At 34.0% G+C, this 288,358-nt stretch overlaps 1 protein-coding gene, 1 long non-coding RNA gene and 1 pseudogene across 8 annotated transcripts; 1 reads left to right on the top strand and 2 right to left on the bottom strand.

The window, feature by feature from the left end:
* Positions 1-1,458: 1,458 nt before the first annotated feature.
* COL11A1 (collagen type XI alpha 1 chain) lies at positions 1,459-197,018 on the bottom strand. Of its 7 annotated transcripts, XM_070486935.1 has the most exons (68): positions 196,589-197,018; positions 175,334-175,501; positions 170,139-170,352; positions 166,854-167,016; positions 134,814-134,942; positions 129,254-129,370; positions 128,838-128,990; positions 128,586-128,678; positions 126,365-126,619; positions 125,669-125,731; positions 124,151-124,192; positions 123,106-123,168; positions 122,376-122,450; positions 121,012-121,095; positions 118,896-118,952; positions 116,067-116,120; positions 113,506-113,559; positions 113,334-113,387; positions 113,110-113,163; positions 111,852-111,905; positions 111,687-111,731; positions 110,409-110,462; positions 109,921-109,965; positions 109,405-109,458; positions 108,895-108,939; positions 104,813-104,866; positions 103,641-103,685; positions 102,578-102,631; positions 102,452-102,496; positions 97,877-97,930; positions 96,109-96,216; positions 93,370-93,423; positions 88,864-88,917; positions 88,697-88,741; positions 88,503-88,556; positions 88,340-88,384; positions 84,870-84,923; positions 78,789-78,842; positions 74,244-74,297; positions 71,443-71,550; positions 70,953-71,042; positions 70,645-70,698; positions 57,084-57,191; positions 51,227-51,334; positions 50,264-50,317; positions 49,139-49,192; positions 48,526-48,633; positions 44,009-44,062; positions 42,364-42,417; positions 41,037-41,090; positions 36,302-36,355; positions 35,507-35,614; positions 35,155-35,208; positions 34,462-34,515; positions 33,367-33,420; positions 23,067-23,120; positions 22,823-22,930; positions 22,282-22,335; positions 14,691-14,744; positions 13,690-13,797; positions 13,137-13,190; positions 12,997-13,032; positions 12,849-12,902; positions 11,074-11,323; positions 7,619-7,731; positions 6,127-6,195; positions 4,026-4,259; positions 1,459-2,190 (listed from the first exon to the last, which is right to left on the bottom strand). In XM_070486935.1, the coding sequence occupies exons 1-68, from the start codon at positions 196,692-196,694 to the stop codon at positions 2,044-2,046; spliced, it is 5,574 nt and encodes a 1,857-aa protein (XP_070343036.1). In that variant the 5' UTR covers positions 196,695-197,018; the 3' UTR covers positions 1,459-2,043. The 7 variants fall into 7 exon arrangements, with proteins under 7 accessions (XP_070343036.1, XP_070343037.1, XP_014720746.3 ...); XM_070486936.1 differs by lacking the exon at positions 129,254-129,370 and having other exon boundaries at positions 196,589-197,017; XM_014865260.3 differs by lacking the exon at positions 128,838-128,990 and having other exon boundaries at positions 196,589-197,017.
* Positions 188,942-195,990, bottom strand: LOC106846457 (superoxide dismutase [Mn], mitochondrial-like; annotated as a pseudogene).
* Positions 197,019-197,179: 161 nt separating the features above from the next.
* LOC106846500 (uncharacterized) lies at positions 197,180-211,111 on the top strand. Its single transcript, XR_011494873.1, has 5 exons — positions 197,180-197,632; positions 197,742-197,832; positions 199,401-199,565; positions 203,374-203,561; positions 203,774-211,111. It is a non-coding gene; the product is annotated as an uncharacterized lncRNA (long non-coding RNA).
* Positions 211,112-288,358: the final 77,247 nt, after the last annotated feature.

Genomic DNA, 288,358 nt, shown 5'->3' on the forward strand with positions numbered 1-288,358 from the left:
TTTATTTAAATGGAAAAATAATGCAGATTTCCCAATGCTGGCCAATGTACAAAATATTATCCCTTATAGCTATCCATACATTCATTAAAGTAAATTGTCTGATGCATAGAATCTCTCTTGATTAATGATATTAATTTATGTATGATTTAGAGACTATACTGCAAATGAAAAAATCTGGAAATATTTCTGACATTGAGATTCTGAACCTATGTCTGGGACTTTGTAAAATATTTAATTATAAAAAGATATCTCTTTGAAATTTTAAATATAACCTATCTTTATTTTGTAGATAGACTATTGCCATGTGGTGTTTTTATTTTAGACACATGCAGAATTTAAACAACTTATCTCTGAAGGATAACACTCTTATTCAAAATGGTGAAACTATTCTAATCTGGATGGTCAAGAAACAGAATTGAAAGCCTTTTCTGCAACAGAGAGTAATTTGGAATCTACTTAAGAAAGAGAGTGACCAATCCAGGTAGACAAGACTTGAGTTTATTTATACGATTCATATTTCCCTTCTTGAAAGGACATTTACAAACTTGATTTCAAAAATAAAGGAACTTCTGAATGACAAATGTTCACGTTTTAATTTCAATATTACAGGTATACTCTTTTGTGATAAATTATCAGTTGAAAATGTTCCAGTGGAATCTGGTATCAATTAATTTAACACTTCATATAAGGAATAATAAAACATTTATTTTCAAGTCTTACATATATTACTTAAAATAGATACAAAGTTCAGTTTGTAATTTTTAAATTTTACTGCTATTTCAAGCTACCTGAAAGAAAATACCTTAATGGAAAAAAATGTTTTGATTGTTTTCAATAAGCATGAGTTTTAAAACAAGCACTGTTAGTAACAGTCCACCCACATATTCTTTAGCAATTACGTAGGTCAAATAATGTATGATATTATCCTGAAGAAAAGAAATAATATTTGTTGGGCAGGCGCAGGTTAAATAATATTTGAGACTATTATAATATGCAAGTTAGAATCAAATTCAAGAAGTTGATTGATTAAAAAATCTAACAATGCACAAATTCATAAATAATTGTTTAGTTTCATCTGTTAATATTAACCTGCATGATTGAAGCACACTGAAAACGATGAGATGCGATAAGGTAGTTAGAAAAATTGGACATGATTGTTTGCTTGATGGAGGCATCACTGTGTTAAAATTCTCATACACATTTTCCTGTCCAAAAATATAAACTTGCTTATTTTCCATATATACAGGTATCCTGTGAAATCCTGGACTCTGAAAAGAAAAAGGTTGAGGTATAGCATTGAATAAAGCATCAAATGCATGATATTTCCGGCTGAAATTCAGCAAAGTTACTGTCAGCAGAGAAGAGCTGATCGGAGTGTGCTTCCAAACGTCTTCCGGGTTTTTGCCCTCTGAGAAATTTCTTGGCGACATCAAATAATTGAACTCTTCAACATCAATATATACAAAGGCATTTTATTATTAATCAAAGAAAGGGAATTAGAGTCATCAGAAATTACAACTTTATTTTTTCATCATACATATATTTATTGCCATCATAGTTCTGCAATTGTCATAAAGTTAGAGTCAGATGGAATTCAGAGGCACGTGCAAGTTTTGGAAATGGACACATAGATAACAGTATAGAACTGTACACAAAATAATTACAATTTATTAAACACACTGTTTTAGCACATCCTTAATGGATGGGAATGAGCACCATATCTTTTATGAATATATATTTTTCTCTCTTTTCTTTTTCTATAGCACCAAAGAAATCCAAATAGGGAAAGAAGAGATGAAAATGGGGAATAAAAAATAAGGCCTGTTTCCATCTCAGCCACACTATCTTATATTTTTATGATTTTCAAACCTTTTGTCATGTGATTCTGCCCCCACAAGGGCATCAGTATTTCCTAATTGGTACACATATACTTAGCAAGTTGTTTTCTATATTATCCTTATTCAAAACTTGCATGTGGCATAAAATGGATTGGTGGCACCAAGGTATAATTTCTGTTGATTTCTTATGTTCTTTGTCCTAATCTTAGCCAAGAAAACAAACAGGACCAACTTCAAATCCAAACTTCTGATTCTGATCACCAAAGTCATTGATCATTACATCAACAATAGGTACTTGATCAATTTTCGGTGTGTTGATTTCAATCACAGTCTTTTCATAGCCTTTTCTGGACTGTAAAGTTAAGCAGAAATAAAAAGTTATACAATCATTTCATATTTTTAACATACACGCTATTTTTTTCTTAAGCCTCTGAATGGAGGTAAGAAGCTAAGAAAGAAGAGAGCAAAAAAGAAAAATTTGCTGTTATCTATGTAATAATGTTTTTTTTAAAGATTGGCACCTCAGCTAACAACTGTTGCCAATCTCCTTTTTTTTTTTTTCTGCTTTTTCTCCCCAAACCCCCCAAGTACACAGTTGTATATTTCAGTTGTGGGTCCTTCTCCTTGTGGCATGTGGGATGCCGCCTCAGCGTGGCCTGAGTGGTGCCATGTGCACACCCAGGATCCGAAGTGGCGAAACCCCTGGCTGCCGAAGCGGAACATGCAAACTTAACCACTCAGCCACGGGGTGGCCCCTCTATGTAATAATTAACTCTGCTTGCTATCACTGATGACATGTTAGTTTTAAATTTTGAACAATTTTTAAAAAATTGAACAATGTTAACAATTACATTTAATATTTAGCTGTAATTACTCAACTATAATACTCTGATATATTGCAGACTTGCAGAGAATCTTATTGAGTTGATAAAAACAGTTTACTATGAAAATTGATGTTGAGAGCCAGCCCTGATGGCCTAGCAGTTAAAATTGGGCACGTTCCACTTTGGCAGCCCGGGTTCAATTCCCGGGTGCGAACTCGCACCACGCATCTGTTAGTAGCCATGCTGTGGTGGCAGATCGCATAGAAGAACTAGAAGAATTTAAAACTATACACAGCTATGTACTGGGGTTTTGAGGGAGAACAAGGAAGAAAAAGGAGGAAGATTGGCAACAGATGTTAGCTTAGGGCTAATCTTCCCCTGAAAAAACCCAAAAAACTCTCTATGTTCAGGCAGGTTACAAGCTACCTCGGGGGAAAAAAAAAGAAGGAAAGGAAATTGATGTTGATATTGGGTCATACCCTACGTAAAAACCATACTTACCATTATAATTATAATTAAGATATATGTAGTCAAATTTTCTTAAGAAAACTTTGAATATAGTATAGGAATTATAATGTAGGAGGAGTCAAAACATTTTTGCTGCTTATATTAGTTTTGTAAATAATCATCAATATATTACTATTGGGAAATCCTTCCAAAACACTTGTTCCTTTAATTTGTTCCATTTTCTCTTCTTTCATCTACTTGTCCTCTATCACTTTGTTGAAGGCATGGGCCTATTTATTTGTAATTGTGATTCTCTTCAGTCATCAACACTTGGCTAAAACAATCAGCTTTTTAGGGTGCTCTATGGGCTCATTTTCTTATGTGGAATTCCCATATGTGTGAAAAAGATCGTTCCAGAAGAGAAAAATAACAAAAACAATCATAATGTCCTAAACTGGTGTTACATAGTACCAATGAACAAGCCCCTCGTAACCCAAACACAGGAATCAGAATAATCCATGGCATAAACAGTATAATAATGATTCCTTTAGCTCTCACTTTAGAATCTCAGATTAAGGAGGCAAATGAAACAAAGTTTCTGATTTTTTCTTCACTTCAAGAATAATTAGCTGTAATACTAATCAAATGTCAGGAGTAAGTCCATAAAAATAACACATGATCCAGATTACCTTCTGTTATAGCTTTAAAAATGTCTACATGTATGTTTCAGAGTTTCTGTTTGTGTGTGTGAACATTAGCAGTTTCTAATATATATTTTAATATGTCAATGTTAAGCATCAAATCTTAATAACCCCTGACACGCATTTCATGAGAGAAATCTGAGTCAGGCCAAGCTGAGATGCTTCCGTGCTGCCTCTCCCCTCTGTGAGAGAAGGCAAGCGGAGATCTTACTCACCGCACAGCCATCGTACAGCGCTTTGATGTAAGGGTTATTGTCATAGGACATCTCCTCATCATTTGATCCCAGGAATCGAAGTGCTTTGTCGTAGCTTCCTGATGACACATCATACCAGGCTACTGACTGGTGACAGTTGTAGGTGAAATTTTGCCGAGCAGAGGCAGTCAGCAGTTTCAGGAATGTCATTTGCACCATGTTAATGGAATTGCCTTCAACATCTAAATATGAAAGCTGGGAATGAAAGATTAAAAAGATATGTAAAGACTCTTTTCCTCTTTTATGTTATATAAAAATAAAATTATTATGCAGAGGGAACTGTAATCCAGAAGCATGCAGATTACTCAACAGACCCATTTTAACTTAATGAAAGAAAGTATGCATGGAGAGTCAGAAGACCTAGGGACAGGATTTTATGAAATCAAGATTGTACTTCCACCTGGGTTACTGTAAGCAGTACTTATCTTTGAAAAACATCACTTTATTTCCATGTTTCAGTTCCCTAATCAGTAAAGGTTGCAAAAAGAAAATGCTTTTGTTTCCAATCTTTCATGATATTTTCTATCTTTTTAAATATTAGAGTGGTAGAATAGTGAAACAATGAAAACTCAAGAATCTCAGTGCAATGCAAAGGTTAACTATTTTTATGTTGTTGAATTTTGCCTATTCCTTTAAAAAATTTCATAGTATGTCTACCTAACCCAAATCTTTAAACATTATTCCTGCATTTTTCATTTTGAGGTCATAGTCTTCTACGGTCTTTTTGGTCTGATTTTCAGTACAAACCTGCCTGTTTGTCCATTCTTAAGTAATGTGCTTATTCACCACTGTTTCACCAGCACCCAGCATAAAGCCTGAGACAATGCAAGTGATTATTTGTTGAGTCAGTAAATATTTACTCTGTATTTCAAGCAAAAAAATAGTCTTAATTGCAAATTACTAAAAACTGTCTCTTTTATCAAATTCGTAAACTGTTTTATTGGATATAATTGAAATATCTGGGGTCAGCTGAAAGAAATAAACCTAGATTTAAAAAAAATAATTAAGGAATTCACCAGATTATAGATTAAGTCAGTGTAAAGGCAGTTATCTATGACTTTCTTCCTTATTGTTGATTTTACTTAATCCTTACTGATTAACAGTTCAGATGATGAGGATCCTCGTAAGGTTGGAGAACAAAACTATTAGGAAAATGTATTCTAAGAAAAACAAAACAAATAAAACCCTACACACAGTTCTGTGTATGTAATTTTTGACACATACATAGATAAAAATGTAACATGGATGTTTAATATACAACTTAAAGACTGAACTAGAGAATTACATCCAGTGAAAAACTTTACGAAAAGTTGTTGTGGGTTTGCATAGGATAATGACTGCAAAAATGGTCAGCAATGAAAAATAATGACTTTTTAAAAGAACATTAAATTGAAAAATTATCTGGATAAGTGAGAAACTTTAATTTGAATACATTCTAATTAATATTTTAAACATATATACTTTAAAACAGTTTTTAAATACAAATTTAGTTTTGGCACCCAATCTTAAAATATCTCTAGAAAATTATGAACAGTGAACTGGTAATTGTATGGAAATATCTAAGTAAACTTGTGCTATAATAAAAATAAAGGGTCAGGCCAGTCAGTTCATTTTATCACCAAATGTAACAATCAGAAAAAACATTTCATATTCCAAATGTTTTTGTTGAAATGGAAAACAAAGAATAAATTAGGTTTCAAGCAAAAAGAAAATGAAATATTTGGAGTCAGAGACACTAAATAGATAATATATGCTCTGTACCTGATATTTCTAACATAATCCATTTTTATGATGTCTATCTCAAGTATTTAATAAAATGCATATTTTATTTGATCATATTATTTTAGTAAATTGGGCATATTTCCATTTATTTCGATACAAAAATTTTAGACTTCTCTAAAATACCGTAGTGGACTAAGAGACATAGATGAGCAAACCAGAGAACACACGGAATCCTGCTTAGTATAATTTAGACTTTCACAGTCAAGGTCTACAGATATATAATTTGAGCTTCATTTGTAAAGTTCAGGATAAAGCATTTCATGTTTAGGTAATAACATACCAGTTTTCCTCTCTTAAATTCACTAAACCAGCTTCCTGGTTTCTCCTTTGGCCATGATGAAATTCTCACCTGTTGCAAAGGAACAGGAAAATTAGAATGTAGGGAAAAATTATGAGCAATATTGTTTATGTATATATCAGTAATCTTCAATAAGACTAAGATGCTAAAGAGCTTTTAAAATGGTCTACCACGGATTACACAGAATGAGATAAAGAACAAAATTTGACATAGATCCTGTGAGTTCTCATTTAGTGAAGATCGAGTCATTTTCTTCCTGTTTTCTTTAACTGCTCAAAAAGAAGAAGGTGGGAAAATAACCCAGCAAGGGCATACTAAGGGCTGTAGTGGACACTGGTGGAACACTTAGGTAACCCTTTGCAAAGGAAACCCTTGAAATGCCTTGGCATCAGCCATCCAGGCAGGTTCCATCAGTATTCCACAGTCAAGGGAGGCATCCTGACAGTATCCAGCCAGCCACTAAGGGCGAGATGCTATAGAAAAGTCACTGGCAAAAAGCAAGCCTAATCATTTCTTGCTAGGAAGGATGTTTAGAATCTGTTATAGATCTGCATTTGTTGTTTTGCTTTGAAAAATCAGCAAAATATAAGGGTATGTAAAGCCTCACTATAGGGAATTTGAGTAATCAGTGTAAGAAGAGGCATTTTCCATTTTCCCACATTTCTTTGGGGGCTAGAGGAGCTTTATTTTGCTTCGCCACATGTCGAGGGGCTGGGAAACAGAAGTTGCTTTGTCTTCTGCCCTCACTGCCCATCCTTTGCTTACAAACTTAACTTCTCTCCTCAAGAGAGTAGCCACACATGAAGCTGCCTTAAAGAGTTTCTGTGCCTCTGTATGCCCAGACCATTTACTAAGAGGATGTAATTTATTAAAAGAACACAAATAAAAGTGAAATTTCCCACATAGAAAACGTTTGGAGAATATAATTATGCTAGTAAAAGATTTTTCCTTTTATTAATAATTTGCCTTTAGCTTTAAAGATAGAACTCAAATATATTGATACTGCTAGGTGAAACATCAAGAAATGTGTTTGAAGAGATTAAACATTTAAAAAATACACAAGTCCAGAGAATACTGTTATCTTATGTAAAAGATGAATTCTTCATAAAATTGTATATTTTGAGCATAATATACAGCTGTGAATTTTACCACGTGGCAATGGGAATGAAGAATATTATACATGCACTAAAAACTGAGAATCAGCTGTGCTGTGTCATGGAAAGCGATAGAATTTTAGAGAGCAAGCAGGTGCATAAAGAATACATCTGGGTAAAAAATAAAGGAGAGAAGTATTTGTTAACTCTCTGCATCACTTTGGTGCCTTATTCATGTTTATGCAAATGAAACGCTCTAATTACCCTGTAAGAAAAGCAGATAAATGAAAATATGACAGTATAATTTTCCTGTTTAGTTCAATGTTGCAAAAACATGGCAGAAACTGTCAACAGTCACCACAAAACAGATTGGTACTTACTCCCTCAGATTTTCTGTCTGGATAAATGCAAGTCTCGCCACCAGACGTGAAATTACAGTAAACTTTGAAGGAATCTCCTGAGCAACCTTGGTTAGGATCAATCCAATATTCACCTAGAAGGAGGAAAAGAAATATATCATATAAAAATATATTTATATCAAAAATCAGGGGCCGGCTCAGGGCTGAGTCGTTAAGTTCATGCGCTCCACTTCAGGCGGCCCACGGTTTTACTGGTTTGGATCCTGGGCACGGACATGGCACGGCTTGTCAGGCCACGCTGAGGCAGCATCCCACATGCCACACATAGAACGACCCACAACTAAAATATACAACTATGTACTGGGGGGATTTGGGGAGAAAAAGCAGGAAAAAAAATCAAATGTATTATATATCAAATTTTATTAGAGAAATAAGGAAAAGTGAATATTCACGGACCTTTTCCTAGATGAATTCCTTTTATGCTTTTGGTCATACGGGGGTATATGTTTGAATAGTTAAACAGTGATCCCTTGTCTTGTCTGCCTCAAAGCTCTGCAAATGCCCCCATGCACTCTGCTTGGAACACCCTCTTTAATTCTTATCATGCCTATTACTTTTAGGTTTCAGCTTAAATAGCACCTCCTCAAATATTAGCATTTTATTTATCTGTGTAATAAATTGCATGTACATTGGAATCACATATACTCAACCCTAAATCCCATATGTATTATTTACTACTTAAGTAATCTGAGTATAGTGATTAATATATTTTTCTTGGTTTATACATCTGTAATAATGGAGGTGATAGTTATCTACCTAGCCTCAAGGATCATACTTTTGTACTACTTTATAGGAAAAACTTCTTTTGTAGTAAATGCACTCTCCCTTTGAATGGGATCCTAAGAAGGTCTATTTTATATATTTAAATGCAGTTTGCTATTAGTGCCATTATCTAAATGGTGCAAAACAAATCTTATCATGTGAATGACCATGATCATTAATTTCCTGTTCGGTGAGTAAAGATGGTTAGTACTGGGAGTAACATAAGATATTCTTTAGATAAATAACAACATGGTTTTGTTAATGAGCATTATTGGGAGTCAGAATTGATATACATGTATGATTACTTTGCTTCCCTCCCACCATTTTTCATGCTGTCACTTCCTTTCAAATATGATTTTGAACTATGTCAATCCGCTGGTTATGAACTTTTAACATTTTAAAATTTTGAGAATCCAGTGCCAATCTGCTTTAACTTTTGCTACCAGTGTGTATAAACAGGGAAAGTACTCTAATAGACACTAAGCTTCTACTATATGTCAGTAACTCGAAATGTGTTATTTAACAAAAACATTTACACTTTTTTGGATTACACCATTAACAAATTCACATCTGGAACAAATTCAAATTCTCAGAAAAAAATATACAAGAAAACAAAAATCATCCAAGGTTTTACCAACCAGAATAATCACTCTTAATTTTTGCTATTTCTTATGGTTTTTAGGAATGTATAAATTTTGAATTACATGGTAAGCATTATTTTTATTTTGTTTGATTCAGTTAACACTGTCATTATATATTCTTTTAAATAACATATTAATAGCTTAATTACTAAGATACCTTTGTTCAATAAATTCAGTATACTGTGGATACCATATTCAATTTGTCTCTGATTTATTCATCTCCTATTTCTACATCACATCCCTAAATCAGGCCACCATAATCTCTTGCTTAGATTAGTCTGACATCTTCTTAACCAAGCCTCCTTTGATTCTATCTTGCTTCCTTCCAAATCACTTCAAGTCTTTTTCCACTTTGCTCACTATTTTTCAGCCATAAAGGCTTACTTTCAGTCCTTTGAAGACAATAAGCTCTTATTGTATTAAAGTTTTGCAAATATCCCATCTCCTCTGCCTGGAATACTGTTTTGATTCTTCATATGACTGGCTAACTCTTTAAGCTTCAGCTTTATCTTCATCTCTTCGGCTTAAATGTCACCTCCTCAAATGTTAACATCCTATTTACCCAAAATGGAATTATCGTAATTATCTAAATAACCAGTTTTCTTCATAATATCTGTCATAATATGCTATTATTAATACTTATGATTTTCCTGTCTCCATTATTAGATAATAGTAGCTTGAGGGCATCATCTCTTCTGTTTATCTGTGAATCTCTGCATGAAGAATAGTGCGTGGCACTGCTAAATAAATAAATGAGTAAACGTAATTAATTAACACATTAAAGAATTAATAAAGCTAGTTATTATATGGAAGCCACAGGGAATTATAGTCCACAATGAGCTTTCCATTCCCAAAATTTACAAAATTTTTCTTGACTGCTCAGGTTCTAATGAATCATATGTTGTTTTATAACTCAGTACATGCTGTCATCTCTTACGTTTGATTTTCAATTATGCATGATTACCTTAGTCACCTAAATCAGAAGTCTGCGTCATTCTCCTTATAAATCACTGAATTGATATCGAACTAAACATATCTTTTTTGAATAAACACATTATAAATTTGAAGACCTTGGATATCAGTTTGTATAGGATCCTTAATAACTACCTGTGTTTCAGTTTTAACAGGCTGTGCTGGATTAAGATAGGATTTTACGACATTCTTTCCTCATGGTGGTGGTTGTTTTGGAATTGCATTAAACTTTTCTATCTGTACCGAGCTATTTAGATCTCCATCATAACATTCACTATATGATTGATAATGCAAAATAATATTGTCCTGAGAGTAAAAAAGAGTGGCAAAGCATTTCCACATAAAGTGGGAGATTCAAAATCAGATAAAGATCTGTCCCCTGTTAGTTTAGTAATTGTATGAGTTTGGTCAACTAACTTAGGATACTTGAAACTATTTCCTTCTCAGAAGGGTATGTAAAGGTTTTGTTAAATAGTAGGTATAATAAATTATCCAGATTATTAGTACAAATAAATTTTCACAGGTGTTCTGGTTATTTGTGGATCAATGAAATACATTTTTGCCTCAAGCCATCCTAATTCTTAAATATTCTGTTTACCGAATCATTGCCGAACTGATACATCAAATATGATTCAGTTATGCTACTTAATCATGTTAATTTTACTCAAATTAATGTAAAGTAAGTTAAGATATAGGATATAAATAATTATCTATTAATATGCACATTTGTGTGCACACATAAAACTCATTCTATGATAGTTGTTACAAGGCAAAATGCATTTGTGTTATCTACAATCATCCAAAAGTGATCTTGTCATAATTTAATGAAATCTTGTTTAAAAGACAAGGATTTTCCAAAGCAGTCCTTGAATTACACAGGGTCAATGACTTTTTCCGTCTACAAGACTGGAATTAATAATCATTTGCTTTAGTTTTATTTAGAGACAATATTAAACATTTAACTAGAATTAATGAGCTGACAATGCACCTCAGTAACTTAGAGGCTCAGTACATTTGCTCTGTCATGTATTATTAACATACCATCTGGGAAATCAGGATGGCTTAGTTGCAGGTCTTTGCAAGTTCGGGCTGGGTTGGTCTGAGTACCCACTGGAAACTTCATATGCTCGATGTCTTGTTTCAGGGAATTGAGGGAACCAAATATTTCCTCCATTCCATCAGAGTAATCAAGAATATTATCACCTGTGTCTGCTTGCATGCTTTCAGTATGTCTTCTTGTTTTTTTGGGTGACAAGATTGGTAAAGGCTGAATGACTTCACCAGGGGGACCCTGTAAAAGAGATCATGTGTATGTAATCGTTTACTAAGGTAAAACATACTGCAGATATTAGTTATTATTGGTTATGTCATTGTTATAAAAACAACTATAGTTGATTTAGCTTTTCAATGTCTTCCCTATTTTCAATGTTTTCTCTAATTGCTACTATATATACGTGTATATATATATTTCCTTGTATATACACTTTGTAAGTTCTTTTAAAAAGAATCTATTGGAGATATTGAGGTAGGCAGACAATTAGATAATTTCTGAACCTTTTTCTATACAAGTAATATAGCACAGATTTGTGTAGACATATGTTTTATACGTTTTTATTATTTATTAATTAGTTCTAATTTACATGGTCTATCTCTACTATTAGATTTTAGTCTCTGAAGATTAAAACACCATTTTAAAGTTCTTGTGCTATCTAATGAGTTGTCTATTGTGTTGATTATAATTTATATAATGAAATATTAAACTTTTAAAAATATGCATTAGTTTGTTTCAAATATTTATAACTTAAATCTTTATAAATTAACAAACTTAAAAGAAATGCAACCAGACTTGAATTTACATATGTATAAGAGTAGCTCTACATCAAATAGTTAATCCATATTCTTATGGGTTGAATTGTGTCCCACAAAAATTCATTTATAGGAATCCTAAGCACCAGTACCTCAGAATAAGATTGAAAGTTGGGTCACTGTAGACATAACTAGTTAAGTAAAAATGAGGGCATTAGGGTAGGTCCTATTCCAGTATGACTGGTAACCTTACAAAAAGGGAAAGTTTGAGCGCAGAGACATGCATAGACAGAAGAGGATGTGAAGAGACACAAGGAGGAAACCGCCGTCTACAAGCCCAGGAGAGAGGTCTGAGCAGATCTCTCCCACACAGCCCTCAGAAGGACCAACAACACTTTGCTCTAGGACTTGTGGTCTCTAGAACTGTTAGACAATGCATTCCTGTCGTTTAAGCCACCTGGTTTGTGGTACTTTATTATGGCAGACTTGGCAAACTAATACACATATAGTTTAGAAACAAGCTCAACAAAGGAGACTAAATTTTCTTTTACATGGATCTATCATTTAGTGGTTGTGTGAAGCCTGGAAAATGTCAGTATTACTAAATGGTAACTATTATTGCTTTTATTATTATAATTATATGCAGTAGGAAAAAAATGCCAAGCATCTGAACTTTTGTCTTTATTCCTAGTGTCAGGTATAAATGTATCTTTGTGGCATACAACCAGTTGCTTTCATGAAAATGTGACATAAAAATATATGATTTTCTTGAAAAACTAATAAAAACAAGATTATTAGAATATGTAGTTAAGGTATCTCTATATTCAAAGAGTGAAACCAACTAAAAGACAAGTCTTGGCATGTAGACCTGATTACTTAATTAATGTAATTGCTATTTCGTAGAAAATCAGCACTTTGACAGAATGTGCTTTTTCATCTTTCTTATAAATTCAGGAAATTATTTGCAGTCTCAGAATGTTAATGGCCAGAACATCATTCTTGTTACTTACTGGAGGCCCAGGAGGCCCTGGAAGACCACTGTCACCTTTCTGGCCAGCAGGTCCCTGTTAGAAAGAAAAAAGAAGAAGATAAATAGAGAACAAGGCATTTGAGTAGGCTTCACTGAAAAATTAAAATGCCAATGAGAAAAGTACTTACTGTAGACCCTTTGGTACCCTTTGGACCTTGAGGACCCTAGAAAATGCAAAGGCAAAGGTACAAATAAAAATCTGGAGAATTTGTGTCTCTTTGGTGTATTTATAAGTTTACTTTGTAAAATTCTTTTTTCTTGTACTTACCGGTAAGCCTGGAGGACCAGGTGGTCCTATGGGACCAGCAGGACCTGGAATTCCCTATAGAGAGAATCATGCAAATTAAAAAGTTTTTCCCAGTTATGCCATTTTCACATTTTGCATAACAACACACATTGCAAAATTTAGAAATGCAAAAATACACAAGCATAGCCCCAAATTTTTCATTGTGAATCTAAGAAATAACTTTTGCAAGATAATCTCTATTGGGTTTTTTTAAAAAAATTTTGCTGTAATGTCTATACATATTTTTATATTCCTGCAGACTTCAGAATAATGAGTTGTATGTGTGGGGGACTCAATAAATGTTTGTGTAATTAACTACTGAGCTGTAATTTTTATGATTTGTAACATAAGTCATATTCTTAATTTATTTACTCTAAGGTTAAATAAATTTCTTTTTGAAAACATCATTGGCTGAAGGAAATTAGAATAAAGATACTCTAAATCACTTCCTTGGTCTTGTTTAAAGGAATGTGTGCAAGTATGTGTGTGTTTACGATTGGAAAGAAGCAGGAAAATAATTTATATCTTTACTCACTCCATCTCCCTTTGCTCCCGGAGATCCCTGAGTTCCAGGGAGTCCTCTGTCACCCTTTTCACCTTGTTCTCCTGGAGGACCAATCAGGCCAATTAAACCAGGATGTCCCTTTGTAAGGCAGAGAACAGAAATTTTAACAATATATAAATTTCAACCATATATTAAATTATAGTCATGAAATAGTTGCACATTGAATTTATGAGACATAAAAAATGTAGATAACGTTAACCCTTTCTAAATGGAATACAGGATTAAGAACCTCTTTCCCCTCACCCAATAGGATCATTTACTGCTTACATTAAGAGAGACCTGTACTAAGGGTTGGGAGTATTATAGAACAAAATGCTTTCTAAAAATATCATCTTCAGTGTTTCATTTACTTCAAGGGAATTCCGTCAACTAAAAGACCAATCTAGACCACTTGTAATAGTGGTGAAATAAACAACTGAAAATTCATTATTTTAACAAGCATCTTATTTTATACAAAATTATTTCTATTCTTCAGAGAGATTCTGCAGTCTGTAAGAGACATTTGGAGACAAAAATAATCCAAAATATATGAATGCCACTCTAAAAAGGCTTGTTTTTTAAAAATTGTTGGTGTAACTCAGCATACCTTCTGGGAGATCAAGTTAGTATTTGAAAGATATTCTAGTTTAAATTTTTTATTTTCATGTTTAAAAACATAAAAATGGGCATTTTGCTACCCCATCTGTTTATTTTCTGATTAGTTATTTTAGTATAACCATATGCTTTCTCCATATGGTTCCTACAAGGGGACATTGAGAAAATATAACACTGAATTCTGGTACATTTTCCACTATTACTTTGTATATTTTATTTTCTCTGAATTCATCTAGCAAGCTAAGGATTGACAGCTTTTTCCCTGGTTAGAATGACACAGATATTTGAAATTTCCTTTTGAGTCATTTTAATCTGCAAAATTAATGCCTCTGTTATTAAGATATCAAAATTGTAATAACACATTCTTTTATTCTCACCTTCTCACCCTTAGAGCCGGGGTCACCTTTGAGACCAGGTAAGCCAGGAGGTCCCTAAATAATGAGAAATAATAAATATACATAGAATAGGTTTGAATTAGAGAATCATGCTACTAGCCATAGGGCAAGTTTGGTTTTGATAATATGATAGAGTTCAAAAATAATTAATAATGAATGGTATTTATTTTTCAGGATTCTAAATAATTTTGTATGTTTAAAACTCCATAGCTTAATATTTACCCATAATGCTAAAACATAATATTGATAATTTGATTAAATAAATATGAAGTTAGAAATAGGACATGATTTAATTCAATTGAGAAGAAAGGATAAATTTTTAATTAAACTAATTTTAGAAGGTGTTCCCAAATTATACATCCATTCAGTGAAATATTTCAGTGCCAGATTTAAAGCTTACAATATTTCCAGTAAAATTTTTTAAAAAACTTTAATAAACTTTTGGCAATTAATCTACCTTTGATAACCACGTTTCCTAAGTAAACTCCCGAGATAGCGTTTTTAGCTGTAATTTCTGAATTGAATCTCTCATCTAAATGATTTATAAACTCAATAATAAGGGAATTTACTTTTTTCATATAATCTTATCTCTATTTTAATAACAACCCTTTTTATGGACCAAGGATAAGGCATTTATCTGTCTATGCTAAATTATATTCTTATGAAAATCACAGTGTGACTTTAGCAACTGTTAGTCCTGACCCCCACCCATGGAAATATTCGTATTGATGACTTTTTAACAAACTTCTTTTACATAAGAGTCAGCGTACTTCAAATCGAAGGCAACACAAAATATAAGATCCTTGTTCTGCAATTACAACAAGTGAAACTATGCAGGCAACAGATTCTGTCATAAGAAGTTGTAACTGACACTAAAAGATGGTTTGTAAGTATGTGATTGATGGAATCAGAGAGCAGATAATGCTGCAAAATGTAGCTCCCTACTGCCTGCAACAAGTAAGGCAGCAAACAAAGGCAAAATATTCATACGGTTTCTCTACGAGTTTGAATTACTTAGATGGTTTGAATTATCATTTCAATAATGATTTTAACGCGGTATTTAGAAAGCAAACTGCTTTAACTTTTACCAGGCTATAGCATGAGTCTTCACTATTGTATCTTCTAAAGGTTACCGTGAGTAAATTTTTTCCTCTCTAGCTAGACTCTCTGAGTCTTCAGTGTGAAAGAGCACATTAAGTCTCAATCCATCATCTTTGTGAATTTAAAGTATGAAGAACCATGGATTTGATCCAAGCAGCATGATGTAATGTGAAAAGTACGGGGTTCAAAATAGCATAGACTTGGGATAGAAGCCAGCTTCTCTTATTAGCAATTTAAATTAGCTAACCAAAGAGAACTTCAGCTTTCGCATCTGTAAACCACAGATTATAATTCCTACTTCACGGGGCTACTGTGAAATTGAGGAGATGGGGTTCTTTCCATTCCTGAGTTTCTCAAGTCTACTCTTCAAACTGAAATCCTAAAGATCAGGGGAAAGTAAGAATAGTGTTAGCACAAATTTGTACTAATAGTATTTGGGGTTATTATTAAATATATTTATATTTGTTTTAATTCATGAACGAATTTGAAATTCTGTAAGTATTCATATCAAAGTGGACAATTTCCATACATCATTCTATTAAGAATAGATCAGACAGATAGATTTTCATAGAAAGTATTGCAATTTTAAATGTGAATGCACCTAATAATATTCTTTTAATGAGGAGAAAATTATTAATCTTCAGAGGTAAATTTATGTTAATTCCGTTTAGATTCTCTTTTGTATAAAAATAAACAATCATGCCATCTTGTTAAATCTTTGCAAACAAAAAGGAGACTACAAAGAAATTACCAAATTCACTTTCAAGCATATTCTAAGGCTGGGTTAGAACACTGGACTTTCATTTAGTTTAATACTCTCTCATAGGGGATCTCAAAGTGTGGTCCTCAGACCAGCAGCATAAGCATCATCTGTGAACTTATTAGAAAAGCAAAATCTTAGGTCTTTTCCAGATCAACTGAATCTGAAAGAAATTCTGGAGTTGGAGACCAGCAATCTGTTTCATAGGTTTGATATTCTTTAAGGTTTGAGAAACACAGCTTTGTGGCATTAGGTCCTAAATCCAGTTAAATCAATATGTAAATCAGAACAGCGTAAAGGATCTCACTGATGTTAAAATAAAAACATTACCTATCCAGTACTACTAATTTAGTAAATTTTAAAATTAAGGGCGGGGCCAGCCCGGTGGTGCAGAGGTTAAGTGCGCACGTTCTGCTTCGGTGGCCTGGGGTTCGTCAGCCTGGATCTCAGCTGCGGACATGGAACCACTTGGCAAGCCATGCTGTGGCAGGCGTCCCACATATAAAGTAGAGGAAGATGGGCACGGATGTTAGCTCAGGGCTAGTCGTCCTCAGCAAAAAGAGGAGGATTGGCAGCAGTTGTTAGCTCAGGGCTAATCTTCCTCAAAAAATAAATAAATAAATAAAAAATAAAAGTAAGGGAATATATTTTACATCTACTTTTTTCTGATCTTATCAGAAATGCCTGGCAAATTATCATCTAGGAAAATAATATTGCCCAATAGCATATTTTTAAAGGAATAATATAAATGAATAATGGAAACAATCAAATATTTTCTCAAGGTCATGTCACCATCAGGACAGATGCTAAGGACTATATGTTAGAACAAGGTGACGTAAAAAAGCTTGAAAAAATAGTCTAATACAAATGTAATTGTATGAAGGAACCAAATATTTCTATCAGTAGCAGAAACCATTTAAGAATATTGGTTAAAATTGATATGTGTCAGGTAAAAGTAAATATATTCTTTAGATTGAAAATATGAAACTTTAAAGATTAGGCCAGATTGTTTTCTTTCTTCACTTCTCATTTCACATTCAAACTCTTTCAGGCATGTGATACACTTTACAGAAATGCTGCTGTGAGTGAGTGAGAGACCTGATAGGATGCTGCTCGCCGGGCATCAACATTCCAATCATACTTCATTCAGAGTCTCAAGTCTACCACTCATTAGTTGGACGATCTTGGCTCTACTACTTATTATCTGTGAGCTTTATTTATAAAAGTATTCTAATAATAACTGTGGCATTGTATTGTGAGAATGAAAGAAAAACCAGGCCAACAATAGTGCTGTGCATCAGTGAAGTATAATATAAATGTTAATCATTATCATTCTTTTTTGATATGCCACAGATGGTTATCGATCAGCTTTCTTGTCATACTATAATAGCACTGGCTAAAATGACAAAAAAAGAAGAAATACTAGGAATTTCAATTGCTCAGGCTTAATGAGAAATGTTCTAGACATTATTTATGTTTATAATGCATTGTAAATTGTTTCTATAAATATTATTCATGAAGGAGTTAGAGGAAATGAGTATTAATTCCTCTAAGCTAATAATCTCTTATGAAATTATAACTATATCTAAGGAGGAATTTGCCAAGCAAAATCAGCTTCTTATCATTTTCATCAGTTGGAAACAGCAATTGGTAAAGTTATGATATTGATAGCAGTTACAAATAACCCTCTGAACATGGAACATATCAAAAATATCAACTCTGCATATAAAAGTTATTCCAAGTATACATATTTTCTATTTCCTCTTTAGAATATTGTAAATTGAAAAACCCTAGGGAAATACATAATTCATAAGTAATAAAGTGAACAGGAAAACAGGAATGGTACACTCTCAAGTGTCTAGAATACACAAACATTCTCCCCTGCAGTAGCATGCTTTACAGAAGATTTGCTTTGTTATGCATTTCAAAACTCTAGTGCATTGATGTTTAAAGAAACTGCGGATCCTCCACTTTATTTACAATGTAATATTGTGAAATAACATTGAATTTGGTGAAAAGAAAATGCGTTGTTTAAATCTGCTTAGTCATTATGGAATGTTACACATCTCAACCTTGTTTACAGATAGTTTAAATGTCGCATTAAAAAAAAATCAAACTAACTCATCCTACCATTTATTCAGGCATTTATGATATTCAAAATAATGGTATCAGATATTTTATTTATAGATACGTGAAAAGAAGGAATTTATGATAATGCTAAGGTAAACTTGACCAAAGATAGATATTGAACGATTTTTCAGCTACACTGGAACAAGTAGGTTATTAAAATGAACGAATATGAAACAAAATAAAAGCCTAAAAGTAAAACAGATGGTCGTCCTGCCTTTAAAAAATAAAATAAAAATTAGCTTAAAATTATTACATCATGCTAAGTTTGACTATGCAGCACAGGAGAGAATGTAACTGCCATTAATGTTCTCTTTAAAATACTCAATTTTATTCTCATTTAAATTTTGTTAACTAGTTACTCAAAAAATCAGCATCTCAACTTAAGAAAAATTCAAATAAAATTCTTTATATAATCTCATCATTGTCCTTAGCTTTCTTTTAGCTCTCAAATGTATTATTTAGCTATCCTTAGTTCCATATGGAGATTCTGAATCTATCTATCTATATATATATAAAATTCATGCATATATAGAAGTTTAAACTAATTTTTACTATGAGAATTATCTAATTTTTAAAATATAAAGTACAAAATTATACCATATCTAACATTTTATGAGTTGATTACATAGAGTGAGCAGAGACCAACAAATACCACTTTAAGAGTATTAAAAGATCTGTTTGTTTCACTCTATCACAAAGAATTTCCACTCCAAAGGTTAATATAAAACTATTAAACTGTTACCTATATAGGTAATTGACGCTCTGTTAGCTAGAGTTCAACTGTCTAACTAGGTTGCTGCCAATCTGGAATGATGAAAGCAGAGTAAATTGTATTATTGAAAAGCAAAATCGTATTTAAAAGTTGAGGAAAAAGGGGATGTCATAGCAGTTTTGTCTGACCAGTGGAATGCTACAGCAGGAAGTTACAGACAGCTTCTGGAAAGGGAAAAGAGGCCCGATAGATAGTTGCAGAACTCTGGTGATAAACATGCTTCTGAAGTCTATGTAGACTTCGACATGGGTGTGAATATATTTATAATTATTACCAGGAAAAACACATTATGGAGAAATACTCAGATGAATTTCACATAGATTGATTTCAGAGACCAAGGCAAACTTGCATGAGTTTTGAAACTTCTATTTTCATCTCTCACATTTTATCTATACTTAAGCCTCTCTTTTTCTTCTTTGATAATCATACTTATGAGGCAAGGGTCCCCAGGGGAGATGAGAAAATGACATTTTAACAGCCCTGCTCTGAGTATATCTAGCATCTCTACTTGATTCTGCTACAGTACATATCACCTTATAGTCTGCTGTAAAAAGCTTAATTGTATTTGTTGGTCTCTTGCATTTGATTTAACAGTCAATGACTTACAAACAAGTTTATTGATAATACATATGCATGAATGAGGTCAAATTTAGTTACTTTTCGCTAAGAATATGAAATTGTTTATTTTTCAAAACATTTATCATTATTTCATTCATTTAATAATTTTTTATTTGGTATTACTAGTGCCAAATAATGGTCTAAGTGTTTTTACAAATAACTCATTTAATTAACATAAGAATTTCATCAAGTAGAAGATATTAATATCCCTATTTAATTCATTTAAACATCATTACATCTTGTGAGATAGATGCTATTAATGTTCTCATTTTAAAGATGAGAAACCTAAAGCTTAAAAAAAAATTGAATAACTTTCTTAAAGTCATACAGCAAGTATGTGGTACTGCTTGTTTTTGAAACCAGGGAGCTTGGCTCAAGAGTTGATGATCTTAACCAATAACCATGATATGCTACTTCTCACTCTGGTCAAAAATTGCCTACTAAAATAAATCTTTCTCAGTTGAGTTGAAAAGCTCATTAAATTGCCATAAAAGGCATCCTGAAGATGATTTCTCTACCGTCCTCACCTCGTGAGGACCAAGGAGCAGTTTCGTTAAAAGTAGATATCACAGTCAGACGATTTGATCCTAGGAAAAAACTACAATATTTTCACATTCTAAGTACTCTCTGATAAAACAAGCAGCCGGAGAAAAAAATGGCACCCGTGCTGCTCAATTCTGATGCTTTTCATCTCACTCTGCGTCTAAAAGGGTTTGAGTTATTCAGCCCCTCGCTTTGTAAACTCACATTTACCTAAGAGTCAGAAAGGTAAACTTTTGCAAGCTGGAATCAGGTGGTACGTCTGATGGTTTTATTTTTAATATTAGCTGAAGGAAATCTCCAGCATGATATTTTTTATTTCATCTGGAGAAAGGTCAGAACACTTATTGGAAAATCTGAAATAACAAGAAAAAAATCTCTGGCAAATTTTAGGGTGACATTAAGTCGAAGTATTTTTTTTTTTCCAGGCTCTGACTCTGTGTGGTTAGGAGTTTACTATATCTAAAGAGAATATTTCCTAAATAGTGGTGCAGACGTGGAGCTGATCCTGCTTCAGCCAGGCCCCCGTTCCTATACAGATGGGGTCATGAGCAGATTTGATAATCTCCTGCTTGAAGTCCCTCAAAATTTGGTAATTTTCATCCAGTTACTAAAACAAGTGATCTTTTCAGCGAAAGTTAGAACAATAATCTCCGTAACACTTAGGAAATATTTGGTACATTAGAGAAAATGTTTGTGGTATTTTTACTAAAATGAATGGCCCAAATTCCTCCTGAATATTCAAGATGGTGAACCCCAGTTTTGCAGTCTTTCTGAGTATGTCTATATCTCTGAGGTAGTAAATATGTTCATGATAAGAGGCATTTTTGTCAAATTTAAATTGCTATATGGAGGAAAGTGACTCTTTAAACCAATCTGCAACCCACTTGCACAGTGCTGTGTGTACTGTTTGCTATTTTGATTAATCTCTTTATACATAACTATTTTTGGACAATGAAGTTCAAATATTTCTACCATAAAATAGAATTTGTCACCTATTAAGCAATGATTTTAAAGGTAAGACTTGGATTCTCATTTTCTGCCCAAATTTTGTAGTGAGGCTAGCATTGGCTCCTATAATAAACATCTATGAACAGTATGCTGGTCGACTAAATGCTTTGTTTATTTCTCACGAATGTTGTTTGCACATAGAGTTTACGATAGTAACCAAGCTTGAGTGTTTTAATAATTATACCTTCCCTCGCTACTAACGGGGGTTAATATTTTATCTTTCAGCCTGTATGACTCAGGAAGAGAACAATTTATTTGGTGGAGGAATCACTGTCTGCCTGTGCCAACGTGATTCTTTTAAATGAAGTGCCAGGAAACTAAGCGTAATTGCGTGCATTTGGGGGAACTGTCCACACATTTGGAAAAGAACTGGCTGGGCCATTAGAGGCATTTTATTCAGAGTGGAAATATTTTTTTCATCCAGAGCACATAAGAAAGGAAAGATCTTCTGATCAAGAAGCGTACTTTCCAAATAATCAATTAGGATTATTTTCCTCTTTGTAGGTCTGAGTAATAAACTTCCTTGAATATTGTACAAAATGGAAATCAATTTATAAGACAAAATCTGAGAAATTCTAGCTTATAAACAATTTCGTTTCAGGAATTCTCTCTTTCTAAGCAACAGAAAAGATGCTACTCACCATGGGACCAGGCGGCCCGTCTTGGCCCGCGGCTCCAGGGAGACCTTGCTCTCCCTATGGAAAATAGACAGGATTGATTTTTTTTTTAAATTGAGAAAAACATACATATTTCTTTTTTTATTTTAATTTTCAAAATACAAAAGGAAAGCAAGCAAGCATCACCTATGAATTCCATCTACAAATACTGTAAGCAATTTTGAGGCTTTTTACTTTGTGTTTATATGCCTACATGCACACACATACACACCCATGGATTTATGGATGGATGAATGTAGCAAAATTTTACATCTTTGCGATCTTAGGGTTTGGTTTTCTATTCTGCCTATATAAGTTAGATTTTCACCAAGAACTTATTAAACAAATGACATTCTTAAATATTTTAAGATTATCTAACTTTAATTATTACATAATATTTACTGAATTCCCATAAAACACTCAAACCATAATTTCTGGAATAGTGCTGACAGAAACATTTCCACTCATCATTTTTTTAGAAATGAAACATCATTTTAAGACGGCATCTTTTAGCACAGATGCTCACCACAGGGCCAGGGATGCCTCGAAGACCCTCTGGACCAGGCTTTCCAGCAGGTCCCTGAGGGCCAACTGGGCCCGTTTTTCCGGCGGGACCTTCTGCACCTGCTTCTCCCTGTTAGAAAATAAAATATGTGAACACGTTAATAACGAGGAAAGGCATCTTATGATTTTATTAAAAGGACTGAAAAAGATGTTGTTTAATCTATGTATGAGCTTTTCAATCATAAGACCTCTAAGATATATTTTACCTTAGCACCTTTTTCTCCTTGTCTTCCCTCTGCCCCTGCAGCTCCAGGAGGACCCTAGAAATATAAAACTGCATTTAGAATATGTATCACACATAAAAGTAATGCAACTGAGGACTTATTTACAAACATTCCAGTTTAATTTGTAATAGAGTCTACAAATTGTGGCTTTCTATAGCTATTTAGTTCAAAATACAATGAGAAAAATCAAAACCCTTTTTATGTACAAACTTTCAGTTAGGATATTCAAAAGAAATAAAGCACAGATTGAGTAAAATAAAGATAATCAAATCAAATCAATGTAAAGAAACAGTAAAGATAAAGTTTTTAAAAGAATGCTGATGGTTTAGTCAGAGTATTAATAGTCAGATATTATTTTTTATGTTGTATAATAAGGAATTAACCCAATGTATCAGATTTCACTTCCATCGTTCTGTGTTTTAAGACCGACTCTTTCCTTAATCTTAGAACATCCACATGTTATACATTCTTACAGGACCATTTTCAAACTAGAATAGCACAACATTTAAAATCTTGATAGTCAACAGATATCGTATTTTCATTTTCTGGAACTACGTAATTCACATAAATAAATGGCATGGAAAATAGTATAACTTTTAAAACCTAGTATTAGAACAAAGTAGAAAAAAATCTTCACACTCCATATGTCATCCAAAAGCTTAAAAGAATATTCTGATGTTTCCATGACTATTGTACAGCTGCATGGATTGCCATGGAGAAATGCTAATTATTATATATACGTAAAGCTATTCATAATATTGCTCTTTGTATATGCGTGTGTGTGTATATATATATATATATAGTCTTTTATCTTTGCAAGGCATCTGTTTACCTAATTCTCTCTATTTTTTAATTAGCTGTGTGACTTTTAACAAATTATTAGTATTTCTGAACTTCACTTCTTTCATCCATAAATTATCAATAAGAATTCTCTTGCTATAGAACTGTTGTTAAATGACATAACATATGTTAAAGTATTTTGTGAACTTTCCAGTGTAGCAGTATCAAATACAGGCACGGAATCTGGTGCTTACGACCATAAAGCCTGGACTCAGATTGCCTGGCTTCAAATCCTTGTTTTGCCACTAACTAGCTTTGCGATATTTGACAAGTTTCACACTCTGTCAGTGCTTCAGTTGACTTCTCTGCAAAATGTGGATAATAACAGTAGCTATCTCCCAGAGTGGTCAGAGAATTCAATGAGTTGATACATGTAAATGGTGTATAACAGTACCGAGGACATAAAAAACACTGTGCAAATATTAGCTATTGTTATTATCGTTAACTAAAATTATTGGATATTACTATTACACATTAAGGTATTTTACCTATACTTTCACCATGTTGGCAATGTAAGAGTCAGGTTAAACAAAATAGACTCTCAAAATACATCCGTAGATACCATGTGAACAAATTACTTTTCCCATACATGCTATTTACAATACCTGAAAAATATAAATGCCATGTTTGAAACTACTTGTTTTAACTGGAAAATTTAAAGTTGGCTAAAAGTATATTTTATGATATGATCCTGTAATATATAATCAGATGTTAATATTCAGATTTCCTTCTTACATTTACATAGTCATCTGTGAAGTATAAAATTTGACATTTGTTAACCTTGTAACAAAATGATGTAGAAAAGAATCAATTTTGTTATATAACATATAATTTCAAGGTATCAAAAAAAGCATCAATTTTTCAAGCTACAAATACGATATAATAATCCTCATTATATCTAAATTTTGTTCCTTTTAATTATACTGGGTCCTTGATATTTTCATTTAAGGCATTTCATAGAAGACTTTCAAATCAGCACAAACAGGCCCTTGGCTTGATAGCCCACTACAATAAGTGCTTTTTGCCTACAGAGCTACACAATATATATTCATAATCAATTCCTTCTAAGACATATAAATTTTATAATTTTATTATAAACTATTTTATTTTCACTCATGAATGAATTTTTATTATTACTTAAAAAGCATTAAGATTCAATCTAATGCTGAAATTTTCTGCACAAGTTCGGACCTAAGTACAAAAAGTTTAAAAAAGAAACCTAATGGTCTCTAAGAAGTCGCATTTCATTTTTCCCTATACTTTTGTTTTCCATTTGTTTACTTTAATTTTTGCAATGAATTGTATCCAAAATCATCAACTGAGATTGAGGCTGGAGGTTGGGGAGAGTCGTTGAGGTGGTGTTAATCGGTGAGAAGAAAGTGAGGCAGGAGGATGACTTTCTTCCTTTCAGATGCCATATTAATATTCTAATGGTGGATACAGGTTAGTCTTTCACACGGTCTTTTAAATTCACATTTAAAATGTGTATCAAACACTTCATCAAACTCAGAGTTCAGTCAACTCATTTTCTCTCTGAGAGACTCAGTGAATACATCATTGGTAATTATTTCCTCAATATCATCACTGTAACTTCATATATTATTATGGATTCTTTGAGCCTCAACCCAAAAATAAGTGTATAAATTCTATTTGCAGTCTCTTGAGGTGGCAGCAATGTGTTAACAATAATATATGCATTTAAACTTAAGTACATCTTTTTAATTTCATACTATTTATTCAAGAGAATTTCTGTATTGAAGCATAGAGCTTCCAATATTTCCTAGTGATAAAATGTTGAGTCATAAATTATTTCAGTGCTATGTTTAAAATATCAATCTATGCAACCTAAAACAACCATAATGACTAGGATTTCGGGAATAGAAATTATAAAATTCAACTGAATAATGGGCTTTTCCTTATTCTATGAAAGTTTTTCCTTAAACCAGTGACACAAAAGTATGGAGTCTTATCTCAAAAGACTGCATCTACACAGCTGAAATTTATAGTACAGAAGATTTAAAAATATCTGGTTTAAAAAAAAAGCATGCCATCAAATGTATAACAACATAAGAACAATATTGCTTTTACTGCATGGGAGAAAAGAAAATCCAAGTTTGAAAAGCCTAGAGAATTTAAACACAAGTAAATGACAACACAGCCACAAAATGGTAATTCAAACACAGGGTTTCTCCATCCCAAAAGGATTCATCTGTTTTTGAATGCCTGATGTCTGTCATGGTGGAAATCCATATTAAATGGCTTTGCTCTGTTCTTTATCTCATTTTTCCCATTTTCATGTATTCTTTTAACTTTTTTCCAGATAGAACAGATTTTTGTTTTTTAAGAAAAACTAGGATGTAAAACTAGGATTCTAGAAGAATAGGAACCTTCCTTTAAATAAAAGTAATAATGCCTATGAACAAATTCTTATCTCAGTCATTTATTTCTCATATGGCTGCATAAAGAGAGGGGCAAGGACTTAATCTAGTGAACTATTTGCTGTACTTTCATGAAGAAATAAGTGCTGTGATGGAAAAATGCTTTATAAAACTTGGCACAATAAAACAGGCCCCAGTTAATCCTCCACCAATAGTCACTGTCACATGGGATTTTTCCTTGCCATGAGAAATATACTTCATATAAAATATTCAATATAATCCTCTCTCCACTATTCATATTTTACAATATTATTCTATAAGTTGTCCATTCTTTCATTCATGTTGCAAATAATTAGGCCTTTCTTATGTGCCAGAAATGTGCTGTGCATGGAGAATACAAAAAATTAAATAAATAAAAGCGAAACCCTAGGGAGTTCACAAAGTTCAGTTAGGAGGACAGACATCAAAATTAACAAATACAGTACGTAAAAATATACAAAGATGAAGTGCACAAAATACATACATCAATCACGTTTGGTAGTAGAGAAGGCTTGCCTAAGAACCTAATCTCTGACCTGAATCTTACAGAGTGGGTAGACGTGGGAGGGATGTTTCCTGCCAACACTTTACCTTCTGACCATTTACATGCACGCATGAAGGCATAGGGATGGAAAGTATGTATGTATACATATACGGTATATACGGATGTATATATCTGTATATACGATAAGTTAAAGCTTCCTCCATATTTGTATCAATTAATAATAGCAGTTATCGCCTTAATTTTTTACAATGAACTTTCCTTTGGCAACATGAACTGGATTCCTTAAAATTCCATTTAATATGTGCATTTTTCAGGTGATAATGTTTAAATTATTTTAGTTAGCTCTAGAAATTTTTTCAATAAAAGGGCATGGAACTAGCTGTTGGTTTCAAAGAGCTATAATGATAACTTGAGAATTAAAATTCCATGGCTTATTAACACAAACTGTACGACATTCCAGTGCCTTGGGGAAATATACATTTTTATTCTCAAATATTACAAATGCATGGGGGGCTGGCCCCGTGGCCGAGTGGTTAAGTTCGCGCGCTCCACTGCAGGCGGCCCAGTGTTTCGTTGGTTCGAATCCTGGGCGCGGACATGACACTGCTCATCAAGCCACGCTGAGGCAGCGTCCCACATGCCACAACTAGAAGAACCCACAACGAAGAATACACAACTATGTACTGGGGGGCTTTGGGGAGAAAAAGGAAAAAATAAAATCTTAAAAAAAAAAAATATTACAAATGCATGATAGAATGTACATGTACTAGAAATGACAACTTAATTTTCCTACTTGTTCAATATCTGCTAGAATGTTGTTTCTCACTATCACTGCCACTTGCAACATTCTGATCAATATTCTATTAGGAAGGTATATTATCATTTATTTCTAAGATTCACTCATGGAAAAAAGTAATAATACTTTTGAACACATGTCCAGTCATGGCAATTTCTGTTACGAGATGTTATAGCAAAATTGTTATTGGTCTGCTTTTCTGTTGCCTCCAATGTGGAGAAACTAAGAATAGGACAAATGTTAATTTCCAAAAAATGCATAGAAATCTTACTTAAGATTACACGTTCTAGATGAAGTGAGAAAGAGATGCTAAGGCAATTCTATATTCAATCAAATCATAAGTGTGTTGAGCGAATATTATAATTATTGCATAGGAACATGTTCTTTTGGTTTCCTCAAAGGTGATATTAAATTGAGTACTGCATCAGAGACATGGCTGCCTGCTTGCTGGATGCAAAGGCTGGTGGAGACAGAATTCTCCCCATCAATTTTAATTCACAAAATTCACTCTGAACCATACGCCTCCAGGCTCAGGTGCCTTGTGTTCACCCGGTATATACACAGTGACCTCATACGTGTTCAGTACATTCAAGTTCCCAAGGACTTCCTTCTCAATTAACTCAGTTTAATCCCTGTTGTTTGGCAAATCCATTTTCTCAAAAAATATATGCAGTCATCAAGAATTCAGATGCTCCTTTTTGGGCAATAGTTCTCGCAGGAAATTCCTTTACAATATATGTTACATGATTTTACATGAATTTGCACCAAGGAATAAATAGTACAAATATGTATCAATTTCAACAGAATCACAGTATACCGTACTTTGAAAATGTCATTCATTAATATTTTATAGACTGTTGTATGTTTCAGCCAGTTAGTTCAGTAGTGATCACTGTATGACTCTATTGGCAAAGCAAAATTTAGCAACAAACAAATCTAAGTTTACTTAGAACTTACTATAAATCTATTGCTAATAAACTTTCCTTTCAATTTATACAACTTGGAAATTAGAAGAAAATATCTTAATCTTTCTTTTGTCTGATATTTTATTTATGATGTTTATTTCATTTATAAATCATGCCATTATTTGAAACCTGTATTTAATGCCTTAGTAATAGTATCTACTGTTTGCACAACTGATACGTCCAGAAATTAGACTTGGTGCTTTGAATATACACTTTATTAATCTAATTTAGCCCTCATTCCAGCATTGAAAATTAGTTATTATGTCCACTTTACATGTTAGTAAACTGAGACTCAAAGAAATTAACTTACCTCAAGTTATATTTCTAGGTGGCAAAGCAAGCATTTGAAACTACGTCAGTTTGCATAGGCTAAGAAAGACCTATGTAAATAATTTGTATTTCTATTTTTTCAGCTAAGCCACCTATTTTCTTAGGTTAGGGTAGAGCTCTTGACTAAATGAACTAGTTTGTTTGATTGTAATTTAAAAGGGCGCAAGCAATAATTGCTAATGTTAAATCATAACAAATTACAGTTTTAATAATAAGACTGTTGAAACTAGAATAATCTTTCATTACCATTAAAAATAGTTTTTATTCTGGTGAATAAAATAGATTATTGTGTAAAATAGATAAAGCCAATTAAGCCTGCCAGTTTATCCAAACCTAATATAGGATACAATTTAACACATTGTGTTAATGGCTTTCAGGTTAGATTTAATGATGGCACTTTTTAAAAGAGGAAGACCCGCATAATATTCTTTAGTCGGCCTGACCCTAAGGTTGATTTTTCTGCTATATCAAAATGGATGTAAATAGCTTTGAAAGGAATGCATAGTCATCACTGTTCTCCTGTCATTAATAATTCATGGATACAAGGTCTGCTAATTTGTTTACCAAGTGACTGGAGTGGATTAAAAATAGCTCATCATATTTATATAAATTGTTCCTTAAAATGAGAGGACAGAACATCCCTCAAATTTTTGATGAGATTTATTTTTAAATAATCCATCAAAAATCAAAAAGGAGAACTCCACTAAAGAACTTTCTAATAATATCAAAGAAAACTGTGACAAAAAGGAAGACTCAGTTAAGTATTTTAATATTCTAGTCTCCCAACTTATAAACGTATTACTTTCTATATGTCACTTGCAACTATTGCATCCCTGTTTCTCCCAGAGAAATAACTACCATCCTAAATTTTGGTGAATGGTTGCCTTAATTTTCTTCATCATTCTTATGACTTATGCTTGAATGCTAAATAACATGTTCATGGGTTTTTTTGCACATTATATAAATGAAATCATATAATACATCTTCTCCAGCTCAACATTATATATATTTTCTTCTTAACAGAGATTTATTTGTTGATTCATGCATCTGCAACACATTCATTTTCATTGCCACATAGTATTTTAGTTTATGAGTATATCTTAATGCATTTGTCATTTCTATATTGTTATTAGGAGCAAGAGTGATCTGAACATTCTCACATGTCTCTTGGTAAAGATGTGTAAGACATCATTTAGGGTATGTACCTAGGAATGAAATTATAAGATGGTAGCAAAGTTCATGTTAAATTCTACAGGTAACCTAGAATAATCCTCCTAAAGTAATTGTACCAAGTAACTCACAATAGCTGTGTATGATAATCCCCATGATTTTTTTTTAAAAAAACATCTTTTCTAACATTTGGTTTGTCAGACTTCAATTTTTGCTAATTGATGAATGTAAGGTGGTATCTTAATGCCATTTTTAACACACATTTCTCTGACTTCTAGACACATCTTTTCATGTGTTTGTGGAGCATTTCTGTCAAATGTCTTTTCATGCCCTTTGCTGCTTGTTTCTGTTGGTTGGTTGAGTTTTTCTTCTTAATTTGTAGGATGTACTTAGACACTCTGGAAAACTTTTCTCTGCAAAGTTGCTATATGTTGGAAGTATTTTCTCCTAATTGGATCTTTTCTTTTCAATGCCTTTCTGTATTTTTAGATAAACTTTTAATTGTAATATATTTGATACATCAATCTTTTCCATTCTAGTCACATTTATTAGACCGGAATTTATGACTAGAATTCATAAATTTATTCTCCATTAATTTTTGCGAAAATATTCCAAAGTTTTCTTTTCACACTTAAGGTTGTCACTCAACTGCCATTTTGTGTGTGTGTGAATGGAGAGAAGTAAGGTTCAATTTTATTTTTTTCCAGGTAAATATTCAATTGCCCTCAGTACGATTTACTCAATAGTTTGTCCTTTATCCATTGATCTGCAGTGTCTAATTTGTCACAAATGATGTTTCTATATATTCTTGGGTCTCTCTCTTCACTGAGACCATTGACCTATATATCTACATGTAAGTTCAATTATAACTTTGCTAGCACATTATCATAATTCCTTATTTTTATTCATCTCATTGATGCATTTAAACATATTTTTATTTTTTCAATATAGTTTACTCCTTTTAATCAAGAGTGTATCAGGTTTTCTAGTGAGAAATATTGACAGGAAAGAGAGTAATATGATTTTTCTATTCTCTAATTTTATCTGGTAAATCTGAAGAAGAAATTTGCCAGTTACTTGCAATTTACCAACATCATGTAATATTAAATTTTGGATTGAAAGAAATTGGTTATTCTTCATGTTCTTAAAGCAACAAGTAATTAAAATTTATTGAGCATATACTATGTTCCTGTCAATATACCATTAATATATTTTTACATATTTTATATTATTATTATAATTATTTCTAATCTATGAAAAATACAACCTTATTCTCATCATAAAGAGAAAGTAATTAAGAACCAGGGATTAACTACTGTTCTTATGTTATATCTCATTTAAGCAGTAAATGGAGAGGTCCAACTCAGGTGTGAACCAGTAAGAATGTTAACACATGGGCTTTCCACTACACAACACTGTCTCAGTGTTGTGGAATAGAGTATAATCTAGGTCTCTGTATATGTGCTGACTTTTCTGTGACATTTTGTCAATTCTAGAATTGAATGGAGGTCTTTCCAGAGGTTTGTATTGAGTTACATATTATTCAAACTTTGGGGTCACAATAACTCCAAAAGGGGCATGTGATATACTGGTTCACACCTAAGTGTCCTTTTTTTTCCACATTTCCATTAATATTCTGTAGTAAATTGTTTCTGTTTATTTACTTTTTTTAAATTTAAAAATCATTCAGTTGTTTTCAAAATCAGTAATTCACATGATTCCTCACTGTATAGCTGAAAAACCTAATTTGTTCCATAACTCTGTCATCATATTAAGAGAATTCACCCCAAATATCAAATGGTACTTAGTTGAATTTATCAAAGATTGTAAATAAACAATTTGTTTGACATATTTTAAAATGAAACTAAATTGGATAGCACTTGCTGAGAGTTTGCCTTGAATAATAGAATGAGCCGAGAAGCTGCCAATATATATAATAAAATATTCAAAATTAATTTTGATATAGTCTTTCTCTTTCTAGTAGCTACTATACTTTGAAGGAAGGTTTAATTCTCTCTGTACCAAAGCATTATAATTTACACCTATAAGATGATAGTTATTAAATGTTTATGAGAACAAAATTTATTTCATAACTAAAAGCTAACACCCTATTATGTGAACATATATTATTATTTTTGTATTATATGGGTTAACTTATGTTCTGCCAAAGCCTAGGTAGTAGTAGGCCTCTCAGGGAAATATGGAGGATAAGTAACTTGCCCGAGGTTGTACAAGTAACAAACGGTAGAGCTGCGTTAAAGACCAGGTAGTATGACTTCATTGCCTTGTTAACCACTACTTTAAATAACATCATTAGAGGCTAGGAGAAAGAAAAAAAAAGATTTCATGTCTTCTCAGGAAAGATTTCAACCCACTCTCAAAGACATCTGTATAATTATTCTTCTGCGAGTTCTGAAATAATAGAATAGATACTCATTCATCAGGAAAGTTTAAAGGCATTCAGACTATAAGTAAAAATAGGCAACAAATCTCAAAGATCATGTTACACTTTGGATTACTAAAGGGGAAATGAGCCTAAGAAATATATTTGCAAGTTTACCACATATTTTGTTCATGGATAGGTTGGAAAACAGATTACAGGAGGAGCAGGACAACGTTGTATATTGCCGTAAGTGCCGCAAGAGGCAGGTCAACAGAGATTGTTTTTATCATGAAAATAGTACAGGAGTAAGGAAAAGACAGTAAATTGCCTAGGCTCCACAGCAGCCAATATTTTGAACAAAATCTATTTATTTATATTTTTCTGTAGCCCTTTGTTAAAATCCTGCTATTGATTCCAAATCAGGCAAGTTTAACAATGTAAACCAAGCTAACATTATATACTGATTCCTGAGATCATTCTGTTCATACTGTATTCAGGCTTTTACAACATTTTAAACTGGCACTGGATTTTCGGCATCACATCACCCTGTAGTGCCCCATGAGTTGATGTTCAGGGTACCATGAGAGTCTTTTATAACAGCCTACAACATTCATATAGAGGGGAGAACTCGGCACAGAGAAGTGAGAAAGTCCATAAGTAGGAGTTGTTTTTTTCTCATTTTCATTGCGACAGAGAAATGGTGAAAGTATGCCTTATTCTAATATGTATTTCGACAAATTTAAGAAATTATTCTCTATGACTTACATTTTCCAGCATCCTTATAATGTTCTGCCAGCAGCTTACATATATTAAATAAATGTATACACACAGTGGGTAATGAATGGATGTTTCAAATAAAGAATTTACAAAACTTACTCTTTTTCCAGGAGGACCTGGTGGGCCAGCCTCACCAGATGGACCAGGAGGACCCTATAAAATGTGAAAAATACCTTTTAAGAAATTGGGTAATATTTTATGGTCCACAGTGCTTTTCAAAGTCTGAACTGAAATCAACTATCTTTCTTCACTTCCCCACATCTATCTTTCCTGGAAAAGCTCAGCCCTATTTCAGATACCTAAACTTCCTTTAGATATCTATAGTTAGAGCTCGTACATTCATACGGAAAATTTCTTCACAGCTGAAAGAAAGTGAATCAAATTCCTTCTATGTAAAACTGCGTACTTTCAAAAGGTACTCATTTATATCTGGCAAGCATCCAATAGACACTCTAATTAATAGAATCATATGGTTAATAATTCTACTCATATCACACACACTTGTGAAACAATAAAACTATTACTTCTAAATTTCTTCCTGTACAACACTAGCATTTTTATGCCAAGGAGTATGCAACATGCTGGGATATGACCAGCGTGTCTTATTCACACAGAAGAAGCCTATATCTCTGACTGCAGACACCCAGTGGGGATGGCACTAGAGAGAAAGTGTGTTTGGGATGCATTTGTCTTTGGCTCCTACTTTAGTTAGTGCCCTCCTTCACCTCCTCCCTAAATAACCACACGTGGAAAGCCCCCTCCTGTGCCTTTTCAAAATTTAAAAAAAATAGTCCAATACAATGCTGAGTTCACTTAGGTTATTAATTGAAGTAATTCACGTCAATGATCGGCTGATAACTTGGCATTCTTCATTTCAGTCTTATTTGTGTTTTGAAAATAACTTTTTATTTAACCTAAATGGATAGATAAGTGAATTTGATATAATATGACAAAATCATTAGTATGATATGACTACATTTTTCATTATAAAGGCTTTGCTTATATTTCTTAAATGACATCAAGTAAGAAATACTCTATGTAAGTTTGACCGTGAACTAGAATTCAAACGTAATTGATATGTGTCTCGAAATAAATGTGTACACACATAGCAATGCTTTTGAAAAGCCGACTGTTGTTTCCTTAAAATGTCTTGAGACTATGTGAAGATGAAATGAAAACAGTAAGCTTGCTTACCGGTTGACCGGGATCTCCATCTTCACCCTTGTCACCACCAACACCATCTTGACCCTATAGTGGGCAGTAGAAAATGAACCCGGATATTTTTCACTACTTATTCACTTTTATCAAAATAAAAAAGTATAGTATACTATTTCAGTCCTTGAGATAAATTATTACCACATGGACAAACAGAAGTATTAATATGTTTTTTCAATTTTTTTTTAAGGATTGTGGTGTTTCTCTCTCTTTCCATAAAGATTTGTGAAACTGCCACCATATCAAATTTAAAATATAGGATGCTCTTAATATAAGGAAAGGAAGAGGATGTAATTAGTATGCAAGGCCACTGCATCCTTTCACCATGAACAGACATGGCAAAAATTGGGATAGAATTTACATTATAGAAGAGATTGAGATAACAACAATGATCCTGTAATTCTGAAATAATAGCAATGTTGCTACTCACATAATTAGTTTGTACAATCCAACAAAGTCTGGAAAACTGATGCAGATGAAGCGAATAATCATGGAACTTACGTCTAACAGTTTCCAACTATATGAATTTTATTGTTGTTGTGATTGCATTTTCTTTTTCTTTCTATTTTTGGGAGTCCACTTAGGTAATTAAGAATTTTCTTTAATTATCACACTAGAGACACTGGGAACATACCCACCAAAATAATTCCTTTATTTTTCCATAATACTTACTGCAGGACCAGGTTCCCCAGGGGGACCAGGATCTCCAGGAAAACCAACAGGACCCTAGAATGATGTGTTTTTAAAGGAAAGGAAACAAATGAAAAATATTTTTTATAAAGTCATGATATTCTGAAGTTTAAGAGGTAACAGTCATGGTAAAACTAGGTGAGAATATTTCTTTTCTCCTCCAAAAAATTTTTAAAAAGTGAAATTAATTGAGAATGCATATGAATGTATGAAATGATGAAAAATCAGCTTCACCAGCTATGGGCCAGAGTCTCATGATTTCTCATCTTTCTGTGAAAAGCTCCAAAGTGGCTTTGACTTAGATGCCACTTTACAGAACACCAAGCTTACTTACCGGGTTACCCTTAGGGCCATCGTCACCTGGTGGTCCCTTAGCACCAGGAGGTCCAGCAGCACCGGGTGGACCAGCTTCTCCTTTCTCTCCTCTTTCTCCTTTGGGACCCTACACAACATAAAAAAAGAATGATTATCTTACAAGCTTTAAGTCAGAGTTTCTTAACCTGGGCAAACTGGGGTCAGCCAATTCTTTGCTGTGGGAGGCTGTCGCTGCCTATGCATTGCGAGATGTTTAAAACTATCCCTGGTCTCTATTAATTAGATGCCAGCAGCTACCATTCCTCCAAGTGTGACAACTTAAAACATTCCAGACATTGTTAAATATTTCCTGGGGGTCAAATTTACTCCAGGTTTAAATCAATCTAAGTTAGAATAATACAATCCTAATACAATTAAAATTCACAAATATTTATTTGATGTAGCAGAGCTTGTTTCTTTAGTGGTCAGTCCACCAAAAAAATGTACATGATAAATAGCTTATAGTTTTAATGCTCTAATGTATGTAAATGTATTTTTTTCCAATTTCTATGTGAATCAAAATATGCAGATGATATGCAAAATTATTAAACAAAAAGGCTCTGTATTTTCCATTATTCCTAATGAGCTGGAAAGGGAAAGCAAGTAACTGAACCACAGCTAGGAGTTAAGTGCATGTTTAAAATGCTCTGAAATTAAATAAATAAATAAATAAATAAAAATTGTCACACACACACAAAAAATTAAAAAAAATAAAATGCTCTGAAAGAAATTCCTGGACCATAATACCATCTATGGACAATAAGACAGCACTTACGCCTGTGCCTGCTTCCCCAGGAGGCCCTGGGTTCCCTGCTTCTCCAGGCTCACCCTGTTAAGAAGAGATCAAATAAGCATCAGAACACAGAAGTAATGCTGACATTTGTAAAACTGCCTTCAGTGATGACCATGACATTTTAGATCAGCGCTGAAATCACCATACTGTTTAAAAGGCGGGGGAAAACTTTAATGGGGGGGGGGGACTTCCTTTTATTGACCTCAACACTTTTATTCTCAGGTGAGGAAACAGAACTGGATAGTTTGGATGCTACAACTGTCATCAGTTAATCAATAGCCAGAGCATTAACTCAGTTCCCATCAAACCACCAAGGAAAACAGACGTCTGCATGTTTCCTAACAAATTGTGTATCATCAATATTCATATTATAATTAAGTTTATTGATTAAATAATTCAAAACAATTAATTTGATTTGAATCAAACTAATCAAATCTCATTCAAATCAGACTAATCAAAACTAATTCAAATCAGATTAGTTTTTTTACTAAAACATGAATTCACTTTACCTTTACTATAACAAATAAGCAAACAATTTCGTAGTATTAATGATAATCCTACAAAATATATTTAGTAGACGTCTAAAGAACATAGAAAACGTTACATAAAGGTACTTAGATGTTAATTAAAACTTCTCCTTTTGAGGATGTACATATTATACATTTGGTAGCCTTTATGGTCTTCTTGTATAGATATGGATGGCTATTTTTTATCTCAGCAGACTAATCAATAAACCTCCTAGACTAGTAGGTTTTAGTTATGAAAGTCTGTTACCAGCTCTTCACACTCAGAAATGCATACAAACATAATATTTTATCCAGGTAATCATGCAAGGGAAGTACTATAGGACATTCGAGTACCATGTTTCTAAAGAAAATCAGTGGTACTAGAAATTCTGAAGTGGAAAATGTTCGAAATTTTTTAAAAAATGTGACGCCTGAATTTCTTTTAATTTTTAACTCTGTTATTTCCAATATTCCTGGCACAAACTCATCGCTCATCAATTGGTTTATAATGTGTTACACTAAATACGAACATAATTCCAGGGGAGAGACTATTTTGTTTACATAATTTCTTACTCTTTGAGAACATGCACATATTTTAACTTCTTGAATTATCTGTATAATGATGGAAGATATCAAGTACTTTCTAGGAACTTATTAGTAGTATTATTCTGTATAAATTAGTTTCTCTCTAGCAAATATTTCCATTTATCTTAGATAAACTTTACAACTAAAATAGTGCATTTACATTATTTACAATGCAATGAATCATTCAGCTATCTCTGTATTATGGAATGACAAATGACATTTTTATGAACCATTATTCATATCTTTCAAATAAACTATAAGCAGTTTGCCATTCAAATCAACTGTAAAATGTCCATATTAAATGCTTTATATATGGAATATATACAGTATACTCTCTGATGGCATTTATGTGTGGAATTCAAAACAGCCAAACTCATACAAGCAGAGTAGAATGGTAGTCGCCAGGGGCTGGAGAATGTGGGACATGGGGGAATGTTGGTCAAAGGGTACAAAATATCAAACACACAAGACAAATAAGTTCTGGAGATCTAATGTGCAGTAATGTGACTATAGTTAAAAATACTGTCTTGTATGCTTGAAATTCGCTAAGAGGGTAGATCTGAAGTGTTTTTACCACACACATAAAATAAAGTATGTGAGATAATGAATGTGTTAAATAGCTTGAGTGTGGGAATTATTTCACAAGGTATACATATATCAAAACATAAAGTTGCACACCTTAAATATATACAATTTTCATTTGTCAATTATACCTCAATAAAGGTATAATTGGGGAAGAAATCAAATACAGGAAACCTATTCACCATGTACAAAATGGTTTCTAATGCACCACATGGGTTACATGGTGAGATCACAGAAGTTAGAACTAGAGGAGAAATAATTACTTTTTTTTAGTCACTCTTTGCATATTTTGTTGCTCCCCTTTAACCTTTTTCCACTACAAAGTTAAACTTAAGTTGATTCTGAAAAGACTATTTCCATTTTTTTTAATGAGGGAAATGATAACAGATGGGTTTAAATAACTGTCAACATTTAAAGATGAGGTTTTACTACAAAGTCTCTTCTACTTGAGAACAATGTATTAATATTCATTTGTTCAAAATACATATGAAAATTATCGTTTTGTATATTAGGGCCCAGTGGGCGGAAGATAAATAGTAATTAATTAAGATGAAATTAATATTATCTAAAAATATCTCATTTCAAGTCTTTTGAAAGGGGATGGGACAAAATTACAAGTAAAAAAATAAAATATTGCAACAAAACTACATTATATGGATTAAATCCATATTTTTAGTCTCAACAAGGCTACAGCACATTAATTCTAAAGAATAATAAATGATATACAATAATATAAATTCTATGAAGAACGCTGGCATGTGAAGGAAGTGCTAGATTAAAAATTTATTACTTATCATGTAACCATTTTACTGCATTCTATAACACACTTGTTCAGGTTCAAGCTCCCTTCAGAAGGAACAGCAAATCAGTCTATATGACTGAAGTAATAAAATATGCATTAAATCTTAAGGTAATGTCCTGATATATTTCTTTGTTTTGAGGAAATCAGTGAAGTGCAAAAAGTTCATCTCTGGAAAACAGGTTAAACATTTTTAAGCATGACTAAAGGATATCAGCCTTTCTTTTCTTTTTGTTTTTCATTGAATTAATGACTGGGAATAAATTTTCCAAAGTAGAAATGAGGAAGCATTCAGCCAGAATCAAAGCTGATGTTAGAAATCTGTAATCTACAGCAAATTATATTGCCCCAGATTCTGAAGGAAAAAAAATTAGAATTTTCTTTTTATCCTGCTATCCATCACACACAAAATATTTTGATAGAGAAAAGTGAAAACTCTATTTTTTAGTGCAACAAATTTAGAATCAGGTACATTTTAATTCTAAGAAGCTGAATCATCATCCTGATTGACTGACTCATTCTCTTAAGACTTAAGGTTGGCAAGGTATTACCAGATAGGCTTTAAACAAACGGAAACAGTATGGCAAGGGAGTTCCCCAAAACTCCAAACAGTTGGCATCCATGTTTATCTTCAAGAGTACCACAGAAGAGAAAAGCATAAAAGAAGCAATCGAAATACTTAAATCTGTTCCCATTGCACCCAAACGCTTTAGGAAACAAGTAAGATCAGCTGAAAAGGCAATTAAACGGTCTTAGAATTTGCTATGTCGGCAAAACTAAAACTAGAGACTAGTCTAGATAGTTTATCTGGACTTTAGACTAGATAGTTCTCACGACTATCTAGTCAGCATTAGAACCAAAAGGAGATGATGCAAAGAAGACAGGAAATGTATAAGGCTATTTTCATCTGTCTAATACAGTGATACCATCCGGAGACCAGTTGTCTCTTCTGCTATTCTTCCTATGACAACTGGACTCAAGGAAAAATGTTCTTTCAATTCCATCCCCAACTCACCTGCACCTTTTCAACACAAAACTTTAAATTTAAGACTATACACAAAAAGACACTTAATCAGAAACCTAGACTGTTTATGCAATAAAAATTAGATAACTTTAAAATGTTTCTAATTTAGTAATTAAAAAATATTTAGTCATATAGGATTCATTATAACCAAAACACTAGAATGCGGGTGTTGAGTAGAAATAAACATCAAAATACTATATTCTAATCCTATTATGTTTATTTTTCTGAAGGTAGATCCTTTAATTAGAATAAATGAATTTAAGTACAAGACAGGATGTTCAAAAATTTCTGAGATCAAAGAACAGAATCATTGTTACAATTAGGATAAGTCTACACTCCTGAAGTCATTTAATTAATAACTAGCAAATTCAGGAAATTTCCACATTTTTATCACTGTATAATATTTTATGGTACAAAATTTAATTTTCATCCCTCAAAACTGATAAATAATTTATTTTTTAAATAAAGCATATATCAATGTCAATTTTCTTGAAAATTGTATTAACAAATGAGCAAGAATGCATAAAGAAGAAATGAGAGAGCCATTCTGACATTTTCAAAAAATGGAAAAGCAGATAGTTTAAATGAAATCACGATCATGAGAAAAGGAAGTTACTCAGAGCCCAGATGTTATGGCACTTGCCAACTGTTTCGAAAAGTGACAAATACAGGTCATAGTAGTAGTAATTAAAATGTAACTCCCAGTATGACAAAATGAATGATTAATTCTCTTGTAATTTGAAGGATTCCTTTTTCCCTTTTAAGCCAGTTACATCAACCAATTTCTTTTGTTTTCAGTAACCAGTTACCAGAAACACTTAGTCTAATGAGGCATACAAGGGTAGGGTAGATCCTGACTTCATCTCTTTCTAATAACAAAACCTTGATAAAATTACTGAAATTCTCCAAGCTTCAGCTTTCTCAGCTTAAAAATGTGGGCAATAATAATAATACCATCATGACAGAGTGGCTGTTTTGATTAAAGGAAACAATTCATTTTTGTACACTGCTTGGTACAATACCTGGCAATCAAAAACATGATATCTCAAAATTGTTTTACCTTTGATTATTTAACTTCTAGAACAAATGAGCTGTGATTCACATAACTATGTGCAAAATATTTAGAAAGATAGTAATATTATATGCACTTAAAATATTAGCCAGTATCATCAGAGTTCTCAATTCCTTCTGTTTGAAACTGTATTTCACTACATTCCTTACCTTTTCTCCAACACCACCAACTGAACCAATGGATCCTGGGGGTCCTTGTGGTCCCTACAGTGTAGAAAAAAATACAGTTGTCCTATTCTTGTAATGAAATAATAAATTCATAAATATATATCTAGCTGTTCTCAAAGAAAGATAAATATATGCAAGAATATTTCAAATCATTTGAAGGACGGGACAAAATGATGCCCTTTATCGAGTTGACAAATTTACTGGACAGTAAATAATTTAATTATATTTCACTGATGTTCAAATTCACCAGAATTTTTAATATAAAGCAGGAGACTTTCCAGCTCTAGTCAAGCCAGTTGATACTCAGAATATAATTTCAATCTCTCTGACCATTGAATATGCTGGTTTTCGAGGACAATTTTTAGGTATTTATGGCGGATCAAAATACGACTCTGGTTAGGAACTGCATAATCCATGCAAAAAACATTATAAACCACCGTTTAGCCTTTAAATTACTTAAGGGGAATTAAAACCTAAAAGCTCTTTTAGTTGATCTGCTCCTAGTCTCTTTTACCCTGTCTGGCCTGCCAGAATTAAAAGGGGCGTAGCAGAAGAGCAAGAAAGACAAGAATAAATGACTTTTTCATTGTGAAGAGGTGAAGTCAGAGGGAGAGACAACATCAAAGCCTATAAATTTGCTAATGGTAACAGTAAGAAAAATATGGCACTATATTTCAAAATTCTATAATATTGGAACGCAGTCAATTTTTAAGCTTCAAGGAGATAGTCTTTATGTAATTAAGAAGAAACATTTTACAAGGTAAGAAGTACACATATCATCATGCACATATTACTCTTACATATTTTATAGAGTGAAATAGAAAAAGGAAGCTTTTCGATAAAAGCCACTGATGACAAATGCATGCTTAAAGGATATTTGAAGTACAGACATAGGCTAGTACAATCAAAGCCAATTACAAACCATCTCCTCACTCCATTGTCAGAGACAAAGGTTAAATTTAAAACAATTCAGGAATATTGAACAGTTATTATATGCAAGGCGTAGTGTTAGAATGTTGAACAGAATGATGTGGTTCATTATAATACAAATACTATTCCTCACTCACTAATAAAATACATTGAATGCGAACTTAGTAACTATTTCATATTTGTGGTGACTAGTTCTCTATAAAGCCTGTTTCTTTTCCTGCAAAATAAAATGGAGTAAATAATCCTTGAGCTCTTGTCCACTCCTAACATTAAACAATAATGTAATTATCTCCATTGTATCTTAGACCTCATCTGCCATTAAATACTACCAACACCTATAGACCTTCAAAATAATTAATTCATATTTCACAATTCTTACATCAGCTCCATTGGGGCCTTGAGGGCCTCTTGGGCCTGGAGGACCAGGTGGACCCTGTAAGAGATGAATATTAAGGTTTATGAAAGCCAAATTCAAATGCATTTCTAATATTTTCATTTTGTGATTAAGTAAAAGAAGTTTCAGCCTGTAAAGTCATAGTCACTGAAGCATATCAGGGTTAAGTCATTCTTGATGGATACAACATCACGTTAGCAAATGATTCCTTACATATAGCTTTGGGGAAATTAGGACTATAGGAAAAAAAATTTGATCAAAAATTAGAAAAGACTATTGCTACTATCTGGTACAATTAATTCATAATACAACTAGAAATATTTTATGCTAGAATATGCTAGAATGCTAGAGTACAAAGGCAATATAAAGTTGGAACAAGACATGATGCTTGAGTGCATTTAGAATTCATTAATTCTATGAAAGTACTTTTGGTTTTTAGTTGTATATTTTTGATTTTTTGCGTCTGCTCTCATGCTCTACATGCTAGAATTGAAGTAAGATTAACCAGTTGAATTCCTAACAGAAAGGTTCTCTCTCCCAGTTGTGCATTAAAATTACCCTCGGCACTTTTTACAAATACTGATGGCCAGAACCCCTTACTTCAAGGTTGTGATTAAATCAGTCTGTAGTGAATACCAGGATATTCATATTTTTTTAAAGGTCACAGTTTATTCTAATGTCATGGTTGAACAGGTTCTCTACTATTAGCTATTACCATAGGTCAGGGAGAATGTATTAACGATTCAAGAAACCACAGCAATCACATCTAGAAAGGAGTCTATATATCTGACGCTACTTGGAGTATTAATCAGCTATTTGAATCAGCAATGTTTATTATGCATTCCCTGTTTTTAAGTTTATTTTAATAATAAGAATTATTTCTTATCTGAAGAAAGTAAAATGCAAGTGTAAAAATATCAAAATATGTATTCTGAAGGAAGCGAAAATTGAAGGCAATGTTTTGAGAGGAAGGAGCAATTAGGCAATGTACTTGTTACATTTCATTATAGGTTTCAATTACTTTGATTAATTGCTTCCTTATTCAGGGTAGGGCTTAATAAACAAATATACGTATTTCAAATTTTCAGTTGAGCTAACAGACTTAGAGCAGAAAGCCAGAATCAATAAGTGAAAATAATTATGTCTTAGCATTCTAATCAAGACAGAATTCCTTATTAAATTAAGAATTTGTTTCAAAGTACAGTTAATTTTTAATACTGTGTTAACATTTGCTAGTTATCCAACTCTTGGATGACTATTATCTATTCTTTATCTACTTCCCATCAAAGCCCAGAGCTAAAGTTTAAGAAAAAACTAAAGTGTAGCACTTGATTCTATCCACCTCAATAATATATACACATATAAATGAAAAATATATAATAATATATAAACCAATGAATGCCATGTATGTATAACATTACTTCCAAGTGACAATGAGAAAAGATATATTCAAGATGAGGAGAGAGACTGTGATGGTCGCAGATGAAGGTTGGGTGGGAAAAAGGGGTGGAATCAATCTGAACAGACATAACCTTTAGGCCTACTTTGTTCATATTAATAAACCTTAAGAAGGATATTTGTAATGTGGAAATCCATAATATCCATCAAATACTAAAAAATAAAAACTTACCATGGGACCAACATCTCCATTTTCACCTTTTTCACCAGGTGGGCCTGGCAGACCCTACAAAAATATAATAGAAAGACAATAAAAGTCACTTGCACATTTAAAAAGAAACTCTTGGCCAATTTCTAATATAAAACCAAAAATTAAATATAAAGTTAAATAAGAAATGGAAATTAAGATTCAGAAACTGTAATTTGTCAAAATACTTATGATGTAAGTATTGACTACATATGATTAAACCTTGTATCTACATTTACAAATGAAATGTATACTTTGCATAATATTCTAACTGTTTGATTTTAGCTACAAGAACTAAATACAAAATTTTTTCTAGGAATTTAAGAAAACTTAATAATTTTCTCCATCTTTTATGAGTAGTATATAGGACTGCCACTGTAAAGATTTTCTGAGAAACTTTGGCCCAAATTATTTTAGAATACCCTATCCAGGTGAGGTTTTTATACTTAGCTACCAGTTTGACAAAACTCTTTCGAAAATAAATATTCCAATACATTTCCAGGGTTATAAATATCTTCTGAATTTTTGACCTATAGTAATTTGACTTATGAATTCTAATAATAATTCCTATTAATCTTCTGAATCTTAAAAATTCTCAAGGCCATGAAACTTGATATGTTATACTTCCTTTATTCTCTCAAATCCATTTCCTTTATATCCAATTGCTTTGGGAGAGGTTCTGTGTTACAGAATAAGCTCACAGGGTAGGCTGCATTCGCATTTCACCTGGCTACATCTTTATGGGAAAATTGCTTTACTTTCTCTTGCTCTTCTTAACTAGCTCTCCCATGCAGAACTGTTTATATTTCCTCTTCTATATCACAATAGTACTTTGTACGTACTTGAATTGTATACTTAAAAACACAATTACGCCACTTGTTGACGTGCTTAATATATCATGACCTACTTTGGAGCAGTGGTCTTTTGGGTGCCAATTTTTTATCTCTAGCAACTAGCAGAGGGTCAGACAAAAACTAGCATTTCGATAAAATGTTGAATTAATGATGAATGAATGAATTCTAAGAAAATAGATCAACAGGAAAAGCTACATGCAAAAATATGTTTTTTGTAACACTTGCTATGATAGTTAAAATTCTCAATTATTCCAAACGTTTAATCATAGAAAAAGCATAGCTAAACAAATTTGGTTATATAAACTAACGGAATATTATAGGACTACTAATATGATACTAATTCTCTAAATATGAATAGCATATATGATAAAATACAAATATAAATGAATACGTATAACATAAATTTAACCATAAAATATGTATTTAAAATAGGTATGATTATTGGACAGAAATAGTAAAAGTGGTAATAGTTTTTAATATGGTAGGATTATAGATTCTTTTAATTTGTAATGTTTTTGGTGTTATCATTATTTATATACTACATCTTACATACTCTATACATATTTTATTTTTAATGTTTGTACAATATTACTTCAGATGTAATTTACTTAAGAAATAAAAGATACACAATACAAAAGCTCCAAATTTCCGCTGATATTTTAGCAAAATTATTGACTTGGCATTACACTGCAGTGGCTGCAAATTATTTGACCATGACCCACAGTAATAAATATATTTTACTTATTACCCCTTAAACGTGCACATGCAAAATAGCTAAAACATGAGTTTCAAAAAGTAATACTTATACTTAATGTGTAGATGATGATCTTTGATATTTTTATTTTATTTTAACTTATCATGTTTTATTTCACTTTTTTAATGCTGGTAATAACCCACTAAATTGTTTTTATGACCTACTAATTTCACATTACTCTCAGTTTGGAGAGAGGTTGCTTTACTGAGGACGTTTGTAAACTTTTTTTTAATGTGGCATAAACTCACTTTTATGAGGAAATCTTAATTACTGATTTATGATGATCAACGTATACCAGAATTTCATTTTTTTCCCTCAAACGTCAGTTAGATATCTAGGAAAACAGCCTGCTATATGGTCTTCCCAAACAGGTACCGCCATCTGATAATAGCTTCTAGAATTACTAGAGAAGTTCCTGGGAGGAAGTAGCCAGGTAGTGTTTCAGATTTTAGTCTGCTTAAAAATTGCCTGGGTGAGATTGCTGAAATTTTAGATTCCAAGATCCACAGCCTCAGAGATTCTAATTCATTGACAGAGCACACGAAGTTAAATTCTTAAACATGCAAGTAGATTTTAACATAGATGAAATAAATATTTCATTTTAAGTCCATTTTCTTGCAAGTTAAACATAATTAATTTCTTATAAACACCATATACATTAACAACCACATTCCTTATCTTTCATCCAGGTTTCCATCTCCTTTTAGCATAGAGTGCATCTGACTTGGGATCCCCAAACTGAACGACATATAAATATTAGTTCATAGTTCTCTTTTATTTCTATCACACGCCTAGCTTTGCCTTGCCATCTTTTCTTTATGCATGCAATTATTCCTCATACTAGTTCTATAGGAACCTCCCAATAGAAAAATGACATATTCATTTCTTTTTGATGAAGTTTGATTATAGTTTGAGTTGATTAAGACAGAATGTTCTTAATATTAAAATTAATAGAGACATAATGAGTCAACTTCTCTTGTTGCAGGGAACCAAACGAGCTAAATGGCACTCCAGAGTTAATCAGTTTTCATATGTCCTAACTTTCTCCTAGGGAGTAATTTATGCCTGGGGAGATTCTGTTTTAAGGTCTGTCAATTTAAAATCATTTGCCACTTAAGTGATGGAATGAAAAAATAATTTAGGCCAAGGACTCTCATTTCATACCTCTCCTTCATACGCAGACAAATAGTAAACGTCAAATTGCAAAATGAAGTCACTTAACCAGAATACTAGATTATTATTATTTATGTCTATTATAATTGCTAATATCTATTCTGCTATGAAGATTCAATTAAAGGATGTAGATGCAATTGTGAACATGTTAATTACATTAGCATCTTTTTAGAATCCCAATGTAAAGAGGTAGCTGTGGGGAAATATAATCAAGTTTTAGTGAGCTGATTTCTTGAGTCTCCCTCATCAAAGAGCACATTTCCTATGCTGTGGAAATGAAGATAATTTTTTATTTAATATTTTATAAATATAAGCTACAAGGCATCATCTTCAATCATGAGAACTAAATTCCTAAATTACCACTGTATAGAATTCAGAGTAATCAGTTAAATGAAAAAGCAGAAAATGAATGATATTGTATCCATTGGCAATCTAATTTTTAATGCCTTGTTGCTGTTTTCAATATGTGTGCTTCTCATACATATTGATATGGAGTACTCATGACTGTTTATTTATTATTGTCTAATGAGTATAAAAGAGTTAAACACAAATATGAAGTGAAGTTTATGCATTTTCCAAGTTTAAAAAGAATTATTTTGGCATTAAAATAACAGCAAAAAATTATAATATGTTCACTGGTAGACATCCATTGAGTGTTATAACAATAATAGTTACGATAATATAACTAATTATATTGTTTGCAGTGTAATTTGTATAATTATGTACATAATAAGCTATTTAATATTAAAAAACCAATATTCTGTGAGTTACTTATGATATAAAGATAAAAGTTAAATTTATGTAAATTCAATTTCTATTTACGTTTTACAACGTCACAAATTTTTAAGTAGTGAACGAGATGATTTAATTTAACCATTTCTAAACTTGTTAATGTGGCATGACTACTATCCATATGGTACCAATATGTAAAACAAAATTTTATAATCTTTTAGAGGATCAGTAGGTAGTTATAGAATAAGCAAGTGAAGCAGAAACCCAGATGTTTCCAGAGTTTGTAGGAAGTGGTGAACATCACATAGAAAGGTGGAAAAACAACTCAGAATAGGAGATGTGTACTATGCAACATTTGGCCCAAGAGACCAGTTCATAAGACATATTGGAGTGAAAATCTCTTAGCCTACAATATTTTACAATTTAATATTTCTTCTCTTGAATATGCTTCATAAAATACAAATTATAATTTTAAATAACAAGCTATTTTAAATGATCAGTTCACCATCAATTTGTTATTTTACCTATGATTATTCAACATTTGTTGTTGGTAGTTGCAAATTGCTGTTTGCTATTTCTCCAAATGCCTTTAATTTGTGTTAGCTCTCTGAAGTAATAATTTTCCTGCTGTGAGACTCGTGAAAGAAACCTTCTAACATTTTACTTTTAACTACCAGACTTAAATAAGGTTGTAGTTCATTTTCTAAACAAAATGAGAATGAAGAAAGGAGATGCAATATCTAAGGTGGGGCTAAATAAACTTCAGAAAAAGGAACCTGGGCTGAAAGAGCTTCAGAAAATTAATAATAATTGATAAAAAGAAGTTGAAATTCAGAAATACATTCAAGTAAAACAATCATTATAGTTAAATATTGTACCCAAGTTCCTACATAGAAAAAGAGAAAGTTGCCCTTTTTTACATCCACCAGAAAACTTGATGTGAGAAGTCAGCGGAAATGACAGAGTACGCAATGCAGAGAGCATCTTACCTGAAGACCTATGGGACCAGGCGGTCCTGGGAAACCTCTTGCACCCTCATCACCTTTCTGTCCAAACATCCCCTGTTGACCTCGGGGACCTGGCTCACCATCACCTCCCTAGAGAAGAGCAATGAAAATGACCACAAAATGGAAAAATCATGATTCTGATACTAGTCATCATAAAAATACAGCCATTTCTAACTTAATCAAAGCTGGTCTATTTGAAAGTAACCAAGTAAAGTGTAGATTAAATTTCCATTATCTGCTGCAAATATTCCATTGTTTGCCTTGCTTACATTCTTTGTTTCTGGAGTATGACTGATTTTGATTTTCTCATGTATACTAAATAAAGTCAAAGCTGCCTAATAAGCAGAAAAATGATGTTCAGAATTTACTATAAATTAAGTACTTCTCAACTGGTTATTATCTATTTTCAAATAAAGTCATGTTTTTTGTTTATAAAGATCAGCTTGGTTAGCTATATTAGATAATTCAAATTGGACTCAATGTTAAGCATGCAAACAACCATCACCACATGAAATCCACAGGTTACGGGGCAGTTCACAAATTTAATCAGGGCACTGTCAGGATTTACATTTGCTGAACAAAGAGGAATACTTACAGCAATTCCAGGGGCACCAACTGGACCTTGAAGACCTGGGGGACCAGGAGGACCCTGCAGTGAGATAAAAATCAGCAATTTTGAAACTGAAGCCAGAAGAGCCTCAGTTATGTAGTGCAGAACATTTGGTTGATCAAAGTCTATTAAGCATCTCTACACTTCTACGGAAAAAAAAGAAGCCTTTTGCATTTAGTGCAGCCAACCATTATTTAGTTTACTCCTTGAGACTCAAGACTTGCATATTTGCGGTCAATTTCAAATTGGCAGTTATCAAAAGCACTCTCATCTGTAATGTTGCGGATATTTAAAAATGGATTTTTATGCTAATATAAATCATCTTGAAGTTTCACATTGAAAAATTTTCAATTTTTTTTCTTTCAGATTCTTTTAATGAGATATGTATGAGACGGAAATAGCACATGAAAAATTCACCTATATGCCATCTTCTAAATGAATACTAGAATGCAGGGGATCCTATACAGACAGAATGTGGTGCTATAAGAAAATTTAGAGTTTTTTTCATATGTAAACACATGCAAACTCAGTGTTATATATTAAGTATAACAGAACTCTTTATTTTGAGCAATAGATTTCAACAGGTTTATGAGCCTTACATGCATAAATATTTTTTCTTAGCTGTCTACTGATCAGACACTATAAAAGATCCAAGCACTAAAGAAAAAAGAGTCATTGGATTGTATTGTTCTTTATCATAACTGCCAACTGTTGGGAAGAGAGCTTAAAGCAGAGGTTCTGAAAGTGAGATCCTTTCAGGTTTCCACTAGATCAAAATTCTTTTAAAAACACCATTGAGACATAACTTGTCTTTAAACCATGTGGAAATTTGAACTAATGATGCAAAATCGACGGAGAGTGAAATTGCCAGTGCCTTAGTCTCATTCTGAGGCTTCTAGGGTTGGAATTATTGTGTATCTTAACACATAACTTTGAAAAAGGTTTTATTAGAATTGACTGAATCCCAAACTGAATAGTTACCACAGAAGCAATACAATACTGATATTATAATCTTTGGATAGGTAAGTAGTACTATGGAAAAATATCCACGGCTAACAGCAAAAGGAATTCAATTTATAATGCCCCCTCAACAAAAAGGAGGAAACTCACATTTTCTCCTTTGTCACCTTTGCTGCCTTTTTGTCCCGGTTCACCAATTTCACCCTGTATTTGAAAGATATGAGTTAAAGTTTATCTCTGATGTGTCATACTCGCCATTGCATTGTCATCACTGTCATCTCACTAAAGTTTACTTTAATGTAATTAGGTGCTAGCGTTTAACGTCACTGTTCAAACTGTAAAAGCCTGGGTTCCCTCTGCTTCTCACTTTCTAGTATTGACTAAAACATAGACAAACAAAAGTCAACTGGACTTTGAGAAATATTACAATCGGATTTTTCATTCAAAAATCAGTTTTGTCTGAAATATTACCTGATAACAGAAGTACATTGATTTATACAAAAATATGATTACATATTAATCAAAAAGTAGTTTATTTTTTTCCTCTAGTTTTCCAAATGCTAGAATGTTGCACATTGTCAGAGTATCAGTTCACAAATTTTGTTATAGTATTTCAGAATAATATGAGAGAATATATTAAATTCAAACACTTAACACAGCTGTACATTCAGAATCAAGAGCTTAGAATCCTTACTCACATGTTAGTAAAGGATAGCGAAGGATTATCAAATATGCATGAGCTATTCTTAACTCTTACTCTGTAATATCCAAGACATGAGGGCTAAATCTATACAAGTAATTAATTAAATTAACTTCACATTTATTTCAGAAACATGAATATTTAAAAATAAGCAATTTTGGCATCTGCTATTTTTTCTCACTACCATTGTTCTTATATTCCCTTTTCTTGTTTACATCCCACATACTGTTTCATGGACTAGATACTAATTCTCAACCTCTAGAACAAGGTTTTTGAGTACAGGGAAGATGTATGAAACTTTGAAAAAGATATCTTTAGACTGGACATCTAATCTTAAATATGACTAAATCTAGTATTCTTGAGGAAAAATCAATTCTTCACAGGATGTACAAACATGAATAAAGAACACCAACCTTGTCTCCATCTTCTCCAGGGGAGCCGGCAGGCCCTGCAGGCCCTGGGAGACCCACAGGGCCTTGTACTCCATCTCTCCCCGCGGGGCCTTGGGGACCTTTTTCTCCCTGTATTGAAAATCCAGCAGATCGTCACTTTACTTTAAGAAACTCATAAATGAGCTATTTGTTACAATTTTTTGTTTTCCTGAGGAAGATTTGCCCTGAGCTAACATCTGTGCCAATCGTCCTCTGTTTTTTATGTGGGTCACCACCACAGCATGGCTGACGAGTGAGTGGTCTAGGTCCGCACCCGGGGAAAATGACCCCAGGCTGCCAAAGCAGAGCATGCTGAACTTAACCATTAGGCAACCAAGCGGCCTGCATTTGTAACAATTTTTAAGTGCAGTTACAGTCGTACTCTGGCTTCCACATTTGACAAGGAAATTTCTTAATGCTCTCAAGAAAAAAATATTTTAAAGTACTAAGTGATGACACAAAAGATCTCTACTTTCTTTCGTGACTAAGAATACTGTCCTCCTTAACAATTTAATCTCAGGCTAGGGCCTACAAAAACAATTAAGACTCAACTTAGAATTTTTCTTTCAAACACAGATTTTCTAATCAAATATTATATATATTGGTAAATCAGATGCTTTATGGTTGCGAAAACTCCCTGGGCCCTTACTCTTCCTCAGTGGTGCTACTAAAACAGCTGGGCAGCGGTGATCAGGCCTAAAAAAATCATAAAATGCATTTCCTCATAGGCCTAACTTTACAATATGCTTTATGTGTAATCTTTTTCTGTTTTTAACAAATGTTTCATGGATTTTCCTAGGTTTTGATATTTTAATTCATTGCTGCTTTTACCAATTCAAAATGACAAGGCCATTAGCTTTTTCTGTTTATGTTCTGACGATGGCATTATTTTCCTGTTTTAAAATTTACCTATATTGTGTAATTAAAAAAAATAGTGCCTTGATAATGAAGACTCTATTTTCCACTAAAAAAAAATCCTTTCAGAGTTTAAAGTAAATTATTTCCTAAAAGTCAAGATTTCATCAGTTTTGCACAAGATCTATTCCTGATTGCACTCAGTGGTTCGATCTTTTCTCCTGTTATACAAGCTGGAATCCACAAGTCATTAGCTCCTACCTCTGCATTATTCTGCTCCCCACCCTCGCTTCCCTCACCACTTCCTACCCCTATACAATGTGCAAGTTTTATCTCTTGAATATATTTACTTCACTGTATCTCCACCACTAACACCTTACCCCAAAATACTAATAGCCTTCCTCTGAACTATTGAAATAACATCTTCCTTTCTTACATTTACTCTTACTTCCTCAGTATTCCCCATGCTGTAACCAGAGGGGCAATCAGATCATCTTACCAGCCTTCTTCAGTCAATTTACTTGTTCGCCATTCCTAAGACAAGAACTGAGTTGATAACGTGCTCTACCATTATCTGGCTCCTACTACCTACCCAGCAGCATCGAGCCTCCCCTGGTCTTTCCTCCCGCATTCCAACCCCCCGAGACCTTCTTTCAGTAAAGACTGACTCCATTCCCCTTCTGTCACTTGGCCTGAGCACATGTTGTTCCTTTGGCCTGGAGTGCTCCAGGGAGGACCCTTCAACTAGGTAATTCCTCCAGATCTTTTATATTCCACCGTCGGTGTCCTATCCAAGGAAAGGCCCTACTTCCAGCTCAGGTCCTTCTGTCATAAGCTGATGTACAGCAGTGCAGTTCCTTCATCTCACTAACCAGAGTTTGTAATTATACATGTACTCAGTGATTCTTCACTTATTAATTAATTGTCCCATCAGACAATAAACTGTGTGAGGGCAGAAACATACTTCTGATGTCACCTTGGAGACTTTTTATTTCCTTCATCAAATATTACAATATCTCAAGTCTATCTTTAATCATAAAATGCGCTGTGCTATTCACAGTGTACTTCACTATTTTAAACGCATCAGCTAATTTAGATATTTCTCCTTAATTTGGATTTCCTTGCAAGCCTGAACTCCAAAAATCAATTCTTTTATACAAGAGTATCCATAAGTAAGACAGAATAATTCTTATCTGCTTTCATTATAGTGCAGATCATCTCCAGCCGGGAATCACCTGCTATTTATTTCTCCTGATCCTGGTCTGGGTGGAGTCAGAAAAAAATCTTTCAACTGATCTACATCACTCTACATTTAGATTCTTCAATTACAACTCTGCAAGAGGACAAATTCTTCCTCTGTTATGTATCTCTTGCCTACAACCTACAAGACCAGCAGAAACATCATCCATCTCTCTCTCTGTCAGCAGTCTATTTCATCACTTCTACTCCTTCATTAATATGAACAGCTGAATCATACCTTAAAAAACTGATAGAATTAGCTGTTCATCCCCATGTCCTACGTTTGCCTTGGTGTGATCTTCTATTTAGCCTATACCCATATCCTCAACTTTTATTACAATTCACAGAATCCACCCCTCTTTATTAAAAGCCAATTTATGCATTTATTTTCTGGTTATTAATTCATTCTTTTTAATGACAGCTCTGGGTCACACACTGATGATGACAATGATGATAAATTATACACTGAACAATTATTATCGTGATTCTCGAAAGTGATTCCCAGTGACAATTTCATCTAATCTTCACAAAATGTTGTGGTTATCTTCTTTTCAGAGATGAGGAAGCAGAGATTTTGAGATGTTGAGTAACTTAGCCAAAATCATGAACTAAACAAAAGGTAGAAATGAGCTCCCAATTCAGTTTTGATTAGCTCAAAGCTGGCAGCCTTGGTCTCCTCTGACACCCTTAACTTCCTCACTTTTCACTTGATTCTTTTCTTATTATTTGTTAAGTAGATAAATATCTGTGCATTATAGTAACAATAATACGAGGCAATGCATTCAATCCTACTAGTACTTCCACCCACTGCCCCCCTCTTCTTTTAGTCGCATGGCTTACTCTTAGTGTTCTCCATGCACCCCTTCCAGTCCTTTATCCTCCACCTTCTTTTTGAACCCCCTGTTGTAATTACTCTAAAGTCAAGAATGCCCAGCTGGCCAAATCTAGCTCTCTGTTTGTTTTTTCTCAGCTTTAAGTATTCCTGATCTTTTACAACATTCAACAAGTAGACTCTTTTCCCTCTTGGCCTATATGATGGTGCACCCCTAGAGATATTTTCTATCACTCATGGACTCTTTCACTCTCTCTCTCCTTAGTGGATCCTTTAAAAACTCCTACCATCATGATTCTCCCTAAAGGCAAGTCCAAATCTCAATTCTCCTCCCTGAATATTGCTTCACGTGGGAATTCAATAATATGGTCCCTAACATCCCTCTTATTCTAAATAAGTCCCAGATTTACAATCCTGACACTAATCATTCTCTCTGCAATTATATACACACATACTTGAAACTGTAAATAAGTTTTTTCTTGTATCTCCAGCTACTATTGCCTAATCCATTTATGCTTAATATACTGCCTGCATTGTGTTTTGGAACTAGCACTTTTTCTTCTATTTCTACAGTTGTCTCCCAAATAGATACATTATCAACATAGCTTCCTATCTGTAATCTTTGACTCCAGTACCTCCCTAATACAGTTAATGGTTTTCTTCAAGAATCATTCTCCCATCAAAATATTTCTATCAATGCAGTTAGAAGAGGTTTTAGCTTTCTTCTCTTTGCATGACTTCCAGAACCTCCCCAATAGAGTTTTTAATCTGATTGATTAATTTGGAGTTACAGATTAGGCCAGAGTGATTGCCATAAGTAAGTCATGTGGATATTCATAGCTCTTGGTTCCCATTTTCTCCCTTCCAAGGAAGTGGGTTAGTGGTAAGCGGACCAAGTACTTGCCGTCCACAGAGCCCCATCTTGTCTTTCTCTTTCTTTATGCAAGACTTAACCTACTGATAATTATGCAACATTTTTATAACACAAGTTGCTCAAAGGAGTTAAGGTCCACAATTTATATTTGGTTTAGAAGAAGTAAAAGGCTGCACTTAACATCTTAGCCAATGTTTCCATCAGTTTTCACTAAACCTCTGCATGGAAGTCTATGGGTACTTTCACCCAAACTTTTATAACCATTTTATGACACTATCCCTAAAGAGACACTTTCTTCAAAAATACTACCTAATACAGTGTCCAGCACTAGCTGCTCCAATAACATTGTCGAACAAAAGACCAGTAGAATGAACATCTTGGAATTTTTATTAGTGGTGGGAATAACTGAGAGAGAACAGATGGGCAGAGCATTCCCTTTTCCCTTCATAGTCATAACATCATCAATCGCTAATAAAACTCAGGCCCAAATCTTAGCTCTTACAAGGGCTTCTGTCAATAATTTCTCCTCTGTCTCACCAAATTAATTTCTTATTATAACTTTCAGTACTTTTACATATGCTTGTCTTTGTTTCAATATTTTACTTTTTCTTCATAAAGTAATGGCATTTAACCACTTTAAAACCTAGCATTCAATAGTGTACCTTTACAGAATTCTTGACTTCTCTAAATAGTATACTCTCCATTTGTACAAAAAATAATGTCTACCCTTTTTCTCTGTATGTCTTCTTCATTGTGCTGTGCCAAGATATGGGTGTCCTGGATTTTTGAATGAATTTGTATTAAAGGGCCTGAATCTACATCTTTTCTAACCCCTCCCAGTACACAGTATTCTACAAAAGTTTTATGAACAAATATTTAGTTTTTGAGGTTGGCTGGAAATTAATAGGACTTGTAAGAGGGAGGCAAAGAATAATTTTTTCATAGTTGACTATAAATATCTCAGAAAATAATGTCTAAATTTTCAACAAATTTACTAATCTGGAGATATATTGCTTTAAAAAAATTCTCATCAATTAAAAGTGCTTTTTCTGTCACCCAAAAATTGTATCCACAAGGTGCCATAGCCTTATTCTAATATTCTTAATGCTTTTGAAAGATAATAGATTACAGAAAACAATCATTTTAATTTTGAAACACTTGAATATTATCACAAACAGTAATGAAAGAAAATGCATACAATGAGAGCAATTTACTAAATCTGAATCAACTTGCTAAAACTGAAGTCCTAGTGATAAAAAACTATTTTGAAAATTACTTAAAGGCTTAAACTAGATTACATATGTTAAGACATATGCATACAAAAGTATTAAATTCATATTTTTGTGTATTATGGTCAGCAATTTTTATCTACATTTATTGAATGAGTTTGTGTTTTAATCTTGGAGGATGAGAGAATGCTTTTTTTTCTTAGAAAGTTAATATGATTAAATCAAAAGCAGGAACAAAAATAGGGAAAAAATCTTGACAAAGGAACATAAACCAAATGAATGGAATAGTCCATAATCATTTTAATATAAAATTTTAAAATCCAATAAATGTAAGACAAAATAATTGGTCAGATCTTTCTCATCTCATTCACTGTAGATCAACACTCAGATTACATGAGAAAGGCAGCCACTTTCTATGGGTCTCATTTACAGACTATGGGAATAGTGGAAATGAAGTTGTGTTACAAGAGGAGTGGAAAGTGCACACTTTTTGACTATAAAGCAGCAAGGTATAGTTTTAATCAAAACTCCAATTTTATTTTTTTAAAGGAGCAAAATCAGAAGCCTTTTCCATTAATAATATCCAACTCCCTCAAAGGTATTAGGGTTTCATAAAGTATGGAAAAATGTCATCTTATTTAATTGAATTTGAAATTTTCTCTATTATAAATATAAAAAGAGGAGTGTTTTTATGCCAGGCACATATGCAAAGAGAATGCAGTAGAGTACGAAGAGCTAATATCCTTGAATAAAAATTAATAGCTTGTGCAGGGTGGCAGTATAATATATTTTCTCTATTAAATTACTTACAGGAGCACCTTTCTCTCCAGCTGGACCGGGAGGACCCTGGGGTCCTGGACGCCCCGGCAAACCAATTGGGCCAGCTGTACCTGCTGATCCACGTTCTCCCGGTGAGCCCTAATACATGGGAAAGAAAGTATTTGTTATTAATGATGAAAAAAGTGATACTGGCTTCAGAATCACTATCTTAATAGTGGAATCTTATAGCATAGTAAATAATGTAAAAGTTACTTTTAGACAATTTTAAGATTTCAAACAGGAACAATTAGTACTGTTTCAAAGATTAATTTCTAGCCCCCAATATTAAATATAGATATTTAAGTTAGGACATATTGATAAGGTGAAAAAATATTTCAAAACTATTTCTATTTCATATTTTATAGAGGCTATCTTTTTTTCACTTGTGCTCACAATGCTTTGTAAAACATAAACACAATAAATCACTTCCTAATCAATTTTCTGCCTGTATTATTATGGACTGGCAGAATACACTTTCTAGACGAGTATTTCTCAAAGTGATTTTTGGGCTTCACCTCAAACTTGCTGAATGGCATTTTCAGAGTCCTAAAAATGAGTTCAGGAATTGTCATTGCATTAGGTTACAAACATAATTTTTTACATAATAAATTTTGATAATCACTATCTCAGAGTTTGGACTTTTTCCCAGAAAATAAGTCCTTAAATTTATCTTACAGTCCTGTAGGGACCATTGGGTTTTATTACGCACACTGACAAGATAATTCACATTTGATTAGGTACATCCAATTGAGTTTCAAAGAAGATGCCATATATTTTCAAGTAATTTTCTTTAAAATATACATAATATGTGAAATTAAAAAAAAACCAGTATGGATACTGCCTTCATAATAATTACCTCTAGCAATAATTTAAGAAAACACTATCTAAAGCAAGAATAAAAGAAAAGCAAACATATATTTACTAAGTCACGTAGAGTTCTCACGTGACTTAGTAACTTATTTACTACCTCCATTTTTATTTAAGAAAAGAAAACAAGAATGCTGTCTTTGGATTAGATTCCTAGATGGTTGGTGAAGTTATAATTTATCACTTTCTTCATGATTGAACTAAATGTGGAATATTAGGAAATATGATTATTAGTAGTTTTCTTTAATAATTAAGATGTTTAGATAATAAGATCATTTCAAAACTTATAAAAGAAATGACTTTTAAAAGGTGGAAGATACAATACTTTAACACATTTTCTAATATTATATTGCCATATAATTGAAAATCATTTTATTACACAAATATGAATTACTGACTTTGTTCTAATTTATATTTTTGTTAGCTAGAGAACTAATTATGTATCAACACAGGAACAATAATAACAATGAAACAATTTGTATTTACATAGTGCTTTACAATTTATGAGTCAGTTTCACATTGTTTGTCATTTTATTCTCACAAAATTCCATGGAATGGATAGTACAGTTGTAACATATCAGTTTTAAAAATGAGGAACCTGTGGCTCAAATAGGTTAGCCATCCTTCCTATAATCACATAACTAGTCAAGGGAAACCCTGACCTTGGACTCTTCCCTGTGCTTTCTTCACAAAGCTGTCCATTGCTTCTCCCTGATGAAAACATCAGTGACTCCCAGAGGCTATTTAATTGAAGTTTCTTTAAACTTATTACTTACTCAATTTTACTGAAACAGTCATTAATTAGAAAGGCTTATAAGAATATTTACTACCTAATTTCCTGACGTTATTTTTCTGGCTAAATTCATAAGGTACATGGAATAATTTTTGTTTAGCCAGTTATTGGAATATTAAAGCAATTAAAATAAATAGAGAGGATACAGACATGAGGTTACGGGAATAATTGAAGAGTAACACCAGAAAAAGTGATTTGTCTCTCATTTTTTCACTTTAGGATTAGTTGAACCACTGTTACAGTTTTTTTATTCATAGGGTATCAAACTTAGGAGATAGAAATAATTTACAGAAACTTTACCAAAAATATGGTTAAATAAATCATAAAATTTGAACTTGACATAAACAAAAAGTGGCAATTTTGACTATATATGTAAAAACAAACCCAGGAATTGTTCCTCATATTGCATAACAATAACGAAGAATTATGTGAAAATTAAATTTTTACCAATTACTTATTTCAAATACTAAAGAAGAAGAAATGATTACAAAGGAAAATTGCAGTTAGTATTTTTTAGATAATAAACGTCTACTCTGCCAAAATGTTCTTTTTAATTTGACAATATTAAAATATATTCTGTAAAAGGGTCACCCACAAGTGGTATAGCTGTTAACCAGGTGGCCGACTTCAAATGAATGAGTCCAGAGGCCAGTGCGGAAGAGAAAAATAAAAGGAGAGCCCTCTAAGTGTTGTACATTCAAGAAGTCCAACCCTAACAAGAAAGGAAAGCTCTGTCTCTATTTCTTAGAGAGGGAGGTCAGAAGCAAAGACTGGAGGAGGAGGAGAAGGGAGAGGGAGGGCGAGAGAGAGCTGGGGAGAAGGAGAGAGAGACAGAGAGCAAGAGAGAGAGAGAAAGAAAGAGAGAGAAAGAAGGACGAGGAAGAGAAGAACAAGGGCCTGAAATTGAGAGGAATGCAAAGGTGTTCCCCGGATTACACAAAAGAGAGAAAGAAAAAGTTCAGTAATGAAAGCAATATTTTTTTGGTAATAGAAAAATATCAATAGAAGACAATGTATAATATGCTCAGGGTGATTCTGTTTTATTCAGGTTAATACTAACATTCCTAAAAATAAATTTCTACTTTTCTGTAAAACTGATTTATTGAGAATCAATGTGCCCACAAGTGTGACTGTATTACATTTTTGTTTTAAATTTTTACCCATAAAACCTCAGAATAGGATTACTACCCATTGGTGTTATCAAATCTAAACTAAGCATTCAATTTAAGTGCTGAGATATTTTATTTGTAATTGGCTATACAAAAGGAGATGCAATTTTGATTTGTCAGGCCATGAAATCCTTCCCTCTAACCCTGCTTTAAATTTAAACCCCAACTGTTTGAAGATATCACATTAGACTGTGTTGAAGTTGACAGCTACGAGACCGGAATGATAAAAGGAGAGATTTTCTAGAAAGCAGAAGTGTATCTTAAGAGAATTTTATTGTTTCAATTAATGAGGCTACTAAACAATTATTATGTTAAATACTTTGTGTATGTAATATAATTTAATTTCTGTACAATTTTCTTCTTTTTCAGGTAAAAGTCATAAAGCTCAGGGTCTAGCTGATGTGCCTTGATTCACACAAAGTTTTTTCCTACAATGCTGAGTACTTCATGAATAGTGAACAAAAGTTCCCTGATTGCTTGTAACACTATAATTCAAACATTGTGCTAAATTTTAATAAGTAGAAGAAATTTAGCCGTATAAGGCCACTTCTGCCAGAATAAGCTCATATTGGTTAAACACTCTCTCAAATGATAAAACTTTAAAGAACTGATGGTAATGCTCATCTCCTTTGTCCAGATAGTCAGTCTCTGTTATTCATATAGTTCATTTGAACTTTCATATACAATTCATTAGAATCTTTGCCCTTTGTCACTCTTGCTTAAAAGTTTATTTTTAATTTTCAACAACAACAAAGAATTGTTTTCAGTTTTGAGAATTATTCAACACACATGACACTCACTATGGGACTTTTTCATTAGGTTCTACCTCTGATTTTAAAAGTTAAGTATTTCTTTCTTATATGCAGAACTCTAAACAGTTTGAGTTAATGCATCTTTTTGAGAATATATTTATCCTTTATCTTCCCAGAAAAAGTCATATATACATACTCAGAAGTTTGTTTTTTTACTTTATATTTTAGTATTGTGATGTTAAAATTATTTTCTCCTAAAATATATCTCTCATTGTCCCTCTAACACAATATACCCACTTCTACCTCTGAATGTTTGGTTACACTTACATTCTATCTTGGAAAGTCTTTGGTCTTTTCCAGTACTGTTAAAATTCCAGCCATTCTTTAGGCCTGGGATAACAACCACCTTTTCCAAAAGTTGTATTATTCTGAGAATTTAAAGCATGAGACAGCCTTCTTAACATTCCTTACACAGTCTACCATAGTACTGGAGGTTTTCTACCATTATTTTCTGAAAGAATTAATTTAGCATTTGGAGTACTGAATTTTCTCCTGTAAATACCTCCATGATTTCTTCACTAACATTTCAAAAGCATAAAATACTTACTGTCTGCATTAAAGAGTTATAAATAGTAGTAATCAGTATAAAAAGATAAAATTAGAGATATGTATTGGTCTTTTTGTGAACATGATAGAAATGTTAAAAAATTTAGGATCTAAATGTAATCAGGTGTAATCCATAGAAATTTTCCAAATTTTCAGGACAAAGAACAGTAATCAAATGTACACTTTCCCTAGAAGACATAGTATAAAAATTAAGAGAAATATATATTTCCTTAACTAGGTATATTATGACTGACAAGTTACATGAAAATAACTCATGGTGTGTACTTAAGAAAAGAATGCTTGTTAATACTGAAGTCTGTTTAATACTGAAAACTAATCGAATACTTTCATGCATATCAAGTAGAGAAAGAATGCTGATTTGAAACAATAATGATGTGCATAGTCTGTAGATATTAAATATTATTTTTTATTACAAAGCTTAACTATTTTAATTATTCCCTTGGAGCATTCATAAGATTAAATTTCAGATTGCCACCTTGCTTGTGGAAAGTGCCTTAAAATTAACAATAAAAACATACTACTTTCGTTTAGTTAAAATATTGCTCATGATCATGTCATAGCTCGTTAACTTAGAAACAGTGGGTGAAAACAAGAAGAGACTATATTGATGTATATTTGTGCCCTAAAGTACAACTGCAATTTCCTTTTCCATTAATTACTTCAGACATTCTATGTCTAGATATTTTTAATAACAGCATGCACTGTAATGATTTTATTTGATACACCTATAAATGAAAAGTGAAAATCTCTGAAGATACATACTGATTAAACAAATGATATTACAAACTTCCAAATCTTATTTAAATATTCTCAGGTCAACTTTTAAAAGAATAAGCCTTATAAATCCTGTAGCCCCAACTGAATCACTGGAGAAGTCCCATTTCTTTCAAAAATGAAAATTTAAACCCAATATATTAAATAGAGAACATATTTACATATTCAACAAAAAAATAGTGAGAATCCACTCTCTTGACACTGACTGGGAATACAAAATGTACTGTGGTAGGTTTCAGCCCCTGAGAAACTTACATTGCAAATAAATTTTTTTCCATAAAAGGTGGACATCGATAGTGATAGAAATCATTGCATTGCTTTATAACTGGCTGTAGTAAAGAACAGAGGGATTTACAACTGTCAGAAAAATAAAAACTTACATCTGAAACAAATATGTTTGGGTTTAAACATAGGTTAAATGGATAATTATCAGCTCCACAAATGCAGGATTTTTGCTTGTTTTTTTACTGGTCTCCAGCACCTCGAGCAGTTACCGGCACACAACAGACCCTAAGTAAATGTGCCAATTTCATGTGTGACATTTTCCTTTCCAGCACTGGAATCAATACCTTTCCCATCTTAAGCAAACTGATTACCCTCACTTGGTTAATATGGCTCACTTTTTTTTGCCAATAAAATGGAGACAGAAATAGTTTGTCATTGGTTTTTCCATGTTTAATGTGGTGATAATATCTAAAGCTCTTTGAACAGTGCCTTAAAGTAGGAATGCAACAGATGTTAGAGAACTGTCCATAAAGAGCTAAATGTTTCAAAAGTAGATATGCGATTCAAATCATCATAGAAGAAAATTTTACAGAAAAGAATACTGAGGTCCAGAAGGTTATATGGAATAACAAGGTAATACTGTTAAAAGAAAGGTGGAGTTTTTCTACATAACAGTATCTTTAATCCTAATTTCAACTCTCTACAGCAATGATGGATATTTTACACATCAAAAGTTCTTAACTGGAACAAACTCACAGAAAAAGGGGCTAAAACCTATAGAAATATCATTTTCCCAATTTGTGATTTAAATAGCAATGAAAATGTAGTAAATTAAAAGTTTTCCAAAGGCAATGATACGTGTTGAATTACATGAATTATAATGACCATAATATCATAAAGTATTCTGTTATTTTAACACTAAACATTAACCACTACAGGTCGCTTGTTTTCAACTGCAAGGTGGACATTTACTAAGGGAAGAATTTACGTTTCTCTATTTAGTTACCTTTCTTTAACTTTACGTTAGCTTTACCCTCTTCTGCAGCTCCTTCACCTAAACCTCACAATGGTAATGAAACAAGAAGCAATAGCATCCCTTTATGTTCTTGGAGCACTGAAAACAGTGGTTATTTCTCCGACTCTTCACACAAAGGAGAACACCCAGATAAATATTTTCTTAGTTATTTTCACTGAGTGTTTCATATTCTGAAGAGCAGTTGTAAAGTAAATGAAAGTGGTAAACGGAAATTATCTCATCAGCATTCAGTTAAAAGGCAGCTCCCTAGAGAGAATAGAAGCTTAAACACAAAAAGTTCTTATGAACAAGATCTATACAAGTAGAAGGCAAAAACGTCTACTCCTTTCTTTTTAAGGCCAAGTTGAAGTTCACGGCAAAACTAGTATGAGGTAATTTCTACTCTCCAGATTACATATATTTTAGGTCAGATAAGTTAAAAATTCAGATAAAATATCAAGCATTACCAGAATTTAAAGCATAAATTCGGAATGATTAAGTTGAAGTCCTGCAATATCTCAATCTTTGGTGAGTGAGCCCCACCACCATCTCCATACTTTGCTCAGCCCTGGTTGGATGTCATAACAGTCCACTGAGATCTACTGGGGTTCCAATAGAGAAAACGTGCTTTATCTTAAAAAGTATAGTATAGGACCCAATTAGTCACTTGGTGTATAAGGAAAAGTCAGTGAAGAGAAGGTTCTCTGGAATAGGATGTAGGAAAAAAATTAGAAGAAATAAGAATTATGATAGGAAGGGTATGTAAACTCCTAAGGAAAAGATGACAACAGAAAGAAATAATAGCATAGAAAGAGGAAAAGAGGGTCAGAAGCATCACGAGACAGTTACGAAACAGAAGTCAAAAGAAAGGTGTAAAGACTGATGGACAGCACAGTGGTGAAATCGTGGACATTTACTTTGTAGCAGCTTTGTATCTGGCTCCCTCTCATATACTTTCTTTATATATTAACCATAATGTGGTTGTAAAGATAGAGGGCTTTTACTAAACACGCTATTATATTTTTTTTTAATCTCCTCATTTCCAGAGAAATAACTGTTGGCAATGAGGGGATTCCATCTCAGAAAAAATACATGGAAAGATTATGTAGGGAATACATTTTCCTTGATTTTGTTTCATGAAAATATAGACGGTAGGTGCAATCTGAGAATGTGCTGGCATGACATATTTGTATATACTCTGTTTACAGAAATATACAACATTTACTTGGTTTATATTCAACATGTGAGAAAAGTGGTGCACTGCCTTTCTCTTGCTGTTCCGTCCCTTGTTGTTTTCTGCCTTGTGTGTGGGCGTGAAGGCAGCCACTTAGTGAGTAAACCCCTTGATCAGAAAACATGCCTGTGATTTGACTGGCATCTATTACCAGCTCTTGGATACAACATCGTGCATACAGCGAACACTTGGTTTCTGCCAGACTTTAAAAACCCAAAGTCATAGCACCCTGCTGGGATAATTTTGTCTGTCTTAAGTGGGAGCAATAAAAAAATGTTTCTCAACATACATTTACTCCTAGTAGCAAAACCTTTAAAGCACTATAAAATTGAAATACCAGTTCTTTGCTAAGAGGATTAAAATAGTGCTGAGTGCTTTAAGACTAAACTTAGCATACAGAAAACTTGCTTTTCATAGATAAAACAGATTTTTATTTATAGCTTCAACTTCAACATAATGCCTTTAGGCAAAAATCATTGTCCTCACCTCGTCTTCTTTGTTCTATCTTTTAACATAACACATTATTTACTATGTTATTTTATCTATCTCATATCTGTCTTCCTCAGTAAACCATAAGCTTTTTGCAGGAAATGTCCATTTAATGACTCTATATAACTTCAGTTTAATAGATTGTCTGATATATTCAGATATTTATTTACTTACAATTTTTTTTTACAAAAGAAGGCTTATAGCAGCTTACAGAGAAGGTATAAAATATAAGAGAATATAAATAAGAAACAGTTAAGCAAGAAAAATGATAAGGAGGTAACTTTTTATTGGCATAAAATAGAACCAAGAATATTAGTAATCAAAAAATGCACACTATAAACTAAGGTTTTTCCCAACTGCAGGTCATGTTCCATTGGTGGGTTATGAAATCAATTTAATGGGTTTTGTCCAGCATTTTAAAATTTTAACTAGAATAAAATATAGATAATATTAAGGTACACCATATGTACTTTTTTTATAGTGAGTTGTAGTCAAAAAGTTACAAAAACAGTCATAAAGCAAAGAGTTATCTCCTCCACTGTCTCAATTTTGACTCCATGATTTCTGTAAGCCAAAGCAAAATGAGAAATCTAATTTTCATAATTTGTAACAGTTAAAAGAAAAAAATAAATCAGCTAACTTCTCAAGAAATTATAAGTATTTCCCAAGCTATGATTAGCAAGCGACGACTTCTGAGAATATTCATAATGAGGGCCCTGTCTAAAGTGATCTCCCATATCCTCAAATAGATCCCTTTGGTTGATGCAATTCTACACATCATTCCCTCTAAACACAGGCCATTGGCATCACAGCCACACCTAGCACAGGTCAGTAAATCTGCTGCTATAGGATGTCATAGCAACATGATACAAATAGCCTGGTCTATGTTTCTGATTGCATGGATTATGGACAAAGAGAATGGATGCCAAATACATTTATAAATGAGTAAATGGATACAAGGACAGATGGATGACTACTAAATATTATATTTTGCTTTGTATGGGTCAGAAAAAACAAGAATATAGTGTAAAAGGTGCATAATTGTGTCATGTACAAACTTGACAAATCTCACTGTGAGCAAGAGTTGTTAACTGATAAAGCCTTGCTTAGAGTTTTCAGTTTCAGTTCATTGATAACTTGTGCAATGAGGGGATTTATTATTTCTCTCGTAATCCAGAAATATACAGTACAACTCTGCTTAAGAATTGTATTCTAGGATAAAGAAGCTAAGGATTCAACAGCATATTGAAAAACATCTTAAGGATTCCACCTGTTGACTTGTTTAAGTAATTTAATCTTTGATTTATTCAAATTAAGCAACAGTTATAAAGAGTACATATAGGAATATTACAGCCCAGTGAGCTGTAATATTAGCTCCTCTAACTCTCCTCCTTCTAACAAAATTGTTCACAGTTGAGAAAGGTCAAGAGGACTTGGCAAAATGGAAACAAAATAGAGAGAGAGAGAGAAAGAAAGGGACAGGGAACTTAAGCAGATGTTTACAGAGTAAGAGATATACTCATCTGGAAATGAGTCTATATAATGTGCTATCATGGATTTTTGTCTTCAAAAGACTATGAACTTGGGCAAGTTGTTTACCTTCTCTAAGCCTCAGATCTCTTGCCTTTAAAAATGGAACGATAGTATCTACCAGGCCAGGCTGCAAGAATCAAATAGAATAATGATTATAAAGTTCCTAGAATTAAGAGTTGAAAGAGTAAACTGTTTAAACATTTCATTTCCTTTTTCTATTTTTCTATTTTCTATTTTCTTTACCCTTCACATTCTTTAGTCACATTCTTTTTCTCCAAGAACTCATTACTTTATTTTCTCCTTAATACAAATAACTGCAAAATCTCCATCTCTCTCTGTTTCTGTGAATTTCAGTCCTGCAACTTACTATTATTTGGTCAATATCCCAAAAGTAAAGTTAATAATATGATGTAAACTCAGACCAATCTATTATAGAATCAAGGAGTTCTACAGCATATTCTTACGCCTTTATCTGTATGACTTAAAATTTCATAATCTCTCACCAACTGACTAGTTATTTCCCTCCATTTTGATGTCATCTTTTTTGATAAACATGACATAACAGAACCTGTTATCTTTTTTGCCAAAGAATACACCACTCCTGATTTTGTGCTTTTAATATCAATTGCAAGGTAACCCCACAGCAAGTCTTGAACCTCAAAAAATAAGAATTAATAGTAACAAACTTTCTGGATAAGTAATGGTTTACATTCAGAAAGTTAACAGTTTTTTGTTTTAATCTTAGTCATCTGGAATAAAAGTTTTTCAAAATCAGATTTCACATGCACATAATTGCTTTAAATGGAGTAAATGACAGCTTGTTTAGCACTTGTTGGAGGAGTCATCATCATGAACCTCTTTATTTTATAGCAATTACAGCAATAGTGTAAGGAACTAATAAATATGGATATCTTTCCTGTTAGTGGTTTGTCTTCTGTCGACTTTAAGGAAGAATTTTAATTGGTTGATGCCTACAGTATTGGATACGTGAATTTCTTATAAGAATAGGTGTTACCTCCAAATGAATAAACTCACAGGGAGCATCTGTGGAGCATTTCTGTTGGCAAAGTATAAAGGCCTTTTAAAACCTTTTGTGACTGCTAAGAGATTTTGGGTTTTCGTGTGAGAATGTTTTGTGTTTGTTGTTGTTCTTGACCAGGTGAAATTGCTCCAGGCATGGAAGGCATCACTAAACTGTCATTCCCACAGGGACACAAGCTTGAGGTCATCATTCAGGTTTCATCTTTCCTCACTGTCCATTTCCAATCTAAATCTAAATCCTACAATCCTGCCTTCCTAGTGTTACCTCTGCACTGTCCTTTCACTTCCCACTGCCCTAGTCATTGGCTCACTCATATTATGACATTGATCACTGGATTTGTATGCTCATAGAGTCTCTCCACCTGTTATATATTACACATGAGTGATGATTTTTTTCCCTAAAACTTTAATTTTTTTACTCCACTTGCTCCCCAAGTTTCAAATCTTCAAATTATTTCAACTCGGCATTTTAGAGCTTCAATGATCATATGCTGTATTATATTTCTGCTTTAGCCTCACAATATGTAAACACATAGCAAAGTGCCGGGATCCTAGCAAGAATTCATCAAATTTTAGTCCTTTTCCGAAGGTGCTCCACTTCGGTAAGACCAGACATTCCCTAAACACCTTATCATTTTCCTAATACCATTTTCTTAATCTTAAATGATTTTGTAATCCTCTGCACTCTGTGAAGCCAAGTTCAAGCGCCACCTCCCATGTGACCCTTCCGCTGATTTCTCTCCTCTCCCTCCCATCCTTGCATAGTTACCATTTATTGTTTGTATGTCATCAGGCATTTAATCATTGACTGTCTTATAGTGCTGTTTAGTCTTTGGTGTGTTTATTTTCAAAACTATTTACCTTATTTTAAGTCTGTTAAAGGGATATCTTCCATGGAGCTTAACTATATACAGGGAAGTAAATAGTAATAACCAAATAAATGGTTGTTGAAGCCGGTTAAATAAATAACATATTAGATTTTTATATCATATTTAATATGTTATTCTACATGTAACTGGATTATTGTTTATTAACATCCTGTTAAAGTGTATCTCTTGGGTATATTATTTCCCCTATAAATACATTGATTTCAACTGTTCTAAACATTTGGAATAGAATTGTTTCCTTGATCTCAAAAAATAACTTTAAACAATTTAATCTTTCCGATCATAATTCAGGTTTTACAGACATACTAATCATTGATCTTAAGTAAATATATATATACACATACATATATTCCTAAAATAAAAGCACTTTAGAACCTGAATATCTAGTTAAATGGATTGCATTGTACTAAAAATTTTCAAGGTTCTACGCTTAAACAGGAAATTTTTGTCTTATTCAGCTGTTGTTCCTACTATTGCTATCACACTAACTTATGAGGATATTTAAAAATGTTCCACATAAATTTATGAATTTTATGAATATGGAAAGTCAAATATAGTTACCAAAATATTTTATTTTTCTTTTAAAAAAAATCTTTACCAGATGCCTATACATACCTTAATCATTGTAATATGACATTTGCACGATCTACAGATTAAATAGAATGCTAATCAGTCTGCCAAAGGTTATATTGCTGTGTTCTCAGTGTTAACTATGATATATACACTTTACTCCAATATCAGGCTTTATGATGATTCATATAAGTAGATACAGAATGATTACTGTGTATCAGGCACTGTGCTGTGAAGGCAACCAAAATAATACAGGGAACTCACAGTCTAATGAGACAATCAATTATATTCCAATGTAATTTCTAAAATACAAATTATAACACAGAGTGCTGAGGGTGAAGAAATTTCAATAATAAATGAAATGGAGGCAAACTCTCCAAAGACAACTTTATACAGATTTAACACTAAGCTTGATCTCTATGGATGAGTAGGATCTTTGTCAAGTAGTGAAAGACAAATTGGGGTTTCTTGGAAGAAGGGGAAAATGAAAAAGTATTTTCTCTGCAAAGTATAAAAGATCACAGTAGTTTGAGAAGCAAGAAGTTCGATGCACTAGATTGTGTAGAATTAGAGGGCAGACAATAAGGAAAATAAAGTAGGCTATGGCGATTGGGATCAAATTGTGAAGGTGACTTGTTGGTCATGATGAGGAGTTTTTGGTTCTGAAAGTAGCATGGGACCATGAGATATATATAAGCAAAGGAACGGCAGTTAAGGATATGTAACTATAATTCTAGAATCAGAGGGCAAAACTGACTAAAGAGGGTAAGAAAATGGAGCCAAGGAGATGAGTTAAGACACTTAAGCAAGGAGAGACAAGAAAGATTCTGAACAAAGGTAGTGGTAGTGGAAATGAAGAAAAAGGGTCAAATTAAAGAAACATTTTGAAGATAGAACTAATATGACTTCAACACGTTGTATGAGGAAGTTGAGAGGGATTTAAGGCAACTTTCAGCTTTTCAGATTGCCTAAATAAACTGAGAATGAGAAGAGGCCACTAAAATTGTTAGTTTGGCTGTTTCTGGTAACCTTTCAGAGTACAGATATGAACAATGGTGACTTTATGAAAAAATGAAGGCTGTATTTGATTGCTTTCTTAGGGATTGAAATATATCTCAAAAAAAGGAAAGGTAAAGTAAAAGTATGATATTTACTCATTTACCAATTATTTCATAAGGTTACATTGACTAAATAAAGCAATCTGGATAATACTTAAAATGAATATATGCCTTTCATACTCATGAGATTTTTTAAAAAGCATTGACAAAATTCAATTCTCACCAAGTACTCAGAATCAGAAAAATTATGATTTATTTCCTAGGGTATTGTAAGAGGCAAGGCAGATCCTTTTACCTCCCAACAGCAGCAGTGGAATAAATATTTCCAGTCATCTAAACTCTTCTGTTTCTGCACTCATTAGTGCATGCAATTAGTAGAAACCAGGCACTGACTGATTTGATTGACATGTGTTTATTTTCTTGCCCACACACTGTGGGATCACAGCATGAGCGTAATGAAAGAAGAGCTGTAATTTGCAACCATGTATAGCGTGGATATTTATTATAATCATACTTACAACTGGACCTGGTGGGCCCTGGGGACCTTCCCCTCCTTTCAGTCCAGGTGCACCCTAGGAAAAGTGAAAAAACAAAGAAAATGAATCAATCTGAATTAATATAAATAGGAGGAGATGTATGATTGATAAAATGAGGATGCTAGGAAGTATTTTTAGACACAAATACATATTGTTATATATCTTATGATAATCAATGCATATTCTTACATATTTTCCCTTAGTTACTCATGAATATTTAGTTAGGACCTGAAAAAAATACTTCTAATAAGCAATTTCATTCAAATGCTTTCTCTATATGTTGATTATACCTGAGCTCCAGGAAGACCTCTTTCACCTGGGAAACCACGTAGTCCTGCCGGTCCATCTTTCCCTGAGATACCTTGAGGACCTGGGTCACCCTAAAGAGTATAATACACATCCATTATGCCGAGTAATTTCTATACATGCTTCCTCAAACAAAATTGTGATTAACTCTAACCTACTATAAGTAAAGTCTGAATGTCATTTAATGATGAGAATATTGTGCAGAATGCCTTATGTGTTAAAATGAACTAACCATTACCTATATTTATGAGTGATATAAATAGATTGTTTTATGGTCAAGGGGGAGAAGTGGTCTTAGGTTATTGTTCAGTCGTGCCTTGAAGTACAGTAAACTGAATATTTTACTGACATATCTTTCTGACATTCATTTAAATACCATGCCAACATTTAGAGAATCTACGGACAAGCGATGGAAGCTACAGTGAAAAGTAAACGGATGTTTTCAGTCAAGAAAATTCCTTGAGCATGTTGTACCTTTGCACCTTCTTTTCCTGCAGCACCAGGAAGACCTTGCTCACCAGGAGGTCCAGGAGGGCCAGGATGTCCACGCTCACCTATTGGGCCAGTCTCACCAGTTGGTCCCTAAATTGGATAAGGAAACCTTCATTAGATTGCTTTTTTATGTTTGGCAAAGATAATCCAAATAAATAAACCCAAACTCAAAATAAATATTACTCTCTTTCACAAAAGTTTATCATTCTCATATATTTTCATGATGTCCTACAAAACACTTCATATAAAGCACTGAAAGCAGCACATCTGAGAAGAGTCTAAAAAGATTATGTGTAATCTTGGTTAGAATCTGAGTGTATGAGACAAATAGATAGATAGATTCAAAGAGATGTTTTCTTTGTTTAATACCAGAATTGCTTCAGGATGAGGCCACTCCATGTATTGTTAAAGACTGTGGTTTTTCACTACAGTTTTGTCCCATTCCCTCTTTTTAAATAAGGTGTCGAATGAGTTTAGGAGTAAAAGAGGCTTTGGTACCACATTGGTAGCTGCTCAATGAATCGCCGCTTGATGATAAGCCCAGGTCCCCGAGAACTCAACAACCAAAGTGGTTCTCCTTGGAATTTCCATGGTTGGAGACCTCCCTATTGTTAATCTGCATTCATTTGACAGAGTCTAGAGAATGCAGCAGGCAGATCCTAAAGGCCATGAGTTTGAGCTGGCAGTTCCTCTCAGCCGAAGGCGGTAACAAATAGCTCACTGCCTTAAATTGCTGCAAATGCCAAAGTGAAAAATGTTAGGTCATTTATGCGTCCCCTGCGTGCTGCCGTTTTCTGGTGCTAGAGTTTAATGAGCTTTCAAGTGTAAATAGAGAATGGTGACCAGTTGCTCTCTATCTCCACTTAGAATAAAGCAAAATGAAGGATTTAAGTTAAAGATATATAAAGGAAAAGTTTCCAGATGGTAGGGTTGTTAAGCAGGGGAATGCGTTACTGAAGTTGTTTCTGAAATATCATTCTTTGTTATTTTTCTAAAAATGCAACAGATTCTAACCTTTTGGTCTTGAGTAAAGAACACATCTGCCCCAAATTTGAGTGTACATTCCTAGGTTTAAATTCCTTTAATTATGTATTGCTGAAAGTCCCCAACTTACCATTAATGTGCAAACATGTCTTCTCAAAGGAATTTTTCCTTAAATATCTGACCAGAATTTCAATAGTAAGGAATGCAAAATTGATCCTAATTTAACGGCTATCACCATTGAGACAAAAATGAGCAGTGATTCACACAGTTGTACAAAAAAAGGAGTGAATATCAAGTATTGCAATCAATATTGCTCCTATTAAATCACCTTCTTTGTCCTAACATGAAAATATGGTTACATTTGAAATAGGCAATTGGATTTTCTTTCTTAAAAGGACCAATATAAGAAAAATAATTCAATGACAATGCATGCTCAATAAAACACCTGCTGCTTTTATGCATTAGAGTAGGGAGAAAAAAAGAACACAGGTCCTGAAATATTCAGTTAAGTCCCCAATATTGGAATCTAATTCCATTTCTGTTCATGGATATGTAACATAAAAGGAATCATTCTTGCAGTTAAATTTTTTCACAGAATATTGTTGTCAAGTTGTTTGAAATAGAAAAATAACAATATTTTTGGAGGAAGCTAATTACAGAGGGGCTATTTTTTTCTTAATTAAAATTGATAGTTAAAAGGAGGGCTTCAGCATAAAAAAGGTATGCAAAAAGCATCATGCACACTGTGTTTTCTTTATAACGGAACGAACAGTTAGCATTTTCTGTGGCTCAGGATTAATCTTCTAAATAAAATGATCAACTAATCCAAGAATTCTTCATTTCTGCTTCAATCACACATATTCCTAGAAAGAAGATGCAGTTTCTTGATTCTTTGTGTGTGTGTATTTGGACGTTGGTGTTTGTTTGTGTGTTTGAATTACAAAGTGTTAAGAACTAATAGGCTGAGAGAAGTCTATTTAAACCAATTAATTAAAACACTTATTCAACTGCTCTTGCTCTTTTGCTATAATTTGTTATTAGCAGGGGTAGAATTCCAGCTGTGTAAACTAAATGCGTCCTGTCCATTCAACATGCTTTGCCAGAATCCAAATATTATTTTCTATTCCCATGAATTATTCTCTACAGCTATTTAATATCATAATCAGGATACTGCTTCAATTTTTGAGACTCTTTCTGCTACCTATCTTGAAAAAGCTACTTGTTTTTGCCATTATTTCAGGATACTCAAAGATTAAAAATCGACTATTTTATCACTGATGGAAATCGTTGTTATGAAGACAAAAATCTTAAGAAATATATAATATACTACAAGTACTAAAATTTTAGAAGAAAATTGTTCTCAAAGCTTTACATTATATTTCTAACATATTATACTTCTAAATCTAATTTAAACTAAGAAAACAAGTCATTTTTAATTTGAAATTCTTGGAAAAGATGATGGCCAATCTATTTAACAAAGCATTTTGGTGTTGTAAGCAGATGGTGCTATGGTCAGGCTATTGCGTTAACTGCATTGTGAATTTTCTTACTTATTTTCATCATTTATTTTATTCTTCCCTTTTATTCATTCAGGCAATTGAAAAAGCACTTTAGTTAAGTAATACTTTGCTGAAGTTTACTCGATGTAGGCAAGTTGTGTATATTTAAATACTATCTGAAATATAAAAATATATCATTTTCAATCATAATAAAATGGGAAGGTTTTGCACAACTTAGGAAAGGTGAAAATATAAACAGAAAATTTAATCTTGTTAGAGAAATAAAGTAATGAAATTTACCTGTGGTCCAACAACACCTCCTGGTCCAGGAGGGCCAGTCTTCCCTTGGAATCCCTAAGGGAAGAAAGCATAATCCATAAAAGCTGGGCAGGACACAAAACACAAATTAAAATTCTCTGAGACAATTGAATAACTCACATTTAAAGAAATTCATCTTTTGGCTAAAAATACTTATTTTTAAGTGCTTTTAAATTATTATATTCCAGTTATCCTTAATATTCAAAATTTATCGTCTTCACTATTTCACTCTGTAGTCCAATGATTACTTCCAATAAGTAAAAGAGAAAAGAAAATAAAAGGATGAAGCTGGAACAAAAATGTGTTCTTAACTCTGTTACACCAGGTCAAACAACATAAAGAATTTAAACCTAGCAATGTTTATGGATGAAATAAATGATGATTTAGACACTCTTTGAAACAGGACATTGTTTCTATATAAGGAGATAAATCTACAGTCTGTGATCATAATGCATTTCTATTTCCTGCATTCCAACAATCTCATAAAATAAAATGATATACAAGAATAAATTTATTTAAAAATACTTTGCATGATTAGTAATCATTTCAGCATTTTATCAGTGTTCTTTCTTAAAACCAAAAAGAATATACTTACAAACGTACCTTGCACATAATGCAGTCATTAAAATAAAATCCGCTAGACGTGAGCAGCGTGTGCTCACTAAGCAAAGCCTGTGGGCATATTCTGGTATCTCTATTTCTCTAGATTCGTGGGTTATTCATTCTGCATGACTGTATTATGATTGGCAAATTACTTTCTCATGTAAATTAACTTACTTTTAACAGTTGGAGAAATAGATTCAAAATACCGGGAGGAAAACCTTCCAAAGAACTGAATTAAAGCATATAGTATCTTTAAAAGTTTTATTCGCTATAACATCAGACTGAAAATAATGTTAGAAAGCAAACAGCAGAAACTGGTAGCACCATGTTTGTATTACAACCGTCCAGATAATTATGATTAAATTATTTATAATAAAATTTCATAAGTAAGAAAAGGAAAAGAATCTGTATTTATAGTTATTTAATTGATGTTACAGGGAAAGAAAACAGATTTCTCTTATTTTTTAAGTCCTTTAATTCTTAAGACCATCAGGATTCCACTTGAGCTATCACCCCTAAGAGCAAACGTATCAATGAAATAGAATTTATTTAGCATTTTATAAACAAAATAGTAGCTTGATTGCTTAATTTTAACTTTTCGGCAGCTTACTGGTTTGGAAATTTACACACACACTCATATATACATACATATATAAGCACATATATACATTTGTGTGTATAATATATGTGTGTATGTGTGTGTGTGTATACATATATTTTTTTCTTTTCCACTGAGACCTAACAGCTTGCTGTTTCTCTTACCTATTTGTTCAAAAGATTTAGTTTCATACTGTACCTACTCCTTATATTATCTCAATAATCTCCATGGCCACAATTGTTATCTATATGCTGGTGAATTCCTCTACAGCAAACTATTTCTCAAACTCTAATCTGTGCTGAGTCCTAAAATTCTCTCAGCAGGTGACCACCGGACATTTCCAATCATATCTTATGCTCTCTCCCAACTTAACCATCCTGATGTGGAGCTCACTAAATGAATCCTTTCCTTTGCTTTTCCTCCTGTGTTCTCTCCCTTTATTAGCAGAGTGCCTTCAGATCCCAGGCTTTCCTTCAGCTCACACTCTGTCATTTAATCCTACTGTGTCATCTTAGAGACTCTCTCAAATACAGCTTCTTCTCTCTTGTCTTGTAGACCCGTTTTATTCCAACAGTAATCACCACTTTCCCTGACCAGTTTCTCAAGTCAGGCTCACTCACCTGTCCACTTCAGCCAGAGTCACCATCTCACAAAAACAAATCTAATCAACTCATTGCTGAGCATACATAATGAGCATCCATTACTGAGTCTGTCACTCCAGTTACCTCTTTGCTTTGAAAAGAAGTCCTAAATTCTAGTCATGTTGATTTTCTCACCTTTCCCTGAATAGCCATACACCATATACTTGCACAGCTTATTCACTCTGTCTGGATTACCCTTCTCCCAATTTCTAATCACTAAGTTTGATGTGAAGATGTAAATCCAATTCTGAACTTAAAAAAAATTAAAGTCTTATAAACTTTTTTTTTTAGTGACTGTGAGAGCAAGAAGAGCACACAAAAAATGACTGCAAATTAACTAATGATGAAAATTAAATGATTAAAAATCAATGCTTAATTGAGGAAATTCTGTGAAAAATTCGCAACCCAGTCTTGCACTCATACTTTCCAAGAGGAAAGAGAAAAGCTTGAGTGCTACCACATCTGAGTGGGGGATAGATTTGGGAGGAGCTGGAAGACAGCATTGTCTGTATGTCTGTTCATTCAAAACACTCGTAGTGTTTGCAAGTATCTAATAAATCTCACCCTAGGAATCTTACAAATAAACCACGTACAAGAAAACTTTTATAGTTCAGAATGGAGGATGCTGGTTTAACATTGTCATATAATATGACTACGCCTGACATTTAAATTTAGCATAACAAGTTAAATCATGTTTTTCAAAGTTCTTGCAAACAGAAATAAATCTGACACATGGGTAATTAGAAAAACCTCCTGTAAAACCCAATAAAAATGTAACTTCTATTCTGATCATCTCTAACGGAGTGAGTTAATTTTAGGAGCAATGCAGGATTTGGCACTTGCTGAGACAAATTTGGCTTATTTCGGTATAATAAAAACTATTTCTAATTATTTTTTGTAAAGGCCTAGTGGCCTTACAAAGCTTTGAATTGTAAGACATCAGAATGAACCTGCAATTCAAGGATTTCTGACTGGGGACAAATCTCAAATATAACAGAAGGATTTCTTGTTTAGTATAAGCTAACACATATATAGCAAAATATAGCTGCTCTAGATTCTGACTCTTGTCTAAGCCAATCTTTTGAATCCCAGTCAGCACAGAACAAGGTGAAAAGGAAGGTTCCTGGCTATGGGGTAATTCACCATTGCTCATAAAAGTGGATTTGAAATCAGGAATACAATTTTCCAGGAATAATTCTAGCCTTTGTCGATGAAAAAGTACGAGATGAGAACATCCATCCTAGAATCATTAGTTGGTATGCTGTTTTTCTTCTTTGTTTAAATTCTAATGTTATATATAATACTGGTTACTTTGGATAGACACAGTAGCTCTTGATTAAATAGAAGAAAAAAGGGATTTTTATATTGGTAGTTCATTAGGTATCTCTCCTCAAAAAACAGTTTGGAAATATTCTAGAGTTATCCCCAGGAACTTACAAGACGACTTAGTTAAAAATGATTGACTGCAAGGTTTGAACAAGAATGCATTTGCAAATGCAGATTCTTCTTTAGAGAGTTTATTTTATGCTCCTCATGCAGATGTCATTCCCAGGTGGAAATCCAAACAATTTTACTCTTTGGTCTCAATGAATCATTCTTGATTGTGTTTTTTAAATCCAAGACTTTGAAGTTTACAATCCGACTAAAACTAAGAAATTGTTACACTAAGAATTGTCACTTGATGAGCAAAACAGGAATTGGGTGGCTGCTGATGGATCGTTTCCCCTACACAGAAAATCATCATGTTTTCAGATTTGTTAGCATCTACTTTGATGCAACTCCAAACATGTCTTTGTGCTGGCAGAATGCCCTAAAATGATTTTGAGCTCATAGTCAAAAGTAGTCGGTGTTGTAGTTTCCTTAAGAAATCTGGATGAAATTAATCAATGGTGAGAACCAAGAACTGATTCTGAGGGAACATGCTAATCCATGATGATTTTTGATTAGACTAACAATCCACTGAAATAGCCTGACATATGGTTTTGTAACATGGCAGAATAAATAAACAAACCCACCAGGATCCCTAAACCGGAGTTGAACTGCCAGATTCCCCTCTACCCAAATCATTGTTATACACATAAGTTTGCTCAGACAATTTATTTAATGTTATATTCCTCATAATCTTAAAATAAAATTGTTACATTTTTCCATTTACATTTCCTTACTTGAGGTGAGAGGATGCGTTTGACCTAGTTCCAGATCAATTACGCCTTATGTTTCCAACATCACAAAATATTTTCTCTCTTAGTTCTGAATAGATAGTGTATTATCTCCATGGTTTACTGTCATGTGCTTCCTTTAGAGAGTGGAAAAGTGATAGGGTTGGGTGGAATATATCTGTAAACAAAGACTTCAATGAAAGGGTTAAGGTTGATAACCTTGTGGGGGCTTCCAAAAGATAACGGGATCTTCTCCACCAGCTCATGTCTCAAGTGCTGCCTTGACAATAAAGACAATCGAATGAAGTAATGTCCCATGTCCTCAAGTATATTCATGTAGGTGTTTAGATACAAACAAGGATCTATTTATGCATCTTTTTGAGATATTTTAATAAAAGTTTCAATGGAATTAATTCCTCCATTGTCCCTAACTTGGTAATTGAGCTGTCAATAATAAAGCAGCTTTCTGTGAAATAATGAGGTGCTAAAGATGGAACATTTCAATCAGAATGATGGGGTCACTTACAGTCTCTCCACGTTGCCCAGGGTGTCCAGGCAGGCCATCCTTGCCAGGTGGTCCCTAAAATGACAAATATTAAACACCATACATTATAAATATTTCTTAAATTGTTTCATAGCCTAAATGTAATACATTAGACAATTTTCTTATATTTTCATTAGATATCATATCTTGATGTTCTGTTGATTTTATACCTGATATTATGCGTATCTATCTCTTTAGTACAATTCTTCCATAACTGAGACGAAGAGAAAATTATGTAACTCTATTCTGAACGTTTTACTTTTAAAGTAGCTCATTAGTATCTATCTTTTTAAAAAGCATATTCAAAATGTTAGCTCTTCAGTATTTGAGAAATGAATATTTTCTTCTCTTTTTGGTGATCTTTTCCTAATTCAATTTCCTGTGCATCAAGACTTGGATAACAGAGAAAGATAGTGTCCTCTAGTGGTGGTCTGAGCTTCTAACGGACAAGAATGAAAAGAAACAAACTCATAGACAATGGCACTTTACCTCTCAATTGCTTCAGGTAAAGGAAACAAAGAGCTATGCTCAATTGTAAAAGTCACCAGGATCAAGCCAGTAGATTTTCTTAAACATCCTCTTGGAAGCATAACATTTATTAAGCACTGGAGAGCAAATTTCCTATGCTATCACTGTCTGTAAAGGATGCTGTCTTTATCATGACTGAAGAAATAAATGAAGCAATTAACTAAGTACTTAACTCTGTGAGGTTCCTAAGTCTTAGATAGTTCGTAGAAATAGATTGCTTCTTTAGGCTGCATTATGGATTATTCATCCTACTCAGAAACCACTAAGTATCAAGTTCAAGTTTCAAAACATGTTTAATAGGTATAGGCAGAAATATTCTCACTCTTCTGGATAAATGAAGAGAAATGATCATTCTAACAACATTTTTAATGACAACAGATATACTTCTCACAATATATTATTTATTTAAACAAATATATTTATTTATTTAAACAAATACATTATTTACATAAACCTATTTTCAAATATCAATTCTTTTTATACTGAGTGAGAAGAAGGCTTTATTTCAAAATAAGATCATTTTCACACATAACTTTCCTCCACTGGAGTAAGACTTTTTCTAGCTTGGCTACAACACTTCAGGAGAAAGGCTTTGTGACAGTGCCCAGGACCAGCTCTGCTCCCTGATCTCATCTTTGCTGACACACTGGTTGCCATGAGAATTAGCAGCTCTAGTGGAAGATTGCTATTATGATATTTCATAAGGTCATTGCTTGCTCAATGATTTGCTCATGTTTTCCAGGACCACCTCAGTGATTCTAGTACCATCCTCCCCAAAAGACCAAACCTACAATGCTTTTAACCAAGCCCCCAGAACGTTATTGGACATCATTTAGCCATTTTTTCTTTCAAATCATGTACTACATATCTATGTAGTGGGCACTAAGTGTATAGTGATATAAGATATAACTCTGCCCTCAGTCTAGAGGTGAAACATAAAAATAAGCAGTTAATTGCTGGTAGACTTCATCTAGGTTCAGTATTTCAAAACAGTAAATAAAACTGAATTCTGTGCTTTACCACTATTTTGATGCATATGGGAAGAAACGTGCTGTCAATTAGGGGCAGTAGCAAGTTTTAACTAAAACATAGAGGGTGACAGCTAAAGGATAATAATGGATAATAATTATGAGTTTTCTTTTTCTCACCATACTAAAATGCTTCTCAAAAGATCTGTTCTGCCACCAGCATAAGCTATTTACATCTTTTCTAACAAATCTGTAAATATGAAAGTTAAATATCTCGGAGCCGGCCCCGCGGCCGAGTGGTTAAGTCTGTGAGCTCTGCTTCGGTGGCCCAAGGTTTCGCTAGTTTGGATCCTGGGGGCAAACATGGCACCACTCGTCAGGCCATGCTGAGGCGGTGTCCCACATAGCACAACCAGAGGCACTCACAACTAGAATATACAACTATGTACCGGGGGGCTTTGGGGAGAAGAAGAAAAAAAAAAGATTGGCAACAGATGTTAGCACAGGTGCCAATCTTTTAAAAAAAAAAGTTAAATATCTCAATATATTTGTTGGTGTGAGAAGAATGGATTACACTTTTATTGCAAAATATTATATAACCCTTTAAAAACAGTAATCTCAGATCTAAATGACATCACCCTGGGATGAACGCAACGTAGTTTTCAATGGTTTTCCTAGATATCCTGAGGGAAGAGTGTTAATAGACTACACAAAGAATTCATGTCATCATCATTTTGCTTGACTTAAGTATGTATTCCTAATATTAGTAATTAATACTAATTAATTAAATAATTGTAATGGTTTCTCACTACTATCCAATAAAATAAGGTGGATTAATTAACAAATAATTTCATGGCATTAATTTAAAAATAATAATTATTTTTAATCAAAATAGGCTGCCTCTTTGATGTTGTTGGTGAAGGGCAGTGGCAACATATTCATCTAAGTGAGGATATGTATATACAGCAAGGCAATCTGTGAAAAGACACTTATAAAGAAATGTTAAGGATGTTTTCCCACTTCCCATTGGCACTGAGTTTTAACTTTTCTTCTATAAATAGAATGTAACAGTCATTTTCTAAATCTTAATCACCTCAAACTAAAATTTTTCTTAAATGGGGTAACAATATGCTGACATTGGCATGAGATTAACAGACTCTAAACATGAACATTCCAGGAACTCAACCCCAAAATCCATATGCGCATGTGTGTCTGTCTGAAAAAAAATATATCTATATATATATTTCCTGATTACAATGAAGATGAACCAATTAATTTGCAGGAAGAGGACCTTGGTTTTACCCCTCCATCTGAATGTCTTTCTTCTATATCAAAGAGATGAGGGCATTTCTTTCCTAAACGTTATAAAACTGCATACCGGGGAAATGAAAGGAACTTTTATTTCATGCTCTAATGTTTCACTTGTCGAGAAACAGAGTATAAAAATCATTTTGTTTAGCAGTGAAGGCAATGTTCCTTAACAATGTCGTGTCTCTCCAACTAGACTGCATGCTTCTCAGGTGTAGGTATTTATAATCTCTCTAATACTTATTAGAGACAAAATGCATGCATGATCAATGGTTCAAAACTTACTGGAAGATATGTGAGACAACAAACTAAAAAAGTCTCAGGAAAAAATGGGGCAAATAGCTTTCTTTGACAATAAAATTATATTAGATGAGGGAGACAATTCTTAATAATGTGTACAGCTGTAAATGGTATGATAATGTTGAGGTTATATATATCATTGGTTTTTATGTTGCTGAACAATGATCTATGGGCATGGCTTCAAAATATTTATGAAAAACGTTACATCTGGAATCATTTTTGGAACTGTGTTTTCACTTCTCTGTATGTGAAACTTTGCATTATTTAATATTACATTTGGAACAAAACTGAAATAGAGGGTAAATAATATTATATGCGGGTAGTATCAATATTATCTTATATTTAATACTAGCTTTTTGTATTAATCCTTTTATAATACTATAATACAGATAACAATCTTTTCTTGACATATTTTCAGTAATAGAGCAAAACTGTTAATGTTAGAATAATATTTTAAACAGTGTCTAAAAATTATTGCAAAAAGAGATTGCTTCAATATTTAAAATTTAAATCAATATTTCAAAATAAATAATTCATTTTTTAAAGATGTGAGCTAAAGTTTGAAAGTAATCAGTGAAATAAAGTTATTCAAACTCAATTAAAAATTGGAGAATACATTTACTTATAAATTTAAAAATATAATGTAATCAGATGTAAAATTTATTTGAAATTTTAACTTCTTAACTTAGAATTTTCTAAACTGTTCCTTTATGCAAGCCTATTGTTGGACTATAGTTGTTTAACTATAATTATTTGAAAATAGAAATTTTGGATATGTAATTTTTTAAATATTGGCATATATAAAAAGCCTCACATAACTTCCTTAAACAAGGTGCATTTTGTTGTGGTTTTGTCAAAAGATTCAATTCAAAATCAGTTTAAAATATTCAACCTAAAAATGTATATGAATGTGCCTCTAAATGAAACTATCCAGGATTTGAGTAAAACTGCTAGTAATGACTTACTGGGAATTAGTTACTTATATTAATACAATGAACAAACATTTGGTTCTCAAATCATTGACTGAAAATTTTAATTATTCTTAGTTTCCTGAAGAGTAGATCATACTCAAACTATGTGGCTTTACTTTTGGCTAAAATGTTTTTGAACTTTGCTACTCAAAGTATAGCCCAGGGACCAGCAGTATTGGCATCACCTGGACATTTGTCAGTAATGTCAAGTCTCAATACCAACCCAGGCCTACTGAATCAAAATCTACATTATTAACAAGACATCAACATGATTTGTATGCACATTAAAGTGTGGATAGCATTATCTAGACTGGACTAGAACAGTGGATCACAAACTTTAGCGTGCATCAGAACTACCTGGAGAGTTTGTTAAAACACAGACTGGGCCCCTCTCGTAGAGTTCTGATTAGGTGAGTGCAGTGGGGACAACACTTTGCATCTCTAACAAATCCCAAGCGCTGCTGATGCTCTGGTCCAGGGCGCACTTTGACAACAACTTCCTTAGATAATTGGGTGCTGAAAGTTTGTGTACCCCCCGACCCCTGGCAAAATTTGTATACTGAAGTCCTAACTCTTCTTTTTTGTTTTTTTTAATAATTTGTCCTCAGTGCATCACATCATGGGATTCATGATGTTGAAGTGTCTTTTTTTTCTTTTTTTTTTAAGATTGGCACCTGGGCTAACAACTGTTGCCAGTCTTCTTTTTTTTTTTTTCCCTAAGGATTGGCACCTGGGCTAACAACTGCTGGCAATCCTTTTTTTTTTTTTTTTTTTCTAACTGCTTTATCTCCTCAAACCCCCCCGTACACAGTTGTATATCTTAGTTGCAGGTCCTTCTAGTTGTGGGATGTGGGACGCCACCTCAACGTGGCCTAACAAGCGGTGCCAGGTCCGCGACCAGGATCCAAACCCTGGGCCGCCGCAGCGGAGCACGCAAACTTAACCACTTGGCCACGGAGCCGGCCCCTGAAATCCTAACTCTTAAAGGTGATAAATATTATCAGCAGGTGGGGGTCTTTGGGAGGTGCTTAACTCATGAAGGTGGAACCCTCCACGGAATGGGATTAGTGACTTACAAAAAAGGCTCCAGAGAGCCTCGTAGCCCATTCTGCCACGTGAGGATAGATTGAAAAGTCTGTGACCTGAAAGCGGGCCCTCACCTGACTCTGCTGGCATCCTTATCTAGGACTTCTAGCTTCCAGAACTGTGAGTAATAAATTACTGTTGTTTATAAGCTACCCAGTCTGTGGTTTTTGTTATAGCAGCCAGAATTGACAAGACAGTGGGTAAGTAGATTCTAGTTCTCATAAATAAACTGAAAAGGTTGCCAAAAAAAGAAAAGAAAAGAACTGAGCATTGAGCATGCCCTATATTCCCATGAATATGTAAGTATAAACATAAAGATTTGCAATTAACTTGGTGAACGTATTTGATGAAGATATTCAAAAGAGTGTTGTTCTAAATAAATTTTATAAAAGGGATATGATTCAGGAAGAATTATCATTACATTTTTTAACAAGAATGCCTTATAGAGAAAAAAATGGTAAATACAAATAAATTTTAACGTGATATAAGTAATACCAGAATGTTGGAGGGTGCTTAGGAAGTGATATTTTGATGTAGGATACACTGGATGATGACAGATAAGCAGGAAATTCTGATACACCAAATATTGACGATTCAGTAACAATTTTTAGTGCGATCAATAGTATTCATTGTAGTAGAGGAGTAATTGACAGAATATTTACATTGTTCTAGTCTGATATACTTTGAAACAATATTTAACAAGACATATTTAAATTATATTCAGAAACACTCAATAAACTTCATCCATTACAAATATCTATATTCTTCATTATTAGTTGCAATCTTGCTTCTATAGGAATTTTTATCAATATTTATATCTAAAAATTATTTAAAATATAAGCTATGGCTGTCAAAAATTGGACAACATTGTAAAATGAAGAAAGATAAACTAGGACACTTACAGGAGGGCCTTTTGGTCCAGGGAATCCAACTGGACCCTGAGGTCCTTGAGGGCCCTAAAAATAGAAAGCAGTGGGGAAATTTAAGAATATACCTTAAAAGACAGATCTTTATACTTTGCAGTTTATTTCTAGAGATAAACACTATACAGTATATAGCTTCTTCACCATAATGACAGAACTATGCCAATACAATAAGATAAACTGTGCTGATCTAAAAGCAAAACGGATGATTTTTCACACTATTCCTTACTCAAAACCACACATCATATCAATGATCTTAACTCAAGAACACTGTCAATACTTAGAATTTGTATTAAAAGTGAATACAACATAAAGGTATCAAGAAGTTCCACAGGTTCTTTACTCTTAATATTGCCTGGAAACATCCATAGAAGGAGGATATTTCAATGTCATAGTCCCCAAAAAGACAAATTATTTTAAAAATTGATTCCATGTATGTTCTGGCTCTAGTCCTACAAAACTAAAAGGAAAAACAAGTGACTATCTCAAAAAGACCACAGAGGATGCCTTTAACTAATCTCTATATTTAAAATATATTTATTTTTGAAGACGTCAGTATCTCATTTTACTCATGTATAAACTTCTTTTGTAGATAAGATGAAAAGAACTTTACTGTATAATGATTCTCATTAACATTCAATTGAAATATACATTTATAATATCATTCTTGACTTGATGCTTAATTAACTATATTATTCAACATTCATATTTACATAGCTTTAAAATGCATAAAATAGACCCTATTACAGTGACTATATTGATGGCAGCAAAAGGCTTGGTAAAAAAATCCTTTATATGCCTGGAACATAACAATTATATTTCTAAAAGGAACATATATAAAATGGAAGATAATATAAATAAAAATTTTTTAAGTAATACAGCTGGGGGGAATCTATTTATATTTAAACAAAAAATAAAGTTTACTAATGTTAGTCTTTAATAGAATTTATACTTTTCAACTTATCAATTTAGTCTTCCATAGGGAAATTTCATTGCCATTCTTAAGCCAATGCTAGTTCAGAAATCAGCAAAAATTATTGCTATTACTAACATCTCATTGTAAAATCAAAAAGAAACTTCAAAGTTAGATATGTCATTAAGAAAACAGGTATCGCATGCAATTATGAAAACAATGAGCAAAACTTTTGGAACTTATACATTTTGGTTCTCAAAGTATGAAACTGTCATTCTTAAATATCTATCATAGTAACAAGAAAATTACAAACAAAAATTTGTTTTAAATATAAAATTTTAAAAATAGCATTTCTTTAGGTTATGTAGCAAGCTCTATTTTCCTAATTTCTTAAAATGTAATTTCTTTGCTTCTACTTTTTTTGCTGCTTTTCAAATAAAATTTGATTTCTTTAAGAAGGAAAAATTTTCAAAAATTATTTGTCCAGAGAAAATAAAGAAAAAGTGGGTCTGTCTTTATAAAATTCCACAAAAAAGTGTTGACATGTTCTCTTTGTACTAATCAAAATAGTTTCCAAGTGACCTAGAAAACAAATAAAGACTCAGTATAAAGATAGTGTTGGGACCAAATTAGGGTTGCCAGATAAAATACTGTCTAGTGAAATTTGAATTTTAGGTAAATAAGGAATAATTTTAAAATGTCCCAAATACTGCAGGGACATATTTATGCCACAAATTATTCACTGTTGCTGTAAAATTCAAATTTAATTGGGTGTTTTAGTTCTTCTGTTTGTTTTTATTTTGTACTGTTTTTGCTAAATCAGGTAATCTGAGACCCAACAAAAAGCTGTATTAACAAAGTCTTTAATAATAGGCATCCATGATCTGCAAATCATGAGTATGAGGAATCATATTTAACTTGTAGAAGATCCTAATGGGTATTTGTTTGAAATGTGCAAAATTGGTACTTTCGTTTCTTATCCAATGGTACTACAAAATTCTCTCCCTGAACTTCCCAAGTCTTATACTTTGAAGAAAATATTTTTGTGATGCCACCTCTACCATTCTTCAACCGTCTGCCCAAGACATAACTAAATAGTTTGAGATACTTAAAATTCTTTGCAGGAAATGAGGATCGACTAGGGAGAAAATGTTTCATCAACTACGCGGAACACATTTACTGTGTTCTGTATATTTAAAACGCGTGTAAGTGTTTATTGAAAATGGTTTCCACTTACTTAAATTTATTTTTCAAATTAACTTTTACTTTGAATCTTAAAATATACTTTTTTTAGTCTCTAAGTGTTTTTACAGTTACAAGTAATGATGCTGTTGGGTCCCACTGTTTGTTTCAGAATAAAATTGCAAAGATATATGGTTGATCAGGAAATTTTGGAATGCGTAAGGAAAATATATAAGGAGAGAATAGTTTGCACTTTAAAGACAAAACTGCCTGTTGTGTTATAGTTTTGTTAAATGGTTCTACTGTATTTAATGATTCTGTCAATTTAATTAATTTAACTGTATATTCTTCTTAAGATGACTTTGACCATAAAATATTTCAAATGTATTATTTATGAACTCAAAATGTACGGGATGGAATTAATTTGAGAAAAGTTCATTAAGAGTGAGAAATATTTAGTAGAAAGTTTAATTCAATTAAATCTGAAACAAAGCTTTGAAATAACTTTGTTTATTCTTATCTACTGACATTTCTGTCACAAATAGAAACTATTCCAAAAAAAAATTACTTTTTCTCAATTTTAAGTTGTAGGTCATAGGGCGCTTCTGTCTTTCTCTTTGTGAAACATCTATTCTAAATTTCAAATAATAATATACAAAAATATATTAATACGACTGCATAATACTGAAAATTATTATAGAAGATAAAATTTGAATCTAATTTCTTTGACAGTAATACAGATTTAATGTTTAAAATCCTTGCGAGAGGATAGCTTTCCAAAAACCTGGCAACAGCAATGCTATATTTTGCCAAAAGAAAAAAAAACAGCAAATAAAGGGCATGCTTACTCATGTGTATTTAGCTTTATTTTATATCAATTGAAAATCAATTCACTAAATAGTTTTTTATTTACTGGAACAGATGTTTTATCTTGATTTGAACGTATATCGATTGTGATTTAACGGTTCCTGGTCGCTTGCATTTACCAGCATAACGCTGCCGCCAGCTCCACGAACAAAATGAGGGTCAGTATGAAAAACAAGAGTGGAGGAGAGGGCATAGGTGTTATATGGATATTTAAAAGAAAAAAGTCATTTTGGCCTGATTTTAAGAGTGACTTCATAGGCCAATTACACACATTATTGCTCTCACTTCTATAACAAAATTAGCAGCACGTAAATGATTAAGCTTTTTTTTTAGAGGAATAAAGGAAAGAATAGGAATTTTAAACTCTGAAGAGATTTTGTGGATGACTATGTACATGTATTTGCAGATACATGTACCTTTCCCCAGAAATTTAAACATTTGCAAAATATAATATTTATTTCATATTATATGACTGTATCATACTTACTCTTTCACCAGGAGGGCCAGGAGGGCCATCACCGCCTGAAGTGCCCTAGCAACAACATAAAAAAAACAAAAAAGAAAAATCAGTTCTGATTCCTTCTCATAGCATCCATCCACTGGAAGAGGAACTTACAGCGAAGCCTGAATGAAACAGGTGGCACTAATACCTTTGGACCAGGTTTCCCAGTGGGACCTCTTGCACCTCTTGAACCTCGAGGACCCTGCATATGAAAGCAAAAGACAAAACTGATCTAGGGCCAAGCAAACCCAAAGACACAGCACTGATTTTTATTGCTGAGAAAAATTATCCTGAAAAATTAAATCCAAAATGAAAATCATTATTTTAAACCAAGGCACCCACCGTTGGACCACGCTGACCCCGAGGGCCTGGTTTGCCAGCTACGCCCTGCCAAAGACAGTTCAAACAGTTTCACTATGCAGCATTTCACTGTAAATTGTGAGTCTAGTGCTGAGAAACAGGTACTTATGCAGAACATTTATATCACACAATATACTTATATATCATACCCGTGCACCTTTCTCTCCATTGGCACCTGGAAACCCAGGAAATCCAGTGGAACCCTACAAAAATTAAAATAATAAACAATGAGCATGGTAATTAACATTTTTAGCCACAAGCTGTAAGTGATTATAACACAGTGACTCAAAAGTATCATTTTAAAATACCATACAACCTCCATTCATACATTTGAAAATGAACTTACAGTGACATGTGAAATCCTGGAAGCATTGAAAGCATGAATTGATAAAACATATTTTAGTTTCTAACTTTAAGTAAAATAATTAATCAAATATCATTTCTCATATTAGAAAATAGCAATTAAAGAGCATTGTATATAAAAGAATTTTTTTGACTTATAATTCTACATACTTGATTCAACTCTGAAGAAAAATCATAATTTTCACAGGCATGAAAAATCAAATATTAAAATAGGAATTGTATAAAATGTTTTTCCTGAATGAACATTACTGTATTTGTATACCTATCACTTTTCAGATGAATATTTTTATATCTTTAGAGCTCGATAAATCACAAAGACTAAAAATCTTCCTCTGTCTTTTCTGTTTGATGTTTGAATGTGGTTAGATCCAGCTGAGAGTCTAATTCAGACAGTCTGGCATTAAAATCCTGTTTTTGAAATTCCAAAGACAAATTCAAGGCTTCTGCTTGTCATTCATTCAGGAAAGTAATTTGGGGACGTTACTTGTCCTCTTTGAGCGTATTTTTTTCTTCTGCAAAATGAAGCAATCACATCGTATAGGTACTTGGAGATTTGTGAGAGGTTGGAATAAAGGAAGGCAAGGCATAAAAGTGATGATAGATAACAACAAATAATGAGTGTTTAAATACGTAATAAGCAGAGTAAAAGCATTATGTAATTTTGTCCACAAATGGCCACATTTTACAGATGGAATACAATATAGTCTTCAATAACCAAATCCCCCTATTTCACCTTGGGCATATCTCCAGATTTTCATCTGCTCAGAGATGCCTTTGAACATGACTTTGATTGGTTTGCTTCATCACTATATATCATGAAATCCTTGCTTTTCGATCTGCTAACTGTGAGACCCTGGGAGGGGAAGGAGGACTTCCAAATACTCACTTTTCCCATTTAGACCATTGTATGGATTAAATGCAGTGAAGTGTAAAGTGTCTAGCAATGAGTAGTAGACATTCAAATTTTACACACTTCTCCATGATTTAAGGGAGATATAACAAAGCCTTCATTGACTCACCTACATCCTTGGTTTTTTATCCAGTCATTTGAAATGAAATACACCTAAAGTAATCTATCTCGAAGTGATCAATGGCTCCTCTGTAACAGAATGTTCGGGAGTGATTGCCAAAAATATGGACTGACAAGTTGCACTGCAGACCTACGAAACAGACTTTCTGGCATAAGGGTCCAGTAATCTGCATTTTTAAAAATTTCTTCAGGTGATACATACAGGATGGATGCTATGAATTTATATTTCCTGTACAGGAAAATTGTATGTGAAAATTTACGGCAGATGATGGGCAAAATAATAACCAAGAATATGAACTGCTGAGCTTCTTTTTAAGACCTGTTTCCAAATATATTCTAATTCATGCCTATAGGGATAACTATATGATCAACATACAGAGGATTGTTAGGACAATAACGGGAAAAAGAAAACTCTGCAAATTACATTTTTTGAAGGGCTTTCAAAGCCTTTTCTCTTTCTCTACAGAGAATCAGAGAGTTATATCTGGTAGAATACTCTGTGACTACTCTAAGAATTTGACAACTGAGTATAATCCAATGTGGAAATAATTTATTTCCATCAAATTTTATTTGGAAACAAATGTTCATTTCTGTCCTGGGTAAAATAGCTAACTAACCACATTTATAGAGATTCCATTCAAACAAACAGCTCTTATGCATCAATTTTATTTTTAATAAGTTAATTTTCTTACATTGTTTCTGCTCTAAGAAATTTATGGAAAGAGACAAAAATGTCCAATCTACCAACTAAACAGTTTGTAATATATGGACACATTCTTCTTTTCTCGTATAAAGAATTATCACCAAAATATACAATTTCCATGAAAAGGCATTATCTGCTTTTTCAATGGAAAAAAGAAAACAACAAACAAAAAGTCAAAACTCAAATGGTAATGGTGCAATTGGTTCAGTCAATAAGTGTAAAACTTTCCAAATTATTTTAAATGCTGTTTAAATATGAAAGAATCCTACCTTAACATAGATTTTACTTTTTGAAATAGCTATCATTTTTATAGTACATATGGCAGTGCATCTTTTAAATACTCATTATAGTTTATATTGCTGGTAAGACATTGGATAAATTATAATGTCTAATTATACTTCTTAAACTGCTTGAAAGCGATAATCAGCTGAATTTCATTTTTAGTACAATGAAGACAAATTTATTCAAAATTCATTGGCTTCCACATAGGAAAAAATGTGAAGCTATCTTTGATCTTTGATACGCCCATCCGTTTTTGTTTTAGAAATGAGAAACCTAAAAGGTTTTTGATCACAGAAAAAAGTTGTTATCAAGAAAAGTAACATAAAAAAGTAAGACCGAAATTTCAGGCATCTAGGTTAAAGAGTAAAGAAAAATGTTTGATTCTTCTAGGAAGAAACATTTCTCTCTAGTCATTTTGCTGCATTTTGTTAATAAAAAGAACTCAAAGAATATTGAACATAAAATTGACTTAGGAAAGACAGAAAAAGATGAAAATGTCAAATAAACTCATAAAAGAAACTGTGCTCATTCAAGTAATATGACAGCTTTCTGTTTTTAATTCAAAACACCACCACAACTGCAATTCAACTTATTAATTAGATGAAGAATTCGTGAGTTAATCTAAGGATAGCTTAAGGTTGTGAGTTATGCAGCGAATGTCTTTTTTTACTCATAATACACGTGAACATGCTTGACATTTGAAATGAAGGTAACTAGGAGACATGGCAGTGTACTACAGACAATATTTGAAAGATAAAAATTACTAATCAGTGTTCTAAATGTAGTCAGAAACATTTAAATAATGCTTGTATTATTTTTAAATCATAGATGACATGAATCTTATTTTAGAAGCACTCAAAGAATTATGTTTACTTCCTACTGCACAAGGAAATAAGGATTTTTTAGAAACTCAATGATAAATTATAAGACAAAACCTCATGCCAAGCCTAAAATCGCATCATCACATAAGGATGAGTGAACACAAGCATATGCGGTTCACATTTGTCAGGGGAAACGACATTTTTCTTTCCCGTTGATCATCTGTGAAATTTAATATATGTTTGGGATTAGTATATAACCAGGATTTATCCCCATCTACTGTACCTCTCAAGCTTGAATGGGTTAAACAGGGATAGATCGATGATAGATAGATAGATAGATAGATAGATATTTTCATGAGTACATAATTAAAAGAATGGTATAACCACTTTAATATTAATAGTCAAGCTGCTTGTTTTTATCATCATTAATTCATTTAACTACTTTAATGTAACTAGTCAATGCATCAAGTGCAGCCTTAACAAAGATTTATGATTAACTTGAGGAAAATTAGTACAACAGGTGAACATGTATTTTCATACTTAAAACATGTATATTTCAAATGGTCAAAAATACAAATTGAGTGGTGTAATGGGTTGAATGGTGGCCCCCCAAAAGACATATAAAACATCCAAATCTCTGGAACCCACGAAAGTTACCTGATTTGGAAAAAGAGGTCTTCGTAGATGTAATTAAGTTAAGGATCTTGAAATGAGATCATCCTGGATTATCCAGGTTATCCCTAAATCCAGTGACAAGAGACAGAAGAAAAGACACAGACACACAGAAAAAAAGGCCATGTGAAGAAGCAGGCAGAGACTGCAGTTACGCAAACACAGGCCAAGGAACGCCTGGGTCTACCAGAAGTTGGAAGAGGCCAGGACGGATTCTCCTCTAGAGCTTTGGGAGTGAGTGTGACACTGCTGACACCTTGATTTTAGATTTCTAGCCTCTAGAACTGTAAGAAAGTAAATTTCTATTGTTTTAAGCCACCAAGTTCATGGAGATTGGTAACAGTAGCCCTAGAAAACAAATACTGTGGAAATGAGGGAAAATAAAGAGGGTGAAAGATGTATTCTAAATTATTATTATTTTTAAAACATCAAGTTGTAATTCAAACCCTTGAGGTACTAGAAATGAAATCAAAGGCTATTATCCATCACCTGTCATCCACTTTCAACTTGTAGATAAACTGGTATGCTGCCCTGGAATGGTCCTTGTTCCAACTACAAGGAAGCAGCTGACTACACCTTAGTTTCATGATCCCGTCTCCTAAACACCCTGATCCATAATTACCTAGGCTGTCTGAGCTCCCTGCACTCCAGGAGTCTATACACCCCAAGACTTTCTCTTGTGAAATTATATTTTAAGGATTCATCATCTCTATGTTACAAACCGAAAGGTAAAGTGTTTCTGCAAAATGTTGACAAACTATAAAAATCAAGCTGCTTGTTTTACCTTTGGACCTTGTCTTCCTGGATATCCTGGTAATCCTGGAACACCAAGTTTCCCCTAAAGTTAAAAAGAATAGTAACAAAAAATTCTAAGTTGAATTAAGTTTAAATGATGATTTTAGTCACTGTTCCAGAAGTTAGAATCACATATCTGCACACTCAAAAGGAAGATTAGCAAGTTTTTATCATACTGTACTTTCATAATACTACTTCATTTAAATAGAGGGAAAAATGTTGCTTTGGACATAGCTCTAATGCTGTAAAATTCATTAACTTAAGCTTTATTGTCTAAATGACAGTACCTTCTCTGGGGACAGAGAACCCTGAGCTAAAGAGATTTCTTAAGCATAACCAAAGAAAGTACCTAAGCCTTTTTTTTTAACGTTAAATACTATTTAAAGTTAGTTGATATAGCTGAATCTTTTTTGATAAAATTACTTCATTTCTCACTGTAAACATAAAGCAAGCAATCCTGAGTTATTTAACTTTTTCTCACTAAGTAAAATTTAAATAACTATATTAAGATTGACCTAATTTTTGAGCAAAGTTTCTTCTTTTATTCAAATATCTGGATAAATCTGGCTAATAAGCACACCAAATGTTGAGAGCTATAGCCAAATAATGATGATTTTTGTGGAGTGTTACCTCCTGAAGGTGGGTACTTGAATGTGTACCTATTTTGTTCCAGTGTGATGAGATTACTTCTCAGTCTGAAAGTACTGAAACAAATGGTAAATTATAGGGAAGTCCAAAGATGCGTAACAAATGTTAAGAGTTTTAAAACACAAAATCAGCCTCTGTGAACAAAGCATTAATTAAAAAATCTAGGTAGATAGAAAATTAAATTTAATTAATTAATAAATAACATGTGGAATTTTACTGTGACACCTTTTCCTTAAGATCTTATGTAAACACACTTCATATATAAAATATTAGTTATCAAAGTCTTAAACATTAGCAAGTACATATTATCATTATTTCCCATGTACATTTAAACAAAAGAAGAATAAAACAAAAACAAGTTCAAATGACTATATACAATGTTAAAAGAGGAGTAGTCTTTCATGAATAAAAACAAATATTTTACTGGATGAAGCAAGAAAGAAATTAGGAATATAGTTGATGACCTTGTTATTATAGATTGAATTAAAGAGATGTCTGATTCAAGATCAAGACTGCATAGGTAAGGAGTCTTCAGATGGAAAATATGCAAACAAGCCCTAAGAAGTAGACTTACGATGATGTCCCCTTGGATACACTATCATAGCTTGTTTTATGCCTCTGATTTCAAGGTTAATGAAATTCTCTGATTATGATCACAGAGCTTTTGTGTTCTATGTTAGTTACTACATTAGAATATATACTCTTATTTATTTTAGAGTCATTTTAAAATAAATCCACACAGAAAATTTGTTTGTATTTTCAGTATGGCGATAGATAACTTCAATAAAAGGGAAAATACTAACGAATTGTTAAAGTTGAAGAATTGTGGGGTAGTTTTAAGTCCTGATGCCTCAGAATAGTTCGTGGGACCATTTACATAGTATAGAGTGGAGGTGAGAAGAGAGGAAATTTCCAAAATAGCCTTAACCTTTGCCAAATGAGCACTTTAAGTGGAAGGGTTGTAGGGCCGTGTAAGTCCTTGTTTTCTCCCCTCTTTTCATTGTGTTGCCTAAACGTGATGACATTTTTCATCAGTTCACAAATGGCACTGGGAGTGCGAAACAGTAGAACCGCTCCATCACATGATTCATAATGACATGAGGAAATGTTTTTTTATTTGTCCGGTCATAATCCCTGTGTAATCCGTGTATAATATATTTCCCCTCCGGGACAGCATGGTAAGGGGGGCTTACAATTTTCTTAAATAGTATGGAATTTCCATATTTTATAGAATAACAGCATGCTCAATATAGAAAATTTGGAGAATAGATATACATATAAAAAGAAAGGAAATCATCTGAATTATATCAACAAGAGATAATTATTATTTATATTTTCCTTGAGTGTTCATATGGGATAATACTTGTCATACACATTTCTAGTTTCTTCTTAATTTAACCTCATAGCACATTATAAGATATTTACCATATCACTAAATACTCTATGAAGGCATAATTTTAATATTACCTAATATTACACCTAAATGTAAATGTAATGGTTGCAAATATTTTTACATACTACATATAGCCCAGTGGCTCTTAAACCAATGAATATTAGAGCTATTTGGGGATGTTTTAAAACATAGTGATGCCTAGGTTGACTCCAGATTAAAATTAAAATCTCTTGAAGTTGGGCCTGAACATCAATATTTATAAAAACACTCGCCCTGTGAAAATACACGTTTATGTGGAAAAAACAGAAATGCACATTTTGGTTTAAGGGGCAAAGATGATTCTACTTGTTCCAAAATAGTAAGTAGACATCTTTCATTGATTCTTTCACCCTTCATTAATCACATCCAAATTCTCAATGTGGAAGAGCTTTAAGAGCTCTTTAGGAGTGTGAGCTCTTGAGGAGTGTCTGATCCTACATGGTGAAAAAGAGCAGAGGGGACTAGAAAATAAGAAAGAGTGAAAAAGGATAAACGTATCCATCTCAGGATACTTCTAAGTAGTATATGGTTATGCTTGAAATTTAATAGAATCCTCCAGATTTCCGATATGGATGATTAAAAATATTTTAAAGTGACCATGAAGCAACATCTGCAAGAAGTTGTGTGAATTTAAAGTTGTTCACTGACCTTCTCTCCTGCTTGACCAGAAGGACCAGGGTCTCCAGTTGGACCTGCTCGACCTTTGGGGCCTTCGGGGCCGTCTTCTCCTCTGGGACCTACTTGACCAACTTCTCCCTGAAGCACAGAGTAACAACATTCTTGTGACTTTAAATCTATTGGAGATTGAACGGCAGAGATTATAGTCTATCAAAAAGTCATATTCTTCAACTCTTGGTTTGTTTACTCATGTTTTATTTGTGACAAAGAGGCTTGAAAGTGTTTGACTTCATCAATCTTTCCATTAATAAATAAACAACTGAATATAGTCTGACATTTGAAAACCCACAGAAACCAAATGCTATCATGTATCATATTAAATTAATTTTAATGCATCTGTGTTGCAGAGAGAAAGAGGAAAAAAAATAAAAATCAAGATTTGATAGTGTAGGATGGCAGAATATGCCACTCTGAAATATGCCACTGAATATGCTGAATATGCTGAAGGCCATTGAGAAGAAGCAGATGCAAGAAAAGTTCTCTGAGCTTCCCTACTTGCCTAAAAGTAAGGAGATAAACTTGCAAAGGTGTCCTTCTTCCTCTTTCTACCAGAAACAACAAAAGTTAATCACTAGAGACAACTAGATCCTTATCAGTCCAGAGTCAGAACCAGGCAGCAGAGGAATCTAGACAACAAACTTTACTAACTAGCCTTTATCTACCATTGGGTTCCCATATATTTGCCTTCCCACAATTTGCAGCCCTAGAAACTCAAAGTCCTTGTCCTTTTTCTCGTTACTTCTGCAAAAATGTATTGTTCCTTTCCTAAAACACTATTTAAGACCAAGTTCTAACCATCCCTTTGAGTTACTCATCACTGAGTGCTCCCATGCATAAACGTGATGCACAAGCTAGCAAACTTCTGTTTGCTTTTCTCTTGTTAGTCTGTCTTTTGCCAGTCTAACTTTATGGGGCCCCAGCCTGAAGACCTAGCAGAGTAGTAGGAAAAAGAATTTTTCCTCTCTGACAATAGCAAGTTTGGAACACCAGAACAACCTCTCGATTTTAGACTTGGTTTGCATCTGTATTAGGTACTGGAATATGTAAGTTATTGTCCCCATCCGGGACACAGACTATATGCATTTTAGGGAAACAAAATGTTCTCTAGTATGCTCCTTTGTTAGATTTATTAGGTACTATTATGTTAGTTATAAAATAAATCTTCCCAATAAAATATTTAATTTAGTTCAAGTGATTCACATTTTTGTTTTTTCTAGATACTCATTACCAGAAAAAAAAGTGTATTATTTTTACAGTCAAAATTCAAGACTATTATATAATAAAAATTCATGAAAGCAGCAGAGAAATAGTTTCCAGGCAGCACAGATCACTATATATGGACAAAATTTAGAACAAACCTGTCAAATTACTTCTTTTAAGCAATTTGGTCATTATTTTTGAAAATTTCTGTATACAACAGCACCCAATTTATTTACCTATTTATACACACACACACACACACACACACAGAGTTCAGGTACATGTCACACACACACACACAGAGTTCAGGTACATGTTAGGGGACATTTGGGAATTTAAAATAACATCAAAAAGACATTTGATACTATATTATCTCCACAAGAATGAAAATGTCTAATCTTCATATAAAAACCAAAATGAGCAAAGTCTCAAGTAGTACAAACATTTGTATTTATCTTGTGCTTGCTATATTTAAATATAAGCATGCACACACATACACATAACTGTATATACTAGTGCAAATTTTCTTTTCACTTACTCTATCACCTTTAAGACCCATGTCACCTTTGAATCCTGGAAAACCGTCTTCACCCTAAAAAAATATAAGTAATAAAACAGATGTTTAATCAGTTTTGGGTGAATCTAAAATATCGCTATATAAAATATGAATACTGATAATTAGGGAAAATTGTTCTGAGAAATGTGAATCCTAGTTGTGAAATCTCCTCTGCCTATTCTAACCTCTTATCCCTAGTATCCTCCTCTTTTTCTATAATTATTGCCTATAAGTTACTCTAGGAAAGTTTTTACAAATGTGTCCACTAAATTTTCTCTATCTTTTGGGAGAAATAACCATTCTCTTATAACAACACATATTCTATGCTGTTTGAACAAAAAAAAAGTTAATGTTTAAATAATTATCATTTTAACTTTGGATTACAAGAATTTTGGACTACCAAATAAAATGTCTTTACCCTTAACTTACTAACTTATACCAAATAATTTTCTATTATGCATTTTGTAGTATGTGCTTTAGATGAACACTTTCTAGTTCAACTTGTTCTCTATATTACAATCTCTTTTCAAGTGAAAAACAAGGAAATTAATATTAACTTTTATATGTAAATAGATATTGCTCATTGTTGTACCATATGCACAGACCAGTGTTGCTGAAAACTGGGCATATTTTAGCAAAGAGAGGAGAAATTTTGACCATGGAAGTATTTCCTATCATTATTACTGAAATCTAAACTTCTAAGAAGTAAGTTTCATAAACTACCTTGCTACCTCTTAATTTCACACAAAAAATTAAATACCTAAGGAATAATCATTCATATAGTCAATAGCATTAATTAAACAATTATTCTGTTCAGAGTATTGTGGAGTATTTTGACGTTTTTGTTTTATCAATAAAAACTCAAGGTAGAACATTTGTGTTAGTTTTGGTACAGACAGAGTAGAATAGGTGTTCAGAGAACAAAGATGATGTGATGATGATGATGATGATGGTGACGGTGATGGTGATGATGGTGGTGGTGGTGGTGGTCGCGGTGGTGATAGTAGTGATGGTAGTGTTGCTGGTGCTGGTGGCGATGGTGGTGAGGCAAGAAGTGAAGTGAAGAAGGTTTGATGGGGGGAGTCAGTATCTTAATTAGTAGTTAGAGATGGATATGACTTACAGAGTTTGAGGAAAAGACAATTCAGGTCGAATATGAGAACAGAACTAGAAAGACTGGCACACACACTTCCACATCCTGTTGCCAAAAAGACCTCTATAACACACAAAAGTGATCACATCTATTTTTACTTTAAAATGCCTGAATGGTTCCAAACAGCTACTGATGAATATAATTATTCACCCTCCCTCCTTCTTTCCATGAGCTAGCCGTTGTTCACCTCTGTAGTCATATCTTTGGTCTTGAATCTCTCCTCTACCCTCATCCAATTCCCTGGGACTGAGTTCTAGAAAAACTGTTATCGTTCTTTCCATTGTCATTCTTGCGTTGGTTACAACACTCACAGACACACCTGCAAATCTTTTACCTTCTCTATTCACCTGGTGATACTTTACTCTTCTTTCAAGACTCAGTTCATGAGTCTGCTATGAAGTTTTCCATGACCTCAGTCTTTTCCCCCCTAAAATTAATCTCTCCATCCTGCATGCCCCTAGTAAACACTTATTATTGCAATAACATGCCATCCTGCACTTAGTAGAACATAGGTCTCTTTCTTTCTACTAAATGGCATAAAACAAGAATCAGGCTTAATTAACCTCTCGGTTTCTAGTGCCTAGTATATTTTTGACTCTCAATAACCATGATATTCAATAAACATTTACTAAATGAGCATTTGGAAATTATCCACACCTTAGTGTGAGTTTTGCAAGGTATGTTAAGGTCCTGAAAATATCATGTAATTATGAATATATACGACCTAAACCTGAAAGAGATCCAATCTGGTATCTTGCCTAAACCAAAGAATTCTGACGGGTCTAGAAGTTTCCTTTAAGACAAAAGCTTGATGTTTTCAACATTTTGGCCATAACGTAGCCTTGTGGAAGTAGGATTCTCTCTGTACGGAACGCAACTGGGCAAAAGCAGAGGCTTACAAGCTGAAAATGACCACTTAACTTCCCTTGGACTATTGTCTTCATTACCTTCTCCCTAGAGAGAAAGGTAATTACACAGTTGCCAAGTTTAGTTTAAAGAATACTTCACTCTATGCTTAAAAATCAGTAACAGTTTTTAGGATCTTTTCTAGGCAGAGTTTTTTTTTTTTTAAGAGAGAACGTAGTGGACTAGATGCTATTTCTGTCACAGCTTTGTTTTCAATACATTCATAATAAAAGCAATAAATTAGATGACTCAAATTATTAGGTATATCCTTATTATAAGTGACAATTTTTTAAACAAGTAATACTGTAAAGTTACTAAGCTTTCCAGTCCTAAAATTATCAGGTCTGAATTAATCTTTAAAAAAACAATAAAAAGGGAAACAATTTTAGAAGACATGCAAAAGAGGAATTGACCTATGCTACTTCATTTATTGGGCTATGTTACTTGAGGTTTAAGGAACAATCTTAAGGAAACTTAACTTAAACTTAAGGAAAAATCTGAGTTTAAACAATGGAGAATTTTTAATCTAGTTAGGGTTAGGGAAGTAACTTGCTATTTCACCTTTAGTAAACAATTAATGTTATATGTAAAAAGAACAAAGTTTCAATTTCTTTATCTCTTATGAGATGTGGTTGATTATAATACAAACTCAAAAAAGCAGAATATATAACGTATATTAAAATTCATTAGGATTTAATGACTCTTTCTAAAGTTGAAAATAGGGAGAATTCTTATCATTTGAAAAAAGTTTGCATTAACATTTACATTTATCTAAATCTAGATAAGTAATATACTACTAGTATAGTATATGGGATGAAATAAAAGGTACAGCTGAAAAAAACCTTTGAGATTTTTAGGACTGTGTCTTCATTTTACAGATTTAAAATAAGGCTCAAGGAAAGTAAAGAAACTAAGTTTACATGTCTAGTTAGTAGGAGAACTAGAATCAGAACTCAGAGCTTTTAACTCCCAATTCAAAATGTCAGTTCTTTCCTTTTATATCTGCTTGTTGCTTCTGAGACCATACATCACTCAAAACAACCAGTAATCTCGAATTGTTTCCTCATATAAGCAATATGAATTTATTTTTTTCCAGGGTAGGTTTCCCCTCACATATATCTCATCACATATAATTTTATTTACCTCTGTCTTTTTGTCTCTATCCCTCTTTCCAGGAAATTTACAATTTCCCCACCCCAATTAAAGACCCTTCTTTTAAACATCTCCTTCCCTAAAAATCCTTGATGGGGGCACTGATTCCAGAGAAAAAATGAGAATTGATATTTAAATGTCTTAACAAGAGAAATTCAAAAATGAGACAATATTTATATTTTTGCGTAGGCAACCTGCAAATAATTACAAGTTCAACACTGTCCGATTCATCACGGTGCTCAGTTGTCAACTCAGTAAGACAACTATACCCTGAAGTTCATCTGTGATGATCAGTATCAGGATGAATTGGGATTCTCATCAAAGCAGCTAAGTTAATTTAAAAGGCATGACATTTTTAATACACTAGAACTGACAATATAGTTGCATACCTTGACAATGCTTCAGTATGTTACTTTTTAATTTTTTCAGAAAAATCAATTACGATGGATGTAAAAAGTCCATCCATCCTCGTTACCCATTCCTTACAGATATCAAATCTACTCAAGGTGCTTTTGATAACATTATAACGATGGGAATAAACAGTTATCCTTGAAATAAACAGTTATATTCCATATTTTCTCAGCAAATCTACCAACATTTTATACCAAATCCTAGTTTTTTAAATGTAATATTGTAGTGAGAATTAATCCAGTACTGATTCTGAGTAATGTCATTCCATTTCAACTTAATCAATGAAGGACTTGGGTGCTCTACTCTTACATTGAACATTTATATAAAAAAAAAAAAAACCCCTCAATTTCACGTTCTTTATCCAAAGATAAAATATAAATGCTGTATAAAACATTACACATTCTTTCATCCACCTCTGCCTGGTTTTAATCTTTATTTACTCCTCATTCACACTTTTGCTCTGCATGTGGTATCACTTCCTTTTCCCCGAATTGAGTTAAGGTACTTCTAACTTTCATGTTTTGTACTGCATTTCAGTTTATGAATTTTGGAGATTTTAGTAAAAGAAGAAAAAGGGAATAAACATTCTTCTGTTATGCATATAACAGGATATTGTACAACCACTGTAGCAAACCCTTTCATAAGACCAACTCTATGATTTACAAAAGTTAAATACATGTGAGAAAATAAAGGATGCAAGATTAATTTTGTCTATAACTTACCTTTGCTTCTGTTCTATAATTTAGACCTCACCTCAGAATATAAAAAATTTTTCAAAAAAGTTTCCAAGATACAGAGTACAAAATTAGACTCACATTGTCTGGTATGTAAGTAATCACTCAATATCTTTGGGAAGTGAAATATCTGTTGAATAAACTTTAATTTCTTACATAATTGATACATAGTTAAAATCATCTAGATAAATTATGTTTTACCTTTTCACCTTTAGAGCCCTTGAGACCTCTAACACCATCTGCTCCCTATGGAATAAATGAAAAGAATTAAACGACCATAATATTTTAAATTGAATTAAACAATGTGGGAAAAAAAATAACACTTACCTTTACTCCTCGGGGACCAGGGTAGCCAATAGGACCCTGTGGACCAGGAGGACCCTGAAAAAGACCCACTGCAATTTAGACATACAGTACCTTAAAAGTATTACTCATTCACACACTATAATTTTACCAAATAATCTACAAGGATATGGTATTTTTCTACTATTGGTAGAGGTTTCTTGGGTAATTTATCATTTGTTTCTAATGTCAGATATGATGAAAAAGTCATGTGACTAGCACTACCCTACTGCAAGCTTTGTACATGATATATTCATGTTGAAAGTAAGATAAATATTACAAGTATGTAACAAATGTAAATAATTATTACATACATATACAATTCTATATTTCCCACAGCTGGCTTCATTTTACTAGCCTAGCTAAAAGGAACAATATGTCAAATAGACAATTTCTGTAGTAATGCTGACTATTTTAATAAGAATCCAAGACTAACAACTCTAACAAAAATGACCCTACGCCTGCATTGTAATCCAAAATAGTATTAACACTGAATAAGCTTTTATTCTGATATTTTATTTAGATAGTTTGATAATCATTGCTCTTACAATTCAATCTCCTCTTATTTAAAGGTTACCTGAAAGCAATAAGTGAAGATAAAATCTGAGTAACATAAACAGTTTAATGATATTCAGTAATTCTTCTAATTTCATTATTATCATTTACGGTCATTTATTCCACATATACTCCATATGCAGAATGTGGATTTATTTCTGACCATGAGAATATTTTTTAAAATACAGAGAATGCAGTCTAATTTATAAAATTCCTAATACAAAATTAAAAGTTATCAATCTAAGACACACTTATCCTAAACAAAAAATAACTGTAGGGACACAATTTATATTTAAATGTTAGCAAAAATTCTTCAGAAAATAAAGACATATTTACAGGTTGAGATAAAGTATTTTCTGATAATTATTTTCTAATATTCATATCTCTGAGTGATCAATGGAAAAAAATATATGTCATAGAAATGATCAAAGTAAAGCATTTTTCTCCTAGAGATAAGGCGACAGGACATTTAAATGGATACTTTGTAACATACCAGAGCACCCTTTTCTCCAGACTGGCCTTCTTTTCCAGGATGACCCTATATTTAGCAAAAATATATATTGGTGAGATGCAATATTAATGGTGGTTTACAATACTATGAAATTGTTCCCTTTTTTCAGTCTATTGAGGTTTCACTCCTTATATTTCAGAGCATATTGAACATTTTGCATACTATACACAGCTTTAAACAACATTGGAAACTGTTGCATTTGGAAGAAAATATAATAAGCTTATATTGGATGGGTGTAAGTTTCATCAACTACATAATGTATTTGAGAGATCTTGGGAAAAGCACATAAAATAATATATACTACTATCCATCAACAATTCAACCTGTTTCAATTAAAGTCTTACAAAAACGTATTTCAATCCGACTTCTATTTTGCACATTGATCAAATAATCGTACATGCCTCTTCAAAGGGGAACTAAGGCAAGTGGATGGGACATCTGAAAATATAACAAGATCAGAAATACTAATAGGGTTAATAATAAATTTACTGAGTCAGTAAATAAAAATGTACAGCTCCATCACAATTATAGCTCAGTAAAAACAAGTACAGGTAGGATAAAAAGATTTTGTATCCCAGCTCTGAGTAAGTAATTTCAAGAGAAAAAAAAGCATAAGTAACAAATTTTAAAAGGAACAAGTGTAGAGATTACATTATTTACTGCTATGTCATAGGATATAATAAACACTGTTATATTTCAGGAGGAAATCCCTGAAGGCTTGAGGAATTTTCATGGAAGATCTGAGGAAATTTATGAATGAATGGTGAGGAATTTCACCTGGACTCTCAAGAAACTTGTATTTTGTAAAGGAAGAGAGGACGGAAAAGGGCTTCCCATGAAAAAGAAGGAACACAGGGAAAGGTACAGCAATGGAAAAGTTTAGAGCATGCTGAGAGAAAAGTGAGTGGTAGGAAAATATGAGCTTCTGGCCTAGAGTGACAGAATGAGTTTATCCAAAGACCACCGCAAGCTCATTAAAGATTTTGCATTATGGAAGTGACATGATGAAATGGTATTTTAGAGAGATGAATGTTTAATTACTGGCTACATCTGTTTTTATTGCTGAATTAATAAAACCACGTATAAAACACATGTAAAATCTATTTTTGAAGATAATATATAGAAATGCTAACGACCAGGTAACTATTACTTACAGGAGGGCCATCAGCACCAGGAAGTCCCCCAAGCCCTGGTTTTCCTTGTGGTCCCTAATCAAATAGAGAAAGAGTACATTTTAGTTTAAAAAATGAAAATAATGAAAAGTCTGACAATGAACATAGGCATATACTACCAAAAAAATTCTTAATTTGGGTCACTGGCTTTTATCTAAAGCAACAAACATTTAAACATATTATGTAAAAGAAATGGTATATAGGGATAAAGGAAAACCAAATTTAACATATGCCAAAAATATGCTAGTTTTTGGCTACCTTAATAGTCCTAAATGTGTCTTTTTTAACTAATAAATTAGTTTTTGCATACCACAATAACCTAGAGCTTAGAGAATAAAAAGGAAAACAATATAGGTCAGAAATACATTCATTTATATCATTGAAGAAGCAAATATTGGGTATTTCCATCAATAATATTAAATGCCAATTCAAATAATTACATAGTAACATTGATGAAACATCAGTTAACTACTAAAAATTTTAAGAAATAAAAGTTATAGTGTGACAATTATTCATAGCACACGAAAAAAATAAATTCAATACTTTGATGTAAAAAGGACATCACCTAATATGCAATTAACAAATAGTTTGCAAAATACTATTTATTCAACAGATTACTCTAATCTCTGTTTACCCCAGAGGGTTTCAAATCTCATTTGCGTTGACCATCGCTAAGGCTGGAACACAGTAAGAATGTCTACTGCAAAAGTAGACCCTTTCTTGGGAGAAAAATAGGCATTCTACTAAGAGTAATTAAGTTTATCAAGTCCCAGAGCCCAAGCCATTCTTGCTTACTGGTCAAGTTATTAGCCAGGATTTAGAAGCAATCGAAAGGGCAAGATTACAGCAAGAATCCTAGACTGTGGACACAGTTTAGGGGTTTTCTATGCTCAGAGAGTATTTAGGAAAAGCATTGTAATCATGGAGACTGACAGTACAGAGTTTTACAAGAAAGCCTCACTTAAATCACTATGGAACAACGACAAAAAATAAAGATAACATTTAATTTAAACAATTTAGATTTATAACTGAGGTTAACTGCATTTAATTTAAAGAATTTAAAAGTTTCAATCCCCTTCACCACTCTGCAAGTCACATTCAGTCAAGTAATCTGACATATGTATACAAAACAGTTTGTAATTATGATAAAACACTAAGTTTTTAATGGCGATATTATGCCAGTCACTTAAATTTTCTTTTGTTATCAAGGCAATGGTCTTAAAAACAAAATGTAGAGTAATAATGCAGAACTATTCCATTAACTATTATTATCAGTAGATCTGATATTTCTATGACAATGACTTTGTGGGCAGTACTACATGGATTTTTTGTTCTTGCTATATATTTAAGAATAGATTAGAAATATCACAACTCTTTTACTATAAGGTGATTTTTTAAGTCAAGTTAAAATCAACCCATCTCTTTTAGAATGGAAGCTCTGTAAACTTTTATCTGCTTGCTTAACTGCCTGCTATTTCCCTGGAGAGGTGAGAATAAAGTACAATGAATGAATGTCATCTTCTTAGACTTTAATAAAATAGTTAAAATTTATTGTGTTTCTATGCCCTATGTTAAGCAATACATATATATACACACACATATATTTATATGAATAGAATCCATTTTAACATTTTAAGTCTCAAACAATTCCATGTAATATTATTATCTAAGAGTTTGGGTAAGTTAACCAATGTTAATATGTGACAGAGTTACAATATGAATGAACCCAACCATATCCATGTCTTCAAAGTCCTTGCCTTTAACTAATATTTATTTTGTGTCTTTCTATTTCATACTTAGCTCATAAAGTTATACAATACTATTTGTTTTCTGTAAAGCAATTAATATATGAGTAATGTAAATTATGAAATCATAAATTAAATCACAGGACGTATTCAGTATCTTTGTTATCAAAATGTCAGAAAAACAAGTATAGCTGTCATCCATTTTAGTTAACTTAAACTTTACAAAATATTTTATCACAAATATATTAACTAATATTTAACTATATAATATATAACCGATATAATAACAAGACAAAAATGTAAAAGTTGTTGGTAACTAAAAATATAAGGCATTATTTAAATTATATTTAGTTGTTAGATTATACCATAATCCAATTGAAAACACTATTCACCAAGTTTTGGGAGACAAGGCTCTTGAACCAGAATAAACAGATCACAGTATATCATAAAGAAAATAAAAGAATATAGATACATATATACCACAGGTGCAATATAAATAAAACATGTTTCCTTCATGTTCTTGAATTTCTTTCTCCTTTTGATGGAAAGAGACTATCCTTGAACCAACAAGTTGGATATGGGAAGAGTAGAGAAAGAAGCATCTCTCTTCTTACCACAAGAAGTGCAGTGAACCAGATCCTATATTTTACCTTTGCTTTAACAAATGGAATTCAAATATACTAATTTTCCTTAACAGCAAATTCCTCTTAGGAATCTAGTGCATAGATAATTAAATCATGGTAGAAAATTTAATAGGCACATGTCTCAAGTGCAATTTATTACAAACATAGTATGGTTATGATGAGCTACTCTAAAATGTAAGAGTGGCACAAATTAAAATCTCTGATCTAAAATAAGGATTTAAAACCCCTTTGGGACCTAATATCTTAAATTCATAAGCCATTTTCCAGTAGCACTCTAATTTTGTAAGCATATAGAAATATGCATAGAAAAAAGTACTTTAAAAACCACTTAAATTTGATATGTTAACTCTTAGACCTTAATAATAAGATAAATAACTTAACTAGAACATTACCAAAGGATTTGAATATATGTTTTACTAAAGAAGATATGGAAATGGACAATAAGCACATGAAAAGATGTCCAACATCACTAATGATTAGGGAAATGCAAGTTAATATCAGAATGGGATACCATTTCACACCAAGAAGAACGACCATAATCAAAACGAGAAACAATAACCAGCATTAGCGAGGATCTGAAGAAACTACAATCTTACAGTGCTGATAGGAATGGAATATGTTACAACCACTTTGGAAAACAGTTGGGAAACTTCTTAAAAAGTTAAACATAGATTTGCCATGTAACCCAGCAATTCCACTTATAAATATCTACCAAAAAGAAATGAAAACATGTCTACACAAACACTTGTATGCAAATATTCCAGGCAGCACTATTCATAATTGCCAAAAAAGTGTAAATAACTCATATGTCCCTCAACTGCTGAACATATAAACAAAATGTGGTATGTTCAGTCGATGGAATACTATTTAGCAATAAAAAGGAGCAAAGTACTGATACATACTACAACATAGATAAACCTTAAAAACGTTATGCCAAATGAAAGAAGCCAGACATGAATGTCACATATTATATTCATTTCATATGATTAAATTCATATATTAAGTTCAGTCATATATTTCATTCATATGAAATGCTCAGAAAAGGGAAATCTATAGAGACAGAGAGCAGATTAGTAGTTGTCTTGAGCTGTGGGAAGATGGGGGAGTGCAAATATTGCTCTGTAAGTACAGGGGCAGGAAATATTACTCAGAGAATCTGGCAGATGAGATCAGGGAAAAAGATACCTCTTTAATTAAAGATTTATTCCTGTTTTGAGCTAGACATTGAGTTATTAGCAAGAACATCATTTGCCATTTACACATGAGAAATGGTGGTAATGATAACTCACAATTTTCCCTTAATCAGATCATCCTAGAAACCCTTTGTCACAAGCAAACCTAATTACATTTTCTAAATAATGAGAAATAAAAGGAGAAGCAAAATAAAGAGAAAACTCACTTATACCAGTATGTTTCTGAAATTAATATAGCTGAGAATGTCACATATGGAAGCTATCCAAATGGAAACTCGGTGAAAATTTTATCATTTACAGTTCAGAGATGTATTAATGACTTCTCCTCACAGTGTACTCTCATAGTTTAACTCCAGATTAATTCCTCATGCACTGAGCCATCTAGACATCTTAGCAAAAACAGGAGGCGGGCCTTACACCTGCCTAAGGTTGAAAACCCAAACTTGTTCATCAGACATTGCTAGAACAACAGAGTAACTTACTTTTTCACCAGGAGGACCAATTGGACCTTGTGGACCAGGAAGACCCTATTTTAAAAGAATTAATTTCATCCATCAGGAATCACATCACAAGAATACATTTTTAAAATAGTAAATTATTAGGCCTCTATTTCACATGAAATGAGTTACAAGAATCTCTCTATATAAATCCTTCACATTCCCCATAAAATTTTGGAACCCTATGAGTTTTACACAAGCTACCCTTTTGGCAATGGGACTGTAATGTGATCCTATTCAGAACCCTCCTGAAGGTGTGGCTATTAGTCCTGACATTTCCTGAACAGTGAATGACTCATTTTTTCTTGGAAGAGAGGGGCCTCTGCAAATTTGCTCAAATTAAAAAGAAAAAAAGGGGAGAGGAAAGAAGTATCTACCTGAATTTACACTGGAAACATATTTAGCCCTACATAGAAAATTTTGAGGCTGTTAATTTTCCAGTAAAAAGATACCATCTTACCCCATCTCAAAGGAGCTGTGTTGGCTTAGACTTACCTGAGGTCCTGGATTCCCTTGCTGCCCTGGAGGTCCAGGCTCCCCTTGGGGACCCTGCCACAGGAAAATATAAAGAACCTTTAGTAGAGCTATTTTGCACAATAGGCTTTTTCTTCTCAATTGAAAAACAGTCCCCAAATTCCCTATAGAGAATCTAGAAAATCCAGCAAAATATTAATAGTAGCAGACGCTAATATACTTAGCAAAATGTTGTAAGAAATCTTTATTTTAGATTTAGCAACAAAAGTGGTTTGTTAGGGGCCAGGCTGGTGGCACAGTGGTGGAAGTGCAGTGTGCACTACTTCAGCAGCCTGGGTTCATGGGTTCAGAACCCCGCGCATGGACCTATACCACTCATCAAGCCATGCTGTGGTAGCAACCCACATGCAAAACAGAGGCAGATGGGCACAGTCGTTAGCTCAGGGCCATGCTTCCTCATCAAAAAAAAAAAAAAGAACTGGTTTGTTACTACCCAACTTGCAGAAATGAGTTATTTTATGGATATTTTCTACATACCATGTTCCCTTTTGGTCCCGGGGGGCCATCTACACCGGCAATACCCTTCAGTGAAGAAAAAAATATGTATGGATGTTTACAAGTTCAGATGCTACAACAGAAAATCAAAAAGACTACTCTAAGAGCATGATAACTACTAGCCTAGACTGACTAAAAATCATTTTAGGATTTAATGGAAATGATGAAAAAGGCAAGGTCTATACTCTCCTATCCATGTTCACATTAAAGATAACCTAGCAGCATTTTCCACTGTGTGCTGGGAATTTGATATGAAACAATAATACAGATAAACTAAAAGGAAGAGAAAAGAAAGAAGGGGATGGAAAGCGGAAGGATCAGTTAAACTGATAAGCACCATGATTAGGTCTTAGAATAACAAGGCAGTAAACACTTGGCTGTTTACTAAAAGCTTCCACAGCTTTCCAGCTTTGAAGAGTCTGGCAACAAATCTTCCCTGGAAAATCCTGAATGTTCCCAGCAATACGTACAGGCTGCCCTGTAGGTCCTGGAGTTCCCCTTGGTCCCAGCAAGCCTCGTGGACCCTAAGAGGAAAAAAATGCACATGCTCAAAAGAAATGCTTTCAAAACACGCCTCCTTCCTTTAAAGAAATTGTAATGTAATGTTCAGAATAAAAATGTTTGCACATCTTCCCTTAATACACCAAAAGTGATGCTTAAAATTCTATTTTTCTATAACCCAAATATCTAGAGTTTATACTGATTGAAAAGCCAAAATGGATAAGCCAGTCTTTAGTACAGAAATTGTTTTTCTTTGATTCTATAAATTTACATATGAATCTCTTGGGAAATTTTAAAAATAGGAAATATTTTAATACTTTAAGTAAGTCACTTTTGTGTCATTTTCTGATTTGAATGGCAACACTGAATCTTATTAAATCTTATTACGCAATCAGGTAGACTACACAAATGGAAAAGTCATGCCTCTCATTTATTTTATGTTTAGGTAAATTCCATCTTGAGAGAATATTCTACTGAGGGAAAGAAACAAATAGCTGGATAACTATATATGCAGATTATAGAAACCATTTTCTTTAATGATTTTTAAAAATTCTTATTTAAACTTAATTGCTTTCTTCTCTTCTTCATCTTCCCCCTCCTCCATCTGTTCCTCCTCCTTTTCCTTCTTTTGAAAAGTCAATACGATAATTTCCTGTCTCTCATATTCACTTGAGTTATTATGCCTTTGAGTTGACAGCTTCCACATTGTGGCAAAATAAGACTGAAATTAGGAGGCTTGCTTCTGGCCTAGTTCTTTGATGCACTAACTTTGGGTAAACATTCCTAATTCAGTTTCCTCATTTTGTAAAATTCAGTGGGAAAAAAATGATATAATCTAGCACATTTTTACCCTTACAAACTATATTTACTAATAAGCTCCTCATTTTTTTGTTTCTTCTGGTAATAAAATCCATTTATCCTAAATACATAAATAGATTCTGGAGCTATTGATGATGTTAAAAAATGAAACAAAACAAAGAAATGGCAACAAAAACTGGTAAGGTTTTTTGCCTGAGAAGATGTTATACTCAACATTTTTTCCTCTCAATTGTCTAAGACTTTCTCTATAACAAAAGAAGAGCTCTATGTAGCCTTTCTAAAATTGTTTTCACATAACAATTGCTGGTTAGCTTAGGTAAGATTTCAATAGTCATCTGAGTTTATTATTGACTTTATTTGTGTAACACCAATTACAATTCCTCCAATACAGGATATTATTTTTTTAAAAAAGAAAGAAAGTTGCTTACAGCTTCACCTGGAAGACCCCTTGGTCCAATTTCTCCATCTTCTCCCTGTTGTTGACAAAATGAATGGGAAGGTAAAGCAATTAGACCACATATCATTTCAACATAATTTTGTTCTCCTACGTTTTAATTTCAAATATTTCTTAAAAGAAATGAAGTTTAATATACCCTCATTCCATCTTCACCAGGAGGACCAGGAGGACCTTGGGGACCTCGTTCACCCTATTAAATACATACAAATATAATTAAAATATGAAATAAATTAGAATGTTCAGAAGTCTGTCTTACATCCACCCTACTGAATATAACAACATTTGGCATGAAAAACTAAGGCTTTATTTATCCTCTACAGAACACTTCAGAGATAAATCATAATTTTACATTAACTGGCTTTACATATGGTGTGCTAGGAAAAACGTTTCCTGAATTTTAAAAACAAGAAAGTTTAAATAAAATATGTAAAATAATTTTTAGATATTTAGTTATTGCAAGCTAGCCCATTTAGAAAATTATTTTGCTGAAGATGGTTTTAACCATGGATACATTTTTTAATTTAATTTAATTTAATTTTAATTTTTCTGCTTCTAAAATAATTCATATTACATTGGCACAACTCTAGAAGACTAAAGGAATTTTGGATTTTTTAAGAAACAAAATTATATGTTTCTTTTAACATGTGGTAGGCATACACTAAATATCTTACGAGACACCCATAGGGTTCTCTTTTTTTAAATTTTATATTCTCCAATTTACCTAAAGTTTGTCCTACTTTCACTCTTCACTTCTGAGAAGAAAAACGTGAAGATAAAATGAAGAAAAAGAAAATGCTGATCTTTTACTGAGAGAGTGCCTCTTTGCTTAATGTCCCACTATTAATATCTACTGGATCGCCATAACAAATTGTAAGCTCTTGCGTTGGATTGCAAACTCATATTATCGCAAAGAACAAGCTTATGGCGTCTCTATCTACCAGAACCATCTAATTTAGCATAATAAATTACAGTGGCCAGTATATATATTATACTGCCTATAGATGTCTTCTTTTGGGTTTATTTCCACATACAAAATCTAAGAGGAAAATTTTGGCAATTATCAAAAAATTACAGGCAAAATTAAATCTCCACATTTGTTCTTCAATAAATATGTTATTTTCCATATACTTGTACATAAATTCTACGTCAACTTATGTTTGCATAAAGTGAGTATTTTAATGTATGAAAAATATTAAAGAATTTATATTGATATCACATGTGTAATTCTACTTACCTGTTTTCAAGTATCTAGTAGATGTAATAATTTACTAAATGGATTCACAAATATTTAAATTATTTTTTCTTCTGATTTCCTAAAGTGTATCAATTCTAAAATATTTCATGATATTCCTGTATTATCCCTGTATAAAAAGTAATAGAATGGTATATCTTACCCTGTGACCTTTGTCACCTGGAAGACCTGGAAGTCCATCAAATCCTCGATCCCCCTGCAAAATCATCATCATCATTATCATCATCATCACATTCCCAGCCTAATTCTGTACTGTAATTTGAATGTGAAATATTCTTTCATATCAAGAAACTATTTTAAAATATAAAATTTTCAGGGGTGAACTGACATACAAGATATGAAAATACAAACACATGAGCTGCTGACCTTCGCCCCAGGTTCTCCTGGCATTCCTCTTCCTCCATCAGCACCTGGACGACCCTGATAATGCCAAGAACATCACTAAGCCAAAGGGAATCCTACTAGCACAGACTAAAAAAAAACAAGGTAATGGTTGATTTCAGATGCCCTCAAAATACACTGTGAAAACCAATCATACCCTTTTTCCAGGTTTTCCTGTTGGACCAGGCGGACCTTGGACACCACGAGGGCCCTATATCAAAATAACATAATTAATCCACTTTATAGAATTCATGATCAATAAACTCAATCACATTGAGAGAGGATGTTTTCAAAATTTATATCCTCCTAGCTTTACCTTCGTCATTTTAATAAAAGAAAAGTATTTCTTATGTAAAAATTCAGATAAAGTGGTAGACAAGAGAATCAATTTTTCTAAATGGCTTCTTGCAAAAAAAGTCATATTATTTTATTAAGTTTTTATAGACATGCGATTACAGTTAAACAAAAGAAATGCAAAGTGATATTCTAAACTTAAAGAAAATCCTCAATTACTCCTTTTATTCTCAAAACCTTGGGGTTTTACATTTTTTTGACTGAAAACACTCAACCGTCTGTTTCATTCCTCTACTCTTTGCAATCCCTTTTCCTTCACCTTTCTCTTCATGCTATGTAGAGCCTCTCCTACATATTGATTCTTTTATAGCATTTATCACACTGAATTATAATTGCCATTTTTCATAGTTAAATCTCCCATTAAATTGTTAACTGTTGCGGTTTTGGACGAAATCTGTCTTTTCGTCTATTATACTCCTATAACTTAGCACAGTGGCTGGTACATATTTCTTTCAATCATCTAGAAAATGTTGGAGGATGACTTGACAATCCCTCATAAAAATTATTGACTGGCACCATGCCATGTCGGATTAAAGGTTAAGGATTTTCCATGTTTTTCCTTGAAGCAGTACTATATAATGTTATGTCTATATATAATGTCTTATGTGGGGATTGATACACAACTTTCAAAAATAAAATTATAAAACTAATAATAGATCAAATGTAGTTCCAGTATAAACATTATATACACCTGTAAATTTAATTAACTAAACCTTTTTTAAGTTAATTTATACAGCACGCATAGAATGAATGTGGTAGAAAATGTAATACACATTTGAAATTACAAATAAATTTTATAATCACTGTAAAATGACTGTAGAAACATGAAATTGAGGTTGTCTAATAATTAGAGATTAAAAGAATATAGCTTTTTAAAGAAATTATTGTAGTGGGAGGACCCTGTACCCTAGCTGGAAGGCAAGGGGCAATAATAACAGGACAAAACTTAGGTTTTAGTGAAAATCATTCTTCATTTGATATTGCATCTCTTTGGACTTAAGGAGTGAAGGAAAACTGCAAAATCCATGAAAACGACTGCAGCATGTTTTCAGATTGATCTCTTTTGTAAAGAGCTAAGTTTGATCAAAAAGTTCATAAACTTTACAAAAGATTAAACTCCTAGATTTTCATGTAGTGCCATTTCAATATTTTTATGCCATTCTCAGTTAAGCCGTAAATGCTTGCCATCCCTTTACGGCAATATTAACCAAGCATGAAAAAGAAGGCTGCCACACTCTAAATCATCCAAATACTTTTCTCAATTTTCTTTGGATTTGTTTCTCATTTCAAAATAAACGTGGCACAAGGGAATACTACTCAGCAACAAAAGGAAATGACTACTGATGCGCTTGTCAACAGTGATGAATCTCAAAGTCATTACGCTGAGTGAAAGAAGTCAGTCTCAAAAAGTTACATAATGCGTGAGTGATTTCATTTATTTGGTATTCCTGAAAAGACGAAACTGCAGTGATGAAGAACAGGTCAGTGGTTGTCAGGCATTAGGGATCAGGGGAGGATGTGACCGTAAAGTGGTGGCACCAGGAAATGGTTTGGGGTTACAGAACCCTTCTCTATTCTGACGATTGTGGCAGCGGTTACAAAGAAAATATAGAGGTGTTGAAATTCAATTTTACCTTGCCATAATTTTAAAATAAAATTAATTTAAAAAGAAGAAAAAAAATTAGTGGGTAGCCGCTTGAGAGCTCCTGCAGCCCAATCTGAATTGGTATTTATTGAACACAGCAAGAAGCATTTTCATTTAAAAATGAATGCATTTAAAAAATACAGCACATTTTGTCTTCCTGTTTTCTAGTTTATTATATTTCATAATGTGCTTCTATTGAATGTCTCCATCTACTTATTATCATTAAAGAAAAATAATATTTTTAGTTTCACACCATGTAAATATAGTCTAAAAGCTTTTTATAATCTTCCACTCAGATGTTCTCAGCTTTTCTTAATTTCTGCAGCTCTACAAAGGGTTTGAAGTTAGCTATTTTTAAGCATCTTAGATATCCTTTCTGAGAGAATATTCTAGATTTACTCTCCACAGAAACCATAGTGGGTTTGAGGCAGGGCCACTATAAGCACAGGTGTAATAGTTCTGCTCTGTACAATCTCAAGCCAATTTAATATTCTGAAGGCCTATTACGATCAAACCTTTTCTCATCCTAACTTATTATCTTCTTTTAATATTGTTTAAATTAATCAAGTTACTGGCCACTAAGGATTTTTCAGTTAAAAGAAGTGATGTGAGCTTAAAGATAATGTAAGTAATTTTTTTACTCAGAAAACAGATGGCAGACGCTTCAATTATCCTACTAGACAAAATAAAGTCAAAATTAAAATAGATGATTGTTTTACCTGAGGACCTGGATCACCACTCTCACCTTTGGCTCCAGATGAACCAGGCCCGCCCTGCAGAGAAAAAGTGAGGGTATAATCATTTAATTTAGTAATTCCCTAACCACTTTCATCTTACCATTTTCACTTGAAATAGCTAAACATTATTCAAAATATATTTCCTCAACTGAGTATGATTTTATTAATTAATGCAATAAAATTTTCAAGTCCTTTGATTGAAACACATCTCTCCTCAGACTTTATTTGTATTCGTGTGAACTACATTTAAGAGTCTGTATTTTATGCATAGTGACACAGAAGCCAGTTTCATGAAATCACACTGACTTTTCCTTTAATGTGTGTAGCATCAGAGCCCTGCCGATGAGACAGAAGGCATGATTTATCATTACGCTGTGGTGCAGTACTAGAGCAACACGTTTTCACTGAATCAGGCATACACTGAATGCACTTTTGCAGCAAGGACTTGGCAAAAGGTTATTGCTTTTATACTCAGAAATTTCTCAGACACTGAATCTTATAGCATTAAAATGTCAAGAACAGATGCTATTACTATCATTATAATTGTCCTGAAATAATATCAAAGCATTTTTTCCCAGATTGGTCTGGTTTTTCCCACGAGAATAAGTCCTTGTGATAAACGCCTCCTGGGAACATTTACATAATTCAAAAAGTGCAACAAAAACATGGCACGTTGACTAGGAAAAGTATAAAATTACTTTATAAAAGTGTTGTGAGTTTTAAAAATAAATACTAGGCCATTCATCCCCTTAAAAAGCTTTAGAATATTAAAACTAAACATGGTGACAACACTTCATACTGAAGAAGTATACTTTGTATGTTTAAGAAGTTTCTGATTTATTTACATTAATACATATTCAACTAAATAGTTCATTGAATCAAAGTACAAAAAGATTGAAATTATGCTAAGTCTGAAAATGTTAGATATCTATAGCCTCCTGGTAGCTCCAAAGTAAAATAACTATTAATGTGATGCCCAAGGTATATGACAAGTCAAGTAATATGAATATTCTAATATTGAAAATTATAAGAATGATGACTTTCGAGTTTCTAATTAAGAATTCTTGCAACTAAATTTCTTCATGAGAAAAACTGGGGTTCTACATTAAATCAGATTATTAGTCACCGAACTGAATGCTATTATAGGACAGTCAATTTATTTTTAATTAATTTACTGCATTATATCCTCTATATATAACCACTACTCAACAAATTATAATTACTTTGCCCAAACACTTATTCTAAAACTCATCATGAAATAATTGACAGTAACAGGTTAGGAAAGAAAGCACAGCATTTTCTACATTTCCTGCATATTTTATAACATAGACTTTTATTTATGTGTAAAGGCAATTGGAAAAGCAATTGAATAAAGGAATTTTTCATTGGAAGAACGTACACATTTAAGTCTTAAAATATTGATGTACACTTTGTTTTCTTAATATTTTAATGTATAAAATACTTTTAGACTCTAGAACTAACAGAAATTTGAAAGTCTGTAATAATTCGATGCTTTGGAATAAAGGATAATAGAAGAGACAATGATAAAGAGAAACAATATGATTCTTTTCTCTCAATACCTACCTTCAGTATTTAAGGAAGCTAAAACTTTCCATAACAAAAACTTAAGTAGTAAATTAATTAATCTTGGATATGACACTGAGAATGTGTACACAGTTGTCAATGTTTTCTCTTTGCGAACACACTGTGAATCACAGGCTTTTAATGATTGCGTGGTGAAAACAGGAGCTGCTAGTGTAACATGCTTTCACTGATTCCGCTCATCAAGGCCCTTACCCTCTACAGTTCCACTAGGCTTGTGTTTGTCGGGAAGATAAGTAGGAAAATTCCTTTGGAAAATACAGTTTTAGAGATCCAAATTTGAATAACATAGTTTGCTATGAGTGTCTACTAAGTAAATCAAAGATAAGATTTTAAAGTTTAAAGTAACAATTTCTATAAATGCCATTATTTCAATAAAGCATATTGAAAATATAAAAAATATCATATGAAAGCACAGCATAAGCATTCTTTATATTGAAAAAGCAAACATTTAAAATACAAATTACTTATTCTATTAATTATAAAATCAATGAGAACCCAGGTTTGAATCCTTGTGGTCTTTTTTCTTAAGAAAAAAGTATGATTTGAAAAGCATCTCTATATTTTTTGTGAATTGGTACTACTTAACATTTGGTAAGTTTCAAAATATTTGAAGATATTTTTTAAAGATATTGGAATATATCAGTTTATTAGGAAGCTTGTAAGGAAAAATAAAACCATTATTTTCCAAGTCCTTAAAAGACAAAATAATTTTTCTACCATCTGAAGCACTTTGTGGAATCCTGAAGGCAACATGAAGTTTAAGCCAAGTATCCTGCTTGCTCCTAAGACTGTGAAATAATTTTCATTGGCTTCAAATATTTTTTCTTTTTTAGTAAAATTTTGTTTAACATAAAATTAAATCTCAAGAATTTAATGAAAAATTGAATTTTAGCAACTCTAAACATTATAACATTATAAACAAATAAATTATATTTATAGTTTGAGAAATCAATAGCCAAATACATGACTCAATTACATTTTTCATTGTATTTACTGGATTTGAAAACTCTTCATTGAAATCTTTTCATCAAAATTTACTGAGGACTGAATTGAAATAGATTTTTTTAATGGAAACAAAATCAACCATAAGCAGGTATGTGTAGCCTATTTTGACCAACCAGAGACATAAACAATGCCTGGCTAAAGTAGCACAGGGAACCACTAATATGAAAATTTAAACACACAGTCTCTTATTGGGTAACCTACCACAGGACCTGGTCTTCCAGTTAGGCCCATTGGGCCAGGTGGACCTCTCAGAGCAATCTAGAAAATAAAATATATCAAGCTCAGGAATGTTCTTCTGGACAAGCATATGAAACCACAATATTCATTTGCATAAGCTATTAAGGAAGTAATAGATGATCAACACAATTATAATAGCTACATGCTAGAAAGAGTGCCCGATTGCTGAAGAACTGTAAGTTTCTGGAATGATAAATTACCTAAATAAGGATGAGACATTTTTTAAACTGTTGTAACTCCTATACAATCTTGCACCGTATATTATTATGATTTATTCAATGATAAAAGTTAAAATGGATTTTAGAATAAGAAATCTAGTATCTGATAATTTTCTACTCTGAAGTGTACTTCAGAATAATATATAGACTTATCTTAAATATGCAGACGCAATTCTCATTGAAAGTACTTTTAGAGGTGAATAATTTGAGGTGCTTTAAATAAAAATATTCTAACAATATTTTAGGTAAAACTTTGACAAGTAAAGCAGGCTAGCAAAATGGATCAGAAAGTGTTATGATATAACAGTTCTTTTAACAAATCACAAATCAAGGCTATATAGAAAAGTACATTTATTATATATAATCATACGCATGATAGACTGATTACATGCACTATTGTTACTATGAATATTAGAAATGTGAAATTAGCATACTTAAAAAGCTGGAACAAGTAGAGTACAAAGGATAAATATCTGATAGATGTTAAATTAGTGTGGTGTGCCATTTTTGAATATTAGTGATTCCAAAAGACGAAAACTTAGATTATCAAAACAAGATGACAAAAATAATACTGTAATAGAAATAATACGTAAAATCATATTAGAAAAGTGCATGAGATGAAAACAATAGGATCTCCAAAGTTTCACTACTGACTCACCATGAGATTTTTGACAATACACTTCTTAATCCTTGAGATTAAATATCTGAAAAATTGGAATTATAATGCTTGCTACCTATTTCCAAGTAGGTCAAGTGGACTAGTAAATGAGGAATTTGCTAAAAATAATATACTTTATAAGATGAATTGAGGGAATCAATAGTAAATTGTTTTAAGTATTTTTAAAGTTGGATTATGCTAATTTCTAATAATCAAATATTTAAATGTTTCATTATCTTTATATATGATTAACCAAATAATGGTATCTTTTCAAACTAATAGTCTTAGGAAATATATAAAGTATATTGTATTGACGGTGAATTACAAACTTCATTCATGTTTTCAGAAATTTTATACACTCATAAATTCATGATGATAAATAAAAAGTTATTGTAGAAATGATTTATATTGCTTAGAAAGTGGTAGCCATATCTATACCAACCATAAGCCCTCAATTTCCTTTTTTCTTACAAAAACCCCCAAAAATCTGTACTATGAATAAAAATATTATATCACTCCCAACTCTTTCCTGGTCCATTTTTTAAATTTCTTTATGCATAGTTTAATTGCAAGGAAGCAAATTTAAAAAATAAATATATATTTTATAAGTATACAAATAGTGGAAGCTTTCAGTTGACAAAGGATTATAAACTGAATGGATTTTGTAAAAATATTATAGATTATAATGCTTAGAGTTTAGAATACATATCTTAAGATTTCTTTCCTATACAAGAATGTCTTAATTTTATGGATTACTTCGGATATCTTAAATAATCTAGATGATTAGGAGGAATAATTTTATTTCAACTTTATTCTCTTACTTGAATTCATTAATCATTGACTTATGCCTCAGCAGGGAAAACTGGATGTGAAAGATAGAGAGTGCCAGGTATACATCCCTCAACACTTTTTGAAAAAAAAAAACGAAAATCTGTTTGATATCGTACGTGTGTTTGCTAGAATTATATATGGCAATATTGCAAGGGTCAGTTATTTAACTGTAATATTCAATTAAATAAAATATTCCTACTGGAAAAATAATCAGCGGTTTTTCCATCTAAATTCAATATACTACTCAGAAGTATTTTGTTTGTAATAGTACCATCTTCCATACCCGTAATACACACACACACACACACACACACACACACACACACTTTGACATGGAATCAGGTTATGGGAATATGTGTTTATCCTTTCGTACCCGAGCCTGCTGAAGAATGGCCTGAGCCTGAGCTTCCTGAGCAGAGATGGTTGGTCCTTTGGAACCATCGCCACCATAACGAAACTAAGAAGAGATAACATAAAGAAATTCAAAATTAGGCTTTGACAAATAGGTGCCTTAATTACTAGATAAAATCACTTAAAATGGTGGGATTTTAAAAAGTCTAAGGTAACTCTGCCATAATCATGACACCTCGATTTATTTTTAATTCTCCTTCTGCCCATTATGGAAGTTCTCTAGACTACATTTTACCATTTGTAGAAGAGACTAGAGACTCCATTCCAATTTTAAACTCTATAATCTCTGAAAACTCTGGAATAAGCCATTGTGCATTTTTATATCTGCACAAATGCTACCCATTCTATTCATTTGTAAAAATTCCAAATTGTACTGAGTTCAGTGTTGGTTATAAATCAATTGCTATTTTGTTGAGCAAACCTTTTGGAATCTCTATGAATACAGAGGAAATGCTCCTGGAGGTACATTTGTTTTGTTTACCCTTCTTAAATAATTAAACTAGAGGGCTGGCCTCATGGCCAAGTGGTTAAGTTCACTCACTCAGCTGCAGGCGGCCCAGTGTTTCATTGGTTCGAACCCTGGGCATGGACATGGCACTGCTCATCAAGCCACGCTGAGGCAGTGTCCCACATGCCGCAACTAGAAGGACACACAACGAAGAATATACAACTATGTACTGGGGGGCTTTGAGGAGAAAAAGGGGAAAAAAATAATAAAATCTTAAAAAAAAAAAAAAACCTAGAAAACTGACCTTTCCTAAAATCCCTCCATGAAATTCTAAAGCTGCATTTTACTTTTAATTCAAAATGGAGCACGAGTCAATTTATCACTCTCTAATTATTACTTGAAACTTTGTTTATTATACTAAAATGGAAAAAAAAATCAGCTTTTTCCCAGAGAACTAGGGCAACCAGCTTTAAAAAGGAATTGTATGGTAAAGCAAATAATTTTGGAGCAATGAATAATAACACTACAGATATATCTTCTTTAAAAAGTACCAATTATAGTTTATATGGTGGTAAATAGTATATTAATGTTATGTTTAATAACACATGAAATGCATGTTAGTCACTGACTCAGGATAAAGCACATGATTGGAAATATTAAGAAAATCTCTAAACTTTGTTGCTAAAAGTGTAATCAAAGAATGAGACCTTAGTTCTAATTCAGAGATTGATATTTATCAGAATTTTGTGTAGTAAAATTTCCCATAATTTCCGAGATACTTGATTTTAAGCATCTCCACCTCATGTAATAGTTTTTTCTTGATTTCTCTGTAATATGGTTCAACATAAAGTCATCTTTAGAACAGTAAAAAAAAATACCGGTAACATTAGCATGGTACCAGGAGGACCAGGTAAACCATCAGCCCCTGGTAAGCCAGGACGTCCTGGGGGACCCTAGGAAAGTAAATGAAATCGTAAAAATAAGTAAGTAAATAAAATAATCAGATTTATTAGAAATAGAATAACTTTTAATAACAAATCTTCATTATCTAATTTGCATTTGTTCTCTTCTTGGTTAATCTCCCTTTAATAATTACTCCTAGAAAGGATTATGATTCATGGCAATAGTTTTACATGATTTTAATAATGCATAAAGTTAATGGTTACTCAAGGATAGAGAAAAAAAGAGAAAGATATTTTACAAGAACAGTTTGGACAGATTTAACACAAATTGTCTATTTCACCATGTGACCCAAGACTTGATCTTCAAATTAAAATGCAGGCTTATTAAATCATTCTATCAGTATCCAACTCAATACCCACAGGAGTCCCTGGAAAAATATGTCTGGAATTCAAATTGAAGAGCTGAATTAATGTAATGAGTTCATATCACCAGGGGAATTGATCGAAAATAAAGTGGATTTTTACTGATTATAACATAGATAAATGTACATTCTTTACCCTCACTTTTAAAATTATAGTTAGAAAAGTCAACCAAAATGTTGCACAACATTGAATTCATAGACTTCCCCCTGGTGAGAAGAATAACATATTAAACTTCTTCCAACCTATGTTACATTATTTTGCTATGAGGTGTCCCTTCACTTACCCTCTCACCAGGGTCACCAGGGGGTCCAGTGGGGCCTTGTAGACCTGGAGGACCCATAAGACCCTGCAGAGAAACAAACCATGATCTGAGTCAGATTCCTAATCTCATTAGTATTCAGGCAAATTCATCCTACTAAAATCAAAGAAGATCTCATTTATGTTTATTTCATAAATATAAACTTGTCTCCCAAACAATTGCCCTATTTATCTTCCTATGAAAAGACAATATATAGGGACCCCTTTGTAGCTAGTTCAACAATTCCTCTCTGAAGCTGCTCTCAGGATGGAAGCAGACATTCCAAAAAACAGGAAAGGAGTGCATGCCAACGTAAAGTCCCTGAGGTAGAAGTTGGTTCCCAGGTCAGTGCAGAAACGGTATACTCAAGCAATTAGACCTCAAAAATGTGATAGCAAAGTTGAAATGTAGAAACCATTTAGCTTGGAGGCATTTTTACATTTTCTTTTATGGGTAAAAATATTTAATGGCATCAGTATCACATACTTATATCAGATGACAAGAATTTAATTAATTCCACAAAAGACAGAAGATTTCTAACAAAATCAGATCAGTACAACAACCTGAAAATAAAGACACACTGAGTGACATCAGCCTCACTAGGAAATGACAATGGAAGCTGACAGGTAATCACTCCATTCAGAAGCACAGATAAGGTAGCTAAAATCTACTTAGAATTCTCAATTTCATTCACTGAGATATATCCATACCTCTTTAATAAAAATGAGAAGGGCTCCTTCTTTCATAACTTTTAGGTAGAATGTTGAAAATGTGGTTAGACGAGGTGGAGATATTCAAGCAACAAAAATATTTAAAGCAAAATTTAATTCCACTGCTCTCAAAAGAATGGCACTTGGATAGCCAAATCAGAAAGCAATTCAAGGCCACTAGATCCTTTAAACAAATGATTACCTCTATAATTCAATACTTAAGTTAGTCTAAAATAAATAAATTCAATAATGTAATAGAAATCTTATATCTCATTATAATAAAAAATCAAGGCGAAAATAATCTTAAGACATTTACATACCGCAGGTCCTGCTGGCCCTGGTGGTCCTTCAATAAGCATTCCCTATATTAAAAAAAGATAGACAATCATTAATATGGAAACTAGTAATCCCTAACCTCTTATTTAAGTGGCTTTAAGAAAGCAGCACATCATTGCATTTTCAAAAGTGAATTCTCTATTCCTACCATATAAAACCAATTACAAACATTTTTGCATGGGTAAGAGAGGAAATTCAAAATGATAGAAGACATAGTCTTTGTCCTCAGAGAATCTGTGAACCAATTAGAAAGGAAATAAATGTTCAGATAAGTAATATTGCAAGAAGAATATGCTAAGTGCTCCCAAGAAGGGCAAAACAAAGACATTTGACCAGATTTTCCCTAACACCCAGAATAAAACCTGGCACAAAGCAGGAACATCATAAAAATTTGCTGTGTGAATGAAAGAATAGAAGTAAGTGGCATCTAAGCACTTTAATTCATGGAAAGGGAAGAAAAGTGAAGGCAAAAGAATTGGTGATAAATATGGGATAAGGTCTTAAATAGACAAGAGAGTAGAGTACTATTTTAGCATAAGAAATCAGTTGTAAAATGTTTATGATTCCACTGCAGCTTTGCACTGCTGAAAATTGTTTTGTCATTTAAAAAGTGGGTGTAAATTTTCATAACTAAGGCAAATTCATTCTGAAAAAATATTTTTAAAGTCTTTGATGAATATATGGCACACAGATTTTAGCATAATGGAGTAGTCAACAATGTCCTTATACACTTATCTTTTTAATCTTTATCTTGCTCCACATTTTTTTTTAAAAACTTTTATGTCTTTTCAATTTCTGAAATGATCTTCATGATCTTGAGGCAAACAGTTATACACATAACCTTTAGTTCTACTACAATGGTTTTCCCAAGTTGCTGATTAGGAAGAACAATAGTAAAATTGCTTCCAGCAAGAATTTGCTGATTACCAATATCTTGAGTAGTAATAATGTAAACGTAAATTTTAAAAATCACTTTTGGAGCCACTTGGAGCTTTTATTTGATGGGAGAAAAGAAAGTGAATTTAAAAAATATATATTTTCATATTATTACATGATGTTATTTAGATACAAAACAAATAGTGTCTATGTCAAAAAATGCATTTCTAACAATGTCAAGTATTAGAAATTGGAAGAAAAATTGCTGGACTGGAAACTAGAAGAGAAAAAGTCTGGTTATATCTCAATTACCAAACATTTGAACCTCAGGAAAGTTACTTAGACCTTCAAGTTCCTTAGCTACAAAAGGAGAGAAGCAAACTAGACAAATTTCCGCTACTTTCAAATTCCAAAATTCCATCTCTCTCTATTTTTTGGTTTAATGAAACTCCACTTGCCAGAGATGGTCTTACTAACTCATTACTTGTGGCAAATTATGAAGGGGAAGACAATAAAATTTTCAATGGTAATACATGAGCATACATAATAATTGGAGGTGATGATGGCTCATAATATAAATTAAATAATTGTACCAGCCTTTACAATGTGTTCACACCAGTACTTACAGGTTCAACTACTGCTGGTTCTCCTTTCTGTCCTTTTTCTCCATATGCACCATGGCCATTTATCTGTTGAGTGAAAAATCCAAACAGCCTGTCTTTAAGTAAATAAGGCAATTTAAATATTTGTTTAATGGAAATTTAATCACCTAAGTGCATTTAAAACAACCTACGAAAATGTGTTTTTTAAAACAGAAACTAAGTATTAAAGGTTTAAGTATTGAAAATACAAAAAGGAAAGCATAATGAACACTAATACTGAATCTTGCATGAGATTGAACAATTGCTTCCTAAAGACATTATGGAAAGATAAAGACATCTCTAGACTTCAATTATTATTCCAAGGCATTAAGCAAAAAGTGTCAGCAAATTAAATTTGACAAAATAGTCTAAAAATCAGAAATTACACTTACTACTCAGAATCATAATGACTATATTTTACTCTCATCAATGACAAGAAAATTTGGATAGAATTCTATTCAAGATTATACTTTCAAATGAAGACTCCAATAGTGTGCCCAGAAATCTAACTGCTGAAGATTCCCGTGAGGAAGAGTCTATCAAGGTTTCCTAGTAGTGATAAAACTCATAATTTATATAAAAACACAACCTGTATTTTAAGCCTGAAAAGACACCAAGATGAACACGAAAATACTTCAAAAAATAAGACATACAGTGACACAAAGCGTAATACTGACTTACGCTTGTTTCTGTGATATCAGTTTCTGCTGGAACACCTGGACCAAATTCTTCATTAGTGGGGCCTGTTGGTTTATCTTCATATTCTTTATATTCATAAAAATCATATTCGCCTAAATCTCCATCTACCGGAAGATCAGAGTCCCTGCCGTCTATTCCTTTATTTTCATATAGTGTATCCTCGGCATTTTTCCTCTGGGAGTCATAATCCTCTCCAGTTAGATATTCTTCAGTAAATACTTCTTCAACTGGATTTGGCTATTAATTTAAGTTGCAAGGAATTGGAGAACACGAAGTTTACTATTAGTAAAGCAAGGTAAGCATTTGCAATTACAGTTCGATGGCACGTGACGGGAAGCGATTGGAGGGCTACTCAAGCAAGTCTGAAGGCCTGGGAAGACAGCCTTTCAGTATCATTGAAAGAAATATTTTTGTACACTGGCATGCACAAAGAAATATTGCTTTCAAAGCACTTTTCCCAATAAACTGCAAATATTCACATAGAGTCAACATGTGTATTTGCTTGTTCCATTGAAAAAGTTTGTTAGTCAATTTGATATTTACTTTAGAGTTTAAGCTCTGACTAATAAAATATGCATATAGTTAAAGCATTGCATAATTTTCAAATCTCATAGAATATCATTATGAAATACAATTGCTACCAGAAAAGCCACATAAGTTTGACTCTCATGTCCAAAATAAAATATTAATAACAATATTAATCAAGATTTATAATTGCAATGTTTACACAGGGATGTATTACTTCACCACAGAGTTCTTCAAAGCAAATAAAATTTAAATTATAATCCTCAAAATTTAAAATAATGAAATAGAATATATCACCACTAAATCTCATAAAGAGGAAAGAATAAATATGCACTTAAAAGTAAAAATTATATCAATAATATTTCCTCAGGGATATAGACAAACAAACCTAGGACAATTTTCTATTTTTCATAAGCATTCCTCCTTACCAGTATAAATCTGATCATATTTATTAGGCAATTTTTGAGCCATACTATGATTTTGATGAAGTTCAAATTAAATAATTTATCTTGCTACGCTGCTTATTTCATTTCTACGCAGCTTGCTTTCTATGACATAGTGAATCTAGACGAACGAGCAATATTGAATAAATAAGCAGTATTCCACAAAATCATGTGAATGAGAAATGTGGTTAAATGATTAATTTAAAATTAACTAAAATAAAATATCCAATGATCATAATATTTTTGGATTCTTAGACAAAGGGGATACACTATTTAGGGGGGAATGTGTATTATCCTGGATCAGAATATTACTATGTTCATAACTCTGAACCAAAAAACTGGATCAATTTAGGTAGATAAATACATATCTTGAATCAAGATATCCATTTTTGGAAAATGAATAATTTGGACTTAGGTGAAACAAAATCTGTTATCACCCTAAAATGTTATTATTCTAAATTGTGTGTTTGGATGTAATGCACCATTGAATTTATTTGCGTCGCTGGGACACATTATATATATTTTCTAATAACTAAATTACTCAGGTATTCTTCATACTAGATATGCCAGGTATTTAACAAAGTTAACCTGAAATATACACCCATTTTTTCATGATAAGAAAGTATGCCTAATATAAAATTCAGGAAGATTGTTTGATTTGTAGCTACATGTACTTACACACTTTCATAGAAAAGAATGAAAAGGTTAAGCTATATTATTTTAACCATAATTAACATCACACTCCTAACAAGTTTGAAAATGTAAATAGCTATTAGAATCCACTAAGACTATTTCATCAGAAAGCTTGCTGTCATAAAAATTCATAATTATAGGTCAGATGAAATAAATTCTAATTGTATCATTTGACGATACAATTTTCACTTTAGAGGATTTTGCTGCTCACAGGAGGATCATGTTGTGAATGCCCTTTGTCACAACATGTTGAGAAGTTTGCTTAGTTCCAAGAGCAATCAAGAAAATGATAGCAGCCAATTCAGTTTGATCAATTTAGCATTTGCATGAAGCAGAGTCATGCAAAACCTGAATTGACATTGATTTCAAATCAACTGTTTTTAGTAGTAGTGAACCAATGCTATCGCTTCTCTTATCTCAGTAAAAGAACGAAAACATCAAACTTTCCAGAGGCAATAGATTCTTCCAGAGTGAGGTATATCAAGATATAGTCCACATTTTAAAGTATTGGACTGTGATTTAATACTGTCTATGAGTATTACCTCATTTGGTCCAGATACACGCCTGGGAGCTTCTGTCTGGTAGCTTTCTACAGTTGCATAGTTGTATTCTTGGAAATCATCAACAATATTTGCCTAATGATAAATTCAAAAGAAAAGCAATGAGTAAAAATGTAAGGTAATACCAATCTATTAGCCAAATGAGTATTTATCTAGTTGGGTTAGGACAATGACTCATCATCAGAGATCTTCCAGCTTATCTAGGAGAGATCTTGATTGCTTTTTCTTTGCTACCTTCACCCCTAGTTTGGTTTTTGCTGCTGCTTGATAACTTTTCTTCTTCTTGGATGCAAATTTTTCAGATTTAGGGGGTGTAAACTTTTTGGACTTTTCCTTTGAGTTAATGGCCACTGTCCTCATCTTCTTTTTGAAATTGGATTTCTTTTTCTGTAAAATGTGGTGAAAGATGGAATGGAAAACATAAATAAAGGGAAAGGGAAAAAAAGAGCCTGGGTGAAGGGAAGGATAAGGAAAGCAAAATGAGCATCATTCCTTCAGGACAGCTACTGTCAAATAAAAATCTCAGTTATGGGTTTGTAGAAATCAGGTGAATGAAAAGTTTATGATAAGTTTGAGGAGCAGTGGACACAAGGAACCACAGGATGACAAACATCAGGACACCATACACAAAGGGGCTTCTTTGTTTTTACCTCAGTTTGTGCTATTGTCTCCTCAGTTACAGTGGGTCTCTCTGTTACACTTTCAGCCTCCTTATATTCTGCTTCCCCATACTCATAGTCATATTCGATTATATCCTCAGGTGCATACTACATTGCAAAGGAAAAAATACCAGGCGATTTTGTTAATTGCAAGAAATACTATTAACAAAGTGGGAATCATCTTCTTAACTTTTACTTAGAGTAAAGGTTAAGAGACAAGGAAATACTGTTACTTAAATGTTATTTTGTATTACAAGAAGTATTACACTGTCTTATACAGAGTATAACATAGGCAGGACAAAGCAGGTTTTCTAAGAGCAGAATAGTGGTTAAGGTGGTGAGGAAACTAAAAGTTTTGAATACTAATTCAAACTTTTAATTATTGAATATTAATTTGAGCATAGCAATTATGTACTTAGACATAGTTGTTAAATATTCATGTAATTTTGACATAAAAATTGCTACACAAGGCCCCTCCATAAGAATTTCACAGTAATTTCAATGGGTACTTTTTTTCATTAAATTACACATTTAAAAATAAAAATATGGAAAACAGTCTTCCCAAGTATGAAAGAACTTTCATATCTATTGTGAGATGGAGAAGAGAATGGAAATACAAGGAACATGAAATGAGTCTATATTCTATTTGGAAAACTGGAATCAATGGAAAAATAAAATCTAAAATTTACTTAGAAATCTAATTTGCTATAGACTTACTTAAGATTAAAATAAGCACAGAATACTTGTACAGCATTAAAAATTCAAAATTAGACCTGTTTATAATTAATACATATTTCAATTTTTAAAAATACTGCTTTTTTCTCTATCAAAAAAGAGCATAGCACTTAGATATCCTAAACTATTTAAACTGAACTCAAATTGGAAAGTACTATTTTATACTAGATTTTTCTGTATTAAAAGAACTTAGTTGGAGAGAGGTATGTTTCTTAATAGAGAGATGCGCAAGACAATCATACATATTGGATGATGAGGAAAATAATGTGTTCAGCTTCAAAACCAAACATTTTCATCAAAATTTTAATTTTAAACAAGAATATAGATGTTGTGAAACATGGTTTGATCAAAATAACTGTAAATACACTAAAGTCATATGTAGCATAAAATATTAAGCAGAAAACAACAAATTAAAACTCTAATATAAATACATACAGCATTTATATATATAAATGCTAAAGGCAGTCTATTTGGAATTTCCTAAGTATTATATTTCGTAAAATTCCAATTACACGCCAACTGGACATCTCTTGATATTTCAAAGTTGCCAGAAAATCCCTTTTAATCTGCCAGAAAAATAACTGTTGACTACGTGTCTTTTAGAGAATTGTGATTACTGTGCTTTCTAAAAAGCTCTATTGGCTATATCAATGCAAACGAGCACAAATTTCACAAAGACATATAATGAGACATGCCCAATGCTGATCCCTTGGCAATGCTGCACATCTGGCCCTTAATGAAATCCCCTCACTGGAGTCAACTTTTCTAGATGGTTCAGCTGAAGGTCATATTGAAATATAAATGCAGACATGCCTTTAGTGTTCTTTCTGTCAAAAATTCCAATTTGATAAAATTAATGAAACAGATTTATAGTTTTATCTATCCAGTAATAGCTTCATTATCAACGAATATACATTTGAAGTCCTTCAACAAAGCTTTATTCTAATTAGAATTTGTGTAGAATTTGGTAAAATAGAAAGACTCATGTATGGAACATTTTTGTCTCTTCATGTCTCTGCAAGCAAGATATAATGCCAACTATTTCTAGGAAAGTTAATGTAAGCATTATTAATAACATCATTAAGTAAATAAAATAATTACTGAATTTAGATACATATTAAAAAGACATTAATGGAGACTGAATATTGTCTAATGAATAATTTTTATATAGTTATGGTCATCCATGTTGGAATAAGAAATATTGGATTTATGTAATTAGTAGCTGCCAGCTTGAGGTAAAACATAAAAAAAAAAAGATTTGCTAGTCTATTTTACGTTTTAGGGTTTTAAAACTAAGCTGACATTTCAGAATCACGTGCATCTATAACAAATTATAAAAAACATAAGACAATAAAGACATAAAGAGCTGATTTTAAAAATGAACAATTTAAATGCATCTTAAATGAAGATATATATCTCAAAGAAGCTAATTAACTTTATTACTCTTATATCACGTTTTTTTCTTGTAACCTTCTTTTCCTCTCTCCTAACCTCCATGATTCTTTCCTCTATTTAAAGTCTTTCTAAATGGAGACCAGCCAGACTAGCTGCGGTTGTGGAATAATGGAGGAAACAACAGGCTTCCCTTCTTAGGCACTAAAGCACATCTTTCTTAGAGCCATTCTGGAGTCAGGGACCAGAGTCACTGCTTCTGTTCCCCTTCTTTATCTAAACAACATCCTCCTTTTGGTGGTATTGAGTATACTTCAGGCTTTGCTGATCTACATGATGCTTCACAAGCTATTTTGGGGGATGATTCTCCCTTCTTACTATAGAGTTTTTAGGTGTCTTAAAGGCAGGTAAATAAGAGAGAACTACTTGTAATCAATCAGTGAATATATGCACAAAGATGTGCACGTGAAATGATCTCAACTTTGATCTGTGAGTAGCCTAGCTATGTGAGGCTATATATTTATAGTACGGTGTGTGAGGAGAAAGAATCTTCTATAATTATATATTATATAATTCTAGTCTTCTTCTAGAATTGTCGTAAAATCTGTTCTTATCTCTTAGAAAAATAGTGGCATCAGTAAATATTTGTGCATCTATGAGAACTAGACTATATGATAGATATTAAGTGCAAAGAAGATTAAGGTAACAAATTTGAGGAAGTCAATTGTCTTTTATGTTTCTTTATAAAATATTGGCTTTCTTTTGCTTCATTTTCCTTTTTCATCCTTTACAAAAAGAATGTCAGTTGCCTACCATATATAAGGCATTATAGTCTGCATAATACATTAAGAAAGAACTATATATACATTTAACATCTAACTTCTTTGAAAATAGGAAAATAATCTAATTTGAGAAAAGCCATCATAATTTCAATATTAGTCACTCTTTTATATGTGTTATCGTGTAGGCTCAAGTAGAATTAAAGTCTGATGATATTATCACTATATTTAAATCTACATCATGCATTTCGCTCTATGATGATAATGCAATGGTATGCCAAACACATAAAAAATTGAATCTTAAAAATGAATTAGAATATAATATTCAGAGGATATGAACTAGACAAAATTACAAGCTGGAGAGAGCACATGAGTTAATTTACAAGACAAACTGACATATTTATTATCCATATTAGAATAATAAATATGCAATGTCACAAATTTATTAATGGAAAATTAAGCAATATAAAGTACAACATCTATGGTTGATGCTCTATATTGCATTTTATGTTCTTTATTCACTGGCAAAGAACATTGCATTCCTATTTTCTATAGGTAGAACACCCGCAGATGAATGACTCAAGTGCGTATTTGTAATATAATGACATACTAATGACTATAGTTCCAAATTAATTTAAGAGCTATTTACTAATTTGCTTAACCAGTTTTTTTCATACTAGTATAGAATGATTGCCTTATTATTGAAGGATAATGTAATTTAGAGTTAGGGAAAAAATGAGAGCTGATTCTTCAAAAAAACTTTTCATTGTCACACATTCAATATACAAACTAAGAGATGCTCTCTCTTACTGCATCACCCAACCAGATTTTCGTGCAGTTTTTATCATAGTAGTATGTTGTTTTCACCAAATGCCTCAAGCAAAAACAAGTTTGGCTTCTCAACAGAATATTAAATATATGTATCAACAACTAACGTAGAAAAGGGCAAGTTCACTTTTAAATAAACAAGAAAAAATAGATAAAAAATATTATTTTGCTTTCAAATAACTCAGCTTACCTGACATAATAGCATTAAAACAAGGGAATAAAACACCTCAAGATGATATTTTAAGAATGCATACCTTCATTCTTCCAAAAATCAGAGGCATATCTGTTGCTAAAAAGAAGAAGACTCATCTTTCTTAAAATAGGACCAAAATAAATCTCATCAATCTTGAACATGTATACGAAATGTTATAAATTTCAATATGAATCATCCATTCTCTCTATGATATTAAAGTGCTAAACCCAGTGGGCATTTTACCTCTCTCTTTGAATTCACAGAAAATTGTTTTAATAAATCATGAGAGAATAAAAAGAATGAAGCACTTGAGAAGTGTGAACAAGGTAATACAAATATCCAAGTAATTTCTCTTTTCTCTCTCATATTTGCTTTCCTGTCAGCTTCTTAGGACTTTATCCTGTTTTAAAAAAAACATTAATAGTAAGTCATGGAAAAGATCAGTGCAACAGAATTCACTATCATACCCTAAAAAGAAAAGTAATGTCAAAAAATGTATTTCAAGCATTTAAACGGTAAAATGCAAAGTGAATTCACGTGAAGAAATAACAATAAATTAAAATTAAAAAATAAGATCCTAACTTGTTCTAAATAGTAAAACTCGAAACGTGGCACCTAGTAGTATATTTAGAAGGCAAGAAGAATGTTATTTGAGTGATTTTCAAACATAAGGACAGTCTTGATGTTTTCAAACTACTACCCCACCTTCTAAAATTTAATGCTCTTCATCTTGAGAAAAAAATCTAAAAATATAGTTTTGCTGCAAATGAAAGACTAAATTCCTTCCAGTTTGCTTGCCTTTTAATTCCCAGAAAATCCACATCAAAGGATTTTACCTAAAAATCTGGATAAAGGGTACACTGTGCTATATTATTTGTTCTTTGGGGTATTCAGATCTGATAAATTGCCATGGCTATGCTAACTTAGACACATGTATTTTTGTTCTGAGAGAGAATCGAGTATAATTTCACTTTGGTGATTTTTCTTGCAAAAGTAGCCTGGAAGAATGGTTTCACACGTGAATTTCAAATAAAGTAACAAAATATTGATTAAAATATATGAATTGTTTTAGTTACTGCAGTCTGTTCATACTGATTTTCATTTCATTGCTCTGTATATCAAATTTTGTGCAAGAGAAAGAAAAAATATATATATCAAGGTAGAATGGCCCTAAAAGATTCCCTCTAAATATTCAACACAGCCTGACAACTTCAGGATAACTCCAATGTCATTTTCTCATCTGCATGAATTGTCAAAGGCCTGGGGAAATGGCAAGTACACCAGAAGATATGTTATCCTTATCTTGAGGCTGTGTTAATTATTTAAATGCTAAGGGTAGAAATATAGCTTCTAGAAATTATCGTTTTCTCACCTCTCCAAATATGAAATATGCTCATATACACAGTATACAAATGAGGTATCTCTATTTTTAAGAAATTTAAGTGACAAAATATTTAAAAAGAGAAAAAATATATCAAAACACTTCTTCAAGTCACTTCTTCCTAGAAACAGTAAAACACAAAGTATAATTTAATTAAAACAATAAAGATATAAGCCCCAAAACTGCAAGATTATATCTATACTATTGAAACGAGAAAACCTGCCCTGATCTCACGATTCTCACCTCATCGATCTGAGGTTCCTGAGCCTGAGCGGCCTTGGGCGCTGACGAGTCACAGTCTGGGCTGTAATGCTCACAGTAGTCGTACGCTGCTTTGGGGTCACCTATGATCAACAACTGCTGGATGTCCCCCTGCCAAGAAACATACATGGATGTAGTCAGCAGATTCGAACACACATATACCTAGGGCAAGATTCATCCAAGACAACGTGTAGTTTATTTTTAAATATCTGAAAAAGAAAAATCACTTACTTTTTAATGTTAAAAAAAAAGTCTTATCGATTGAGAGAGAAAATCACACCTGTTTTAAAATCAGCTCTTAATTTTAAGCTGTTATTCTGCTTAGTGGTTTAGAGAATCTATACTATTTGCAGGCATCCATTTGCTAAAACTTGATTTTACTACATTCCCAGTTTATTCTATATGGAATAAAAGAAATGAAATGTAAGTAATAAGCTGATAAAAAAAGTAAATAAAATTTAAAAACTGTAAATATATCAAGACAATAACGTATTTCTAATATTAAGTAACTAAAGGGTTCAGTTGAATTAAACCGAATTATTATTGTTAGGCAAATTTATATGAGAATTTTTAAATGAAATATAGATCCAACTATTGTGTTCTGTTAGAGGAATCGAATCAATATCAAAATAAATTTCTACTTACAAAGATGAATGAGAAATGCAGAGGCCAGAAAAATCCAAATTATAAATAAAAAAGCATGACTTTGGTATATTTTTATTAAGAAAAAATGGAGCATCTAAGCATACATTAAAACTCACATATCTAAAAATCTATATAATCTTAATAAAAATAGAAATAATTAATAATAAGGTTATCTAAAGAGTTAATTTCAGGAGGTTCTGGAAACTGTAAACAAGAGAAGAATCAAAATATTCTGCTCTTGAAGCAGTTTGAGTATTTCCAAATGGGTCTAATTCAAGAAGAAACTAGTGTGATATAAATCTATGGTCACGATCATATTGATTCAGAATTATACTCAGGGCCAGAAGAACATTTGAAAATCCATTTGACTTGATGAATCAAGTCACTGTAAGTTTGAGCACATGAGTCTGATTCACAGAATTCCTGATTCCATTTTGAATAATTTCAGCCATTCCAGCTCCCTCTGCATCTTATGAATAGGAATTATTTAGGGCCTGATGAAAATGTAGACATTAAATTTAAAAAGTCTCTAACATGGAGTGCTAGGAAAGAATTCATAGTACCTTTATACTACAACACTCATTTATTCATCAACAAGTGTTGATTGAGAAAGTATTATCCACAAGGCATTGAACATAGTACCAATGGAGGTGGAAATATAAATTTAATGTAATCCCTGACCTTTGGAGAATGCAATCTAGTGGTTATGATTTAAAACTGTAATAAAATGGAGGATAAAATTCATAACTTGAAAAAGATATAAGCAAAGTATTAAGAAAAGTGCCAAGAAAGGGGTATAAATTATTTAATTCCAGCAAGCAATCATTTATTAAATACTGTGGTTGCTACCTGTGGCATAGTAATTATTTTTATTTGCATTGTTCTTTCACCTGTCTAAAAAGCACTTTATATTCTCACCCTTAAAATTACCACTTATTCACGTGGCTCATAAATCCACATTTCCATTATTACATTTCTCCTTTAAAAAAAATAACAGCTTTATTGAGATATAATTTACATAAAGAATTTATTCTTTCAAAGTGTACAATTCAACATTTTTCAGTTCACTCACAGAGCTGTCCAACAATCACCACTATCTAATTTCAGAAAATTTCATCACCTCAAAAAGAAACATAATAACCATTGACAGCTAATCCCTATCTCTCCCTTGCCCTGGCCCCTGGTAACCACTGGACATTTCAATATAATTGGAATCATACAACATGAGGCCTCTTGTGACTGGCTTCTTTATGTTTATCATGTTTTCAAAATTCACCCATGTTGTAACATGTTATCAATACTTCCTTCCTCTTTTGAAATAATAATCCATTGTATGGACAGAGGACATTTTGTTTATCTATTCATCAGTTACTGGAAATTTGAGTTGTCTCCACTTAGCTATTGTTTTCCTACTTGCTTTTTAGAAGTCTTATGCCTTTTTTGTTACAGTATTTCTCTACTTTTGTCTTCTTTTGTGTTAAACAGATATTTACTAGTGAACAATTCTAATTCTTTTATTTCTTTTACTGTATTTTTAGAGGGTTTTTCAGTGATTACTCTGGGGATTACAATTAACATCTTATTTATAACAACATTTTTCAGATTAATATCAACATAATATCAGTATCATACATGCCGCTGTTTTCTGTCCTCCCTGGTATCTGACGAGACATCAGCTGTTAATGAGAGTCTCTTTTATGTCGTGAGTCACTTTGCTCTTGCTGCTTTGAAGATTCTTTCTTTGTCTTTTGATTATTTGGTTATAATATGTTGGGTGTGAATTTCTACAATTTTATCCAATTTATAGTTTGTTGAGATTATTGGATGTGCAGATTAACATGTTTTATCAAATTTAGGAAGTTTGTGGTAATTATTTTTTTGAATATGTTTTCTATCCACTCTTTCCAGAACTCCCATTATGTCTATATTGTTATACTGTATGGTGGCCCATAGGTCTCAAGTTAATTCTTTCGTTTCTTCATACTGAATAATCTCAATTGATTTTCAACTCCAGAGTGTCTATTTTTTTATATATAAATTCTATCTTTATTTATATTCTTTATTTGATGACATCATTCTTTCTTTGTTTTTTTGCAGGGAAAGATTTGCCCTCAGGTAATATCTGTTGCCAATCTTCTTTTTTTTTTCCTCCTCCCCAAAGCCCCAGTGCATGGTTGCATAACCCAGTTGTAAGTCATTCTAGTCCTTCTATGTGAGCTGCCACCACAGCATGGCAACTGACAGACAAGTGGTGTGGTTCCATGACTAGGAACAGAAGCCAGGCCACCAAAGTGGTGAGCACTGAACTTTAACCACTAGGCCATCGGGGCTGGCTCTGATGACATCATTCTTATACTTTCATTGAGTTAAGTCATAGTTTCCTTTAGGTTTTTTTAACATATTCATAATTGCTGATTTAAAGTCTTTGGTAAGTCCAATGTCTATACTTCTTCAAGAACAGTTCACACAACTTTTTTTTTTTCCTTTGTATGGGATATAATTTCCTGATTCTTTGCTTGTCTCATAATTTTTTGTTGAAAGTTGAACATTTTAAATTTTGACTCTGGGAATCAGATTCTCTCCTCAGGGCCCTGTTATTGTTTTTGTTTGTAGTTGTTGTTGTTGCTGCTGCTTGTTTGTTTAGTGACCTACGTGAAGTAATTCTGTAAGTGAGTATTCTTTGTCATCTGTGGCTACTGACGTCTCTGCTCAGTTAGGTTAATGGTCAGCAAATGACTGAACAGAGATTTCCTTAAATATCTGGCACCAATAAGTATCCCTCAGTTTGCCAAGAGGCTTTGTGTGTATATTCATGTGTAAGCACACTATCAATATTCCAACAATTTAAAACTCTGCTTTAGCCCTCATTTCTTGCTGTATAGAGCCTCAAGGTCAGTGGTATGTGAGATATTAGGGTCTCTACAGGTCTTTCATGGACATGTACACAGGCCTTCTACATTCCCAAGAGTATACTGAAGGTTTTCAGCACTAAAGATATTTCATTTCCCCAATTTTTTTTAGTGTTTTTGTCTGTCCCTTGTCTGTTCAATATGCTAACATTTAAATGAACATTGCCAACTACCCGCTAAAGATTTTCATCTAGAATGTATCATTATCAACAGAAAAATGACCAAAATTAAGGTGTCAAGAACCAATAAAGTCTCACTGGCATGAACTATTATAATATTTAGTCATCCTTGAGATAGATTTTGTTGAATTCATAAGCTTCTCCACTATCAGATTTTGCTTTATTTCTTCCAGTTATTTAGTCATTTCATTTGATCATTCATTTGTACAGGTAACACTCAAATAAGGGAACACCAACTTTATTTTCCAGTAAAACATGAAATAAAGTAGAATCAGCAAATACCCATCCACAAACTATATGGTTTATAATAGTCACCATTATTAGTGTTTCCAACCTCAAAATTACTTATTTTCCTATGTCATGAGACAATACAATTTAACCAATCAAATTAGATTGTTTCTGAGATTTTTCAAGATTCTTCTTTTTAAATGGATAGGAGAGTTTCTAATATTTCTCTTATGTCTACTGATTTTAAACATGCTCACAGGAAATGAATATATGTTCTTAAAGTTTATTGACAGCATTTCTCAATCACTGACAAATTTAGAACACTGAGTAGTCACAACTGAATTATTTTGAATGAATAACAACAAATAACAAAGAGAAATCTGAATACACAATTCTTCATTCTGCCATTAAAAAAAATTATGAGGACCTGGCCCCATGGCCTAGTGGTTAAGATCGGTGCACTCCACTTCGGCAGTCTGAGTTTGGTTCTGGGGCGGGTACCTACACAACTCATCAGTGGCCATGCTGTGGCAGTAACCCACATACAAAATACAGGCAGACTGGCAACAGATGTTAGCTCAGAACAAATCTTCCTCAGTAAAACAAAAAAAAAAAGGAAGCATCATTGAGTACATCTTGAATACTGGCATCACTGAGAGTTTCAATTAGAAATTCTGATTCTTGAATTTTCTCCCGACTTTGCCATTAACCACTTAGAATTATGCAAGTCACTTACTCAAATTCATCATTTGTAAAATAATTGCATTTACAGATCATATCTAAGGTCCTCTCCAGAGCTAAAAATTCCATACCTAACTTGGAGGGAATATACTGAACCAAATGAAACTGTTGCAGAAACACAAAGAGTTTCCTTTCTTATATGCATATGGTATTTTTAAGTATTTTTTTGAGAAGAATATTGGTTTCCTAAGTGCTTACTATTCTAGTTAAGGCACTTGACTTCATTAAATGGAATTCTGCCAACCTTTCCACTATAAATTCTTATTACAGGTGTTTAACATCCAGCCATAAAATATACTACTGGAAAGAAACTGAAAAATTCAGTTAAAACTCTACAATACTATTTTCCCCTGAAGGCATTTTACGGTGTTTTATGTTAATCATATGACATGTTGTGAGCCAGTCCGTAGATAAACAAAAGCATCCTGACAGATTGAATGAACTAAATATTTAGATTCAGTAGTCATAAAAATTTCCACAGCTGGAAAAGAGAGAAGTTACCAAGTAAAACTGGCATCTGTAGCATACGGTATGAAAAAGACATCCTCCTCTTCTAGCAATCTACAAAACCAAGACTGGGGTTGATGCAATTACCTTGCTATCTACAGCTATGTCAGCTAGGTCCATACCTTAGTATTTGCCTATAGACAGGATGAGACTAGAGGAGGGAAGCAAAGCAAATGTAAGAAAACTGAGTAGAAGCTATCTACAAAGATGAGGTGCTTCTGAATGGCACATGCATTGCAAAAGGATGCTGCCGCATTTTTATCAAGACCAATTATACAAATAATAGCATATCCTCCTTTCAAAACTACAATAATGCACAAATTCTAACAATTTTTGTTTGTTTTGTTTTATATTTTTGTTTGTGTATACATATATACAGTAACTCTCTATAAGGTCTAGCTATTTCTATTTTCTGTACTATGAATATATTTACATCATGCTCTATGAAATACACATTTCATAGTTAATACAAATTTAGCTTTTAGTTTATACACAGTTAATACACATTTAGCTTTTATTCCATGTGTAAGAAATTACGTTTATTGGAAAAATGTGGTACAAGAAATTGGTGTTTTAAGGTCACATGTCAAAGTGTCAACATGGTCTGAACTTTCAGATTCAACTCCTTATCCTATGTGCAGCCAACCAGTGCTTGGTTGAAGTCAGTTCCCAGCCTGAGCATTTACTGAATTTAAAGCATGGCAGCTGACTCCTGATAACAAGCAATGGAAAACCAGGCTCTGATCAGCCGTCGTGTTCAGTTCTATGTGATAGAACACTGTGACCTGTGAATGGATTTTGTATTTGGGATATAATAAGATCACAAGAACGGCAGAGGAAATTCAGATACAACCAAAACAGCTAATGCAGAGGTTGGATCAATGTTGAACTATAACTGTTCAAATAAACAGTTTATTTATAAACAGTCTCTCTTGAATGTCAATCTGGCAACCAATAACTGTACAATCCCATAAGACTTTTAATTCTACTCTGAATCTTGGAAGTGTTAAATGTTTAATATTAAAACTTGGATGCTACTTATATTCTAAGAGGATAATTAACTTTTGGTAATATCTGGAAAAGAAGACTCCAAGTATCTGCTGACTATGTATTTCACTGAATTTCAGAAGTTTGTAGCATTAGAAATTTCCTCTCCTCTAATACTGGAGTAAATCACACAACTGCAATTAGATTCTGTGAAAAATAAGCAGCCTCTAAATTTCCCACAGCACATTCTTGCTCCATTAACTTCCAACATGTGGGTATCTCAAGAGGAATGAATGCTTTTATGAAATGCTTCCCGGAAAAATCTTGATATGTTCTGAGCAAACAGGAGTTAGTTTGATGAAGTTGGAGAGGGAAAGAGCATTAAACAGAAAAAGCATCTTAAACAAAACTTTGGAGGCATGAAACTGTACGACAAAGTCAGAGAAATACACAGAGTGCTGCACAGTTGGAGAGAAGGCCCTGTATGGTGATAATGAATAGTGAGGGTTGACAGTAGAAAGAGATAAAGAGGAGACAAATTTAAGAAAAGCCTTTTGCGTGAACTCAAGTCTAAAAGTTATGGAGTGTCACTCAAGGACTTTGAACAATGGAGTAAATTGATCAATGGTGTATGTTAACAAAATCACTATGACAACATAGTGGAGAATGATTTGGAAGCTGCCAGTATGGAAGCATCAGAATCAGTTAGGAATCCATCGCAGTTAAGTGTTGAGAAACTAAAGTAAGTCAGCAGTAGCAGGAATGGAGTAAAGGATACATACAGTTGAGATATTAGGAAAAAAATATCTGCAAGATTTGGAGACCGGATGCTGATGATGGAGTGGGATGGGAACGACAAGGAGAGATACAGGAAAGTGCATCAGAGAGGAGCACAAGGTGATCAGTTTCTGAAATGAGCAATGAATGATAGGACGGCAAAACCATTTACTCAGTTAAGAAACATAATAAAAGGAAAAGCTGGGGATCAACCTCTTAAGTCTATGAAGTGGAATAATAATTAATGATTGTTTCCAGAATAAGCTCAGTTTTTCTTTTAAGAAAATTGCTCTCATTTACTTTTGAATTTTGTCTCCCCTCCACCTGCAGACTATCATCCTGTATCACTGAAGCCAAACCAAGTTATAAGAATGAGCAGAAAATTTCCCTTTAATGGGAAAGCCCATTGTTCCTTCTGTAGCAATTTATATCCATTTTTTCACTGATAATCAAGGATGAAATGAACTTGCCTAGATGTAATGTCATGAGCTGAATTGTGTCCACCCCAAATTCATACGTTTTTAAGTCCTAACCACAGAATGTGACTGCCTTTGGAGACAGGACCTATAAAGAGAGGATTAAGATTAAATGAAGTCATTACAGTGGGTCGGCATCCAGTATAACTGGTCTCTTTACAAGAAGAGGAGATTAGCACACAGGCAAAACAGAAGGAAGACTATGTGAGGACACTGGGAGAACGTGGCCATCTGCAAGCCAAGGTGAGAGGCCTCTGAAGAAATGAACCCTGCTGACATCTGGATCGCAGACTCCTAACATTCAGAACTGTGAAAAAATTAATTTCTGTTGTTTAAGACACTCAATCTATACTACTTTGTTGTGGCAGCCCTAGAAAACTAATACAGACTGAGTTAACACGTTTGTTTTTATTTGTACTTCACAAGTCTTGTCTTCATAACAGAATCAAAAACAGCACCTCAAAAAAAGTAGTTTTGGGACCAGCCTGGTGGCGTAGCAGTTGAGTTCACAAGCTCTGCGTCTGCGGCCTGGGGTTCGCCGGTTCAGATCGTGGGCGTGGATCTATGCACCACTTGGCAAGCCATGCTGTGGCAGGCATCCCACATATAAAGGAGAGGAAGATGGGCATGGATGTTAGCTCAGGGCCAGTCTTCCTCAGCAAAAAGAAGAAGATTGGGGCAGATGTTAGCTCAGGGCTAATCTTCAAAAAAAAAAGAAAACAAAGTAGTTTTGTTTATTTACAACTGAGGTAATATCTGACTGTGTCCAGGGACTTGTAATAAACAGACACTGTAGACATATTGGCTGATTTAATTTGATAAGTAGGTTATAATACACCTAACAGTATCACTATGTGTAAATATCCCTCAGTCCATTGGAGGTAATACAAAGTAAGAATGATAAGAAAGCATTTGACTTCAAGTATAAATAAAGAATTTGAAGGGAACAAGTCTTTAGGTAAACTTACCAGAGGTTTAAAAAACTTTATCAAATTAAATTATGCTAGAGTTCATACTGATGTTAAATATCCACTTATATGACTATTTTAAAATGTTTTTTCATTATGCTAGTAAAAAAGTTAAAACAATTCCTAGTTGTATAATTAACTCTATACTAAGGAAACTATATTCTAATTTGACTTCATGTCAAAAATGAAACAGCAAAAAAGAACAGAAAAATGTATTCTCATATCAGAATTACATATATTTATATCAGAATGATTTTTTCTGTATTTTGCATTTCATTTTATTTGTTAATACTAATGTAAATCAAGACTAAAACAACACACTTAGTTCTTTTGTGATTTAAGAAAACACATGTAAAAATTTAAATAACAAATCTGAAAAAATACTGAGGGGCGGCCTCGTGGCCGAGTGGTTAAGTCGGCACACTCTGCTCCAGTGGCCTGGGCTTCACGGTTCAGATCCTGGGCGTGGACCTAGCACCACTCACCAAGTCATGCTGGGGTGACGTCCCACATAGAAGAACCAGAAGAACCTACAACTAGGATATACAACTATGTACCGGGGGGCTTTGGGGAGAAATAAAAGGAGGGGGGAAGACTTGCAACAGATATTAGTGCAGGGCCGATCTTCCTAAAAAAGCAGTTTATAGAAAGAAAAATACTGAGATAATTCTCATATTACAAAAGGATTCTTCTTTTCAAAATTTCGTTAAATAATGAACATTTAAAATATGTGTCACAATTTAATTCCTCCAAAATAAATTCATCTGATACTTTTTACAAACATCTGCTGTCCAAAATAATAGAATAACATTCTTTTCATAACATTTAAAAATCTAAAAAGAGAATTTCAGAACAGAACGGAAATCATAGTGAGACACATTTAAAAAATTAACTTGAGAAAAAAATTATTTGTATGAAAGAAAACAGGAGGTGTCACTTCGTATTTTTTATATGTATTTTAACACAGATTTAAAGGACAAGTTCTTATAAGGAAAGTCAGCATAAAGGTCAAACCTGGCCTCTACATGTACATATGACTTTCACTGCCTGTCACACAAGCTTAACCGTGGAATTTGACATTTACTTTATATTTCATAGCTTTCCACTTGGCAGTAAATTTTGAACTTATTTTTAAGGTAATTATCATCTTTTGAATATGAAAAGAAATGATAGATTACTTTCATCATTTCACGATGAGTTTAGTACTTGAGCAACACTTTTACTCCTCGAAGCCAAGCAAATAAACCAGATATTTGGGGATCAATTTCTTGCACATCAATTTATCACGACCTTTTTTTACTGCCTATTTTTAACTCTAGAGAAAATGTCTCTCAGTCGATGAAAAGGAATTATTGTTAGTAGAATTTCTATACATTTATTATTCTAGTTCTACAAACAATAATACTGCCCCCAAAATAACAGATCTGTTAAAAATATTTCCTTAGGTTTAACTTGTTGCACTCCTCTACTATATGAAAATGAACGATGTATTTCCTGTAGTGAACTGAACTTTTATTAAATCAAAATTGGTCCTTTTATGAAATATATGAGCCTAAGAGGATTTGAAAAATAGATACATATAATATAAAGTAATTGATACAGCTTTTACTCTTTTTTAATTTTGAAAAAATGTTTTTCAGTGTCAACACGAAAACTTCTTTGCTCACTAGAGTATAGTCAACCTGCACATACGTCTATTGAACAGTAAAAGATGAGGGTGAGGGGGCATGCCCTCAAAGTTGAGAGCCAGAATTCCCTATTGAAATGGGAGTATTTGCAAAGAACTAAATTTCTGCTGAATGCAAAGGCAAACTTACCATACAACATTCTTAATTTCAGGTACTGTATGCCTTATAATTTTAGGAAAAACTACATTTTTCCCCAAACTATTTGCTTTTTTATATATTAGCACAGGTACTAATTTTTGTTAATAGGCACAGAAACATTATCAGTGAGATGATAATTGTATTTCTCCTATAACTTTTTTTTTTTTGAGGAAGATTAGCCCTGAGCTAACATCTGCTGCCAAATCCTCCTCTTTTTGCTGAGGAAGATTGGTCCTGAGCTAACATCCGTGCCAATCTTCCATCTTCCTCTACTTTATATGTGGGACACCTGCCACAGCATGGCTTGCCAAGTGGTGCCATGTCTGCAGCTGGGATCTGAACCGGCAAACCCCGGGCCACCAAAGTGGAACGTGCAAACTCAACCACTGAGCCACCAGGCTGGCCCCTCTCCTATAACTTTTAAATGTAACTTACATAGGAGTTTAACAGCCAAATTCCTTTCACAATCTTTTTCCCTGGCTATTTACCAATCATTCATCTGTCCAGTCAGTCAACAAATATTTATTAACGCAAAGTAACATGCCAACACTGTAGACAGGAGGAGGAGGAATAAAGAGGAAAATCAGACCCAGATCCCACCCTCAGACAGCTTATAACCTGATAAGGGAGATTAACTATACACAAAAGCATAATATATAAGAAACATATTTCTTGAGTACCTACTATATTTCAAATATGAAGAAGAAAGAAACTGAGGCATGGGGGTGGGGGATGAGACAACTTTCCTCTGGAAAATCAGAGGGATGGTCCAGGAGGGCCTGGCAAAGTGAGATAATTAATGAGCAAGTGTCTCGTTTTTCTTTTAAATATAGAGGTACTTGGTATCTTGGTTGGCTCCTCAAATCCTAATTATTCACACTTCTCTCTCGTACTCTTACTCTGTACTCAAAGAACCTGACCCCTGGAGCCCTCACGCTTAGACTGTCTTGCAGGCTGGTGTCCAGTGCAGACAATGGAAGCTACTGCCAAGAGTTTGGATGATGCAGAGGAGGTTGGGGTAGTTTCCCCCTACACGTTCCTGCTTGTCACAGCAATCTGACACTCTCACCACTACTGCCATTCTCAGGAAGTACTCTGCAGGGCTCCAGCTTTCAATGAGCTCTCTACCTCTAGTTCTGCCCCTTGCTCGTTCAGCTCTTGGAAAGATAATGTGCACTGCCAGGTTCCTCAGCCTCCTGGTTCACACCTCCAAATCACCTGAATAGAACTCTGTTTCCTGCTGGAACCCAGAGTGAACACACAGGGACTGTGAGAAGTTAGAGGAAGACCAGGCACTTGAAGGCCCTGAAATAGCAATTGACCTCTTCCTTTTATGTATATACTAACTTTAAGGATTCAAATAATCAGTGTATGTCACTTGCCAGGAAAGTATGCTGTCTGTGCTGGAAGACAGAGGCACAGTAAAGAGTCTGGGCTCCTCTACTTAATCAGCTAATCTACATTGCTCAATTAAATTCACTTGAATATGAACTTCACAAGAGCAAGGACTTGTCTGTTTTGTTCTCTAAGGTTTCCATAGTTCCTGGAATAGGCCTGCACATAGTGGGTACACAATAAACCTTTGTTCAATAAATGGATCTCTGGGCACATAATTTATTCACCATTACAAGACTCAATTTCAACATTTGTAAATTAAGAATACTATTATTTGCCTTGCATTTCCCAGAGATGCTTTAAAAATTAATATGTACTTAACCAGTTTTTAAGGTGTATCTTGTACACAAATATAAGGTATAATTATTACAGTATTAGAGGCCAATTAAAGGAGAACACACCTTGAATGGCAAACTTCTAGACAACTTGTCTACTAACACTGTAAAATTTAAGAAATGCTGCTGGAGAATCTATTTGTAATTGTTCCAAAAATAAATCCCCAAAACGTTGAGTTTCTTCGGCCTTGGGGTCATTATTCTATAAGTAAAGCCCATCAGGAAAAAAAGAGAAAGAAAAACGCATTTAGCTAAGCAGTTTTCAGTATGTGCCACTGTAAAAGCAATAGCTTAACAAAATTATACAAGGTTTCCATAAGATACCCCCTAGACACTAAAATTCTGTGCATATTTGATATTAGAGCTTTGTGGAAAAATATGGAGGGTTTTGGTAAAGATTTTTGATTGTATATCCAGAAAGAAGAGTGACATTAAATTTCAAACACAGCACAAACTTCTCAAGAAGTAACTACCATTATCAGAAAAGAAAAGAAAACCTATGCTTCCTGTCTTCTCAGACTTCTGACTTTGCCAAGGCATTAACTCTCATCTCAGTTTTTTTCAAACATTCCATACAATTCATGATTCTTTCTCAACTATTTTATGTGGAAAAGAAAAGCTGCCAAAATGCTTAGAATTTTAGTTTAATTGAAGAATGCATGAGAGATTGCATCTGAACCATAATTCAAAGGAAAGAATGAGGGAAACCACATAATTACAGACAGAACTGTTACCCACACCGTCCTTATATTTCACAGTGTTTCAAAATCAGCTTAAGAAATCAGTTTTAAGAAAATGAGTAGTGTTCCTACGTTACTTGAATGTACTACTAATTCAACAGCTATTTACCAAGTATTACAGAGACTGCCTAAAGCTGTATACAAACCACTACCACAAAAAGTGCACACTTTTCTTATACTTTCTAACAAACATTCTTACTGGAATATAACTACCAATGGGGCTCTGTTTCATAAAAATAATAAAATGGTTAGAAAAAACGTGATAGACCTTGCCTCCTGCTTCCTTGTTTGCTGTAGAAGCTCTATACCCCTTGAATTAGTAAGTGCTAGAAAGTATATTTATTTTACTCATTAAAAAATGCTAAGTTCAGGCACTACTCTAGATGTTGTTGATATAGCACAAAGCCTCTGCCCTCATAGAGCTTACATTCCAGAGGCGGGAAGAGAAAATGAGCAAAATGTAGCATGTAAGACAGAGAGAGCAGTGTAAAGAATATAAACAGGATAAGGGAGATGTGTCAGAAGTAGGACACTATATTACAAAGTGTGATCATGAAAGGTTTCACTGATAAAGGGACATTGAGACAGAGACACCTAAGGAACTGAGGAAGTCAGAAATGCGAATATTTAGGGGAGAGCCTTCCAGGCAGAAGGATGCCCATGGCCCAAGGCTGGAGCATGCTTGATATGATCAAGGACGGGATGCCTTGTGGTCTACAGGGAGCAAGGAGGAGAAAAGCCACTGCTGAGGTCAGAGAAAAGAGGCAGAGGGTGTGGTTGGGTCACACAGGAGCCTACAGAATATTGAAAGAACTTTAACTTGTATTCTAGATGACAGGAAAAGCCACTGGAAGATTATAAACAAAGAGGAAACATTCTTCATACACCATTCATTCTTTCAGCGGGGTGCTATTTGACAGGAATAGGCTTGCTCTTCTAGTCTTGCTGCTTAGAGGACAGACTAACCAATGGGCAGGACAGAAGCAAGGAGATCAATTAAAAGGTTCTTGCAATTATCCAAGGAACAGATAACATTAATAGTTATAATAAGAGGTAACACTTGGCACTTACTGTATACCTGACACTCTTCTAAAAACTTTATCTAGTCATATTGTAAACAGAAATGAACTAGGTCATGCTTTAAAAATATCTAGCTCCTAAAACAAATCACTTAAAAATAATTTAAATAATCTATCACGTTCTTATTATACTCCTTTGAGCTAATAATAATTTCACATTATTATTTGAAATATACCATAACGTATGTTTACTATAAAACTCAGGAAGTATAGAAAGACAATGAAATAAGATTTTGTCCAGGATAATCTATGGCCTTTTAGCCAATTTAAATTTTTTTTTAAAAGCACATAGTTCATAAATCATAAAGGGAATTAAAGACTTTTAAACTTAGCTAAAATTCCAAAAAGATCACATTTGTAAGAAGGAAACATCAACTCTCTACTACCTATGTAAAGCCCAAAGTATTAAAAATTCCTCCCTCCCTTAACCCCACATACCCAATCAGTCCCCAAGACCTGTCAACTCTACCCCACGTCAGCAGCCTGAAGCAAGACCCTTCTCTCCATTTCTCTGGCATGGTCTTGTCTCTACACTAAGCACCTTTTATTTGAACTAACGTTTCAACATATCAAGATTTTTGTTTTTCTTTTCCATCAGGTTTTCTGGATTCTAGACTAACTCCTTCACTGCCACAAAAAGACGTTTTTAAAAACAAATCTGAATATTTAATCCCTTTACTTAAAGAAACTTCTCATGACCTATGGTTGAAAGCTCAACCCCCTGAGCATGGTGTAAGAGGCCGTCCACAGACAGGCCCTGACACATGCAGCCGGGACACCTCCCAAATGTCCCCAAACCACATCACATGTCTCAGACCTGCTCCACTCACTCTGACTTTCGGGTTTTACACAGGCGCCCTCATCTGTAAACGTTCTTTTATTTTTCATCATTTTGGATTGAATTAGTATTCCTTCTCTTGAACATTTCTATATCTTTGTTATGGACACAACCATATCTTATTACAACTATTTACTTATGTCTTTGTATTAATTATTTAAGCACATGTTTGGCATATAAAATTTATTCTGCTTCAACAGGGAAGAGTCAACTACTTAATGAACACCTAACTTTCAAATGACATATGTTATCCTACAGCTGTCCTTGCTCCTTCTCCTCCAGGACACTTCTAACAAAGTCTTCACGGCTTCCATGTACAGCACTCACTCACGCATTTACTAATTTTGATTGGCTGTAAACACTGTGACAAACTTTGTGCTTGCTGTTGCTGCTGGAATATCTAAATTAATAGGCTATAAATCCTGCTCTCAGGGAATTTATAGTCTACTGAGAAAGCTATATATTAATAGATAATTATAAAGCAACATGGTAATAGAGATATGACAACAAGAATGCAATGCAAGATGGCTTATTTTTTGAGAAGTTAATAAAATGCCACAGAGAAATAATAAACCTTAAAAGGGAAAAAAATAAAGATGACAAATATCACTTTTCACTGGAGTAATCAGAGGTAAAATTTATAAATGTGATAAAACAAAATGTGTGACGTTTTATTATCCACTGTTGGCAGTGGATAATCCAGTGATGCACTAATCAAAAAATAGAGAACTAAATCAAAAAGGCAATGCTCCTTTTAGAGGACAAGCAATATCCTGTATAAGTGGTATTTTGGATCTTCTATAGAGCTCTGAAATCTGAATCTACCTCAAATGCTACACTGAGATCCTTGAAACAGTTCCAACCATAAATCCTACTAAATAGGAATTTATATTAAACTATCAATAAGTCCTGAAATATAGACTATTATCTGCATATCACACTACAATGGTGCAAATATGAGCATAGTCTGAATGGCAACAAGATACCACGTGACTGTCGTATAATAAAGTACAGTGATGCCTGGAAAGGAGAACTGAGGAAGCGTCCTACATTATCACTGAAGCTTTGTCGTAAACAACATGGCACATTTGTGTTCTCCTTTACCAGACTTGTCATACCAAATTGGTGCACAGCAATAAGGAATGTAATTACATGTTGAACAGCCAAAAACAGATGCTTCTTTCAGACTTGCCTAAGGATAACTCTCAAAAAAGGATTAAACCAATGTTGTAGCCTGACCTACTTATACATGTGGTCAGTAAAAAAACTTCAACATTTCCCCAAAACAGAAAAATCAAAAGGAAAAAATCCTATCTGCCATCCAACTTTGTAAATAATTGATTATTAAGAGTAAGTTTAAATAAAATCTGACAACTTCTAAATTTGTTACAGTAAGAAAAAATTATGTTTTATAAAACTCTGCTACAAGATACTGTAGACACATTGTTAGGTAGCTACATTAGACTATTTCTGCATGAAAGCCATAAGATCCTCTTTAGGAATAACTGCACATATATATCATTGTTCTATATACTAAAGAAATTCAACATGTCCATGAATCCAGTGAGTCTTTGAAGCAATGTTGTTGCTGAACTCTCATACTACATGGGTGTGTGGTATGTCTTGGGATTTTAACTCTAATTTACACTAAACCTGTGTTTGTACAACCAGTTGTACTTGGACCATGTTTGAACATCAACTTTATAAAATTTGTACCTCATGTTCGGTATCCACATTTGTTACTTCTCTTAAAATTGCATATTATTGCCTGAAATTTAGAAAATAAATTATTTTGATGTCTTACTACATTACCTAAAATGGGAATCACAAAACTGATTCCAGACAAGACTTTCAATATTAAAAAAGAGCCACAATTACATTCCCAAATGCACGTTAACCAAAGATTTATAGGACAAGCACAAGACCCAACCACCATAGTAAACTCAAAACCTTCTTGCTTTCCCGTTTTTCTGACTCTATGCTACTTTGACAGAGTAAGCAATAAAATCCCACTCCAGAATGACTTTATAATTTTTCTTTCAGTTCTGGAAGCATTCATTAAAATAATCTATAAACTGGAGTCTATTACAAAGCCAAATGTGGCCACTGTGTTAGCTGTATCTGCTGTTTTCACTTAATTTCAGAAATAATCAACAGAAGAAAGTTTATTTTTCAAACAAATATTTATAAAACATCCAGGAACATGAGACACAGATATAAATTCTTTGTAAATGTTAACTCATTTGATCCTCCAATGACTCTATGAGGTAAGTACCACAGTCATCCCATTTTACGGATGAGGAAAAAGACAGAGGGGTTGGGCATCTTACCCATCATCTCCACGCTGGTTAAAAGTTCCCGAAACCAAAAGCAAATCAGCACTGTCAGACTCCTGAGTCAACACTGCTAACTACCATCCGTGTGGCTCAAAAGGCAAAAACTTAATCACCATCATAATCTTTTTCATTCAACCATTTCTGCACTTATTAGACACTGAATGATATTTTTGTCTTCATCTCTTATTTCCCAAGTAAAACAATGGAAATGACTTCATCACTTGTGTCCAATTATTTCCACTTTTCTGTTCCTAAAGTTCGTATTTCATGAGACACCTTCTAAATACTTATAAAGTAAAAATAAGATATAAAGAAAAAAATTAGTGATTATAGCTTTCTGTTTAGAATCTAGATTGAAAGCATAGAATGATAATTTTTAAACACAGTGACAGCTTGCTTTTTTCTTTTATCATTACAGAAGATCCACAGAGAAGCCAGGGCAAGAAGGTTTTAGAGATAAATTCTGTGATAATAGACTTTTACCAATTTTAGAGATTTGAAGATAAGACTACAGCCACATACCATGTATAAGTCTCCAGAGCAGTATAAAATTTTCATAAGGAATTAACACTTTTAAATGTTTATATCTTGGGAGTTTCAGTACTCCTATGACAGTGTAAACCCATTACAGCCCAATGCTCAGGGTGACGACAACTAAACACTCTGAACAAACACAAAAACAATCCCTGAAAACTCTGAAAAGAAGGGAGGCTATAAAATATGGTCAAAATTTGGAGAAGTAAACCCACATGTGGTAAGCTACCTCTACCTTTTGTTTTGTCTCTCAAGGTTTTGCCCCTAGGGTGGAAGCCAGTAGCTGAGCACTGCAACAGTGCTGTGGCTAAAACTCTGACAAAAACCCGGTGTTTCTGGAAAGAGGAGCCAGGAAAAGAAAATGCAGGTTAGAAGGTATGGAGGGAATCTGAGTTGAAGACATTAAAAAAGAAAACCACCTAATTTTGTGTATAAGCCACAAAAATCTCCAACTGTCTCCAGAATTAAGCATTTGTACTGGACTCAAACCAATTTAGAAAAACTTAGAGAACTGAACTGAAATTAAAACTATAATACAAGTCTCAGAATAGCTCCTGAACTTACCTTATGTGGGACAAGAACAAAAAACTCCAAGAGTTAGAAACTCCAGGGATAACCAGTTCTAAGGGGCCCATCACCCTTCTGAGTTTTACCACCAGGAACTCCACCAGGTCCTCACAGTGAATACTGGAGAAAATCCCCTCATGCTTCCAGAAGGGGAAAAGAAACCATTTTGAAGTACACCAGGGCATTCTGTTCTTCTTAAGACCTGCCCTCAGGAGAAACTATTTACTCAGATCCTCACCTGCTGGGGTTTTATTAGAGCTTAACCTAACCAGAGAAATGCAAATACCCAACTCCAGCTCCCTGTCACTTTCCATGCAGGAAAAGGGAAATACACATCTCCAGCTGCCTCCAGCCATCCTGTCCCACCTACAGAGGGAAAAAAAACTGAAAAGCACTGTAAACTTCACAGTCCAGAGGCACAGGCTCACCAAAAGACTGAGACCTAATCATAGGACTATAGACTGCTTCCCTCCCCCTGTACCTTACCACTACATTACTAAAGGAATATTTACCAAATTTCTTTTACCCAGTACATAATGTCTATCTTTCAAGAAAAAGTTATAAGGCATACTGAAAGTCTAAAAGCATAGTTTGAACAGACAGAACAAGCACCAGAATGAGAATCAGATATAGCAAGATGCTGGAAGAATCAGACTAAGATTTTTTTTTTAACTATTACTAATATGCTGAGAATTTTAATGGAAAAAATAGACAGTATGCAAGCACAGATGAATAATGTAAGCAAAGAGATGGAATTTCTAAGTAAAAATAAAAAAGAAATGCTAAAGATTAAAAACACTGCAACAGATATGAATAATGCCTTTTATGGGCATATTAGTAGTTTGGACATGACTAAAGAAAGAATCTCTGAGCTAAGAATATGATAATAGAAACTTCCAAACCCGAAAGTCAAAGAGAAAAGTGATTGAAACAAGCAGAACAGAATATCCAAGAACTGTGGGACAACTACAAAAGATGTAACATACATATAATGGGAATACCAGAAGGAAGAGCAATATTTGAAGCAATAATGACAGACAATTTGCTCAAATTAATGTCAGACACCAAAGCAAAGATCCACGAAGCTCAGAGAATAGCAAGCAGCATAAATGCCAAAAAATCACACATAGGCATATCATATTGAAACTCTGGAAAATCAATGATAAAAAAAATCTTGAAAAAATCCAGAGGAAAAAATACCTTGTCTATATAGATGTGATGTGAACATAACAATTACATCTGACTTCTCTTGAGAAACAACACAAGCAAAGAAAGAGTGGAGAGAAATATTTAAAGAGTTGAGAGAAAAAACCCTGCCAATCTAGAATTCTGTACACTGCAAAATTATCCTTCAAAAGTGAAGGAAATAAAGACTTTCTCAAACAGACACTGAGGAAATTTTTTGGCGGTAGACTGTCTTGCAAGTAATTTAAAAAGAACTTCTTTAGAGAGAAGAAAAATGGTATAGAATATAGATAATATCAGAATCTTGAATATGGGTAATGAAAGGAGTAGCACGAGAGAATGAATAAGTGAAGGTAAAACAAAAATTTTTATTTTTCTTATTCTTAATTGATCTGATAACCGTTTGATCAAAATAATAATAGCAACAAGGTATTCAAATATATATATATACTTATTTATAAATGAAATGAATGAAAACAATGATACAAAAGACAGGAAGGAAAAATTAAGATTATTTTGTTATTATAAGGTACTTGCACTACCTATGAAATAGTACAGTGTTATTTGAAAGTGGACTTGGAGTAGTTGTAAATGTATATTGCAAACACTAAAGAAACCACTAAAATATCTAAAAAAAAGTATATAATTGATATGCTAAGAGTGAAAACAGAATCACATAAAATGCTTAATTTAAACCAAAAAAAGCAGAAAAGTTGCAGAAGACAAAATATAAACAAAAACCAAGGGCAATAAATAAAAATCAATAACAAATATGATAGATATAAATTGAACTATATCAATGATCACTTTAAATATCAGTGGTCTAAATATACCCATTAAACAACAGAGATGGTCAGAGTGGATCAAAAAATAAGTCCCAATTATATGTTGTCTACAAGAAACTTACTTTAAATATAAAGACACATATTGATTAAAAGTAAAGGAGTGGAGAAAGATACACCATAATATCACTAATCAAAAGAAAGTAGGAGTAGCTATACTAATTTCAGACAGAGTAGACCTCAGAGCAGGGAAAGTTAACAGTGATGAAGAAAGGTATTACATAATGATAAGTCAGTTTTCCAGGAAGAAATAATTTGTAATGTGTATGTGTCTCACAACACATCATCAAATTTTATGAGGCAAATGGTTAATCCAATATTATAGTTGGAGACTTTAACACCCTTCTACCAAAATGGAGAGATCCAGCTGCAAAAAATTAGTAAGGACATACTTGAACTCAACAGAAGCATCAATCAACTGGACATAATTGACATCTATACTCTACTTCATCCAACAACAGCAGATTAGACATTCTTCTGAAGCTCACATGGAATATTCACTAAGACAGACCACATTCTGGGCTATAAAACACAATTTAACAAATTTAAAAGAATAAAATCATAAAATACCTGCTCTTAAAACACAGTAGAATTAAACTAGAAATCAGTAACAAAAAGATATCTAGAAAGTTCCAAAATACTTGAAGAATAAACAACATACTTCTAAATAACACATAAGTCAAAGGTGATATGTCAAAGGAAATCTAAAAATATTCTTGAACTAAACAAAAACAAAAACATGACATCAAAATATGTGGGATGCAGCAAAAGTAGTTCTCATAGAGAAATTTATAGCACTGAATGCATATATTAGAAGAGAGAAGTCTAAAATTAATCATCTAAGCTTCCAACTTAAGAAACTAGAAAAAAAAGAGTAAATTATATCCAGAGTAAGCAGAGGAAAATAAATAATAAAGATTAGAGCAGAAATCAGTGAAATTGAAAAACAGAAAAAACAAAAGTACAGAAAATCAAGATTAAAAGCTCATCCTTTGAAAACATCAACAAAATCAATAAGCCTTTAGCCATGCTAACTAAGAAAAAAGAGAGAAGATACACATTACTAATATCATAAATGAAGGAGAGTACATTACTACAGATCCTGTAGCTATTAAAAGGATAATAAAAAAATGTCATGCACAACTCTGTGCTCACAAATTTAATAAACTACATGAAATGAACCAATTGCCTTAAAGACACACTCTGCGAAAACTCACAGAACAAGAAATAGATAATTTGAATAGGTCTATATGTATTAAAGAAATTGAATCAATAATTAATAACTTCCCAAAACAGAAAGCACCAGGCCCAGAATGGTTCACTGGTGAATTCTACCAATCATTTATGGAAGAAATTATACCAATATTCTACATTCTCTTTCAGAAGACAGAAGCACAGGGACTATTTTCTAACTCATTCTATGAGACCATTATTTCCTAATATCAAAACCAGACAAAGACATTACAAAAAAAGAAAACTACAGAACAATATCCTTCATTAACATGGATGCAAAAATCCTCAGCAAAATGTTAGTAAATTCAATCCAACAACATATAAAAAGAATTATACATCGTGACCATTGGAATTTATCTCATGTATTTAAGGCTAGCTCAATATTTGAAAATAAATAAACAGCCCAAAAAGAAAAATCACCTGATCATAACAATAGAAGCAGAAAGAGGATTTGACAAAATCTGTTTAAGATAAAAACTCTCAGCAAATTGGAAATAGAGAGAAACATCTTCAACTTGGTAAAGAAGATCTTTACAAAAACCTAAAGCTAACATCATACTTACTGGTGAGACTTGAAGCTTTCCCACTAAGATCAGGAAGAAGGCAAGGATGTCTCTCTCATCACTGTTTTCAGCATTGTACTGGAAGTCCTAGCTAATGTAATAAGACATGAAAAAGTGATAAAAGATACAAATACGGATGGAAGAAATAAAACTATCTTTGTTCACAGATGACATGATTGTCTATGCAGAAAATGCAAAAGAATAGATGAAAAAAAAAAAACCTAGAAAACTCCTAGAACTGATCAGTGATTAAAGCAAGGTCGCAGGATACAAAGTTAACATTTAAAAGCTAATTGCTTTCCTAGACACCAGCAACAAACAAGAGAATTTGAAATTAAAAAGCTATACTATTTTCATTATTACTTAAAAAAATAAAATACTTCGGTTAAATCTAACAAAATATGCAGAAGACTTATATGTGGAAAACTACAAAACTTTGATGAAAGATATCAAAGAAGAACTAAATAATTGAGAGATAGTCCATGTTCATGGATAGGAAGACTCCATATTGTCAAGATGTGAGTTTTTCCAACGTGATCTATAGAGTCAATGCTCCCAGGCAAAATCCCAGGAAATTATTTTGTAGATATCAACAAACTGATTCTGAAATTTATATGTAGAGGCAAAAGACCCAAAATAGCCAACACAATATTGAAAGAAAAGAACAAAGTTGGAGGACTGACATTACCTTACTTCAATACTTACTATAAAATACAGTATTAGACAACTTGATATTGTTGAAAGAAAAGACACATAGATCAATGGAACAGTAGAGAGAGCTCAGAAGTAGACCCACATAAGTATAGTCAACTGATCTTTGACAAAGGAGCAAAGGCAATACAATGGAGCACAGATAGTCTGTTCAACAAATGGTGCTGGACATCCACATGCAAAAAAGTGAATTTAAATGAAAACCTTATGCTCTTCACAAAAATTAACTCAAAATGGACCATTGTTCTAAATGTGAAATGTAAAACTATAAAACTCTTAGAAGATAACACAGGAGAAAACCTAGATGACCTTGAGTATGATGATTGTTTAGATAAAACATTAAAGGTATGCATGAAAGAAATAATTGTTAAGCTGGACTTCATTAAAGTTAAAAACTTGCTCTGTGAAAGTCAATGTCAAGAGAATGAGAAGATAAGTCAGATTGGGAGAAAGTATTTGCAAAAGACACAACTGACAAAGGACTGTTATCCAAAATACACAAAGAACATTGAAAACTCAACAATAAGAAAATGAACAATCTTCTTACAAAAATGGGCAAAATACCTCACCAGACACCTCACCAAAGAAGATATACAAATGGCAAGTAAGCATATGAGAAGATGTTCAACATGTCATCAGGGAAATGCAAACTAAAACAGCAGTGAAATACAAGTACACACATAATAGAATGGCCAACATTCAAATGGTGCCAAAAATGTGGAGCAACAGGAACCTTCATTCATAGCTTGTGGGAATGCAAAATGGCACAGCCCCTCTGGAAGATAGTTTGGCAGTTTGTTACAAAACTAAACATACTCTCACCTTATGATCTGGCAATTACACTCCTTGCTTTTTACCAAAAGAGTTAAAAATTTATGTCTGCACAAAAACCTGCACACAGATGTTTAAAGCAGCTTTATTCATAGTTACCAAAACTTGGAAGCAACCAAGAAGTCATTCAGTAGATGAATAGATAAATAAATTACGTTACATCCAGACAACGGATTATTATTTGGCACTAAAAACAATAAGCTATCAAGCCATGAAGGACATGGAGGAAACATAAATACATATTACTAAGTGAAAGAAGTCTACCTGAAAACTATATGATTCCAAATATATGACATCCCGGAAAAGATAAAACTACAGAAACAGTAAAAAGATTAGTGGTTGGCAGTGTTTAGAAGAGAGAGAAGGACGAACGGGAGAAGCACACAGAATTTTTAGGGAATGAAATTATTTAATAAGATTCTACATTGGGGGAATAGATGTCATTACACATTTACTGAAACCAATAGAAGTAGAACACCAAAAGTGAACCCTAAAGTAAACTCTGGATTTTGACTGATAATGTATGTACCACTCTGGTGGGGATGTTGATACTGGGGGAAGCTATGTGTGCGTGTGTGTGTGTACAACGGTATATGGAAACTCTCTATACTTTCTGCTCAATTTTGCTGTGAATCTAAAAAACTGTAGAAAGTGTATTAATGAATACATTTAAAGAGGCAACAAACCAATGCTAACTCTGAGATAACCCAGATGTTGAAACTCTCAGAAAGAGACTTTAAAAGTATTATAAAGATTAAACACTTGATCTAACAGTTTCAAAACACACTTTCTTTTTAAGATCATATGCTACATTCCCCAAGATAGACTACATGTTGGGCCATAAAACAATTATCACTAAATCTAAATGGAACAAAATCACATCGTTTATTTTCAGATGACAACAGAAGTAAATTAGATGCCAATAATAATAAGTTATCAGAGAAAAACTTAAATATCTAAACATATTAAACAACACACCTCTACATAATTCATGGGTAAAGGACAAAATTTTTTTTAAAAAATCAGGAAACATTTTAACTGAATGACCATAAAAAAATTACATAACAAATTTGTAGGATGCAGCTAAAACAGTGTTTAGAGAGAATGCATAGTTTTAAATGTTTATACCTGCAAAAAGTGGATCTGAAAATAATGACCTTCCAGTTTGAGAGGCTGGAAAAAGGATTTTCCTTTTCCAAATTTAGCATAGAAAGAAAATAATAATGAAATAGAAAAAAAGGTCAGTTAAGAGAGATAACTAACAGAGTCAAATCTGATTTGTTGAAAAGATCAACAAAATTTTCAAGCACCTAGTTCAAATGATTGATATAGGAAAAAAAGAGAGAAAATACAAATCATTAATATCAGGAATGAACAGTAGTTACCACTAGGAATCTTACCTGAAAAAATATACAATAAAATACTACAAAGAACTTTATGCCAACAAATTCAAGAACTTAATTGAACTAGAAAAATTTCTTAAAATGTAAAACTTACTAAGATAGATTTAAGAAAAAAGAGAAAAACTGAATTAATCTGTATCTGGGAAAGAAACTAAATATATTTTTTTTAAAAACTTTCCAAAAAGAAAACTCTGGCACCTGACATTTTCACTGGTGAATTCTATGCAGCATTCAAGAAAGAAATAACATCTATTATACATGAAAGTTTTTAGAAAATAGATGAGGAGATCATAGTCTTAATCATTTCATGAGGCCAGTGCAAACTTAATACAAAACCCTAACAAAGTCACTACAAATATAGAGAATCATAGGCCACCATTTCTCATTAACACAGACTCAAAATCCTACACATTTTTAGCAGATCAAACCTAAGATTATATAAAAAGGATCACACATCATGTCCGAATAGAGTCTATCTAAGGACTGAAAAGTTGTTTTTAACGTTTGGAAATCAATTGATGTAATTCAACATATTAACAGAAAAAGAAAAAACATGATCATTTCAACAGATATGTGAAAAGCATTTGACAAAATTAAATATTCCGTCATGATGAAAACTTTCAGGAAACTCAGACCAGTAGTGAACTTTTTCAAATTGATAAATTAACAGCGAAAACTTACAGCCAACATTGTATTTAATGGTAGAAGACTAAATGCTTCTCCACATGAGATTAGAAAAACAAAAGGATAAGAATGCCTGTTTCACTACTTCTAATTAACATTTTGGTGAAGGACCTATTGATTGTAATAAGATAAGAAAAATAAATACAAGGTAGAAAAATAGAAAAGTAGTGAAATGTTCCCTATTTGCAGATTGTATAATTGTTTGCATAAGAAAACCTGAACTAATAAATGAATTTAACAAAGTTATGACACAACATTAATAGTAAAAAAAATCTATTGTACTTTTATATATTAGCAACAAAATATTGAAAGATGAAATTAAAAACAATTTCATTTACCACAGCATCCAAAAAAAATACCTAGCAACAAACTGAATGAAAGATGCCCATGACATCTACTGTCAAACCTAGAAAACATTGTGAGAGGAACTAAAGAAAACCAAAAGAAATGGAAAGTTATATCACGTTCAGGAAATGGAAAACTAAATATTTATTAAAATATCAGTTCTCTTTATTTTCATTAATAACTTAAAGACAATTCTAACTTCAATTTTATTTTAGAAATTGACAAGCTTATTCAAAAATTTGTATAGAATGCAAATGACCTAAAATAACTAAAGTAATGTTTACAAAGAATAAAAAGGAGGAGCATGTATTCCACCTGATTTCAAAACTTTTCTATAGATCTACAGTAATCAACATGGTTTGGTATTAATGAAAAGGTAGCCAAATAAATCAATGGAATAGGATAACAGAGAGCTCAGTAATAGATCTACTCATGTATAGTTTACTGATTTCTGACATGGAAGCCAAAGGCAAGCCAGTGCATGAAAGGAAAGTCTTTTTAATAAAGTATGCTGGAAGAACTGGATATCCTTATGTAAAAACAAGCAACATTGACCTTTACCTCACAGCACACACAAATACTAAGTCAAAACAGAGCATGACCTATGTCTTAAACCTAAAACTACAACATTTCTGATAGTAGGAGAAAATCTTTGTGATCTTGGTGTAGGTAAAGTTTTCTTAGAACACAAAAAGTGTAAAACATAAAATTAATAAATTGAACTTATTAATATGAAAAGAATTGTTTTTGAAAGACCTTATTGTGTCTTTGAAAGACACAATTAAAAGACACTATTAAGAAAATAAAAAGGCAAGCCAAATGCTAGGAAAATTATTTGCATGTATCTATCAGGCAAAGTGTTATAAAGAACTCTTAAAGCTCCAGAGTCAAAATATATCAGCCAATACTGTAAAATGGGTGAAAGACACCTCACAAAAAAAGGATGCATGAATGGCCAATAAGCACCCGAAAAAATGCTTGACTTCAGCAGTCATAAGGGAAATGCAAGTTAAAATCATAATGAAATACTACTACACAACCACTTAGAATAGCTAAAATTTAAAAGACCGTATCAAGGGTTGGCAAGTATGCAGAAAAACTGGGACTCTCATTCACTGCTGGAGGGAGTGTAAAATGATTAACGCCACTTTGGAACACAGTTTGACAGTTTTTTGGGTTTTTTTTTAAGTTAAACATGCACCTACCAAATAATGCAGGCATTCTACTTCTAGGTATTTACCTAAGACAAACAAAAATAAATGCCCACATAGAATTTATATGTGAACGTTCATAGCAGCTTTATATGCAGTTGCCAAAATCTGGAAACAATCCAAACGCCCACTAAGAGGATAAATGGATGAACAAATTGTGGTTTATCCATACATTGGAATACTGCTCAGCAATTAAAAAAAAAGCAAAATAGTGATACATATGAAGACATAGATAAGTCTCAAGAACATTAAGCTGAGTGGAAAATGCCAAGCTAAGGAGAGCGCATTCAGTATGACTGTATCTTTTTTAATTCTAGAAAAAGCAAATAAGCTATAGTGATAAAAAGCAAATTAGTGATTTCCTGGGGTTAGGGTAGAAGAAGAGATGGATTATAAAAGTACATGAGGAAACTTCTGGGTGTAATAGCAATGTTTATTTTCTTGATTATGATGATGGTTTCAAAGGTGTATACGTATGTCACAACTGATCAATGGTACATTTTTAATGTTTGCAGTTTATTGTACTTCAATTTTACCTCAATAAATAGAGAAAAAAGTCCCAAAGGCCACGAACTAAATGCATCTAGACTGAGAAAGGTGGATAAATAGGAACCTACCTCCATCCTATTATGCTGTTCTATAGGAAAACCATGTCAACTAATAGACAATTTTTTAAAAATGTACCTTGGAAAATATATGCAGTAAAAAGATACACAGACATCACAAAACAGTAATCAAATTCTTAATGGAATATTTGAGATGGCTATTATAACTGTAAGGTAAGTTTTCAGGCCTTGCAGAACTATTGAAATGGTGTAGCTTTTATAAATTATTATTCATTGATTTCTCCAGAGAAAACCGAATGCAAAAATCTTTCCTGAGAAATACAAAAAAATGAAAAACTTCATCAGTAAGTTTTTCCACTCAAATTGCCATCATATTCCCTTCATTGCTTCAAAAGAAAGAAATAAACTGCCCAAAGATAGTTAATTGTTAAAAATATAAAAGACTTGTACTAACCTGCTTTGATTCATTAAAAAAGAAAGAAGATTGAAATAGCAATGCTTTGAAAACTTGAGTTATAATGGCTACAGCTTGATATTTAGTAAAGAAATTTCCTATTAAAAGACTCCAAAAGTAATTTTATTAATAAGGAATACAGGCAACGTGGTTCTTCTAATTTAGCTTTTCTTCACATCTTTGAAGTGCATTATCGAGCTAGAAGAAACCAAGGCTGCTGATTAGGGTTGGTTGAATATTTTGTGCCCCAATAAAAGTATTCATCCACTCAAGCCGTGTTCCACACACGAAGCTCTGTACCCAGGGGCTACCTCTATCTAGAGAGGGCAAATTTATCTAATCTCCACAAGGTACCTTGTAAACAAGCTGTAGCCCAGGTAAGAAGTACTTACTTTACAAGATAAAGAGACCACTTAGGATTTTTGACTGATATATTGGTCACTGTTGCTCACTCATATGGAAAATGTATAAGAATATTTGAAATGTCGCAGTTGTAAGATGATAAAATGAAGTTATAATAATAATTAAGAAAACTATATCTTAATGCATAACTAACACACATATATAATTAATACTAGTATTTTAAGCACTTTACATACATAAGATCTTTTTTTATAAATACTTATGAGGGAGATTGCATTACTAGTCCCATTTGAAGAATGAGAAATTAAAACTTACATAAAGTAATTACACAGAGAAATGTGATTAAGTTAGATCGTGGGATTCAAAATCAGATTTTTCTCATTCCAGAATCAATTTTTCTATTCACTCTGCTATGCTAAAATTATATAATCTGAATTATGGGTCCATATATTCATTTTGGTATTTTCATATAAACTAATTTGTCATACTTTTAAAAACATTTTCAGTTTTGTTTTTATTTGTTTAATGTTGAATTCTTAGAAGTCTTCAGATTGCACTTCATATATGCCATGTTTAGCATTTTTTGCCATAATAGTACCATTCCATAAATGGCGGGTAGTATATAGATGAAATTACATATACCAAACAAATTTGCATCTAAATTGGAATGACATTATTTCCAAAGAAGTGACATATCCAGCTTTCAGATTAACGAATCACTTGTGTTTATAACATCCTCATCACTATAACTGTTTATCAAACACTAAAATAATATGTACATGGTACCATTCCTGTCTCTCATCATTTCCAGTTTAATTTCTACACATTCAGTTGCAAAGATTCAAAAGTCTAGATAGGTACCATAATTTAAACCAAAACGAAGGGGAAAATATTTGAGAAGATTTTTAGGGAAAGATATATTAACATCAAATTCAGATAAAATGAACTAATTTCACAAAAGGAGTCATACAATTTTATTCTGATTTAAAAATCTATGTGTTTGAATCATTTATTGTCTTCATGTTCTTTTTGTAAGTGAGAAAGACTAAATAGTTTTTGAAATTTTATATACCCATAAAAGAATAAAATTTAGGAAATAAGACCTGAATTTTATGTTCAAGGACTGTTTGGATATGTGAATTACACAGATACAAAATTTCATCCAATTCAAAGATTCTTGTTCTAAAGCTCTCTCAACATTTTATTAAGTAAAAATAGTTTCTCTATTTAATTGGTCAAAGATAGTACAAGTTAACTTGATAGTGAAGGTTCTGCATTCATTTACCTTTTCAAAACTAATTACATATCATATTAAATAAATGTTCTGTTCAAAGCTTCAAAGGGTTTCATGAAACTCCAAGATGCAAGCAGCTTAATAAACTTATTTTCGCTGTTCACTGTCATACTCACCAAAGCTTTCATTAATGAATCTTTTAAAGATTATTTTTCTTAATGGTTTCCCCAAATAAACAGCTGGAGTTACTTCAGGATTTAGAATGTGGTTTATGGTATTAAAAAGTTAAGAATTAATTAAAGAATATAACAATAATCTTTGCTTCCAGAACCTCTGTCTTTGGTAATTTACTGCAACCTCTAGGCCAAAGATACTTTGGTTAGCAGTAGTTGAAAACATATGGAACTATTTTAGGGAAATCATTTTTATGTATTCTAGGAGTTGATACTATAATCAGCCTATGAAACACAGAGGCTTTTATTACATATTTTTTAATATGTAACATCAGGTTCAATTATTTATTTTGAAAAAAGAATTTACTGTGATCATCTGAAACTACTCTTCAAAAACTCTGAACTGGACCCCAGTGAGCACGAGCGCAGCACATGGGAAAGAAGATGGAGTACAGTCTGGGGGGGGGGGAGGGGCAAGTAAAAAATAAAATTAAATGATATTAACATAGAAGTAAGCTCAGGTAGAAATAGAAGTCGAGATGCTATGAAACTGTATGAAAAAGAAATCTAATCAACATGTAATATACCAAATTGTATCCTTCCTGGCCGGTAAATTTTGAGAATTAAAATTAAGTAATTAATTAATTTGTTTTATTGAATTGATTGATTTGTTTTTCTCTTCACTATTTCCTATTTATACATTCTAAACATTTATGATAAACAAAATCTACTCAATTTCCATTATTTAACTGCCATAGACTCTGAATACATATAGCAACAGATTAAACTAGCATGAAATGAAACCACCCGCTGATATAGTTCTTCCACATTATGCATTTACATTCCTGGAAAATAAGGTTGTGTGCATTACAAAAATAAATTTAACCTATGAAACTGACTTTCAAAACAATTTAATTTTAAAATAGAACTTTGCAAGACTAGAAATTAAATTTGTTTACAATATTCACTCATCTAATAGATAAATATTTATTTATTATCATTTGTGTGCAATCAGTGCACGATATTGGAAGATCTAAGAGTAGATTATTATATATTGCCTGAATCAGTTTAACATTTAATTTAGTATTATATAATGTGCTAACACATTCTCTTTAGAGTCAAAGCCTTGGGTACACACCAGTGGACAAAATCAGAAACAAATAGAATCCCAAATAAATAATCTGAAAATGTCACAAGTGTTAACTACATTTAAAATTATGCCATATATTACGCATATAAGTACCAGAACGCTATATTCTGCTGACACTTTGAATTTATGTTGTTCTTTTTATGAAAATACATATTGTGCGTGTTTATGCGTGGATATATGTGTGTGTGTACATACGTGTGTGTGTGTGTATATATATTCACACATCAACAAAATACAGCAAATCTTCCATGTGAAACTTGTTTATTAATCTTTAATATATTACAGATTTACTTTATTACACTTTGAAAAATAAATTACTCAGAAATTGTATAAAAACAGTCATCAGAGTAATGACTAACATCTCAGGAGTGCATCCTTTTTGGGGTCAGGACCCAGGTCTATTTGTTCTGTTAATAATTGACTAAATGAAAACTAAAGCACAAGTTACCAGGTCCAATGATTGAAGGATTAAAAGAAAGAATGTGATTATCATAATTGATAAATTATAATTGGAAGGAAGCTTTTTACCATAACCTTCACATTATTAAAAATGTGATTTTAAAAACTTAAAGTCCATCTTTTGCAATATGATCTCTATTTCACCGTGGAAACATTCACTAAGAAGAGAGAAAGGCAGAATATCTGACTTGCACATTTCTCTAAATTAATCTCCCAGAGAAGGAAGTGAAGAAAATGTTCTTTTCTCCAATGAAAATAATACAAAGTACTAAGAGTAAAGCCACTTGCCCTTCCCAGGAGAACAGCGTGCCTGTGTTCAAATGAACCAATCTCTGTAAACGTTTCCCAGGCGTTACAGTCACCATTGTCTACTCATTCTCTTACTGAACAGTAGAAAACATCACCGCTACACCCACAGGGGAAGAAAGTAGGTCACCCTTCAGAGCTTTCAATTTGGCCTTATAGCATATATTGATTGTTACTGTTATTAACGCAGTTCATCTCATTTAACAAAATTCAGCTTAAGATAAAATTTGATTTATTTTTACCTCAAAAACTTCTTCGTCCAAAATCCGTGTTCCAAAAACTGTGATTCCATTGGTGTCAACGATTGATCTCTCACTTCTCTCAAGTGGTTTTGTGGTTTTCTTCTTACAATCAACTATCATTGTCACAGTTTTCTTTTCCACGCTGATTGCTACCCGATGCCACCTAAAAAAGCCAAATAATTCCTTTGTACACTTCAAAGACTTCGTTGTCAAACCATTATTCACATTAAAATGCAATGTATTTTAAATTGTAAAAGTGAACTGAAATTGTGCAAAATGTAAGCTCATTTGTTAATCAGTTAACAGGTGACTACTTACTGTTTCCCAAACAGAGCAAGGAACTCAAAAGGACACAAGCAGCGTCAGATGCACAGCAGGATTGACTGTCCATGCTGATAAGGGAGTGCCCATCCTTTGCTTCACTTTGTGTCGTTGTAACAAAAGCTTAATCTCACCGTGTCCTGATGAGGGTATTTGATAGAGTTTAGGGGTGGGATATGGGGTAAGTAATAGTTTCTATGTACGCAAATGCTTTCTTCCAAAGTGGAATTCTACTCAAAAAATTCTGCTTTAGAGATCCCCTGAGATGGACTCTAAAAGGGTATGTCTACTAATTGAATGACTGCCCCATCTGGAGCAACTGAACATTCTAATTGTAAAACACAATGTGCTCCTCTGTCTTTATTCACATTGATTTCAAGTGCTTTCGTTTTCTTTTTCCACTTTAATTTCAAGACAGTTATAGATCACTACTGTGGGCAGGATCCAAGACGGAGATACAATATCTCTCCTTCTTTCCCGGGTTGGCAGGAAGTGGGAACACTGAAAGAAAGCATAGTCAACGCATGTGTGGAGTGAGTCTCAATTCACTCTGAAGCTGCTGCTCCAGCTAATTCAGGGCAGTGATGACAGGCTTGGAGGGGAGACATGGCCAGGCCTTTGGAAACATACATACTGTAATCATACTGTGAAGTGGTGGGTTTTATTAACAGTATCTGGTGCTAACACAAACCACTAAGTGAAGCTCACTTGGATTTTGCAAGCCACTCTGGTTTATATTTTATTTTATTTTCCAAATGAAAAGTGCTAGATTAATATTCCAGAAGCATCTAGGACTAGATCCATAAAATAAACTACTCAAAAAGTTGCAGGAGCTTTCCTAAAAACGTCTGCTTCATGTGACTTGGCATGGCTACTGATGAGAACCAAGTGTATTTCCATATACACTTAATCTTTGGTCTTTCCATAGCACATTCAACTAGCATGGGCATCTGCTTGGTTTGAATCAAGCAAAGATTAACATTAGGAGCCTCTTAATACTGTGAGAGTAAAATTTACACATATTTCTGCCAAGAAGTCTGTGCCCAAACCTAAACCATCTCCATCACTGTAGGTATGTGTTTTTCATTAACAGAAAATAAAAATGATTTCAATTGTGAGAAGCTGATTAGGACTCTAAACTTGACATTTTTGTTGAATTAATTTAAACTTTGAGAATAATGATAGGTCATAATCACGGTATCATACATAATATTCAAAATACTAAATCAACCCTTAGTTTTGGAGTCTGTCTTTATTATTCTCTTTCTCTCATACTACGCATTCATATCATCAGAAAAATCCCATCAATTCTTATATTCAAAGTATATGCAGAATCCAAGGTCTCTCAACTTTGTCTAGACTGCCATCTCTCTCACCTAGACTCCTAATTGGTCTCTCCTTCCACTCTGATGCAACCAGAGTGACCGTTTTAAAGTATAAGTCAGATCAAGTCTCTGCCTTGCTAAAAACCATCTAATACTCCCAGGAAACGCTGAAGCCCTTACACTGCCTCGCAGGAGTGTCCCCTCGCCCTCTCTGACCTCATGACAAAGGTTTTGCTTTCTCACTCCCTGCACTCCAGCCACACTGTTGCCTCTTTATTGTTCCTTGCACATGTTCTTCACACTGCCAGGAATGCTCTTCCTCCATATCCCCACATGGCTCACTCTCTCACTTCCAACATGTCTTTGATCAATGCAATGCATATCAAAGAGGAGGGCTCTACCTAAAACAGTACATCCTACATTCCTTAGCCTGATTTATTTTCATTTATAGAACTGTCATCACTTTTCATGTTAGATGTTAAGGATAATAATGTAAATTACTCATGAAAGTCTAGTTTTTTCTGGCACTGAGACTTGCAGTTTTCTCCATGGTCCTGACAAAGAAAGAGAGTGTGGGGGTTTTTTCCATCTGCACTGCTATTTCCTTCTTATGCTTTATAACCAAATGTCGTATTTCAGGTAAATCTAGAAGCCTAGATTCAGCAGTAAAATACCAAGTAAATGTAATAATCGCTTATGTGTATTTAGCTGCTTCCTAAGTGAAATGCAATGTTCATAACACCGAATTCAGAATTCAGCATATTTTCAGAAGAATGTGGTAGCTACTGGAGAGTCTGACTACCTGAGTTCAAACCCTATCTCGGCCAAATATATGACTTCAGGCAAATCACCTAAACTCTGTGCCTCAGTTGCCTTATCTATAAAATGGGTTATTGACATTACTTTCTTCAAAGAGTTGTGAAAAATTATGATTTAACTATGTATAAAGTGTTCAGAATAGTATATAGCAATATCGAGTATAATACTAGATAAGATTTCCTATGATCATCAATATTAATATGATTGGTAAAAGGTAGGTCAAATCAGGCCATTCCTCTGCTCAAAAAGTCTACAGTGACTTCCCATATTACCGAGAATGGAAGCCAAAGCGCTTATAACCACCTATAATGTGCTACACCATTTGGCCTCCCACTGCTTCTCCAGCCTCATCCCACTCTACTCCGGCTACGCTGGCATCCTTGACATTGCTTAGACCAAATCAGCCACATCTGGAATCAGAGGCTTTGTATTTGTTTCCTTTCCTATTGGAACAGTGTGGTTTTATTTATCAGCATGGCACGCAGCCCACCTCTTTCACGTGTCACCTTCTTAGTGAGATTTTCTCTGATCTTACTTCTTAAAATTGCATCCTCCACCAAAACTCTTCACAGCTTGATTTCTCTCTCTCACCTATCACCACTTGATATACTATTTATTAGTAGCTTATTTTTTTATTGGTCACTGTTTGTCTACCTAAACTGTAAAATAAACCACGTAAGAATAGGTATTTTATTGTTTTGTTCATTTCTATATCACCAGTCCATAGAAAAACTGCATCACTTTATAAATATTTGTTGAATGATCAAATGAAAGCATTGCTTTCAACACAGCTAAAGCACTGGATTATCGTGTTACTTACTTCCCATCAGCAATGTTAACAGTTCTGAAGAGGGGATAGTCTTCTGGGGCGGGTTTTCCAGTGTGGTCTTCAAACAGGAAAACAGGCGATCTCCCAACCTCAACACCGACTTGCTGAATACCGTGCTCATTATATATAGATAAAAGGAAAGACTGAACTCCTTTTTTGGGTTTTACTGTAAATAATATTGAAAAATCTTCTGGAAAAGTTCCTCCTGAGAAGAGAAAGCCAAAGAGTCAGAAATTCCAAATTTCCAAATTGTTCCTGGATCACTCTATTATTTTTGAACTTTCTGTGAGGCCTTAATAAATCAACTAAGCTCAAACAGTAATAACCAAACAGATTTAAAAACAAATGGGGGGAGGACTCTATTAAGCTTTCTCTGCAATAATTGTCCAAGGTCTACTCAAACTTTAAGGCCACTTATTTAAAGCACAATGATGACGTGAAATTCAATTCAAAGTTAGCAAACAAAATCATGGTGCTGGTACAATATCAAACACATAGTAAGCACTTTTAAAACACTTAGGTACCACTTTTGGTGTAAGCTTTATAATTTCTGCCTTTGTCTAATCTGTGGCCACATATCCTCTCTTTAAAGAGGCATTGGGAGGGCAAATATATGAAGGCATTCTTTTAGTCATCCCTTCAAAAGCTAAAGAGTTTCTAATCTGTTTTTCCTGTCATACAAAGCAGTTTCACAAATAAAAAGCCACGTCATTATAAATCGGAACCATTAGGTACTTGGTTGATTTGATTCTAAGTTCAAGAGAGCTGACTGTCTTCTATTTTCTTTTCCCTCTCACCATCATATCCCAAATATCCAGCACGAGGCCAGATCTACACTAGTGCTTGGTAAGCACTTATTCAATAAATATAGCAGTTAAATGATTACCATAAATTTATCGCAGACAGTTAAGCAATGACTACTTATTATATTTTTATAGAAAATGCATATTAAATTGTAGGTTTTATTTTTCAAAAACGGTTTTACATATATATCTTATTTGATCCTCTTACTACCCTGAGACATAAGTAAAGTAGGCATTATTATTTGAAGGATAAGATTATTTCAATTAAAAAGTTGTCCATAGGCAAAATTGGTGTATAGGTGCCTGTGTAATCAATGTGGTCTGAGCCAACACCAAAAGCTTCCATATTCAATCTATTCAATCCAAATTCTAATATACACAATAGTATAAAAAAAGTATTATGAATATGACTATGTTATGGATTCAAACTCAAAAGATTATAGGAGATCAACAATTCTACTTCTAAGAATTTTTCAGGGTGAGAGGGAGGCTTACGTGTAAAGATATTATAAGCCAATCTATCAGAACACTATTTATAATCATACGATGTTAAAATAGACTGCAATGGTTGGCACTAGTTAACATACAAAACATCTATACAGTGGAATTCTACTCAACCACTTAAAATAATATAATGGAAAGATGTTTTATGAAATGGAAATCATTGAAAATGTTGTGGAAATCAAGTGCTTGTCACAAAGAAAGTGGTCAGTTAACATTATGTGTTCAGTTCTAAACATGATATATATATCTCCAAACTAAAAAGTGTTTATTTAAATTTTTAATTTTAATTCTTAAAATAATTTGCCAATATAACTTTGCTATATCATAAGTAGGCCATAAAAGCTTTGCTATCACAGCCAAAAAAAAAATATATATATATATATATATATATACAGTTTTGTTTAATTTGATTTGTGTCACAGAGATATCCAATTTTATAGCGATGGAAATCAATAGAAGAAAAATAATCATGTAAATAAAATAGAACTATAATAAAGCACGTGAATTAAGAAAACACTTTTTCGCCTACTTATACTACAAATTAAAAAATCTAGGTAATTCAGCCTATTACTGAAGTAGCTCCATAGCAAATAAACTTTTCTTCAAATGAGTATCTCAGAATGTTGAGAACCACAGGAATTCCTTGTGTATTGAATATCTCATATATTGAAAAAGAAAGTGATGCCAAAATATTATGAGCTAGGGGAAAACAATATTTTTTCATTTTTGCAAAAACACTATAAAATAGTATCTACATAGAGACATTTAAGAAAGGAAGACTTTCAAGAAATACTATATTTATATAAGATTAAATCAATTATAACAAATTTTAGTTTATCATCCATTTTTTACAGCACAACTTTTGAAAATTGTCAACTTCTAGCTACACTAATGAGTAAAATCTTTCCATTTTCTTTCAATGGAAGCATATCCCAATTTAAAATTAAGCAAGAAGATATTAATTATAATCTTTAAGCTATGACCTTTAAAAAAGAAAATTTAGTTATCTAACTAATCATGATGATGTGAAAACGTTCACAGTCTAAACTAGGGACCCCATCTTAGTTTCCTCCCCACGAGACACGAATCAATGTTGTTCATACTGATTGAACGTGTCAGAGAGGTCACTAAGATATTACTTCAATAGAAATGCAACCATTTCATATGCGAAATTTTGTCTGCAATAGCAGTGATCAGTATGTATGATAGAGGTAAAATGTGGAAGTTTTCAACTTAAATAATATATATTTTGACATAGATAAATAGAAAGCAAGAATAAAGTATCCTCTGCTAAATGACCACTGTTAAATAAAAAAAATGCTGTATTACCTTCAATATGTGTGTATACCTAAATCATATATGAAAATCATATATATGTAATAATAACCATAATTCACTCTGAGTATATCAGATTCAACAATGATTTTTAAAATGGGTTTTTAACATCAATAGATACTGCATCTGTGAATAAATTTGATTTAAAAAGGCACAATAAATGTATTATTTGATTTTAATTTTCTAAGGTTTGGTCAACATTTTTCATGCAGAATAGGTCTCTCTTTCATTAGCATCTCTTCCTGACATAGTTTAGTGGGCAGTAGGATTTTTAAACTGGAAAGAGAAGACAATTTTGTATAGTGGGAAAAGCCTATTTTAGCCTAATAGAGACAAGGACCATCTCCTAGCTTCACATCATTCACTTGTTCCGTGATTATATTCAAATAATTCACTCTTCCAAAACTCCTAATCCATAACTTGGATTTAAATAGTCCCCTTCCAAATGGTTATGAAGCTGAAGATCAATATACACAAAGTTTCTTGCATAGTATCAGCAAGATAGTATGCTGCAGAGTATCTGTCCCACAGCAGGTGTTCTAAAGAGGGCAGACAGAATTTGCAAACTACAGCTACTATTCAGTTCGCACTCACAAAGTTCTCAGACATTTAAATTAAAGACCTCAAATTGGGACTTTGGAGGACATATATCTTAAGTCTACCAGAATATTACAATGACTAGCTGACAACTCCCCAACTCCACCCCAGTGTTGAAGTTTCCACTACTACTGCTTACTTTATTCATTAGAAAAGTGGTTGGTATTATGTCTTCCCATAATGGAAGAAAGAGTATTCCAAATAATTTTTTGAAGATCCTTTTTTGCTTATTTTATAAAGAAGAATATTCACATATACAACTGTTTAGATTTTTTTAACAGTGAACATACCATTAGCAATTTTTATTAATTGTCATTTTGCATTATTTGACAGGAAGCTCTACTCTCTAGGAAGGCAAGATTATAATCATTTGTGTGGGGAAAAAATGATGTCTCTTTCTATCTGATATACTCATTAGAATCATATGGTTAAGACACAATGTTATGAGAAGGGAAAAAACACTTTTATATAAATGAATTCTGTTAACTGGCGTGGAAGGACAGCCTAGAGGCCTATGTTGTATTCTTTCTCCAAGAGCAAAACAACAGAAATGATCAAATTAATCAAATTAACTATTACATTGGAAGGCAGAAAAACTGACCCTGACATGATAAGCCAAAGTATAAAAAATTAGAAAGTAGTCTCTTGAGTATTTCTAAGCTTTTTCATTAATTTATGTTTCTCTCTCAAAAATTCCAATTTTCTTATTTCTGCACAAGGGTGCAGATAAATAGAAAAAAAACTTTGATTTTTATTATTTAAAACTTCTAAGTTTAATGTTAAAAATACTTTATGGATATAATCACTATTTCACTTTTTTATTTTCAAAGTCATAAAAACTGTGCATTGACAATTTTTATACTTGCCGTTTCTTACTTTTGTCCACCACAAATTATTGCAAAACAGGAAATATTTTGGAAGAGTCAATAAATAACCAAAATAAATGTCTTTTCAAAAATACTTTAAAATATCCTTCCAGGAGAAATATATTATCTTGTTTTGTAATTTTTTAGTCCCTTGATTTATAATTTTTCCATTGTTAGAGAACACTTTTATGTGAAAACAGGACACAAATTCCTTTAGGTGGACACAGTATAGGACAATACAAAGAATTTCAATGATAAATTGCTTCTGAGAAGATTCAAAGCACCAAAAGGGAACAGTTAATAATGTAGAAAATATTGGCCTTGCAACAGGTAAGACCCTGCATTAAATCTTGACCCCATGTAATTTGGACAAGTCAGAGAAACTCAGTGGGACTCAGTTTCTCTGCTGTTAAGTAAGGATGAGGACACTCAACTTAGTAAAGTCATAGGGAAAAATAACTGACATGTCCAATAGCAGGCAAGGACTTGTATTTTTCAATAACACTAGGTAAAGACTTACAAAATCTCTAGGCCCTGGTCTCCCAATAACTGTGAGATATGACTAATTTTTAACTATATTTAAGATGAGAACGGGATCTAAAACTAATACAAAATAATCTGCTTTATAACATCCACTGAAGAATTATTTCTTTCAACAGAACTTCACGTTAATTTTAGAAAGACATTCTTTAAGTATGTCTAAATCCACATGCCCATTAAATGGACCTGAGTAGTCATCAAGAGCAAAGTTGCCATGTTTCTCCCATACATAAATTCTACATGATTATATGGAAGCACGAGCTAGACAGAATGTCGTCTTCATGTGTCATCATCTTGAAATAAAATTAAAAAGTGCTAAATTTCCAAATAAGTATATGTTCTGCCACTGTGCTGAATTAAGATTGGCAATTATTAAATCATTAGTTATTTTCATTAAGTCATCCTGGGGACCACGTGCATTTGGTGTCTGATATATTAAAGAATTTTATGTTCCCCCATAATTGTACATTATAGATCATGATAAAAAGAACTAATAAGGAGCAAAGTCATTGTGGGAATAGTAGTCATAAACTGAACATACCTGAAAATAACTGTTTTGTTGGGGCACTGAGTTGTGCTTGCTTTGAAACTCTGTAAGCAGTATCTGAACCTTGTGAATTCTTTCTGTTTGTGCAAAAGCCCGTTGTTTTTGTTATTCCATCTGGAGAATTGTGAAAATCTAGAGCTTTTAGTACATCAACTGGAGCAGCTGAAAAATAAAAAATATAAGACAAACATAATTGAACAATAATCTAATGTGGATACAAGATTTTTTTTTTTTTTTTTTGAGGAAGATTAGCCCTGAGCTAACATCTGCTTCCAATCCTCCTCTTTGTGCTGAGGAAGACTGGCCCTGAGCTAACATCCATGCCCATCTTCCTCTACTTTCTATGTGGGACGCCTACCACAGCATGGCTTGCCAAGCGGTGCCGTGTCCACACCTGGGATTGGAACCTGCAAACCCTGGGCCACCGAAGGGGAACATGTGAACTTAACCGCTGTGCCATGGGGCTGCCCCAGATATGAGTATTTTTAACAGAGGAAATAGATTATTGTTCCACTTCTCAAATCTATTTATCACTTGTCACGCTTCCGTAACATTTGGGTGGAGAACATGGGTAGAAATATAAACTATAACAACTTTCTCAAAAACAAAAATATCTAAATCTGGGAACAAATTATGGAAAAGCAAAACTAAAGGTTTGCATATATATGTATGTTTGCACATATATATATATTTGTGTGTAAGTGTGTGTATATGTATATTAGGAATTTAATGGAACCTATATATGAATTTACAAACATTCCGATACATCAATTACAATTTATAAAATCTTTCATCTTTCCAAGTAATAGCATTATTTGGAATTAAAGTGAAAGCCAGCATCTTTATATATTAAATTAATTTCTAATAGATTTACTACTCATAATCCAAACAAAAGTGATTTTGAAAATTCAAATTTCCAATAAATGTTACACAAAAATATTGTAAAATGTGCAGTTACTAAGCCATATTGTATACACAAAGAGAAATTTAAAAGATGTTAAAAAGAATAGGTAACAAAATAAAATACCCTTGTTTTGAGTGCTTTCCCATGTTACTTTTCACAAAGTATACGTGTGTGTATCTGTACATGTGTGCATAAGTGTATGTGTCTATATATAATTTGTTGATTTTTTACCCTCTAAATTACCAGAGTAACTTCATGGACATTTTTTCATGCTCCATGATTTAGACTGGAAGTGCCTGGAGACAAGTGATTGTGTCCCTTTTTTTCCCCCTTTTAGGTAGCCTAAATATAGGACTGTTTGCCGGCAGATGCATAAATTTCCCAAATCCAATCCATTCTAGCTACCTCCTGGTACCGTGAAGCAGTAAGATAAAATAAGCTCAGAATCTTCAACTTCCTTTTTGCAAGTATGATCCCTTTGGATCTAGATGTTTTAAACAGCTTTACTGGGATATAATTTACATACCATGCAACCCACCCATATAAAGTATACAATTCAATGTTTTTTAGTTTAAGATTTTTACATTTTGGTAGAATATATATAACAAAAATTTGCCATTTTAACCATTTTAAAGTGTAAAATTTAATAGCATAATTACATTTGCAATGTTTCGTAACCATCACTTCTATTGCCAAAACTTTTTAATCAGCCCAAACAGAAACTCTGTAACCATTAAGCAAAAATTCCCTACTCTCTTTTTCTGCCCAGGCCCTGGTAACTTCTAATCTACTTTCTGTTTCTATGAAGTTGCCTATTCTAGAAATTTCATATAAATAGAATCGTTCAATATTCCTCAAAATGCTAAACACAGAAGTGCCACAAGACCAAGCAATTCCAATCCCAGGTATACACCCCAAAGAATTGAAAGCTGGGGTTTGATCAGACAACTGTATGCCAATGTTCATTGCAGCATGATTCACAACAGCCAAAAGGTGAAAACAACTCAAGTTTCCATCAATACATGAACACATTAACAAAATGTGGTATATATGTATCTGGAATATTATTCAGCCATAAAAAAGAATGAAATTGATACATGACATAACACGGATGAACTTCAAAACATTATACTACATAAAATAAACCAGACATAAAAGGGCAAAATTGATTTTTTTAGGCCCCCAAATTCCATGATCCACAACTAAACATCCATTTAATTTCCTAAGCAAGTCAAAACATGAATCATGTAGTGTAAGCATTGTTATAAAAACAGACATTAGAATCCATGTTACTCTGTATACTGATTCTATTGGCTTTCCTCCTTCATTCAAAGATAAAAACATTCAGAGGAGGACACATGCTGGCCAGTCTCTCACTGAGCATGAATGAGATGTAGTCTTAATGTTAGGTACTTAGATTCTAACTGAGGAGGCACTACATAAGCCCCAAGATGTATGCCCCAGCAAGTAGTAGGAGGCAGTCTTGTATAGATGCACACAGCACTGTTTTGTTCCGAAGAAAAAAGAGACCTCTTCTCTGAAAGTGAGAACCAATATAATTGACTTGAAAAGTTTCAGCTGTTAGTTTAAAAAATAGAATTGCTATCAAATTTCAGAATATGTTATATTTTATAAATATACTGTTTCTGAGAGGACTTAATGAGAATGAAAATCAGACTGATTTTTTTGAATCATGAAATATCATCACCACAATTTATCACATTCTACAAAGTAGAGAGTGACCTGCAACAGAGTGTTATCCTTTGAAAATTGCAATTTAAACTAATATTTTTTTACAATAACTATCAGTCTGCTATAGAAAGAACAAAGGAATGAATGAGTGCTTGTGAGCAATGTATATTATTTCCTTAGTTAATTAAATCTTAAGGGTATTGACTTTTATAGGTACAAACACATGTGGATGGAGGTTTATATAATGTTCCTCTTACAAATTTCTTTTTCCTTTTTTTTTGTGAAGAAGAGTGTTCCTGAGCTAACATCTGTGCCAATCTTCCTCTATTTTATGTGGGATGCTGCCACAGCATGGCTTGATGAGTAGTACTAGGTCTGTGCCCAGGATCCACACCCACAAACCTGAGGCCACTGAAGCAGAGTGTACACACTTAACCACTATGCTACCAGGCTGGACCCAAAATGTACTTTCTTTTAACATTAAAGACTCTGTCTACCTATATCATCAAGTTTCTGAATGAAAATCAACATACAATCCAGCAGAGTACACGTTGTTCCAAATTCTTTTTTTTCTTTTAAAAATTGGCACCTGAACTAACTGTTGCCAATCCTCTTTTTCTCCCCAAATCCCCCCAGTACACAGTTGTATATTTCAGTTGCGGGTCCTTCCAGTTGTGGCATGTGGGACACTGCCTCAGTGTGGCCTGACGAGCAGTGCCATGTCTGCGCCCAAGATCCAAACCAGTGAAACCCTGGGCCGCCGAAGCACAGCCAGCAAACTTAACCACTCTGCCACGGGGCCGGCCCCTCCAAATTATTAAAAAGAAAAAAACTTTTCTTTGTGGAAATTTGACAATTCAAAGGGATCATTAACTCTATCAAATATGGTACTCTTTACTTCAACTTTGAAATATTTAAAAGAATAATAATGGTATACAAGACCTCCTTTTTTGCACTAGTCTTGCTTGCAATGGCCAAGTTTTTAGGCCAATAGGATACGTGACCATTCCTACTTTCTTCTTTTCTCTTACCATAAAATTAAGAAAATAACAACTATAATAGCTGCATGGCCAGAGAGCTTAATATGTGCCAGTCACTGGGTAAGTTCTTCCCAGGCATTAACCCTCACAAACCTCGCGGCATATGTTCTTATCCCTGCTGTGCTAAGGTCTGGGTAAATATCAAGCCTAGGCTTTTTCCACTTCCCTGCCGTCATTGCTGTACCCCATAAATAAAAACCGCAAAAAAGAAACTTAAAACATAAATATACATATTAAAATTATCTTGAGCCAGTTAATTGATCCCTGATGTTTATATTTGCTTTAAGTTAAACTCAATTCATGTTTCAGGGTATAAATTGCTCTGAAGGAGACTGTTTCTTTAAAAGCCACAGCATCCTATCTGCTTTTTTTATCTTATCTTCTCACTCTGAAGCTATTAGCAAAAGTACAACTGAATAGGATAAAGACTCCAGGACAGACATGAACACAGCTATGAAGGCTGTCATTCTTCTGTGAAGAAAAGGATGCAGACCCATGGTCAGAGTCCCAACTGCCCTCAGGTAAATAATACATAAAATGGACCAAACTTTCCTTCTCTCCAAACTATCTGTTAACATGATGACCTTTTCCAAGAGCACAGGTTGGTCACATTTGTTCCTTCCTACTTTGAAACTAAAGTGATAAAAACACACTCCCTTTACAAGATTTCAAATAAGGGCTCTACTTTTAAAAAGCCTCACAAAGATCCTTGTAGAGACACATGATATGAAATAATAATTCACTTTTCAAAAACCAAAAACTAGGGATATATAAGAAAGATTTCAACTGTTTTTTTTTTTTAAAAAAAAAGGCATGTCAAGTTACAAAACTATAAAACTCAGTTAATCAAGTCTTAAAGTCTTTTCCTTTCAAGTAAACTAAATAATAAATTAAGCCACTTTGAAATTCTGCCTGTTATTTGATCTCATAATCATAGCATTTAGCAAATTCTCATGTATTCTATGGTTTTATACACATATACACACACACATGTGAGGAAGTCTCTTCATATTTTATTAACTGAACTGCAGTTATTTAAAGATTAAAAGCAGTAATTTATTATGGCTTGCCTCAGTATATATAAAAAGTGAAATTTCCATATTCAAAGCAATTCTTAAATGTCCTTAATATTTTAATTGTTTCTATGTTGCCAATGTTGATGGCACAGATAACAATTAGTATTTCAGCTGCATCCAATTCAGCATAATATTTTGTTCAATAATATTTTTTCTGCCTTTTATCATATACCTATAGGTATTTTAAGTGGGAGAATAGGATATCAGTGCCCAGTGCATTACTATAATAGCCATTTAACTGCTTTCCAGGCCTTTTCTCATCAATCTGCATTCCACAGTTTGAGTGACCTTCTAAAACCCCACGTTTCGCGTCAATTTGCTGCTTAAATTCCTCCAGAGGACCCCACTAATTTCCAGATGGTATCCATATACCTTGTATATAAAATCTTGATCTGGACAAACCCACTTATCCTCCCAGTTCTACGCCTACTGTACCTCTATCCTTTTCTCTCATTATCCCTAACCCCTTCCTCACTCAGTGCTCTGGCCATACTGGACTCAGACCTCCCAGGACACACCATATTCTTTCTCCTGCCTCTGGGCAATTACAAATCCTACTCCGTCTTTCTGAAACACTTGCTCCATCTCACTTGAGGAATATGCAGGATGTTAACTGACATGCAATCCCCTCAAGGAAGCAGTCCCTATCGCCCAAAGCTGGGTTAGATATGCTGACTTCTGGCATAGTGCTTTTCACCACAGGTTTTAATTATTTGCCTATACTTGACTTTTTTCCCACACTAGAAGAGAACAGGTATACACAAACACAGGCACACACACAGATCATAAAAAAAGTTGGGTGAATGTGAAATAACAACGTGAAAATATATAGAAGTCGCTTCCTCTGAAGTCCAGAGGACTATCTTGTCTTAAAAATTTTGAGGGCCAGGGGCTGGCCCAGTGGTGCAGTGGTTAAGTGCACACATTCTGCTTTGGCAGCCCGGGGTTCACCGGTTCGGATCCTGGGTACGGACAAGGCACCGCTTGGCAAGCCATGCTGTGGTAGGCATCCCACATAGAAAGTAGAGGAAGATGGGCACGATGTTAGCTCAGGGCCAGTCTTCCTCAGCAAAAAGAGGAGGATTGGAAGCAGTTAGCTCAGGGCTAACTTTCCTCACAAAAAAATTTTTTTTGAGGGCCTAGTATGTCTTTTCCGTTGTGTTCTGTGGATCTCTTGAACACCCCACTCGCTCATTGATCATCTCTCCCAGGTCTTTAATCCTTTCTCGCTTGTTGCCTTCAGTGATCATACAGATTACAAATCTAACATCTCACAATGCTTTGACTGTTTCCTTTCTAATTAATTCTTCCTCTAAATTTCTCTACATACTCTCATGACCAGTAGTAAAAGGCTGCGATGCATAGTGTTGAAGAGCCAGACTGCTTCCGAATCTCACCTCTGCCACTTAGCATCTGTGTGATTTGGACACATTATCTAACTGCTTTGTGCCTCAGTGTCTACATCTGCAAATGCGAATAACAAAAATATTCACCTAGAAGAGTTTTTGTGAGAACTGAGTTGGTATTTGTAACAATGCCTTTGAAGAGTGTCTGGGAAAACAATGCCTACGGGTTGAGACTTCCTTGCTGCCTATTTTTGTATGGTACGCGAGATAAGAATGGATTTACATTTTTAAATGGTTGAAACAAATTAAAAGAAGCATAATATTTTGTGATACATGAAAATTATATGAAATTTAAATTCCTGCATCCACAAATGAGGTTTTCATTGGAATACAGCACCACTCATTCATTTACATATCATCCATAACTGCTTTTACACTACAATGACAGAGTTCTGTAGCCATGTCAGAGACTGTATGACCTACAAAGGCTAAGATATCATCCACTAGGTGGTCTTTTTAACCTGAGTCCTGAAGGATGGATAGAAGTTCATCAGCGAAGAGGAGGACAATAGAAATATCAAAAATGGCAGCACAGATACAAGAGAGCACAGAGTCCAAGGAAATGAAAGTAGTCATGCTTGCCTGACAAGACATCAACACTTAATAAATTTGATGTCCAAATGCTCCCGGGGTGTACCATGGCTGCTGGGGACCTCTTGAGAAAAATCAATTCACCATGAATTCACTGCTACACTAAATTCTATCCACTTCCCCAACCTCAAATTTTATGCTCCAACTGAAATAAACTTCTTTCACTTTCTAAAATGTACTGTGCTCCCTTTATTGGGGATTTTTCCAATCCTTCCTCAATTGGCTAAGGATAATTGACTGATTTTTCAACCCTAACTGTCATTAGCATCTCCTGGAGAACTTTTAAAACTGGGAAGCCTGCGTCCTACTGAACAATTAATAACTAGGATGACTGGAGTGGGGTCCAGGCATTCATATGTCTTAAAAGTTTCTCAGATGAGCCTAATGGGTAGCCAGGGTTGAAACCTCATAGACCTAGACCTAATCAACCTTTTGATTTCAACCTAAGCATGACTTTCTTCAGGAAATTGTTACTTCTCTCTCCCAGGCTAGGTTATGTGGCCCTCTCATATCATCCCGAGTGCCCTATATTCCCTTTGGATAATTCCACACTCTATTTCGTTTGCTTGCTTAATTATCTAATTTTCACTCTAGGCTGTATGCTCTCAGGCACAGTATACATCTAAGTTTTGGTTATTAGTTCCCTGTTACATACTCCTACCACTTAATACATATTATTTCTCTCTCTCTCTGCTAAGCTTATAATTTATTAACATCTGCATCAGATTCTAAACCTTCTGACAGTGAACATCAGCATTACTGATGTTCAGGGTAGTATGTCCACAGCATCGCAGTTGACACATCGTGAATAATCAAGAGAGATATGCTTGATGAATGAATGAATGAGCAGCTACATCCTGCCTCAGAGTTGAAGCTTCTATGCCACCAGTCTGAGAGAAAAACGAAGAGGGTTGGATGTGACCTTTAAAAGCAGGACCTTGAAGAGCTTTCCAAGTCTTGTTTCCATTTGATTCAGGTATGAAAAGAACACAGGTTTGAAGTGGCCTTCCTAAAGTAGATGATTTCCTGACTTCTAGGGAGTCATGTATCCTTACCTTGTACCTCACGTCACAGGCCATATATGAAGCATATCACTATACAGAGAAATAAAGTGAAACAAAACAGAAAGCATTATAAACCATCTCCCACCAAGTCATGAAACGCTTTGCTGCTCTAGATAAGTATCAAAACTCCAGTAGTGCTACTGTGTTTATGTGGTAGTGGGATGTAGGAGTGACAAAAAAAAAAAAAAATTGAGAGGGAAGTGACTTCTTACTATAATTTAATCACCACCAATACCCTGCTATATTTCAAAATCACAAGAGCTCTTACTAGCCTAAAATATAGGCTATGATGTGAACAGACAACAATTAATAACTCAGTTTCTCCATTTAGAACAGCTCAAATTATAACCTAAGTTCGGCACTGATTATCTGTATGACTTCGGGTAAGCTACTTACACCTTTAAGACTTAGTTTCTTCAACTTAACCTCATTTTGAGAATGAAATGAGATAAGGCATTTTAATCTCTGAGGATAATGTCTAACATATACTAAGCACTCAATAAAAATAATATCTAAATGCATTATCCTCAAAATTTTAACCTTCTGAGCATCTCTATTAGTTCCAGTGATTGCCACCCATGTTTCCCCAGAGTTATAATTCACTTGACTGCTGTTGTCCATGTCCTCTGACTACCCTGGAAAATCTCTTTACAGTAGAGTAGAAGACTGAACAGTTTTCTCTCTCTAAACATCCATTAGATATCATCCATGAAAATTATGCAATGCTTAGCTACCTCTCCGGCATATTCTTATGTTATCCAAGGTACATACAAACCCAGGAGGTTCCTGGAACTTCAACAGCTTAAACAACCAAATGAGTCTCAAATCTATATTTTCATGTTCACTGCTCCATTTCTACCCTGTAGCACAACTTGACATTAATATACTGACATCATTAGCATTTTTCCCTTTTAATAATTTTTTCTTTGCGTTGCATAGACAATATAACTAAAGCTTAAATGCAGTAACCCAGATGTGAGCTATTTACTAAAAGGCTTAAAAATTAATATTTTAGTGTCTTTCCTCTGATACTATTTCTTCATTTATTTCAAACACACATATGCTACAATACTAGCCTTGTATTACAAAACAACATGAAGTATTAGAAAATAAAATATGTTGACCTAATTTCTCCCATATTTAAAAAGGTATAGAAGTCCATCTTTATATGACTATGTGGCACAAATAGTCTCAACAGAAATCACATAAATTTCCTATGTCCCAACACAACCGTTTTTAGCTGAAATTACCACACTTTTTTTCTGTATTCTGTAATCTAATCTTTATAGTTTAAAAAAAAGTGCAAAATGGAGAAATTAACTATTTTAATACATAAATAACTGCAACTAAATGTACATAAGCCAGCCCTGGTGGTCTAGTGGTTTTAGCTAGCCCTGGTGGTCTGGTGCTTAGGATCCCGTCAGGGAACCACATCACCGGTCTGTCGGTTGTCATACTGTGGCCGATGTACGTTGCTGTGATGCTGAAAGCTATGTCACCAGTATTCCAATACCAGCAGGGTCACCCATGGTGGACAGGTTTCACTGGAGCTTCCAGACTAAGGCAGACCAGGAAGAAGGACCTGGCCACTCAATTCTAAAAAAATTGGTCATGAAAACCCTGTGAATAGCAGCAGACCATTGTCTGCTATAGTGCCGGAATGAGAGAGGATGGTGCAAAAAGACCAGGCAGAGTTCTGCTCTTCTGTACACAAGGTCACTAGGAGTCGGAATTGACTCAATGGTACTAACAACAACAAGTATGTAAGATTATAGTTGTACAGTTTACATTAAATACTCCTGGACATGGGAAGTGTTCCATAATGCTACTTAGAGTTTACTTCCCCCCAAGGGGTTGTATAATAAACCTTAAATGTTTTGCCATTTTAAGCCTATGTTTAGAGAATATATTTCCTTCCAGAAAAAAATATGAATAAACTAAATATAAGTATCTCAAGTCTCAAATTTTTGATGGGCATCTTGGAAAAAAATGGGTACTTGATATTCAAAGAATAGCATCAAATTGAAAATGACATGAACAAAGACAATATAAAACAGTAGCCTGGAATTTTAAGAATTTTATAGTTAATTTCATCAAGCCAAGAACCTCACAAGCCTATTGGTACTACCATTATAGAAAATAGCAACCCAGTGATCAAATATAAACGTACTTCCTTACCACTTCATGAGAATGCAAATTTTAGGAAAATTAGTTACTCAATGAAATTCAAAATTGGAAAGGTCAGGGAAAAAAAATATAACATGAAGTACTCTGAAATGGAACTAATGGAAAAAGCATGACTCCCATCAAAATCAACTGTATTCACATCCTGTCGTTGACTGTTTCTTCTAATTTTGACTGTCCAGTGGTTGAGAGAAATCCATAAAACACAAGATCCTAGATTTAGCATTGGTTAAGAACAACAAATAAATTTTCTTTGAATATCAGTACATGTGTACATTTCCTTGACAATATTTAATCTATATTTGCTTTCTAGGTCTTCAGCTGGGAATATTTTCCATCTACTTTCTAAGTAACCACAAGTCCTACTTCATTGCTTTCTTAAACCAGGGAAACAAAGTACAAACTTCCATTACCATTTCTACACAACTACAACCTGTTAAAACAACTGGATCAATGTGCATGATGTCCATCAAATAAGTAAAAATCTTTATTATGTGGACTTAGGCTGCCATACTGACTATGATTGTACATGTAAAAAGAAATGAAAAACTATGAGAATTATTTGGATAAACATGGCCTAGAAGCTGCCCAAATAACTTAAGGCAACATTTGTAGTCCAAAATTATCTAATTCTACATTTTATATAAAGCCTTAAAATAAAATCTTGTTCTTTATTTAAATAGGCCATTATTTTTTATACATGACAAATATTTGACTAGTACTAAGGAGAAAAATAAATCAGTAAATGAGTACAGGGAGGGTTGAGGAAGAACAGATTTTAATATCAAAAAAGGAAGACAGGAAAGTCCTCAATAAGGAGATGATGTCTGAGCAAAGTCTGGAAAGGCATAGAGGCTCCTTCAATCCTGATATTTTTACAGAACTGCAGTCTAAGCAAAAGGAAAAGCAAGAGAAAAAACCTGAGATAAGAGTTGGACCAAGATGTTGGAGGAAATGCAAGGAGACAAATACATCTCCAGAAAAGGAAATAAAAGGGGTATAAAAGATGAGGTCAGAGAAGTAAGGGCGAGGGCACGTTGAAGGCAGATTGTACAGGTCTTGTGGGATCTTCAAGAGTTTGGATTTTATTCTGATGAGATGGAAAGCCACTGGAAGTTAACGGGAGATGAGTAACATGACCCAACTAATTTTTCAGACCACTGTGGCTGCTGTGTTGAGAACAAACTACAGGGCACTGGAATGGAATCAGAGAGCAGAGGGGGAACAATTGCAATCCTTTAGGTGTAAAATTTTACTGATTTTGTTATTTTGGACTGAGAAATGAAGTATTGGGTCAGATTCTGGATATATTCTGAAGACAGAGCAGAGAGGGGTTGCTGATAGGTTGGATGTGGGGTATAAGAGCAAAGGAGACAAAGCTGACTTCAAGTTTTTTGGCTCAAACACCGTGACTGATTATGTTGCCATTATGTGAGATGGGGAAGACTGCGGGAGGAACAGGTTTCAGGAAGGCAATATTCCAATTCACTTTGGGGCAGGCTAATTTTGAGATGACATCATACATAAACGCCATGGGAAATGGCTGAACAGGTAGTTGAGTGTGAGTCTGGAGTTCAGGGGAAAGATCTGGGATAGAAAAAAAAACTTTGGGAGTTGACAGCCTATAAATGTTATTTAAAGCTATAATTAATTAATGACATAGTTGTTTTAAAACTCTATCTGCTATAACTTGCCCTGAGAGAAATCTTTATGACTTAAAAATGCTTCTAATAAATATTTTTTTCTCTCAAATAATCAAAATAGAGATCTTGGTCCAATATATTAATCCTCAGAAACAAAAATCACTGTTTACAATTTATGTTCTGAAACATGCTATAATTTGGGTAATAAGAACAATCACATAAGGTTTAGAGATGTTAGGCTACTTCGTCTCATAACAGATTTTATAAATGTGTACACACACTTGCTTAACACACTCCCTTATAAAATTGGAAGATTCTTCCTTCATATATTTCTTAAGTCTACGATGGCCATAACTCTATATCGTTTGATTTAAATGTACTAATTATTATCGAGAAGTCCAGGTGACTTTACAGGAGGTTGGCTATTCAAGAAAAAGCAACATGGCCCCAGTGACTGGTTATTTGTCAGAGGATCCAATGGTTGCAGTCAGTAGGGACCACCTGGTATGGATGGATATATGCACTGACCTGCCAACTTAGCAGCGTTCCTGTACTTTTTAATTGGTCAAATGATTCCAGGCTATACAGAAAGTATATCCATATGGTCTTGTGTTCTGTGGCCTCTACCCACTCCCCTAACCCCAGCACTCTCCTAGTAACACACATACTCCATGAGAATAAAGACTGGCTTACTGTCTTTGCAGTCACAGCACCTAACACAGTGATTGCACATAGGAGATAGTCATTTAATTTTCACAGTTATTGAACAGCCTCAATTCTGAACTTTCTCATTTCATAAAGGCTTATATGAACTGAAAGTTGAAAGCAGAAATGACATCACAACTCTGAGGATGGTGAAGGAAAGAACAAACACCGGTTGAGAGTGTGATACTTGAAAAGTATGGCATTTCTGACTCAGGTCATTGAAGAGTAATTCATTAGAGCTACAACCAACACCTTCACTTTATTCAACAACGATTTATCAATTGCCTGCTATGTGACAGGCTCTGTTCTATGTGCTTGGGACACACTAAATAAAACAGATAAAGATAGGTATATCCTAAAGATTTTAGTGTAACTAAAATATACAATGGATAGGAATAGAATATAAAAAATAGAGCTTCCTTCCAAAACAATTCTACAACTACTGTCTATTAATATTATTAAGCACTTGAAACTTTATATACTCCTTGCTTAAAGATGGTACTTCATAATATGATAACTGCATATATAATATATAAACTACTTTCTAACCTGAAGAACGAGTTTATTAAAATAATCACAGAACAATAAATATAGATAGGCTACTCCTTCTAATAGTAATTAAGCAAAATCGGATGATCCATAATAGTCTACCAAACTGAGATAAAAGGTTCAAAAGTGAATATATGACTGGGATATTCCCAATTATTACTTTTACAGATTGACATCATTCTTGGATTAATTTCTTGTTCACCAGGAGGCAACTGAAATCATGATTTATATTGCTGTTAAAGGAAAAATACCACTTAGTACGATGTTTTCCTCTATCAGATTTCTGTTTTAATGCAAATCACAGTTTTGTAGGTAATATAGTAAATCAGTAGCTTCAAATATTTAGAGGCATCTTTAGAGAGAATGTGCAAAACTGTCTTCCAGATGAAGAAAACTAGAGAGAAACCCCATTCACTTTCAGAGAATGAGTAAAAAAAAAAAAAGGGAGAGGGGATCTAATTACTGCTAACAATATGACATGAGGAGGTCATTTCACACTGCTCCAAGTTAACAAGATTTTAACCTTGTCCTAGTCTGCTGGGCAAAGTAAGAAGATAATAATCTAAATAGGCTATATCATATGTGTGTTCTAGCATCTTGGTAGACACTGTGGACAGAAATAAAAACTAAAGCACAGTTATTACCCTCCAGCAACTCCTAGAGAAAGATTAACATACATAATGAGTAATTTTTAAAATAATGAAATATATATATATTTTTCAAACCATGGACCTTTCAGTTACATTTCCTAGTTGATTACATTCCAAACAGCTTTTAGCTAATCAAGTCTGACACTCTTATGCTGAAGGTAATAAGCCTACTCCCATACATCAGTCCCCCAAAGCTGAATAAGACCTGTTGTTCCTTGCAATGGATCTTGATTAGAACAAGCTGCAATCTGTGTTACTTAATGAAAGCAAGCCAATCCCAGTCTGAACCTTGAATGCCAACAGATACAGCTGTCAACTTCTCCTTAAGTTAACCAAAGGAAACAAAGTAACATTCGCTGGCTTCCAGCAACTCCAGTTTGGGCTCTCCACCATCAACAGGGCTTAGGTCTGTCCATAAAATGGTAAGAGTGCTACGGCCTCCACCACTGAATTTAAGTGCAGGCTGAAGAGCTACCTGAATTATAACATCATATTTTGCCAGGGGCCCTTTATATTTCTCCTTGGCAGGAGTCAAGTTATTCACACAATTGACATGATGTTGATGGTGGTACAGCTGCCTGCTTTGTGCATTAATGTTAGGCCCCAGAGCACCATAATCATAAGATAAGACAGGGAGGCTGTATAGAAGCCTCAGAACACACAACAAAGTAAACATGGACAAGTGATCAAAAGCAAGGACTCTGGAGCAAGATTGTGTGACTTCAACTCCTAGGCTATCACTTACTAACTGCGCGATCTTAGGCAAGATAATTAACGTCTCTGTTTTTCAATTTCCTTATGAGTAAAATGGAGATGTTATTATTAGCTTACTTTCAGGGCAACTGTCAGAATGAAATGAGATTCTATATGAAGAGCGCTTACAACAGAACCTGGCACATAATGACCATACATTCAGTGGTACTTCTTCTTATATCTGATTGGAGATATGAAGGAAAACTAGAGATATGAGCTAAATCCTGAAGTATGAGAAGGCGTTTGCATGAGAAGGGAAGAGATACTCCAGGGAAAGAGAATAATGTGTTCAAAGATCGGTGAAAATATTGACAAAAAGTTTAACACGGCTGAAACACAGGGTGAATGGGAGCAGGGTTGCAGCAGGTGGTAAATGGCCGGTCAGAAGCTGAGATGTACAGAGAGGCCACATCCTGAAGGGCACTCTACATCAGGCTAAGCCATTCCGACATTTATCTCCAAAAGCAGTGAAGTATTTCAAAGACTCATCAGTCTTCAAAAATAAGAGTGACAGCGAGTAGTAAGCAACGCTCCACCGTTAGATTCTAGTCAGAAGACAGAAGTCAAGGAAAACACCACTCTGAGCACCAAGTCCAACAGGGCGCAAGAGTTTCTTCTTACTTTGTCGGTAAGGGCAACGGCTGCTCTTTCCAGCAGTCATCCTTTCGGGAAGTTGCATGTGAAAATCTGAGCGAGGCAGGAAAGCCAACTACCTCACACAGTCTAAGGTTCACTCCTTTAAGCCCGGATGTCAGTTTACCAGTCAGACAGAGGAAGGAAGCTTCTACTGACACTCTATGCGCTCAAGTTCTATGAATAGGGACCTTCATTTGCCTGTACAGTACAAGGCCATTCAAGAGCAATTAAATTTGGTTAAAATAAGAAAGAAATGCTTTTTAAGAAAAAAAAAAGAAGGTTTGAGGGGATTGCAAAAGCGGATTGTGCTAAAGCACTTTTATACAGGTTTGTTTTAGTTCTCAATTGTCCAGTCGTATTTAAGCTGGTCTCTCACTCTGAAATATGATAACCTTTCTTTTCTCTGAGTTCTTTCTCCTAAATTAATAGCACTGTCTCTAATTCCATGCGCAGCAAGCAAAGAGTTTATTTTACCAGATAACAGTAGGTCTGGTAATCAGCCAATGTCTAAAGAACCACTAGCCAAGTCAGTAGTAGGCCAGAAACTGCAACTGATAAATAGATATTACTCAGTAAATCACTTTAAAATTGACTTTCACCTTCTCTACCAGCTAGTATTAGTCACGTTGAGTTCTGACACAACAGAAAGTAGAAAAACAATGCTTACCTATAAAAATAAAATCCTATTAGGGTTTTGAAGAAAGGAGAAAGAAATAGAGTGGACACATTGTGATACAGAAGGCAGTTTAAAACCTTTTAGGTTTTAAATTAAATTACAAGAGATATTAGAAGAAAAAAGTCCAAATGTAGGGAAGTCATTAGGATACTGAAAGCTACACCGAAAACTGCATTTAAAGTCGACTCTTCAGTGAAAGGATTTAGGGAACACTGCAACTTTTTATAGCCCCTGTGTACACCTCTCTTTCTTCTTTGCTACGGAACAAAACTTCAATGGTCAAAAAAAAAGTCTGGTTTCCTCTCACCACTCCCAGCTCAGGTCACATTTCCCCAGGATTAAATGAGGGAAGTGGAGGAGTAAAAGCAGAAAGGCAGATCAGCTCTCAGCCCCCACTCTACAGTTGCCTTGAATTCCTAATGATTATGCCAACTGCCCTTCATTATTTCTCCAAAGGAAGGAAGGAAGGAAAAGTGTATTTGGGATACAATAGAAAGCTGGTTTTCAAATACCAACAAATAATCATTAAAAATTATATAAAATTTTGGGGATGGCTCAGCATTTATAAAACCACATGTTTATATAAATTGTTACTCATGAGTGTACATAACTAGCTTCCACAGTACCTTCTTCAGGACTCTATGGACACGTACTGCTTTTCCCTAAAGACAGGAAAATTCTTCATTTGGTAGAAATACTAGCTCTTGACGATTGATCTTTGAGAAATAAATGTAGAGAAATAAAATTGAATTCTTCCTTTCTTCCCCCAAATTCCACAGGTGGTAGTAAAATTTGTCATAGTTATTGACAGCACAATGAATATCACGGTAATCCATTAAGAGTGAGCACTTCCCTTTAGATGAACTGTCCATTTATTCCTGAGGTAAAAAGTGTTTATGTAGTTTCAGACGCTTCAACAATCCAAAAAAAAAATTTTAATTACAATTTGCACTACAAAGTGCTCTCCTATTTTTTTCCGAAGTTGACCACTTGTTTGGAAAAAGATTATGCCTTAAACAAACAACATATATTAAGTAATAATCAACTCATTATGACATTAATAAAAGCCATATAATTATATATGTGATACATACATCCAATCAATCTAAAATCAACACGAAAGCATAGAAATTTGACATTACTTGCCATATTTAAAATTAATATACAATTTTCTTGGCTTCTTGAAAATTCACAGTTGTGCCTGGTCCTCCATTAATTACTTTGGAAGGTAGAAGGCTGTGATCTTAATCCAGCAACAAATGTATTAAAAAAATATTTTACAAACTCTTATGCTTTCTACTCTGACAAAGATAGTCTTAGAGAATCATGTATTTAGGTATGTTAACAATACAAATGACCAAAAGTTAATTTCTCAAAACTCAGGAAATCGAGGAATTTTTCAATGCATTCTATAACTTGATTTCCTATCTGATTTTCTTTAAATTTGCCATTTTCACTTAAGCCATCCCCTCCCTAGTCTACACTCCAGCATATATACATTTAAGTAATAGTTGGTCATTCCATAAAGTCTCACATTACTATTATTTAAAGATATTTTTATCACTATTACAGATCTTCACTCTATTCATTCCGAAAAACCTTGATTATTATAAGGGTATGTTTTGTTTGCATGAGAAAGAGCATTCAGCTAACAACTTCTCTGTGCCTTAGTTTCCTCATTAGTAAAGTGAAAAGGTAGGATATAGAAAGAATTTTAGTTATTTCCATATCTAGCATTCTTTTAAAAAAAATCTCCTCTAAACATCTTTACTTCCTTTGAAAAATTCAGCTTTTTATTACACATTCTCAACCAAGTTTGAGTCCATTTGTTATCATTAAATAAGCAGCGCTTCAATAAATTAACCAGAATGAAGGGAATTTGTCTCAGAAAAGAAGCAAAATTTTAGAAAAGAAAGGTGGCTACTTAGATCTTTCACTGATAGAAATCCTCCACACAAATCCGAAATGAGGTTCACGTTTGCCTTGCTGTATTTTAGGGGTAATCAACTTGAGTAATGTGTTCCTTCTATTTTAGTCACAAATTGAGGCAAACACACAACCTCAAAAATTAATAAATATATTATAAGCAATCTTGCTATCTAGGTATATATATTTCTCATTTTACAACTTCATGATTTTGTTTCAAACTATGAAAATACCTCTTAGTATAAAGTAGACTCTCAGTTAAGTGTTAGTCGTGAAGGAAATTTTCACTTTAATATGTTAATAAACTTAATTTCAAAACTAATAAACAATTACGTGAAAACATTTATAATTAACTGAATATATATGTGCCACCTAAACTGAGGCTATCTGTATAATACACGCGGGAAGATGCTTCTCACTAGATACCTATTGTTCTTTATTGTTTCTCTATTACAGACTTTGCTAATTCTGATTTGAAAAAACAAATGGAAAGATACAATATTAATCATCTTATCTAGCATTTGTTATCAGAAGCATATCTAATTAAGTAATTACAGTGACAAACTTGGTCTCCTTGCAAAGTTGGATTAGCACATACTCTGGAAGTCAGCACCATTTCACCTGCTGATCCCGGGCACTCAAAACAACACCCTAGCAGGGTTCACTCCAATTGCTGACAAGCTTTGAAAGTTTTCCAGAAAATTAATCAAATTTTTGCAATACACCACTATCAAAGGCTGAATATCATCTTAATCAGTAAAAAATGATCAATTAGATACTATTTTTCTTCCTACTCAATTATAGCTTAACTCTTACCTAAAAGTAAAACTCTTCAAACCATCTATCTCAACACAATCACAATGTAGTTACTATAAATTCCAGGTAAATCTCAGGTCCTCTCTACAATAAGTAATGGACTAAATTGACAAGGAAATCCATAAATTCCTGAGATAAAACATTTGTTAATGATAGGCAAGTATAGGAAACATGAAATTGAAGTGAATATACTATAAAAATAACACTTTTTTAGGGTAAATCATAATAAATGCTAAAAATTTTGAATAAGTATGTTAAAGATCACCAAGTTATAGGGTTTGGATTTGCAAAGTAAATATGACTCTATGTGAGATCATAAATTTTCTTTCAACGCATTCACTCCAAGAACTTTTCTCTATAAGGTTAGATGGTTCAGAATCCTACATACAGTTTCACTAGAGTCTAACTTACTATGAACCAAAACTTTTCAAGGCTTTAATGTTTTTAATCCAAGAAATACAAATTTTAGATGAAAATAGGCTGTTTTAAATTATCTTTCAGTTTAGTAACCAAATCACACCACTGCATCTCAGTGAAATCAATAAATTATAGAATAATGCTAGTGTATAATATCTTTATCTAGAAACTTGAATAAAATCCTACCGTGTTACTTCCATTGCAAATCTAAAGGCTAGTATGAGAACTGGGTACTGGGTTTATTTTTCCCTTGGATGATTTAGGCCAATGTATCCTTTTTAAGCAAATATACTATTATTTCCTTTGGGAATTTTATTAAGCGGCAAGAATGTCTACAAGAACAGGTTTAAGTAAATATGTAGCTTCCCACTAAGAAATAAGCACCCAGCAACATGGTGAATGAAACAAGTACCAAACCTTACAACATGAACACCCAACAATCATTTAACTTTCAAGACATTTCATCAGAAACGACAATCAGATAGACCATATGGTCCTTAAACTTTACTGTTTCCCACATTACTTGGCTTCATGATAATAGGGAAGATTCTTTTTCCCCCTTTTATCTGGTGTAGTACAGAGATGTTTATTTAAAAGTGTTTCAGGTACGTAGCTAGATTGAAAAGAGAAAACCATACATTACAAGTGTAAAAATATGATCTGCGTGATATCCTTAGAGGTTTAAGGCAGGCTCAATGTGGAAAAGAAACAAATATCTTCAGCAAAACAATCCCTGACTGCCTATAAGGGTGTCTCTTGAGCTTATATTTCATCTGTCTTCACTGAAGAAAGTCTTACTTTCTATACTTTTAAATAAAGAGCTGCCATTATGATACTTTTGTCCACGTGTGTGTGTGACAAACTGAAGAAGAAATGGTATATCTGTCCTTCCTAAGTCGAGTGTCCTTTTCCAGCATCACTGTAGTTACAAGAATTTTTAGAGGCCTCATTTACTAAGGATGATGCTTGAATTCCAAATAATAAATAAAACCAGCAGAGGGCAGAACTGCTGACAGAAACGACCAATCCAGCTGGGGACCAGGTATCAAAGGTAAAATGCAAACTTTTGATGGATTCCACTTTCAAAGAATAAAAATGTAGAGACGAATGAATCAACATAATTAGCATAACTTATTTCAAAATTCAAATATAGTCTTAATGAGGCTCTGCCTCTTCACCAGGAAAATCACACAGAGGAAAGATCCAGCACTGCCTGCTACTCAGGAAGGTGAGCACCACTAAGATTGGGGAAGGAATACAGACCTGGTTTCGCAGAGTTCGGCCTCCGGGAGGGCTAACCCCCATCAGGGAGAACTCACATGTTGGCATCTAGCAGGGCCAGACTCAGGTTTCTGCTAAAGCCTGCGCATTTGGGGTTGACAATTTCTTTCTCCCTCAGCCAATCCTCGCCACCCTCTTTGCTACCCCCTGCTTCTCTCTGCACTCCTGACAAAGCTTGCTTTTCTTCGCTAAGCTGTTGGGGCTCCCTGAACTCCAAAGGCGTTCTCCCGCCAGCCGTGTCTACAGCACCTAACGGACCGCTCCAGCCAGATGCCTTTGCGGGAAAGGGCGGGGGGAAAGGGAGGGAGGAGGAGGAGGGGAGGAGTGAAGTCGCTCTCCCTCCTTGGGTACTGACAGGGCTGCAGTATTCCGAGCAGGTCTGGTCATTGAATATTTGGTGGTGCCACGTAGGAACTTTTCCTTACCTCTCTCCTCCCACCCCACCCCACGCCCCCTCCCCTTCCCTCCCAATCCCTATTCCTCCGCCCCCACCCCATTTGCTTGGCAAGTTTCATCATTCTTCTAGAGAACTGCACGTCCAACCTGCAAGATGGGCGGGGTGGGGATTGGGGGGTCACACTGAGGAGGAGGGGACTGAAATTCAGGGAAAAGTGTTCTGTCTATCTTGAACCCTTTCCTCATAATCTGCCAAGTTTTTTCCACTTAAAATCTCTTCAAAATGCCACACGCACACACAAAGTCTTCTCAGTCTTCTAGATTCATCCCCCTCGCTTTCTCTTATATTCTTAGGAGTAAAACAGCCTGTTTCTCACTTTGTTCCAGACAAAGAACTTTATCAAGGTTCATTTTATACCCTGTCTCTATATTTTCTCCTCAGCTCACCCTTAAAAAGATATTTCCATTAGTTAGAATCTGAAGAAACCAGAAGATGTGTTCAAAGGGCAGTCTAAGGACTGTTCTTCAAACAAAAGCTTTGTACAACTGCCCTTGTGTTCAAGGTAATATTTTTCCTCTTTTCAAAGACGCCGGAAAGTGGTGAAGGGCATTTCAGCAGGCTGTGTGCCTGACAGATCTTTTTTCCTGCTACCTCTTCTCCCATTACTGTCCCACCTACATCCATCTCTCTCTCCAGCGTTCACTCTCAACCTAGTGGCAGCTACAATCTGGATTTTATTTAAGAGAAATGGGGGGGGAGGGGGAGGACAAAGAGGGGGAGGGGTACAGAATGAGAAAGACCGACGGCAATCTCCCACCTCTCCCCCAAACCATTTTTTCTTACCTCCTCTGACCTCTCTAGCCTGGAAGAGGAAAGTCAGTGCGAGGGTTGTTATGGTGAAATCCCAGAGCCACCGTTTCGTTTTCCACCTAGAGGACCACCGCTCCATCTCCGAGCCCCGCACTCACAACTGTGAAATCAACCCACGAAATTGCGATTGCAGACCAACTTCTTCCCTTCCAAGGTATCGTCGGGGGTGTTTGCTACACAGCCATTGGAGAGGGACAGGGGGAAAAAGTCAAAGGGCTTTTTCTTTTAAATTTGATGGTTTGCTTCCTTCCTGTCTCTCGCCCCCTCCTCTCCCTCTCGGTTGGCCCCGCCAGCCGGGACCCTCCGATCCGTCCTCTCCGGGGCCCTGCCTTCAGACTGAAGGCAGATGAGGGGCTTCAACCAAAAATCTGAGAGGACTGCGTCCCCCTAAAGGCTTCATGCCGTCAGTGGGCCGGACGAGAGGCTCTGGGCAGCCCCCTCCTCCGCCCACTCGGCTCCCGCGCCCCCCTTACCCCCGGCGAAACTGACAAGCCGGCCGAGGGTCAGACCCAATCACGCGCCTCGCCGGCAGCCCCGAGCCCGCCCCCCTCTCCCTCTGCCCAAGAATCAGGACTCCGGGCAAGCCCAGCCCACCACCCACCCCCAGTCTCCCCACTCCTCTCCTCCCGCCTCTCCTCCCCAAATCCCCGAGAAAAAATAGGAGGGAGGTACGGGGGACGCGTGCTTGGCTCCAGCACTTTGGGAATGAAAGGAATTGCAGGAGAGCCCCGGAGCCCACAGAGTTTTCAAGGAGCTTCTGTATTCAATAAAAACAGCTACTTGTCTACTTGCACCCGTCTGTTAGCCTCTCGTTCGTCGGCGGGGGAGGGGAGGAGCCCAGCGTCTGATCTGCCACACTGCTGGAGTTCTGGGCTGGCAGCCGTAACCTTATCCTCCTGCAAAAATCTGCTTCTTATAGCAGACGTGGAACCAGCGGACTTAGTGCTTTGCTTGCTCCGAAAAGTTTGTTTTGTTTTGTTTTGTTTTTTAGCTGAGACTTACAAGAAAGAGATGAAGGTGAGATGAAAGGACCCAAGAGGTCAAAACTCCTGATCTTATAGGGAAGCTCTCCTTCCAGATCTGAAACTGACAGGTTTCTCTCTTAAATGTTTAAATTCTGCACTAGCTTGATTGCGAGGCTCGTCTCTTAAAGAGCTGAACTGTACTCAGAGGCAGGAGGACAAAGAAATGTATGGGAGCTGACAGACATTAAGGGGGTGAGTAATTTAATTTTCCAGCTGATTCTGTCCTGATCCCGGTTTTGGGGGCACAGGGGGAGGAGAAAAGACAAGGAAAGCAACTAGCAGAGATCCCCAAGCGTCTCTAGGCCCACAGCTCCTCGTCAAGGGCCTCTGGAGCTGAAAACATGGTCACTCCTCAGTGAAAATAATGAAAAGGGCCAGGTTTCTAAAGTCCTTCGACTTACCTCTCCTCAAAGTAATCCATTTAAACCTGGAATATAGATTCCCCGGTCGTTTTTTCCACATTTAAATTATTCCCTCCTATTGGCTCTTTTTTGTTCCCTAATATTTCCTAAGATGTCTCTCAAAAATTTTCTGCAACAGAGCCCAAAAAGGTGCCAGTGTACACTAGGCGCTCAACGGAGATGTGCAGAGTGAATGAATACGTGTTTCTGTTGACAAAGACTGGAAGCTTTGGCCAGGACCTGTGCTGAGTATTTAAGATATTTCAAAGCTTAAGGGTTCTCAACTAAGTTTATGAGGCATACATGTCCTTTAATCTTTAGGAATCCAATTTTCTATTAGTTATCAAAATATACCTTATGACCCATCAGATTAATCAGATATTCTGTTTATGTGATTTAAGAGTTGGAAGGAAGGTGTTCAGAGACTAGCTTGAGGCCCAAGATAGAATCATTTAACAACTATACAAGAGGCATAGAAAATGAAGAGAGCAACAACAAAAATGCCTTCAACATGACTGTCACTCTCTGTGACAAAGAACCATTCCCATGTCAAGAAGTTTACTTCTTAGACAAGAGGTAAAAAAATATATATATTAGTAACGCTGTTGGCAGAATGTTTGGGATTTCTTGTATCAGCTGCACAGAAATATCGCCAACTAGCTTTTCAAATTACAAGCTTAAGTTGTTAATATAATTTAATAAGATAATTAAATATTATATTGTACTTGAATGTGGAATGTACAATTACAAATTAAGAACCTTACAGGGTGAATATAGGTCAATTTACCATCTTTGTTATCCTTCACCTTCTCGAAATGAAAAATTTGTGTGTATTTTCAGTTTCCAAACTATTTTGAAACTTTATTTTCTGTCCAATTCTTTGTAGATTTTTAAACTTATTTTATAGGGCTTCTCTGAAATGTAAAATAGTGAAATTAATGCAAAGTTTAGAAATATTTGCAAGGCTGCCAGAATCCTAAATCAACTCAATAGCTAGAGAGTTATAGGGCTTCCAGCAACATGTAGAACTGGTGTTCCAAACTGTTTCTCAGTAGCACTCCTGATATATTGAGAATTCCATGGCCTTATACCATTCTAGAAGGTGAGAAACAATGCAGTCAGTCTAGCAAGCCCCACCTTCTGGTCACATCTCAGGCCCTCTCACTGTGGTGAAAGGGTCCGTTCAGGCAAAGTGGCAGGTGAATAGAGTTATTACTACCTTATGCTCTCTGTACTCTGTGGTCTGAATTTCTCCGGCCACTGCCCAGCTAAGCATAACCTGGGTCTGAATTAATGCCTCTGGAAGGAAATGTAGTAGAGTCATAGTAAAGAATAATAAATTATGCCTAACCCCTCTAGTCTGTAGCTAGCTGCCTGATCTAGAGCCTTCTGAGGACCTGCCCTGGATTTACAGGAGATGAAGTCGGCAAAAGGAAGGATAATACTGAACAACAAAGGAAGCAGAGGGAAACTGGAAGAGATCCACCTCACTAGCTTCAACTTCACACTGGATAACTCCAGGAGGTATTGTTTCCTAGGCTGCCTTTCAGCCAGTCCTTGCTAACTATGTATATATAGATCCAAAATGTAATAGAATATCATGGTTTTCCTGAGATAAGTCTTTAATTTGAAGGACAATTGCTATATGACATTTGCTATTTTGTCACATTAAAAAACAATGTTTAAAGGGGTCTACCCGGTGGCATAGTGGTTGAATTTGTGTGCTCCATTTCAGTGGCCCAGGGTTTGCAGGTTCAGATCCCTGGCATGGACCTACCCACCACTTATCAAGCCATGCTGTGGTGGCATCCCACATACAAAGTACAGGAAGACTGGCACAGATGTTAGCTCAGGGACAATCTTCCTCAAGCGGAAAGAGGATGATTAGCAACAGATGTTAGTTCAGGGCCAGTCTTCCTCACCAAAAAAAAAAAAACCCAAAAAAAGATGTTTAAAAATATTTCTTCAACTTTGTAGAATTTGTTCTGGTTACAAGCCTTTCTTAAACAAGATGGAAAGAGTTTAGAGTAAAAATAGTCATTTCCTTTGTAGCAGTGTTTTAAATAGACCATTTGGACATATTGCCTTGTCAGAGAATAATAATTTGAAAATTTGATTGGGAGGTCAGATTAGGGGAACCTAAATGTTCTAGACAATCATCAGAGTTCATGAAGCTTTGTTAAACATTGTGAAGAGCTCACAGCTCCCCCTTAAGATCTTCCCAAATCTCTAGGAATCAGGGGATCCAGATTCAGAACCAATGTTTTAAGTATTGAGACCTCGATAACCAAACTGGGGCTGAAGAAACCGTCTCCATAGCTGGGTGCCCCTAATACAAACAGTAATAGATATTGGAGGTCGAGAGAACTCTATAATGAGATGTTAATTACTACAGGTAGAATTAAAGGAAAGAAGAAATAGATCAAATAGCAATACTTTAGAAAAGATACATCATCTTTTAAATCATTTGATATTCATTCCTCTTTTCTCACACTGATGTTTTATCCTCCCCATTGTTGTTATATATATATATATATATATATATATATGCATTGTTATCTATATATACTTGTTATGTTATATTTATCTATCTATCTATAGATAGATATATAGACACTTTTTACAAACACTTTGCTATAACTAAAACCATTGCATCAAATTTGACTTATTGAATGAGAAATTATTATGGGGGCGGGAAACTGTTGCACACATCAGAAATACTTAAAATGTTTAAAAGAAAATTGCTGTTGAATGTAATCCCTCTCTTACTGTGCCTAATGCTTTGTCTTTCTTGCCCTTTTCTGAACTTAGGTCAATTATTTTAAGAAAGAAATGACTAAGCAGTTTGACATTTGTTTTACAGTTTTTCTAATACATGAGTGGCTAGAAATTAGTCTCTGTTTAAAAGTGCAGTTAGTTCCTCTTCCCTCACAGACGGACCATTGTGTTGTGGAAAGTGGGGGCAGGGAAGGGACAGAGAAGTTTATTGCCATAGTCTAACCTAGCTCACAAGTACCCCTCAGTGATGACTGGGTATTTTTTGGCAGCTTTACGGTGAAATAACTTACAGAACTTCAGAGGAATCCAAATTTAGCCCAATTTCCATGATACAACAGAATCTTCAGATGAAAAGTTTGGTCTGTTAGCGTATTGAAGAAGCCAATCAGAAATGATAGACCTCTCATGTTTAGAAGAACCTAAAGTAAATTCAAATCTAAATGAACCCGAACGGAGCAATGACTATGGCCTTGTACATTCACGCACATCTCTCTTAAAAATAGTCTTTGGTTAGCTACACTCACAGGAAGCTATCATAGTTCTTTTTCATAAGTGTCCAAAGATAGAGGGGAGGAACAGAGTACAGAATGATTCAGGGCAAAATCTTAGATAATTTTGGACCTTTGTCAAGATATTTTTACTTTCTATATCTTTTTTCTTCTTAATTGAGTGGATTTGGCATTTACTAAACTCCGGTGTGTCAGCAAAAGTATAACAAGACATTTTACAAAGTGGTATAGGACAGCATCAACATTCTATCCATAGAAATAGAAATAGAAATAGAAATGAGATTTTAAACATTTTAGTGAACCACGTGCCACAGCCAAAGGAAGTACCACACCAATAATATATCCCATGGATGTTTCATCGTCTACAGCGTCCCAACTATCTTTTCGGGTAGTAATTGTCTTGATTCACACTGGTTGTTCCTTATAAAATAAGATTGCTGAAGGTAAAGATTTAAGCTTCTTTAAAGGGATTACTAATTCTTAAGGATTTACTCGTAACAATTTCACAATTACTGTTTTTAAATTTAATTTTGGTAGTAAAATGAGAATATACAAATAATTTTTCTTTGACACTTATTATTTCATAATATAAATAACAAAGGGCAACAAGATGACCAAATATATCATTGTACTTTCTAAAATAAGTGGAATGCTCTTTTCCACCTCCATCATGTCTTTGCAGATTGATCTACCCCAATGGCATTTGTCACTATTCTTGACTTAAAATGAATATTATTTCCAGGCAACCATATGTAATCTGTTTTGTGCCTCCACCATTCCTACCAGTTCATTTAATTCTGAAACCAAATGCATGTGCTTCAAAAATCCAAAGACTCACACAAAACAGATTTCTGAATTATGTGCAATATTTGTTATTTCTGTATGACAGTCTTATACATTCTCTTGATGCCACAACAGATGCCAGATATAAGATTTAAGGCTAGTGAATGTGGCTAAATGTTCAAATGGATCTGATTTTTAAAACATCTGTGATGAATAACTCCAACTTAATTTGTTTTGCAGATTCTCAGTATTTAATAATATTTTCTGCCAGTACTAGTATGGTCAAATTATTGCACATTCAAATGCTGGACAAACAATAGATCCTATTTCAAAAGTTTTTACAATCTAATCTGTAAGACTGGAAAGTCATGTATGGATTTAAATGGTTGCAAAACAAGCACTGCTTAATATGAAAGTATACTTTTGAAAGTAAAATATCTTTGTCGCTATAATAAGAGTTTTTTTATTTAAGATACTTAATGGGTTTTTTTGTTAGTCTTCACAACATCTTCATGAGGTAGCAGTGTGGCCGTTTTAATAGTTTCATTTTAAGGAAGAGGTTCGGGACATGCAAAGTTCAGACTAGGAATACAGGAACAGAATGTGTGAAAACATCTAATTTTCACACTTCTGCTCTCGTTATTCTCTCCTTGTAAGTAATGCATTTTTAGAATAGATTTTTTGTATTTTATAGCAAAAAATATAGTAACACATTTTTCCCTCATAGGTCAACTATTAAAACGAATGAGATTTCGAGGACTACAAGACTTTTTTTTTTTTAAAAGATTGGTACCTGAGCTAATATCTGTTGTTAATCTTCTTTTTTTTCCTCCTTTTTCTTCTCCCCATATGCCCCCAGTACATAGTTGTATATTCCAGTTGTGAGTACCTCTGGTTGTGCTATGTGGGTTCCACCTCAGCATGGCCTGATGAACGCTGCCATGTCCATGCCCAGGATCTGAACCAGCAAAACCCTGGGCCGCCAAAGCAGAGCATGCCGAACTTAACCACTCGGCCACCGGGCCAGCCCCCTACAAATATTAAAATAGGAAAGGTAATGTCAGTGACAACATTTGGACCCTTAAAAAAATCTATAAATTTAATTAAAGCGTTACATCTTTGACTATATTTCCAAGAAATAAAAAAATCTATTTTTAGAGATAAATGAAGATGAGTTCTTTTTATTCCAATGCCAACCCTCAGATTTCACTCTCTTCAGGGATTTTAAATCATTTTATAATTTTATATGTTTCTGCAAACAGAACAAACTACTGAAGTTAACTTCAAATTGTTTTATACTTTCCAAGAAGAAAAAGAAAAAACGGCATTCAGTATGTTAAAGAGAAGATGTGTGATTATAATTGCATCAATATTTTGTAAATGAATGGAACATCTTGAAAGTTATAAGTACTATACGAGAATTTCTAATTCAAAACTTAAAAACTTTGAGGTAAGAGATATATCAAGCCTTAGATAAATATTTCCTTCTAGACTATAAATTCCTTAAGGGTAGAAACCCTCATTCTATACTGTGTCTTTAGTGTCTTGATTTCTGCTTCTTGATGAGCTTTGCGTGACTTTGTTGACACTGGCTTAATTGTGCACTTTAATTCTGCTTTAAGACACAAAAAAGCCTAAGTGATTTTGTTCATTATCTTAAAGCATTGGAACTTTAGATGTGAGTCACTATATTCCTGAGACCCAAGCTGGGAATGGACCTCTGGGATGCTACTGGCAATACCATGGGGAAGGAAGGAAAGAATCTGGAAGGAAGATTAAACATTGGCACCACTTGTGAAACTAGACTTTTGTGGTGCGGACAATGATGACAAAGTTTGACATATTCCACGAAGCACAGTTTGTTGGAATATTTGACTAAATCGGGTTCAAAACTTCAGAAGGATCAGTTCTGCTGATATAGATCCCATCAAGTTCAGATCTTCTCCTCATCTCCACCATCTCATGAGAATAAGGATCCTGCATGGTTTGTGTCTAAGCTCCCATGAACTTTGATATTGACAACCAACCAGCCCTGCTTTCTGTAGTCTCCACTCCACCCTAGTCTCTAGCAAGATCCTTGGGGAATATTCATGAGGAATGCCTATGGAGCCTTATATTCTCGTAGCATGTGAACATCTTTGAGTCAATTTGCATTCCAAATCTATTACTAAGACATTTTCCTCAATCCTGTATTGCTAGAGAATTTTATTCCTCAAAATCTCAGAGGCGAGGACAGGGATAAAAGGATGAGTGGTTTCGCAAGAAAAGCAATCAGCATGGGAGAAAATTACATATTTTAAGGGAGAATGCCAGGGCACTGGGAGAAGAAAGAGATGAGGAGAGAAGACATGAAAACAAGAAAAACAGAGACTATTAGCAATCTTTATAAATGAGAAGTGGCGAAGAAAGGGAGAGCCCTCTACGAAAATGTTTTAAGAAGTGCTGCTCTATGATGCAGTTTCTTACACATCCTGTTCTGCTGCTTCATGGAGAAACATTTTGTTGGGACATCTCATCTCATCTCATCGCATCGCATCTTCTCTTGCCCTTAGACTGGATTTACATTGTTGGCTCCAGTCCAAATAATGACCTTTAGCCTCCAACTGATTTATACCACTTGGGTCTCCAACTTGCAGAAAGCATATCATGGGACTTCTCAGCCTCTATAACCATGTGAGCCAACTCCTCATAATAAATCTTCTTTTATATATATGGAAGATATATTTTATATGTATATTTGTTCTATTTCTCTGGAGAAACCTAATATGGCAATTTTTTAGTACTTTTGATTTCAATTTAAAATTTTGGCCTGCTCAACTGCTCTGGAAGCCGTTTCAGAGGTATTTAATAGTATTCTCTTTCTCTATACTATCTAAAATATTTGTTTTTAAAAATACTGTGAAATATAAAAATATTTGCTAAGTGACATGAAAAATGAATTAAAGGACACGTGTAGAGAAATCAATATTTGTATTCAAAATATTAGAATCATTAAATTGTTATTCCTCCACATATAATTAAACTATAATGACAATAGAATCCACAGAAAATGGTAATATGTTGGCAAATGTGGTGGAAAGTGATGTCCTACTCTCTGAAGTGGAATTTTAGGAATGATACACAGCTGTACAATATAGATTTACCAATATATGTCTTTTTCTCACTAAGAAAAGAAGGAACAACAAGCCAACCTTAGGGACAAGGATGCTTTTTTTGTTTTTTACAAATACAAGAGGCAGGGATGTGTACATGACTTCAAATAAAGCAGCAATAATCTGCTTTGGTTTTATTAGTAAGGACTTGAGATAATTTTGAACGAAAAATATTGTCTTAGTCTATGTGGGCTGTTATAACAAAAATACCATAGACTGGGTAGCTTATAAACAACACAAATTTATTTCTCACAGTTCTGGAGGCTGGGAAATCTAAGACCAAGGAGCCAGCAGAGTCCATATCTGGTGAGAACCCACTTCCTGGTTCATAGATAGCTGTCCTTTCATTGTAACCTTACATGGCAGAAGGGGCCCCTTTTATCATGGCACTAATCTCATTTGTGAAGGCTTCACTCTCCTGACCTAATCACCTCACAAAGGCTGCACTTCAAAATACTATCACGTTGGGATTTAGGTTTCAAAATATGAGTATGAGTAGGACATAACTTTCCATCTATAGCAAATTTTACTCATTGCACCTATCAGATAGCAAAGTAAACTAGTTATCTCTTGGTTCTTGTGTAGAATATCTTGTAGGATATGTATCAAGCAAATCAATTGAAATCTATATTTACCGCTTTTGAATGGTGATCCTCACTATGACAAGCTTAAGTTATTTCAATTCTCAAAGCATGGTAAATTAACTCCTCTATAATTGGAAGAAAAAATCCTGTTTTATTAGTGATGTTTAACGTTTTATGAATTATGTAATTATTAAAAGTTCAACGAACCTCGTGTTTAGAAACTACTTTTGAGATTTCAAATTTGACAGTTAAAGACAAAAACTCAAACAAGAATCAGAGGATGTCTGCAAAAATGGCAGAGTAGGCAGATCCAAGCGTCTGTCTTTCTACAGAAATACTGAAAAATCAAGCAAAAATGCTCAGAATCAACTTTATTAAAACTCTTAAAAATAAAGGTGTACAGCAAAAAAAGAATACTGAATCAAGAAAAAGACAACATAAAAATGGTAGAAAAGATCTGTGGCATTTTTATTTGCTTTTGCCCCATCCCCCTTGCTGGCTCAGCAGTGATCTCAAGGACCATAACCCACATTCCTGATATGTGAGCCTGGTGCCAGGCAGAAGGAGCAGAGCAGAGCAGACCTTATTCTCAAAGAATTCTTAACTTTCTAGGAACTGACTGAAAGACTGATGCAAGATGTTTGTCTTTATTAGGCCTAACAACGAACTCACACTGGTCAGAAAAGTCGCAAACATTCCTGAACCCTATTGTAAGGCAAAAGAACAACCTATCAGCTGCCTTGGGCAAAAAATTAAGCTTGAGACACACAAAAGAGTGCCCAAAGCCTGAGAGGAAAAGCTGAGGAAAGAGTTTCTTTGGGAAATTAGGGCATTCGAAAGCACCCCTGTATATCGAGGGAAGTAGAAAGCCACAGCACATTCTCAGGGCAACACACATTCTCAGGACAAACCTGAGAAGACCCTTATCTTTTACCTCAGGCTGATCTCTAGGCTCAGTGTAAGCAGGAAGTGAAAGCTAATGCAGAGTTTTAAATGGACTGGCTGAGCACTGGAGGAGGAGTACAGAGCATAAAAGCAATTGGCAAAGACTGGCACAAGTGTATTTTATTATTAATTTTTCCTTCTCTCTCTCTCTTCCTGGTTTTCCATGAGATCTCTGTTAAAACATTAAAACTAGCTGAACATTAGCTAAAGAAACAGAGACTTCAGAGACCACACATGAAAAAATTGCAGACTTTTCAAAATAGGTTGGAAAAGGTACTCAACAAATAGCTAAAGCCTTCAGTAATCAAAACTCTGAGAAGGGTAAAAATCTGATTTATAGAGTTACCACATCACAATATTCAAAATTTCCAGTTCTCAATAAAAATTATAAAGCATGCAAAGAAACAAAAAACATATGTCTCATTCACAGAAGAAATGATTTAGAAACTGTTCCTGAGGAAGCACAGACATTGGATTTATTAAGCAAAGACTTTAAATCAACTGTATTAAATAGGCTTAAAGAACTAAAGAACACCATAGAAAAAGAGTTTTAAAAAATCAAGATAACAATGATGAACAAGTAGAGAATATCAATAAAGAGAAATTTTTAAAAAGAATCAAGTGACATTCTAGATCTGGAAAGTACAATAACTGAAATAAAATCTCACTAGAGGGTTTCATTAGCAGACTTGAGCAGACAGAAAAAAAGAATCAATGAACCTGAAGTTAAGTTAATTGAAATTTTCTAGTCTGAGGTATAGAAAGAAAAAAGAATGATGAGAGATAAAGAGAACATAAGACATCTTAGGGACATCACCATTAAGTATACCAACATTTGCATAAGGAAAGTTTCAGAAGGGGAAGAGAGACAGAGATGAGAAGAATATTTGAAGACATAATGGCTGAAAAATTTCCAAAGTTGATTAAATTTATGAATCAAACATTGAAGAAGTTCAACAAACTCCAAGAGGATACATGAAAATGATTCACACTGAGCCATATAATAAAATTGCTGACAGCCAAGGACAAAGAGAGACACTTAAAAGCAGCAAGAGGCAGTGGCTCATTATGCACAAGTGATCCTTAATAAGATTAATACACATTTCTCATATGAAACCATGGAGGCCAGATGGGGATTACATTTTTTAAAGTGCTGAAAGAAAAAACTGTCAACCAAGAATTCTATACCCAGCAAAATTATTCTTCAAAGATGAAAGAGAAATTAAGATATTCTCAAGTAAATAAAAGTTGAGGGAATCTGTTGCTAGTATCCTGGTTTTTATGCAATATTAAAGAGAATCCTTCAAATTGAAATAAGAAGACACTAGACAGTAATATGAAGAAATAAAGAACTCTGATAATGGTAATTATATAGATAAATATAAAATCCAGTATTACTATATTTTTGGTTTGCGACTACACTTTTTATTTCCTCCATCATTTAAAATAAAAATGCATAAAACAATATTGGTAAATCTGTTTGTTATGGACTGAATTGTGTTCCTCCAAAATTTGTCTGTTGAAAATTTAACCCCCCAATGTGACTATATTTGGAGATGGAATCTTTAAAGAGGTAATTAAGGTAAATTGAAGTCTGTGTCTTAATTGACACAGAAAAAGCATTTAACAAAACCCATAATTTTATTATAAAAAGACTCATAAAACTTGGAATGGAAGGGAACTTCTTTGACATGAATAAGGGCTATTTTGAAAAACACAGAGCAAATATCATACTCAATGACAAAAAGCTGAAATCTTTTTCTCCAACATCGGGAACAAGACAAGAATACCTGCTTTCACTGCTGCAATACAACATTTACTGGAAGTTCTAGCCAGGGCAAGTAGGCAATAAAAAATAAAACAAAGTGAAATAAAAAACATACAAATTGGAAAGAAAGAAGTAAAACTATCTCTATTCTCAGACATGATTCTATATATAGAAAATCCTAAAGAATCTACAAAAAACTCCTAGAACTAATAAACGAGTTGAGTAAGTTTGCAGGGTCCAAGATCAACTCACAAAAATCAGTTGTGATTCTCTACACCAGCTCTGAACTACACAAAAAAAGAAATAAAGAAAACAATTCCATTTATGGTGAGATCCAACAAAATAAAATACCTGGGAATAATTTTAGCCAAGGAGGTGATAAAGTTGAATATTGAAATATTATAGTTTTTAATATTGTACTTTTCTGAAATAAAGGAAGAACTAAAAAAATAGAAATAAATACCAAGTCCGTGGACTGGAAGATGATATTTTATAAATGGGAATGTTACCCAAAGTGATCTACAGATTCAGTGCAATCCTTATCAAAATTCCAATGGCCTCTTTTTCAGAACTGGAAAAGTTAGTCCTCAAATTCGTATAGAATTTTAAGGGGTCCTATATAGCCAAAACAATATTGAAAAAGCAAAGTTGGAGGACTCATTCTTCTCAATTGCAATACTTACTACAAAGTACAGTAATCAAAATAGTGTGGTACTGGCAAAAGCATAGACATGTTGACTAATGGAATAAAATTGAGAGTCAAGAAATAAACTCATTCAACTATGGCAAATTGATTTTGACAAAGTCATCAAGACCCTTCAATGGAGAAAGCATAGTCTCTTCAACAAATGGTGCTAGAACAAGTGGATATCCACCTAAAAATAAAATAAAGTTAACCCCTATTTCATATTATATACAAACATTGACTCAAAATAACAGCAACTAAATATGAAAGCTAAAATCATAAAGCTCTTTGACAAAAACTTAAGGTTATGTCCTCATGACTTTGCCAATGGATTCTTAGATATGACACCAAAAGCATAAGCAATGAAAAAAAAGATAAAGCAGGCTTCATCAAAACAAAAACTTTTGTGCATCAAAAGACACATTTTAAAGAAAATGTAAAGCCAGCTGACAGAATGAAAGAAAATGTCTGGAAGTCATGTATCTGATAATGGTCTGGTATAGAATATATGAAGAACTCTTACACCTTAACAACAAAGACAGACAACCCAATTTAAAAGTGGGCAAGTGAATTGAGTAAATATTTCTTCCAAGAATGTATACAAATAGCCAAGAAGATATACCTAACATCATCAGTCATTAGGCAAATGCAAATCAACACTACAATGAGATATCACTTCACACCCACTAGAATGGATATGATTTAAAAAAATGAAAATAAGTGTTGGTGATGAGGTGGAGAACTTGGAACCAACCCTCATACTTTGCTCATGGGAATGCTAACTTTTTTAACTACTGTGGAAAATAGTTTGGTAGTTCTGCAAAAAGTTGAATAAAGAATTCCCATATGACTCAGCAATTTCACTCCTAAGTATATACCCAAAAGAACTGAAACAGATACTAAAATAAATACATGTACCCACATGTTCATAGCAACACTATTCACAATAGCCAAAAGGTGGAAATAAAGGAAATGTCTACCCACAGATGACTCAGTAAACAAATTGTGATATATACATAAAATGGAATTTTATTCAGCCACAAAAAGAATGAAGCACTGGCATATATTACAATGTAGATGAATCTTAAAAACATGCTAAGTGCAAGTAACTTAGTAACATACAAAGTAATGTAAAAGTAACATAAACGTTCTCATTGTATGATTCATTGATAGGAAATATCTAGAATAGTTAAATCCATAGAAACAGCATATTTGTGGTTGCCAGGGCTTGGGGAGAGATGGAAATGAAGAGTAATTGCTTAATGAGTACAGGATGTCCTTTTGGGGTGAAGAAAATATTTTGGCACTATATAGAAGTGGTGGTTGGATGACATTGTGATTGTACTAAATGCCACCGAATTGTTCACTTTAAAATGGTTAATTTTATGTTGTATGAATTGCACCTTAATTTAAAAAAAAAAAAACTGCTTCATACCGTTTGATAAACTTTTTTTCTTCTTTTTGCTGTAGTAAAAATGGCTCAAATTATACTAGCAAAAGAGTCTGGCACAAAAAGTTGAAGGTATTTATCTAACTGTAAGAACTTTAGAAGAAAGAGAAAATATTGCCAAAGATGAGGGGAAAAAAATTCAAACAAATTACATAGCACCAGAAGTTTTCTGTTGAAGAAAAATACAGATGTTTCTAACGTTTCTCAGGTTATGATTCTGGTAGAATCTGCCTCAATAATAAAAGGGAAAAGTCTATTTTTTTGTGTGTGCGGTCAGTAAAAGAAAGATGTATTGGAGATGATTGAAAAGAAATCTATAATAAAAATATTGCTTATTGGAAAAACAGTGTAAGTGTAATCATTTTTGTGTGCCCTTTTTGAAAGCAGCAAAGAAAAAAATGATTCTGAAGTTATGTTCAGTGATATTACCACATGAAATATTCATTTCCAAAATTATTCATAGACAAACTGCTCCAGTAAAGCAGTTGTAGCTAAAAAAGCTCAAAGATGGCACCAATGCAGATAGTTTCACAAAAACAAGACTTTTAAAATGCAGTGGACTGTAGAATATGCCTTCTCTTCCTCTCTTTTGCATGCAGTGTATGCAAAGCAGATGTTTTGATTCATCTAAACATAGAGGAGTAAGAAAACAATAGCTCCCTGTTTTTATAACTAAAGTCTTATTGGAATATACACAAAAATATAGTTGATTTATTATAATACTTCATAATGTGATGAGAAATGACTACAAAAATATCTTATGGCAAAATTTTTAAGACAGTAATGAATGCAATCAAAATTACACATTTTTCTATTATCAATTCCCCCCCAAATCTTCTAAATTTATTAATCTTTATTGACAATAAGTCTCGGTATTGTTCAACACAGTAAATAATTTAATCAGTTTTTACACACTGAAATATCACCTGCAAAGTAAAGACGACATTTTAACAATGACTAAGAAAGCGATGTCTTTTCAATAGAAAATTATACTATGGAGAGGGTGTTTTGAAAACATACATATGGAAATGTTTCTGTCATTATGTAATCAATGCCAAAAACCAGCTGTGTTGCCTACAAAACTTCCATATCTTCATGCATCAAAAATGGAAACAGATATTTTTAGCTGTCCAAAATCTTCCAAATAAAGATTTTTGGTGAATTTGAAGCCATTTTCATTTTTTAAAACATACAGACATGCAATGCTTTCTGAAATCTGCAAGAACATTGATGAGTTCAAGAAAACCATTTACATAAGTCACAGATAGAACTGAAGCATGAATATCATTACTCATTACTGAGAGTAAACTCTTTCCATGTACAGCCATTGAAATGATGTATCAAGATAAATTAAATATATTTGATGTTTTATATAACATCATATAAAGTCAAGATTTTAAAAAATAGTGAATTCATTTCTATCATATGTCTCTCACTAACAATATTTTTAATATTTTATAGCTTAAAGAGATCAAATAGCAATACAATAGGAAGGAGAGGACATCAATAAGGTGGCAGAGTAGGAAGTCCTAGCCCTCATGCTTCCACAGAAACACCAAAATGACGTTCATATTTGGACCAAAATACCTTTGAGTGAAATTCAGAATACAATAAAGAAGTTACAGCACAACCTAAACAATACAAACCTGTAAAAAGTAGCACCAACATGTGTAAGAAGAGCAAATTTCCTTTGCCTGCATCTGCTCCTCTCTGAAACCAGTTAGGTTGGTACTTAGAAGATCCCCTCAGCTTGTTGCCTCTCCCACAGGGAGAAAATGAGAGTAGGGCATGTGCCTGGCCTCCTCACCTCCTGGCCTTATGGTGTGCTTTCCTGAGGTCCTGGTGTCTATCTCACCTCATACTGAACACTAGAGCAGCAGATGACCAATGCCTGGGACAGCTAGGAACAAAGGGAAAGAGCTGGCACTGGTCTGCGAGACTGGAAAAAAGTGCAGAACTGAGACTTTCCATCTCAGGAAGGGAGGAAGCAATGTGAACCTTGTCCTCAGCCTTTCAGTGCATTCCTTGAGGGGTGGGTTTTGAGCTCAGATCATTGCAAGTGCTGAAGGACTGGCAGAGCCTGGAAACCTGGGACAGCTAGGGACAAAGGAAAAGGGGCAGGTGTCCCCCTACAACTGGTACTGCTCTGTGAAATTGGGGAAAGGTGCTATTTCTTTACATGTGCAGGCACAGATGCAACTGTACAAGGAAGATTCTATTTAAAGAAATAATAGATGAAAATTTCCTAAATCTGGGGAGGGAAATAGACATCTAGCTTCATGAAGGTTTAATAGAATGAATCTAAAGATTCTACACAAAGACATGTTAAATCAAATTGTTAAAAGTCAAAGACAAAGAGAGAATTTTCAAAGTAGCAAGAAAAAGGTGACTCATTATATACAAAGAGGTCCCCACAAACCTATTAGCAGATTTCTCAACAGAAACCTTGCAGGTAAGGAGAGAACGGAATGATACATTCAAAGTGCTGAAAGAAAAAAAAAAACTACCAACAAGGTTACTATGTCTGGCAAGTCAGTCCTCGAAATGAAGGAGAGATAAAGACTTTCCCAGACAAACAAAAGCTGAGGGAGTTCATCACCACTAGACCTGTCTTATAAAAAATGCTAAAGACAGTTCTTCAAGTTGAAACAAAAAGACACTAATTATTAGCATGAAAACATATGAAAGTATAAACTCACTGGTAAAGGTAAGTATATAGTCAATCTAGAATGCTCTAATAGTATAACGTGTTGCTTAAATGACTTTTAACTCTAGTATAAAAGTTAAAAGACAAAATTATTAAGAATAACTATGATATCCATAATTAGTTAATAGATACACAATATAAAAATATGTAAGTAGTGACATCAAAAGTGTAAAGTGTGTTTGGTGGAGTATAAGTGGAGAATTTTTGCTTGTGAGTAAAGTTAAGTTACTTTTGGCTTAAAACAGACTGTTCTCAACATAAGATGATTTATGTAAGCTCCATGTAATCCACAGAGAAAAACAGTAGATACACAAAAGATAAAGAAATCAAAGGATATCACTACAAAAAAAATCAAATCACAAAGGAAGACAGCAAGAGAGGATGAAAGGAACAAAATGACAATACTGAGTCATTACCTATTAATAATTACTTTAAATCTAAATGAGTTAGATTCTCCAATCAAAAAGACATAGAGTGGCTGCATGGATAAAAAACAAGATCCAAAGAAATGTTGTCTACCAGAGATTCACTAGATTTAAGGACACACATGGGCTGAAGGTGAAAGGATGGAAAAAAATATTTCATGCAAATGGTAATCTAAAGATAGCAGGGGTGGCTATGCTTCTATTGGATAAAATAGACTTTAAGTAAAAAACTGTAACAAAAGGTCATTATATAATGATAAAAGAGTAAAAACATTAGGAAGATATAATAATTATAAATAAATATGCACCCAACTTCAGAACACCTAAATATATACAGCAAATGTTAACAATATTAAAATTATTTCTAAAAGGAGAAATAAATAGCAACACATTACTGTATTGTGTTGTAATAGAATTAGCATGTATATATTAAAAGAGTCTTCAATACCCTATACTCAACAATGGATAGATCATCCAGACAGAAAATCCACAAGGAAATGGTGGGCTTGAATGACACTATAGATCAAATGGACCTAACAGACATATACAGACCATTCCCTTCAACAACAGCATAATACACATTCTCATGAGTACGCATAGAACATTCTGCAAGATAGATCACATGTTAGATCAGAAAAAAATCTTCACAAATTTAAGGAAATTTAAATCATATTAACTATCATTTCTAATCACAATGTCAGGAAACCAGACATCAGTAACAGGAGGAAAACTGGAAAATTCATAAAAATGTGGAAATTGAATAAAACATTCCTAAAGAATCAATAGATCAAAGAATAAATCAAAAGGGAAATAAAAATATATTTTGAGACAAATTAAAGTGAAAACACAACACCAAAACTTTTGGAATAAAGTGAAAGCAGTACTAAGAGGGCTGTTTATAATGATAAGTGCCTACATCAAGGAACAAGAAAAATCTCAAATTAATAATTTAACTTTACACCTCAAGGAACTAGAAAAAGAAGAACAAACTAAGCCAAAAGTTAGTATGAGGAAGGAAGTAATAAAGATTAGAGCAGAAATAAATCAAATAGAGGCTAGAAACACAATAGAAAAGATCAAAGAAACTAAGAGGGTTTTTAAAGATAAACAAAAGACAAAACTTTAGATAGACTAAAAAAAAGAGAGAAGACGAAAATTATAAAGGAAAGAGGAGAAATTACAACTGATGCCACAGAGATACAAGGGATCATAGAAGAATACTAAGAACAATTATATGCCAAAATATTGGGTAATCCAGAAGGATGGATAAATTCCTAGAAATGTACAACCTACTATGACTGAATCATGAAGAAACAGAAAATATAAACAGACCAATAAGAAGTAAGGAGATTGAATCAGTAATCAAAAAACTCCCAACAAAGAAAAGTCCAGGATGAGATAGCTTCACTGGAGAATTCTACCAAATGTTTAAAGAAAAGTTAATGTCAGTCCTTCCAAAAAACTGAAGAGGAGTGAACACTTCCAAACTTATTTTACAAGACCTGCATTACTGTGATACCAAAGCCACACAATGACATTACAAGAAAAGAAAATTATGGAAGATGTGAATATGATGGACATCGATACAAAAATTCTCAGCAAAATTCTAGCAAACCAAAGTTAACAGCACATTAACAAAATCATACACCATGATCAAGTGAAATTTATCCCTGGGGTGAAACAATGGTTTAACACATGCAAATCAATAGATGTGATATACCACATTAACAGAATGAAGGATAAGAATTATATGATCATCACAATAGATACAGGAAAAGCATTTGACAAAATTTAACATATTTTCATAATAAAAACACTCAACAAATTAAGTATAGAAGGAACGTATGTCAACATAATAAAGACCATATACGTCAAACCCATGGCTAGCATCATACAGCGAGTGGTAAAAAACTGAAAGCTTTTCCTTTAAGATCAAAAACAAGACAAGGATGTTCACTCTCACCATTTCTATTTGATATAGTACTCAGAGTCCTAGCCAGAGCAATTAGGTATGAAAAAGAAATAAGAGGCATTCAAATCAGAAAGGAAGAAGTACAGTTGTCTCTGTTTGTAGACAACCTAATCTTATAAATAGAAAACACTAACACTCCACAAAAAGTCTGTTAGAACTAGTAAGTCAATTCAGTAAAGTTACAGGATACAAAATCAATATACAAAAATCAGTTGCATTTTTATACACTAGCAATGAACTAAACAAAAGGCTATTAAGAAAACAATCCCATTTACGATAGCATCAAAAACAGTAAAATACTTAGCAATATTTAACCAAGGAGATGAAATGTTTGTACACTGAAAACTACAGTATATTGATGAAAGAAATTAAAGAAGACACAAATAAATGGAAAGACATTCCATGTTCATGAATTGGAAGAATTAATATTGTTTAAATGTCCATACTACCCAAGGCAATCTACAGATTCAATGCCATTCCCATAAAAATTCCATTGACATTTTTATAGAAATAGAAAAAATAGCCCTAATATTCATATAGAACAATAAAAGACTCAGAATAGCAAAAAGTCACTTTGAAAAACAAGAACAAAGCTGGAGGTATTACACTTCCTGATTTCAAAATATATTGCAAAGCTTAGTAATTAAAACAGTATGGTACTGTCCTAAAGACAAACATATAGACCAGTGGAAAAGAATAGAGAGCCCAGAAGTAAACCCATGCTTATGTGGACAACTGTTCTTCCACAGAGGTGCCAAGAATGCACAATGGGGAAAGGATCATCTCTTCTACAGATGTTGCTGGGAGTATTGGACATCCACCTAGCAAAAGGATGAAATTGGACGCCTATTTCACCAGACATAAACATCAACTCAAAAGAGAAGAGAAACCTTAAGCGTAAAACAAAAAACTGTAAAACTCCTGGAAGAAAACATAAGGGAAAAGCTTTATGACATCGATCTTGGCAATGATTTCATGGATATGACACCAAGAGCACACATCAAAAGCATAAGTGGACAGCTTGGACTACATTAAACTAAAAAGCTTCTACCCAGAAAAGGGAACAATCAACAGAGTAAATAGATCTACAGAATGGGAGGAAATATTTGCAAAGCATATGGCATAAGGAATTAATTTCCAAAGTATATAACAAACTCCTGCAACTCAATGGCAAGATACCAATTACCTCAATTAAAAAATTGGTAAAGAACTTGAATAGACATTTATTCAGAGATGATATATAAATGACCAGCAGGTATGTGAAAAGATGCTCAACATCATTACTCATCAGGGAGATGCAAATCAAAACCACAATAAGATATTACCTCACACCTGGTAGGATGGCAATTATCAAGAAAACGGAAGATAAGGAGTGTTGGCAAGGAAGTGGAGAAATTTAAACCCTTGTACATTGTTGGTGGAATGTAAAGTGGTTCAGCCACTATGGAAAACAATATGGAGTTTCCTCAAAAGATTAAAAATAGAACTACCATATAACCGAACAATCTTTCTCCTGTGTATATATTCAAAAGACTTCAAATCAGGATTTCAAAGAAATCTCTGTACTCCCATCTTCACTGCAGCATTATTTACAATAGCCAAATGTGGAAACAACCTAAATGTTCACTAACAGACAAATGGATAAAGAAAATGTGGTATATACATACAACGTAATACTATTCAGCCTTTAAAAAAGAATAAAACCCCACATTAGGATAACGTGGATGGACCTGGAAGACATTATGGTAAGTGAAGTAAGTCAGTAACAGAAGGACAAATACTGCAAGATTCTACTTATATGAGGTGTCTAAAATAGTCAAACTTATAGAAGCCGAGACTAGAATGGTGGTTGCCAGGAATTGGGGTGGGGGATAATGAGGAGTTGTCATTCAGTGGGGATAACGTTATAATTATACAAGATGAATAAGTCCTAGAGATCTGCCAGATAACATGTCTATAGTTAATATGGTGTTGTGAACCTAAAAACTTGAGTGAGTATATCTCGTGTTGTGTTCTTCCACAAAAAACAAAAGCAAGGGGGCACAAGAAATATTTAGCAGGTTATGGATACATATATATTAAATATGTGCAAACTTTTGTATATTAACTATACCTCAATAAAGGTGAAAAATTTACAATAGGAAGGAAATTTATCACTAAGAAGTAATAATAAAATAAGATTTAATTTTGTTTAGTCTGCATTTAATCCTTTTTCTAAATTTATTTTACATATATTTTAATATATTTAATATAGGATGCATAAATATATACTCAAGATTTAAGCATATATGTACAGTCATGCGTCACTTAACAAAAGTGATACGTTCTGAGAAATGCCTCATTAGGTGATTTCACCATTGTATGAATATCATGGAATGTACTTATACAAACTTAGATGGTGTAGCCTACTACACATCTAGGCTATATGGTACTATCTTATGAGATCACCATCGCATATGCAGTCCCTCATTGACCAAAATGTCCGTTATGTGATGCAATGACTGTATATGCATATGTAAACAAATATGGCTCAGTGGAGGTCAGCTCCTAAGGCAGTCCCTTAATTGAGAACACTCCCAACAACTTGGAGAATGAGTGCCTCAATCCTAACAATGTTACACATGTGACACATTACAGCATCTGTTACAACACACCTCTTGAACAGCTTGAATGTACTTTATATACGTTCCAGAAAGAGCTCCTCCAGGATCCTAGCCAGTATGTTACAGCTGGTCTCAAGGTTGGAATTAATCTTTTTTTTCCCTTAGTACTCATTTTGCTGGACTACGTGGTTTACCTGATGCCATAATCCAGACACTCTTCATTGTGGTCCCCTTATCACCTTGCCCTTCTTAGGCCATGGTTGATGCACTTGTCTATTTATATTGAGAATAGAAGAGAGGAGTACCAAAAGACTACCCAGTGGATCACCTGATGTCAAATATAGAGGCATATGTCCCTGCCCCACTGTACAGCAGCAGTCCTACCTCCTCTTATGAAGCAGAAGCATTTTGCCTTTGACAAAATGGTGACTCTTTGCTGTGCCTTTTGGTCTCTTGGAAGGAGAGGCCAGAAGAGACAGGGCAGCAGCCATAATTTAGTTTATGGGACTTTTGCTGTGCCCCTTTTTGGAAGCAGCGCCTACCTGGAAACTAGGTTATCTAATCCTAGAGCCCAGGGTTCTTGGGCCAGGAAGCACAAATTCCCCAGCTGGATCCCTGGGTGGTAAGTGGTAATTGGAATGATAATGATAAGTGGAGTGGCTCCTACTTTTACCCTTAGTTTCCATTCCAGATCCAGGTGTTCTACATACTACTGACATAGAAATGTATACTGGTTGTGGACTTAGTGTGTAGAGTGTGTTCTGAAAGATGGTGCTCAATCCATGCAGAGTAGCATCTCTAAATTGGTGCCTGAGTTGTTACCTTGAAAAAGCTATTCTATCACTCTCCCAGCCTAGAAAGTTCTGAGTAATGCAACATGTGATAGAACTAGTGGATTCTATTGCCATGTGTTCATTGCTAAACTTCCTTTGCTTCTATAAAGTGGATTTCTTAGTCTGATGTAGTGTTATGTATACTGTATTGGAAGATCAAAAACTCCATAATCTGGCTGAGGCCAAGTAGGCAGGAAGGACAAACTCATACCTGTGGATGTGATTTAACACGGTCAAGATGAATTGCTGCCACTCCTACAACGGAAGGAGTACAATGTAATCAACTTATTACCAGATGGCTGGTTAGTTTCCTTGAGAGACGATTTAACATGGGGGGCTCAGCATTGACCATGTTTTTGATTGGATATCATCAGTGGCAGTAATTTTATTTGTATTTCTTTTTGTTTTTGGTGAGGAAGTTTGGCTCTGAGCTAACAGCTGTTGCTTATCTTCCTCTTTTTGCTCGAGGAAGATTGTTGTTGAGCTAACATCTGTGCCAATCTTCCTCTATTTTGTATGTGGGATGCTGCCACAGCATGGCTTTATGAGCAGTGTGTAGGTCCATGCCCAGGATCTGAATGGCGAATCCTGGACCACTGAAGCAGAGTGCATGAACTTAACCACTAGGCCACCAGACTGGCCCCATTTTTATTTCTTTTTCTTATATGGAGCAAGGCAAGGGTCAGATTTTAATGTCTGGGTCTTCAGGCCCCGGGCTGTCCAGTGCTTGGCCATTCCCTGCAGCCCTGGTGCTCACTCCAGCAGTGGCCAGCTGGCTTCATCCCAGCCTTCCTTGGCAGCTGCCTAGTTGTCCTCAGACACAAGTTTCATATCCAGCTCCAGCTCGCCCTTGTTAGTGGGAGCCCACACTCTTGGACCTATGCATAGCCTCCAGTTCTGTCATCATAGCACTTCCATTATTGTGCTCATTGTGCCAGCACGGGGGTAACCAATTACAGATGTTGGCTTTTGTCAACTGGACAGGTCATTTTGTCTAATTAATTTGGTGTCTCTTTCATTATGGGTGCTTTCTTGTGCACAATAACATGCAATACAAACATCCTTAAACTTAATTCCTACCCCAGTAGCTCCAAATTCTTCAATTGGTTCTTCCCATAAAACTCACATAGTATTTTTTTGCTGCTACTGATATTCTTAAGCCATAGGACTTCTGAGTACTATGACCTGAGCATTAGGGCTGCTTGCTCCACAGTCTAGACTACAGAAGATGCTCGTCCTACTCTGAGCCAATCCAAAGCTAGAAGCCTTTTTTTTAAATCAGGAATTAGACCACAATAGCATTCACAAGTGTGAAATACGCTACTTCTGAAACTTTAAGAGGTCTGCCAAATGTTCTCCTTCCTTCTTAGCAGTGGAAGGTGTGAGAGGCAGTAATTTTTTTTACTTTGGAAGAAATGTCCAGACGTGAAACACAAAACTGGGCCCCTAAAATCTTCTCTGAAAGAACAGGTCCCATATCTTCATGTATTTTATCCCCCATCCTCTGTAGCACATATGAGTATCATGGCCTCCAACATTGTTAACATGTTGTGGTCACTCAGTTTAACATGATGTCGTCAATACAAAGGACAAGTGTGACATTCTGCAGAATGGCCAGATGGTACAAGATCCCCAAGCTATGTCATGACAGAAGGCAGGAAAGCTAACACAGCCCTGGGGCTAGACCATAAATATCTACTTCTTTCTGTCCAAAGTGAATTTGAAATGTTCCTAATTCTCTTTGCTGATAGAGATGGAAAGAATGGATTCACCAGATCAACGACTGTATGCTGCATACCTGAGGTCTTGTTAATCTGCTGTCATAAAAATGCCACATCCGAGGGGCCGGTCCCGTGGCCGAGTGATTAAGTTAGTGTGCTCCACTTCAGCGGCCCGGGGTTTCGCCGATTCGAATCCTGGGCACGGACATGGCACTGCTCATCAAGCCATGCTGAGGCAGCGTCCCACATGCCACAACTAGAAGGACCCACAACTAAAAACTATGCAACTATATACTGGGGAGCTTTGGGGAGAAAAAAGAAAAATAAAATCTTTAAAAAAAAATGCCACATCTGAAAAAGGAGCTTCAGTAGTAGATGAGTTTATATTTTCTTCCAGGATCTAATTACATCCTTTATGTCTTTAAGGGTGGCTGGAATATCTGTCACCCCCTACCCACACTGCCATGATGCAATATTGTTTTTATTCACAATCTTGACTGGGAGGGTGTTAATTTTAGAGTCTTTGACCTGGCTTTCCTACTATGATAGCTCTTACAGCACAGAATAAGGAAGATATAAGGGAAATTGTGCCAAGGATCAAGTATGCCCATTACAATAATACATTCAGGGATTGAGTATGGGGAGGATCCGTAAGGTGAGCTAGACCCAGGCCGGATATCTATTTCCTGTCTCACTCCGATGTACTCCCATCCTTAAAGAGGATGGGAGGGATCTATCACATTGATGCCCAAGTTATTAATGTCAATTCAAAATTTTTTGATATTCTCTTTTCACTATATATGGCTATTTGGGGGAATAAATGCCATGTACCCATGGTATTGCACGGTCCTTCCTCCTGGGGATCTGATCTTTTCTTTAATCAATGTGATTTTAAGTCTGAGAATTGGCTTAATTTCTGTAAATTGGTCAAAGAATTACTGAGAAAGTTGTACTGGGTCTCCAGGTCATCCTTCCTTAGATTTTTGTTCTTGTTATAGACTGAGTATAGACTTGTTGGACACCCTTCTGTCTTGCCTCTAGGGGTGATATGTCTGTTAAACATCTCCATAGCTCTCTGTGGCTAGTACACTGGTCCTCTACCAGCCACTTCAACCTTGCCACTTGTCACAAAACTGCACCCTCCCATCATGATTTTGACAGTTAAATTACCACTACCTGGCCTCTATTATTTTGGGATCTAACTACCCTGATTGCTATCAGAGAGCTCAGTTTTGTAATAGCTTCTTCTACTATCAGCCCTGGCCTACAGAGGACTGCTCCTGTTGAGCTCTCCTGCAATGCTCATGCCCTTCTTACTGGTGCATCTCTTTGGTAAATTGAATGTCCTTCAAGTTGTCCCACAGAACATGGTCACCTGGTGGGTATTCCAGCCTTAAGCAGTAGATCCATTTTAGTGTGCCCATTTCTATGAGCCTTTTGATGCATTCTTCCATTGTCTTCCACAGAAGATCTAGCACTTCTATTTCATTTAGTATGGATCATGGCTTTCTCCATGTTTCTAGCACCTATCCTAGCACCACTTCCTTGAGTTTTTGCCAGCGTTAAACCCTGTAACACAGGACAGTGCTCCTATACGGGCAAATTCTCTCTTATTCAACTTTATGCTCTGCTTCCTTCATCTAGCAAACTCCTGCTCCATGCATACACTCAAAGTTCCCGATTGTACAGCCACTTCAAAGAGGGTATCATCTCTTTCCTGTGTTAGCAGGGTTGAACTTCCTGACTGGGTTATAATGGGATATAAAAGTTATGTTGTGGTGCCCATAAAGGAGGAGAGTGGTGTGCATGTTTTCTTGTAAGGAGGAGACCTCTGCTTCATCTTCAAGAAAAGAGGTCCAGTATAATAGAACATAATAGAGTGACATAATTCTACATGCCCAAGGAGTTCAGAAGAATCTGAGAATTCACAATTTTCTGGAACATTGAATCAGATGTATGCATCCTATATCTCAACACCTTACACTTCTCCAATCAGGGCTCTGACCGCTAGACCAGACTTTCCCAGATTGAGTATACAACCTCCTCTGGAACTCTGCCGTAATTACGCGGTGGGCCTGATGCTCAGTTTTTTCTGCCAATCACTTGCAAAAAAATGAAAGTACTTTATTTACTACCAAGGAGGCTTTCTAACTTTTATGCATAGTCTTCAGTCGCTAATTAATCATCTCATACTCAGAATTTCCTTTTATTTCTCCAATATATCAATTATCTCCAACAGCAGCCATTCAGTTTCATAGTTCTTACTTCCCCTGAACTTCTGATATGCCTGAGATGTTGCACCTGCTATTGTTCTTGCTTCCATCAGTATGCATCCCAGTTTATCACAGATGAAAGTTTTAACAATTGCTCACTTATGTGATACCAGGGGTTAATCATACTTTATTTATCACCAGTAATGAGGTCCTCATTGCCAAATGAACAACTGATGACTCAACTCCAAAATCCCATTATAGTTCCTGCTTCCTTGAACCATTTCTGACACCAACCCTCTTAGGTAAGGTTTCCAGGAAACAGACTTAAACAGAGATTTACTTGTAGGATGTTTATTGGAGACTACCTTCAAGATAAACACCTGTGGAAGAGTGAAGGCAGTAACACTAGACTGACAGAGTTGTTCAACTGCAATCCAGGGAGCTTGGAAGCTGGGATGGACCTTAACAATTGCCTAGAATTGGAATAGTGTGGCATTTGCCCTTCTGCTGCATCACTGGATGCAGGTTGCCCACTGGAAGAAGGAGCTCTTTTCTTGCTATGAGAGAGATCACGAGAGCGGCAACCCATAGAAACTGTCAAAACTCTTGCAAAGGGCATGTGATTTCCACAAAGGTATGCCAGAAAGCCTCATTCTGAATTCCTAAGGTCTTGGAAATTCCAAAATTTGTAGGTACCCTCCTTTCAGTGTTTTTGATTTCTCAGGTGCACCTGAGAAACACATTATTATTAACACCTGAGGACACATTATTACTATTATTATTGTTATTATTATATCCCTACCATTATCATTATTTTAGAAATCTCAAAGGCAAAAATGTGAAATCAAGTCTTTATGATATCAGCATTCCTTGTAACATGTTGACATTTATTTGTCCAACTCCCATCAAAACCTTATCCTGTTACAGTTTTTCCAAATATATGTATCATAATTCTTTTTGGAAAACTATGAAAAACATTTATTGATAACTCAGATGCAAATTCAGATTTGCGATATGCAAGAATATTTCATACTGAGAAATATTGTAAGTTTCTATACGTTCTTTTCCTGTGTTAGATTTTTCTACCCATAAGACAATGAAAGCTCAATGAACTTCAAGGAAGCAGGCAGACAAAGAGTGTGAAAGTTCATAATGGAACCTAGCTTTTCTGTTTCCTGCATTCATGTTCCAATAACTGGATTTCCTTGATTTTCACTATATCTTTATAAGCATTTAATTCAATAAAATACAAATTGCCCCCCAATTTTAAGATGAACACATTCAATCATTCTGACATTTGGAATTAAATAGTGGTTTTTAATTCTGTAAGTCTACTTTTTTATATTGTTTTAAGTAGAATGGTTTTAAATGTGTGTAATGAGCAAAACTGCATGACTCTTATTTATTTTTGGATTGCTAATGAGAATAAATTGTATATACAATGTGATTATTAGCCCTTTTTATTCTTTTCGGCTAGATTGTATGTTCATATTTATCCATTTTTAGGGAAGTTTTAAGTATTATCAAAAGCTTGTCAACATTCCTTGAATACTTACTGTGTTTTTGACACTGTTTTATGTACTTCACACATCATAACTCATTTCCCTAACACTTCTATAAGGTAGATACTACAATATTCCCATTTTCCTGATGGAGAACAAGACAGAGAATAAAGGACTAGCCTGAGGTTGTGAACCTTGAACTAGGCATATTGTTCCCTCCTCAGTGCAAAGGGATGGCTGATTCTCATCTTGAAGTCTCTGCTCAGATGTCACTTCCTCAAAAAGACATTTCCTGGTCATTTTATCTACTGTAGAGTCCTACAATCTATTTCATAGAAATTATCATAATCTGTAATCATATTGTGCGCTTACGTGTTTACCTATCTATTTCCTATCTTGTCAATCAGATTGTAAGCTTCATGAAGGGAGACACTTTCCCTGTCTGCTGCTGTGTCATAAACGTTCATCACATAGTAAGGGGCTCATTAAATATTTCACAAATGAATGAAGAAATACTCCATTGTAATAGCATGCAGAATAGATCTCCATCATAATTCCTCAATTAAAACAAATATATCTGATATTTTGACTCTTTTGTCTTTCCAGATAAACTTCAGAATCGTTTTGTTCATTTGACTGAAATTGTAGTAAATCTTTAATTTAATACGAATAGATTTCTTTTGCAAAACTTATTTTTTTAAAAATCTAAGAACATATTATGTCTTTAATGTAAGTTTTCTTTTTCCTGACTTTCAGATGTTGTTTTGTTTTCTTCATGGAGCCTTCTCCCATCCATCAATATGTCCACCTCCTGGTGTTTATTATTGTTGTAGTCTAATAGTAAGAGCAGTACTCGTAGCAGCGCTCGTTGTGGTAGTGTTAAAAGAGGGAGAGTAGGAATAAGAGTCCTAAGACTTGGGATTAGTGTCGGAACAGTAGGAATTGTTGCTGTGTGAATGGGATTTCCTCCCACTTTCTATTTTCTAGTTAGTATTGGTTCACAAAAGTTACTAACCTTTGTCAATACAGAACTACTTTATGTGTTCTAATAGTTTTTCAGCTAATATCTTAGGTTTTCTGAAGATATAACATTGTTTCGTCTTTTCCAAAGCTATAATTTGTTCTGTTTGCACTGGTTCTAGCCAGCTTGCCCTTAGATCCATTTCTTTGACTACTCTTTTTTGTTTCACAGGACAAATGACCCCTGCAGGAGTCATTTCTCAGGCTTCCATGTCAGCCAGCTTCTGGGAAGGCATTAGCCAAACCTGGAGAATAAAACACAGGGAGAAGCCAGGAATTTTTCCTTCCCTCTCTGCTGGTATCTCTGGCATTAGCTATTTCTCCTCTGTGGTTCTAGGTACTCTCATTCTGGCCCACTGGCTGATGAGTTCTTGCAACTTTTCCTTTATGTCTGTCCACCACCCTAGGGACTGGCACCCTGACCGGCTGCTAATCTCTGGGAATCCTATTTATTTTCATAGGTCTTCCATCTTTCATATAATCAATTACCTGAATTAAATTATTTCTGTTTTAAATGCTTAAAATTATTCTGTCTTACAGGTTGGATCATGATAGAGGGTTTGGTGAATTATTATCTTAGCTAGAAATGTTTAAACAATCTTAAAATTATAGTAATTTCCATGTAAATATCTACATTGGCAAATAAAATTCTACTCATGCTGAGTTTATGGAAAACTTAAGTGAAATATGCAAATATTTAAGAACACGTTGGGTGCCTCAAATTCTTTTTAGAAATAGGATATAAATCAAAACACTTCTTTAAAAAATGGTGCCTGTCAAACAACTCATGAAATGAGTTAAATTTTACTTAAAACTAAATGATTTCAATCATGCCATAAGTGACTGAGAAATTATAAATACACGATTTTCAAAATTAAAGTTGAAGATCTCTATTCAAATTCCATGTAAAAGTGAGTAAAATCTGTCTGTAAGTAGAGGGTAGAGAACTGTTTGATGAAATCCACAGATTTTTCTTTTTTTTTTAATTGAAGTCACATTGATTTATAACATTATATAAATTTCAGGTGTACATCATTATATTTCAACTTCTATATAGACTACTATTTCCACCATCAGAAGTCTAATTTCCATCTGTCACTATGCATATGCGCCCCTTTACTCCTTTCTCCCTGCCGTCACCCTCTTCCCCTCTAGTAACCACCAATCTGTTCTTCATATTTGTGTGTTTGTTTATTTATCTTACACATATGAGTGAATTCATATGGTAATTGTCTTTCTCTGACTTATTTCGCTTAGCATAATCCCCTCAAAGTCCATCCACATTGTTGCAGATGGAACAATTTCATATTTTTAATGGCCGAGTGGTATTCCATTGTATGTATGCGCCGTATCTTCTTTATCTATTCATCCCTTGATGGGCACTTCCAAAACTTAGCTATTGTGAATAATGCTACAATGAACAGAGGAGTGCATACATATTTTTGAATTAGTGTTTTCATATTCTTTGGATAAATACCCAGAAGTGGAATAGCTGGATCATATGGTATTTCTATTTTTAATTTTTTGAAAAATCTCCATGCTGTTCTCCATAGTGGCTACACCAATTTGCATTCCTGTCAGCAGTGTGTGAGGTTTCCTTTTTCTCCATGTCCTCTTCAAGACTTGTTATTTCTCATGTTTTTAATAGCAGCCATTCTGATGATGTGAGGTGATATCTCATTGTAGTTTTGATTCACATTTTCCTAGTAATTAGTGATATTGGAGATCTTTTCATGTGCCTGTTAGCCATCTCTATCTCTTCTCTGGAAAAATGTCTGTTCAGGTCCTCTGCCCATTTTTTAATAGGTGGTTTGTTTTTGGCTGTTGAGTTGTATGAGTTCTTTATATATTTTGGATGTTAACTCCTGATCAGATATATGATTTGCATATATCTTCTCCCAATTGGTCTTTTGGTTTTGCTGGTGGTTTCCTTTGCCACGCAGAAGCTTTTTAGTTTGAGATAGTCCCATTTGTTTATTTTTTTCTTTTGTTTCCCTTGCCTGAAGAGACATGATATTCAAAAAGATACTACTAAGACCAACGTCAAAGAGTGAACTGCTTATGTTTTTTTCTAGAGTTTTATGATTTCAAGTCTTACATTCAAGTCTTTTTAATCCATTTTGAGTTAATTTTTGTGTGTGGTGTAAGATAATGGTCTACTTATTTTCATTCTTTTACATGTGGCTGTTGGGTTTCACCAACACGATTTATTGAAGTGATTTTCCTTTCTCCATTGTATGTTCCTGACTCCTTTGTCAAAATTAGCAGTCTGTAGATGTGTGAGTTTATTTCTGGGTTCTCAATTCTGTTTCATTGATCTGTGTGTGTTTTTGTGCCAGTACCATGCTGCTTTGATTACTATAGCTTTGTAGTATATTCGGAAATCAGAGAGTGTGCTACCTCCAGCTTTGCTCTTTTTTTTTCTCAGGATTGTTTTGGCTACTTGGGGACTTCTGTTGTTATGTTTACATTTTAGAATTCTTTGTTTTATTTCCATGAAAAATGTTGGGATTCTGATTGGGATTGCATTGAATCTCTAGATTGCTTTAGGTAACACAGACATTTTAACTATGTTTATTCTTCCAACCCAAGAGCACAGAATATCTTTCCATTTCTTTATGACTTCTTCAATTTCCTTCAATAATGTCTTATAGTTTTCAGTGTACAGGTCTTCCACCACCTTGGTTAAATTTATTCCTAGGTATTTTATTCTTTTTTGTTGTGATTGCGAATAGGATTGTATTCTTGATTTCTCTTTCTGCTAGTTTGTTCTTAGTGCATAGAAATGTGACTGATTTTGGTATTCTGATTTTGTACCCTGCGACTTTGCTGTAGTTGTTAATCAACAACTTTATATTTATAGTTTTCTTTATATTTATAATTATATTTTTTATATTATATATTAATTAATTAATATTAATATATATTAATATTTATATTATAATTTGTAATAGTTTTCTGATTGATTCTTTGGGGTTTCCTATATAATCATGTCATCTACAAACAGCAAGAGTTTCATTTCTTCCTTTCCAATTTGGATTCCTTTTATTTCCTTTTATTGCCTAATTGCTGTTGCCAAAACCTCCAGTACTCTCTTGAATAGGAGTCGCAAGACTGGGCACCCTTGTCTTGTTCCTGTTCTCAGAGGAATGGCTTTTAGTTTTTCACCATTATGTATTTATGTATGACATTGGCTGTGGTTTTGTCATGTGTGCCCTTGATCATGTTGAGGTACTTTCCTTCTATACCCATTTTACTCAGAGTTTTTATCACAAATGAATGTTGGATCTTGTCAAATGCTTTTTCAGTGTCTGTTGAGATAATCATGTGATTTTTATTCCTCATTCTGTTAATGTGGTGTATCACATTGATTGATTTGAGGATGTTGAACCACCCCTGCATCCCTGGTATAGATCCCACTTGATCATGGTGCACGATCCTTCTAACATATTGTTGTATTCAATTTGCTAATATTTTGTTGAAGATTTTTGCATCTATGTTCATCAGTGATATTGGCCTGGAACTTTCCTTTTTTGTGTTGTCCTTCTCGAGTTTTGGTATCAGGGTAATGTTGGCCTCACAAAATGAGTTATGAAGCATCCTGTGCTCTTCAATTGTTGGAGTATAGTTTTTCATAGTATCCTTTTATAATTCTTTGTATTTCTGTGGTATGTGTTGTAATTTCTCCTTTTTCATTTCTGATTTTATTTATTTGGGCCTTCTGTCTTTTTGTCTTAGTGAGTCTAGTTAAGGTTCATCAATTTTCTTTATCTTTTCAAAGAACCAGTCTTTAGTTTCTTTGATTCTTTCTATTTTCTTTTTAGTCTCTGTTTCATTTATTTTCACTCGATTTTTATTACTTTTTTCCTTCTACTACATTTAGGCTTCATTTGTTCTTCTTTTCTGAGTTCTTTTAGGTATAATATTAGATTGTTTATTTGAGATTTTTCTTGCTTCTTGAGGTAGGCCTGTATTGCTATAAACTTCCCTCTTAGTACCACTTTTACTGCATCCTGTAAGTTTTGGTATGCTGTGTTTTCATTTTCATTTGTCTCTAGGTATTTTTTTATTTCTTCTTTGCTATCTTCATTGATCCAATAGTTGTTCAGTAGCGTGTTGTTTAGTCTCTACATATTTGTGACTTTTCCAGCTTTCTTGTAGTTGATTTCTAGTTTCATACCATTGTGTTTGGAAAAGATGCTTGATGTGATTCAGTCTTCTTAAATTTATCAAGGCTTGTTTTGTTTCCCAACATATGGTCTACCTCTGAGAATGTTCCATGTGCACTTGAGAAGAATGTGTATTCTGCTGCTTTTGAATGGAATGTTCTACATGTATCTATTGAGTGTTTCATTTAAGGTCACTGTTTCCTCATTTACTTTCTGTTGGATGATCTATCCACTGATGTAAGTGGGGTGTTAGGATCCCCTACTATTATCATGTTGCTGTCAATTTCTGCCTTTAGGTCTGTTAATAGTTGTTTTATATACTTTGGTGCTCCTATGTTAGGTACGTATATATTAATAAGTGTTATGTCTTCTTGGTGGAATGTCCCTTTTATCATTACATAATGTTCATCTTTGTCTCTCGTTATCTTTTTTGGCTTGATGTCTATTTTTTCTGATATAGTTATTGTGACGTCTGCTTTCTTTAGTTGCCATTTGCTTGGAATATCATCTTCCATCCCTTCACTCTGAACCTATGTTTGCCTTTATAACTGAGATGGTTCTTCTGGGGACAGCATATTGTTGGGTCTTGCTTTTTAATCCATCCAGCAACTCTGTGTCTTTTTATTGGTGAATTCAATCTGTTTACATTTAGAGTGAGTATTTATATATGAGGGCTTAATACTGCCATTTTATCTTTCCTTTTCTGGTTGTTCTATATTTTCATTGTTTCTTTTTTCTTGTATTTCTGTCTGCCATTTCAGTTGGGTGGTTTTCTGTGATGTTTTTCTGAGTTTCCTCTTTACTTATGGTTTGTGACTGTGCTCTGACTTTTTGTTTTGTGGTTATCATGAGGTTTGTATAAAAGATCACATAGATGATATAGTCCTTTTTCTGCTGATAGCATCTTATTTCCATTAGCCTAGATAGGTTCTATCCTTTTCCTCTTCTCTTTCTATATCTTTGTTGTCACAAATTATCCCTTTCATAATGTGAATTAGTTACAAATTAAAATAGTTATAGTTATTTTTGATGCTTTCTTTCCCTTTAGCCTTTACATTATAATGGTTTACTAAGCTGTTCTGATATGGAGTTGCAACTTTCTTATTTATCACCCTGCTCAAAGGTTTGTATACCTTTGCCTTTTTGTTTCAGGTGGGAGGGCTCCTTTCAACATTTCTTATGAGGCAGGTCTAGTGGTGATGGGCTTCCTCAGCTTTTGTTTGTCTAGGAAATCCTTTATTTCTCCTTCATATCTGAAGGATAACTTTGCTGGATACAGTGTTCTTGGCTGATAGTTTTTCTCTTTCAATATTTTGAAAATATCATTTCACTCTTCCCTAGCCTGTAGAGTTTCTGCTGAGAAATCTGCTGATAGCCTGATGGAGATTCCTTTGTAAGTTATTTTCTTCTTTCTGGCCACCCTTAATACTCTTTCTTTGTCGTTGACTCTTGACAGTTTTAATATAATGTGGCTTGGAGAAGTTCTTATTGTGTTGAGATAATTAGGAGTTCTATTAGCTTTGTGTCTCTCTCTTCTTCCACCTGAATCATTTCTAGATCTCTATCTTTGAGCTTGCTAACCCTCTCTTCCATATGGTCTGCTCTATTTCCAATGCTTTCCACTGTCTTTTTTTTTATCTCATTAACTGTGTTCTTCATCTCCAGAATTTCTGTTTGGTTTATTTAGAGTTTCAATATTTTTGGTGAAGTACTCCTTCCATTCATTAATTTTATTTTATTCCTGAGCTCATTCAACTGCCTTTCTGAGCTTTTTTGTAACCTATTGAGTTTCCTCATGACAGCTGTTTTGAATTCTCTGTCAGTTAGATTGCAATATTCTGTGACTTTAAAGTTTGGTGTCTGGAGAGTTGTCATTTTCTTTCTGTTCTACCAAGTTACTGTAGTTCTTCATGGTGCTAGGTGAATTGATCCTATCCCAGCACATTTGTGGTAGTAAACACCTGTCTGATTTAGCTGAGGCTTTGATTACTTTAATTCTGAGATGCTTCTGGTCATATTGGATAGCCTGCATGTTTCACCCTCCATTTCTTCTGCCGGGGTGTCATCAGTGTCCTCCTCATGCTGCTTGTGCCTCCAAGGTTGCTGGTACCTTACTGCTTATGATGTCACTGCAGCCATGGGTGTCACCATTGGGGTTACCAGACTGCAAACACCTCTCCTGCTTCTGGGGTCACCTTGGTCTCATGTTCCCTCACTGGATCTCCACGGGCTTGGATGCTGCTACCACGTGCACCACCTGCGCTGTGGCTCCTGGGGTATCTGAGGGTGCTGGCAGCACTGCTGTTGGGGGTTCTGGGTTCACTAGTGTCACTACTGTTGCCAGGAGCCTGAGGTCTTGCATGCAGCCCTCATTGCTGATAGGGCTGGTGTCTGGGGTACCACCGCTGGGGGCAGGGTCATGAGTACTGCTGTGGCTCCTGAAGCCTCAGGTCACAAGTGCCACCTGCCACTGCTATGGGAGGGTGTGGGCTGAGTCATGAGCACTGCTGCTGCTCCTGCAACCTCTGGTCTCTGGATCCAATGCACTTTTTGAAACCTCAGATCAGGGCACCACTGTCTCTGCTGAGGGTAGCCACATTTTGGGTGCACCCTTTGTTGCTGGAAAGATCAGCCTTGGAGAAGCTGCTGCTTGGGAGGCAGAGGGGACTGGGTTGCTAGCATTACTGTGTTTCCTGAAGCTTTATGTCATGGGTGCCATCTGCTACTACTAGGGGAGGGACAGGGGCTAAGCTGTGAGTGCCATGGCTGCTCCTGCAGCCTCTGGTCTCAGGCACTGGTGTGCTTGTTATTACCTCAGGTTAGGGCATGACCACCGCTGTGGGGGGTATATATGTTTTGGATCGTGGTCACAGGGGTAGGGAGTGGGGGCTGCCTCCCTAGTTTCCATACCTCCTGGAGGTCTAGTCCACCCACCTTCAGATTTATAGATTTATAGATCTCCAGGGTGTTCTCATGTGTTGTACAGGCTGTCCTTTTTTGGTCAATGGATGTCCTACTGGTTGTAACTTAGAGGAAACAGACAAAGGGAACAACTCAGTCCACCAGGATGCTGACACCACTCCTCCACAGCTTATTCTTATCTGACAGATAGCAAAACCACCAAGTTTAGACAAATAACAATGATAATAAATGTAGGCAGGTTTGTGATGCAGGCAGAAAACACCACATGAGTTACATCTTGGAAAAAGAATGCACACAAATCTGTTTACCTCTCATGCAAAAAGAACCCTAGATTTTCCAATTAAAAACAAAACTTAGAAAACAAAAAATCAAATTAAATATTCTAATAATGAACTAAATGAAGATAAATTTAAAATGACACAAGGAAAATAGTACACTTTCTCTTAGGGCTTTTTATACCAAACAAATATATTATAGTTGAAATTTTCAGGTGTGATATTTTCTCACAAATTTGGGGATGTTTCTATTGTACAGAATGATATTTGATCCCAAGTCTAGTTCTCTGGAGCAGAAACAACTCTGGAAATTGTCAGAGTGATTTCTTGGAGTTGTAGTTGTGAAATTCAGACATTGCAAACTTGCAGAAAGTTTCACACTATAGAAAAAATGTATAGAGCTTTGGTACAAGAGAATTTGAGAGGAGAAAACTTTACATAGATAAAGGCCTTCTGGGAAATATTTAATGAGATAATTCAAATCATATGCTAGATGAACACTGAGGTTAGGAAGAATGAAAATATTATTTAAATGCATAATATCAATGTAACTGATAATATGTCAACAAAGATCACAAAAATAAAAAAGAATGAATCTGAAAAAAATGTGAAAGTCTTCGTAAGCAATGTTTTTGACATCTAGTTTAAATTTTATAAGTTCCAATTTTTCAGAGTATTATGTTTTATTATTTCACACCCAGTTCATCTGTATGTATCTCCATAATAAAATTCTGCTTAATTTTAAAAAAGAAAGGAATATTTAATCTTACAAAAACCCTCTCATACAGACAAGATATACTTAGTTTACATGTTCAGAGTAAAAATGTTGTTATACCTATCCATACATTAGAAAACCATCAATAAAATCATCCCTTTTTCTTTTCTTGAACACCCACCCACCCACCCACACACACACACACACAGAAATAATAAGTGTATAGATTTCTCATCCAGAAAACAACATTTTAAAAGACCAGGTTATTTCACACCAGACTAATATTTAGAAATCATATAGATGATTCAGCTTTCTCAAAGATTACATTTTTGATAATATTACAAAAAGCATATTTTTTTACATCTTTCCACAGAGTGTCCTTAGGTGTGATAATATTAAATATTGTAGCATATGGACAAAGAACAATTTGTGCTGCATTTCTTAGAAATAAAAATGACTTTTCCACTGGAATAGCCAGACACTATTATCCCAAATTTTTGACAAGCTCCCTCAGAGACTTTGGTAATAGAACAGAATCTGTGGTTCTCAGGAGACCTTCCTGCTGAAGTGGACTACAGTTTCTATGTTTTGTATGCATCATGTTAGCATTCAAATACAGTAGATCGGTATATATCTATTATAATTTATTAAATATGTGTATATAATACATATATCTATATCAATGTTCATGTCTCCCCACTAGAATAAATGCTCCATAATTACAGGAAGTGCACATAATTCAAGCAATATAAAATTACTAAATGCCATGCACCATAGAAGTGATCATTAACTCTCTGTAGATACGATAATAATTCTTCAGAATTATAAAGCAGACACTTTGCTAACTTATGATTTTCATATGCCTGTTACTTAAGAAGTAGCTGTGATTAGCCTGTTACTTTGAAAATTGGGTAGAAGAAATACCCTCTGAGTAACTCGGCTCTGATATTTCATGTGAGCTCTTTTCCCTAAAAAGAGAACTGACGGATTCCAAAGAAACGAGAGAAAAATTTGGTCAGGACAATTTAGCATGTCGAACAAATGAGTTTAGCAAAATATGACTTCCTTTTGACAGATAGGAATCCAAATAAAGGGCTTCGTTTCATTGTACCATTTGCTCAAACAACTGCAAACACTTTAAATGCACATTTAAAATGGAAACATTTCCCATCTCCATAAACTCTAATAATGTACTCTAATGACCTGAGCATCTTAGGTTTTTTCCACTAACAATCACTAAAGTTCAATTTCTTAGGGAACAGCAAGTATGTTTTCCTTGTGATAAAACTCACACCACAAAAGAAGTAACTCATTTTCCTCCTGTGTAGAACATCCAAGGGCTCTTATTACTTTACCATTAAGGAAAATCATTCGGCTATTCACCATCTTTTCGTTCGCGCTGTATCAGGACCGTGTCTGCTTTTGATGTTATTATTCAGCTGCGCCTGCACCTATCCCAAAGCCCACTTAAAAGAACATTTTTACTGATTACAAAATACATATTTATGATAGAAAATACAAAAAATTTCACTCAATAAAATAAAAATCACTCATAATTCCATACTCTATACTATTTTTAGTGTATTCCTCAGAATTCTGTTTCTACTCATGTTTGTACATAAAGCTATAACTTGTTTTTAGATACATTTCGAAAGATGCTGTGCATGCTGTTATGATAAGTTTTTTGATTCATCAGAATAATATTTTCCCATGACATCGCATATTTTTCTTCAAAAATATCTTAATTACTGCATATTTTCCCATCATTACAACGTCAGGATTTATTTAACATATGTTATTGACTAACGGTTCTTTTTTCAATTTTATAAAATATCATAAAAAAGGCACTTCTAACATTGAAAGTTCTAGGTCAAAGGGAGGATTATAAACAATTGTTATATTATTGCCAAAGATTCCTCCAAACATGAAAAAAAGGGGCACTACCAACAATTATATACTCAGTTCATTATGTCCACACAACCATGCCTGTGACCATGCTTCTGTTAATGGTCTCTACCATATTGATAGTATTAAAAAAGTTACTCATTATTGTTTAATTTAAAAATTTTTGGTTATCAGTAAATTTGATAAGCAGTAGATTTGATAAATATATGTTTCCATATTTGTCATCTGTATTTGAATTTGGAAATTGTTCCTGCTGGCACCTATGGCCCAGTTTTCTCTGAGGCACTGGATCATTGTGTTGATTCATAAGAAATTTTTATGTTAAAGTTGTTAGCCCTATTCTTCTCTAAATATTTATAAACACTTTCCCAGTGTGTTGTTATTAATTTCATCCATGATATTCTAGATGGACTAAAATTTTAAACTTTTATACAACCAAATCTATCCATTATTTTCTGTCTGTGGTTTTATCCAAAACCGTCTATCTCACCCTAAGGCCACTGTTCACATATATTTACTTTTTTCAATGGTTTAATTAAAATTTTTTTTTCTCTTTGATTTATGAGAATTAACAGTGGTATATGATATGAAGTGAAGATTTAACTCAATTATTTTTGAAATAATTAATCTATTATCCAAATGCTTTTTGTTACTTAATTTATCCTCAGTTTGAAATGCAAGTTTTGTCATATATTTATAACTTAAATACGTTTTGGTGTATTTGAGGCTTTATATCATGTTTGCTTACTCGTCTATTTTTGTTCCTTGATCACTCATTTCTACTTTTTTTCTTTTTTGAGGAAGATTAACCCTGAGCTAACATCCATGCCCATCTTCCTCTACCTTATATGTGGGACGCCTGCCACAGCATGGCTTGATAAGCAGTGCGTAGGTCCATACCCAGGATCTGAACTGGTGAACCCTGGGCTGCCAAAGCAGAACATGCAAACTTAACCATTGTGCCACTGGGCCAGCCCCCACTCACTTCTATTTTTGAAGTTTTATTCACTTATTTATTCTTCAAAAATATATTAAGTGCCTACTGTGTAACAGGCACTATTCTAAGAGTTTGAGATACATTGGTGAGCAAAAGAAACAAAATTTTCTAGTCCTTGGGGAATTTCCATTCTAGTTTTATAACATAGTAGAATATCTGGTAATGTTTAATTCTTAATAATGTTGATAGCCTATACTGTATCATTCCTAATTTTCCACTCATAGGTAATGGTACAAGCAATAATATATAATTCAACAAATCATCCTAAACACAAAACACACAATTTATAAGGATTCATAAGCCAAGTGAATATTCTGCAAACACAGAAAAGAAATTAATTGGTTAAATGATAAGTATTTAGTCTGCGTGAAAGAAAAAATGTTAACAGAAACCCACTCAATCTAATCTACTCAGTAAAATACAATCTTCTAAAGATCAAGTGATTTACGGAATAATTTTACCCATGTTGGTGATCAATTGTTCTCTATTTTCACAAACTACTAGACAAAATAAGGGATATTCATTTAGAGAAAACTTTACATAAAAGTTGTGAAGCACTAAAATACATTAAAAAGATATGAAATGTTTGCTGGGGATCATTAAGCATTGGTTTAACAAATATATTTTTGAAATTATTTGGACATAATATAGAAAGAATGCAAAGTATTAGACGATAGGCTCTTCCAATGTATCTAAGTTATGATTTCAGTTACTTTCAATGTTTACCTTCTTTTAATTTTTGCCATTATCTCAAATTAGTAGTTGCTGAGTACTATAAACTCTCCATAACTTTGTACCCACCCTTCAACCAGCCTTGTCTATAATCTAATAAGGAAATTTTGGGTTGATAAGTTTACAGTTTTGTTGATAAAGTTAAGTTTCCTTTCTTAAGGAAAAAATAAGAAAGATCAAGTTTTGAAAGTCAAATCCCTTGGGTGTAATTTAGGTCAAAGAAAGTCAGACAGCTAATTTGATCTACTTAACAAGTCTACAGAGATGAGGTAATAGGCCTTCCTTGCTATCTGTTGGGTACAGAATTCAGGTTGGGGTTGACATCTTAAAGGAGCTGAAAGTATGGAGTCCTCAGTGACATACTGGCAGGCAGAGAATGGTTCAGAAACTTTAAAAACACAAAGATACTTAAAACTCAACTTTGATTTGAGAAACCCAATATGCCATAGAAAATTGCTGATCATAGCAGACAATCAGGTAGGATGTAGTGTAGGAAAATAAGCTAGATGGAAGGAAAAAGTCACAGGACTGAGAGAACTGATGAGAATATAGGAAACTTCAAAGAAAAAATTGAGACTGGACTGACTAGATAAATGGCGTGTCCCACCCACACTCCACCCCATCCATTCCCAAGATATTGGAGAGTGGTCTCACCTTTCCATTGTACATTCAAGGAAGATGGTAGTACTTGTTTTTGAATGTTTAAATATAAGGTCACTACTGGAAGACTCAAAGATTTGGATTATCAAGTCATCTTGATTGTGTTAAGCTTCAAGTATGATAAAACAAGACCATTTTGTATCTCCAAAGGTCTACAATCTAAAAAAAAGAAAGCAAACTACTCATAACAACTTTTATTAACTATATGTGGGAGAACATACTAGTTGCAACTTAAATGAGGAGCTAGCAATGTGTGTACAGATCAAAAACTTCTGACTCCTCTGGATAAACCAATACTATCAAACACCATTTAAAATACTAACAGCAATGTCAAAACACATAGACAATTACATACTAAATAAATAATAAATTTTAGCTGAAAAGCCTAAATTTCTTTAGAAAATTAATACTTGGAATGGTAAAATCCCATCTAATTCTTCAGGGAAGAGGCAGAATGAAATTATGTTTACAGGATATTCAATGAACTCATTCAAAGTCAAGTTTTTCTCTAAGAGGTACAGTTTCTTGGTTAAATTAACAAAATTGGGGAATTTTAATCATAATTTTCAGAAAAGTGTTACTTCATATGAGTGTATTTTTAAAGATTTACTGTATCTTATGGTGTAATTTGAAGTCATCTTTTTCCTTTTGGATTCATCTCCAGGTTAATAACTGATGTCAGTACTTCCTAACTACATTTAAGGAAAGTCTTAACCTGTGCACAATGACATTATGAATTTCTCCCATCCTTCTTGCTAATATTTGATGGAAAACAAGCTGTAAACTGTGGTAGAGACAGGCAGAGAGAGACATGGTATGTGTTCATGCATGAACAATACATTTATAGCTGGAGCTACCAATATCATAGTTGTCTTTTAATGAGATTAAAGAATAAAGGTGTCCTCTCTCTCATAGTTGCCTTGGCAACTTTATAGATACGTCTTGGACTGAAAAAATTGAGAAACACTGATTTACAGACATGGGGAAAATATGATTTAACTAAAAGTAACTATATTTCTTTAAAGTTTTTGTTCTCATACAGTCAATAGGAAAATATGATTTAAGTAAAAGGAATTTATTTCACTATTTTTCTTATAAATATGTGTGGGTGTATGTGTCTGTCTGAGATAATTTTATATTTACTTTGCTAGATTATATGAAAGGGAAGGATTTTTCCCTTTGGAGAACGTACACTAACACGGTTTAGAAGAGGTTTGGATACTAAACCATGTTCACCAATGTATGTTAAGTGAATTCAGGCAGCATCATTACCTATCTAGTCTTAGTCCCTCATTTATAAAGTAAGTTGACTGAATTTTAAACATCCTCAATATTCCTTTCAGGTCTGATATTTGTGAAACAATAGGCAATAAAGAACGTTTTAATATTACTGTCTTTTTCAACACAAAAAAGAATTTTGTTGGTTAAGTTGATTTTTTGTTGAAATTTAACATCTTGTGAAAATTTAAGTTCTTTTATGTTTCCAATAGCAACCAGCACAGTGATGGTCAAATGCTACATTCTCAAAAATGTTTATTTAAGAAAATTATAGAAACAAAAAAAATTTATTATTCATTCACACATTCTGAAAATTTTCATTGCAGACTTACTATACACATTGAATTACCTCCTAGAGATAAAAAAAAAGTGGGAAAACAAAGTGTTTGCCATTAAGGAGTTCAGAGTTTCTTGATATCCTGCTCGAAAATTAATTTTACTATTTTTATATAATCATTGTCAAGATAAGTTACAGAGAAAAATATTATAAAATTATAAATTGCAATTGGAAAAGCATTTAATCTGAAAATTAAATGTATCTTTATGAATGAATAAGACAAAATTAACAAGGTAGAAGCTGTTACTCAAAACTATAGAGTCTAAACAGGTAAAGGAACATGGAAAATTCCACTCAGGATAAAGTGAGTCTAGAAATCCAGTTCCATTGCTTCCAAGATCAGTTATTATGGGACAACCTAAATATGGGGGGAAAACATCTGATCATGAAACTAAACTGACTCCTTTCTTTGTGACTAAGACTCTATTTCTGGAAAATATGTATTTTAAAGCACCATGAAGAGCTGGAATTATGAAAGAAGAATTCAAAGGTTTGAAAGCTCAGCTGGTCTGAGGTGAGGAAAAGAATGTGGGGTTTGAAACACCAAAGTAAATTACTCTAGGCATGAACTCTGGGAAATCAAGGGCTGTACCCCAAAATGACCCTTTTCAGTTTCAAAATTTACTGAATATTATTATTTATGATTGATAAACTTAAATTCCATACCCTTTATTCTTTAAACAAAACTTTTTCTCTTCTGTACTAAATCTTTTTTGGATGAGAACGTTTAGTTAGAAACAACTTCATTCTTTTTGGAAAAAATTCATTACAATTTGCTATTAAGAAAACTCTCGATCCTGTGTAGTGTTAGCATAAGCATACTTATAGGAACATGATACACATTTTAAGAATAAAAGCAGCAATAGGAAATGAATAGCATTTTAAACTATCACAGTCTGTTTGAAGACCAAAATGAATTTCGTTGGCATGTTGCTATTCTGTCAAAATTTAAAAATATGTATTTAATCACTTGTTTTCCACCTAAGCGTTCAAATGGGATAAATACGACCATAGAGAGTTTTATTTTGAATGCTTAGCTTTGAGTCAAATAAATATTTTCAATTAGTATTCCAGGAGTCAAATCTCCTGTCTCATTTAAATCAGTGTCAGCAAAGCTATCATCTCTGTCAGAAGAAAGTTAAAGCTAGCACATCTACAGGGCAGTGCAGCTCGCCAAGTCCCTCTGTCTGCAGGCGAGCTGCCCAAACAAACACAAGTAAGTAAATAAAATAATTAATGTCACTTTTAGCCATTTGTGCTGAAGCACAGTATTACTCTTTGCTTGAATGGTGCTAGTGGAAGGAGTTCAAAAACAGGAAATGGAAGGGGAAAAAAGAGGTTCTTTCATGAAATTACTGAATCTCTAGACACCAAACTGCCTTTACCTCCGAATTCCTTGCTTATAAAAGTGCTAATTACGTTTACTCTGAAAAAATTAAAAATATGATACAAATTAATAGTCTGATATAACAAAATAGAAAAGTTAGTTTCATCTTTTTGGTAATCTTTCCTTGTCAAAGTTCGTCTGGCCAGAGAGTCCGGACAAAATAGGCTCTTTATTAACAGGCCCTCTCTAAGAGGTGCTATTTCTCAAAGAGATGAAAAATAGTCTTATTTCACGTACAGATGAAAAGTTTCTTCACTTATTTTCTAAGAGCTCTAGGATGAAAAAAAAAACAAAAAAGGACTGGTGGTAGAAAACTACGTTTTGGGTTTCTAATTTCCATAAAGTTTTTAAAATTTTTTTTTTTAATTTCAAGGTCCTTAAATGGAAGGAAAAATGCGTTTTTAGTGCGTGGCCTGTATTTAATTTTTTCCACCCTACTTCAGTTGACTACAAACATGAAAAGAAACCAAAAAACTATTTCACACTGAATGTACTGTAGGAAGGGAGTGGTGCTAGTGGTTAGAGAGTGGGCCTTGTAGCTCAATTTTCTGAGTGCTATTTCTGGCTTAATCCCTGGCAAACCCTGTGGTTTTGTGATGGCTGCTTATGTGGTTGTATATGGGTTGCCTATCTGAAGACTGGGTGCTGTGAATGCTCTGCACTCCTAAGAAGTGATGTTAAATAGAGACATGCAGTCAATTCCTTACATCATTTGCTCTAAGCTTCTATTCTAAATTTGTCACTTGACCCTATGTCCTGTGATATAATCCTTAAAATGTTTTATTTCAAGATTGTCCTCATAATGTTCTCTAGTAAATACCATGTGTCATATCCACCAGATATTGAAATTATGCCCATCTTACCATATCCAGCCTGTATCTCATGCTGTCCTAATTACTAAAGTTCGTTTAGTTGTGAGAAATAGAAATCTCCTCTGGCTAACTTAGGGTGTAAAGAAAATTATTTGAAAATGTTCATCAGTATCCCTCTGAATACAAGAAGAAAATATCAATCAACCATTGGGGAACACGGGACTTAGAGTAGATTTGGGTTCATAGCAGAAAAAACTCATGAATTGTTCCACTGAGTTGCTGTCAATAGTATGATTCTGCTTCCAGGATTCTACATGCCCTTTTCTCTCAGTTATATATTCCAAATGCCCAGGGAAAGACTGTGATAGGCCCAGGAATATGGAGAGCCCCATCTCCAAATCAGTCCTTTGTGTCCTGGAATCAAGATTTTTTCTATTTAGCAGAGTGACTTTCACAATGGCCATGTATGTATGAGAGCAAAGACAATTCCCAGAAGTGATTCTTGGACAGAGAAAACTATGGGTCTCCACTATATTCAGCATTCATCCATTATTCAACATATCTATTAACTTCTTATCATGTCCCAGATATTGTGAGAATGGCTCAGAACACAAACATAGATATAATGGCACATCTGCCTTCAAAGAATGCCCCGGCTATGTGGGAGGAAGACACATCACAATACACTGTACAACTGCTACAAGACAAGTGTGAAAAGATGTTGTTTGTAGTGAAAAAGTATAGAGAAGAACAATTAATTGTTCCTGAAAAGAGCATGGAAGTTACAGCAGAACTGCCACAGCTTGCATGTAACAGAAAACCAAACTACAACCACTTCAATAAAGGAAGTAGCTGTAGTCATTTTTTTAAACTTTTAATCACATAGAATTCTGAAGCTATGTGGCTATTGACATTAGGTCAGCAGTTCAGTGAATGATCTCAAGAGGCTTCCCTCATCATTACAATATAGCTGCTGGAACTCAGCCTGGAAGTCAGCAAAGTCTGTTTCTCTTTATCAAGAAAGAAAAAGCTTTCCCTAGACACCTGAGGTTGACGCATGTTTATTTCACATGGTCATAAGCTCAATCATAGATATAAAAAAGGCTTTAAAAAAAGTCTTTTTCTTCCCTAAGACCTTTAGAGACCTTGCCCCCAATACTCCCAGACACTAGGGGACCTTTGAGACTGTGTCTTCTGAAATCTTGTGGGCAGTTTGACGTCTGCACTTCTTCCTTCTGTATCCCCTCCTCATTTTCCAGTCCGTACTCACAGTCATCTTTGAACATTATGTATGTCTTTGTATGACCTCCAACAGCTGCTCTTCTTCACAGTCCTTACACTGTGCTCTTATGAATCCTACTCTCCTGATGAAGGAATTCTCCTTCATTCTCAAGCTCTTCACAGAATATTCACTTCTCTTTGCCTGACTGAAATTGAGTCTCAGACCTTTCCAACTTACAGCCAGGAGGTGAGGTTCATTTTCTCTTTGTTTTTCAACCACTACTTGGAGATCATTAACTCTCCATCCTTGCATAAAAACTCATGCACATTTGAAGCATTTGAAATTTTAGCTATCTGCCCCTCTACCCTTCCTCATTTTTTTGCTGCTATGCACCCTGATTATCCAAGATTTTGCCATTAATTTGGGATTTTCCTCTCCACTTTAACCTCTGCCACTGTCCTGGAAGAATTATAAAATCCAAATGGATAGTCAATCAAACACATTGCTCTTCCCCCAGGTCAGTGGTCAGTTAGGCTCTGCTAAAACTCTAATAGGTTAGGCTCTCATAAAAGAGTTTCTATTGGGAGCAGGCCTTATTATGAAGAACAGAACGCTCTGGTATGTTTCAGCACGGCTCCTTTCTTGCCTCCCCCTGCCAGAAACATGAGTGGATTTTTCTCCAATATTCACTTGCAGAACTCTTGGAGCTAAAAATCACAAAATTGTGGGTTTTATGAAGGGGTCCCCCTGGAGTTTTTGACCCTTAGAATTCCTCACACTGAGCCTCCAGCAATTCATCCATTACAGTTTAGGTTTTCCTGTCCTGTTCCTGGTTCCTGCAGGGGTTTCTGCTTGTGGATTTCTGCTCCAGTAAGTTCTGATTTCCCTTATCCACCTGTCCACCTTTGCAATTTTGGAGGCAGCAGTTTTCTCTGTGACCTCACTTCTCTGACGTATCTAAGAAAAGTTGTTGATTTTTCAGTTCATTCAGCTTTTTACTTATTAGGATGCACTTCTGAGCCCCTTACATAAGGAACCAGGAAGTCTAGAACTCTAATTCTTGGTGGCCTATCTCATGCTAGAAATCTATCTCTACGGCCCAAGCTCTAGAATTTTCCTGAAGTGTTCTCTTTTCATTGTTTCTTACTTTGAGAAGTTGGAGTTTCTGGGTATAATTTTTCAGAAGATAAAAATGGCTAAAAATGTCCATAGTTAACAAAATATTCCTATATATTCTTTCAAATGTTCTCTAAATTTCATTTAGTACCTACTAAGAGCTAAGACTTAGACACTGGTGATATAGTAGTAAAGAAAACAGATAAAAGCCCCCTCTTACCTGGAGTTTCCTTTCTACAGAGTAGACAGAAAACAAACAAGATAAGTAAGATTTTTATTATATCAAGCAATGAAAGAGCTATAGAGAAAAAATAAATCAGGAAAGGGGGTAACGAAATGGGGTATGTTTATGAAGTTTCAGATGACATGGTAAGGGAAAGCCTCATCCAGACAGTGTATTTACAACAAGGAGGACGTGAGGGAGCCTGCAAATAACGTGAGGAGAGTATTCTAAGCAAGGCTGACACGTGCAAAGTCCCTGAGGCAAGAATGTGTATCACAAGTTAGAGAAACAGCAAAGAAACCAGTGTGGCTGGTGTGGAGAGAACCATGAGACCTTGAGAATTACAGCAAGTGCTTTGATTTTTAGTCTGGGCGAGATGGAACGCCATGGAGAATTATTAAGAGGGAAGTGTCATCATTTGTCTTATGTTTTAACAAAACTACTCTGGTTACTTTGTTGGGAATAGACTGGCAGGAGTCTAAGGACAGAAATAAGAAAGACTATTTGGAGGTCATTGCAAAACTCCAGGTGAGAGATGATATAATCTTGGACCAGGGTGGTGGCAATGGAATGGGAGAAGTCGTCAAACTGCAGAAACATCTTGAAGGTAGACAGGATTCTTAAGACTAAGGATTCCAAAATTATTATAATATGATCGTAGTGGGTGTTACTTTAATATGTTACTCTAATTTCTTTGAACTAATGAGCCTCCAGTCTCCACATGGAGAAAATACTTAGGGAAAATTTTCATGTATTTGTGTTTTTACAAAACAGCAAAAGAAAATTACAGTAAATCTTCAATTGTATAAAATCAATTCATGTTGTTTTCCTCCAAATTTTCATTATCAATAAATGTACAACCTAAGTTAGTGTTATGAGTAATTCTCCCATTTATTAAGTTTCTTGCATATATTAGTAATTGCTGGAGTAAAGCTAAAACAGGAAATGTGGATAATTTAACAATCATCTTAATTTTCTCAGTGGCAAAATGCCAATAAAAGCATTTAGACATTTTACAAGTTTTGCATTTACCAAATGACATTAATAGATTCAAAAGTAGTGGAATTTTTGCAAACTTTGTTTATTAAAGTACATCATATGTACAATACAAACCAAAAAATATTCAGCTCAAACAGTTTTTACAAAGTGAGCCTATCCATGTAACCAAAACTCAGATAAAGAATTAAAATGTTGTAAAAACCAAGATGGTTCTCTCGTGAGAATGCCCTCTGGTGACTCTTCTGATCATTACCCTCCCTCAAGAGTAACCACTACTCAGACTCTAACAGCATAATTAGTTTCATCTATTTTTTAACTTCATAGAAATGAAATCATAGTATATACTAATTTGTGTTTTCTTTCACTCAACAATATATTTGTGAGATTCATCCATATTATTGCATATAACTTTAGTTTGTTCATTTTCATTATTGAATATAGTGTTCCATAAGAATCTATCACAATTTATCCATTCTACCATTGACAGGAATTTGGGTTGTTTCCATTTTTGGCAATTACACATTCATATATTTCAGTGATTATAAGTAAAAGTTATGTTGAGAAGATATTCAAGAGTAAACGTGCTGAGTTACAGGGCAGGTTCAATTTAGTATATATTTTACGCTTTCACGGTTATTGTATCAATTTACACTTCCACTGGGCAGACTACAAAAGTCCCAGTAGTGCAGTGTATTTTAAATGCAAATTTAAATCATATTCTTTGCTTAATATTAATTTAGGCATCCTTTATCAGAACCATGAACCTCTAAATAATATCTTTGATTTTCATGATCTGATCCAGCTGGATATCAGTAGATTGGGTCAAGTTAACTTCATTGATTGTAATTTTTTGTCTCAATTGTTTATCTGTCTTTTTCTTAAGTATGGCTCCCCTTAAAATTTGTGTATGTTACCATGTGAATAAAACACAGCTTTTTCTTTACTTCTACAAATTCTGTGTAACAGATTTTATCTGCTTTCCTATCTCTCTTCCTATTCAGAAAAAAAGATAACAGTCTTGTTATCATTTGTCATCATTATGCCCTAAGATGACTTCTAATATTTTATCCTGGGGTTTTCTATTTCTACATGCACACAATTTTCCTTCGTATATGTATATATATATATATATATATATAAAAGGTATACACAATACATACATGAATATATGTATATCATATATATATATACACACAATACATACATGTATGTATGTATAATATTGAGTACTTTCTGTGTACCTGCTCTGTGCTGGGCATTAATCCAAAGAAACAACTATAGGCAAAGGTCACTTACACAGATCAACAAAGTACAGGGAAACCAAATTATTTCTTTTTCCACTCTGGCTTCATTTCAAAAGCAGTCCCTTATTAAGGTATTGTCCAAGATTCTTTCATTAGTGAAAGATAGATAGGGCAAAACTTCTGGGCTTTCCTTTTCTAATAGAAATTAAACCAGTAATCCCAAGAGCCTTCAGGAAATCCAAAGCGTGCTTAACCCAGCAACAAGATGACTCATTTTCTTCTGGGGAAGCAGTTTGCATTAATCAGTTGAGTAGGCATCCTGCACTAGAAGGGAAGCTGCCTAAAGGGCGAAATTTTCTTAAGTAAGATTGTTACCATTCTGGCAAAATTTATTTGGAATGTGCATTTTGGATGACCCCACACATCTCACAAATTATTTTATAGAATCGAATGACCTTTTAAAGCAGAACAGTAGTTTAAAAAAACATTATGGATATTTTATAGGAAATAAAATCCTTAAAAAGAAATATTGACTCCTAATATATTTGGATTCAGAGTCAGCATTGGAAGACTTCGCGAAGAGAATTGTGATTGCTTTGAGCCAACCTCAAGATGACTTTAGCATTAATCCGGAGACATCTACAAAATGCTCCCACTTTATCACGAAAGGAGAAAAACTACTGAGAGTAACTCTTCTCAATCCTTTCCAAACTGAAAAACACCTTTGTTGATATTGATGCCACCAGCATAGTCATATTTGCAAGGTGAAAATAGGGAATAATAAGAGGGGTAATGCTAGTTCAATCTCGAGATCCCCAACATTCTCTAATGGAACAAGAGACAGAATAAAGACAACTATAACTCAAGTCATGAAATGCTGCTTTGAGAGAATTAAAATAAAACTCTACTTTTTAATATCAAATTGTTTTAGAATCTATTCTAGAACATTATATTAGGGCATAATGGGGCCCTACATTTGAGTTCTATAGTTTTGGACAAGAAGGTCTTCCTTTTGGGTTTCAGATTTTTTCTTTTATAAAATGGTCTGATTAACTGCTTAAAAGTTCACAACCAGTTCTAAATTTCTACATATGCAAGAATATCCCTGTTGAAAAGATAGCTTTTGTAGAATGCTATATATGTCCAAATATACAGTTGTTATTTAAAGCTTTTTGGCTATTTTAGGGCTTTCGCCTTTCCCTATAAATTATAGAAGCAGCTTGTCGATTTCTATCAAAAAGCCTATTGGGGTTTTGATTGGAATTATGTTGAATCTATACAGCAATTTGGTATAAAATGACATCTTAACAATATTGAGTCTTCCAGCCAATAAACATGATATATTCATCTATTTATGTAGGTCTTTAATTTCTTGTATCAATGTTAGGTATTTTGAATTAAAGTCCTTTATTGGACATGTGTTGACAAATATGTTCTCCCAGTCTGAGTCTTTTAATTTTCTCAACAGTGAATTTCACAGATGAAAAGTTTTAATTTTAGTAAATACTAATTCACAATTTTTTTCATATGTCATGCATTTGATGTTGTACCTAAAATCTCATCACCAATCCCAAGACCACATAGACATTCTTCTATGTCTTTTCTAAGAAATTTAATAATTTTGCATTTTGTATTTAGTCTATGATATACTTTGAATTAATTTTTTTCTGTAAAAGTTTTATTTCTAAGTTCACTTTTTACACGCGACAAACAATTTTTCCAGTGCTATTCGTTGGAAAGACTATCATTTCTCTCTTGAATTGCCTTAGAACTTTGCCAAAAATCAACTGACTTGTGTGGGTGCATCTCTAAACTTTCTCTTTGGTACCACTGATTTATGTGTCTATTCTTTCACCAACACCATATTTTCTTGATTACTGTTGCTTTTTAGTAAGACTTGAAATTGAGTGGTGTGAGTCCTCAAACTTTGTTCTTCTTATTCAGTATTGTTCTGGTTATTCTAGGTCCTTTCCTTTTCCACATAAATTGTAGAATCCGTTTATTGATATCTATAAAATGGCTTGATGGGATTTTTACTGAGACTGCATTGAACCTATAAGTCAAGTTGGGAAGAATTGGCATCTAAACAATATTGACTCTTCCGATCCATAAACACGGAATATGTTCTTTCTCAAATCTTCACTGTGAGAACCTAATAGAATCCTCTCCTCACAACTCAAGATGATTGGTCACTGTACTACTAGTGAGATAAGACACTCTTGACTAATCTACCCAATGCTCCAAGGATATAGGTTTTACACCCTCATTAGTGGGAACCAGCAATTTCTCCCTGAACGTTTCTCATCTCCAGTACTTTGTCCTGTGAACTCTAGTGTCATGTTTTCTGTGGCCTCTCAGCTTTTTTCCCTCTATATAGTGTCCTCTTTATACTGCCTGGCTTTACTCTTCCATGGCACTGCTTGTAAACACCCTCCATGTAATTACAAGGGTAATCATAACCCACACCTCATTTGTTTTTCATCTCTCAAAGATCACTATCCTTTGTTTTCTGATGCCCTAAGTCTTGAAAACTTTTGCTTCATGTATTTTTCTGATTTTAAGTATTTCAGGCAGGAGAGTAAATAGGATCCTTGTTACACCATCTTGGTTGGAAGCATAAAACACTCTATCCCTTTTTAATATGGTTTTTAAAAGGCTTATTCACATTGATATTCATCATCAGACATACTAAGATCCCATCTTCAATAATAATTTCAAATCTATGTCAAATTGAAATATTTCTATTTGTGCCTATTCCATCAGATAACTTTTATAAGCTTCTCAAGCTAGCACTGGATAACGCCATTCAGACAGGATCAGGACTGAGGTGAGGCAAGAGAAGCACCTGGAGTGCAAAAGTTAGTAAGCACTTACCTTAGGGTGGTGTAAGTGCATAACCTTCAGCGTTAATGCCTTTTTAAGAGCGAGTACGGGAGAAATGAATTTTCTTGTCTTATTTTTCAAATATAAGGCAAGTACCTATTCATTGGAAGTCCTGAAAGTCCTAATGTACCATATTTAGATCCTGTATGGTGTTCTGCTTTTAAGTGCAAATTGGATATGTTCTTTTCCAAAATTATGACCTATAGAAGTGGATAAATACGATTTATTTACCTTCTACACATATGGATTAAGATGTTTCCAGCATCTTAAGATTGATTTTTGATTTGTTTGTTGTTATTATTATTGTTACTTGCTATTTATTCAAGCATATAATCAGAAAATGGTGGTGGAGAATAGATTTAATAGTTGAGACAGGCAACTTCATCTACTTTCCTCACAGTAAAGGAAATGCCTGAACATAATTGGTGTGGGCTTGCTGTGATGTACTTTAGAATAAACTTTAGGTTTTCCATGCTCTGAGTACATCAGATGTTAGGAATTAAATTGTTAGACTACTGTCCGGTCCAATAAACAGCTCCGAGAGTTTGGGCCAGGGCCTCTAAAAGAAGCTACTTCTGGGAACAATTCTCTACATTGTCTTTTCTGTTACTCCAAAGACTTCAGAAACAACTGGTTAATGTCAAAACTCAAAACTTTGTACTCTGTAGAGTACAAATTGAGTGTAGAGTACAGATAGAGTAATGCTTTCAATTTTGCAGCAATAGCCAGATGATGTGTCACTTCCATGAGATTAGAATCAGTGTGTCAATAAAGAAGATGAATATTTTTCAGCAATTGAATAGTTCCTACTCTGAGGTAGACACTCAGCCAGGCTCTGGGTGTCCACTAATGTGCAAAAGAAACACTGTCAATGACTTCATGGAGCTTATAGTCTATTAGAGAAAAGAGATCATCCTAAGAATACTACACAATAAATGTGAATGAAAATGAACTTTAAAGATCTGATACCTATGAAATAAATAGTTATGGGCAAATTGTAGCCACATTTAAGATCTGAATATCATGTATACCATATTTTTTTGTAGATAATTTGCATCAAAAACCAATGACTTTTCCTGAAATCAAGTCTAGCGGCCTCTGAAGTTTATACAATCTTCAGTAAGGGCTTTTACCTTACTGATTTTATAAAACAAAACCAAAAACAACTTGTTGGTGTAGGGGAGGAAGACATTTCCTCTACCCACTGTGGGTTATTCTGGCCAGAGAACAAATTAAATTCACATGAGACAGAATAGCAGGAGAAAATTAAACAAAGCTTTATAACATGTATACATGGGAGAGGCTCAGGCAAGCTGAGCAACTCTCCAAAATGGCTGAATCCCCCATCTTAAATATCATATTCAGCTAAAGACAAAGGAGGATGTTGGAGGTGGTGGGAGTCAGTTACAGGAGGTTACCAGACAAGCACAATAAACAAATGCAGATTTAACTCCTTGCCTTCCCCATTGATTAAGAGTATCTAGAGATAAGGTCATCCCCCCTTCTTCTTGGTGCAGAGAGGGAGACATCTTTACAGATGGAGATTTCCTTTATAATGTAAATGTCTCTTACAAAGGGTAAGTAAATTCTACTTTTCAGTTGCTTTCCTGTCTGCAAAGTAACCAGCCCCAAATAATCATCATGCCAAAAGACATATCTTGGGGTGGCCAATTCCAGGCCCCCACATTGGTGTATTAAGTGCTATGCAAAAAGTGTTGCTGTTAAGATAGCTGAAAATGGAGACATTTAAACCAGCCAGGGTAGTCTGCCCTAGGAAGTGATATTTTAAATGAAATCTAAAGTATGCGCGTGAGTTATCTAGGCAAAAAAGAACAAGAAAGAGAATTAAGTGGTTGGATGGAGTAAAGAAGGCATAAAGGACTGAAAGAAGGCTGCTGTATCTCGAGTAGAAAAGAGAACCATGGGGGCAGAAGGGTTTGTTGATGCCTTGGGGCTGAACTATATGAAGCCTCTTGGTCAAGCTATTTTGAGAGCAATGGGAAGCCAATAAAAGATTTTAAATAGGCTATAAAAATGATGATATTTGCACTTCAAAAACTTTGCCCTGGATGTGGTGTGGAGAACAGATTGGAGGCGTGCCAGAGTGGATGTCTGGAGGCTATTTAAGGAGCAATTGAAGTATCCATGTCAGACATAATGTGAGCTTGAAAGTGAGTAGTGGTGAAAACGGAAATAATGAATAAACTCAAGAGATGTTTTGACATCAAAACTGACAGTTTTAACTTATTTTGTATTCATAAGTTAGTGACGAGTTAGTTGACAGAAGAGTTACACTTATAATTTAACTTCTACAGAGTGAATCTTTGTGGGAATATATATTTCCCAGAATATCTTGCTTTCAGTTCTTCATGGGGATTGGAGGATTTTAGGTATGAAGTTTGGAACCAATATGGGGTGTATCCTAGACCGAATTCATATGTAACTTATGAAATATGTAAGACAATACGTGGAAAAAGGTAGATGGGGAAGATCAGCAAAGGAGACTTTGTGATATAACTTTTTAAAAAAATTATTCTCCCTGCTTCTGCATTCTGGCTCTTAAGTTGGAGACAGGTCACTTAAGTGGATCTTAGCTCAGAGGTACCACAGGGCAGAGATTGAGAACATGAAGTCAGCGTGAGTCTAGGGTCAATATCATGCCCCTAATAATGTTTAGCTGGTAGAATGCCAAGGAAAAGGTCTTCTTTAAAGCTATTTATTGTGAAAAATAAGGACATTATATTGGTATTAGCAAATAGTCCATCTAATCTATCTAAGATTGGTGAGCAAGTGATGGCCAATACATGCTTTTTAGAAACGATTTAACCAGTCTAAATGAGTATAGACATTCTAACTATTCTAAACTAACTATAGACATTCTAACTCTTCTAAATCTATAAATGTATAAATTTAACCAGTCTAAATGAGTATAGTATGTTTAGAGCATAGCATTTAAGAGTACAGGTTTAGAAACAAGTCTGATTTGTTTAAAATTCCATATCTAGTAGTTCCTGCCTAGATGACCTTAGAGGAGATGCTTAAATCCCCTGAAATGAAGAAAATAATACAACCTCATACAGTTGCTGTAAGAATTAAATGAGTTAACAGATATACAGCACTTAAACGCCTGCTCATGTATATAACGGACTCAATGAATAGTAAGTATTATCTATTATTACTCTTGGCTTTCTTATCTGTAAAATTGATGTAATACACCTACTCACAAGTATGGTGAGGCTTAACTGATGCATGTGTTTACAGTCACTGAAGGACCAGAAATTCCTTGGTCAAGAGGTAATTGTTTCCCCTGAAATAGGCACTCTTAGATACATCCTTAGAAAGGGTGTTAATGACAATAGCCTAAGCTACATATCAAAAGGTGACTTGCCATGTGTTTACTAGTCAGCAAGAACTCTTGCAGGTATCATTACTAATATACAACCTGTAACTTACTGTGCAGCCTGACCTTTTATAAATGGTTATTTATAAAAGTCAGGAGTCTCGTAAGAAATAATCACCTCTTATTCACTCTGAAAGCATGAAAGTTACTTGGGGATTTCCTTACTAAATTTGTCTCGTTCTAAAAATAGCTGAATAATCTCAGTTCAATATTTTTTTATTTTTGAATGAGCATACCTATCCTATTTAGGTTTACCTAAAGTATTTATTTCTGAATAAGCTTTTCTATCCCAAGTTTATTTAACATAAACTTCTGTGAAATTCTCTAGCTATATCTGTAATTGCTATAAGCTACTACAAAGGACATAGATAACATCTAGTTATTTTTTTAAAATAATATTTGACAGAGATATTAAAGTTCTTAAAAAATGTGTCAAAGAAAAAGATATTCATAATTTCAGAGAAGCATTCTAGCTTCTGTAAAGGATATTGTGCCTTATGAGTATTCAAGAAAATAGTGAATTGGACATGAGAACAATGAAGGGGAAAAGGCTTTGGGCAAGGAATACTTTGTAAATTAAAAAATTGCACATGAGAGACCAAACAATGCCAATAGTTAACCCAAATCTTCACTGCTTTTGAGGTATAATGTGTTTGCAACACAAAAGGTATCGTGAGACACCTCAGAACATTTTTAGAATTTAGATTTTGATCTACGCAGTGACTCATTTTCACCCATTCTAAGTCCCAGATTCATGTCCGTTTGAACTGCCAATGCTTTCGACCCTCTCAACTACCCTCCTCCTAACTCTACTGCAGCCAGTAGTCTTAAAGGTGCCCACAAGCAGATATTTTAATCTAAAGTAATAACTCGAAGTATAAGGATATTAAATAACAGTTTCTATTCACTTCAACTATCTGCCATACCTAATACTTACTTATAGGGCAAGATCTACATTTAAATTATCACTGAGTAGACAGGGATTTCTGAATTCGTGCACAGAATTTTTCATTTAATACAGACTGCTGTATTCAAGTTAAGAAAATAATATTTGAACTGTCACACTCCCTTTTCATGTGTTTTGGAACATGGAGGTATTTCCTTTTGGAGAACTGGACATTATAATGGTATTTGTTAAAATGGAATTCCACACACACTTCAAAAGCTGACAAAATACTGGACTGCAGCACGTTAATGGAATGAATGAAAACAGAGAGTAGTGTGTTTGGCATTGGTAAGTTTCTTTTAAAGGTTCTACACCTAGAATGGAACTTCATATTTTAAGAGTATTGAGAAGTGGAAGAGTTTACAAAGAAATCAACTAAAATGATGATTCAGAGAAAAATAGCACTGTTTTAAGAAGTTTAAATCACGTGGAATATTTTCCTTTAAATAATCTCTTACATTTACATAACATTTTTGTCACATTCAAATCATTTTAATACATATAATATCTCATTGGATCTTCACTAAAGTGCTGAGATTTCTTACACATCAAGGAAATGAAATCAGACAATGCAGCTAATTAGTGGCAGAGTCAGGACAAGAAATTTATATAAGCTCACATGACATTAACCTCACCCTGAAGATTAAATAATTGTGATCCTTTTAAGGATTTAGAAAAATTGTGTTTGTGTCACAAGGTTTCCACAGCAAAATAAATGTTCTTTACCTCCAGGGGAGAAAAAAAAAGATAACGGGAAATAATTAAATGCCATTGAACCGTTTCTGTTATTTTTGTTTATGCAAACCAGTAACTTGGGACTTGAAAGAGTGCAAAAACACTGGTAATATCTCAGAACATAGACTCCCACAAACATGCTTGTAGGAATTTTTTATTCCTCTATGCTTCCTCCTGAAAACTGATTTAAATGACAGTGAGGGAACAAATAGGCATAAACCTACAAGAACAAAGAAAAAGGGAGTAGATATAACAACAAACATGTCATGTCAATAAAATCCTAGAAACCAGAAAGTGGATGGGAAGTGGTGCTTGATTTAAAGGACTGGGGAAAAACAAAACCTTAGTTGTCAGAGAAGAAGCCATTAAATAGTAAGGCTCTCGTACTATAGAATCCACGAAGGCTTAGGGCTCCGAGGCACCAGATACCTCTGGAGGAGAGATGTTGCCCAGTTTGGAAGTCTATGAGAAATATTTAGACCCTCTGAGCCTTGCCGTTGTTTGAAGAGACAGGTGAATTCTCTGACCAACACTGGCAAAAGAATATGGAAAGATTTAAGTAGATGATCTCTGTATTCAGAGATAAGAGCAAAAACTGAGAGTGAACATGAAACACTGCTCTCAAAAAAATACTGGATGATTAAGTAAATGTCATTATAAAGTCCCTTCCACCTTCGGATTCCCAAAAGCCCCCACTGCTTTGTCCTGTGGGAATTGAGGCTTGGGGAAAGGGCAGAGGAAAGTGCTGATCTGGTTATTGTTACTGCTGTGGGTGATAAACGGTCCTTTTTCTCTGAGCCAGCAGTGTTGTCTTCTGCCAGCATCCGAGAAAACAAGGCATGCTAACGTGTTAGCTTGCAGTTAGGGTGAAATATCAGCCCCTTCACAGTTCTTGGCAATCACCTATTACAAACCAGAAAATGAGGCTCAGCAAGGTTAAGAGATGTGCTCAGGGCCACACAGCTAATACAGAGCAAAGCTTGGATATGAACTGTCTATATGACTCCAACTTCAAGAATAGATATGCTATTTCAGTCAATGCTTTTGAGAACGGAAATCTGTAAAAAGGAGTGAAGGAGAGGGGATTATCTGCGTGTCACTTTCATGTGGGACTATCACACTTTCAGTGGCATGGCTATTCAGAACCACCTGTAAGTTCTTCAGAAGAGTAAGCTTTACCTTCCTTTAAAGCAAGTGAAACTAAGAATGGCCTTCTTTAAAATTGGCAATGAACCCTCGAACTGTAAACTTTTCCTAATTGCCATTACAATATGTTCTTTCTTTTGAGAGATTTCTGCACGGCTTTAGTTGTAACAATGAGATATTAAAGTAATGCCATGTTAAGAAACACTGGTCTTTATGATCCTTAGCTTCACAGCAAGAGTGGTAAGTGTTTAGGCCAAACAGACAATAAAAAACAAACTGAAAAAACCACAACATGATTTCAAACATGTGACGCTTCTGCTGCCGACTAATGGTCAGCCTTGACCAAACCTCTGTCTTTCCTGCTCCTTCTGATTGCCTTCCAACTATGAGAACCACAGGAATTGCCTCCAGGCAAACAAGGCCCTGGACGTGTGATGGTGATTTCTGCCACAAAATAAACGAGCTGGCCTGGAAAGCCTCACGTTCAGAAGGAGACTTTCGCTTTTTGTTAATATATTGTAATTTTTTCATGAGATACCTGCTAAGTAAAACTTAGTGAGGTGGTACAGTGGGTGGAAAAGAGAAGAGAGAGAAAATCTAGAAAAACACATTCACCTGAATACTTTTTTCCTTCAAGTTCTTAACACAGTGCTAAACAAAGTTCAGCCATCCCCCAAAAAAGTTATCAATAAAAACTCAAATCTATCTTAGAACCCCAAATTCTACTGATCTCTTGTAGCTTCCCAGACCACTCAAGGAGGTCTAGCAGCTGCAGGGGGTTGGGAAGAGCAGAGCAGGGAAACTCATGCTGGATGCTCCTCAGCAACAGTCTCAGTTCCCAGCTCTGTTTTACAGACATGGAAACTGAGGCTTTTAGACACAGATGTATAAAGACATGTAATTAATAAGTGGTAGACTCCATATTCAAACCCAGTAGGCCCTATGCTCCAAACCGCAACAGTCTTATTTCCTTATGCTGGCTTCCCACTAGAAAATGCCTTAAGGGGAGATGAGGTCAAAGAGCACTAAAATGTAATAAACAATACCAAACCCCCAATTTTTCCTATTTTGGAGTTTTCCATGGTTGAACCCACACAGTGCCAAAGACTCAAAAGAATAATAAAAGGTAAATAGAAATCACAGATTATTTAAGAGCAAATTAGGGCCAAATTAAAAACTTCAGTGTGATATTTTTAGCTGAGGTCTTCTTCAATTGTTTTTTTCTCACAGGAAAAGCACTGTGCAAATGAATGTAAGAATTAAGCCAATCCATGTCTGTTAGCATGTAAGCAAATTATCAATAGATATAAGTTAACATGCGAATAAATGAAAGCGTGATTTAATAATTATTATTTTTGTTTTCAAGTTTAACTTTAGATAATTCTATCTATGGACTCATTACCATCAAAGTTTGTGGGCTAATCTAGATCATTCCTGGGAGTATCTTAGAAACTCCATCTGTACCAGCGGATAAGATCTAGAATTAATCTTGTAGTCTTATCTAGGTGCACCAAGCCAACCTGAGCCAGCTAAGCATCACGTTTCTTCTTTAACCTCCATTGTCTAAGTCAGGCCTTTATGAATAGATATCTTCTAGGATCAGAGATTTGTCCTGTTAGATAAACCTCTGCTCTCTAGTCACCCCTATCCTCTTTCTACAAAGGCTGGACTGACCTTGTGTTCCAGCAACTGATAGGTTTACTACCTTGCTAGAGACAACAACTACCACACCTCACCCATCACATCAAACCTGTTAGATAGCATATAATGATTTATATCACTCAATGTATTTAAACTTTTCCCTAAATTGTACATTCTTCAAAAGAAATGACTTTTGCCTTGTTTAATCCATGTATTGAATACTGTGCTATGGCTGTAATATATATTCGACAAATAATTGTTCATGGGCTAAACGTTGGTTGTTCCAGCAAATTTCCTCTGACACGCAATACAATAGAACTCATGGCAGAGAGAGAGAGGAAACAAACTTTCTCACATCTATTTTTATAAGGGCACTAATGCCACCATGGAGGCTTCACCCTTATGACCTAATCACTTCCCAAAGGTCCCACTTCCAAATCTAATCACAATGGGTATGAGGGTTTCAATATATGGTTTTTGGGGGGCGGGGGGGGACACAAACATTAGGTCCATAGCAGTACCCTAAGTAGAGGTTCAGGTAAACAAGAGGTCAGGGTAAACTAGAGGAGGTAGAAAAGTTTCCTGCGAATGTGGAAATTAACCCTAAGCCTAATGAGGTGAATATAAAGAGTGGGGAAAGTATTTAATCATGGACAAAAGGAACTCTAGCACACATACAAGGAATGGGAAGATGGATGTTTTCTGAAAGAGTCTTAATACAAATTGTAGTACAGTTCAAATGATGTTAAGTCAATGTTGCAATGTTGTATATTGAATGCGCATCAAGAGAGAGAGAATAAGAGCAATCTGAAATTAGTGATTAGCAAAAACACTGTGCTTATTGAACACAGAAGGCATTTTCCATAAGGTGTATTTTATTAGTCAAGAACTCAGCAGGAAATAGTTTGAAGAGAGTTTAAAGAAAGGATTGTTTACAGGAATGTGAGGGCTTAAGGAACCAACAAGGGCCAGTGAATCACCCAAGGACTAGCAGCCGTGGGAAGCTGTTGCCGCCGCTGATCTGACGTGGCAAGGGGAGGGAATGCTGTTACTGTTATGAGAACCAAGAGAGAAAAGTCGTCTTAGAGGAGGACCTTGAGATGAAAGTCACAAACATAGAAGAATGAAGCTCTGGACAAAGCCGTTACCTGGTAAGTGTTGGGGTGGCTTTAAGTACGTGGACCACTTCTCCTCCTCTCTCTCTTCCATCTCCTACTGCTTCCTCTTGTTCACCCAGTGGTTCTGAACAGGAGCAATTTTGCCTCCCAACTGGACATTTGACAATGTCCGGAGACATTTCTGATTGCCATGATGGGGGATGAGGTGCTATTGGCATCTAGTGGGTAGAGGCCAGCAGTGTTACCAACATCCTACAATACACAGGACAGATCCTCCCAACAAAAAATGACCCATCCCAAAATGTTAGTGTCCTGATTGGGAAACTGTTGAAATAACCAAATCTAATCAGAAGCCAAAGGTAAGGGAACATTGGCATCAGCCTCTTGGGACACAGAATAGAGCAGAGAAGGGCAGAAAAAGGATCTACGGGTAGGAAGGTGTCAGAGAATAATAAGCAAATATATTCAATCTTTTCTATGTATTTGCTTTCAAAATACTCAGCTAGTTTGATAAAAATAGGATAAATTTTTAAAAGCTCTGCTGTACAATATAATATGCCATTTGTTGCAACATCTTATAATTTAACATGTCAATTTTAAAAGAGAATTAATTTAAAGAGGTGATTTATCCTTAAAATTCCAAAAGCCTTAATCCTGTAGCCAGGGAAAAGTAAGAATAAAATACTATAAAATGTATTTGTTTCCTGGGTCAACAGCTTAATGAATTGTTTCAACTTAGAAAATACATTTAATATATTTAATTATTGAATTCAATTTTATATTGAGCATAATTGTGATATTTAAAAAATCTGATTTTTTTCTTTCAAATAGCACACTTGGTCAAATATAAAGAAAAAAATATGTAAATATATGGCAAGATGAAGTCAGATTTCTAGTCCTGGAAAAGGGCCTTTACTCTTTAGCTTTTACTACAACATGGTTCCCAAATTCTTTCCTACCATTTACTAAAATCAATGTTATGTGATGGTCTTCTGTTGTGAGGTTTTTAATTTTTCTAGGTTGTGTTTAAGTGATACTAAAATGAAATGAAATATAAACTATATTTTTTTACAATATTTGGAAACACCTGGATATATGGCGGCATGCATCATTGATCAAAAGCCGTCGTTTATTTGTAGATACTTAAAAAACGTGAGTATACATTGTGTGACTGGAATGCCATCAGAATGTGGGTTTTAACTAGCATGTAAAGAAGTTATAATTTCCAAGGCTACGTTTTAAAATTTATGTCGGGGAAGCTCAATATTCCACTTGCAGGAAATTGTTGCAAAATACAACTTTTGCAACTGGTATGTGGCTAAAAAAGGAGCTCCAGTCGTCTAAGCCAATCAGCTTTATGCTATGCCTACAGTTCACGCTGCTTTACAGCCAGCAATTCTTTCACACACGTTCAGTTTTCAGAAGGGTGATTGTTTGACCGCACCTTCACCTCAGCTGCTCTGATAACTGAAGCAGGTGGTGCTGGGCCCAACAATTCGATCATGACAGTCCTGAGATGATTTATTTTACACCCTCAAAACAAACCCTTCCAGCTCCTCGGTTGTGGTTTACCATGTGTGAATGCAGACACTATGAATGTCTAGTGACTACATAATTTAGGTGCAAAAGAATAACCATTATGGCATTTAGATCCCTATCATTATGTTGCATTTCCTGTGCTTATTTCTCAGTAGTTAGAAGATCTGCTCTTATAACAGCTCAACAAAATAAAATCTTCAAAGGTATCAATTGCAAAACCTACATGTTGGGTTTTGTGTGTGGAGATTTTAGAAGTTTATTATAAATCCTTAGTTTTTTGCAAGTAACAATAGGGCCAGCCTATGTACAATTTTTAATTAGATAAAATATGTCTTCAATGTCTTCATACTACGCTGGCAACTCATTTCCCTCCTGTTCTCATATTCCAGATGAAACACCTTTGCTTGTATATGATGTAAAAGAATTTTGAAATACTATGTACCCTCTTATTCATTTTAAATTTTATATGAAAAATGACTGATTTAAATAGTAGTGAAAGATGTATTTTCCAGTATATTATATATTGTAAACTTTAGTGCTTTAATTCGTGTTTTATTATAACCTCAGAGTAACAGATTTAGCTCATTCAATTTATGGAAAATGTCACCATATAATCCAATTGGCAATGTCAGTCCTCATTGTCAAATCAATTAGCCAAGTCAATTTTGTTTTCTGTCAAAAAGAATCAAACTTTATTTTTAACATAATAATTGTATATAGTTATAAAATATGTTATATAACTATATATTTTATATATATCCATATGAAAACCTCCTCACTTTTGAATTCCAATCTTAGATAGGCAGTTAAGGGAGAGGATGAGTAATGGCATGGAATCTTGCCTGGAGTGGGTCACAAGGACAAATTAGACGTAGACCCCATGAAGCTGTCTTTGCCGTGAAACACATTCCTTTGTTTGATGCCCTGGAGACATTTGGACCTTGGGCCTGAAAAGATCCTCCATGAGTAGGGAACGTGCCTTCTTTCATAATGTGGTAGAAGGGCAATTGTAAAACGAGAACTGAGACCAGAGAGCTGGCAGACCAAAGATGCTTTTCTGGGAAGAACAATGTTAGGAAAGAATCGCATGGAAGTTGAGGATTTCAATGTCAATCCCCTTATTGCTACTGATGCCTACCATAGTCACTCAAAAGCTTTCACATATCCTCTATTGAAGACTGTGCTATTGATGAATGGTCTCTGATAATTCTAATTCAAAAAACATATATTTATACATATATAACATGGATGTTTCCTCATCTTGATCAATTGTTAAATTTTAATGAATACATTCAATATACATTTATGTAACAGGCATTGTTTTAGCTGCTTGGGTTGTATCAGTATGGTAGATTGTATTCTTGTTTCCAATTATCCACTCCTCCTATGTAAAAGAATTGCCCATGCTCACACCTGCCACGTATTCCTGTAAGCGTAGTGGAATTCCTCAGTCCGTTGTCAGTCTTGTCCCTGTGACTTATTCTGGCAAAGGATGTTGAGTGAGCCCATTTTGTGCCTCTTCCAAGCAGAAGCTTTAAAAACTTTGTGAAATGTATTGGGCATGTGCTCTGGTTTCTACAATAAATGCATCTCAGAGAATGGCTACTCATTCCCTGTATCTCCTCCATCTGGCCTCAGAAGACACACACAGCTCAGCAGAACCCAGCAGGATCCAGCAGAGCCTTGGAGGACCCACAGTCCTCATGTAACCTGAATAAGAAACAAATGTTTTTGTAGATGCCACTGGGATATATTAGTTATACAGCATTTGCTACAACAAAAACTTATCAAGAACCAATGAACAAAATAGACAATCTTCCTACTTTCAGAGAGGGTACAGTCTATATATGTCCAGTACATACAAGAAAATAAGAATATTTGATCGGTATGTGGTCAACTATGACAATTAAAGGGTTCATATCCATTCATTTTAGTTTATATTGTAAAAAAGAAGCTTCTTTTTGGTTGGTCTTTTCAAAGTTGCAGGAAACAAGCAATACATGCATAAGGTTGACAATGCTTACACTTCTGATTTCCTTGTGCTGATCGTACTTCCACTTGAAGCAATAATAGCAGGCAAAAAATGTTGGAGGCTGGCCTGGTGGCATAGTGGTTAAGCTCACACGCTCCACTTTGGTGGCCCAGGGTAGGCCGGTTCAGATTCTGGGCGTGGACCTACTCACCACTCATCAAACAATGCTGTGGTGGCATCCCACATAGAAGAACTAGAAGGACTGACAACTACGATATACACCATGTACTGGGGCTTTGGGGAGAAAAGAAAAAACAAAAAGATTGGCAACAGATGTTAGCTCAGGGCCAATCTTACTCACTGAAAAAAAAATTATCATTAAACAAATTATTTCCTCTTGCAATGAAGAAATGAATTTATTTGGAGAAAGAAAAAGAGAAAGAAGCTTAAATTGGATGTAAAATCCTTGCTTATGAAACCTAAATTATGAATGAAACCATTGAGCTAAATGAAAATTCTTACAATGTCCTATGCAATGTCCTTTCTTAAAGTGTGAGGTTGTTTAAACCTTATTCTAGAATTTTCTCTTTTCCCATGAAAATGATCTCTCCTGTGTGCCAAAATTTTTTCATTCAATTCACAGTTACTGGGTATTTTTGATGTACTGCTGCCATTCACATAGATGAATCCTGGAATCACAAATATTGATGGGCTTTAAGCATTTTATATAGCTCCCTTTTTAATATGTATTTCCTTTTCTTGCAATGATTTTATGAAGTTAATGCTTCAATCCTAATACCCAAAATTTAGGAATAATTCATTCAAACTGAGTGCTACTATGTCTCTAGCACTGACATCAGCATTGCTGATATAGAAAAAGGAGAAAGAGGAAGAGGAGGAAGTGGAGGAGGGGGAGGAAGGATAGAAAAAAATAAGAAGAGCTCATGCCTTTATACCACTTAGACTCTAGAAGTCAAGAGGAAAGACAAATAGATAAATAAGTTTTGAAAATTCTACACACACACACATAGATAATGATAAGTTGAAATTTTTAATTGATTGGTCAGTGAAGTCTTTGCTGAGAAGGCAATAAGTGCATATAAGCCCAAAGAAGGTAAGGCAGAAAGCCTTGCAGATTTCTACAGGAAGAGAATTTTGAGCAAAGGAAACAGCGTGCGTAAAGGCTCTGAGGCGGGAACATTTCTCATAGACTAGAAGGGACGCTAATGCAAACAGAAAGGAATGAGTAAGGAAAAGAGCAGATGACTTAGAGAGACAACAGGCACTAAATCACGTTGGGTCTCAAAAGCCCTGGTAAGCGTCTGGCTACAACCAGAAGCTACTGGAGGATTTTAAACAGAGAAGTGGCATAATTTGACCTATGTGTTCACCTAATTACTCTGACCTGTGTGTTGAGAAAACAGTGAAGGGCAAGAAGGGCAGAGGAAATGGAGAGACCAGTTAGGAGAAGTGGAATAACAGAGGTGAGAAAAGTTGCTGGTTTGGTCCAGGAAGGCAGCAGAATCCATAACATGCTACTCCTTGGAAGTGGTCATATTGTGCAGTTTCACTTTGTGAACACATAATTGTCATTTCAGAGAGAGGCAAGTGGGAGAGGGGAGAGATTAATGTAGACCATTTGTAGACACACAAAATTGAAACAAATAAAATCTCCACTATAGGGTTCAGAGGTCCATAAAAGAAACATAGGATAAGAAATTCCTTTAAACTATAGAAGATCATTGGTTGATTTAGACAGAAAAAATGCACATTGATTCAAATTTTAAAATTAACAATATATTTAGAAGTTTAGTTCATGCCTCTGCATTATACAACTAAAAAGGTCATTGAAAATGCGTATCAGCATGAGATCTCCCAGAGTAAGATGTGAAACAAAATATCAGTGTTATAATGTTATACTTTTTTGATACTTTGTATAAACTTAACTACAGTGACACTATTTTCTTTATACTTTTAGCACATATATGTGCTCCATAACAATAAACAGCTGAATTTACTTGTGTTTTAAGTTTATTCAACTCATATCAGAAAGTTTGTATTCTCCTGCAACTTTTTTTTTCTTATGCTACATTTTATGTTTATAAGATGCAGCTCTGTTGATGTATGTAGATGAGGTGCATTTATTTTCACTGCTGTTTTGTATCATAATGTTTAACTACACCACATCGTACTTATCCATTTTTAGGTGGACAGATATTTTGAGTTGTTTCCAATGTTTTGGTATTATAAGCAATTCTATAAATATTTTTTATATGTCTCCTAGAACATAATGTTGGAGAATTTCATGGTATATATATCTAGAATTGTTTGAGTGTAAGACCTGTACATGTTCAATTTCACGGAATCATGTCAAATTGTTTTTCAAAGTGGGGGCACTGGTTACACTCCACCAGTAGTGTACACGAATTCCTGTTATTCACATTTTTATAAACTCATAATGTTAGCTAATTTTTCCGTTTTCCGTTTTTCCTCATACTAGTAAGTATAAAATGATAACAATTGTTTAATTTGAAATTCTATGATTATGTTTATTAGACATGTATATTTTTCTTCTATGTAAATAGTGCTAATATTTTCTTGTTCTTGGGATTTGGGTGTATTTTATCATATTGACTTTTAGGTGTCATTTTTATATTCTGAATATTAATCCATTGTTGGTTATATGGTTTGCAATTGAATTCTCCTAGGTTGGCTCATCTTTTTTCTCTTAATGTTTTAAAGCCTATAAAAAATGCAACATGTATAATCATAGTCCTATTCAGATACCCAAGGATATCTATATTATATATTCACAATAATAATGGAGAGATGATATTATTATGACATATTTAAAGAAAATGAAATCCACTTAGAGGATAAAAGACCCTCCAAAGTCAATCAGAATGTTTCTAAAATTCAGTTATGTTCTAGGCCATGCTTTAGAATACATAGTTTATAGATCTCTTCCCTTTAAAATAAATACCTTTTCTTGTATGAAGGTAAGATACAACTGGTATTTTTTTACCTCTTGGAGTATCTGACATGTTAATTGAGTCTCTTGACTCTAGGTTTGGGATTAACATGCCCTTAGTTACTTCCTGTTGGCACTTGAACAAGTAAAATCAATAATTTTACTTACAACCAAAACACATTATACATCAGTGAAATCTGTAGTTACCAGTATAATACAAAACTAAAATATCACGTAATTTTAATGGTCAGAGCCATAGAAATAAAATCCAACTTTAATTTTTAAAAGTTTTGTATATACTATGATCATTATTCATTCCAAGTAGCATCCAATAATCCATTATTTAGGGTAGTATTTCAGTGCAAAATTAATAAAGACTATGTATAAACTAAGTTGACTCATGTAAAACAAGGAATGTCTACTTTTATCCAAAACTTCTGAATTTTAATAGAAAATAGACTAATAGAGCAATGCAACGTTTTCACTAATGAAATATTTTTTTAAACAGAAAGAAAGAGAACTGTACATTATAACATTATTATATACTCTAAATCAAACAAAAAAGTTTAAGAATTTGCACCAGTGGTAGATCCATCTCAGAGCTCACATATTTTTAATAAAATTCTCTATTGTGTGTTTGCAATTGTTGATGTATCTTCTTCATATGGTCAGCAGCTGGGAGTTATGCAACATCAAGACCATGAAATGTTGTTCTACATAATTTCCGATGCCCTCCTTATGCAAAATCATAACAGTAGCAGAGTTATGAATTTAAACCTTGGATAAATAATACATTTTAATGCATTCTGAGAGAAACAACTTTAGTATTCTACAACAATGCCAAAACACCTGAAGTATTCACAAGAGCTCCAAAACTGAGTAACTGAAAGTTTAAGAGTTGGTGCAAGGGATATGGGATGCCAACTGGCTGTAGGATGTACGGAAAATCATGCGTTTCAAAAACAGACCTGAGTTTGTGTCTTAATTCTCCTGCTTACTAGCTGTGTAGTTTATTTTCATCTGTAAAGTAGGACCATTAATACTAGTCTAGGTTAGGCTACAGTAAAGAACAACCCCCAAACCTGAGTGGCTTATAAAAAGAAATGTTCTTTCTTACTCAGGCTACGTGTTTGTCATGAGTTGACAGATTCTATCATATCTGCTCTCCATCACATCTCCTCACTCTGTGACACAGCCTGATAGAGAAACCACTATCTCAAAAGTTGTTATTAGTTGAAGCAGAGGGAAAGAGCTCCCACAGGTAAATAATTCAGTCCAGAGGTGACACATGTCACCTCCACTCACAATGTATTGGCTAGCACTCACCATATGGTCCCACCCAGCTGCAGTGGTGTCTAAAAGTGGTTTCCCACCGTATGCCTGAGAAGCAAGGATCAGAAATACTGGATGCAGCATGAAGGATTACCACAGGGTTATTGAGAATTTATTAATAGTCTGCACAAAGTTTCTAGCATAATGTTTATGGAATATAATGGCAAATATCTGGAAACGTTCTTCATTAAGGGTTGATGTTGAACATACAATATTAGTATTAGAAAGAAAGGATAAAATCACATCATCCAGGAGCAGAATTTGTTTATACTTACTTTGTAGTCCACCTTATGTTAAGATTTTTGGTGAACATATTTTAGAAATAAACAAAGGATATCCTTTTTCATTTTATTAATTTAAAATGGCATTATCATGCCTTCTCACAATTATCAAACTAATATGAAATCTAGAAATTTAGGCAGAAAATCATAGGACTTATGTTTCCAGCTACTGTTTGGATATTTTCCAAATTTATTATATTTGACAGGAAATATTTTTCATACAGCAAAGTTTTAATTAATGATTTGAATAAAGAGAATTAAACAATAAATTTTATGGTTGAACACTTCAAAAATTTTTGAAGCAACTAGATCCAGAAAATTAAGTTTCTTTTCCAAGGGCATGCAATTATTTGCTGGTGGGAGTGGGGAAATAGTCTCCTTCGTATCTTCTCACTGTGTTGTTGGTGGGAGAGAAGGAATGACCACAAGCATGTTCTGATTTTTAAAAGTCTGTGCTTTCCAGATTGTCTCACACAGAATAGTATTTATGGTATTAAAATTCCTACAATGAGCAAAGAAAACATACTGCTACATTTCCAAACGTCTGAAGACTATGAAAAACACAGTTAGTTCCAGCTGTGTTCATTGAAGATTTATCATAAGTGAAAAGTTGTAGGTTCATATTAGAAAGTAAGAGTATTAAAAAAGATCAAGACAAGAAAACAAATTTGCAACTATGCATGAAAAAATAAAGTCTTCAAAAAAGATTTGTGTTCCAATCTTGACCCCCAAATAGATGAGTGACTCATAATCCAAAAAAAAAAATCACATATTATCTAGAAGGTATTTAGAATACAGGTTTGTATTAACATAAATCGGATATTATATCCCAATTCTAAGTTAGCAAACTTCCTCACAAACGTAATTGACTAAACTTTTCTTTCTTTCTCTCTTTCTTTCTTTGTCATTATGCTGTACATTATATCTCCAGACCTTATTTATCTTATAATGGAAGTTTGTACTTTAGACTTTTAAAAGTATACCCTAAAACTACCAAAAAAAGAAGTTTACATATCTTTGCAAGTCATTTTACTTAGAGCCAAAGAATAACATTAGCTTCTTGCTAAGGAAAAGGGATTTTAAACCATAACCATATTTGATACTTAACTAAATGTAGAGATTTGCTTACCACTTACCTAAACCATGCATATGTCTGTAAACTTAAGATGAACATCTGTAAATTTAAAACAAAATCTGATTCTCCAATAAAATTATAATTTCAGTGAATTTTAAGGAACTGCAAAGAATTAATGTATATTTATATAAACAATAAATATATATACAGTACTTGGGAGTTTTTCTAGAGCATGGAGATTTTCATTCATACTACTAGAAGTAATTCAGAATGGAGTTTCTTGTTCAGAGAAAAAGCCCTTCAGGCTTGGATAACTGACTCAAGTTGGGTCAAAAATATTACATTCCAATCCTTGTCATACAATATTGTTCTGGCAAGATCAACCGTCACAAACTTTCCCAGGATCAGAAACTGATTCTTAATCCCTCTTGAGAGATAAAGCCAGGCAATATGAGTTCTGAGATAAACATAGACAGATTGACCTTGTGGTCAACACTCTTAACTCCTGTACTTCATTGCATCTCACTTGAAACTAAGGAACCACCAACTATCAAGAAAGGAATGAAACTAAGAGTTTTGTCAGGAGGCAGGTGTGTGTTTATTATCCTGACATCTGCAATCTAGGAACAAGAATTCTCAGCATTTACTTGTTATAAAAGAGATGTAAGTCTGCTTACAGTAAAGTAATGACCAATAATTCAAAACTAAGTTAAAAAAAGAGAAACAATAATCTACAGCTATCATCATGCTTGATAGTGAAAGACTGAATACATTCCTCATAAAATGAGGAATAAGGCAAGGATGGCAGTTCTCACTGCTCTTATCCAACACAGCACTGGAATTCCCAGAGAGTTAATGAGGAAAGAAAAGGCATATAAATAGGAAAGAAAGATATAAAAAAAAACGCAACTCCTAGAGCTAATAGTGAGTTCAGCAAAGTCTCAGGATACAAGATCAACATACAAAGATCAATTGTATTTCTATATTAGCAATAAACACATGGAAACCAAAATTAAAAACAATACCATTTCTAATCAATCAAAAAATTAAATACATAGGTATAAATCTAACAAAATAGGTACAGTATTTATGTACTAAAAATTACAAAACACTGATGAAAGGAAACAGAGGAGATCTAAATAAATGAAGCGACATAACCATTTCCATGATTTGGAAAACTCAGTGTAGTAAGGTTGTTGATTCTCTCCTAATCTATAGGCTTAATGCAATTGCTATCAAAATCCCATAGTGTGTTTTGTAGATATTAAAACTTTTATTCTCAAAATTATAAGGAAATGCAAGGGAACTAGAATGGCTAGAACAATTTTGAAAAATATGAATAAAATGGGATGGATTTCTTCCCCATTTTAAACCTTACTCTTTGGCTACAGCAATCAGACCGTGTGGTACTGACAGAAGAATAGATACATAGATCAAAGGGACTGAATAGAGGAGATAGAGATAGGCTCGAAAAAATACAGCCAACTGATTTTTAAACAAGACACAAAAGCTATTCCATAGAGAAAGTATAGTCTTTTCAACAAATTGCTGGAGAAATTAGGTAAACATAGGCAAGGAAAAAAAAGTCAATCTAGACCTCACATCTAACACAAACGCTAACTCTAAATAGATCAAAGATTTAAATGTAGACTATAAAACTATAAAACTTATAGAAATATAGGAGAAAATTTCAGGACTTAGGGTTAGGTGAAGAATTCTTAAACATGAAAAGAAAAGCACAATAAAAGAAAAAATGATGTTTTACTTAATCAAAATTAAAAGACCCTGTTAAGCTGGTAAAAAGGCAATCTACAAGAGAGAAAATACTTTCAAACCACATACTTGAAAAAGAATTCATATTTAGTAAGTGTACAGGATTCTCAAAACGCAGCAGTAAACACATAAACACACACACCCTCATACACACAATCCAATTAGAAATTGAGCAAAAGACGTTGAACAAAAGACATTCTTCTTCATTTCTCTGAAGAGAATATACAGATGGGAAATAAGTACACAAGCACATGAAAAGATATTCAATATCATTAACCTTTAGGGAAGCACAAATTAAAACCACAATGAGATATTACTACATCAATATCAGATGAGTTAAAAAAAATGACAATATCAAATCTAGTGAGGATGTGGGGAAATTGCCTCATTCAGAATTTGCTTCTAGGAATTTAAGTGTAAATGATACAGCCACTCTGGAAAATAGTTCGGGAATTTCTTATAAAAAAGTATTCTTTATTTTTTTTACAACCTAACTATCTCACTCCTGGTCATTTATCCCATGAAAATGAAAACTTATGTCCCACAAAAATGTACCATGGAGGTTCACAGCAGTTTCATTTGCAATAACCCAAAAATGTCCTTCAAAAAAACTGTGACCCATCCATGTGGAATGTAGTATGCCATGGAATACTACTCAGTAATAAAAACGAATGAACTATTGATAAACACAAAAACTTGGACAAATCTCAAGAGAATTATGTAGAGTGAAAACAGCCAATCTCAAAAGGTTGCATACTGTATGATTCTACTTACACAATATTCTTGAAATCTTAAAACTGTAGTGGTGCAAAACAGATTAGTGATTGCCTGGGGCTAAGAACATGGGAGAGGGAGCTGGGAAGGATGGCTGTCATTAATGAAGGGGTAGCTTGAGGGAAATTTTTGTGGTGATGGAATAGTTCTGAGACTTGATTATGGCAGCGATTATACAAATGCACATACGCGATAAATTTGTATAGAAGTATACACACAAAAAATGAGTGCATATAAAACTGGTGAAATTTGAATAAGATCTGGGATTGTACCAATGTCAGTTTCCTGGTTTTGATACTGTATTACAGTTATGTTTGATGTTACCATTGGGGGAAACTGGGTGAAGGGAACATGGGACCTTTCTACTATTTTGGTAACTTCCGGGGAATTTATAATTATTTTTAAATAAAAAGTTAAAAACAATAAGTAAGAATAAAAACAACAACAAACAAAATGAATAAATTTAGGATAGAAGAATATACATGCAAAATTCATGCCAGGGAATGTAGGCCAGCTAGATGTGCATAGGAAATGTGGCTGTAGGATATTTTGATACTAGTACAAAGAGAATAACGTAACAGATATAATGTTTACAGTACCATAAGGCTGAAGAAACTATGAATCAAAATAACAATTCTGAGGTTAGCAGAGGTTTGTTTCCCTTGGAAAAGAAATACCATGAGCACATCAGGTCTGCACTGTACATTTAAGAATCGATTTAGTATCGACAGTGAAGATAACAAACTTCAGATAATTATTTTATTTGAAGGAATATTATTGTTCCTAATAATGATATTTACAATATGAAAATCATATATATAGTCTCCTTTAGCTGCTTTTATAGTTCTCAGTGGGTTTACCAATAAATTGTGTCTTTTTAATCCTATCAAAATTTTGCAAGATGCCTTTAGTACACACACTGAAGTATAAATTCGAATTCACACATTTATTAAATGGAAAAATTAAAACCGAGATTTTCTGGCTGTAGTTTCAGGATTGCCTTATTGCTAAACAAGTGTGTCTTCTGAAGGCAACATATAGATTGTTTTTATTTACAATAAACAAAATTTTATAATTTCATTACATTGAAATAAAGATAAAATTTTTTACAGTGAATTATTTGCAATTATTACAATGAGTATTTCTATATTTACACATTCTTTGGGTTTGATTTGTAAAGTTTAGTTTTCAAAAATATAAGTGCATAAAAAAGCATAATCTTTAACGGAACTTGAGGTGAATGACTTTGTATCCAATGAACGCTCACATTTGAGAACAGCTAAAGCCTTGTACATCTGCAGTTGCTGTTTGGGATCCTAAAGTCAGGGAATACAGCATAACACTTTATTTTACACAATAAGTAATACAATTCATAAAGCATAAAAGTGGGCAACTTATGTTGTTCCACTTGAGTAAAATCATCGTGAAGGAGCCACAGGCATGATGATGGCCAGCCTCTCCAAAGAAAATAAAAGAAATAAGTGAATGATTTACAAAAAAATTGTCAATTCTAAAATTATTCTTATCGAGTGTTATACCAAATTGAAGATGGAGAACAGAATAGATTATTATATGAAGGCAATGACTCACTAAAAGATGGAATAAAATAAAGTGATGAGATGTATTTTTACAAAGAAAACAAACAAAAAAGTTACAACGACCAAGAAAATGCTCCTCCTCAGATGAGTCACTTCCCCTTGGCTGCTCCAATTCAGTTCCCACATAAGATTTGGCCTTTTTTTATCTTGACACATTACAGTCTTAAACCTATGACCTTCCAGAGAATTTAGCAGAGTCAGAATTTATTGCTACGAAGATAAGGGGATAATTCAGTTTTTCAAAAAAAGGTTTGGATGAATTTCAAGGCAACCTATCATGGACCTAAAACTCAAATGGAGAACATCTTCAAAAAGTTCCTCTTCCATGATATAAAAAGGAATACCAGCTGTGATCGATATGAAATGAGTAAAAGAATTTTTTTGTCTGAGGTTTTTTTTTTAATTTCTAAATTCCTCAATGTGAATTTAATTTGGATGTAAAGATCCAATGACTCTTAACATTTCAGAATTCATTAAGCCCAGAGAATTGTAAATTCATCACTGGGTGAATTTTTTATTTGTTTGTTTGCTCCCCAGTCTCTTCTACTGCTCTCCAAATGACAAATTAATGGAAGCCAGCAAAAGAAAGTGCATTTACATTTGTTTCTGTAATAACAAATAGCTAGCTAATGAACAACAGAACCAAGAACTAAATTTGGTTCTAAAATTTAAAATAAATAATGATGGAGGTTAGTAAGTAGAGCTAATAAATTAAGATTACTTGCTGAGGTTCAGGTCACAGGGGTTAAAGTCGCTCTTACATTCTTTCATTTAAGACGAGCAGGATTAGTTGCTTAAGAACAGGGGCTTCGGGAAAAGAAATATCTGGGTTTGAGCTGTTGTATCTCTGCCATTCACATGCCTTGAATATGGATAATTCATCTTATATCTCCAAGTCTGTTTCCTGAGCTGTAACAGTGCATAATAAATAAGATCCTTTCATAGAGATGTTGTCACATTTAAGTGGCTTAATCGATTACAGTGTTTTATAAAATACCTAGCATAAAATAAGTATTCAATAAGTCTTAGCTATTTTGAGTCCTGCATACTCCCCAGGAGGATGGAAAAATGTAAGATTCCCGAAAGACAATGAAGACTCTCTGGTTAGTCCTTTTCTATTGACTGAGACATAATCCAATGGCTTTTGGGAAAAAATAATTGAAGAGAAAAATTACGGATAATTTTATTAAGAAATTAATCTGTTCATACACAAACCTGGGTTCATTCTTTTCAAAAATGTTTGTTCACAGTTATAGCTATGACATTAATGGTTTTTCTGTAAGCAAGTTGTAGTGGAACAGAACATAGTATAAGGGGTTAATGTTGATAATAAAAATTATTATCAATAAAATGAAAACAAAAATTATTATAGGCCTAAACATATGAAAATTAGCACATGTTTTTGTGCAAAACTTAAAGTGCAGAAGGAAAAAACTGGATTCATTTACTTTAGTCTATAGCCTGCCTGAGTTTTTTGAAAGTTTATTTTTTCATGAACGTTTTCCTGTGTCATTAAATTGTCAACCAAATCCTCTTTTTTAATGGCTGTGTAATGAATCCAATGAATTTTGAAAACTATCTCCAAGTTGCTTAGCCTCTTTGACTCTTAGTTTCCTTGTCTGCAGCATAGTGACAACAATAGCCACCCCAAAGGTTTATTATGAGGACTAACCAAGGCAACGCTTGTGAAAAAGCGCGAACAGTAAGCTAGAACACACTCCACAAATGTTCATGATTATTAGCTCTGTTAAGCCAATAAGAAGAAAGAGGGAAAAATGTGATGTGGTGGATATTGGCAGAAAAAAAAAGCTTTGACTGTTATTTTATAGAGCTTTCCTACTTCAAGAGGAGGAATGGGTTCCATAATAATTTTTTTAATTTAGGAGTTAACATTGCTACCGTATAATTAGGATAACCCTCCAAAAAAGATAGAAGGTAGAAGAAAAGTCAAAGTCTACAAATAGGCAGAGAATAAGAAGGAGTACAATTTACATCAAATAGTAGCCCCTCATTTAAAGTTTAAATATTAAATCAAATTCATTCAAAAACTGAAAAATATTCATACTGATAATTTAATTTCTTGAGTTTTTTGAGACATATTTTGCTTTAGAGAGCATCAAAAAAGCAACGACCATCCTTCATGCAAACTTTACTCCTGCATTTCATTGTTTTTACTAAATTTAGTGTTCAAAAATATTCATTTGGGGGAAATATTTTAATTTTATAAATATGGGTGAATGTTCTAAAAAACAGTTTGTTACTCTCAAAAATCTCTTGATAGTGTTCCTATCATAGTAAAAGATAGAAAAACACCAGGATGGTTTTTGGCTTAGCACTTCTTGGGAGGTTATGCTTCAAAATGTTGAATTATGTCAGAGCGCCACACACCTAGTTTTATTGCTGTATACAACTACCTGCTTTACCCTACCTAGTAAAGTTCAATGTGACTAAAAACAATTCTTATCTACCAAAAGCAAACCATATGTGTGCATTTGGCTGAAGGATGGAAGATCTGAATTCAACCAACTCTGCTAGTTCTGCTACCAATTTGGGCAATGACCAAGAGCAAGCCATTTAATCTTCTGGGCCTCAGTTTCTATTTTTGTAAAATAAATTATATGATAGTTATTTAACCCTAAAATTTTTATCTAATTGTACAATCCTTATTGTACATCCTAATCACAAGTACGTGAATACTTATTTTACATCATTTAAGGATAGCAGGCATTTGCTTATAATGCAAGTCAAATTCTATCCCATGTGAATGAAGCTGTTTTGCAGTCCTCTGCCATTTAAAACAATTTATTGCAGCCTTCCTTTCTGTCTTTCTCCACCTCAAGCATACATCATAGTTTTTTTCTGATTTATGTGGTCCCCATTGAACTTTTCTAAATCTTCCCCATGTTTCTTTCATCATAACCATCCTTTCTTCTTTCAAACCTTCTGTCTTCTTTCAAAAGGGATATAGAAAAGTGTTACAAGTGTAAGCTGAAATTGACTTCATTTCCTGAAACTACAACTTGGCTCTCATGAAGGCTACTTATCTTAACTCAACATATCTCTTCAACTTGTGTAGAAAAATCATGATGAAAGATAAAAAGGATGATTTTTTTCTCCTTTTCTAAATATTTTAGAAGAGAAAATTAAGGAATGACATATGAGCAGAGAAAACAGTGTTGCTCTGAACATCACATTGTTTACATTCCATCTGGGGAAATATGACTTATAGAGCGCAATTAGCAAACAGTAAAACCTCACACATAGTTGATGAGTCAACAAGTATTTATAGAGAAGATAATAAGTAGGTAATCAACTGCTCAGCTGTGTGGTCTGAGATGAAGACTCCAGGAGTTTAGAGCAGAGAGTACCTATGTGATCTACCATGCTTCCAAAGATTTTTGTTTTAAACGTTATGAGCTCCTATGAAGAATGTTTGGTATGTTGTCCAGGAATCAAATCTGTCAACAGCTTTGAAGAGAGTTAGGCTTCCAAAATGGACTCTGTAATAAAGGCAGAGAACCCAGGATGGAGCAAAAAGAGAGATAATTAATCTCATTAAATGAGACCTCAATCATTGTCTGAACGAGTACTTGCACCTGAAGAATGCTCCAAAGCAGAAAAAGATGAGCCTGCTTAATTTAGAAAAGCCTCTGAGAAAGAGTAGCATTTGAGCTCTGCTTCAACAACTTCATGCTCTTCAGAGCTACACACTGCTACACTAATTTGGTGGGCTTTACCGCATTCTTTTTATCCTTTCCTAATGATATTTGAGTCATATGTTTATTTCATGAATTGAAATTAATTTTGTTGTGCTTATTTTTGGATCCTGACAGCCCTAAAATGTTCTGTGAGAGTGGAGAGTTGGTTCATTCACCACTTTATTTCCAACTCCTGACACTTTGTGAGCACTAAATAAACCAATTTTGGGGTAATATAGAATTAATTAATCTTGGGGTGCTTTAGAACCCGTTAGCAATAACTGATTTGTTAAGTTTTGTTGCGCAGGCAATCACTGATGTTCTCTTTCAAAAGAAGAATTGCTCCCACAGTTCTTCTTCCCTATTCTTCAAGGTCACATGTACTCTGTGAAAAGCAGTGGTAGCCACATTTATAGAGACCAAGAGAATCCTTAGGGTCCATTCTTTACCCTCTGGCTTAAAGCCCCCTTTTCCTACCTGGATTTTCTTGTTTCTATCCAAAGTCCTTATGCATGGATTTTTCTCTTTCTTTGCCTTGAAATTAATACATAACTTGGACATGCTACTCAAATTTTAGTTTGGTTTTAGTTTCACTTCAGAATAGTGCCCCCTTGGATCACCTATTTTGATGACCTGCACTGTGACACGCATCCATAGCCCACGGAAGGACAGCTCAGGACAAGACCTTGTCTGGAATTAGAAAATCTGACAGGTTTGTTCCAGGACTGTGATTCACCTGGGAATGCCCCAGGAAGCTTGAGGGGACAAAGAAAGAATTATTACTTCCTCCTGTTCCTAAGATCTAACAGTTGTCTGTAGTCCCTAAAGTTTTCCTAAGTAATCATGTGGCAGCATGTCCCAATGAGGATTTATATATGTGAAAAATAATCTCTGTAAAAGACTTGCAATTTTGATTAACTACAGTTTTATTTTCATCTCTGCATTACCTCACAGTAAAATATTTGTTGCTTGCTTGCTTGCTTGCTTTCTGTGTTGTTTCTGAACCATAGCTTTGCTTGCCTCTTGATTTCTGACAAAACACCTCCATAAAGCAGAATATCTATTAATACCCTGCTCCGGGTTTGTTTTCTTTATAAGAAAAATACAGATAGCATTAATTTGAATTTATAGGTTAGGTATTTTCTCTTAGCTCCAAAATTCACCAAATAAATGTTTTTCATTCCTTTTACAATAAAAAAATGAGGTTTTTAAAATAATCGTGGTTATATTTATTGATAGGTTTTTCATACTCATATTCTGGAATGTTGAAAACACACTTCATTTTCTGATATCCTTTTATTATAATTTTAGATTATTATCAGGGAAAGGAGAGAAATTCTAAATAATATTATTGCTATCTTAGAAAAGCTACATGGAATATTAGTTGAAAATCACTGACCTACACACTCTCTCCTGAGTTCCACAAAATATATTTCCAACAGCCTATTGAAATGTAAAACTTAATATATCCCAGATTGAACTCATTATCTTTTACCTCCAAGCATCCCTTTGCTCAAGTTAGTCCTCATTCTATAATCCTCATCTTGTTAATAGTGTACCCCATCTATGTGTACTCTAGCCCTGACTCACCGTCAACTCCCATCATATGTTTTTGTATTCTCCAACATCAAATCAATTACTAAAATCTATCAATTCATTCCCAGAATTGTTTCTTGAATCTGGCTTTTTCTATCAATCTGTACTAGTGCCACATTATTCAAAAATAACTACCTCTCATTTACGTTATTATAATCATGCTTTAGTCACCACAATTTCCTTCAACCTTCCATCTGCTATGAAGCTACTCAATTTATCTTCTTGTGAAGTAAATGTTCATTCCATTATTCAGTCAGTTGGTCACTCTTTTATTCAACAAATAGTTAAACAATACCATCTTTGAGCTTAAGTTTGATTTTCATTTCCTTTTTAGGTTGCCCGTTAGTAAGTTTGAGCCAGATTTTTAGCTCACCCACTGCAAATGTGTAAATTCATTAGTGAATGCATTGATGCACTGGTTTAGTTGCTTATTCCATTTTATACAATCACCTCTCGTTTACTTTTTCTATTTGGTTTTATCATTGTCTTATATTATGTATAACTTCATAACCATGATTAAGTTATGCCGCAAGAAGAAGCCTATAGAAAGTTATCCATCTCATTTCCAAAATTAATCTTGCTGGCTTCAAAAATCAATCTGGGCTCCCCATCACTTGTAAAATAAAGTATAAACACCTTAGCATGGCTGCATTGTCTGGCCCCTACAATTCTTCAGCATCTAGTCCCACAGTCCTGTGTTCAGAAACACAGATCTTCTAAGAATTCATAGAATAAGTCCTTGCTTTTCAACTTGCCATGTCTTTATATTTCTGTTGTGCTCTGAAGAGCACAATTATCTCACAACATGCAAACAAGAAATCCTTTATAAAAGTTATACTAAGTGACTTTGAAAAGCAGTATATACCACATTCTTTTTATAAAGATCCTGACTGCATGATTGCTTAAATAGTAGCACTTTTTCAAAAGGGAGTATTTTGTTAAAAGTCATGGGTTCTGAAGCCTATTTAAAGGAAGATACTGAATCATATATTTGAAGGAGAAGAACATTTCTTAGTCATCAATATGTATTGAATTGCTGATACACAGACATACTTTATATGATGAATGCATACAAATGAATAAATTCATGAATGATTCCATGAATGAATGGTAAAATATCTTCAAGCCTTCTAGAATAATTATGGATCAATCAGCACAATATAATCAGAATCAGTGTTAAAATCAAGTTCCAATTTTGTTCTTTATACCAGTCTAACCGATTACTAAGGCATACGTTACCGTAAATTAATCTTCACATGTAATCTTAGAAAAACCCTATTCCCAAGTTTGTGAACTACCACCATTCACCATCTTAAATTTCCCTTCTAAACTTTTCTTCTTTGATCATATCTTTCCTGGACTGCTTTATCACTGGAAGACAGCAGAGGACTCAATACTTTCTCCCATTTTCATCTTGAGCATTTACTGCATTCCTCTTGAGCTAAAAGCTTAAATATACTTTTAGGATTTATAACAGAGAAGGAACAATTCTACAAAGTATTTGCTTAGGCAGATATCTTATATGAGGTACAGAAAAGCTGACTTCAATATAGGATTGCTCTAATAGTTTTTTTTTTTTTTTCAAGATTGGCACCTAAGCTAACAACTGTTGCCAATCTTTTTTTTTTGGCTTTTTCTCCCCAAATCCCCCAAGTACACAGTTGTATATTTTAGTTGTGGGTTCTTTTAGTTGTGGCACGTGGGATGCTGCCTCAGCATGGCCTGACAAGCAGTGCCATGTCCGAGCCCAGGATCCGAACTAGTGAAACCCTGGGCTACCAAAGCGGAGTGCGCCAACTTAACCACTCAGCCACTGAGCTGGCCCCTCTAATATTTTCTTAAGGATTGCATTGTGGACTTAAAATATGCGCCCAGTACTTTAAAAAATTTTAATCTTTGGTTTGATTGTTTCAATATTTTTATATAAATATTTACTGAATACCTCTTAGCACAAATGAAGAAAAAGTCTATAAAGAACACTAATTGAAAGTTTGTGCAGATTCCTAGCAAGAGACAACTACAATGTGTATTGAAATCAAACGTTTATTCTTGTGGGGTCTATTTTGGTGTTATGATTTCCACATAATTACCCAAAACAATACGAAGTATGATTTTCTCTTTTCTAGTCTGCAGACATGCACTTTAACATCCTATTGTTAATTTCTCAACTTAAAAAATATTTTTAGAATAAAATGCATTTTGGTCAGTGAATGTAGCCAACTGTGCTGGTGTTCATAAAAATTCTATTTAAGTTTAGAGATTAAAAAAACATCCAGGATTTGTTTTGAGAAATCAATAATTAACTCTACCGCATATATTTTTAAAAATGCCACTTTACCCTTTAAGGCAGTGTGCGCATATAATACATGAACTAATAACTTACTAAAGCAGATTACTGTTCTCTAAGTTACTAGATCATCTGCTTTTGAGTGAAAAGACAGACTTACCTGTTTTTCACCTGCAGAATTCCCACAACAGAGCTTTACATATAGAAAGCAGTAAACCTCTGTTGATTTAGTTATCTGTCAACTTCATTTAACTACTTACTAAGTCAATTATATGAAACACACGGAACTCAACAAAAGAGCTATCCTGATCTATGATGAAGAAAATAAATGGTGAAATGAAAGATTTAAAAGGTAAAAAAAAAGAAAGGAAAGGAATTAAGAAGCTAAATGTAAAAGGTCCTTTGTGAATAACAGAGACCTGTGGATTATTTCCTAATCGCCAAAAGGATTCTTCTGACTAGCAATTTATTGCACTGGTTCAGACAAAAATGTGACTTATTTGTATGTCTTTAATAGTACTGCATTTCTTATAAGCCACTTATGAACAGTGGTAGCCAACACATGCACAAAGAAGCCACAGACAAGGAGAGAGAAAAGCCACATTCTGTTATACAAATGCATGTCCCCTTGGCTTGGTTCCTAGAGTGATGAGGGTGTGCACTGAAGGAAGCGAGCAGAGGTTTTCCAGCCCTATTTTTACTGGTACTGGTAACCACCTGCAGATGGTTGTAGCATTATGGGAAGTCACTGGTGGTATTTCTATCAGCATGCTTTAGGTCGCTCAATGTCTCGTTCCAGCTCCCATTCTTCTATTATCCATGACAGGTGTGGTCCGTTTCCTTTGGTCTTGATTCTTTGGTTTATATTCTTGGAAAACTCCCTGGTGTTTTCCCCAAGAAAGGACAGCAATTTGATTCAATTTTAGCCATTTAATTTGTTGTTAAATTAACTGGCATGCTATGTCACAGGGAATTATATTACTGGGTTCTGAAACTTCCTATTTCCCTTTCTTTTTTTCAGATTGCTTTATTTTAACCTTGCATTTTGTGGAATAAAATAGTTACGTCTTTTACAGTAATACTTGTACCTACTTGTACAAATACATTTTACATGGTCTATTAGGCACATTACAAATTGGCTCTTTAGAAATTCTAAGAAAAGTTTCTTGATGTTTACTATTTAAGAACACTTCTCATAAATTAAATCTGTTACTTTGAGTTTAATCTCACTTTTGAGTGAGTTTTAAAACCAATACCTGGAGATTTACTAATTTCTGCAAAATTTGTATTAATGGTAGTTGGAAATTTAAGGTGTTTTTCTTTTCACTGACGATGATTTTGTGCTTCTAAGTCTTTATACTCTGCCTCCATGTTTTCCTATGGTCTTTGTTAATACTCTAAATGCGTCACCTAATTTGAAACAGACTTGCTGCTGTTTTCAACTATATTCAGTTTGTGGGTTAAATATATGAGATAGAAATAACTGTACAAAATGTGAATTTCTGAGGCTAGACATTCCAACTGGGCCTTTGCAGCCAAGAATGTGAGTTAGTCTGGGCAGGAATGATAAACTTGGGTTATTTAAAAGTAATAGGCAATGGGTGTGAATCTTGAATTTAGAAGTTTATTTAATTTCTATGAAAGGTTGTTTTTGAAGAAGACTGGAGTTGAAGGCTTTTGTATTCAATGCACCAAGCACAGATACATTCAGTGTGCGACATTAGAACAACACAGCAAAAGTAAGTGATGCAGAAGGAAATGTGCTTCAACGTCCTCCGTCCTTGTCCAGCTGTCAGTCTCTGGTATCAGCCTCTTTATTTTAGTTGGGAAGGAAATAGGAAATTAGAGCGAGTGAGCACACATGTTTGTTCAAATAAGACTCTGAAACAGGATGTACATGCTGTGGTTAATAACAGCAAAACACTCCTACGTTTACAATTCCTGCCTAGACTAACTCACATTCCTATCTGAACAGCCTAGTTGGAATGTCTCATACCAGTAACCCTGTAGGCAGAAGTGATGGGCATTGACAAGCATGGCTCCCACATGCTTTCAATATGGTGGAGGTTTCAGATGACAGACTGATTCGATTGGCCACCCTCATGATTTGGGTGGAGCACCAAAGGAGATATACTCTTACAGGTTTCCCTTTTAGAGAAAAAAGGTCAAATAACAAAACTGAAATGGTGTGGTAACAATAAATCAATGGAGCACATTTAAGAGCATACGTGAAAAATTCCAATCAGTAGTAAAGGCAAGGATACATGATTGAAACAAACAAATGAGCTACAGTGTAAAGTAGAAGTCGTTATCTAAAGAGGAGAGTTTGAAAATCCAGTGGGTATGTCACAGCAGTGTCTTAATATATATCCAGTTCCTTATGAAGTGATCCATATTATATTTTTAATTACATTATTCTTATTCTATGAAATAATGTCCACATGATTTGTATAACTGCGAAATTATATTTGGAATAATGCTCTGACCCTTACTCCATTTTAGCTGAATTATATGTTAGCAAATAAAGCAGTCAACTTATCAATATATTGTTTTAAAAATTATATATGTGTATATGTAAATATATAATCAAGACTATCTCTAAATACCTCTCTGTATTTATTCTTAAATAGATCACTGTTAATGGATTCTAAAAATGAATTTTCAAGCATTTTTGTTCTATACTTCCAAGTTCTCCTTCTTAGTGTGGCAGAAACCTGAATATTGTGAATATTACTGGAATGTATACCCTGTAATATTACCTGGTATTCTCCTCAATTGTCTTTCCATTATTTGAAGTATTACATATTTGAGGATACATGTCAGCTCAAGAGTGTGGGCCAGTGGCTCTGCAATGAAAGAGGGAGGTAGTGGCGATTTGGATTCTATTCCCATCTCAGTCAATAACTTGCCCACAGTCTTGGGTAATGCTTGATTCTGGCCCACATTTATTCAATAAGTGAGAGCTGAAAGCAAAGCACTGTGCTAGGCACTATAAAAGTCTGAGAGCTGTGGCATTCTCATTTAAGCAGCTGGCAGTACAACAGGGGAGGTTAGCACAAAAATAACACAAACTATATATTAAGTGTAACAAAAGCTATACAAGTTAAATGCCATGAGATCCTTTTACAGGGGCTATGACTTTCAGCAGCAGATACCAGGAAAGGCATGTTAGAGTACGAAATAGGAAGACTTCTCTTCGTTGCTGAAACACATCAGTGAACCTTTTTTAAAAGGTGATAAAGTTTTAGGTGGTGCTACAGAAAGTAGAATACAATTGTTATTTTTAACTGCAATAACTATGAAATTGTAGGCATCTCCATACAAGGTATTCTTGTTCTTTGAGCTTTTAGGAAGTGCTGAACAATGAATGTCAGAAATCATTAGACAGTGTAGATTTCATATGCATTCAAATATGTTCTCTCCAATATACCTTAGTATTTCATATTTAACAGCCTATAATTTTTGACCTAAGTGTATATTTTCAAATTATAGCTTGTAAAATAACCCTTCAGTTATTTAAGGCCAAATTATGATACTCCAACTAGCTATATCCTAAACCAAAGTTTCGGCCATTTTTGCCACTTGAGAATAAGGCAGCTACCTTTTCAGTCCTGAAAGAATACTTTCTTTTAAAGTCATAAAGCTGTATTAATAGAATCCCAAACATTCCATAGTGGTGGCTCAACATGCTAAAATGCGAGTTCAGAAAGTCCATTTTGATCTGAACTGTTTACTCTGATTTTCAGCAGGGGACACTGAACAAGGGTCCACAGTTCAGCTCTTGAAAATGTGGTCTAGGTAGGGTACCGCTGGGAGGCTGACTGGCAACTCTCAGAAGGCCAGGGAGACAGGGCAAAGGGCTGTTCCTGACATTTTTCAAATGGCTTTCTGAACAGAACTCTTCTATTACAGTTTTTGAAAGGGGGTTTCAGTAGTTACAGAGCAAGATTCAGAGGTGGGAAAGTTGCTATTAAAATAATGAAGAACTGCATTTAGTGGGAGGGATCAAGAACAAAAAGGAAAGAGGGGAAAAGGAGATGGGGAGAAAAGAAAGGCATAGGGTAGTGGAAAAAATGACAAACGGCATTTTTAATGAAGTGTTTACTTGATAGTTATAGGAAAATCCCAAAACACATTAATACAGTGGGTTTTCTAAGATAGAAAAGGAAAAATACATCATTAACCCAAATATTGAATTTTACCTATGAAACTGGGACAAGGTAGCCACATTTGACAAAATGGTAGAGAGGAACATTTGGCTGGCATAACAACAGTCCCCGGAAAAGCCATCCTATTAATTATCCCTCAGTAGTACTTCCTTTCCTCAGATTAGCAAGTGGTCTTGAGTTGCAAATTTTGTAAGAAACTAACTGTATTTTCAGGGGAAGTTTGGATTGAATGACTTTCTCACAGAAGTTACTGATTCTTTGAGAAGCAACAGGCGCTCATGCAGAAGTAAGTTCCACCTCCTTCACAGAAATGATCTCACCCACTATAAGGGACATTCCTTTAGAGAAGACCCTGTACTTTATCTACTCTTGATTCCCTGACATTTACCACAACATCCAGCATATAGTAAGAACTCATTAAGTTGGACAAGTGGAATGGAAATGTCCAAACTGGAGCAGAAACTACTCCCATTCAACAGCCACCACCAATCACAGCCATGGGACACAACTCCTTGTCTGAAAGGCAGAAGAATTGTAGCTTATATATAGCCCTTTGGGGAGGCTTTCTGAACAATGTCTTTCTTCACAGTCATATTACAAGTCGTGAAGTTCAGCTGGAGAAAAATCACAAATGATGATTCAACCCTGCTAATTCGACCACGGAAATTCAAACATGGCAATTGAGTTTTGGAAAGCAGAGGTTCTTTCATCCACTTGACTGACACAGCATTGTCAGTGGACAGACTCATTACCACATGGTTATCAACTTACTCAAGCAAATGAAAATTTCCTGAATGCCCAGCAGTTGTGGCAGATGTTAACAGAGTTTGGCAGAGACATTTGACACATATTATGTACAGGTTTCCCATTTCTCATTACAAACTGTTTTCCCTTTACTGATATGAACTGCAAAATTGTCATGGTTTTTTCCCTTTGTTGTTTAGATCAATATTCACTGCAAAATAATTCATTGCTTTCAGTCCTTGCCAATTTTGATAAGGTGCAAATGTTTATTTGGCATAAGTGAAATGGAGCAGAATGACTATTTTATACTATTTCTGTCTAGAAATGTAATTACTAAAACAGGCCAAAAACGAATTTAGAATAATATCATAAAGGTGTTCTATACTGATAATAATAGAAAACTTATATTTGAGATCTCTACTATAAGGAAGAAGTGGATATTATTTTTGTCATTGTAAAGTATAAGATATATGTTTAGTTAAATCTAATCAAAACAAGAAATTGTATTGTTTTATACATTATTTTTCCTTTTTTCTCTTGATTTTTCATATTTTGCACCATCTTTGCTTGAAACAGACAAGGGTGACGGGTTGAGGATGGAAAAAAAGAACCAGAGTTTGAATACATTTCAACATTGATGCAGAAAATACTTCTGAGCATCTAATGTGGGTCAGGCACGAGCGACATAGCTTTGAATAAAAATTGACCTCATTGTTTACAGTTTAAAATGAATAAGACAAATACCTTTCAAATTTCTTACCTTCAGATTCTCATATTATCTCTCATAGACCAGTGCAACTAAGATAATCTGTTTTCATATGGATATAACATTTCTACAATTGATAGTTTTTAGTGACTAGCAGTCCTATAAAATAGAAGGGCTTCACAAACTAAAACTCAGGCTGTAATATAGGGTCCTTGAATCTGATAGTAATTATATTTAAAAGAGAAGACATTATCTTTTACAAAAAACTGAGATTTAAGTTAAATTTCTAGGAGCATTTATTTCCATTCAATGAATGGAAACCAAACCAAAGAATTACATTATTGTTTTTACAAGAACTGGCAATCAAGTAGTCCTAAATGAAGCTCTGCTATAATTGCTATTTATGGAATTTTTATATGTTCACTTCTAATTTTATAGACATTTATTATGTAATTAGGGGCAAACGATAATAAGCTTTTTTATGTTTCCTAAATTAATGAGCTCTTTATATTTTCCCCCACTGTGGCAAGCAGAACAAATGATAAATGTCTCCCCCGACTACCCGCCATGATCTTTACCTTCTGGTGTTCACACCTTTGTGCCATGCTGTGTCCCCTTTAGTGTGGGCAGGACCTGTGACTGCTTCTAACCATTGAAACAGCAAAGTTGATGGAATGTCACTCCTGTGATTATATGACAATATATAAGCCTCTGTCTTGAAAGCAGACACTCTAGAGACTCTCCTTGCTTCCTTGGTGAGGTAAGGACTGTGCTGGGAATGCTCATATGGGAAAGAACTATAGGTGGCCTCCAGGAACTGCAAGAGGCCTCTAGTTGCTGAGGAGGCTAGCTGACAACCAGGAAAAAGCCAGAGTCAGTCCTATAACCAAGGGAAATGAATTATAAAAGCAACCTGGCTGAACTTGGAAGTGAGTTCTTCCCATGAAGCTTCCACATGAAACTTCTGATCAGTCTTGTGAAATGCTAAGTGGAGGCCTCAGTGAAGCTGTACCCGGACTACTGACTCACAGAAATTTTGAGATAATCACTGTGTGTTGTTTTAGCAGCTAAGTGTGTGGCAATTTGATATGCAGCCATAGATAACTAATACACCAACTATTCTACAACTCTTGAAGTCTGAGTTAATGTAGTAATTTCTATAGATAAGGCAGTAATTCATTTTTGCATTCAACAAATATTTGTTTAGTGCCAGATGCTCTTCTAGTTACTAGGGGTATAGTAATAAACATAAAGACACAATTCATATGTTCTAATGGAGGACATTTTAATGACTTTTAAAAGTTATCATAGAGTAATTGCATAATGACAATTGTGTTAAGTGAATAACAAGTAATCACACATAGTCACAAGAATTAGGCAAAACTCCCTCAGTGGTGTGCTAATAGATTTTTAACAATAGGCTCTTGGTAGGAAGGGGAGTGAGTCCTGATTGTAGCATTTGCCTATTTCTGTGCTATAAATACCCGTACCACAGTCAATTTTAAGAAATCAGTGTCATGTCATCAAATATGGAGTTGAGAAGAAATTAACATAATCAATTTCTGCAACCTGGTACAGGCAAGCCCCCACACACCACTGGAGTTCCCTAAAAAAGTGACAGTTAAACTGAGTGCTGAAGAATGAGTCTGACTTAACCAACAAAGATGTGAATAAAGAACATTCTGGAAGGCCAGTCAGCTTATCAAAAGGCCTGAACCTAGAAGAGTTTCCTTGTTTGAAGAACTGAAAGAAGAATGACTGGAGCTTAAAGGCTAAGGGAATGAAAATTCAAAAGGGGAGAATGAAGAATCAGGAAGGGGTCAGACTGTTCAGAGTGCCAGATATTTTTCTAGGCTCTGGGGATACAAGAGTAAACAGGAGACACAAAGTCTCTATCTCAGGGTGCACAGGGCCCTTTATGCAATGTTAAGAATTTCAGAGTTTGGCCTAAAGCAAAAGGAAATCATGGAATTATTATTGGCAAGAAAATAGCAATTTGCATTTTTAAAAGCTAACTATTCTTTGGATAAGTTCATTTTAGAAAGCTTACGAGGGGCCAGCCCCATGGCTGAGTGGTTAAATAAATTTCTGTGTGCTCTACTTTGGCAGCCCAGGGTTCGTGGATTCGCTTCCCAGATGTGGACCTACTCTACTCATCAGCCATGCTGTGGAGGCATCCCATATACAAAGAAGAGGTAGATTGGCACAGATGTTAGCTCAGGGCCAACCCTCCTCAAGCTAAAAAAAAAGAGTAGGATTGGTAGTGAATGTTAGCTCAGGGTGAATCTTCCTCACACACACAAAAAAAAATTAAAAGAAAGTGAAGCTCAGCACTGCTTCTCAATTAAAAAACAGCATATGAATGTGTGGAGAAACCAGTTCAAACAGTATTACACACTGGTGTCTCAATTCCTTATTCTATGAAATAAAAATAATAACAGTACCTTCATCATGGTTGTTTTGAGATTAATTTTATACGTATAAATTGTATATAAAGTTGATCAGCACGTGGTAAGCACTCAAAATATTTTAAGAACTTTTTTCTCCTGTTTTTCTTCTTTTTCTTTTATTTTTTCTTATTGTATAAAATACAGGAAGAGGTCTGTGAAGGAGATGCAGATTTGGAAGTGGTCATCATAGAAATAGTGTTTGAAGTCACAGGAGAAGACAATATTGCAAGAAAGACAATTGTGAATGCAAAGAGAAAGAGGGCCTAAGTCAAAGCCAGGTAGAGCTCCAAAATTAAAGATTGACTACAAGCAAAAAGAACCTTCTTCCATTGGCAGAAAACATGTCATAAAGTATGGAAATGACAGGTGCTGTCTGCAGAACTATTTTGAACTCACACCTGGATTACGGGACTCATTTCTAAGGTCATCATTATTAGAAGTATGTAGAAAAACTGGATGAAGTTCAGAGAAGGGAATGAAAATGATTAAAGACTTGAGGTTGATGGATTTATGATGAAAGATTAAAAAACAGAATGTGCTTCAATAAAGACTATGGGGGGATGAGTATAATTAATAACCTAGAGCTTTTTTTTTTCCTTTATTTTGGTGAGCAAGATTGGCCCTGAGCTAACATCTGTGCCAAGCCTCCTCACTTTGTATGTGGGACGCTGCCACAGCATGCCTTGATGAGCAGTGTATTAGTCCGTGCCGGGGATCTGAACCTGCAAACTCATGGTCACTCTGCCACAGGGCCAGCCCATCCTAGAGTATAAAAGAGGAAAAAGTACATGGAGGAAAAAATAATTATTTTCCTCAGATTGAGAAAGGAACAAGAAAACA

The sequence above is a fragment of the Equus asinus genome, chromosome 16 (genome assembly GCF_041296235.1).
Source record: "Equus asinus isolate D_3611 breed Donkey chromosome 16, EquAss-T2T_v2, whole genome shotgun sequence".
NCBI classification, from domain to species: Eukaryota; Metazoa; Chordata; class Mammalia; order Perissodactyla; family Equidae; genus Equus; species Equus asinus.

Excerpts from the sequence above, each read along its gene's own strand:
- COL11A1 (XM_070486935.1), bottom strand. The coding sequence starts at position 196,694 with ATGGAGCGGTGGTCCTCTAGGTGGAAAACGAAACGGTGGCTCTGGGAT. Across the intron at positions 122,451-123,105 it reads CTGGTGACCCTGGTGAGAGG|GGTCCCCCAGGACGTCCTGG; the intron begins GTAAGTGAAGGG and ends TTACTTTCCTAG. Across the intron at positions 88,742-88,863 it reads ATGGAGAGAAAGGTGCACGG|GGCGTAGCTGGCAAACCAGG; the intron begins GTATGATATATA and ends TGTCTTTGGCAG.